The sequence below is a fragment of the Monocercomonoides exilis genome, assembly GCF_001643675.1.
Source record: "Monocercomonoides exilis strain PA203 chromosome Unknown scaffold62-463630, whole genome shotgun sequence".
Taxonomy (NCBI): domain Eukaryota; phylum Preaxostyla; order Oxymonadida; family Polymastigidae; genus Monocercomonoides; species Monocercomonoides exilis.
The window spans coordinates 1-273,168 of record NW_027150607.1 but is presented as its reverse complement, the minus strand read 5'-3'; the positions used below and the strand labels follow the sequence as shown (position 1 = coordinate 273,168).

At 41.2% G+C, this 273,168-nt stretch overlaps 57 protein-coding genes across 57 annotated transcripts in view; 37 read left to right on the top strand and 20 right to left on the bottom strand.

The window, feature by feature from the left end:
- Positions 1-1,712, top strand: part of MONOS_1294 (uncharacterized protein) — a 2,281-nt gene extending 569 nt beyond the window's left edge. Inside the window, exon 1 of the mRNA XM_067865603.1 lies at positions 1-1,712. This exon is cut by the window's left edge and continues 569 nt beyond it. Within this exon, the coding sequence (XP_067719473.1) occupies positions 1-1,307 (1,307 nt within the window). The 3' untranslated portion in view covers positions 1,308-1,712.
- Positions 1,713-1,968: 256 nt separating this feature from the next.
- MONOS_1295 (U6 snRNA-associated Sm-like protein LSm3) lies at positions 1,969-2,764 on the bottom strand (the record flags this gene model as incomplete). The annotated part of the gene is made up of 4 exons (XM_067865614.1): positions 1,969-2,303; positions 2,370-2,465; positions 2,525-2,601; positions 2,698-2,764. The coding sequence occupies 4 exons, from the start codon at positions 2,762-2,764 to the stop codon at positions 2,220-2,222; spliced, it is 324 nt and encodes a 107-aa protein (XP_067719472.1). The 3' UTR covers positions 1,969-2,219.
- Positions 2,765-2,903: 139 nt separating this feature from the next.
- On the top strand, positions 2,904-4,972 carry MONOS_1296 (putative Clan MH, family M20, peptidase T-like metallopeptidase). The gene is made up of 2 exons (XM_067865625.1): positions 2,904-3,261; positions 3,310-4,972. Exons 1-2 carry the CDS (start codon positions 3,106-3,108, stop codon positions 4,738-4,740), a joined length of 1,587 nt encoding a protein of 528 aa, XP_067719471.1. The 5' UTR covers positions 2,904-3,105; the 3' UTR covers positions 4,741-4,972.
- A 1,453-nt stretch (positions 4,973-6,425) lies between these two features.
- MONOS_1297 (putative DEAD/DEAH box helicase) lies at positions 6,426-13,409 on the bottom strand (the record flags this gene model as incomplete). Its single annotated transcript, XM_067865636.1, has 3 exons — positions 6,426-6,917; positions 7,055-12,606; positions 12,696-13,409. The coding sequence occupies 3 exons, from the start codon at positions 13,407-13,409 to the stop codon at positions 6,638-6,640; spliced, it is 6,546 nt and encodes a 2,181-aa protein (XP_067719470.1). The 3' UTR covers positions 6,426-6,637.
- Positions 13,410-13,650: 241 nt separating this feature from the next.
- On the bottom strand, positions 13,651-14,796 carry MONOS_1298 (putative GPN-loop GTPase 3; the record flags this gene model as incomplete). The annotated part of the gene is made up of 3 exons (XM_067865647.1): positions 13,651-13,712; positions 13,785-14,694; positions 14,794-14,796. The coding sequence occupies 3 exons, from the start codon at positions 14,794-14,796 to the stop codon at positions 13,651-13,653; spliced, it is 975 nt and encodes a 324-aa protein (XP_067719469.1).
- Positions 14,797-15,512: 716 nt separating this feature from the next.
- MONOS_1299 (putative 26S protease regulatory subunit 8) lies at positions 15,513-17,542 on the top strand. Its single transcript, XM_067865658.1, has 8 exons — positions 15,513-15,648; positions 15,733-15,830; positions 15,890-16,017; positions 16,067-16,228; positions 16,280-16,372; positions 16,445-16,763; positions 16,929-17,058; positions 17,121-17,542. The coding sequence occupies exons 1-8, from the start codon at positions 15,531-15,533 to the stop codon at positions 17,243-17,245; spliced, it is 1,173 nt and encodes a 390-aa protein (XP_067719468.1). The 5' UTR covers positions 15,513-15,530; the 3' UTR covers positions 17,246-17,542.
- On the bottom strand, positions 17,371-18,016 carry MONOS_18309 (uncharacterized protein; the record flags this gene model as incomplete). The annotated part of the gene is made up of 3 exons (XM_067871317.1): positions 17,371-17,469; positions 17,518-17,798; positions 17,860-18,016. The coding sequence occupies 3 exons, from the start codon at positions 18,014-18,016 to the stop codon at positions 17,371-17,373; spliced, it is 537 nt and encodes a 178-aa protein (XP_067719467.1).
- An 81-nt stretch (positions 18,017-18,097) lies between these two features.
- On the top strand, positions 18,098-19,004 carry MONOS_1300 (putative 1-phosphatidylinositol-4-phosphate 5-kinase). Its single transcript, XM_067865671.1, has 6 exons — positions 18,098-18,195; positions 18,267-18,326; positions 18,375-18,493; positions 18,545-18,577; positions 18,626-18,714; positions 18,785-19,004. Exons 1-6 carry the CDS (start codon positions 18,108-18,110, stop codon positions 18,903-18,905), a joined length of 510 nt encoding a protein of 169 aa, XP_067719466.1. The 5' UTR covers positions 18,098-18,107; the 3' UTR covers positions 18,906-19,004.
- Positions 19,005-20,544: 1,540 nt separating this feature from the next.
- MONOS_1301 (uncharacterized protein) lies at positions 20,545-21,273 on the top strand (the record flags this gene model as incomplete). The annotated part of the gene is made up of 1 exon (XM_067865684.1): positions 20,545-21,273. One exon carries the CDS (start codon positions 20,545-20,547, stop codon positions 21,271-21,273), a length of 729 nt encoding a protein of 242 aa, XP_067719465.1.
- Positions 21,274-21,301: 28 nt separating this feature from the next.
- Positions 21,302-23,932, top strand: MONOS_1302 (uncharacterized protein; the record flags this gene model as incomplete). The annotated part of the gene is made up of 1 exon (XM_067865694.1): positions 21,302-23,932. The coding sequence occupies one exon, from the start codon at positions 21,302-21,304 to the stop codon at positions 23,930-23,932; it is 2,631 nt and encodes an 876-aa protein (XP_067719464.1).
- Positions 23,933-26,783: 2,851 nt separating this feature from the next.
- Positions 26,784-27,290, top strand: MONOS_1303 (uncharacterized protein; the record flags this gene model as incomplete). Its single annotated transcript, XM_067865705.1, has 1 exon — positions 26,784-27,290. One exon carries the CDS (start codon positions 26,784-26,786, stop codon positions 27,288-27,290), a length of 507 nt encoding a protein of 168 aa, XP_067719463.1.
- Positions 27,291-35,848: 8,558 nt separating this feature from the next.
- Positions 35,849-38,996, top strand: MONOS_1304 (uncharacterized protein; the record flags this gene model as incomplete). Its single annotated transcript, XM_067865716.1, has 3 exons — positions 35,849-37,288; positions 37,388-37,463; positions 37,553-38,996. The coding sequence occupies exons 1-3, from the start codon at positions 36,184-36,186 to the stop codon at positions 38,994-38,996; spliced, it is 2,625 nt and encodes an 874-aa protein (XP_067719462.1). The 5' UTR covers positions 35,849-36,183.
- A 178-nt stretch (positions 38,997-39,174) lies between these two features.
- Positions 39,175-46,148, top strand: MONOS_1305 (formin-like protein; the record flags this gene model as incomplete). Its single annotated transcript, XM_067865727.1, has 13 exons — positions 39,175-39,279; positions 39,329-39,606; positions 39,692-39,838; positions 39,894-39,992; positions 40,066-40,292; positions 40,474-41,153; positions 41,305-43,039; positions 43,114-43,311; positions 43,470-43,514; positions 43,674-43,786; positions 43,899-44,619; positions 44,745-45,292; positions 45,390-46,148. 13 exons carry the CDS (start codon positions 39,175-39,177, stop codon positions 45,909-45,911), a joined length of 5,418 nt encoding a protein of 1,805 aa, XP_067719461.1. The 3' UTR covers positions 45,912-46,148.
- A 471-nt stretch (positions 46,149-46,619) lies between these two features.
- On the top strand, positions 46,620-62,014 carry MONOS_1306 (uncharacterized protein; the record flags this gene model as incomplete). The annotated part of the gene is made up of 5 exons (XM_067865738.1): positions 46,620-46,696; positions 46,781-46,932; positions 46,987-47,037; positions 47,090-47,155; positions 47,213-62,014. The coding sequence occupies exons 2-5, from the start codon at positions 46,795-46,797 to the stop codon at positions 62,012-62,014; spliced, it is 15,057 nt and encodes a 5,018-aa protein (XP_067719460.1). The 5' UTR covers positions 46,620-46,696; positions 46,781-46,794.
- A 298-nt stretch (positions 62,015-62,312) lies between these two features.
- Positions 62,313-63,669, top strand: MONOS_1307 (putative proteasome activator subunit 1 (PA28 alpha)). Its single transcript, XM_067865748.1, has 3 exons — positions 62,313-62,494; positions 62,552-63,046; positions 63,109-63,669. Exons 1-3 carry the CDS (start codon positions 62,329-62,331, stop codon positions 63,429-63,431), a joined length of 984 nt encoding a protein of 327 aa, XP_067719459.1. The 5' UTR covers positions 62,313-62,328; the 3' UTR covers positions 63,432-63,669.
- Positions 63,670-66,697: 3,028 nt separating this feature from the next.
- MONOS_1308 (uncharacterized protein) lies at positions 66,698-72,319 on the bottom strand. Its single transcript, XM_067865759.1, has 7 exons — positions 72,240-72,319; positions 72,080-72,176; positions 71,914-72,005; positions 71,755-71,859; positions 71,641-71,684; positions 69,785-71,581; positions 66,698-69,671 (listed from the first exon to the last, which is right to left on the bottom strand). Exons 1-7 carry the CDS (start codon positions 72,252-72,254, stop codon positions 67,415-67,417), a joined length of 4,407 nt encoding a protein of 1,468 aa, XP_067719458.1. The 5' UTR covers positions 72,255-72,319; the 3' UTR covers positions 66,698-67,414.
- A 4,239-nt stretch (positions 72,320-76,558) lies between these two features.
- Positions 76,559-79,572, bottom strand: MONOS_1309 (Autophagy-related protein 18 C (Atg18C)). Its single transcript, XM_067865770.1, has 4 exons — positions 79,428-79,572; positions 79,172-79,358; positions 77,996-79,127; positions 76,559-77,810 (listed from the first exon to the last, which is right to left on the bottom strand). Exons 1-4 carry the CDS (start codon positions 79,558-79,560, stop codon positions 77,022-77,024), a joined length of 2,241 nt encoding a protein of 746 aa, XP_067719457.1. The 5' UTR covers positions 79,561-79,572; the 3' UTR covers positions 76,559-77,021.
- A 152-nt stretch (positions 79,573-79,724) lies between these two features.
- Positions 79,725-83,900, top strand: MONOS_1310 (putative SGF29 tudor-like domain). The gene is made up of 3 exons (XM_067865781.1): positions 79,725-79,959; positions 80,029-80,359; positions 80,482-83,900. Exons 1-3 carry the CDS (start codon positions 79,887-79,889, stop codon positions 83,882-83,884), a joined length of 3,807 nt encoding a protein of 1,268 aa, XP_067719456.1. The 5' UTR covers positions 79,725-79,886; the 3' UTR covers positions 83,885-83,900.
- Positions 83,901-84,179: 279 nt separating this feature from the next.
- Positions 84,180-85,618, bottom strand: MONOS_1311 (uncharacterized protein). Its single transcript, XM_067865792.1, has 3 exons — positions 85,420-85,618; positions 85,271-85,365; positions 84,180-85,215 (listed from the first exon to the last, which is right to left on the bottom strand). Exons 1-3 carry the CDS (start codon positions 85,512-85,514, stop codon positions 84,299-84,301), a joined length of 1,107 nt encoding a protein of 368 aa, XP_067719455.1. The 5' UTR covers positions 85,515-85,618; the 3' UTR covers positions 84,180-84,298.
- A 27-nt stretch (positions 85,619-85,645) lies between these two features.
- On the top strand, positions 85,646-87,330 carry MONOS_1312 (DNA polymerase delta subunit 2; the record flags this gene model as incomplete). Its single annotated transcript, XM_067865802.1, has 3 exons — positions 85,646-86,613; positions 86,762-86,988; positions 87,047-87,330. The coding sequence occupies 3 exons, from the start codon at positions 85,646-85,648 to the stop codon at positions 87,328-87,330; spliced, it is 1,479 nt and encodes a 492-aa protein (XP_067719454.1).
- Positions 87,331-87,523: 193 nt separating this feature from the next.
- On the top strand, positions 87,524-89,054 carry MONOS_1313 (putative Bromodomain containing protein; the record flags this gene model as incomplete). The annotated part of the gene is made up of 3 exons (XM_067865811.1): positions 87,524-87,559; positions 87,683-87,792; positions 87,868-89,054. 3 exons carry the CDS (start codon positions 87,524-87,526, stop codon positions 88,751-88,753), a joined length of 1,032 nt encoding a protein of 343 aa, XP_067719453.1. The 3' UTR covers positions 88,754-89,054.
- A 420-nt stretch (positions 89,055-89,474) lies between these two features.
- On the top strand, positions 89,475-91,771 carry MONOS_1314 (uncharacterized protein; the record flags this gene model as incomplete). Its single annotated transcript, XM_067865821.1, has 2 exons — positions 89,475-90,067; positions 90,157-91,771. The coding sequence occupies 2 exons, from the start codon at positions 89,475-89,477 to the stop codon at positions 91,769-91,771; spliced, it is 2,208 nt and encodes a 735-aa protein (XP_067719452.1).
- Positions 91,772-91,950: 179 nt separating this feature from the next.
- On the top strand, positions 91,951-92,597 carry MONOS_1315 (dynein light chain, roadblock-type). The gene is made up of 4 exons (XM_067865830.1): positions 91,951-91,970; positions 92,088-92,270; positions 92,335-92,395; positions 92,447-92,597. Exons 1-4 carry the CDS (start codon positions 91,968-91,970, stop codon positions 92,488-92,490), a joined length of 291 nt encoding a protein of 96 aa, XP_067719451.1. The 5' UTR covers positions 91,951-91,967; the 3' UTR covers positions 92,491-92,597.
- A 121-nt stretch (positions 92,598-92,718) lies between these two features.
- Positions 92,719-114,389, top strand: MONOS_1316 (putative Protein kinase domain). The gene is made up of 6 exons (XM_067865840.1): positions 92,719-92,868; positions 92,915-92,956; positions 93,006-93,085; positions 93,152-93,860; positions 94,052-94,194; positions 94,415-114,389. The coding sequence occupies exons 1-6, from the start codon at positions 92,790-92,792 to the stop codon at positions 114,101-114,103; spliced, it is 20,742 nt and encodes a 6,913-aa protein (XP_067719450.1). The 5' UTR covers positions 92,719-92,789; the 3' UTR covers positions 114,104-114,389.
- Positions 114,390-114,515: 126 nt separating this feature from the next.
- On the top strand, positions 114,516-118,454 carry MONOS_1317 (uncharacterized protein; the record flags this gene model as incomplete). The annotated part of the gene is made up of 7 exons (XM_067865851.1): positions 114,516-114,573; positions 114,629-114,831; positions 114,893-115,235; positions 115,294-115,414; positions 115,524-115,614; positions 115,702-115,993; positions 116,091-118,454. The coding sequence occupies 7 exons, from the start codon at positions 114,516-114,518 to the stop codon at positions 117,845-117,847; spliced, it is 2,865 nt and encodes a 954-aa protein (XP_067719449.1). The 3' UTR covers positions 117,848-118,454.
- Positions 118,455-118,565: 111 nt separating this feature from the next.
- On the top strand, positions 118,566-126,633 carry MONOS_1318 (DNA-directed RNA polymerase large subunit). The gene is made up of 5 exons (XM_067865860.1): positions 118,566-118,770; positions 118,839-119,004; positions 119,067-119,521; positions 119,636-119,825; positions 119,904-126,633. Exons 1-5 carry the CDS (start codon positions 118,604-118,606, stop codon positions 126,483-126,485), a joined length of 7,560 nt encoding a protein of 2,519 aa, XP_067719448.1. The 5' UTR covers positions 118,566-118,603; the 3' UTR covers positions 126,486-126,633.
- Positions 126,559-127,612, bottom strand: MONOS_1319 (putative 60S ribosomal protein L18a-2). The gene is made up of 5 exons (XM_067865871.1): positions 127,559-127,612; positions 127,305-127,484; positions 127,124-127,253; positions 126,944-127,053; positions 126,559-126,862 (listed from the first exon to the last, which is right to left on the bottom strand). The coding sequence occupies exons 1-5, from the start codon at positions 127,559-127,561 to the stop codon at positions 126,761-126,763; spliced, it is 525 nt and encodes a 174-aa protein (XP_067719447.1). The 5' UTR covers positions 127,562-127,612; the 3' UTR covers positions 126,559-126,760.
- Positions 127,613-127,908: 296 nt separating this feature from the next.
- Positions 127,909-129,855, top strand: MONOS_1320 (uncharacterized protein). The gene is made up of 3 exons (XM_067865883.1): positions 127,909-128,163; positions 128,211-129,408; positions 129,494-129,855. The coding sequence occupies exons 1-3, from the start codon at positions 127,944-127,946 to the stop codon at positions 129,537-129,539; spliced, it is 1,464 nt and encodes a 487-aa protein (XP_067719446.1). The 5' UTR covers positions 127,909-127,943; the 3' UTR covers positions 129,540-129,855.
- Positions 129,856-129,886: 31 nt separating this feature from the next.
- MONOS_1321 (oxidoreductase) lies at positions 129,887-134,305 on the top strand (the record flags this gene model as incomplete). The annotated part of the gene is made up of 5 exons (XM_067865894.1): positions 129,887-130,970; positions 131,091-133,210; positions 133,331-133,442; positions 133,580-133,718; positions 133,810-134,305. 5 exons carry the CDS (start codon positions 129,887-129,889, stop codon positions 133,994-133,996), a joined length of 3,642 nt encoding a protein of 1,213 aa, XP_067719445.1. The 3' UTR covers positions 133,997-134,305.
- MONOS_1322 (putative cathepsin B8 cysteine protease) lies at positions 134,210-135,285 on the bottom strand. Its single transcript, XM_067865904.1, has one exon. The coding sequence runs from the start codon at positions 135,269-135,271 to the stop codon at positions 134,546-134,548; it is 726 nt and encodes a 241-aa protein (XP_067719444.1). The 5' UTR covers positions 135,272-135,285; the 3' UTR covers positions 134,210-134,545.
- A 558-nt stretch (positions 135,286-135,843) lies between these two features.
- MONOS_1323 (putative E3 ubiquitin-protein ligase UPL2) lies at positions 135,844-140,030 on the top strand (the record flags this gene model as incomplete). The annotated part of the gene is made up of 6 exons (XM_067865915.1): positions 135,844-135,889; positions 135,952-136,039; positions 136,092-136,180; positions 136,232-139,340; positions 139,440-139,532; positions 139,635-140,030. The coding sequence occupies 6 exons, from the start codon at positions 135,844-135,846 to the stop codon at positions 139,861-139,863; spliced, it is 3,654 nt and encodes a 1,217-aa protein (XP_067719443.1). The 3' UTR covers positions 139,864-140,030.
- Positions 139,946-142,974, bottom strand: MONOS_1324 (putative Sugar Porter (SP) Family MFS Transporter). Its single transcript, XM_067865926.1, has 6 exons — positions 142,718-142,974; positions 142,588-142,663; positions 142,211-142,522; positions 141,760-142,147; positions 141,548-141,677; positions 139,946-141,341 (listed from the first exon to the last, which is right to left on the bottom strand). Exons 1-6 carry the CDS (start codon positions 142,902-142,904, stop codon positions 140,752-140,754), a joined length of 1,683 nt encoding a protein of 560 aa, XP_067719442.1. The 5' UTR covers positions 142,905-142,974; the 3' UTR covers positions 139,946-140,751.
- Positions 142,975-143,464: 490 nt separating this feature from the next.
- MONOS_18308 (uncharacterized protein) lies at positions 143,465-143,864 on the top strand (the record flags this gene model as incomplete). The annotated part of the gene is made up of 2 exons (XM_067871316.1): positions 143,465-143,650; positions 143,754-143,864. 2 exons carry the CDS (start codon positions 143,465-143,467, stop codon positions 143,862-143,864), a joined length of 297 nt encoding a protein of 98 aa, XP_067719441.1.
- Positions 143,865-151,415: 7,551 nt separating this feature from the next.
- MONOS_15769 (uncharacterized protein) lies at positions 151,416-151,988 on the top strand (the record flags this gene model as incomplete). Its single annotated transcript, XM_067868664.1, has 2 exons — positions 151,416-151,431; positions 151,582-151,988. The coding sequence occupies 2 exons, from the start codon at positions 151,416-151,418 to the stop codon at positions 151,986-151,988; spliced, it is 423 nt and encodes a 140-aa protein (XP_067719440.1).
- A 6,736-nt stretch (positions 151,989-158,724) lies between these two features.
- On the top strand, positions 158,725-159,379 carry MONOS_15768 (uncharacterized protein). The gene has a single exon (XM_067868663.1). It carries the CDS (start codon positions 158,751-158,753, stop codon positions 159,168-159,170), a length of 420 nt encoding a protein of 139 aa, XP_067719439.1. The 5' UTR covers positions 158,725-158,750; the 3' UTR covers positions 159,171-159,379.
- On the bottom strand, positions 159,291-161,411 carry MONOS_18307 (uncharacterized protein; the record flags this gene model as incomplete). The annotated part of the gene is made up of 2 exons (XM_067871315.1): positions 159,291-161,308; positions 161,385-161,411. The coding sequence occupies 2 exons, from the start codon at positions 161,409-161,411 to the stop codon at positions 159,446-159,448; spliced, it is 1,890 nt and encodes a 629-aa protein (XP_067719438.1). The 3' UTR covers positions 159,291-159,445.
- Positions 161,412-162,159: 748 nt separating this feature from the next.
- MONOS_18306 (uncharacterized protein) lies at positions 162,160-170,264 on the top strand (the record flags this gene model as incomplete). The annotated part of the gene is made up of 2 exons (XM_067871314.1): positions 162,160-163,361; positions 163,569-170,264. The coding sequence occupies 2 exons, from the start codon at positions 162,160-162,162 to the stop codon at positions 169,942-169,944; spliced, it is 7,578 nt and encodes a 2,525-aa protein (XP_067719437.1). The 3' UTR covers positions 169,945-170,264.
- Positions 170,265-171,125: 861 nt separating this feature from the next.
- MONOS_12226c2 (uncharacterized protein) lies at positions 171,126-173,952 on the bottom strand. The gene has a single exon (XM_067864832.1). It carries the CDS (start codon positions 173,872-173,874, stop codon positions 171,400-171,402), a length of 2,475 nt encoding a protein of 824 aa, XP_067719436.1. The 5' UTR covers positions 173,875-173,952; the 3' UTR covers positions 171,126-171,399.
- Positions 173,953-174,230: 278 nt separating this feature from the next.
- MONOS_12225 (putative Protein tyrosine and serine/threonine kinase) lies at positions 174,231-184,067 on the bottom strand (the record flags this gene model as incomplete). Its single annotated transcript, XM_067864830.1, has 11 exons — positions 174,231-174,299; positions 174,415-174,580; positions 174,658-177,502; positions 177,573-178,787; positions 178,862-179,305; positions 179,457-180,299; positions 180,494-180,608; positions 180,744-180,856; positions 180,963-182,162; positions 182,288-183,888; positions 183,934-184,067. The coding sequence occupies 11 exons, from the start codon at positions 184,065-184,067 to the stop codon at positions 174,231-174,233; spliced, it is 8,745 nt and encodes a 2,914-aa protein (XP_067719435.1).
- Positions 184,068-184,764: 697 nt separating this feature from the next.
- On the bottom strand, positions 184,765-185,648 carry MONOS_12224c2 (uncharacterized protein; the record flags this gene model as incomplete). The annotated part of the gene is made up of 4 exons (XM_067864829.1): positions 184,765-184,999; positions 185,128-185,193; positions 185,373-185,487; positions 185,540-185,648. 4 exons carry the CDS (start codon positions 185,646-185,648, stop codon positions 184,765-184,767), a joined length of 525 nt encoding a protein of 174 aa, XP_067719434.1.
- Positions 185,649-186,107: 459 nt separating this feature from the next.
- Positions 186,108-189,620, top strand: MONOS_12223 (Exocyst complex component Sec15; the record flags this gene model as incomplete). Its single annotated transcript, XM_067864827.1, has 4 exons — positions 186,108-186,251; positions 186,324-186,443; positions 186,584-189,163; positions 189,261-189,620. 4 exons carry the CDS (start codon positions 186,108-186,110, stop codon positions 189,618-189,620), a joined length of 3,204 nt encoding a protein of 1,067 aa, XP_067719433.1.
- An 8,212-nt stretch (positions 189,621-197,832) lies between these two features.
- Positions 197,833-198,716, top strand: MONOS_12224c1 (uncharacterized protein; the record flags this gene model as incomplete). Its single annotated transcript, XM_067864828.1, has 4 exons — positions 197,833-197,941; positions 197,994-198,108; positions 198,288-198,353; positions 198,482-198,716. The coding sequence occupies 4 exons, from the start codon at positions 197,833-197,835 to the stop codon at positions 198,714-198,716; spliced, it is 525 nt and encodes a 174-aa protein (XP_067719432.1).
- Positions 198,717-199,413: 697 nt separating this feature from the next.
- Positions 199,414-209,476, top strand: MONOS_18305 (putative Protein tyrosine and serine/threonine kinase; the record flags this gene model as incomplete). Its single annotated transcript, XM_067871313.1, has 14 exons — positions 199,414-199,547; positions 199,592-200,810; positions 200,912-201,191; positions 201,317-201,426; positions 201,491-202,514; positions 202,621-202,733; positions 202,869-202,983; positions 203,178-204,020; positions 204,172-204,615; positions 204,690-205,316; positions 205,364-207,167; positions 207,230-208,813; positions 208,891-209,056; positions 209,172-209,476. The coding sequence occupies 14 exons, from the start codon at positions 199,414-199,416 to the stop codon at positions 209,238-209,240; spliced, it is 8,532 nt and encodes a 2,843-aa protein (XP_067719431.1). The 3' UTR covers positions 209,241-209,476.
- Positions 209,477-209,514: 38 nt separating this feature from the next.
- On the top strand, positions 209,515-212,542 carry MONOS_12226c1 (uncharacterized protein). The gene has a single exon (XM_067864831.1). The coding sequence runs from the start codon at positions 209,597-209,599 to the stop codon at positions 212,069-212,071; it is 2,475 nt and encodes an 824-aa protein (XP_067719430.1). The 5' UTR covers positions 209,515-209,596; the 3' UTR covers positions 212,072-212,542.
- MONOS_12227 (AMP-activated protein kinase) lies at positions 212,307-214,817 on the bottom strand. The gene is made up of 2 exons (XM_067864833.1): positions 214,786-214,817; positions 212,307-214,723 (listed from the first exon to the last, which is right to left on the bottom strand). The coding sequence occupies exon 2, from the start codon at positions 214,720-214,722 to the stop codon at positions 212,752-212,754; it is 1,971 nt and encodes a 656-aa protein (XP_067719429.1). The 5' UTR covers position 214,723; positions 214,786-214,817; the 3' UTR covers positions 212,307-212,751.
- Positions 214,818-215,893: 1,076 nt separating this feature from the next.
- MONOS_12228 (Translation initiation factor 4E like protein) lies at positions 215,894-218,059 on the bottom strand. The gene is made up of 5 exons (XM_067864834.1): positions 217,916-218,059; positions 217,767-217,871; positions 217,627-217,707; positions 217,411-217,574; positions 215,894-217,293 (listed from the first exon to the last, which is right to left on the bottom strand). The coding sequence occupies exons 1-5, from the start codon at positions 218,045-218,047 to the stop codon at positions 216,318-216,320; spliced, it is 1,458 nt and encodes a 485-aa protein (XP_067719428.1). The 5' UTR covers positions 218,048-218,059; the 3' UTR covers positions 215,894-216,317.
- A 486-nt stretch (positions 218,060-218,545) lies between these two features.
- MONOS_12229 (gamma-tubulin complex component 3) lies at positions 218,546-222,872 on the top strand (the record flags this gene model as incomplete). The annotated part of the gene is made up of 5 exons (XM_067864835.1): positions 218,546-219,017; positions 219,088-219,212; positions 219,286-221,427; positions 221,532-222,046; positions 222,150-222,872. 5 exons carry the CDS (start codon positions 218,546-218,548, stop codon positions 222,466-222,468), a joined length of 3,573 nt encoding a protein of 1,190 aa, XP_067719427.1. The 3' UTR covers positions 222,469-222,872.
- MONOS_12230 (putative plant dual-specificity MAP kinase kinase family domain protein) lies at positions 222,692-227,697 on the bottom strand (the record flags this gene model as incomplete). Its single annotated transcript, XM_067864837.1, has 9 exons — positions 222,692-223,609; positions 223,728-225,193; positions 225,288-225,662; positions 225,764-226,852; positions 226,920-226,955; positions 227,017-227,083; positions 227,136-227,256; positions 227,311-227,609; positions 227,682-227,697. The coding sequence occupies 9 exons, from the start codon at positions 227,695-227,697 to the stop codon at positions 222,945-222,947; spliced, it is 4,134 nt and encodes a 1,377-aa protein (XP_067719426.1). The 3' UTR covers positions 222,692-222,944.
- A 76-nt stretch (positions 227,698-227,773) lies between these two features.
- MONOS_12231 (putative FR47-like protein) lies at positions 227,774-228,428 on the top strand. The gene has a single exon (XM_067864838.1). The coding sequence runs from the start codon at positions 227,784-227,786 to the stop codon at positions 228,231-228,233; it is 450 nt and encodes a 149-aa protein (XP_067719425.1). The 5' UTR covers positions 227,774-227,783; the 3' UTR covers positions 228,234-228,428.
- Positions 228,429-231,477: 3,049 nt separating this feature from the next.
- On the bottom strand, positions 231,478-233,367 carry MONOS_16359c2 (uncharacterized protein). The gene has a single exon (XM_067869270.1). It carries the CDS (start codon positions 232,943-232,945, stop codon positions 231,794-231,796), a length of 1,152 nt encoding a protein of 383 aa, XP_067719424.1. The 5' UTR covers positions 232,946-233,367; the 3' UTR covers positions 231,478-231,793.
- A 7,400-nt stretch (positions 233,368-240,767) lies between these two features.
- On the top strand, positions 240,768-248,845 carry MONOS_13977 (putative Dedicator of cytokinesis protein 10; the record flags this gene model as incomplete). Its single annotated transcript, XM_067866734.1, has 3 exons — positions 240,768-241,008; positions 241,083-242,267; positions 242,339-248,845. Exons 1-3 carry the CDS (start codon positions 240,790-240,792, stop codon positions 248,843-248,845), a joined length of 7,911 nt encoding a protein of 2,636 aa, XP_067719423.1. The 5' UTR covers positions 240,768-240,789.
- Positions 248,846-249,280: 435 nt separating this feature from the next.
- Positions 249,281-252,122, top strand: MONOS_13978 (uncharacterized protein; the record flags this gene model as incomplete). Its single annotated transcript, XM_067866735.1, has 5 exons — positions 249,281-249,348; positions 249,404-249,450; positions 249,862-249,975; positions 250,123-250,287; positions 250,501-252,122. 5 exons carry the CDS (start codon positions 249,281-249,283, stop codon positions 252,120-252,122), a joined length of 2,016 nt encoding a protein of 671 aa, XP_067719422.1.
- Positions 252,123-252,968: 846 nt separating this feature from the next.
- On the top strand, positions 252,969-254,495 carry MONOS_13979 (uncharacterized protein; the record flags this gene model as incomplete). Its single annotated transcript, XM_067866736.1, has 3 exons — positions 252,969-253,594; positions 253,808-253,903; positions 253,979-254,495. The coding sequence occupies 3 exons, from the start codon at positions 252,969-252,971 to the stop codon at positions 254,493-254,495; spliced, it is 1,239 nt and encodes a 412-aa protein (XP_067719421.1).
- A 2,663-nt stretch (positions 254,496-257,158) lies between these two features.
- MONOS_18304 (uncharacterized protein) lies at positions 257,159-259,343 on the bottom strand (the record flags this gene model as incomplete). The annotated part of the gene is made up of 3 exons (XM_067871312.1): positions 257,159-257,953; positions 258,019-259,240; positions 259,317-259,343. The coding sequence occupies 3 exons, from the start codon at positions 259,341-259,343 to the stop codon at positions 257,379-257,381; spliced, it is 1,824 nt and encodes a 607-aa protein (XP_067719420.1). The 3' UTR covers positions 257,159-257,378.
- A 747-nt stretch (positions 259,344-260,090) lies between these two features.
- Positions 260,091-262,928, top strand: MONOS_18303 (uncharacterized protein; the record flags this gene model as incomplete). Its single annotated transcript, XM_067871311.1, has 1 exon — positions 260,091-262,928. The coding sequence occupies one exon, from the start codon at positions 260,091-260,093 to the stop codon at positions 262,926-262,928; it is 2,838 nt and encodes a 945-aa protein (XP_067719419.1).
- A 71-nt stretch (positions 262,929-262,999) lies between these two features.
- On the top strand, positions 263,000-268,180 carry MONOS_18302 (uncharacterized protein; the record flags this gene model as incomplete). Its single annotated transcript, XM_067871310.1, has 4 exons — positions 263,000-263,895; positions 263,949-264,535; positions 264,583-266,432; positions 266,513-268,180. 4 exons carry the CDS (start codon positions 263,000-263,002, stop codon positions 267,863-267,865), a joined length of 4,686 nt encoding a protein of 1,561 aa, XP_067719418.1. The 3' UTR covers positions 267,866-268,180.
- A 397-nt stretch (positions 268,181-268,577) lies between these two features.
- Positions 268,578-272,676, bottom strand: MONOS_18301 (putative alanine--tRNA ligase; the record flags this gene model as incomplete). The annotated part of the gene is made up of 3 exons (XM_067871309.1): positions 268,578-272,113; positions 272,269-272,381; positions 272,497-272,676. The coding sequence occupies 3 exons, from the start codon at positions 272,674-272,676 to the stop codon at positions 268,954-268,956; spliced, it is 3,453 nt and encodes a 1,150-aa protein (XP_067719417.1). The 3' UTR covers positions 268,578-268,953.
- Positions 272,677-273,168: the final 492 nt, after the last annotated feature.

Below are 273,168 nucleotides of genomic sequence, written 5' to 3'. Positions count from 1 at the left end.
ATTTTGAATCTCTTGTCACAGATGGTTCAACTGGTTTAATTGCTGATCCTTTCACTAATTCAGTTTCTTTTTCATATTGCGTTCTGAAAAATATAACACACATGCAGAATATCCTCCCATCTCCACAATGGTCGTACAATCATCATTCTTCTCTTGTCAACAATGTTTTGGAACATGTTGATAATGTATTTTATGGAGGAATTGTGCAAGGGATGCTTGGTTGTAGTTTTGTATGTACCAACACAACAATTAGAAGGATGCATCGAGATGCAGTAATCCCTCGATATCATTCCAGTGAAGCCCAACAACAGTTGAGTGAGTCAAAAACATTTGACCATGCTACAATTCGAGAATCAACAGCTCCAAATCACGGAGGTGCAATATGGATGGTTGGCCCAGGAGAATTAAAGTTGCATGAATCGAAGTTTGTGAAATGTTCGGTAACTGATGATGATTCACAAGGTGGTGCAATTGATGTATCTGATAGAACCCACAACCCAACTTTAACGATGACTTATACAATTATAAATCGATGCCAAGCAAAAAAGAAAGGAGGAGGATACATCTGGAATGGACAGGGAAGCATTGAAAGGAGCAGCTGCATCAAATGTTCTGCTGAATACGGTGGTGGACTGTATTTGTGTGAAGTTGATTGGGAAGTTACAATTTATTTGTCATCATTTACGCATTGTTCTGCTGTTCAAAGTGGTGGAGGATGTTTCATTGAAGCCGCATATGGTGACAAAGGACTTGTAACTCTAAATAATTTGTCCTTCCTTCTCTGTTCAAGTGAAAAGGACATTGGAGGTGGTGTATATCTCTCGAAAGAGCAAGGAAATCATCCTGAATCAATTATAGAAGCGAACAGAAAGAAGCGCGTTTCATTTTTTGCCACAGAATTTACCCATAATGATGCTATAGAAAAGAAAAAAGGAAAGGATGTTGGTGCAGCTGACTGTTGGGAAGGTCTTCTTGTTAAGGAGTCATTTTCCAATGCAACTTCGCTGACAGAAGGAGCTAAAGTTACTTTTGAAACAAAAGGGGGCTTTGATGATTGGCTTTCTGTTTCAACGGTTTTTTCTGGTGAATTTATTATATTACTAATATTGGTGATTGTCATTGGAATTGCATTGCTCATAGCTGTAATCGTCGTTGGGATTGCGTGCTGTTGCTGGAATAGAAAAAAGAAAAAGAAGGAAGCAAAGAAGGAAGCAAAGCGCAAAGCTAGATTAGACCGAGACCATCAAGAGAAATCAGAAGCAGCAAGCGATCCTTTAATTTCAAGTGCAGTTGCGGATCCGATGTAAGTATTTATCGATTGAGTCAATTAAAAATTCTGGAAATAAATTTCAAATATTCTTACAAAGAATATAATGAAAGATTTTCAAAACAGAGTTTATGAAAAGTTAAAACAAGAATTTTTGTTTGAAAAAAGCTTTGATAAATGTTGTTAAATGAAATAATTGTTTTGTTGTCTATCGATTGAGTTTGTAAATAAATTATTACTTTTATTTTTTTCAAACACATATTTTCACAAGTATAGAAATTGTTTGTGTGATAAAGTTAATTATCTCTTTCCCCCTCATTATTTACAAAGTTTTTTCATATTTTTGAAATTTCAAATTGAATTTGAACATTTTGCATTTAAATAGGGTATCTTTTTATTTTCACAAAAATAATTTATTTTGATTCAAAAAAAAAATAAAAAAAAAAAAAAAACATTCGTTCAAAATGATATTTATGAAGAGCGTGCAACATAAAAATATGTATTAAGGACACATTCATGCAGATTTAGGAAAATTGATATATCACGCATCTTCTATTACAACCAAAAATTCTCATTTAAGTCTCTCAACAAGCTTCTCACGATTTTTGGTTTGAATATATGACAAAATGTTTATTTCTCCTTTTCTATCAAAGACGAGCGTACTTTGATTTTAAAAAAATAATTTATCAACGAACTGTTAAATGAAAATATTTATTGGATTCAATTAAAATTTAAAAATATAACAAATAAAAATATTATTAGAAAATTGAAAAACTTCTCACAATATGAATTATTAACAACCAAAGAAATTCAAAGTAACTTAAATATTCATTATACAAATTTATGAAAACCACTTTAATTGCTTCAACAAACACAACAAATGCAATTTTGAAATTCACACAACGTTCAGATGAAATGAATGTCTGTGAAATGATATGAAATGAGTTACAAATCAATGACTAAGTCTTAGAGGAGGAGATATAAGGATAATAAGATCCCCACGCACGAACATAAGAGGGTGATGCTTTTTTTGAGACTGGAAATTATACATTTACAATTAAAAAATCTACAAATAATTGTATGGCAATAACTTTTAACAAACGTTTGCAATTTCTTCTCCAGTTTCCGGATCCACATCCACAATGTTGATCGTTTCCTCAACATCAGAAAGAAGAATATTTAAATGCTGATCATAAGCCTGTTGTAAAAATATGAACAATAATGGATGAAAACGATATAAATATTAAAAGAAAATACATGAAGCATTCCACGCAATTCACGCTCCCCTCTTAATTTGATGACTACTCTTTCGCTAAGAGAAAGCCTTATTAAATCTAAAATTGCAATTTAAAAAATAAATAAATTATTATTGTGTTCAAAAGAAAATTTTCAGTTAAAAAAATATTAATATGCAAAATTAAACAACAAACCAAGTGGCTCTCTAACACTTTCATCGATTTTGTCCTCATTCTTTTGGGCATGCAAAGAGTTTGTCATGAAAATATCAAAAAATATGATCTTTATGCCCAACATGAAAGAATAAAGGCGAATTAAAAATTTTCTGATAAGAATTTCAAACACTGCTTGAATTTGGGAAAATTGGTAGCAAGAATACAAATAAAAACAATAAACTTTATTTAAAGTTACTGAAAATATATCTTTCCAATGTTGAAGTGTTTTTTTGATGAAAATTTTGTTATAAATGGAAAACAGTTTCATTTTTCTAAAATACACTTTCCTAGAACTCATTTTTGAATTTTAACTTAAGACGATTCAAAATAAATATTGTTGTTTTGAAAGTTAAATTGTGCATAACGTTTTTGCATTTATTTTAAAGTATGCAAATTGGATCAACTTTTAAAGTTGTGAAGATGGCAACTCCTTTGGATAAAAAAATTTCTGCTCTCGCAGAGAAATATACTCCTCTTGCAAGAGAGATATTAGCTGAATGCATCCGTATACCAGCTGATTATGTTGACAAATCTCCAGCAGAGGTTTGATAGTTTTAACTTTTTTTGTTATATTTATCTCATTTTTTTTAGGGTGGAGATCCAAGATGCGGTTTGAGCAATCACGAATATCCTCGAATTAAATACATGATGGACATGATTATAAAGCATGGAGCAGTTGAAAAGCCAGAAGATGTTTGCTTTGATGGATTTGGAAACCTTTCATGGGTTGTTGAAGATAAAGAAGATTCAACCCCAAGAGACAAAAAGAAAGTTGTGTATTTTGATGGACATACAGATACTGTAAATGCTCTTCGTCCAGCGTGGAGAGAGAAAATTGGAGGAATTGATTGCTATGATGGATTGATTGATCCAAAACACATCGATCGTAAGTTTCTCGAATCACAATTGGGCTATCTTCCACCAGACTCTGAATTTAATCATTGCATCTTTGGGCGTGGCTCAGCCGATCAACTTGCTGGAGTTGTTGGTGAAATTATTGCTTCAAAGATCATGCTTGAATTGAAAGCAGAAGGAGCTCTGAGAGGAGTTATCGTTAGATGCTATGGTACAGTTGCTGAAGAGGATAATGATGGGGGAGGGCCAATGTATGTCGTTAGGAAGGAGCTTCCAGGAGCAGGAGCTGATAAAATCCCAGATTGTGTCATCCATACCGAAGGTACTGGATGCTCTGAACTTGGTGCACTGGGTATTTATCGTGGACAGAGAGGCAGAATGCAAATTGAAGTTGATGTTATTGGTAAATCATGCCACGGTTCCATGCCTTGGATGGGAGTTAATCCTCTGGAGTTCGGATCGAACATCATTAAAGAAGCAAGAGAGAGATACGAAAAGGGAATTGGATTCAAGGATGATCCTTTCCTCGGAAAGGGAACGCGTGTTGCATCAGATGCACGTCTTGCCACACCTTCTGATTGCGCTGTTCCAGAAAGATTCACATTCCGCTTTGATCGTCGTTTGACTGCTGGCGAGTCGCCAAAAGAAGCTGTTGCTGATGTTGAATCATTTGAATCAGTGAAGGCTGCTCGTGCTGCTGGGTGCACAGTCACTGTTTCTGTTCCTCGTTACACAGACCCATCATGGAAGGGAACACCACCAGACAACGACCAGATTTACATGTCGTGGGTTACTCCAGAAGATCACCCAGTTATCAAAGCTGCTGTTGAGTCATACAAGAGAGTGATTACTCCAGTTATTCCAGCATCACACAAGGAAACCAAAGAAGCCATCAAGAGAGAACCACGTGTTGCTCGCTGGATCTTCTCAACTGACGGTGTCGGATATCCTATCCCTGTTTCAGACACATCTATTGCTGTTACTCCTGCAAAGAAATGGGTGACAACTGGAGAATACAAACATCCAGCTATGTTCGGCTTCGGTGCAGGATATGAACAAAATACTCATAAGATTGGAGAGTGGGTCGATGAGAGAGAAATTCAGCACGCAATTGCACTTTATTCTAGATTCCCATCATTGTTTGCTGAAATTGATCCACCACAGTAATTAATCAGGATTATTGATAATAATCAAAAAGAACCAAAAGGATAATTACCAAATATTTATAATTATGAATTACATTTTATGTATGCATTCATTTTTCGTTTTTATTAGAACAATTTTTTGTGTTGTAAACAGAAACAATAGAACATAAGTTTTCAAATGTTCATTTTGCTAAAAATTAAAAATTTGCATCATAAAATAAAAATTTTTATATTCAATTTAAAGCATCAATAAAAGAATTCAGTTAATAAAAAAAAAATTCTCATTTGGTACAAAATTCTTGCATTTATCAAAAATTCAACGATTTGTTCCAAAAAATTACTGCAATTGCATAATTATAATTCTGGCATTACATTGCAATTTGAAATATAGAAATATAATAAAAGTCCAGAAAAATCTTTGAAACAACTGTGAGGAACAAAATTCATGAAGCAAAAAATATCGTCCCATTTGAAAAACCCTCATTCATTTAAAAGAAACTCTCATCAATGAACATATTTTTAAAACTACAGGAAAATAATATCTTTAACATGCAAAACTTTGAATGCAAAAAACAAAAATAAAATAACCAATTAGGCCTAAACTTTTTCAAAAAATTAACTTCGTCTTGCAAAAACTCCAAACAAATTTTTATTTCTCAATTCATTTTTTGTTGATAATTAATAAATTCTCATATTATTCTGTCTTTTTCATTTTATTTTCATAAATATTTTTTTTTGAATAATAAAAAACAATTCTTTTATGTTGTAATTGCTTGTTAGAGCACTCACAACAAAAAATGAAATTTCAAAAATAAAAAATAACTATATCCTCAACTGTTCCAAAACAGTTTTTGAATTATTTAGCACTTAACAGCTGGAGCAATAACGGTTCCTTCAATTCCGCAGTGGTTTGATCCACGGAGAATCTTGAAGTGTCCTTTCTCTCCCCATGCTGGTCCCCATGAGTTCTGGCACAACCAGTATGGTGTGTTGTCCTCAACACCCCATCCAATGCACATGACAGCGTGTCCACCAGCGATTCCACCGGTCTTGTGAACATAGACACCGCTCTTGTAGTTCATGAAATCATAGTAGACTGTGAATGCAACTGACAATGGACCGTTGTTCATGAGTTCGAATTGCATGTCCTTGGCTGAGAGTTGTTCCCATGAAGCACATTTTGTGCGTTCAATTGCAGATCCGTTCTGGCATTTTGTTGGGCAAGCTGGAACACGTCCGCTTCCTGATTGGTATGGCATGCATTTCTCGGTTGCGATACCGTGACTCTTGAGCCAGTTGAAGGCATGATCCATGTATCCTCCATTGCATCCCATGTCGGTTGTGTCGCATGAAACAAGATCTTGTGGCGCCATGTCACCAAGTCCGCATCCAGCAATTTCCATACGATCTCCCATTGTTTCAGCAACTGAGAAAGCCCAGCACGATCCGCATGAAGCTTGGTCACGGACTGGGAGGATCTTTCCTGGCCATTGTTCACGGGCATCGAAGTTTTCTGGGAAGTCTTTTGATGGCTCATATGTTGTTTCCTCATATTTTGGAACATATGTTCCCAGGCGGGAAAGGAATTTGGCGCGGGTGATCACTGATGCTGGATATTCAACTGCAACCCATGTGGAGGTTGGATCGTTGTTAACTGTTTCGACAATAGATTCGGCTAAAACTGAAGCAAAAAGCAAGAAGAACATGCTTACTTTATTTACAATTTTGTAAATCTAAAATTTAATATTCGGAATTTCATGATCAAAGAAAAATATTTAAAATATGGTTGAAATAATTTTCTCTTTCTATTTTGAATTTTGAAAAATAATAATGAAAAGAATTCATTAAACTGATTTCGTGAGCATATAATAAATAGTCACTTAATTGTTGTTTTTTTTCAAAAATTTAAAAATATTTTGTTATAGTCCAAGAATATCATCTAAAATGTTGTTTGTTTCATTCTCACTGCTTTGAGTTGAATGATTTTTCATATCATGCTGAGTATTTGCTTTATTTTTTTTAATTTTCTGCTTTTGCATAATCTCCAAATGCTTATGTTTTTGTGTTGAAATTGTGTCGCTTTCTGAAAAAGGCCAAATTGAATGAATTTCCTTTTGGCAGCGTTGTGGGACCAGCAGAAGAAATTCCTTCCAAAGAAATGAATGCTCAACAGGAAGATTCATGTATTTCTCTCTTTTCCTAAAAATTAGTTCAGTATATGTATAAACATATATGTGGTCAAATAGAGAAAAATAATTAAATGTAGGAACAAAAGCAGAAAAATAAATATTAATTGACAAAACATTTCATGCATGTTTAAATAAATAAAGGCATACCATATGTCAGATAATGAATGCTTTGTATGAGAAAAGTTTTGATTTGCCCAGAGCGGAGGAGATAAAAACCTCCTGAGCATCTTCAGGCATTGCCAGGAAGAAGAAGAATGAACTCCAACTGCCTTGCTGCTCTGTTCATTTTCTCCACACTCCTTCTGCAGCATCTCCAAAAAGCATTCCGCAGCGTTCCAGAGAGACTGCCTGGCCTCCTCCGACAGCTTCTCCCACGCCCTCGGGAAGACAAAGCCAGCGCAGAGGAAGAACAAAAAGGAAAGGGCAGAAGAAGAACGAGTGGCTGTGGTGTGTGTGAGAGGCAGCAGTGTCGGTGGAAGAGGCTGCAGAAGAGGCTGGTAGGAGGCTGTGACGATGGCAACCACATCGTCCAGCAGAGGAGAGTAGGTGAAAGATGTGAGTGAGCGGAACAAGGCTGTTCTCTTTGAAATGTCTGAGGAAGAAGGCTGAATTGAAGTGGAGAGCGAGCGATGAAATGAAGACTCAGTCAGAAAAGTGGGTGTATTGAGGGTGTGTTGCAGTGTGCTTTGCGGGATGATGATAGTCGACGGCGACAGCAGCGACGAAGACGCCAAGTGGAGCAGCCATGCAGGGCTGATTTCAGTCACTCCTCTCAACGAAAGCTGCTCTGAGCTCGTCTTCAGCACATCGCCAAACACAACACAGCGCGGCAGAAGATGGCTGGACTGCACATCTCCTTCTGCAGACAGAGCAAAGGAGCCTTGTTCAATGAGGCAGAAGCGCGAGAGCACAGCAGCACGCTTCGCTTCCGCCGAGGCAGACGACGAGAGGCCGCTCTCCATCGTCCAGATGCCACTCGCCTTGTACATTTTTCGCCTTCGCATCGTCACTGCACCTGCTGATGACTGCTCATTTGACACAACAGGCACTTCCACATCAACAAGAAAGCCAACATGGTCAATTAGCCCGGAGGCGATGCTCTGTTTGAGCAAGATAGACTCTGCACGCGACGGAGGAGGCAGGTGAGGATCGACAAAGGAATGAAGAAGCTGTGTGAACAACAAGGGTGACAGATATGGAGGCTCATGTGAAATTATTGCTTTTGATGTTGAGATGTCTTTTCCTCTTTGCTCTGTTTCTGAGAGTTCATTTTCTATCACATTGTCTCCAATTGGGATGTTCTGCTGCCCTTCCAAAGAAGACAGTCCGTTCTTCCCTTTCCCGTTGCCATCGTCAAAGAAGATCACATCTTCTGTTCCACTTGTTGAATCACCTTTCTTCTCAACTTGCTGAATCTGCTGCGTAATTGTTCGTGCAACAATCATCGAAAGCTGCTGCCTCATTTTCTGCGCTTCCAACATCGATTTGAGGCGGATCCCGTTCTCCATGCACCAGTTGTCCATCTTCTTCATGTAGTTCATCTGCCTTTTTGGTTTTGCCTCATTCTGTTTCTGATCGTCATCCTCTTTTTCTTCATGTTCATTTTGTCCTCCAGTTCTCTCTTTGAAGTTATCTCCCTTCTTAATTTCTCCGTTCCTCCCCACAAATTCGTGTGAGAATGCACACACTGCTGCCATCATTGCAAGATAATCGCTCTGAAAAGAGAACTGCACCCATGTCTGGCGAATAGCTGCAAACACCTCGTGTGGCGTGATTCCACCAGAAGAAGCAGTCTTTTTGGACTTTTCTGGCTTTTCTCGCCAATCCACCTTCTTTTGCTCTTTCATCTTTTGTGCCCTCAGCCGCTTGAAATAAGAAGAAGAGCCGATCTCCAAGGGACTCAGAAACAGCTCCCGCACACTCGTTGCTGCCACAAATGCAATGGAATACGCAACCAGACGGATGAGACGGCAGATTTCTGCATATTTCTCCATAATCGTCTTCCGAATGAGTCCTGTCTCTGCTCCATCTGCACTCGAAGATGACATCAAAGATCCCACTTTCCTCTGGCTCAGTCTTCTGTACTTCCTCAGCAGCTTTTCTCGCTCCCTCTCCTTCTGCACAAGCGGAATAACAAGCGTCACAATCATCTTCCCAAAGCGAGGCGCCAAGGGCAGCACAGCCACCATTTCTCCAATTGGCGTGATCTGCAGATGCTCCATCATCAGCATACGCTCTTTCTCCTGCCTCTTTCGCTTCCGCTCCGCTTTCGCCTCTTCTTCAGACATCAAAAGCGTATTTGGTTCATCTGAGGCATTTCTGGACTTATCTGATTTGTTTCTTCCTTTTTTGTCATTTGCATCTTTTTGTGTTATTTTATCTGAATATGAATTTGAAGAAGAAGAAGAAGTGCCATTTTGCTTTCCTTTTGGCATCTTTGAGAATATCATTCCTTTTTTCCACCAGGAATCTTCATCATCTTCTTCGTCTTCTTCACTCGTTGATTTATGAGCAGCACTGTTTTTTGTATTCTCTTCAGCGTATACATCTCCTGCATCATCACTTTCCTCATCATACTCAGCAGAAGCAGCAATAACAGAAGAAGAAGTGCTCGTCAAACCTGAAGAAGTTGCTGATGATGAAGAAGAAGCGAGTTGAATGCGGGCTTCTTTCTGCTTTTTCATCTCGTCTTCAATTTCTGAGGCTGTCATTATGAAGTTCGTTTCATCTGCAATCTCTCCATCTTCATCCAAAGCACCTTCTTTTGTTCTCTTTCTCTTCTCTTTCTCTTTCTCTGACTGCACTTTTGACCCATCTTTTGTTCCATTCAGCAAACTCCACGACGTGATTGCATAATCACTGAATCTTCCTTCTTTCATCTCCTTCATCTCCTTCTCCCTCAGCATCAGCTGCATCTTCCTCCTCTCGTCCCACCTCACCGCCTGGATGTGCATCAGCCTCTCAACCGCCCCTCTCACCACCTCCAGCGGCACCGCCGTCGGAAACGGGAACAGCGTCACGTTTGTAATCTTCATCCGCAGCAGACTCAGCACCACCCCATCCAGCGGCGTCCTCACAATCTCTGGCGTGTCGAATGCGAAGAACTGAGACAGAAACACAGCAGATGAGAACAGCCGATACACATGGCCAGGCCCCACACGCCCCGACCGCCCGCCACGCTGGTCAGCTGACGCTCGCGATGTCCAAAGCACATTGAAGCGAACTATTCCACTTTCAGATTGATATAATGATGATGATGATGATGAGTCAGGTTTAAATGCCTCTGATGTATCTTTGTCAGAGGATATGTTTACAGATGGCTTTTTCTCTCTCTCCTTCTTCTCCTTCTCCTTCTTCTCCTTCTCCTTCTTCTCCTTCTCCTTCTCTTCCTCCTCTGCCCTCCTCATCTCCTCCTCCTCGGCTGTGCAGTACATCTTCTTCTTCACTTTCCCACAGTCCACAACATATCGGATGCCTGGAATAGTCAGCGACGTCTCAGCAACATTCGTCGCAACCACAACCAGCCGATACAGCGTCGAGTACCCTCTTTCTTCGGCTCTTCGTGCCTCCTCTTTTTCCTTCTCCTCTTCCTCCTCTTCCTCTTGCGCCATCACTTCATCAACTTCTTCCTCATCTTTCTTTTCCTGCTCTTCCTTCTGTGTTTGGCTCATCTTTTTGCTCTTCTTCTTCCAAAGCAATCTTTTTGCCTTCAGCAGTTTCTCACGCCTTTCAATTCTTTCCTTCTTTTTTCTCTGTTTCTGCTCCTTTTCCAGCTCGTGAATGAACGGAGGAGGCGAAAAAACAAGCTTTTGCTGCTTGATTGGCTGGAGCGAATACAAAGGAAGGACATACATTGGAATCTGCGTGTGCTCTCTCTTTCTTTTCACCTTCTTTGTGGATGAAGAGGAAGAAGATTCAAAAGAAGAAGCAGAAGAAGGATTATCAGAAGCATTGCCAGCTGCTGAAGAGGCAGGCGCCAAAGATGGAGGCAAAACAGCAGACGTTGCGAGCAGCTGATCGCTTTCATCTATTGACACACCAGGATTCTTTATTCGATGGTATCCTGGAAGAAACTCATCTTCTTTCTTATCCTTTGAAGCAGCTGAAGATGAATTCTGCGACTGCTCTGCTCCTTTCCAGTTCGAAGGATACACCACATAACATTCATCTTCCTCGTCGTCTTCGAACGCTGACTCACTTTCAGACTCGCTTCCACTCTCACTTTGAGCACTGCTTTGCTCCTCTTCCTCGTCATCTCTATTGCCATCTTCATCATCTTCACTTTCTTCTTCTTCCTCTTCTTCTTTATCCTCTTTCTTCCTTCTTCCTTCTTCTGGTTCACTTGATTCATTGGAATCACCGCTTGTGGAGTTTTCGTCATCTGAGTCAGAAATATCTTCATTTGTTGGATTTTCTGCTTTTTTCATCGATTTTCTATTCTTTCGTGTATTTTTTGCAATGTCATCATCATTCTGTGATTCACTTTCACTTTCATTGTCTTCTTCTTCCTCCTCTTCCTCCTCTTCATCATCATCATTTTCTTCCTCACTTGTATCCAAACTCTTTTCGTCTTTTCCCTCAGATTCGCTTTCTTCTTCAATTTTCCTCTTTTTTTCCGTTTTTCCTCTCAAAAAATTACCAAAGAAATCCTCTTCGCTGTCTTCCAATAAATCGCTATCTTCGTCTTCGTCTTCCTCTTCATCGTCTTTTTCTTCCTCTTCATCGTCTTTTTCTTCCTCTTCTTCATCTTCTTCACTTGCATTTTCTGAATGTTCATTTTCTTCCTCATCCTCTTCTTCTTTGTCTTCATCTTCTTCTTTATCATCTTCGTCACTGCTATCGGAAACATGCTTTTCCAATTTTTTTTTCTGTTTTTCGTTTTTTATTTCTTTTTTTGCCTTTTCTTGGTTCTTCTGATTTTCATGTTTGACTTTTTCCCTCTCAAAATGATTCCCATCACTTGAATCGCTGCTGTCATCTTCAGAAAAAAATCCCTTTCTGTTTTTCTCTTTCAATCTCTTTTCTTCCATTTTTGCCCGTCTCATCTGCTTCTCTCGTTCCCTTTTCCCTCCTCTTTTTCGCTTCATTGTATTTTCTTCATCAAATTCAATTGACATTCCTTGACTTGTTTCTTTATCAGTCTCATCTCTCTCATCCTCCGCTTTGCCATGCTGCATATCCTTATTCTTGCCAAGTAATTTTCCTTTATTGTCAATCTGTTTGAAGCTTGCCTTCTTTTGTTCAGTTGGCTTTTCTTCATTTGAGCTTACAGAACCTGTCTCCATCATCTCCTCCACATCGTCTTCTCCCTCAAAAAAACTAAATTGCATGTGCTCTTCCTTTTCGTGCTTATCAACTTCTTCTTCTTCTTCATTTTCTTCTCCGTCATCTTCATCGTTTTTCTTGTTGTCACTTGACTTTTCATCTATTCCTGATATCTCCGTATCTTTTCCAACTTTTTGCCTATTTATTGAATCATCTTCTGAGTAATTTTTTTTTTCCCCTATCAACACAGATTTCTTTTTCCATCCATATTTTTCCCTCAGAATTCCAACACTGTTGTCCACTTCTTCTTTTCCGGTCAAAAACACAAGTACGTTACCTGGAGGCAATTTCGTATGAATCTGTCCAACTTTGTTGATTACAGAGTTAATATATTCTGTATGAGGCGGAGTGACTCGAGAAAAATGTATTGTTATCTAGTATTTTAAATTTTTATCAAAAAAAAATGAAATATTTGAGTTTCAAATTGAATCGAATACTCAATTTTCGAAAAATTGAAGCATACTGGGTATTGTCTCCCAGGAATTCTAATGATTGGGATCTCAAACGGGAATAATCTTCTGTTCTGAGTAAACTGTTCCACTTGCAATGTGGCCGACATGATAATCAGTTTTAAAGGAGAAAGTTTTGAAAAGCTATTTTTTGATGACGATAACCTGGCATTACGCGCACGAGATACAACAATTCGCGACAAAAGTCCAATAAGGATGTCAGTGTTAATAGTTCTTTCGTGAGCTTCATCAAGAATAATGGCAGAGTACTTTTTTAGTAAAGAGTCGCTTTCAATCTCACGAAGAAGGATACCATCAGTCATAAATTTTAACTTTGTTTTTTCCGAAAGAAGATGTGATTCATATCTGATTTGGTATCCAACGGTTCCTGTTCCAATTTCGTTAAGTTCAGTAGCTACTCTTTCACAAACGGATGTTGCAGCAATACGGCGAGGTTGTGTTACTCCAATCATTCCTGGAAATTCGCTATTAGGATGTCCGTATCCGGCTTCCCACAAAAATTGTGGAACTTGAGTAGTTTTTCCGCTCCCAGTTTCACCACAAATTATAATTACATGGTGCGTTAACAAAGAATCCATGATTATTGATTCTTCAGAATATATCGGAAGATTCATTCTTTGCTCTGAAATCTCCTTTGTTCTAACAACTGGCACGAATTTAGCTATTTTTGAGCATTTGTCAGATCTTGCTTCTGCTGAATTTTCCATGAGAAAATAAGGCTTAAAACTTCGCCATAATATTTTTCATATTTTTTGATCTTCTTCAACACAATTGACTCATAGATAATTAGTTCAATTATTGAAATTTTTTTATAAAATAAATAAATAAATTTCGGAATGATAACTATCCTTATATTTCTCTCTTCCAATTTTATGAAGTGAATAAAATAAAATCTTTTGAAGTGATAACTATTTTTTCTACAAAATTTTGCAAAAATTATACTTTTTTTCAGTCAATGTTATCCATGTCAATTTTATCACTATCTTCTTCTGGCTCCCTAGGTTCTTCGTCTTTTCATATTTAAATTTTATAAAATAATAATTATTAATGATGATTGTAAACAATAAAAATTTGAAATATACCTTCCCCATATTGAACTGCCATGTCAATAGATAGCAACACATTTTCAAGACTTTCCTCATTTGTTACATCCAATGGTATAAATGACACAAGAGAAAAATCTTCCAATATTTGAGCCATCATTTCGTTTAAACGGCGATATTTACTGATTCGTTGCAAAGGTTGCAAAACTGTTGCAGAACCATCAGATGAATTAATTTTAGAAGAAGAGGAAGAGGAAGAGGAAGAAGAAGAAGAAGAAGAAGATGTGAGCGCAGAAGAGAATTTATCGACTGAAGCTAACTTTGATGAAGCTTGCAAAGAAGGAATTGAAGCATTTAATAAGCTGAGGAGGCGAAGTGTGTCAAGTTCGAGGAACGTATCAAGCCCTTGTTTTCCTCTAAGTAAATCACATTTCGTGAGTATATTAACAAACGGAACTTCCAGCTGAATCATTGAAGATAGAGCAGTTAAGCACGCAGAAATATATTTACCTGCATCAGTTATAAAATGGGAATCCAACAAGTACAGCGCAATAACTCTATAATTATACTTATCTTGTAGAAGGTGAGCAAATGATCTCATGAGATCCATATGAGTATACAACTCAATTTGCCCTGGAAGATCGATAATCAAATAATCATCATCGTAATCGCCAATCTTTTCTGAAAGCCAATCTTCTCTTTCCATTAAATATTCCATGCAATATATCAAACTTCCGTTTGGTCCCAGTTTCATTTTATCCATTACCTTTGTTGCATCAATCAGTTCTCGTATATCAACAGAAACCGGATACTTAAATGTTTCAGCAGCGGGATCCAGGTTAATGACATGAGGAATTCTTTTATTTTGGCAGAGATATTCATTCATAAAATAACAATATGTGGATTTTCCACATCCAGCAGGTCCAAGTACTAACTGAGCGTATTTTCCCTTACATGTTTTGATGAGAGAATAAATTGAAAAAAAATAAAGGTGAAGATGAAATAAAAGAACTTTTATAAAAATTTTTTACAATCTTTTAAACCACACCATTTATTTGCAAAAAAATTTTTGTTTGAAAATAAATGTTACTTTCGTGATTGATCTTTTGATGGATTTATCAAAAATTGAACGAACTGATTATAGTTCAACAAAAATTAAATACCATTAACTGAAAAGTGATAACAAGCAGATTACAAAAGAAAATAAAATTAATATCTTATTTATTAAATTTTTATGAATGGAATCTAATTCGTTAATTATGTTATATCAAAAATTTCACATTCATCGTTGAGAATTTGCTTGAAAGGAAAGAAAATGAAAAGAAAAAAAGTAAAACACAACTCATTTCGAAATGGATAAGTGATTCAATAATAATTTTTATAAAGTGCGAACATTTCTGTAATAGTCTGATGAAGAAATTTGAATAAAAAATTAGTTTATTTTCGTATTCTATTTAATTCAAAAAAGAAATATCTGTGCGGGTTTATGTACTATATATCAAAATAAATTCATTCATGTTTCGTGGAGAACTTTAACGTAAATATTTTTTATATTATTTTTAAAGCAACAGCTGTTTTTTTAATTTTCTATGTATTTTTCAACAGCTACCAAATCTTTTAAAAGAATTGTAATATTTCATCAAATACATACAATTATAAACAAAGAAAAAAGAGTACTCACTTTTTGTACACATTTTCAGAACCAAAAAAAATATATAGGAGATTTCTCCTTTTTCCAATTAAATTGTCTAAGATCAAACAATAAATAATTCAAATCGAATTTTTATGACTTCAGCTTCAAGGATTTTACAACACAAATACGACAACCTTATTGTTGAAAATCATTCGTTAGAACAAGAACTATCACGACTTGAAGCAAAAGTTGGTCAATTAAATCTTCAAAGTTTGGACATTTATTTCTCCGTTGATTTATGGAAATTTATTTCATGCGGGAAATTTTTGTTGTTATCGCACTCAACTGTTATAGTTCGCTCTCTTAGAGATGAAATTTTTTATTTATCTGAAACTCCATCGTATGTTGGAGAAGTTATAAAGTTGCTTGGAAATCACAAATGCCTTGCAAAAGTCTGTACCAAATAAATTGTAACTTATGACTAATTCCTCATTAAACATAATTTATGTAGAGCCAACCAGAAGGAAAATTTATTGTTGATATCGAATCAGGTGTCGATGAATCTGAATTAGTTCCAGGTACGCGTGTTGCTCTGAGAAGTGACTCGTTTGTTTTGCACAGAATCCTTCCAAATAAAGTGTATGTCATTTGACGTTTTGATTGAGGTTTCATTCTTATGCTTGTCTAGAGATCCACTTGTTTCACTTATGAAAGTTGAGAAAGTTCCCGATTCCAGTTATGATCAAATTGGAGGACTTGACAAGCAAATTGTCGAAATTAAAGAAGTTATTGAACTGCCCATAAAGCATCCTGAACTGTTTGAAAGTTTGGGGATTGCACAGCCAAAGGGGTATTTTCAATGTTGTTGATCTAATAAGTTCAATGTTTTATCTTATTCAAGTGTTTTGTTGTACGGACCTCCAGGAACTGGTAAAACACTTCTTGCGCGTGCAGTTGCACATCACACAAATTGTACATTCATTCGCGTTTCTGGGTTTGATACCAATTTATCCTTTTTAGAAATTTGTTTCTCTTTAAAATGAATATTTTCCTTTGATTTTTGCAGATCGGAACTTGTACAGAAATATATTGGTGAGGGTGCACGAATGGTTAGAGAGTTGTTTGTGATGGCACGTGAGCATTCACCATCCATCATCTTCATGGATGAGATTGATTCAATCGGAGGAACAAGAGTGGAATCAGAAAAAGGTGGAGATTCTGAGGTACAGCGCACGATGTTGGAGTTGCTTAACCAGCTCGATGGCTTTGAGCCTTCACAGAACATTAAAGTGCTGATGGCTACGAACAGAATCGATATTCTGGACGATGCTCTGCTCAGACCTGGTAGAATTGACAGGAAAATAGAATTCCCCAATCCGAATGCTGTATGCATTGTTGAAGAAAATAACTTTTTGGGAAAACATTTTTTGTTATTGATGTGTCGGAAATGATTTGATAGAAAAAGATGCTTTATTAAAATTTTCGTAATCCAATTGATAATTCTTATTCGTTCTTTTTTTTTTTTATCTGTTACATATCTTTTTTTTCAGGCTGCACGCTTAGATATTTTAAAAATTCACTCAAAAAGAATGAATTTGATGAAAAACGTTAATCTTCCAAAGATCGCAGAAATGATGGTAGGTGCTTCAGGCGCAGAGATGAAAGCTGTCTGTACAGAAGGTTTAACCACATTTTTCTTCCTTTTTTAAAAATCTGTTTGTCAAATATTTTGATTTCTTTAGCTGGAATGTTTGCGCTACGAGAACGTCGTGTTCATGTAACTCAGGATGACTTTGAATTGGCAGCTGTTAGAGTAATGAAGAAAGATGGAGAAAATAACATGTCCATTTCAAAACTCTGGAAATAATAAAAAATAGCTTCTTTTGTAGGTAATTTGTCATAAAATTTACAAAAAAAATTTATTTCTGAGTTAAACATCTTTGTAAAATGGTTCAAACATGATAAACATCCTTTCGATGCTTCAATATTAATTTATGAATGCGGATCATAATTTTGCTTTTGTTGAAGCTTTTCTTCAATTCCATCCAGTTCGTCGTTTATTGAGTTTATTTTTTTTGTAAAAAGTTCGGACTTGTTGGAGAAAAAAATAATTTTTCTGCTCAAAAAATTGAAGCAAACAATTAAGCTATGATAATTTAGCAAATTTTGAACTTTTGCTGTCAAGTCTTGTTGGGCATCAAGCAATAAAGCATGATCATTATCGGCTTTTTCAATAACTTTATGATGTTGAAGTATTGACAAAATCTCTGGATCATCAAGCACTTCTTTCTTTTCTTCAATTCCCATGGATCTACAATATATTTGGTTTATCTCTTCTTCTCTTTCGAGAAGGGATGAAATTGCTTGAATCTTTGCAGAGGGTTCGTCAAGATAATCAGAGAATAGCTTTAATTCTCTATCTTTGTAAAAAAATGTAAAAGATTCAAAAATGATATGCATTAATCAAACAAGATGTCAAACACTCTTTAATAAATTTATGTTCTCCAGAAGAAAGCTTGCCTTTAAATTCCTCATCAAGTTGATGTAATTGTTGAAAAGCCTCTTTGGAAAATGAAGAAGACATTTCTTTTTGACAGCATTCTTCTATTTCATCAATTCTGTCTTGAAGAACATTCATAATGGAATGTTGAGTTCTTTAAAAATGAAAATGAAAAAGATTATATTTAAAAATTATTAAAAATGGGTATAAAGTTATTTCAATTCTGAATATGTCTGAAAAGAGGGCTTCATCACCAGGAAAGAAGGGAAGAAAGAAAAGTGACAAACAAAAGGTTGAAGAGGTTATCGAGGAGCAAGGTCAATTACAATTATATGAACAAATTGCTTTGATGTTAAAATTTATTTATCTTTTTTCATTTATTTCATAGAACCTGTTCCAATCGAACCAACAAGTGGAGTTTTTGTATTTCCAAGTGGAGCAACATATGGCTTGATATTTATATTTTTCAAAATACTCTTATAAAGCAATAATTTAGATGGTCAAGTTATGAATTTTCCTGAGAAAGGACTTATGAGGCATGGAAAAGGAATTTTTGTGGATGGGCCAGTAAGATATGAAGGTGATTGGGTAGAAGATGTGATGGAAGGAGAAGGGGTTTGAAGTCAAAAAATTAATGTGAAAACAATTTTACTGTATTATTTTCAGTTTTTCACTCGTGAAGGAGGATCTTCATATCAGGTTTGCACAATTCAAATGAATGCTTTATTATTGTATGATAAAATTTAGGGATCATTCAAGCACAATACATACAATGGGGAAGGGACATACACATGGCCTGATGGAGCAACTTATACAGGAGGATGGCTCGATGGAAAGCTTGCTTTTTATTTTTTATTTAATTTATAGTTTTGACTTTTTTTGATTTGCTATTCTTTCTTTTTTTAGGATGCACGGAAGGGGGAAGTATATCAGTGAAAAGGGAGTTGAATGGCAAGGAGTGTTTTACAATGGAAGTGGACCTGAACTTGTTAGACCAGTATTGGCTCCTACTCAAAAATCAGAATGAAACTTCGTTAATTGAAATGTTTTTGTGATAGTAACTTTATTTCTTGATATTTTCAACACTTCATTTTTTTTTTTTTTTGTAATATTTAAATTGCAAAATGCATCCCAAGGTGAAATGCACATTAAGTTGTTAAATTAAAAAGCATATAGACAATCTAAATGAAATGTGAGCTTCAAAGGAAAGCAACAATTATTTTCCTAAGATAACTTTAAATTTCAAAGAGAAAATCAAAAGGTACTATAAATTAAACTTTTATTTTTGAAAACATCATTCGTAACGTTGAATATAATCAGTATTCAGCTTTTTTAATTCAGATAATTTTTATCTTTAATGGACAGAAAATATTCGTTCATTCAAAATATTTGTGTTGCTTTTTACAAAATTTTTGGATTTGACGATTAGTCTTTTTAAACTGTATCTCAACGAGAAAAATTGGACAATATTTGTATTATTTTTGTGTCAATTGCGAATTTAAAATATTTCTTTATATGAAGGAAACGATATGTTATGATTTTTTAAGAAGATATTTGGGAATGAAGAAATTTCTAAAAAAAACTTTATCAAAACATTCAGTTTAAGTTTTTGAAAATCACATCTATTGCCCATTTCAAATGAAATAAATTGGACGTTAAATAAATAATAACAATTTTAAAAGCTAATTTTGCGCATAGCTGCGTTAAGTATGTTTCAGGAGAGAAGAAATAATCAAACTCTGACACGACATTTGGATATAATGAACAAAACAAAACGATTTTTCCGAAAAATAATAACAATATAAAGGATTTACCATTGTCACATTTATCCATTTTCGATTTTTCTATGTCTTTCAAAATCATCAAATATTTGGACTTTTTGACTTTTCTCTATTTTTAAATTACAACCCTTGTTCAAACAACCCCCATCAAATAAATGAATTGTTTTCGCCAAAACAACAAATAAACAAAGAAAATCGAAAAGATTGAAATACAATTCTAAAAATTACAATAAAACAAATATAAACGATTTTCATTTGGGCTCAAATGATAACCATTTAATAAACTTCAATAACGAAATAATTGTTAAACTCTTATTGATTAATGCGAGCAGGGCTCTTGCTAATCAGAATAACAACAATTACACAATTATGAGTATTCGAAAAATCTAAAGAAACATCAATTTTAGGTTTTTGCAACATTCACTTTAAATTATTCGAAATTATTTGGCATAGGATGGGGCTTTTTGAGTAAGATTCATATGGCAGGTCTTCACACAGTAAGGGCAAACGTTGCATGCTCTTCTCTTCACTCCGTTTGATCCTTTTCCACATGAATTACAATGCACTTTCCCGCAACTAGTACATACAGCCCAGTTGTTTGCAACATTATAAAATGGACATCTTGCCATGTTTTCTATTTCTTTTAACAATATGATCACAACCTATTTTCAAATAATTTTTTAAAATATTATTATACATTAAAGTACAAAGTACCTTAATTCTAGAGAAAAACCGTTATCTACAACACCTCTTTATTATGGGAGTGAGCTCTGCATTATGGGCTCAGCCGATCACAAAATTCGAAAAATGACAACTTTGTTGGAAGGACCTGCATCGGGACTGAGCGGGATATTCCCGCAAAGCGGACCAACAGGCGGCATGTGAATGGCGCCTCCCATCTCCATTCCAACTACAGATGCCCCAGGAGCCCAATTCCCAGCCTTGTCAGCTATGTCCTCAACAACCTCGACAACCTCAACATCTTCTAGTTCAGTTGGCTCGCCTCACTCCCCAACACAACCTCTATTAGAAGCAGCTAAATTAAACTTTGGAGAAAACTTGCAGAGTACAATATTTGCTTATCGTGTAGATCAAGGAGATCTTCTCCAGACATTACGAGATTACGAATCCTTATCGGTCCCCCCGTTCCTGCCTGCTACGACCCATCCACATTCGCGATCGCAAAGTTGGTTTTCCGATGCTTTAGACGAAGGAGCGTATAATGTGGAATCTTTATTAATGCCCGCTTTAAAAGCGATGTTGATGGCTACGCGAGGGACAACAGAAGAAGCACAACAACACCAGGGAGATACAATGATGCTTACAGTCGCAGCTCTCCAAGCGGCACGCCACATGCGCATCCAAGCCAGGTTCGGTTTCAAGGCCGCCAAAACACTTCAAGCAGAAAAGGATGATCCGTTATTGACCACAGAGCAGCTGGAGAGGATAAAGCCAATATTGCAGGCCAGAACAGAGCGGAGACAGGTTAGCGCTGTTTCACACTTGTCACAAAGAACAAGGAGAATTGGTTCATGGAAAACAAGATCTACAAGCTCGGGAACTGGAAGATCAACACGTTCAGTATCAAGAAGCAATTTTTTTCGGAGAAAGTAGGGGGCCGCACCCAAGCCTTTGCCGAGGAATGGAAGAAGATCGGAGTGACCAATTGGATAAAAGACGGGATAAGACCGATTTGGAAGGGGAGAGCCGCAAGGGACAAGTTGAAACAGGAAAAGATGAAAGGCAGAGGCTTCCTGGGTGGCAGAGAGGAGAGAGAGGCTTGCTCAGAATGGATTCAAGAAGGACTCAGGACAGATATCTTAACACAGCTACAAGAAGGAGAGGTCTCTTGCTTGAACAACATATTTTTCATAAAGAAGAAGACAGGGAACTTCCGTCAAATCCTCGATTGCCATACACTCAATTCCACACTGAAAGATATTCATTTCAAAATGGAAGACCATCGCACTGTGGAGAGACTAATTCAAAAGGGAGATTTCGCAACCTCACTAGATCTATCTCAGGCTTATTTCCTGATCCCAGTTCACAAGCACTTCACCCCATTCCTAGCCTTCAAGTTCGAAGAAAGATACTACGGGATCAAAGGCATGCCCTTCGGATTCAAAGACGCACCGCGAATTTTCACGAAGGTTATGAGAAAAGTTTCGCAAGAAATCCGAAGAAGATGGAAGGTGAGGTGCATTTCCTACTTCGACGATGTCCTATTGCTGGATCCAGATCAAGTCAAGCTGAAGATTGCAACTCAAGAAATTGTCGAGTGGTTTCAACAGTTGGGCTTAATCATCAACAGGGAGAAGAGCGAGTTCTTCCCCAAGAAGAACTTCAACTATCTCGGATGGACGTGGAATACGAGCCGGATGGTTGTCTCAATGGAACAACAGAGACGCAGGGAACTGAGGAAAGAGTGTATCAAATGGATGAAGAGGGTGAGGAAGAACCACTTTGCAAAAACGAGAGACTTCGCTTCATTCATAGGTCAGCTCAGCGCCGCACGGTTCGTGTACAAAGACGCTTCTTTATACATGAACAAAATGTACCATTTATTGAACAAGGAGGTCAAGAAAGATGGTTGGGAAGGAGCGGTTTTCTTGAACAACAACATAAAAAGACAATTGGACTTCTGGATTCAAAGGCTCAAGGAGAATTTCATCAGAGAACTGGTGAACTTCTCGAAGCCCGACGCCATATTAACGACAGATGCTTCCCCTTGGGCTTGCGGAGCAACCTTGGCAGTTGGAAGAGAGAGATTTTACTTTCACAAACAGTTCAGCAACATCACAAGGCTCCAAACATCCAATTTCAAGGAGCTCCTTGCAGTTTTATCGGCTCTCAACGATTTTTCATTACAAATCACTCGCAACCATGTGTGCAAGATCCTTCTCCGGTCCGACAACACCAGTGTAGTATTCAACATCAACAGGTGGGGTGCGGGAACCAACCTCCTGCAGTTATTGAGAAAGATCAAGGCCACATGTCAGTCGATGAAATTGACGATGACAGCAATCCACATTCCAGGGGAGAAAAACACAACCGCAGACGCATTGTCCAGGTTGGAGGCCGCAGGAGATTATATGATAAGGAGTCAATGTCTGAAGGAAGCGGAGAGGGCTCTCGGAGTGACAGCAGAGATAGACGGCTTCGCAAACGAAGGAAACAGGAGGAAGGAGATATGGTATGGTCCAGGAAGTCCGTTCGCTCAAGATCGTCTCACGGCAGATTGGACAAGGAACACAATGCTCATTCACACTCCGATTCCGTTGATACTTCCGAGTCTCAAGAAAGCAAAAGCAGAGAGAGCGAGAGCAATCATCCTTCTTCCGTCAAGGAGGAATCAAATATGGAGCAACTTTCTGGAAGAGATGATGTCACAGTATTACGTTTGGAGGAACTTGAAAGCGGTTTTAATCCCGGGAGCAGGCCTGAGGAGAACGGGCGCAGCACTGCCTCCCGGTGGATACATGGCAGTAACAATCAATTGGTAAGAGAAGTTGGAGAAGAATGGTGGTGGAAAAGCCTCAGGATCTGCGGAGTCCCAGATAGGATCATTTCCGTTACGAAGGAGAGCATAGCAAAGTCCACATGGAATCAATACACCTTTGGCTTTGCACACTTCAGCAGAGAATGGGAAGAGTTGAAACTGGGTCCGTTCCCGAAATATTTCGATGAATGGTCAATGGATTGTGCAAATTGTCTTCTATCCATGAGAGACAAAGGTGGTAAATATTCATGCCTGTGTGCCACAAGGTCAGCGATTTCACTCTTTTCCAAGACGGGATATGGTAAGGACTTGAGTAAAGTTAGTTTAATAAGCACAATATTCAGATCGTTTTCTTTTTCCCAAACACATAGAAAGCCGTACACAAAGATGTGGAGCCCCGGCATTGTGCTGTCATATTACGAGAACTACGGGCTGAACGAGTATCTTTCTTTTTTTGACCTGACGGTGAAGTGCATTTTGCTGGTTATGCTGTTCACTTCATGTCGATTCCATGAGCTTGAGCAGATATCAATGGCTAACTCAATATTCGAAAATGATGCGATTTATCTATCCACAAGACTTAAGACTTCCAGATCCAGGGAATACATTACTGTTCCATGCCTAGAGGATGTTCACAAACGAATATGTCCTGCAAGAGCGATTCACACCCTTTGGGAGAGAGTCAAAGCAACGTATGAAAATAGAGATAAGTTCCTTCTCAATACAACGCACCATACACCGTTAACCGCAAAGGGGATAAGAACACTTGCTTGAATGGGTTTGCGGAAAGCAGGAGTTCCTGAGGAATACAGACCATACACAATAAAGCATGCATCGATATCCAAGCTGGCATCAAGTGGTATCGCGGAGGTTTGCATCGCCAAGCACGCACGCCTATCAACAACTGCTCATACTCCGTCCAGATCATTCTACAAAGCGAACCTGGCAAACCGGATGGCCCGCGCGCTCCTTGCCCCAGAGGAAAATAGTTCACGATGGGAAGAAGACACAATTATTGAGAAAATCTGCTTTTCCAAGCAAATAAAAAGAATTTCCTTTTGAATGAAACAGAAAACAACTACCAGAATGTATGGTCTCCAAATATTTATCTTTCAAACCTCTCGAATATATCAACAATACCATTCACCTTCATAAGCACTGCCTTCAATTCCTCTTCCACAACAAACGATCCTCTTGACGAAGACAAGTCAAACAGTTATATTTCCTTCAAGCGTTGAAGAACCAAAGGATAAGGAGACTGGAGAGAAGAAAGATTTAGAATCAGAGAAGACCGAAAAAGGATCCGAGACTTAGGGGACAATTAAATGCATCAAGACAAACAAAAACAATGATTTGTCTAATAACGAACACTCATTAAATAAAGAGGTATTAAATATAACAGTTTTTCGTTCAGAATATAAATTCTTTGTACTTTAATTCGCGGAGAAAAATCTATCTACAACACCTCTTTTCACTCCCAGAGCATAGCTCCTCCCTCCGCTTCACACTTCGTGTTTTCAAGAAATAAAACCTCACTAAACTGATAAGGTCCAATCATTCCCCGTTTTTTCCCCAACCCAAGACCTTTAAATAATAATTCACAACCTGGAATATTGCAAGAGATATTCAAGGAGAAAGAAAGACGAAGAGATAAATTGAGTCAAAATAACACAGATATTATTTTAAAAATCAACAGACCAAGCCAAAGATAAAGCCACTCCAAAGTAATACCAAGAACGAATACATCTAGCCAATACAAAGAGCCTGTGCTGATAGCCGTGCGCTATTGCCGATACCTAAATCGAGCGCCGTTTACAAAATGCCAAAACTACTTCCCAAGCCGAGCCTTCGACAACTGCCAAACGCTACAACACCTCAGTAAGCCATTAGGCACAGAATATATTTATTGTTATGTTATTTTAACACTTCATCCATTTGAACACATCACTTTTGTGACCGGCTGAGCCCATAATGCAGAGCTCACTCCCATAATAAAGAGGTGTTGTAGATAGATTTTTCTCCGCGAAAATTTAATCGCAACCAAAATTATTTTAAAAGTCAGATTAGTGATGAACAAATCATAGTCATTGAAAAAATAAAGAGATTAAAATTAATTCATTGATAATAAATTCTTTTCTAAAACCATATTTTCTGACAAGTGGAGATCCTGAAACAAATTGATTATGTTCCAAATTTTATTTTGAAACATTCAAAATATGAAACGAAATATAATCCTTTGTGACAATTAAATTTTTTGTGAATTGAGTCGGTCGAATTTGCATAGGAATGTTGACAAACTTCTAATTAATAAGAATAGATTGTTTTTTGATTGGGTACTTTTTTTCAGAAATAAATAATTGAAAATTATTAATTCTTTATATTCAAAAAAATAGTTCAATATTTTTTTCACTATTATTTTGATTGTTCTGATGTCAAATTGAATTGAGGGATAGATCAAAATGTTTTTCCTGGAATAACTCTGTCAGGCTTTGTTTGCACTCTGTTTTTCTGTGAACAAACTGTATGTACTTTGTTAATCTGCAATCTTGATCATAAATCGTCTTTGTCTTTATATTATCTTAAAATTTTTCAAATAAGATATTATTTTTATTTTATCTCTATTGTTATGCATAATTGTAATTATCATCAGTTAAACAGAACAAACGCAATCAAATTAATTTTGAAATTGGTTGCTTTGATTTTATGAATCTTCAAACTTTAAGATAAAAAATCTCGAAAGTTTTTCACGAAAAAAGATCGCACTTTTAAGTTTTGTTTCTGATTTTCTAAGAATTGTTTCGTTATTTCCAGATATATTCTTTATTGTTAATTATTTTTTTAATTATTTCACGGATTTAGTCTAACTTAATTCTTGTTATTATATTTTTTTGCAAACAATAGAAATATTTTTCAAAAAATCAGTGTAGCTTTCAGTTGCTGACTCATTTTTCAAATATCTGATATTCCAGAATAAGTATTATTAATAAACTGGTTTGAAAAGTCAATTGATTGTTAAATTTTCGTTCTTTGTAAACGACAGAAATTTCGATCAAGCTTGTTCAAGAAAAATTTAAACAAGAAGATATTTATGTTGATTTGGGAAAGTGTTAAAAAAATATTGTATTGACTATGTCGTATGTACTTTAAAATTTTTATTTGTTAACTGTTTGTTGAAAAAATGCCTTTGTATGAATATCGGGTTAGAAAATGAATGAGTTTTGGATCAAAAGAGTAGGTCCAAAGCTGTATGAGCTGGTATCGATGGAGATGATGCTGGAAAAGTTTCAAAAGAGAAAGGAGAACAATGAAGAAAGGAAAAAAAATGAATTAATCGCAGAGAATATGTGAGAAAAAAGTTATTCATTCAGAGACATAAAAACATTCGTTGAGTGAGAGCGGATTGACAGAATACGTTCTGGGGAAAGATTCAGATAAGATTCCTGATTGGGCTTTAGAAAAGGAAGAGGAGGAAGAGACAAGGAAACAAACTCCCTCACCTTCTATCTCATCCACTTCAACAACAGACACAGATACAACATTTGTTCTTGGGGAGGATCTGTGTCCAACTTCTTCTTCCATGTCTAACTTAGTTGATTCAATATTTTGTTCTTCGCCTCATAAAAAGATGATTGTGGATCTGAAAGATTCACTGTTCATGCTGCTTCATGGGAGGAATAATACAAAGGAGATGACGATAGGTCCGCTGGAAGAAAGAATGATAACTGCTTCACAAATCATGTTCTGGGTAACCAATGGAGCTCTTCATTCATTTGACGAAATGGAAAATCCACTCCAATCATTGGACAATTTGAGTCCTCACATTGTGTTGTTCTCTGAGCACATGGTCATTTGCATAGCGATGCACTCTGACTCCTCTTCAGATGATTCGGATTCATCATCCATCTCTTCATCAACTGTTGTGACATCTGCAAACGATGACGACGATGATGACTCTCTGCCCTCATCAGCCTTTGAGGATGAGGAAGATTTCAAAAAAGAGTGTCTGAGGTGGAAGGCACCCGAGCTGCTGATCAACAAGAAGATGGGGGCAACAAAGGAATCTGTTGCCTTTTCGATCAAGATGATGCTGTGGGAATGCTTGACGCTGAAAATTCCGTTTGGGGGTGTGTAATACAGGTAGCTGGAGATGCGATACGGAGAAAAACCAAAGAAGATAGTAACTGATGAGCCGTTTCTTGAGATGGTTGCGAGATAACAGAGGGAACTGATATTTCAAAATAACGAATAATGTCAAAAGAGTTATGTCATTTTCGACAGTTATCAAAAAATTGTTTTTTATTTTCTTTCTTTATTATTTTTATTGTTATTTATTATTAATTTGTATCAATAACAGCACACCTTTTCCATCAACATGACATCTCCTGGTGAATTTTCTTCTTTGGTGAGAATAATCGAACAAAAGACATATTTTCCTATCTTTCTTTCGAACTTAGAAATGTTCTTATTATTTTTTTCTCATGCTTTCTGACATTAATTCTTATTCAATTGTTCTCACACATTGAAAATAATAATTGCACATATATATACATCAATAAACAATTGAAACATACTGCGAAGATTAATACACAAAAATAACAAAACTGAATGAACAAAAGTGTTATTTATTGCAAATAAACATTCATTTGATTTGGTAAAATGAAAAAATTCAATATTTCAGAAAATACATGGTTAACAGCAATTATTATCAGCTTTAAAAATCACTCGTCATTCAGAAGAATGAAAAACGTTCGAATTCGAAACGAAAGTTCCACGAACATTGTTGAACGCATCGATTTGGATGAATAGCAACTGAAAGCTAAGAAGATTATTTTATTTAAATAAATAAATATATTTTCAAGCATTCATTCACAGTCTTCAGATGATACAATAAAAAAATTAAGCATGCCTTGTTTTTGCAACTCATTTGTCTTCTTCTTTATTGCTTAATAACAAAATTGATGTTAAATATTAAATGTCAATTTAAAAACAATTAATAGAGAAAAAATTCCAAACGTTGTTCAAAAAACTGCAATATTTTGAAGGCATTATTATCAGGTTTCACACATTCCTCAGAATTCATCACTGAAAAGTTAAAAGATTGCTTTTCCTTTCAAATCATTTAATCTTCAAAAAGATTCCTTTATAAAAGAAGCAATGCATTAAGTGTTTCTGGTGCAAGTGAGTACCTTCTGTCTCCAATAATTCGTCTTAAGCGAGAGAAAATTCTCTCGCAAGATGCTTCGCTGCAGGGAAACATTGTTAAAGAATAGCAAATGTTGGCAAAAATTATAGGAGTGATTCCTTGTTTGCTGATTTCAGAATAGAAAACTTGAGAATTTTGATGTTCCACGTGCAGAAAGTTGTCCAGGAAAATTGAAGAAAAGAAAGCGTTGAGGCTATCAATATGGCAAGAAGCCTTCAGACATGAAATTTTAGAAAGATAATCATTGAATGCTGACTTTAATCTGAGAAACCAATCCATACTGATTGTTTGTTGGATTTTGAATAGAGATTTCTTGATTTGTTCTTCTGACATTGTTCTATCAATGACTGGAAATTCATTTGCACCAAGTTCCTCTACGTCTTTGTCATCTTCTGAAGTGCTTTCAACATTATCTGAGCATTTGTCTTCCTTTTTTTCAGCTGAATTTGATTGCATGTCATGATCTTCAAGTTGTGTATGTTTTTTTTTTTTTTTTGTATCGAAAAATGATGACTCTTACTCACTTCCTACACAAAAAGGAGAAAGAACCTAGAATTCATCATCAGCTGCATTATTTTCTGCTTGAATAATGCCTGCTTCGTCGAAATCAATTTCATAGAGGTTTTCATCTTCATTTGAAATTGCTTCTTATTCAATAAGTGAATTTTCTGTCAAAGGAGTTAATAAATGCAGCAAACTGTTGTTTGGTGTATAGATTGGTAAAGTCGATGATATGGAGTGCAAATCTTTTGGAAGCGGCTGAAGTTGAACTTGTGTTTCGGTAATTGCTTCTGCTGTTTTATCTTTTTCTGGGCTTATAAGTTGGAGAGCAGAATAAAAAGTCTCAACCGATAACGGAGAAGAGAATATTGGGTGAGGAAAATTAATTGGAAAATTTATTTTTTCATTCTTCGAAAAAAATGAAAGAGCATATTGTTTGCCTGTAAAAAATCCATTTTCGCTGTTCTTATCTTCCATTACATGAGAAAGTGTTCGTAACTTTTTCTGTTGATTCTTTGTAAACACAGTATTTGGAATTTCTTTAGAAGGACAAAGAAAGACAGAGTAACTTGGTATAATATCTTTTGTGGATTGAATAGAAGTGTCGCAACGCATCCTTTGAATTTGAGTTTGATCTGAATCCTTTGAAAATGCAGATGAACATTTGAATAGCCTGTATTTTTCTTTTAATATCATAAGTTCTGTTGAATAAGACTTCGAAAACAAACCGTTTCTATAGTCAAGTGTACCAATTGGAGTTAAGGAATGAGCCAAAGCGATTTGATCTCCTCGTTCTTTCCCTAAAAATGAATTGAACAGTTGGATTACAAAAAAGCAAACTCCATATTGCCAATCGGGGGAAGAAAATTCCTCAAGATCTTGCTACCACATGTATTGCGCAATTGATTTCAGGATAAAAGGAAACACATCTCCAAGCTTTGTATCGTCTTTTTCAAAGAACAATTGCAGTTGCTTCAAAGGTGTAAGTCATAATTCACATCGGATCACATCATCAATTTTTTCTTTGGATAAAAAATCTGTAAATGACGTATTATGTATATTTTTTTCGTAATAAAAAAACATGTGTCAAAAAGACATAGCCATTTTGTTTCAATGAATGAAGGGCATATCGGTAAAAATAGATTTTTCGTGGACTCGTTTCTGGAAATTTTTGAAAATGACGTTATTTCTTCTTTTAATTGTACGAAAAATGAATTATCCTTAAATAGGCGTGTGACAATTATATAAATCAAATGGTTGCAGCAGTTAATAAATAGAGGTGAAATTATTTTCCGTGTCACTGTGATTGAGGTCGACTTTGTTTGATCTGTGAAGCTTTGAATTGCGAGTTTTTGTGGCAGCAAGCCATCCGTACAAAAGCAGCGAACCTCTCCTTTCAAATCAGCTATTTCTGTAATAATTTCATTTGCATTATGAAAATAATCGGAAGTTGTGAAGCAAGCCTTTTCAATTTTCCAGAAAAATGGAGATGCCTTTGTCTGTAACTGAACAATAGTGATGACAGTGTATTTTTTTCCAGCAACTATCCCTCCGTCCATCATTACGGCAACCATTGAATTGAATATTTTTGCATTTCGTTCAGAAATTCTTTTATTTCCTTCTTCTTGAATAAGTGCTGTCAGCTTTCAATATGTGAGAGTTGGAAATATGGCTGTAGGTGAAAGAGATGGATTATGTTGAGATACAATTATTAATGAAGATATAAATTTATTGAATTCATTGGAGTAAGCAGAAAGAAAAGCAATGTTGCAATGACCAATTAAATGCAAATATTACTCAACCAACGAATCAAATTGAAAATGAGTTGGAACAATTATCTTTGCTGACGCTTCAGACAATCTTGAAGATGGATGAAACTTGAAATATGGTAAAATCGTTGATGCAGTTGTCAATGCGCATCGATGATTCACAACTTCATCGCATCCTTTTCGTCCGGAGATGGCACAATTGATTCCTTGTTTGCTGTGTGGACACAAGTAATAAATATGCCCATCTTTTTTAAGAGATCCATCTGTCTTGACAGGAGTATATGCCAGCCAAAGCTTTCCATTACATGTTTCAAAATGAATTTTTCCAATTTCTTCTCCAGTATTGTTTGGGTGTTTGTAGACTTGTTTTAAAGCAGAAAAATGTAAATTAATCTGAGTTATATTTAATAAGAAACATACTATTTCCACTGCTTTATATATTTGTTCTTAATAATTCCACGAAAGTGCATTCATTGTTCTTTAATTCCTCAACTTTTCTTTCAAACGCTTCAAGCTGCAAAGATGAATCATATTAAAAAATAAATAATTATACATGCTGGGATAAAATGAGATTGCCAAACAATATTTTTTGCTAACATGCATCTTTGCAATTCAATCCGCAATTCTTTGATAAAGTCATTTTTAGTCATTTCACTCTTTTTTCAAATGATCTCGACAAACCGACTGATCTCAACAGACAGACTGATCTAGACATGATCAAGTCGAAAAGATCTGTCGATTCGTCAATAAAAAAATATTTTTGCATTTTCGTGTTTTATTATTCATTTTAGTCATTCATAAAATAAAATAGAGCTAAAAAAATATTTGAAATAAAATGTTAACCAATTTTTTTAAATTTTCCAAATTAATGATACTTAAAAGAGTTATGAATTTCATTGTCGGTCAAATTGTCGAATCAATTTGACAGAGTCTGTATGTCGCAAAGGCTTAACGAAATATTTTGCTTTATAAATTTTGTTCCATTCTATACAAACAAATATTTTTCTCAATTTTTGAATTTTTCAGTATTTTTTTGAAATGGTAATGAAAGACTAATAACGATAAGGTTTGAGTAAAAGTTTAGAACAGATAGTTGTTTTTCACATAAATGAAAAAATTTTGCCCCATATTTTCCATTTTAGCAACTCAGATGGCTCAACATCAGCAAATTACGATCATGACTAAAATAAGCATTCAGCAATTACTGAAAATGATTGCAAACGAAAAAGAAACATTGGTATGGTTATTAACATGAGGGAAAATGGACTCTTTAAAAAAATGCACCTATGATGGTTCGGATGTTTATGTTTTGAACATGTATGAAATTCCCAGTCGATTTAAAGTTCATTTTGTAAGAAACGATGGTCCATACGAAAAAACACAGTTTTTGAATATTCCAAGTTGATAATTAATCACATCAAATTGATTCTATTAAGTTACACCAAAAATTATTCAACATCGAAAAAGTTTAATTCAAGATCGAAAATTATTATTCGAAATTGAAAATATATAATTCAACATCGAAAATTTTTTGTCGTGAAAAAATACGAAAAAAAATTAAAAATTCATATGTCAAAATTTTTTTGAAAAGTTCCTTTTGTTTATTTTTCGAATTAAGAAAATATTTTATATTTCGATCAAATTTCTGTTCCCAATCACCAAATTTTGCTGTCATGAAAACACAATCTTGACAATGTTATTATTTTATTTTAAATGAAGTTTCATAAGTGGGAACAGAAATTTGATCGAAATATAAAATTTTTTCTTTATTCGAAAAATAAACAAAAGGAAGTTTTCAAAAAAAATTATGACATATTCATGTCAGTTTCTTTTCTTTCAGTTATTGATCTGAGAAATTTGTCAATTTCAATTAGAAAAACATTTTTTGATGTTTTTTTGGTTTTAGGTTGTGTGAAATAGTGGATATAGGATAAAACTGAATTATAATTAAACTCTTCACATGTGTTCAGGAGATTACAAGGAATTTAAGAAAAAAATAAAAATGATAGGATAGTTCACGATCTTGTTTTGTGCACAAAAAGACAGAATTTCATCTCATTTATTGAATACGAAATGTTTTGAATTCATATATTGCATTGGAAACTGATACAATAAAACATTTTCAATCTTCAAAAAGAGAAAAGAATCGATTGACATCAGTCTATATCGTTGAAAACAGTTGTTAAAAACGAAAGAAAAACATTTCCAATAAATAAACATTTGCAATTATAAACATTTGCGTCAATAAAATTTCCTGGGTTTTGACTTTAATTGAAATTCTGAACTAATTAACTTTTTTTTCGATTTTGAATTAAACTTTTTCGATGTTGAATTAAATATTTTCGATTTCGAATTGAACTTTTTCGATTTCGAATTAAAGTTTTTCGATTTTAAATAATAATTTTCGATGTTGAATTAAAGTTTTTCGATGTTGAATAATTTTTGGTGTATTGGTACAATTTGAAGTTTCATCAAACATCTTTGATGAATTGAATCGATAGGGATACTGTAACATTTTGTTATCCAGCAATTGGAAGGACATCATCTACCATCTTTCTCTGAAATCAGCAACCAATTGGGAGAATTGACGAGGTTGTTGAAAATGACGAATCATTTTTGCGCAAAAGGAAATTTATATTGCGGTTTCATGATGATTTAAAAAAAATTTCTGTTAAATTTTTTTCTTAATAATAGGGAAACAAAAAAGTCGATTTGGCTATAATGTGTGTTTGAAAGAAAAAAGACCGATGGAAAACATAGAATGGTTGCTCGTTTTGTTAAAAAAAGTACAAAAAATATTTTCATTCCTCTCATTCATTTTATTTTAAAACCTGGAACAACAATTGTATCTGATGACTGGAGCGCATATAGAACACTGAAACAATTTTGCAACATTCATTTGGTTGTTAATCATTCTGAAGGATCCAAAAATGAAGATGGTGAAACAACAAATTTAATAGAAGGAGCGTAGTCATTCCTTTTCCGTCCAATGCCGAAAACAGGAGCGCGATACCAAAACTTTGAGGAATATTTTTGGTCTTTCATATATTTGAGACATTATGAAATTTTTTATGATCAACTTATCAACAACTCTGTTAAACACAGAAAAACAGAATACATTGAAGAATTAGAAAAATGCACAAACCTGGAAGAATTTAAAGATGAGACAGTATCAACGGATTCAGACACAGATGAAAGCGTAATAACAATGCAATTTAATTCTCCAAGTGTTAGCAATGGTGAAAACTCAACCGAATGGATGGAATCAATTGAATAATTTTCCCATTCAATCTTTTAGTACATTTCTTTAATGTTTATGAAAAAAGAATAAATACAAACAAAACTATCACTTTTTTATTTTTCATTGTGGGAAATGATCAAATTGGTACCAGGATCTACTCCACTTGCCCATCTTCAATCATATTTATGTTTAATGGCATTTATTTTGAGGGAAAGATATTTCTTATTCCACAGATGATCAAAATTTCAACGAACAATTCGGCTTATATATATGGGTAATTCTTTTTGAAAAGTCGCAAATGTTTAATTTTCGAATAAATTAAAAAATGCATATTTTACTAAAATTTCGGTTCCCCCTCATGCAACTTCACAGGAATGTGTTAATAGCATTGCCAAATTATATCCTCCACTTTGGTGAAGTTGCATGAGCGGGAACCGAAATTTTAGTAAAATATGCATTTTTTAATTTATTCGAAAATTAAACATTTGCGTTTTTTCAAAAAGAATTACCCATATATATTTTGAATCAACTGAAAATTTGTTTTCATTTTTTCAAAAAAAAATATCCGACAAAAGAAAAAGAATGAAAACATGAAAATTATGTGGAAATGAAGTTTTATTTGTGTTTTATCATATTTTTTCCTTTGTTTTTGTATTTTCGTTTCTAGTGATTTTCATTTATTAATGAAATTGAAAAAAATATTATATGTCATGAGTGAAGAAATATCTAAGGTGGAGACAAAACCCAGTTCATTTGAAACAGTTTTTCAGACAACATTATAGACTTTTATGTTGAAAAATGTTTTGGGTTTTGTGTGTTCTGTGAATTATGGGGAATCGAATAAGCTTATTGAAATTGCTTGTTTTGTTTTCGTTAATGAAATATCAGAAAAAAATGAGAAGGATAGAATGAGTAGCTGAAAACAAAGATTTGTTTTATAACATCGAATCTTGTTAATGATTCTCAATGAATTAATATATATTTTGACATAAATTATAAATAAAACATTACTATGTCTTAATTATTGAAAAGACAAAATTCTGGAAGTGACAAAACTCCGGAAATATGTTATGAATGATTATTTTTTAAAATCTTATTTTCTTAATCAAAAAATTTCATTTGAGAATTTTCTTTGAGAAAAAACAAAAAAAGCTCGAAAAAATGAAATGACTTATTCAGAACATCTTCATTTTCATTTCAGCTTAAACATTTGTTTTTGAAATTGAAGTGATGAATGTTGTATTTGATTTCAAAATCACATTCAATGATAAAAAACTTAGATAAAATTATTGCACCGAAAAAAATTTATGATTTAGGAAATTATCACATATATTGCAATAGGATAAATCACTTTAGTGTTTATTTTATTTTATTTAAATAAAATATTATTTATTCTTTCACTATTTGGAAGAAAATTCCATTTTTCAAAGCGTAAAATAGCACAGAATGTATAATAGGTTTTTTTTAAAAGCGAAAATAAATATATTGGAAAAAAATATCAAACAAACCGAAAAAGCCATCCATAATATAAAAATATGATTTCAACAAGAAGAAACAACAGAACAGCCTTACATGTTTTCAAGGTATATTCAATTTTATAATGATTATTATACTTTTTTTATTGTTATTTCTGTGGATGCTTCGAATAATTTTTTCATAACTCATAAATAATAAAACTTTTTATGAATTATCAATTTGATATTCTCACTTCTTTATATTTTGAACGTGCAACGTTTTACTTAGGATGTAGAAGTTGAAGTAGTCAATAATGAGAGTTTGATTTTTATCCAATATGCTTGATCTTTAAAGTTTATACTTTTTACAATAATTTCAGTCACCAATAAACTGGATGAGTTGCTAACAAATTTGCAGCATGGACATAGCTTTGTTTCTTCAAGTCATAACTTAAAATTTTAGATCGAAAAAATACAGAAATTGCGAACTACAAGAAATTTCAAAGCAAATTAAAGATTTGCTTTCTCGATGTATTGGAAAGATGGAAACCGTTCCATCGCACATATTACACAACATCATACACGAAAGCAAGATACTGCTGGAGGCAACTGTAGACGATGACACTATTACACCATACATTTTGGCGGTCGTACAGATTATTGATCCCCAATCTTATTCAGAGCAGCACAGAAAACTTAGGGAAATACAATCCCCACTAACAGCTCAAGAGAAAAGGCGCATACATCTTCTTCCCGGTGAAGAAAAGCCAAAAACAAAAATTCGTCTTGCTTCCAATTTTCTGACATAACCTCTTCTGCAAAATATCATAACAGAAGGGGAAGTGATACCAGCTGTAATGGAGCGAATACATATCACAGAAAGTGATGAGGCATTGAGCTCTTTATCTAAATTAGTTTTAAACATTGTGAGGATGGCTGACGAAAAAGGAATTGCAACGATGACTGGACATCATCTCCTTGATGGAATCGACTCAATTCTCATTCGATGTAGGAGCAATGACGGATTGCTGGATGCAATTGCAGCATTGAGAATTACGCATTGCATTGGATCAAAGATCTCTCAAGGAATTTTCCAAAACTGGCGTAAAGAATGCCAAAAACATTGCTTTGAAACAATCTTAGTTGAAATAGCGTTGGGAAATCGAAATAGAGGCATAGCAAGAGAAAAAATCTATGCCCACTTCCACTCTTATCAAATTCCTGTGAATTTTCTATATAAGACAGAAGGATTTGAGGGCCTGTATGATGAATTTTCACTAACAGTCGCTGAAGAGCAGCATATTAGAAGGGAAATATTTGAGGATAGTGACGACAGAGAAGTGAATGAAGAAGAGGATGATAAAAATGAAAAATTCGAAACTAAACAAAAGAAACGCAAAGAAAAAATAACAAATGATGGTGCAGAAGCGAAGCCAAAGCAAAAGTCTAAAGCAAAAGTTAAATCAAAAGCAATAAGTGAATTGAAGACTGGAAAGAGTACAAATGAAACATCTGACAAAATTAAAAGAAAACAAGGAACAGAAACAATTGCTAAAAATACTTCCACATCAATGCCTTCCTCTCTAGCATCTCCATCTGTATCTGCTTCAACAGCAACATATGTGCATAATGATGCATCAGATAAAATAGCAATTTCTTTTAACATTTTCATTCAATCTATTTTGGCTATTTTGGATAGCGGAGCATATTACGGAATGTTTTTGCCAATGAAGAGGCTTATTAATACACTCATCATTGGATTGAGACTGCCAGAAGACGCTGAAACAGAGTATTTGAAGCGCAAGAAAGAAACCTTTCAAGAAGAAGTGGTCGGAGACAAAGCAAACAATGAAGGATCTTATTGCATCATGGAAAATGCAATAAGATTGATGAAAGGAAAGATTGATATCCTTCAAATCCGTCAGTGTCTTTTTTGCCTTGATTCGCTTATAACTCATAATTGTTTGTATTACTTATAATCTTTTACTCGTTCTCTCATGAAAAAATTGAATGTTATTATGTGCTGTGTTCTATCATATTTGAATTATTTGAATTTTTTAGTGTATAATTGTAAAAATTTCAAGATTTCTGACATCAATCTGAAAGATTTGATAGATATGTTAATGCGCTTGAACAAGTGTGTTCTTTTATTGATCAAAGAAGCCTTATCTTTGTTGATAATTTCTATTTTTTTCCTATTTTTTTTTTAAAAAAAATTATTGTAAGCTTTCCTGATGGTTTGCTTTTCAACTTGTCGAGTCATTGCATTGAGGCCATTTGTGTAATGTATCAAAGCGAAATGAAGCAATTATTTCTTTCTGCATATGAAAGGCAGATGATGGAGGATTTAAAAGTTGTTGAAGAAGAAATGAAGCAGATTGAAGAAGCAGATCACAAAGCGAAAGGAAAAGAGAACAAAAAAGATGATTTAATGAAAATTTCCAGTCGTATTGCACATCAGAAAAGTTCAAATTTATCTTCTTCCAATTGGACGCATATCCCATTCAATTATTCAAGGATGCCCTCAATAACGGAGTATGACTCAACTTCTGAGTATGAATTCCAATGCAGAGAAAGAACAGGGGAGCATCTCGTTGAAAAAAGAAAATGTTTACAGGAAATATCTGATGAATTCAGGCCTCAAAACATCATTTTTGGATGTGGACTTGGAGCAGATGATACGTTTATAACGATTCCGATGTTTCATTACTCTTTGGCTGCACTCCATTTTAATCACTCTCTCAATTGCATCGCAGCTATGAACAATATTAAAAACGATAATTGCGATGAAATAGTTTTAAAGCCGTATTTTGAGAAGTTGATAAATCGTATGGCACATCCTTTTCCTCTGATTGCTCCAATTTCTGTTGGGACACTGTATCGAGATGCATATCAGCAGCAATCGCTCGAATCTGTTCAGAGTTCGATTGATCTGTTTGTACTGAAAACAATGACGAAAACTGTAAAAGAGCTTCAATTTGTGTTCAAAATGGGATTTGCGGATATTTTGTTTAAATGGCTGCCTGATGGAAAAGACTCGAATAAAGTCGCACTTTTCGTTGCAATTCAAATGATTCGAGAGAATTGCATTGCTTTCATGGACATTTCCAGACGAAACAGAATAAAAGAAGCTGTTCCATACAATGAAAATGTGATGGAAGTGAATAACTTTTTTGGTAACTATGAAACAGAATTAGTTCTGGATCCTGAATTTGCAAAAGTGAGTGTCGTTTCAAAGGCAGAAATAAAAATGTGTTATGAGTGTTTTCAATCGAATGACTGGATAGATTTGACTGCTCATAATTTTCAACAATTGAAATTGGCTGATTTCACGGAAGATGCAGAGGAACTTTCGAAAGGAGATGACATTGGTGCATATCTTTTACGCTTGATTGATGATGCAGTTGAAGAGAATGGGATCCGCGATCTTGTGGAAGCAACTGTTCAACATAACGCCATTCAGCTGTTTTGGATGTGTTCTGGCAGCTTACCTTCAGCTGACCGACTGGAGTCTGTTGATATATTTAAGGAATACGATTTTGATCAAATAACATTACTTCCACTTGTTGAATTTGAAATGCCCCCTGTCAATTTGTATGATAAAAAAGAAGAAAGAACAATTAATCACTTTCATTTATTCCGTACACAATCATTGGTTGTGCCAAATTAACTTCACTTTGAAGGGTGTTGCATTTTTTTTTCCTTTTTTGGCACAAATGTTCACTTGTTCATTTTTTTAAAAATAATCTTTTCTCCATTTTTACTTTCAAAAACAAATCAAATTCCTGTGAATTTTCTGCAAAAAAATTTAAAAATGGATCCAACCTTTAATTTATCTTATGACGAATATGCTGAGAAGAACGGCTCAACCTCAGCCAAAAGCACCAGCGGTACAATCTTCATCAACTTCTTCAAGAAATGCTCTTCTTGATGCAGAGTTTCAGCGAGTGATGGTTTTAAAATTTATTAATTTCTTTCTTTCTCAATTTTTTTTCTTTAAAGGATGAAATGCTTTTGCCAGAAAGTGCCAAAAACACCATGATGTCCACATTCTCGAATGCGAAAAAAATGGAAATGATTCAGCAAGCAAAAACAAAAACACAAACAATGACCGCAGTCATGAGAGTGACAACTGTGAGAACTGATCCTTCTTCTGAGAATATGCAAGGTTTACGGGTTGCCCTTGGAAGATCCAATGAGCGATTTCTTCGACAATTTTTTAATGCAAATGGAATTCAAACAATTCTCGAGGTTATCAACACAATCCTTCATCATCAATTGTATGAATATTTGTTATTTAAATTCTTTAAATCGATGAGCTTTTATATATGAAAAATTTTCATAACCTTTTATTTCAAATTGAAGAAAAACAGATGATGAAATGAGTTGCTTATTTGAAAGTGCAATGTGCTTTAAGAATTTGATGAACAATGCGATTGGACTGCGTGAAGTTGTTGAATTTCCTGGATTATGGAGAAAGCTTATTCTTCTTATAGAGCCTCCTAAACAACCGTTTGATTTTTCCCCTCATTTTTGTAATTTTTGCAAATAATTAATTCTAAAAAAGACAACACATTCAAAAATATTATGAAATTGCAGGAGTTATTTTGGAATTGCTGAGCGCACTATGTCTTGTTCCAGAAGACATAGTCATGGCCGGTCCCAAGTTTGCTCCTTTTATTTTTTTAATTTTATTTGTATCAATTCATATTTTTAAATGCATTGTTAACATTCTAAAGATATGTCTTTGAGTGCTTTGAATATTTCAAGCAGTCTACACATGAGCGAACGCGATTCCAAACACTCATTGAATTATTTGGTGCTCCTCCGATGTTTTTTGAGACGGATGAGAGGATGGGAGCATCTGAAGATGAATATGAGTATGAGGAGGAAATTAATGCCTCGCTCAACGAAGGTCACAAAGAAAATGAAGATGAAAGTTTGAAGCCACCGCTTTCACCAAAAGGTATTCTATTTGATATATTTGTTGCTTCACACTTTTCTTTTCATAATTTTTTTAAACATGGAAAAATGTGAATATTTTTTGTCCATTTTTCCCCCTATTTGACACTTTTGTTCTTACGAATTTGTTTCTTCAATTGTTTATATCCTTCACTCATCGGACAACGATATTGCTATTACCACAGAAAGCACACCTGCATCACAAGCACATCAGGCTCCATTGACTCTAACCGCTTCTACTCCTTCCACTGCACCACAGCCCGAAGCAGCTGCCTTTGATTCGCCGTTCGCCCAGGTGAAGTCATCTGCCACAACAACACCGACTGCCCAGACACCCACCTCTGCCACACACTCCTCTGGTGCTCCTCTGCCAACGACGCCTCAACGAGGAAGCCAGAACATCTCAGCCAACCCGCTTTCTTCGCCACAGCCTGCGCCATCCACACCCAAGAAGCTTTCACTTCGCCAGCCTCCTCCTTCGATTTCTCCTAATTCTTTCAATCACACAGCAGAAGGCGCAGCTACTCCTTCATCATCATCATCATCATCATCTGCATCTGCCTCTTCATCTTCATCATCAACAGCACACTCAGACACAACTTCATCTCATACTCGCTCTGAATCCTCATCCTCTGCATCATCATCATCATCATCTGGAACAGCATACATGTCAGCCACTGTGCGAAGACACAAAATGATGGCAGAGGCAATGAACTCCCCACTCTCAGCCAGGTTAGTTCCAGACACCTTCAAATGCCTTGTGCTGCAGCTGTTCAACTCGCTTCTCATCAAAACGGAGTATGTTTCACAGAGAATGAGACTCAGACACGAATGGGACGAACTGGGATTCCACAGAATGCTCGAGGTTTTGTAACTATTAGATCTGTTTTTTTAACATAATTTACTTTATTCTCTATTAAAATTACAAAAATAAAAACCTTATTTTATGTTATATTTGTTTTATTTTATTTCTTTATCATTGCTTCTAACAATTATCAACAATATCCTTTTTTTAGGAGCTTGCAGACACAAAGCTGTCACCAGCACTTGAGACACAGATATCCATCTACAGCGATGAATTCGATGGAGATTTGGAAGAGTCGTCCGTGTTCTCGTTGGACGGCATGGAAGAGCTGGCAGCAGCAGCTGGAATCAACGTGGTGGGCTTTGGAAGGAGCAGAGGGAGAAGAGGATGGAGAAAGGAAGGAGAGGAAGAAGGTGGGACAGACTCAGAGGAAGGCGACGAAGATGAGATAGACGAAGAGATTGATGGGACAAACGACGAGGAAGAAGATGAAGAGGCAGCAGGAGAAAGAGATGGAAATGGGAAACTCCTCCTGCGCCGTGGCAGAAGCAAGAGAGGTGCGAAGAAGAAGCGTCTTTTCGCCTCTTCCTCCTCAACTTCTCTGTCGCACTTCTCGAAGGCGCTGCAGCAGGAGAATGTGATTGAGAATGTGGCAGCGTTCTGCTTTGACCCGGAGAAGACGTTTGCGCTGCTGAACACGCAGCTGAAGGGGATGGAGTCGAGCACGATGCATCTGAACAACATTCTGGTGTGTCTGATGAAGTTTGTGCTGCTCAACAGAGAAGTCGATGGGCTGCTCGATTTTGTGGAAGGGAAGGTGGTGAAGTGGGTGAAGATGTACCAGGACAAGATCAGCTTTATGATCAGCAAGGAGAAGCAGCTGAAGAGCGGAGAAGGAGAAGAGAAAGGAGAAGGAGGAGAAAGTCCAGAGGAGGCGTATGAGATGAAGCGGCTGACGGCAAAGATCAACAGCCAGAAGAAGACGAAGGAGCTGGAAGAGAAAGTGAAGGAGCTGGAGCAGTCGAAAGAGTTTGCAGTGAAAGAAATGGAGGAAATGCGGAGTGTTCTGAGTGAAATCACGAAGGCGTTGAAGACAACTGACATAACAGAATTGGAGGCGAAAGACGAGGAAGGAGTGAAAATGAGGGAGAAGACAAGAACGCTGTCGATGAGGCTGTCAGCAACAGATGTGCTGAAGGGAATAAAAGAGGCTGCAGATGCTGCTAACATTGCCAATGAATCAGCATCATCATCATCTGCATCTGCCTCTTCTTCTTCTTCTTTGTCAAATTCTTCAACAACACAAGAAGAAAGTGCTGCTTCTTCATCTTCTTCCTCGTCTGCTCCTCTTTTGGATCTGGTGAGTGGAATTCGGCGTCTTCGGCTGAGTGAAATGAAGACGTCTGAAACAACAACAGAAATCAAAGACAAACTGGCAAAGGCGTTGAAGGAGAAAGAGGAAGAGCAGCAGAAACACGAAGAAGAAAAGAAGAAGATGGAAGCTCAAATGAAGCAAAAGGAAGAAGAATTAGAAAAGTTGAGGAAGGAATTACAGCAAGCAATGACATCAGGTCAGCACGGTTCTGTGTCATCATCATCATCATCATCATCTTCTTCTTCTTCTTCTATTCCAATGGCACCTCCACTTGCAGGCTCCTCTTCAATCCCTGCTGCCCCACCGCTGGCTGGCTCAACCATTCCCCAGGCGCCTTCCATCCCAGCCGCTCCTCCTCTCGCTGGCTCTTCCATTCCTGCTGCTCCGCCTCTTGCTGGTTCTTCAATTCCGATGGCACCTCCTCTTGCTGGCATTTCTTCAATCCCACAAGCTCCTTCCATTCCGATGGCTCCTCCACTCGGCGGCTCATCCATTCCTCAGGCTCCGTCAATTCCACAAGCACCCAGCATCCCAAGCGCACCTGCATTGCCTGGCTCTTCAATTCCTACTGGTTTGTTGAAAAAAAAATTATTGTCATATGTTTGTTACTTCTTATTCTGCCATTTCTTATTTATTTCTCATCAGCTCCGAGTATTCCTGCTGCCCCAGGAATTCCAGCTGCTCCAAGCATCCCTGCTGCACCCAGCATTCCAATGGCACCAGGTATTCCAGCTGCCCCTGGCATCCCAGCTGCTCCCGGAATACCAGCAGCCCCTGGAATTCCTGCTGCACCAGGCATCCCCGCTGCACCAGGCATCCCTGCTGCTCCTGGCATACCTGCTGGTTTGTCAAACATTCAAAGCACTTTTTCTTTTTTAAAAAAAATTTTTTTTTGAATGATGGATTTTAAATGTGATGTTTTTATAATGCTTTTAATTAATAAATTTAATGATTGTATCAATCATATTCAAATATTTCAAATTCTGTTATTCTTTTCACAGCTCCAGGCATTCCATGTGCACCAGGCGCACCAGCCATTCCAATGGGTATGCACATTGTCATCTTTGATGATTGTCATACGAATCTTTTCATTGTAAACTTTTTATTCAATTATTCCCCCCCCCCCCCCCCCCCCCACTTCTGTTATTTCATTTAATGATGTTACATTCATATTTCATATTCTTCTTTTCTCTTCTTTTATTCAGCTCCTGTATTTATGGGGAGACCAAAGAAACCTGCTAAAAAGTCGAAAGTGCCAATGAAAGTGTTCCATTGGTCGAAAATACCTGATCGGAGCATCGATCAATCCATTTGGAAAGTTCGTATTTTCAATTAAATTTTTATTTAACTGGAATTTTTTGCATATTATTTTTTCATTTTTTTAAAATTATCTTCTTTTCTTAAATATAATAAACATTCTATCATTTCAGAATCTCTCAGACAATTCAGTCAAGCTCGATGAAAATGAGCTTGAAATGCTGTTCAACAAGCCATCCTTGTCTCGTGCCCCGATTGCCTCTTCTTCTCCTTCTGCTGCGTCTGCTGCTGCCTCTCCAAAAGAGACTGTTCCTCAGCTGCTTGACCCGAAGAGGACACAGGAGCTGGCTATTCTTCTGCACCAGTTCAATCCATTGACACCATCACAAGTGGTTGATGCATTAAAATCATGTGACATGAGCATCCTGAATGAAGAGCGGCTGAAACAGCTGAGTGCGTTTGTGCCCACACCCGAAGAGACAGAGACGCTGCTGTCATTCACAGGCGACAGATCGAAGCAGACGAAACAGGAGCAGTTCTATTTGGAGCTTGTGGAGGTGCCTCGGCTGAAGGAGAGGTTGAAGTGCCTGCTGTTCAAAACACGCAGCCACGAAATGATGAGCTATTTGGAGTCAAACTACAAGACCATTCAGAAGGCGTGTGAAACTGTCTCAACTGGAAAGGAGCTGAAGAAACTGTTGGAATTAGTGCTGGCAATAGGAAACTATTTGAACGGAGCAACCAACCAAGGGTGTGCATATGGAGTGAAGTTGGATGTGCTGTCGAAGCTGTGCGAGTTCAAATCAACACCAATTCCGAAAGACGCGAAAAAGAACGAAAATAATTTGGCTTCTGATAGTCCAGATAAGACAAACAATGATGATAACAAGAATGGTGTGCTCTTCTTATATTCATATACTTACAATAAAATATTTACCCAATTGTTTATATTTGCATTTCCTTCTTATAATTCCACTTTATTTATTTATTTATTGTCATTATTATTTTCATTTTAACAGCTCAACCGCAGTGGATGCAGTCAGGCACAATCACCATGCTTCAGTACATTGTACATGTTCTGAGGTCGAAAGGAGGAGTTGAGTCCTTCTTGTCTGAGATGGAAGTGGTGAAGCAGGCAGCAGATATGCCTCTGTCAGCCCTGCAGCAGTCGGCGGCCGAGCTGTGCGACAACATGGCATCGGTGGAGAAGGAGATGAAGGAGATGTCAAACATCGTTGAGAGCTGCAAAAGAAAGGCACAAAAGACACAGTCTGCTTCTGCTTCTTCATCAGATGATGAAAATGGAGCAGGCAATTCATCATCATCTTCTGCTTCTTCCTCATCTTCACAGAGCAAAAACGGCGAAGAAGAGATGAGCAACTCGTTTCTGGATGTGATTGGGCCGTTCCATTCAGCGTTTGTGATGCGACAGACACAGTTGATGGATCTGAAGGACAAATGCGAGAAGGCTGTTACTGAGGCCATGACACTCTACATGGAAGACCCACAAAAGACACCTTCTGAAGAGTTCTTTATGATATTCGCTAATTTTGCAGACAAAGTGGATGTGTGCTTATGTTCTTTGTGTATTTTTGGGTTGAAAATTGTTGACTATTATGATTATTATTATTATTATTCATATTTGTTGCTGTTGTTATTCTCAGAGAACAAATGAAGATCTGCAGAAGAAAGAAGACAAAGAGAAGAAAGACAGAGAAAAGATGGAACGAGAGCTGAAAAAGAAGAAAGAGAAAGAAATGAAAGAACAAGGAAAGAAGCCATTAACCTTGCGGGGCAAAGACAAATTGCAAAAGGATACTTCTGCAAGTGCGATAGCACCTTTATCACCTTCATCATCAACTTCCTCTTCTTCCTCTTCCATTTCAAACACATCTGAATCACCCACTCAGAATGCCACAATTCTTTCTAATGCTAATGCTGAAACAACTTCTCCCACCGTCAAACTATCAGCACAGGCAGAGCGGGCGATCGCAGCAGCAAATGCAGCGTCATCTGCGATGCCGTCAGACCTCACACAGTCCAGAAAGGACATTCTCAATGCGATCACACAACAGATTGCATCTGGCTCGATTTTGAGGCGTCAAAGAGAAGGAGGAACACTCAGAAAGACTTCTGGACTGACTCTTAGGTTTTCACAGCGCTTGAATTCTATTCCTCAGGGATGAGGCTCTTTATTTCTATTATCTTATGTACAGCAAAAGATGAAGAGGGATGGCTTTCCCAAAAAATGTGATTATAGTTTCATGCAATTTGGAACTTTTAGAGATTATAATTTCACGTCTTCACAACAACGGATAATTATTTAATTTTCAATTGGATTTTTCAATTTTTTTAATTGTTGAGTGTTGAGTGAAAGACATTTACTTTTTCTGTCACTGTGAAGACATAAATTTGTAGAAAAATATGTATTTATTCGATTTTCTGAAAAAATCAAAATATTTCTATTTTGAATTAGATTTCCCAATAAAGATAAATAAATATTTAGCAAACAAATTATTCATAAATAGTGAATAGGCTTATATAAGCATTCTGATAAGGACGCAAAAGGAAAATGACCGAAGAAAAGATGTTTAATGAAATATTCAAAAAATTGTTGAACTTGAACTGAAAACATGCTTATCATTAATAATACAACATCTTTAAAAAACTTTTAAAATGAGCAGGTGCGTGATAATATAATTTATGTGCATTCAGTTAAAGAAGTCTAGAAGTATTAATTCTTTATAATTATCATCCAAGCACCTCAAATGTTTTCTTTCAAGAATTGTAAAACATTCACACGTTCACAGTTTCATTTAAATTTCTTTTTCATTGCTTATTTAAAAAGTGAGACGGATATAAAACTACAAAAGATAACATCATAAAAATGTTAAGGGCAGATCTTATTATTATTCTTTTTTTTCTTTTTAAATAGGAAGTAGAATTCGCATTCGGAGCAATAGAGCACATTGTTTGTTAATTTGTATTTCTATATTTTTCTTGAATTGCAATGATGCAAATGCCTTATTTTTTGATATCTTTTTTATTTTGAAAGAATAATTTTGAGTAATGCAGGATGATAATTGCTTCAATCTTTATTCATTATTGCTTTCACAATTATCATTACAACAAAATGATACATCAGCTAAAAACGGACTTTTGAAACAGATTGTATTTTCAAGTTATCAAATCCAACAACTTTTAGAAGCATGCTTCAATTTTTCTGAATAATTAATTTTTCATGTCAAACATTTTTAATAGCCTTCATACATGTGCTTCACCTGCTCACAATCTCCAACGAGAATTTGTCTTGTTTGCTTTTGTGTTTTATATAATTTTTCACATTGATTTTGATTTTTCTCAGCTTTGTGCAATTTGTTGTCATCGATTTCATGATGTAAAATTTGTTGGAGCATTGAATGGGAACGAAGTTTGTGCTTTTTTGATCACTTTTGGAATATACATTTAAAAAAATTTTGTTCATAAGAAATGTTTATGTGATTCGATAACTTTTTCGTGTAAATGCGCAAGTTCACATAAATTGAAATCCCCAGAAGCGATTAGCAACAGCATAATGTATTCTTTAAGCTCAATTTCTAATCTGAATCAATTCCCATCTCGGCAGCCTCCTTTTGGATATCCATATTATTTGCATCAATCATTCGAACAACCCTTGGGACCATTACTTTATTCAAAAAGCTGTGCTCAAAACAAGGAATGCTCGGAAATTTCTCAATCTCTTTCTTCTGCACAAGCCTTTCGCACGTTTTCTCCATTTCGCCCTTTTCCATCTTCTCTGTGGTTTGAGATAGTGAAAAGCGAAAATCTTGTCCTAAGAAACATGATTCAGAAGGGCGAGCAGCCTGCTTCCCTGTTTATTCAGAAAATGATCGATCAATTTAAATTTGCCCTTTCACAAGAGGATGTTGCTTCTCAGATGAGTCATAACTTCAGTGAGAATTTTACAATGCCCACTCGAATATTAACCGACAAAAGCTGTTGCAAATCTAACAGCTTGATACGCAAACAGCGTTGCGCTCCTGTTTTTGTTATGTTCAAAGAAATAGAGCGAAGGTTGCAATATGAAGTAGAAGGCGAGCAAGAAGAGGAAAGGAATGAAGAGAGAGACGAAGAAAGAGAGAAAGAAATGGAAATTTTGAAAAGGCGAAAAGAGAAAGAAAAAGAAAAAATAGAAAAGTTCGAACAGGCTGTGATGAATATCTCGAAAGAGAGAGTACAGTCACTATCAAGCGATCTGATTGAAGAGTGGATGCTTGATGATGAAGAAGAAGATGGAGAAAACGAGGAAACAAAGAAAAAGAAGATGTTCCATCATTACACAGACATAATGAATTCAGTGCCATCCATCGAGAGGATGAAGAAAGAGGCTGAAAAGTCTTTATCTTTCAACAAGTTCGCTGCTGAGGTTTATGCTCTGGAAAAGAGATCGGAAGTTATCACGCAGCCTGACAATGTTAATAACAGCACCAACAAAAGATTCAGTTTCGGAGCACACACAACAAGCAGTACACCTCCTGAAACGAATGCTCTGTCTTTTCAGAAAACACATAAAACCAACTCGCCAAGCGAGGCGATTCTTTTGTCGAGCCTTTGCACTCCAGAAACGCAGAATCGCCTCTTCCAGTTTCTTCATCCATTTTCCATCTTTCTTTTTCTCCTCTGGCATCGAACTCAGATTGTTGCATCTCATATCATGTATCCTTCATTCCCATCATACTCTTCATCTCCGCCATTTCCCTTGACAAATCCTCAAACCCTGCAGTTCATGCAAAATTCTACAAACGGCTCAGTCTCTTCGTCTTGCAGCTACCCTTCTCCCAAATCTCCTCATCCGTTGATGCCTCATCTTCCACGATGTTCCGCCACTGAATCGCAAAGAATAGCCTACATCTGCACAACATGTGTCACACACAGCTTCGACGGAAGCAACAGAGCAGAAGTGAGCAAAGAGAAAGCAATCCCGACAACGTTGGAGCATTCGTCTGGACTGATCTGTCTCGAATGCGCTTCGACATGTCATTTTGGCCATTCTGTCATTCCAGTCGGAGTATGCTCATTCAAATGCTCCTGCGGAAGTAACTTAAACTGTCTGATACAAAAAGGAGGGATGATGGAAGAGATGGTTTGTTTGTTTGATGAAGTGAATGAATATGTCATTCAAGAAAAGGCAAGAAGAAGAAAAATGGAAGACCAACAAGACACAACTAGCAACGAATTTCAACCAAAGCTGCAAGATTCATATTTGTCAGCAGCATCTCTAAATTCCACTTATTCGAGTACAGCTTCTTCAACTTCTTCTTCCTCCGACTTTCGATCCATTCAAAAGGTGCCATTCCTTCCTTCCCTTTGTCCCTCATCGCATCTTCTATATCTCATTCAATCAACTCGCATTGAACTCCACACTCTGTTTTTCTATTCGTGTGCTTTTTCCATCGAGCCACTTGTGTCCTTCTTTGTGTCTGACCCTTCCTTCGACATAAACGAAGGCATCACCCTCCGCAATGTCTCAATGAGCCCCCTTTGGATCAGCTGCTGCTGTGGCTCATTGAACGTCATCAGAATGCTTTTGAAGCGCGCAAATCTCGACATCAACCGCGGAAAGATCGAAAAACGAGTCTTTTTGAACCAGCTGACGGTTGAGACTCCTCTTTTTGCGGCTGTCATGCGCAAGAGAAGCGATGTGGTTGGGTTGCTGATGTGGAGTGTGCCTTCTGTTGTACTGGATCTTGCTGAGTTTGATGTGCGCTTTGAGAAGGAAAGCACGCTGAAGAAGATCGAAGACATGTGGAACTACTCCTGGGAGCAAGAGGTGGAGGAGGTATACGAAGATGATACATCTGATGGAGAAGATGGGTCTCAATACCTCACATTCAGCCCAACAGCTTATGATAGGAAAGGCTTTAATGACGGCGAGGAACAAGAGGCAATAAGCAGACGAAGAGCGGTTTCGCCTTCATTGATGAGCAGAAGGCGCACTCCGCCTTTAGTCAGCACTCGCCGAATATCCCCACCTCCTGCTGGATTGTCAATGCCAAGTGCTTTGTCCCCTTCATCTTCTTCGATGTCACCCTTCTCGCTGCTTTCTCAGCCTGCTTCTTCTTCCTCCTCCTCAACCACCACAGTCACATCTGAGACATCTCAGCACTCACCCAACGGGCAATTCACCACAACCACAACCACAACCACAACCACACTGCAATATCACTCACCGCCTCCTGCGCCGTTCTACCCTTTCAGAAAGGGATCTGCTTCTCCCCCTCCTTTCCGGCCACAGCGTCTGGGCAGATCTCGTTCGCCTCCTCCGTTCAACGCTTCCCGCTTCAGAACCCCTCCTTCTTCTATCTCTCCTCCTCATTCCGCTTCCTCTTTTCGTTCTTCTCCTCCTTCTCCATCATCATCATCGACTTCGTGTGCCTCGCGTCGTTATGTCTTTGTTCCTCTGTCTGTATCCCGCTCTCTGAATATCTCTGCTGGCTTCTCGATGTATTTCATCAATCCTGTTCCAAAAGACCCTTCACTGTTTCCAACGCTTCTTTCATTACCAGAGCCTTCCAACACAAACGAGCTGAATTTAAATCAGATTGACGAAGTTGCCCTGGCACTTTCGTCTGAACCTGCCCCAAAAGCGTCTTTGCCACAAGCTTCAAACATTTACATCCCGCCAACTTGGAGTTCGGCTTCTTCATATTCCTCTTCTTCCTCGTCATCTTCTTCTTCTTCCTCTTCAAATGACAATAAAAGCAAGTCTGTTCCGCTGAGCTACCACCATGACACAATGACCATTGTGCCAGCCAACCTGAATCGGCTGAACTTTCTTTCGTCTCTTTTCACTCTCCTCCGAAAATCACTCGGATGCGATGGGGCTTCTTCCTCTTCTTCTTCTTCTTCTTCCCCTTTGGCATCCACTTCTCAAAGAACTCTTCTGGGACGAATATTCGAGCTGGCAAGCAAATCAACTGTAGCTTTGTCGCCGTTGAATCCCATGAAATCAGTAAGCATTCAGCCTTATTTGACTGACGATTACAGCAGAAAGCTGCTGTCTGCACTGAAAGTGGAGGAGTTGCTTGGATCACAGCTGCATTTGTCCAAAAAGCTGAGTCGCTTTTTGAATGGTGAATATTCTTTTGACAGTTCATCACCATCTTCAGCAAGTTCATCTGGAAAACCTGCTAAAATAACAACGCCAAACACTTTGCCAGCCGGTACCTCAATTCTGGCCAATTCTTTTTCTCCCATCTCCCCATCCAGCAGGCCAACAGCCTCACAAGAAAAGCAATCCAAGCGTGAATCCAAAATGCTTTCTTCCATTTTGCTTTCACTCTTCTGCGACAATGCTGTGCTGATGTTTGCTGGCGAAGAAGCAGCCACACTTCGTTCAGACATCCTCCGCTTTGTGGCAACACGCGGACTGCCTTACATCAGCCAGAAGGAGCTGAAGCAATACGCCTCAGGCGCTCGTCATCGACTCTTAAGTTCAGTCAGTCAGTCAGCTTCTTCTTCTTATTCTTCTTCGTCTACTTTCTCAACAGGGCAAGTGGATGTGCCATCAGAGTATAATCCATTCTCTAGCGATGTCTTTGTAGAGCGTGCTATTCTGCTGGACGAGGGGTTGATGGCGCCGTCCTGGAAAAAGGAGCGAGTGAAGATGCGACATGCAATGGCTGAAATCAATGCACGCTATCGTGTGCTGAACAGGCTGGGCATCACAAAGCGGAATTCTGAATTTCAAGTGACTAGCGTGAATCAAGGAAGAACTCAGTTCATATTCAGCAACACTGTCATTGCGCCTAACTACTTTTCCCCGCTGCCGGTGCACACCCTTCGCTTTGTGTATCTTTCGCCAAAAGAGAAAGCAGATGCGCTTTCCAGCAACAGCGCGGCTGTGCCTCTTCTGTCGAGTCTGGCGCTTCCGATTGGAGAAACATCGGCAATGCTGTCAGCAACTACAGCAACAAACAGATCCATCCCTTCCATTCTGTCCACATTCTCTGCAAATCCTGCTGTTGCGCCTGAGGAAGCGTCGCCTGCTCTACTGGCAGACACGATTGTCCTGTCGCCGCTGTTGCAGCAGCTCATATGTGCTGAATCAACATCGACATGGGCAATGTTGATGTTAGCATTGGACGATCTATCACGAGCTCTGAAGGCAGATGATGTATATGCGATTGAAGATGATTGCTCAGAAGATGGAGAGGAAGATGAAGAGGATGAGGACAATGCAATTGACAGTGATGATTGGATTGCAGAATTGGATTTGGGAGACAAGCAATATGAGATTTTGGACAAACAGATGAGTAAATTGATGATGGAGCAGTTTGAGATTGAAGATGATAGCAACAGTGAAACAAGCGAGGAAGACAGTGAAGAAGATGCAGACGATGAAATTTCGATTGGTTTTGGCTTCGCAAATGAATATGAACAAGACAAACGATTGAAAGAATTGCTGGAGAATCCGTTTTCTCCTTCGAATAATCCAAAAGAAAAGCGGCAAAGCAAAAAGGCTGATCCAATTACTTTTGACGACTTCACATTTTTCGTTTCGTTTGGCGAGCCAATTGACTATTTCAAGTATGAAAAAGGAGGATTCGAGATAACGCCAGAAAATGCTTCTGTTAATACAGATTCAGCAAAGGCGGTATCGAATCCTAATCCGATATTGTTGAATACATTTAACAGAAAGAGAACATTCCGCTCACAAATAGCCAGTCCTTTCGGCAGCACTTCACAAGGAGCATCTGAACAGCAGACTGCCTTATCGGATTCATCAAATGCACAAAACGAGTACATTCAACCGCAATTTAGCGAAGGAGAACTGGAAAGGGTTACAAGGCGAATGAAAGAGAAACTGGATTTCATCAGCCAGAAGATAAAGAAAGTTACCAGAGAGTTAAATGCTGAACATTTCAATTTGATGATCAAAAAAGTTGAGGTGCCTAAAAACAAAAAAGGTACTTCTTTATCTTCGAGTTCTTCTTCCTCCTCTTCCTCTTCCTCTTCCTCTTCTTCTTCTTCTTCTTCTTCTTCTTCTTCTTCTTCGATGGGATCAACATCAGAAACAGATTACGAAATATTGCTTAGCGATCTGAATGAAGATGGCATTGGAGATAACATCAGAGTGCTTCTGTTGCCATCTATTGTTTCGAGGCACAGAAGAGGCTTAGTTGTCAGTGAGTCAGCCAAAGAGCTGATTGATCCAAGGAGTTCTGCAAATGCATCTTCTTCTTCGACTGCTTCTTTGCCTGAAGAAGACTACTCATTATCTTCCGAGCCAACAACTTACATGGACACGCTATTTAGCTCAGCATCGTTTGCACCAATCAGCTTCTCTTCCTTACCGCTGCACTTTGTCAACAACAAGCACTATGGCAAAGCAGACATCGGATCAGAATTTGAAGGGAAAGAGTCGTCTTCATCGTTTGTTCCGCTGACTACAAAGTTGGTTCAGCAGCTGCTGCCGAGCATGCTATCGCCAAAAAGTCTGCCATGTGACGACGAGAATTTCCTGAGATTCAATAACAACAAATCTCCTTCGTTGACCATAACGAAAAGAAAAGAAGAAGAATGCAAGCATGTGAAGAAAATTAATTATTACTCGTCTTGCATCATGCTTTCACCAGGAAAAAGCGCAATGAGATGGCTGGATCGCAGCCAGACTTCGAGGAGCATGACGCCATTTGTGTCTAACTCGCCGTTAGCGATTGACAATTCCAGCAGTTCAGTTTCAGTCGGACCAATCCTGTCATCTCATGCTCCTTATCTCCCACTCAGCAGGAAACCCTCTCTTTGGGCCAACACTCAATATGTCAACTCATTTCTGAAGACAAACACTTCCTTAATCCAATCACTTGCCTTGTTCTTCAATGCATCTTCTGTTCCCCGTTCTCTGTTTCATTCACTGCCTCGTCGAAGATGCATACTACCGTTTAGTATGTTTGTGAAACGATGCAAAGATTCCAGCTTCTTCCTGATTAATTATGCATTTCTGCACAGTTGGAGGGATGTCGGGATGCTTCGCAAGCCTCCTCAGCATCTTGACACGATGGTTTCGAGAAGGCGGAAGGAGCTTTGCTTAAATCAGGAAAGAAAAGTGTTTGTGAGAAGGAAGAAAGGGAAGATTGTTTGCTTGAAAAAGAGCTCTGCGTTGAGAAGAAAGTTGGAAGGGGTTTTCCAGGTAAATGATGAGAATTCTTCATCAAAATTTAATTCCTTTTCTCTTATGTCTTCAGCAGACATTGAGTCAGGCAGCAAACCGGATTCTCCTTCTATTCCTTCTTATGCACACGATCCACCTCATCTTGGAGTCTCTCCATTTCTGATTGTGCTGCATCATCTGCAGAAGGATGCGCTTTCACAGTCTGTTGAATGCGATATGATGGAGCTTGCTCTCGTTGCACTTGGAAAAGACAGATTAAACGGAGCGAAGTCGCTGATGCATGGATGTGGAATGAAGAATGCTGGAACGAAGGATCTTGAAGAACTGGCAAAGCTAAAAATATCACAGGAGCAGGCAGGTGGAGATGGACAGAGAATTGCGGTGTCTTCTGAGATGGAAGAAGAGAAGACGGGAGCTGACGAGTGGGATGAGCTGATGAAAGAGGCAGAGGAGGAAGGAGTGACTTTGAAAAAGCCTGTACAATTGAATAAAGTGTCTTATTCATCTGTTTCTTCATCAGCGTCATCATCATTGACTTTAACAAAGTCTTCAGAAACAACTGTATCAGACAGAAAGGGATCTTCAACTGCTGTTCTTTCAGTGTATTTGATGAGCCCATCGCCAGACGGAGGCCTTTCAACCGATCAACTTCGTCCGGCTTCATCTCCTTTTGTTCCTGATTACTTTTTTGATACTTCTTTCTTCGATTCAACACCTTCAAGCACTTCAGTCACAACTCCATCCACTTCATCCATCTCGATTACTCGCCCACTTAATCTGGGACAAAGCTCAACAACAAAGCTAACAACTTCCTCCACCGCCGCTACTACCTCTGAAAGAGCTTATCCAAGCAAGAGCTTGTCCCACCTTCCTCTTCTTGTCGACAACTCAACGTCGTTTCTGCTGCATCCCTCGGCTGTAAGAAGCACAGATGGCGCACTGTCTCCTCTAAACCAGTTCCCATACACCTCCACCACAACAGACCCGCTGCTCCTGCGCCAGCTGCATGCAGGCATCACAAGTTGTGGCTTTCTCTATTCACTTCCTCCGTTCGAGCTGTTCAAGCGTGTTGTGGCGGTGACAGACGAGACGAGAAAAGCGGTGTGTGGAATTAGCACGCTTCGTTTTTCGGATGAAAGCGAAAACGAAAGCAAAGAAGAAGCTTCAAAGTACAATGAAGACAAGATATATGATCCATATTCATCTATACATTCCACATCCAAGGAAGCAATAGACTTTATGGAAATGACGGAGGAAAACTATGGGCCAAAAAAACGCAAAGACAAAATTGAGGATCTTAATGCAAAACTTGATCGTATATTGAATGATGACTTTGATTTTGATAGCGACAGTATCAGCGACAGCGATAGTGTCAATGTCAGTGATAGCGATGATGAATCAGATGATAGCCAAACTTCTTTTAGTTCCAGTCATTCTCTTAAAAAAAGGCACAAAAAAGAACGCAAAGATGCAAAAGACGATGCATCAGAAACAGATTTGTCTGATGGTTTCCGAATTGAAGAAGAAGTGAAGCCACAAGTGTTGACGGATGAGGCTGATAAGGAAAAGATTGAAGAGAAAAAGGGAGACTCTCCATCGCTAACAGAGCAAAACCAGCAGAATGGGCTGCATAGTAGTTGCTATGGCAGAGTGAGAATAAGCAGGCTTTACACAGTGGCATCTTCGTCTTTGATTGAAGATGGATTGTATATGAGTGCAGATGACCTGCCAACAGGATCGGAATCAGCATCAGCATCACCTTCTTCATCGTCATCGTCATCGTCATCGTCATCATATTCTTCTTCTACTTCTGATTTCTCTTTGAGTTCTTTGTTTGATGATGACAGTAGTGAAGTCAAACATAATGCCGCTCTCTCTTCTCCACAGAAATCAAATGCTTTTATGAAAGAGCTCAGCAAAAGAGTTGAGAGTGTCTTCGAAAGCGAGGAAGGAACTGGCATTTGGGCAACAGAATCAAAAAACAACGCTCAAAAGAAGAGAAAGCAAAAAGTTAGAGTTGGCGAATCGTCCATTTTGGAAGAGGAATTGAGCAAGCTCAGAAAGAGAGAGAAGAAAGAGCTGAAGAGAAGATCACAAAAAGAATGGAAGGCAACCAACGATCAGCAGCGTATGGATATTTACAGTGCAGCAAGTGCTACTTCATCTGCTTTCTGCTCATCACAGTGTCAAATAGCCTCCTCAGGTGACTTTTCTATGTCTGTGTCCGATTTGCATTCAGCTGCACAATCAGACGACCCTTCTCTTTCGATGATTTCTTCATCGTGTTCGCATCCATCCTCTGCTTACTCACAAGCATCTCCGCTGATTCATGTTCCCCCAGCAACATTTGGAGCATCACTCCTTTCTTCTATCGCCAACTCAACTCCCATTTTCTCCATCTCGCCGATATTTGCAGCAGTTGCTGAAGGAGATGTTACATCAACGCATCTTATTCGGATGTTTGACTCGCTCAAAAATGAATGTGTGGACTTGTTGGATGTGGAAGAGAGAAAGGCAAAGACAGATGAGATAAACAACAGACTGGTGAATGAGACAAACATGTTTGCAAAGAATGCGAATAACAGCATTGGAATGGTTGATGAGCATGCTTTGGGAGATGGAAAACAGATAAAAGATGAAAAAGCAAAGGAATTGCTTCAAAATAAAATGGAAAGCAATATGAGTAATTTCCAAAATGTTGCTGATATGCAAAAAGAAAATGCACTTTCAGGAGACAATTTAATGAAAGCAAAGAGAAATTTGAATGCAAATGAAAACAAAGAAGAATCAGAAGAGATCAACGTTGAGCTCCAAAGCAAATCTGATTCGGAAGACCAAGACACAAATTGCAAAATTGAGTTGAGCGACTTTGAGGGGATGGGAGATTTGAAGCGACGTGCCATTCTTTCAAGAAAGGAATACAACTTCATGATGAAAAAGCTGAAAGAGAAAAAAGCATCTAAAAATGGAAAGGATAAAATGAAAAGGGACAAAATTAAACAGAACCAGAAGGTTGACTTAGAGGAAAGAAAACTAAAAGAGAAGGAAGAGAGGAAGAAGAAGAGAGAAAGGAAAAATGAGGAAAGGAAAAGGAAACAAGAAATTCGAGCTAAAAAGAGATCTGAACGAAAGGCACTGAAAAATGAAGGAATGGAAGAATCTTCTGACAGCGAGCTAACTTCAACTCTTTCATCTTCTGTTTCTTCTTCTTCTTCTTCTTCTCAAAATGTTCATTCTTCCAATTCCAAACGCAAACATCACCAGAATAAGATAAATCCTAATTCATACTGTTCAGAAGCAGCTTTATCGCTGCAGAAACAAGGATTTGCAATGCGTGCACAAACGTTCCCTCATCGCTACTCTGCTCTTTTCGGAGAAACAGTTGAGTTGAAGCTGTCTAATGATTCCCGTTACAATTTATCAGTTGCAGAGGCAAGGAGACGAGAGAGAGAACGAAGAAGAACAAAGAGAATCAAAAAGGCTTATGTGAATGAATTGATTGAAAGACAGATCAGCTTAATGAACAATCTTTTGCCTTTGAAATCAGCAAACTACGTTCCATTTACTCTTCAAGAAAGTTCACCAAACTCTTCTCCTTCTCCTTTCCTTTCTGCAGCTTCTTCTTCTTCTTCACTTCCTTCTGTTAAGCCTCGCCTCCTGTTCTTTTTCAATGCAGGTGTATCGCTCGATCCAAATGAGTGCTGCCTCGGCCGCACTCCGCTTTCCGTTGCTGTCGAAAGAAGAAATGTGCTTCTGGTGAGAGAACTTTTGAAAATAGCTTCGTTGAATCCAAATCTCTTCACAGCTGTTGGAAATACGCTTGTTGATCTTACCAAACAGCACTCACACAACAAAAAGAATTCAATGTTTTCTGAGAAAAAAGAAGAGCTTTTCAATGTTTTGTCAGCGGAAGCATTGATTGGCACACCGTTTGTGAAGAAAGACAGTTTTGTCCCACCGCTTATAGAAGCTGTGATGAATGACGATGAAGAAATTGTGAATGAACTGTTATACGACAATCGGGTTGATGTGCTGTGGGAAGTTTGCAGAGGAGTGAGTTATGAGACCGATGAAACCAGCAAGAACTCGGTGAATATTCCAGTCAAAGCTCTTTGGAGCGAATCATTTAACTCCTCTCTTTCTGGGGCTCCAGAGTTATCTTGTGGTATTTCCACAGAATTCAGCGATGTTTGGAAATCATTTTCTCTTTCGCCGATTGCCAGATCATTTGCCGAGTTTTGCAATGCTCTTGTGGCTCTTCAAGATCGACTGACTGCATATTCTATTGCAAGAGGCCTTGGATATATGCACATAGCAGAAATGATTGAAGAGAGGATGTGGAAAGATGGAGTGGACGCAAAGAACAGGAAAATTGCAATGGAAGAAGAAAAGAAACAAATGATGATTGATGGCAAAGATGAAGAATCAACAGGAAACGCAAAGAAGACGAAAAAGCAAAGGAAAAAGAAGAAAAAGATGGGCTTAATGGAAGCAGACTCTGACGAAGAGGAAGGCTTAGAATCAAATTCGAAAGCTTTCCACAGCAATGAAGATCAACTAATTACATCAGAAGATAAACCTGTCCCACTTGATTCATTTGATGCCTCTCCAACTTTATCTCAAAAAAGTTCCAGTTTTGATCCGTTGAATGCTGTTTCATCTTCCTCGGCAGAGTTAATTTCATCTTCATCGCAAAAAGAAGAGTCATCCAAGACTGGTTTGCATCCATTTGATTTTGATCTTCTATTTGTAAAGGCTGCAGATTCTAACCGAATAAGAATCGACCCTTCAGGTTCCTTAACGCCAAAAGAGTATTCAATTGCTGCACGTCTGCTTTCTTCGCTATTGAATTCTCTTCCTCAACTTTCTTCCTCATCAAGCAATCCATCATCACTTCTATCTGAGCCTTCACTAACCCAATCTGATTCCATTTCATCAGTATCATCATTAGCTTCAACTTCATCATTGAGTGGAATATCTGCTTTTTCATCTCTCTTCACTTCTTCCTCGTCACTTGCAGAATCACTGAATTTTTTGAAGGCTCTGTTGACACAATTTATTCGTGTGATGAAAATGAAGAATGAGAATAGTCAAATTCTAGGTTCAACCTCCTCTTCGATGCCAGCCGTGCCATCTCAGTCTCCTTCATCGTTTTTCTTCTTGCCATTTATTTATTTCCCTGTTTTATCTTCTGCTGCATCTTGCTTCAAACGCCAGTGTGACTCATCACTAATTGACTCACATAAACTTACTGTCTCTTCACCAGCCTCTCCATCTGTTGTTATGCCCTTCCTGTCTTGTGTGATATCTCGTCTGTGCTCGTCTGATCCCTCATTCTTCTTTTCCTTTTTTGAGAGCGGTTCTCTTTCTCTTGTCACTTGGGTGCTTTCTCTTTTGAGCTGCTGGAGGTTTACTGACTCTTCTGCTGGAGATTCCCATGGCTCATTAGATGAAGCTGTGCATCTGCCTCAGCTGATGAACACTGCTGGCTTTGACTCAGACTCAGCTCGGAACTTGTCAGCACGGCTGAATCAGGATAATTCTGAGGGCAGCACCGCTCATGTACCAAAAAGAGGATATGTCTCATTCAAACTGAAGAATTATTATGAAGCACATAATCTGCCAGCTACATCCGAGCAGTCTTCTTCCTCCAGTGAATCCTCTTCCACATATTCGCCAATTGTTCTTTTTGACCTTTCACACACATCAATCGATCCGAACAGCGGAATTATTCCGCTAGTTTCTCAACTTATTGCTTCTGTCAAGTCTGTTTCTTCTTCTTCTGACTCGTCAGTGACGTCGTATTCTCAAACAAACTTTGTTCTTCGCTGCTTTGAGCTGTTTTTGGTTACAAAATGGGGATCAAAGCCTGAAAGCCTGCTGAGAAAAGAACTTGAAGAAAAGAGAGAAGCGAACCGAATGAAAAATGGGAGTCGTTCGGCTTTTGCTTCTGCTTCAGAGGTTAATCCAATTTCGCTGTCATTTTATGAAGAGCTGGAAAATGAAGGAATTTCTCCTTACTACGAGCTGGATTGGAACAAAGGAGATCGAAGTGGGTCAACTCCGTTGCATTACGCTGCGATGGTTGGATCTCCTCGCATTCTGTCGTTTTTGCTGCGTCTATCAGCAACTGAATCACTTGTTCCACAGACGAGTGCATCTTATATTACCTCCGCTTCTTCAATCGGAGCAGCTTCATCAAATATTTCTGATGTGCAGCCTTTAAGTAATTCGATTATATTGTTCAGGAATGGTTATCAGTTTCCTGTTATTTCTCCTCCTCCTTTTGCAAAACCTCAAAAAATCACAGATAAATCACCAAAACTTCATGTCTCTTTCCATTTTATTCAGCACCCAACAATTTATGCCCGTTCGCTTTCCTGTTCTTCGTCTTATCCTTCTTCTTTAACCCTTTCATCTTCTTCAACATCAGCCAAAACTCCAACGGATTGCGAAAATCAAGATTGTGCAGCAGTTAGTTTTATCGATGAGCAAATCATGTTATCTGACAAAAATAAGAATTTGACTTCACAAAATAAAAAAGATTGTGCTATCAGAAATAATTGTTTCATTTCACTGGATGAACAATCAATGCAAAGTCACTGTCAATCTGACAGTTGCTCAGCATCCTTCAGCAATCAGCATCATTGCTTGTTATTCAGCAAAAGTGCAAATGATAAGACATCTCAACAAAGCAGCAATGATACAGCCATTCGTCTGAATGTATATGTCAGTGATCCATTTGCAAGCCAAACAAGTGTTATGTCTCAAACTGTGCCATTTGACGCACTTTGCCAGCTGGAAAATCCTTTAATTCGCTCTTCGTTTTCTGGTTCATTGTCAAGCAGCAAAAATAATGATCAACGTTGTGCATCACCCAAACATTCAAATCAGCAAGCAGGAGATAACTTTGAAGAAGGGACAACTCCTGCATCTCCTTATTTGTATGACATTGCTATATCACGTGCATTAAGAATGAAAAAATGGATTGATCCAGTGACAAACAGAGTAATGAGGAGGAAGGAAAAAAGCGAACTTAATAAACAAACAAATGCACAAAATGAAGAAACAGTGAAGTCAACAGACGTGCAATCTTCAGTTCAATCATCATCCGCAGAAACCGTCAAGAATTCAGATTGCCCTCTTATTTCACTCGAACAGCAGTTTGATAGAGGAAATTCTTCTTTCTCGGCTTCTCCTTGTATTTCTCTTCGCTCTTCTTTACCTTCCTCTTCATCGCCTTCCTCTAGCCAATCACCTTTGATTCCCCATTTGATGACTCTTCCATTTCCTCCATCGTCTCTGAGGCCGTCTGTTAATACTCTGAATGCCGAAGGGGCATCTGCTTTGTGTATTGCCTGCTCCTATCTTCATCTGAGATGTATCAGGCTTCTTTTGAGGCATCCTTTGATTGATGTAAATTGTGGGTCTCTTCACAACAACGCAACACCGCTGCTTAGCCTGATTGTGCACAGCAAGCAAACAGCAGAAATAGAAAGAGAAGAAGGGTGTTCTTTGAAGATTGAACTGGAGAATGAAAAGTTGGAAGCTATGATGGATGAGATGAATGAACCAAATATGATGCAAGCAGGAGCAGAAAGTAAAAGTGGAATGCAAAAAATAACAAAGAGAGAAGTGGCACCTACAGATATAGTCGATCTGTTAATGAAATCGCATTCGAAATGTATCGATCTATCTTATGGATACCCATTGATTGTTGCTGCAAAAAAGAGGAAAAGCAATATTCTATTCCGAATTCTGAACTGGATATGTGGAGAACAAGACAAAATGAGCAGCAACATTACAAATTATATTGAAGAAAATGCAAGTGCTTCGAAAGCAGCCAGCGATAAATTCAAAACATCTCAAAAAGTGAAAATCGTTGAATGTGACCTGAACTGCAAAGGACATCCTTCAGAAACATTGTTAACTGCAGTTGTGCGCAACGGATTATACGCAGTTTGTTGCTATCTTCTTCAAATCAAAGGAGTTGAGATCAACAGAGTGGAGCCTTCAACTTTGAAAACTCCTCTTGCGATTGCAATTGAAAGGCGCGATGAGATGATGACCAATCTAATTCAAAAACATGGTGGAAAAGAAAATGCACAAAAATAAAGGAAAAAAGATTTTTAGCATTGGAAGTGTAAAGAAAATATTAAATAATATTTTCGTAATGCACTCATTTATAACTTTCAGTTTTTTTAGCAAAGTTTTAAGTTCATTTTGTTTTTTATCTTTTTTTATTTGCAATTTGTTCGGTTTATAACATGTAATACTTTAGAAATATTTTAAATTTTGAGTACATTCTTTATAAGAGGTATACATATCGATATTGAAGTATATTAGACCATTTATTGTACAAATGTGTTATTTTTAATTTTATTATGTTATATGAAATTTTTATATACCCATTAATATAAATTAATAGAATGTCTTTAAGTTCATCTCCAATTTCCAGCAATTCAGGAAAAGAAAAGAAAAGGCCAAGAATAGCTGTTCGTGAAGAAACATTAGACGCAGAGAATTCTGCACTTGATTTTTTCACAAAAGCTTCATCAAAGGATCTTGGGACAGATAACGTTAAACAAATAAAAGGTGTTTTTTCTCACAATTTTATTGCTTCGTGATGCTAACTTTTTAATTTTCACATAGAGGACATATCCCAACGAATTGAAAATTTTATGCAAAAGGTTATTCCAGAGAAAATTACCGAATTTCAAAAACTTGTTGAAGAGATAAGATCTATCACTGCTGAAGAGGTCGCAAAATCAGCTGTTTTGCCTTCAAAAGAAGTGATTTTGGCTGATATTAAAAATAGGAAAAAACTTTTGAGAAAAATCAAAAAAGAACAGAAGGCTCTGATAAAAAAATCAAAAGCGGAATCTAATTCATCAGAGACTTCTACTGATGAAAAATGTGATGGAGCAAAGGATCTAATCAGTGACAGCGATAGTGATAGTGATACTGATGACTTATTTGATGAAGATGTTCATACGCCAGCGGTTATCGTTCAATCAACTCTACATGTCCAATCAAATCAGACTCTCGAAAAGATGATCTCGATTTCGAAGCAAATGAAAGATGAAATGAATCAAATTTTGTTTGATTTACGAATATGGCTTAGACTTCGTATTCCTTCACTGCTTGGTATGCAAGATTAATATGATGTAAATATAAAAAATTTTTCACTTTAATTTTTATTTTCAAAGATGGTGATAATCTTGGAAGTGACATTGTACAGGCTCATGTTGAAGCAGTATCATACGCAATTGAAAGTGTTGCTGGAATGCTGCAAGTTGTTAGCACTTACAGGGTTGCAAGAGCAAAAATGTTGATGAAAGTTTGTTCTTCGCCATACAATGATGATCTCCGTCTAGCATTTGTTGCATCAGATGTAGATTTGTATCATAACCTTCTTCAACTTATTCCAAATACTGTAAATGTATTCATTTCGACATACGATGCCTTGGGGAAAAATATGGCAAAGATTAAGGCTCCTCGTGCTACTGAAGCCAAACAGTGGTTGTATTGAAAAAGGAAAAAATCATTTCAAATTCTAATTGAAGCTTTATTTGATCTTTTATCGCATAGTAAGATATTTAAAAGGAATATTTTTCTTGAGCGGAATTATAATTTTTTGTGTTTCAATACCCTGCAAAAATGATTGTTTTTAATAAAGCTCATATTTCTTCGTTTTTCTGATTTATCATTCAATTCACAATTTAACAATTTGAATGCATTTCAATAAGAAATATAAAAATTGAATTTGATTTAACCACATTCTTTTAGAAAAAGCAACTTTGAATAATTATCACAGCTTATGTGACAAAGGATGTAATGTGAAAATATCAACTAAGTCTGGGTGACGTGAAGAAAAAAATTCGTCACGTCCGTCACCAATTTTCCACTTCCAAAAAAAAAAAAAAAAAAAAAAAAAAAAAAAAAAAAGTAAAAAAAAAAAAAAAAAAAACCAATGGTTAATAGTATCCAATTATTTTCTTTTAGTTATTTTTCTGGTATATCTTTGTTCATAATCACTTCAAAATCATCATCTTGAAAATTATTGGATTTGGATATTTTTCTTTTTTTCGGCTTCTCTTCAGAAGACAAATCTTTTTCAATTTTTTCTTCAGCAGAATCATCAATTTTCTTTTCATCTTTTTGTTAGCTTTCCATTCATCGAAAAATGCTTGGTCAGAAATATTTTTCCCATGAAAATTGAACCGATGGGATTTTTTATCAGCTGAACTGAAGGAGTGTCAGGTAACTTCACCAATACAGAATTGGATTGTCCAAACAACACTCCGCTATTTTCAGATGCAGAGTGAATTGTTGAAGGAAGCAATGCAGTTTGCAAACCCTGTGTCAAGGCATTTGCAACTGCTTTTCGTCGAAGTGCGATCGATGAATAAGATGGAACAGCATAATCAGTATTAAAACTCTTTTTTGAAAACAGCAAAAATTCCGCAATCAAGTTGTTTAGATGAGTGCTACGTGGAATAAACGAAACCACCTTAATTGATGCATCTGCAAAATTTACCAAAAATCTGGCTGTGCTCTTGAAGGATGTGAATCAAAAAGTGGCAATAATCTATCTTCTTTCATGTCCAGCAATTTTCTTCTTTGGACAATTCCAGGAAGCAGCATCTCTTCAGCATAAAGAGCAAATAATGTGTCAGTCATACACGCATCATTGTCTGACCCTGGCGTGAAGATGGGGACCGAGCAAGACTTTCATTTTTGGTGGTTATTTCTTCGACGGCCATAGAATAAGACTCGGTAAAGAATAATCATCATCAGCAACTGCTACCACAAGTGCGGAGTTTTGCAAGTTGATTGATGCTTTTGAAAATAAAACATGAACTTCTGAAGGATACACACCAAGATTTTTTGTGGAGTCGGAGAGACGTAAAGATGATTCACAGGTGTTGAAAATGAGTGAAGGAGAGTATTTTTGAGAGTTATGAAGCGATTGCAGAAGAGAGAAGAAACTTTGAAGGGACTGCTTGTTAGACACAGATTAACGTTGAATATCAACGTGATGAGGTAAGGATGTTTTAAGATCTGTATTTCATTTGACAAATGAATATGGAGCTAATTTTGAAAATTTGACTTTCTGATCTTCTTCTCCTCTTCGAATTATTCTATTTGTTTGCACTGATTGCATCTTTTATTATTATTAGCAACAAATATAAATTTAAATGAAATAAAAAATACAAACCAGTTGTTTTGTTCGAGCAATAGAATAACTCACTCCTGTCATGGTTTCTATTCTTATAACTTTGGTTATTTCTTCATTATCTTCTTTTGTAAATTGCTCTGAACGACCAACTTTTCCCACGGTTCTTCCCTTTTCAATAGCAGAAACAACTCGATATATCGATGAACGAGAGAATTCATTTAGATTAGCAGCGTCGGTAACACGGCATTTTCCATCAGCAATTATTGCAGCAATACGTTCAAAGCGATTTTTTTTATTCGACGACACTGGAGAGATTTCATCAAATCTCTCAATTTAGTTTATCAAATAACTTAACTTTGTAGAACGGTGCTCATGCAAAAAAAAAAAAAAAAAAAAAAAAGGAATAGATCTTATTATACCTCTGTGACATGACAAGAGAAAATTGAAAAAATGACAAAATGACTGACAAGATATTTATGATTTGTTAAAAAGGGTTATTTATAACGATTTCATAATTCTCAATTACTGTAATAATAATTCGAAAATCGATATATAACAATTCTTATTATTTTGAAAAAATCAAATTTTTTAATTATGTGATCAAGTTCCCAATATTTATTTTTTTTGACACGAAATGTCAGTTGAGGAATATATTTGTCACAATTTGTCATTGACAGTCACTGACGGTCACTGACAAAATGGGAATTAACTGATATTTCAGATGCTATCAATAAATTGTATTTAAAGTGCTTTACATAATTATTAAAAATTTCTCTATAATACGTATTATTTTGTATTCATTAATTTTTTTTTTTTTTTTTTTTTTTTTTTTTTTTTTTTTTACGTGACAGATGAGGATTCATGTGATTCGTCAGGTTAAAGAGGTATAGATCTTTTGATATTTATTTGAAAAAATTTATTTAAAAAAGAAATGGAAAATATACAAAAAGGAATTAAAAACATGAAAAACTTAAGTTCATTAACAACAACAACTCTCGGAACACTTTTTACAAAAAGCTCGTTGAAATATGGTGCAGAATTTTCACAGTTGCGAAAAAAACTGAGATATGTTCCAAACTTTTTCCACTATTATATCACAAGAATTCAACCACAACAATGCAAATAAATTCAAAAAATCTAAAAAAAGAGAAAACTATTTGGTAATGTTGTGTGGAATAAAATTCATACAGAAAAAAAATTTGTCCCACATGAGCAAGTTTTTGATCCAAAAAAAAAAAATAAATAAAATAAAATGAAATAAATTCAATATCAATTCACAAAAAAACACAAAATCAAAAATTATTCTCGGAAATAGCATTCCTTAATATATTGAGGGTTTCCCATTATTTTTCACTTACAAAGAACTGTTGAATTCAGATAATTTGTGTGCTCCTTAATTTTTTTGGTTCATTTAAATTTATTGAACCTTCAATAAAATTTCTAATTTTTAGAAAAGTTTTTATTTCAACTATGAGTGATGTTCGCAGTTTGATATTTTGCACAAATATATTTTTTACATAGTTAATTACTTCAATAATAAAATAAAGCAAATTCTGATGTTCCGGGTAAAGTACACATTTACCAAAATTAAACCAGAATGAAAAATAATACTTGGAAAATAACTCATCTTTGTTTGATTTTTCAAAGTATTTTGCATAAACATCAAAATATTCTGTTCTCAAAACAATTTTCTAAAAAATAATAGTACAAACAAAACTTGAATAATTGCATGACTTAAAGTTACAGCACTTTATAAAGAAACCTTTTCGGAATTTTTTCCTTCAATATTGAAAAGTTTTCAAAAGAAAAGGCAACGAAAAATCTAAAAAATAATTTAAAAGAGAGAGTGAAATACCCACAACAAAAAATAAAAAAGAAATTTTTATAAAAAATGTATGTTAAAAAATATATCACAAAAACCAAAAATAAATACATAACAGAGTCAAATCATCTTCACAGACATTTCACATATTCAACAACTTGGAAATTCTAATGCATTTCCTCCTCCACAAAAAAGAAAAAAAGAAAAAAAAATTCTGTAAAAACTCATTTGAAAAATCAAAGCATAAAATAATCACAAAGTGAATAGATAACTCTTTGTAAAATGCAAAGCAAATTTATATTCAATCATTACAGTGCTAAGCAAGTCAACAAATCATTCTAATCAGTGTCCATATATTCGTTCAGGGGAGAACAATTATTCAAATATCTCAGGCATTCAAAATTGCTTTCAATATTCTCCAATCCGCTCTCAATCATTTCTTGTGCAGTTGAAGGTTTCCCTTGTTGTGAGAAAAGAGCAGATTTCTTGCCTCATATATCAACAAATTGACTTAGTGATGATAGAACTTTTTTGAATACCATCGATTTTTGAGACCTTGTAAAGCTTTCTTGTCAAATCCAATCGAATAAAGAACTTTGGATAGTTGAGGCGAGCGTGTAGCATCTTCAAGGAAAAGTATCAAAAATTGTGAAAGCATTATTTGATCTCTGTTCCCGTCTTCATATTTGTATGGATAATCAATTTGCTGATCGTTTATGTTTGAATGCACCCAAAGACAATCGCTTATCTGTTGAGGAAGGGAGTAAGTAGGTAGCGAATCGAAGGACGTCAATGGAACATAGAGGAGAGGAGAGTGAACCTCGTTTGAAATAAAACATCCTGCAACATCAGATTGTCCGAAGAGAAGTTCGATACATGTTTGGAAGATTGTCTTATCTGGTATAAAGGATTCGTCTCTTGCTTCTGTGCTCTGAATGTGAAGCAGCAAACGAAATGCCGCATAAAGGATCTCGTTTTCGCAGCCTGCAAATGCATAGCAGGAAGGGAAAATCGAGCAGGAGGGAACTGAAGAAGGCATTGTATCATCCTCTTTTAAATAATAAGTACCTCCTTCGAAAGTTGTGGATGTCTTCTTCATTTTCTGCTGGTAATTGAAAATCTCTGTGATGATTTCTACCACTCGCCTTGCAGCTAACCGCATATTATCCACTCCAGCTGCCCGAAAGCCAAAAGCCGAAAACGTAAAGCTGTCCATTGCATACAGCGCAGACAGGATGATTCGTGGGTGTGGGAACGAAGAAAGCTCAAGTGCTCTTATAAATGTAGCACGCGAATAAAGCGGACGCATTCTGAAATCAATTCCACTTTGTCCTGCAAAAATTGACATGGCAGTTAATCCACTTTCAACTTTGACTAAAGGATCAACAGGAATTGACAGCTCAACTGAGTTTATTATATTTTCCATATAAGCTTTCTCTTCGTCTTCTTCTCCACATTCAGAAGAAGCTCCGACTTCTTTGAACAAAGCACTTCCTTGTTTAATCTTCTGATCCCCATTTGAACTGCTGCCTGCCTGTACACTTGAGAATTGATCTCTTCGCAGATAACTTTGATTAGCAGACGTTTGTGGAATGCTGATGTCAGCTTCTCTTTTAAGGCCTTCAATACGTCTCATTTCATTCTTAAGATCTTCAAAAATAACACTGTTATTTTCTTTCACGTCGTATTCGCTCCAGTCTTCTTCTGAGTCAATGGCTGATGCAGATGATGATGATGATACCTCTTCATTGCTTTCTGTGTCTTTTTCCTTCAGCTCTTCCAGCTTCTGCTTGAATGCAATCTTCCACACATCTGCATCGTCATCAAACAGCATTGAAATGCATGACTGAACAATTGGATGCGTTTCAGAGGGATAGATCAACACAGGTGGTTCAGTGCCTTTTGGAGCTGAACTGATGAAATGACCCCAATTTGAGAAATGATAAGATTTGCAATAATGATCACAGTCTTTCATTTTTCTCTCCTTCATTTCGGCTTTTCTTCTCTCTTGCATCTCCTGCTCTGTCCATTCAAACGGGTGTCTTCTGTACAAAAGCAAAGACAGCACCCCAGCCGCATCAGCAACACTATCATCCACAGCAGAAGCTGCAAACTTGCGCAAAAATGAGCCAAAGTATTTTGGATGGTTGTCGAATTTCTGCAGAACTCGATAATTATTTTTATCTTCAAATGCTCTGACATAAATATCGTTAAACATGTTCCAAAACATAATTGGCTCAGAAGCATAATGCATCAGGAGATAAATGGAAGGAATAAGATATGGCTCTGTCTTTGTAATTTCTTTGGTTGTTACGGGCGACGACGAAGACAACGAGTAAGAATGCAAAGTACAAAGATTTATCAGCGTCCCGATTAGCGGAGATGTCAGCTGCACAATCCAGAATGCTTCCCTCCAACACACACACTCAGCAACTACAGCCAAGCAAGGCATAATCAACTCCTCTGCGACTTGTGGAATAGCAAGCACCAGCTCAGATGTAATCCCCATCCGCGCCACTTTCAGCGCTGCCTCCTTTCGCACTCTTGCAAACCACCAGAGCACTCTCAGCAGATCATTCAAGAAGCAGCTGCTGGGCAGCAATGCTTTAGATGGCTTAGACAAACGCTGCTTGATGATGCGGAAAATGATGGAGAGAAAAGGCGAATGGAAGAGAAAAGAGCAGATGGCCTGGTGGGCATACATGCTGCGTGCGTGGCGGAACAGCCACAGAAGAAGATTCAGACCTGACTGCGCTGTTTGTGGATCACTGAATATCAAAGAAAGTTGAAAGAAGAATAAATACAAAATGAATAGAATTTTAAATTTTCAACAAAGAGAAGAAAAAAATAGAAAGATAATAAAAATGAAGATAAGGCAAGCCTCAACAATAAAACAGCATTTGTCACTTCTTCTGAAAGTGACCAACTTTCTTTCAACGATTTTGGCAAAGACTTTTTAACTTCTTCTTCTTTTTCTTTTGTTTTATTTTCTTTGCCTGCTTTTTTATCCATTTCATTATTCTGACTACAAACAGCAATCCAATCTATTATCTTTTGTGCTTTTCTTCTTATCTCTTCATTTTTCATTGTCAAAGCAAATCCTAAAAATGCCTGCAGACATTTAAACACATTGACATCTATTTCTTTCTTATATTTTTGTTTTTCGTTGAAAATTTCTTTTTCTTTTTCTAATTTTTCTTTCAATTCTCTTTCTTTATCTTTATCTTTATATTTTTTTTCTGTCTGATCATTCAAAGTTTCGACTGTTTGACCCTTTTTCTCTTTTGCCTCTTCTTCCTTTAACTTGGTTTCTTCTTTTGCTTCACTTTCTTTCGTTTGTTTTTCATTCTTTTCGTCTCCTTCATCCAATCCAACTTCGTCTTCAGGGAGAAATCTTTCAATTGTATTCAAACAAGCCTCGCAAAACAAATAAAACTGAGCATAGTTCTTTTTCCATTCTTTTTCCTTTTCTTCTTCTTCTTTCATTGTGTCTTGTATAAAGGCTTCTATCTTTTTCTTTGAGCCATCATGATTGTTGTCTATCTTTTCCTTGTTTCTCCTTTTCCTTTTCCTTTTCCTTTTCAATGTGACTGGGTCATTAAACTCAAACTTATCAGCTAGTATCGCTTTTGCTATCTGTGAATTATCTTCATAAAAGTCATTATCATCCATAACATCGCTTTCTTCTTCTTCTTCTTCCTTCTCCTCCTCTTCTTCTTCTTCTTCGTTGTCTTCATCTTTATCTTCTTCTTCTTCATTATAATCGTCGTCTTCTTCTTCTTCATTTCTCTTTTGTCTTTCAATTTTCTTGTCACTCGCAGAAAAAGAAGAAGATGACGATGAGGATTCAAATAAAGAAAATGCTTTTGATTCAGTTTTTTGCTTACTTGAATTTTGTGATGAAGTCTTTTGTAAATCTTTTTCATTGTTTAAAGATGAGGCAGATGAGACTGAGGCAGAGGCAGAAGCAGAAGCAGAACCAGCACATTTCGGAGGAGGTGATTTAGATGCTGTTCTTTTGGCTGAAGAAGAAGAAGAAGATGTCTTTGCAGAAGGCGGGGGAGACAAGCTGACTCCTCTTTTGTTCGATGCAACAGGCGGAGGTGATTGAGATTTTGATGTTTTGTCATCTTTTCCTTTGCCTTTACCATTCTCTTTGTTTTGCTTTTGTTTTTGCTGTGCTGATGGAGGCGAGACAGAATGCTCCTTCTTTTCGTCTTTGACTGCATTTGAGGTGTTCTCTTGACTTTTCCCTTTCTGTCCAGTTTCCTCTGGCTTTTTCTGGGTGATGCTCGAAGAATCCACTTTTTGTGCTTTCTGTTGTTTTGAAGACTTTTCTTGTGGATTTCCTGATGAAACCATAACAGACGCTGAGGCAGAGGCAGACGGAGAAACCGGAGGAGACGTAAGAAGAGATGCATGCGGTGATGTTGCAGATGCAATCAGAGATATTTTTGGAGGTGGAGAGCGAGATTTTGAAGAGCATTTGAATGAACGTGAGGAAAATGAGCTTTGATCCGGAGGTGGAGATCTTCCCCTCCTTCTTTGCTGCAACCTTATTTCTTCTTCAAAATAATGCGTCCGCTTCATCTCTTTCTCTATGCGTCTTGCAAGTCTTTCGAAAAACCCAATTTGAATCACTCCTGGAATAAATCTTGGGATTGATTCTATTAATACTCTAAATGAATTATGAAGTTTGCAAGTCTTAATCTTATTTCTAGTGCAAAATTATCATACCCAATCCCACGTATTCCCTCAATTGCACATATGGGACTGTCAAACTGCAGTTAATACCATAAAAATGTAAAAAGGACTATCATTTCATGAATAATTAAATAAAATAAAACAAACATCAACAAGAGCATTGAAAACAAATGCAACTGCTTTTTGCTTAAGAGGCAATGAGTTTGGACAAAAGAGTCGAATAAGGTCTACTAAAATTTTAATTGATGCATTCTTGAAATAAATAAATTCATAAAAAAGTAAAAGGAAAAAAGTTGGAAAAATTACCGAAAGTTCTTTGTTCTCTCGTGAAAACGTTGAATCAACAAGAAATCGAATAAATGAGCTGTTTAAAAGATCTGGAAGCCGCCATAACGGATCTGAATATTTCAAAACGAAGTTTTCAATCAAAATTCATTACAATAGTTACCAAGATAACAAAAAAAGATAGAACCTTCTGAAACAATTTTATGCATCGTTTGAAGATATTCCCAATATGGATACAATTCTTCTTTTGAAATATCATCCAACCTGCAAATTTCTTTCGGCAACTAAAAAAATAATAATTATAATATATATACCAAAATGAATGAATTTCATTCAAAAGCACATACCCATGATAGTGACATCTATTTTAATTTGAAGCGATCGAAATAAATTAATGTTTGTTAATTTTTTCTTTTTTTCTGAAAAACATACCCATAATATTTTTAAAAAACAATTTCTTATTTCGGTTTTTATATTTTCGCTGTTAATAAAAATAATGTGAAAGCTATAAAAACAAATGCTATTTTCCAATCGTCATTGTGAAAAAAAATTTTTTTTAATTATTATGAAAAGATGAAATATAAAATCTGTTTTGAAAAATGATTTTTGGTATTTAGAAAAATAAAGTTGATGATTCCTTTTAACTTCAAAAAAATAATTTAATTATAAAAACTTATGCACAAAAAAGAAAATGTTCAGTTCAAAGTCGAAAATTAATAAAGACATTGAAAATTTCAAAAAATATTTAAAATTCATGTTTTGTTTAGTAGCTTTTTGTTATTGAAAAATTGGTATAATTCATCAAGTTCAATTATTATTAAAACGTTTTTAATTAGTTTTATATGAATTTGATTCTGCAAGATGTTTCTTTTGTGGTTCCCAATTTTTTTCGTAAATTCCATGAATAAATAGCTAAAAGAAAATGAAACGTCAAGATATTGTGAATTATTTTTGTAAATAATAACCTATTGATCAAAACTAAAAATGATTGAATGGATTTTTATTCAATTCTTTTGTTTTTCGATACTTTTTTCAAACTTCACAAAAATACTTAAATTGAGTTATTATCAGTCCTGACATTCACAAATAGCACTTTAAACTAATTATATTACCTAAAAATGTCTTTTTATTGACAATTAATTAATTTTTCAAAAAACTGATTCTAAAAATTTATTAGGGGACAGCTGTTTTTGAGAAAGAGAACTCTTAAAAAAGTTTTATGATAAATAAAATATATAATTAACACCAAAGAGTGTTTACGAAAGTTCACTTGAAAACTTTTGGCCTTTTCATAAAGTTAATTTTCAATTTTTTAGGTACCCTTAAAGGACCAATATGCCTTTTATTCATGTGAGACGGACAAAATACGTACAAATTGCTTTATTAATAAATTTTCACATGAGTTCATGAGAAAAAACTATTTCTCAAAAAACAGGAAAAAAAAAGGGTGATAATTTTTGAAATCATATCTTTTTTCGGGGTGTTTATTTTTCAAAGATTGTTTGTTTTTTAAAGGAAAATAATGATGCAAAAAAAAGTTTGATTTTTGTTTTGAAAAACAAATACTTATACAGATGCAAAGATAAAAATGAATTCAATAAGCCTTTTCACTTTTCAATTTTTATTCATTGATATTCAAGATATTTTTTTGAACGGAAATTATTGTCCGAAAAAATATGATTTCAAAAATAATCACCCAAATATAGATAAATTGGGGAAATTTATGTAACTTGAAGCTTGTTCATTAATATGTTTATAAATATTTTTTTATCATTTTTTTGATAAAAAAACTGAAATATTGGGATCATTTTTTGAAATGCATTTAAGGTCACAAAACATTTTGTTATCATATCAATGAAGTTTGTTTATGGATATGAAAAATCAATTTATTTTGAAATCTGATAAAGTTTAATAATGTTACATGTTTAACAATTTTAATATGTTTTGTGCATTAAAAGCTTGAAAGTCCGTATTTTCAACCAAATAAATTCATCGCCATCGTTCAAAAACCCGGGAATTTTTCAAAAACCCGGACATCCATCATGTTGAAAGATCATTCATTCGTTCTTGACATTTTTCTTTCATACGCGTTCAACAGTTAAATGATGTTCGAACTCTTGATAATTCATATGTTAATGAAAGAATTGTTCATTCTTTTAGAAAGAAATATGAGTTTTTCAAAAATTATTTTGTTATTCTTTCGGTTATCGTGAATTGCATATTTCAAAAATTATTTCATAAAACTTGTTTTATCAATATTTATTCTAACGAATAATTCACAACGAATGAAATCATTTGTTTCTATTTTCATTTGCTTTTTCCAACAAAATCCATTAATTGTGTGAATATTCTAATATTCGATAGCGTCTGATGAAATGAGGAAACAAATGGAATTCGAATAAAAGAATCAAACCTTTTAATTTTTCAAAAAGATAAAATGCAATTTCTCTGGATTTATCGAATATCAAGCAACTAATTTCACGATGAAAAGCGTTGTTATAATAAGATCATGCTTCAAATAGTCTTCGCATTTTCATCATCACTTGTATCGTCATTGTACTCTATCCTCAAACATTTTCTCCACGTTTTCTTTTCACTTTTATTTCATTTTCTTTTCTTGAAATATTCATCATAGCAATCTCATCCTTTTCTTCATTTCTCATCAGTTTCAAAAATTCATTTCTAGTTTGTTTCTTTTTCTTCTTCATCAAAATTGATGCATCACTGATTGCTGAAGTTTTTTTTCTTTCTTCGTCTTTTCCATTCTTAATTGTTTTGCCTTTTTCAATATCAGTTTTCAAGTTCTCAAGAGTTTTTTCTTCATATTTCTTTTTCTTTGGAGAAAATCTTCCATACAATCGTTCTTTGTTTTTTTCAACACATAATGATTGGTTTCTTTCTGGTTTCCAGCTTATTCTTTCCAATACCGGAGTAGATTTGACCGGCCATACACCTGTTTGTTTGAATGCATGTTTAATATTTGATGGAGTTGTGGCTGCAGAAAGTGCTTCTGGGAGAATGTCAAAAACAGCGGAGCGAAATGCAGAAGAAGAACGATCAGATGAAGTTTTGAAGTTGTTGTTGTACGTTTTTTTGAACCTTACAAATATTGAGTTATCGCACGGTTGAAGCAGATGAGTCAAATTTGGTGGAAATTTTTTGATGATGATGTTTCTTTTTCTTGCAAACGTTTCAACGGCTTCACTGCAGTGTGATGAATGAATATCCATTAGAAATAACGACGATTTTATTCCTCCTTTTTTCATTTTTTCTTCAATTTGAACTAGCCAGTTTTCGCACATTATTTTTTCGAATATTTTCGTTGTTATCCAGCCAGATGAAGCAAAAATATAGTTGATATTGAATGAAGAAAGTGTGAGAAATTCTGAAGGTGTTTTTTTTGCTGGCCAAAGAGGATATGAAGGTAAACAAGAGCCATCCGCACGTACACAAAGGTATAAAGTTGTGTTTGAAGTTTTTTTTGGTAACGGGGTAGAAGGGGGTTTCTGATTTTGCAAACAAACCACCAGTTTGCAAGAATTGTCTTCAAAATGGACTGAAGTTTCGTCGAAATTAAATATTCCTGAAGCACTAATATCATTGTCATTTACAATCTGATTTATTTCTTCGAACCATTTTTGTATAGAACTCGATGATTGTGTAGATATTTTTGCTGTGTCCAAAGGTTTGGAAAGCGCTGATTTCAAAACACTGCTTCTTTGAATCGTGTAATACGCTGCAGTTAAACCTGGAATTTTTATCTCTTCTTCGTCATGCAATGATTGCTCAAGATGCTCCACAATCTAAAAATACTTCGAAAAATTAATTTCCTTGATAAAAAATAACAAAAACCATTTTGTGCACGTCCTTCACTCTACTTGTTTCACCTTTTGAAAGAAGAACAATAACTTGATTCTCCATTTTTTCTATAAAATCTTGTGTAATTATTGGTGGTCTTCCGTTCACTCCCGCAGGTCTTTTTTGCTTTTCTGCAGCTATTCCTCTGTACAACGAACCGCTAGAAATTGTGCCAGAATCTACAGCTACTTTCTTTGTAATCAAATGATCTTTTCGAAGTTCGAATATTTTTTGAGAAATTGTTTTCAGCCTCCTAATATCAGATGTGGCAAGTTCCTTTCTCAACTCAGGCAACGATAATTCTTTTGAAATTGTCATTAATATGGGTTTATCACATGATCATGATTGAAAAAATGTGAGAATTAATATTGATTTCTTGTTTGTGCAACAAAAAATGCAATAGTACAGTACTCATTGAACAATAATAGTTCTTCACGGAATTGCTGGTATTGATTTTTTTTGATTTCTTATTGAGAAATGAGCAAAAGATCAAATTGATTCTCTCAACAAGGCGAATTGAATTTTAACGAAAAATGATCTTTATTTGGATAGAAAATTAATATCGATACTTTACGGAAAATAAATATATTGTTGAAAATGCTTTTGAAAGAGATTATCAGATTTCATTTTTTCTTGAAATCCGGGTTTTTGAAAAATTCCCGGGTTTTTGAACGATGGTAAAACATATTATTGGATTTTCTTTTGAAAGATAGTAAAATGAAATCCTTTTTCAACTGGACATTTTGTTCCCACTTACCTATTCACCAATTCCCAAAATACTGTGGATTAAAAAACAAACACAATAATATTAGTAAATTTCATTTGAAATTTGATTTTTAAAGCACACAACAGCAAATAAGATGAAAAAAAAAATCGAATGAAAAAAAAAATAATAATTATAACAAATAACAAATAACAAATAAATAAAATAAAGTAAAATTAACATTTATACAAGAATTAAACAGAAAACAAATATTGCACGTTATGTAATATATTAAAGAAAAGCTAAATTAAGATTGCCAAACAACACAAAATGAAATATCAATAAACTTACATTGCAAATATTAAAGAAAAATTCCTGAAGGAAAAATTTCAAATATTCTACATTGTAAATAAAAACCAATAAACCAGATAAAAATCTTCAAAAAATAAAAGGCAATATAACCTATCTTTAATGCAGACTTGTTCAATAACAATCTAACCTATTTAAATCTGCAAATATATTTTCACAACAAGACGAACATTAGCTAAATTAAATGGGAAAAGCTCTATTATTTCATGAAAGAAGTTAGCCCACCTAACATTTGGCATGGTTTGCCAGCTTCCGTAGGCAGAACAAACTTTGCAAGGAATCCATCTGAAAAGGCAACAAGAAGAATATTCCTCTCCTTTTCGTCAGTCACAAATGACAGCTGGGCACGAGTATGCTGCTTTCGAAGCTGAACTGTGTTAATTGAAGTGAAGTCGTGAAGAGTCAAAGCAGAAGAAAGCGGAGAAGAAGCAGAAGAAGAAGATGAAGAAGATGAAGATGAAGAAGAAGTCGGAGATGCAGATGAAGCCGAGGTGAAAAAAGGAGAAACAACAGAAACAGCACCAGACCACAAAGCACCCAAAAAGCTTTTTCGAGGAGGAGGTCTTTCTCTCTGTGGAGCTTTTTTGATTGCGCTATTAGAAGAAGAAGCAGTAGAAGTGATAGAGGAGGAAGAGGAGGAGGAGGAAGAAATTCGAGTACTGACACTTTGAGCTTCTGAGGCAGATGACAAAGCAGAAGGCGACTTTGCGGTCAGTTCCTGCTCTGTTCTTTCCAATCCCGATGCAGATTTTTCAGACAAATTCTGTTCTTTCCCTCTGCTTTCATCTCGAACTGTTTGCAAGTTCAGAGCCTGGCGAGAAGGCAAACGGTATATGTGGATAGTCTTTCTATCAGAAGATATCGCCAAGAACTGATTGTCTGTGCTGATGGCAATGCAACACACTGCAGACGCACGGCCAATTGAAGTGCGGACACAATTGAACAACAACTGCCCAGTGGAGGTGTCGTGCACATGAACAGAAAAGCCCTAAAATAAAGTATATACACACACACAAAACAATACAAATAAACAATCAAATTTCAAAAATAAAAAACAAATAAAAAATAGAATACAAAAGTTTTTTATTTAAAAATTCTTTCTTAAATTTCAAGTTTAAAGTTATTAACAATAACAACATGGAATAATAAACAGATGCTTCTCTTCATTCCTACCTTTTCATCGGCAGCTGCCAATAACGATCCGTCTCTGCTGAATGCTAACACGCGAACAGGTTCAGTGAATGAATCAAAGCACAGCAGAGGAGGCGATGAAGCATCTTCTGAAGGAGAAGAAGAAATCGAACAGGCAGAAGACACGAGGGGCGATGACAGTGCATTTGGTGAATGTGACGAAGTGATTGGTGAAGTGGATGATGAACTGGTAGAAAAGGAAGCAGAAGAAGATGACAATGGAGAAGAAGAGGAAGTAGATGCAGAAGAAGAAGAAGATGATGATGAAGTTAATGATGATGCAGATGAACGAGATGATATCGATAATGTTGATGAAGTGCGAGGAGGACGAGGAGGCAATTTCGCTGAAGACAATGACGATGCAGATGAGATTTTGTTCATTGAACCAGCTGAAGATAAAGAAGAGGCAGAGTTTGTGCGTGATGTAATTGCAGACAAAGGTGAAAGAGGTGTTTGAGGAGAGTGAAGAGAATAAGAGGAAAAAGGCAATGTCTTCAATGTATCATCCACAACCATTGCTGGAATGTGCGTTGGCATTTCATTCGTCGTGACAGAATAATGCGACTCCCAAAGCGTCCGTCTGTGATCACCCCTTTGCATTGATTTGCTATCTTGTTTATGAGCCGCATCAATTTTTGTTGAATCTTCTATTTCAACTGGCACATTATCACGAGATGCTGCATTAAAAATTCCTTCATTTTGATCTTCTAATTGCTCTTCTGCAATTTCATCATCAAAATCTTCATCATCCTTTTCTTGAATGTCTTTCTCATTTTCATCGGGAAATATAGTTATCAATCCATTCATCAAATTCATTGATCCTTTCTTTGTGGATTTTGATGGAAACGGAATAAAAACTTCAGAAACTTTTTCCATTAATGGATTAGATAATATTGACCCAACGTCAATTATAGCTATACGTCCACGACCAGGAGGAATAGGAAATGCAATCTTAGAAAAACTACACTTAAAATCTATTGAATCATTGTTATGCCTAGCAGTTAGAGCAACATTCATCGACGTTAAAATAGGAGATGCAAATTCTATACGAGCAATTGGAGTATAATTTGCAAGTGAAAAAATAAGGATAGTTGATTCAAAAACTATCAAAAAACTATTAAAACACATAGTATTTCAAAATCACAGAAAATTTCAAACTGTTCCATATTCCCAAGCAATTTCATAATTTTTCGCTGGAAAACATATTCCTTAAATTCAAATTGACGCTTCGTCGAATGAAAGGTCACAGAATTAAACAATTCTCCGTGCCTTCGTAACAATGATAGACTTACAAGTAGAGATGTTCTAAATACTTGCTCGGTCTGAATTATATCACGAGAATTCGCTGCATTTTCAAGAAATAAAAATTATAAAAAAATAAAAATTAATTCAAATGAAAAATAACAATTCGTACATCCTTCAGCTTCCAACGCAAGAGTACCCGTATTAAACGTATAATAACCCCTTTCAGTGCCTACATGAATGCTAGAACCTAGATGATTGAAAGAAATATACTGAACTTTTCTTTCTTTATCATAAACTTGCATTCGTCTTGCATCAGTATGATCAAAAACATAACAAATTAAAACTTGTATATTCAAACTGAAATGCGAATTGATTTTATTCAGGTTTTAAAATTAAATGTATTAACGAATCAATCGAGTTTTGGAATCTGATGTTTGAAGACCATATTAATTTAATGGAAGAAGAAATTAATTTTTATCTAAAGATTTATTTATGTCAGTATGCTCAAATACAAAACAATTTAGTTACTGCTTATTCAACAATACATGATGCATTGATTTTTACATCATTGTATGGTGATCAAATTGGCAACACAGCAAAACCTGTTTTAACATCATACACAAAACAAATGAGACATATATTGTTTCGCCAACTTTCCCTTGCAAAAATTATAAAATTGCTATCACGTGCAATTCATAATGGTACGTAATGCATTTTATTACTTTTAATTAGTTGTCAATTTTTTATTTATTATAATTTTTTGATTTCAGTCCGAACACTTAAATCAACAAAAGCTTCAAGCACAAAAAAAGAAATTAAAATACAAGAACCTCCAAGCACAAAAGAAAAAATGGAAATTGAAACATCATCTGTTTCTGATACAGATTTGTCAAGAAACGAACTTCATGTTGCTGTTGAATTTCCATATCAGTTGCCAATTGAAAAAACATATAAATCACTTTTGTTTTGCAAAAATTATGCACTTGGAACAAAAGTTGCTGCATGTTTACAGCCAAGCGATCTTGGAGAGCCAACTTCAGCTTGGATTCTTGCTGAAGTTACAGCCGTCTTTCCTCTTCCAAGTGGAATAAATCCTCCTTGGTTTGCACCCTCAATCATATTGTTTTTGCAATGAATTTAATTATTCGAATCAATTTTTTATATTGTTTTCTGATTGGTTATTGGAATCAACAATTCAAACATTCATAAAAAAAAACATTAAGTTATTTTGAAATCCTCGATTCCGATGAAGATCAACTACCAGCGAAACGACCGTATTATTTTCTACCATATAACTTTATTATGCCCACAATTGGATCAGCGGCCCAATTAGAGCTGAAGCAAAAGCCTCTTGAGCCTGGAGATCATGTGCTGGCAGTGTTTCCTCACACAACTGTATTCTACCCAGGCGTTATCACAGAAATAGGAAGAAATGAACGAGAAGTCAAAAAGCTTCAAGAAGAGAGCAGCCTTTCTGGTCTTAGCGATCCTTCTCAGAACACAGAAAATGTCTCAGAAACTCAAAACACATCGAACTCATTACTTGGCGAAACTAGTTCTTCTGCAACATCTTCTTCTTCTTCTTTAACTTCCACGACATCAACTCAAACAACTAAAAGCACTTCACAAGCACCCCTCCAGCCATCTCAACAGACCCAGTCGATTTATCAGCCGTCTTCATATTACATTCGCTTTGAGGATGATGGGGATGTGCCATTCCGCAAAATTGATGGCTCATTGATTGTTTATGATCCAGCTTACAGTTCTTCGAAAGAGAAGCTAAGAAGGAAATTGATTGTGAGAGAGGAAGATGAAGACGAAGAAGGAGAGGAGGAAGCAGAAGGTGCCAGGAGTGAATTAGAGGAAAGTGCAGAGAAAGAATCGAAAGGAAATCTTTTGAAGATAAAAGGAAGTGATGAAAGCTCAGAAACTAACAAAACAAGAGGCAGAAGGAAAACAACAAACACAAAAAAGATTAGAAAAGTGGATGGAACAGAAGATTCAGAACAAAGCGACAGAAAAGAATCAAAAGAAACGACAACGAAACGGTTGAAATGGAAAGATGTGAAAGAACTGAAGGAAAAACAAGCCAAAGAGAAGGAGGAAGAAAGTGCTCAAAAACAAAGCAAAACATCGAAAGGAACACAGAAACTGACATTTGCACAGAAATTGAAGCTGAAATTGAATGCGAATAAAACAAAAGAAGCAGCAAAATCCTTCGCAGAAGACAGCACAGGAAAGAAGACGATAACACTCGAGTCTTCTGACGATGAAATGAACCAGCCAACAGACGGCGAAGATTCTGATCATTCAGACACAGACAATCCTCAGAACATCAAAATGGATCTGCATCAGTCGTCTCCTCTGTCCCCTATTCTCATCTCTTCAATCACAGGCGGAGTGAAAATATCGCCACAGAAGAAGGACTCTTCGCAGATGCATCTGGATGAAGAGGGATATGGCGCAGAACAAGACACAGACAAAGGATACGACAAGGACGACCAGGGCAGCGACGTCAAAAGGCGCAGAAAGAGACTCAGGCTGAAGCAAAACACGAGAGAGCAGTCGAAAAACAGGTTCAAATTCAAAATATCGAGTTCGCTGTCGAGTTTGGCGAATGCTAGCACAAAAGTGTACTCGTCACAGAAAATAGGAAGCAGCACAAAAGACAACAGAGTGACTTTCCAGCAGCAGCAGCAAACAAAATCGAAGCGGGCGAGAATAAACAAGATAATATTCCGAATCACAAACAAAGAGTCAGAAGAGAAAGAAGAACCGAAAAGAAGGGGAAGAAAAGCGTTTGGAAGAGAAAGTGGCTCACATTCAGCTGGAAATTCAGTGAGAATTGAAGAAGACGATGAAGGAGAAGAAGACAACAAAGAAAAGAAAGGGAATTCCAACAGCAAAGAAGACAGAAGTAGTTCAGATGACTTGGAGAGAGAGTTGGAGAGCAGCAGCATCGAACTCGACTCGATTGAATCAGAAGGAGGAATACGGCGCAAGCAGCACAACAGAGCAGCATTGTCAGGAGGAATGGCACAGGAGAAGAGAAGTGCATCAAGCGATGAAGTTCGAAGGAAGGGAATTGGGATGGAAGGAGAGACTGGAGAGAACGATGGCACGGCTGTTGAAAGTGCAATGGCAGACACTTCAAACAGAGGAGAAGCTGGAAATGCAGAAGGGCGTACAAAAGCAGAGACAGCTGCACAGAAAAGGAGGGAGCAAAAGAGAATCAGAATGGAAGAGAAGAAAAGAAGGGCTCAACTGAGAGAAGAAGAAGAGAAGAGAAAGCAGATGGAAATGGAGCAGATGAGCGAAGAAGAGAGGCAAAGGCTGATTGAAGAAGAAGCAGAAAGACAGAGGCAAAAATTGATGGAGGCGAAAGAAAAGAGGATAAAGAAAAAGGAGGAGGAACGGAAACAGAAGGAATTGGAAGAGGAAGAATTGAAAAAATATGCATCGACAAAGCGGATAACAAAGAATCGATTGATATTTGCAATGGAAAAAGAAGAGAGAGAAAAAGAAGAAAAGGAGAAAGAAGAAAAGGAAAGGGAAAAAGAAAAGGAAAGAGAAAGAGAAAGAGAAAAAGAGAAGGAAAAATCAGCGTCAAAAAAGCAGAAACAAACAAGCGAGAAAAGAAAGCCATCAGAGAAAAAAGGAGAGAAAGAGAAAGAGAAAGAGAAAGAGAAAGAAAAGGAATCAGAATCAAAACAAAAATCAGACAAAAAATCAGCCAAGACATCAAAGGAATCGAAAGATAGCAGCGAAACAGACACAGATGAGGCACAAAAGCAGAGGGAGGCAAACAGAGAAAAAGAGCTGCAAGAAGCGAAGGCGAAGAGAAGAAAAGAACGAGAAGAAGAGGAAAGGAGGAGGAAAGCAGAAAACGACAGAAAAATGGATGAGCGAAGGAAGAGAGAGGAAGAGAGATGGAAAGGGAAAGTGAGGATCATTCCGACACGCCATCACACAGCAGAGAGCAATGAAACGAAAGAGATTGCATCGATTGACGAGAACTTTTCGAGAAATCCAGAAGGAATAAGAAGAAGAATAATAAAACCGAAGCAGAAGAAAGACGAGACGAAACAAGAAAGCGAAAAGACAGAGGAGAAAGAAGGAGAATCAACACGAAATGCAGAAGGAGAAAGCTCCAATGAAGAGGAAAAACACAAAGGCGAAGAAGAAGAAGAAGATGATGATGAGACAAAGAGAAAAGAAGCATCTTCAAAAGAAACAAAAATATCAGGTGAAGAGAACCAAAATAACGATGAAAGCAAAGAAAAATTAGAAATTGCGAAGTCAAAAGAACACAACTCATCCGAAAGGAGTTCACAAATATCAACAAAAACAATCGACAAAAGCGACAAAACAGACGAAACAAACGAAAAAGATGAAGAATCCGAAGAAGAATCGGAAGAATACCAGCAGCAAAGCAGCGACGATGACTCGCCTTCTCGGAATAAGCCCAGAAGACTGCGAAGTTCATCAGCCGCACACACTTCACAGACTCGCTCTAAGTCCCAAGCCATTTCACATCTTCCTTCCTCTCCCATTCGATCGCCTAGCAAAGCAAGGCAAATATCAATCATGTCATTCTTCAGTCCGAAAACAGAAAACAAAACATGAAAGTCAAAATTGCTTTGGATTTTATTTGCCAATTCAAATATCAAACATCAACTCTTCTCGTTCTTTCTTTTGGAGGATTGTTCTTGACATTTGATGATCAACGCCACATACACTTCACATCAACCACATACATTTTGTAAATTTTCATCCATTTCACTTTGTTTATTCGTTTCAAACCTGATTGGAAGGCATTTCGACGGTTTTTTGAATTCAAAATATGTTTTATTACCTTTTTGTATCATTTCAATGGATATGATCTTTTATTTTATTGTCATTGTACATTTATCATCTTTCCATCAACAATTTGTGCTTTGTTGTTTCACTTATGTTACAAACTTAAACATGAAAGTAAAACAAAATTATAAAAAAGGTTCGTTATAAAAAAATAAAACAAAACTATTATAATCGACATTATCAAGAAAATCCATAAGCAGAAGACTCTTCTTCTTCATCTTTCAAAGGTGTTAATGCAGTTTTTGATGCTGCAGTGTCTTTGAGCCACATCAAATTTGATTCATCGACATCTTCCATCTCATCACGGGGATCTTTCTGCGAATCTCCCATCGAAAACCTCATCCTTTCCATTTCTTCTTCAAACTCTTTTCTTATGCTCCTTTCTGTTAAAGCTCTTCTCGATCGCTCAAGTCTTTCTAAACGGCGTTGCTTTTCCTTTGTCTTTGCTATTGAGTCGTCAAGTTTTTGAACAAATGACTGAGTCTGCCGAAGAAGCCACATCTCTTCCTGTGTGTAATTCCTCCCATCTTCTTGATTAGCAGGCGTTGTTTTTGCAGGCGAAGGAATCCAATGACGTCTCGAGCCTTTCGCAACAAGATCTGTATACGGATCTTTCTTCTTCTTCTTCTTCACGACTGGTGGTGGCGAAGGAAGTCGTATTTTTGGAGGAGGAGGAGGTGGCGGTGGAGGTGGAGGAGGAGGCGATGGAGGCGATGGAGGTGGCCGTTGAATGGGATCTGTTTGCAGCTGGGTACTGACAATATCTTCAGGTTCTTCTCCATGAATTGGGCAAAACCGTCTGAATGTTTTCCCACATGTGCAAACTGCATATGATTTTTGAGGTGGCTTTTCGATTGGCTCAAATGTCGTTAAAAATTGTTCGCCATATCTCACAATTCTAAACGCACAACTCATATTTCCAACTGGATTGTCATCAATATCTGTAATTTGAAGAATTGCGGAAACCCATTCAGGCATCTGATCCAAAATAGGTAGCACAGGAAAATATGTCACTCCAAGAATTTCTGTTTCTTTTTTAGATAATGAATCAACAATGAGAAGTCTAACTCGATCTTTTGCCATTGATTCAACTGTTTCTGAAAGATAATTTTGCTTAACATTTTTATTATTAAAACAAAACGCTATTCAAACTATCAGTTGCGGAAAATGCTCCTGCCACAGCATCTGGAATTAATTTACCATTTCTCTCTCGAACTTTTATTGCTACAGAAGGTAAATTTGAAAATCTAATTATGACGTTTCATAAAGCAAAAAATATTAAAGAAAGTTCATGTCCATACCTAAATATAATGAATGGATTTTCAAATTCCGATAATGATGTATTGAATTTCAATGACTGCACACAAACATCAAATGACCATTTTATGATTGACATTGAAATTATTATGGTGTCATTAAAAGAACTATTGTTTTCATTTTTATTGGTTATATTCAAGCTTATTCATAGAATTCGAATAAAAAAATTCGAATGCAATGCCCCATTTTATAATTTTTTGATATTAAAAAATGTCAAATACAAATAAAAGCGAGCCAACTGTTTGCGTTTTAAATGAGGATTCTGAATACTTCGTTAAAAAACCAGAATTTTCACATCAATTTGATTCTATATATTCGCAAAGAGAGGCGATTACATTACCTTTACTTAAACAAGCGATTCGAAGAAAATGGCCCGATACAACTTTCAAAGATCAACTTTTGCTTTTAACCACAGATCCTACGCTAACAATAAGCGTTTGCGGTCTTGTATTTAAAGAAAGCAAAAAAAGGCCAAACGTTATTAAACAATTTCAAAAGGATCGTTCTTTAACTACTCTGTATAAAGATGATTGCAAATACATTGATCCAGAAGATACCATATTCCTTGAAGATAGTCATTCAAGAGTGCAATTAATTGGAAATATATCGCCAGATTTATATGTGACGGGAGTTCCTTTGGCTGTGAAAGGACATGTTGAAGAAGCAGGAAAGCTTACAGTTGAAGATGTTACCACACTTCAACTTCCACCTCAAAAAAAAGTTGCTATGTCATCGTCAGCATTTTCCATTGCATTTCTCTCAGATCTTCGAATTGGATCAACTGATCACGATCCTCTTCGCTTGGAGCTTGCGACTGACTACTTGTCCTCATTAAATGCGGGACTTGAATCTTCTTCATCATCATCGTCTTCCAATACAAACATTCATCTTGTTATTAGTGGTAGTTCTTTGACACCAACTCGTCCAATTGAACGGCAGTTTAAAGAATTCAGTGCTTATGCACCACAGAAGATAGTCAGTCCAACGCAGGAACTGGACGAAGTCGTATCACGTCTCTGTGAATCTATGACCGTGGCCTTGATTCCCGGAGGCAAAGACCCTTCAAATCATTTTCTTCCACAGCAGCCATTTCACCATCTTCTTCTTCCTCAATCATTCAAAATGTCAACTTTTATTCCAGCTACAAATCCTCATCGAGAAAGAGTGAATAACATGCTGTATGCAATTTATTATTAACTTTTCATTCATTCATTCATTTATATCTTATCTCATTTACCCGCTTATTAACTCTTTAATTTAATTTATTTATATTATTTACTCCCGAACACTGTACTGAAATTTCTTCTCATAAATAATATCAAAAAGTGTGATTGGCACTTCAGGGCAGAATCTAAATGACATCACCCGTTTCACAACACTTTCTCCACTTGATGCACTCGAAAAGCTGCTCCGATGGAATCACATCTGCCCATCAGCACCAGACATCACTGGAGTATACCCCTTCAGCGATACTGACCCATTCATCCTCGATGAAACACCTTCAATTCTGTTTGCAGGAGGAATGAAGCAATTTGAGTGGAAGATAGTGGAAGGTGTGAACATTTGCAGATTTTATTTTATTTTTATATTTTCATTCTTCGTGTTCAACAGAAGGCGATCTCCGTTGCTTGCTTCTTCTTGTTCCCTCATTTTCTAAAACTGGGGATCTTATTATTGTTGATCCAAAGACACTTATTCCAAGAGTCGTGAATTTCAATGTTGGACTTTCAGCAGAAAACGCAGAGCATTTGCTCGAAGATGGCAAAGGAGCAACAGGATCTGCTCTTCTTGGTCATAAAGGAGTTGATGAGAGCGGGAAGACAAATCAAGGCGCAGATGATGATGTTGTTATTGATGAATTGGACGAGAATGAAATGGAAGATGGAGAAGGCTAATCTTTGAAAATTTTGTTGCAAAAATAATAAAAGCGTATATTTTTGTGCTTGGAACATGTTTGATAAAAAATCGTTTTATTTGATCTTATTTTGATCTGGTAGAGGCGAAACAGGCTTTAATTAAATAATAAATTTGAAAATTAATAACTGAATAACTTTTGAACGTGCTTAATATTATCACATCACTATTAAAATGAGTTATCAATCGTCAGCAGATAAAAAGAAGACTGTATGAGAAGTTACTAATTGAAAAATTAGAAAATTTTTTAAATATTTATTTGAATTTGTACGATTAAATTCAACCAACTTATCGCAAATATTTTTCAAATATTAATATTATATTTATTTTTAGCGAGAGGATGTGCGCCAAGATGATTTTCCAGGAGCTACAACAATGAGTACAGGTTCTCGGTCTACATCTTCAATATCTGCACTTCAACCAAACAACTTGGAGTTAATAAAGTGTGATTATTACAGTTTTTATTTTCCAATATTATTCATTTAAAATTATTTTTGATTTTGACCAAAACACTTCAGATTTTTTAAAAGAGCGATTCAAAGGCTTTTGAAGCATCAATATGCTTATCCTTTTGCAGCCCCTGTGGATGTTAAAGGACTTGACATTCCAGATTATCCACTTATCATTAAGCACCCAATGGATTTGGGCACAATAAAAAGCAATCTGGATCATGGAATATATGATACCAATTACAGTAAATGTTTAGATGATATTTATCTTGTATGGGATAATTGTTACCATTACAATCCACCTGATTCCGACGTATCAAAGATGGCCGTTACACTTCAAAAAGTCTTTGTTTCATTTTGTGAATCAAGCGGATTACTTACAACGGAAGAATTGAGAAGAGTTTCCGCAACAAACCCTCATAAATATTTTAAACCCCAATCTTCAACAACAGGTGCTTCTTTAACTTCGACAAGGGTAGCAACAGACAAGAAGGGGCATATTGCTCAGCAGCTACCAATTATAAAGCCAAATTTAGATGAGCTACTTAACAGATTTGAAGGAGATGATAAACCGATGACAATGGAGGAGAAAGAAAAGCTTTTTCACCACATAAAGCACCTTCCAGAAAAATTTCTTGAGAAGATAGTCGAATTTATACAGCACATTTCACCACACACAGGAGTGGAAGTTGAAGACGAGGTTTTAGAATTCGATATCGACGACTTCGAACCACGTGTTCAACGAAACCTCGAAAAATACGTGAAGACTTGCATTGAACACATCGAAGCCGCAACCAAAATGCAACGACAGCAATTTTCTGAAAAGCAGCAACCGACTCAATCTGCACAAACAAATGAACAGCAGCAATCAAACGAAAACAAAGTCGAATCATCTTCAACAGAACAAAAAATAAATACTCCGGCGGAAACAGTGCCTTTAAGTTCCACTTCATGATTTATTTATAATTTTTTTAAAAAATAAAAATGAATTTATGTTTTTTTGAGTTAGTTGAATGAAGTATTTATTTATTTATCGTGATCTTTATTCCCACTTTATATTTTCTTTTAATTTAAATTACAAGAAAACATGCTGCTCAACGATGTGCACGAAAGGGCTCATCGTAGGGTTAAATCATACACATCTGGTTTAATTAAAATTTTGAGATGCTCATGATTTTTAACTGTTTTGAATTTATTCTTTTGCGTTGCAGATTTTTCTCCAGATATAAATCGAATACAAGGAGAATTTCATAGTTTTCAGCTTCGAACTCGTACGAGAGATCAAGATTTAGCACTTAGAAGAAATGTAATAGGAAGAGAACAAATATTTGAATTACCTAAAAATATTCAAGAAAAAGTTTGAATTCTTCAAAAGGATATTGATTGACAAATATTATTAAATTAGATTGAATCACTCCCATTCACGATTTCTCAATTATCATCATCAAATTCAGAAGTTGTTTATCGAAGTTTAAAGACAATAACTGAATTAAGTTCAGAAAGTTTGTTAATATTTATGCTCAAAGATTTTTTCATCAAAAAATTTAGATGCAATGATAGTGAATTTAGTTGTAGAATCTGGAATTGTTCAATGTTTGATCCAAATCCTGAGTACTTCGGATAATCCTCAACTTCAATATGAAGCAATGAAAATTATTGTTAACATAACTTATTACATGGGCAGAGGTGTAACTGATATGACCAAGTATTGGGGAATACCATTACTTATATCATTATGTCAGTCACATTACAAGCAAATCCAGGAACAGGCAATTTTGGCATTAGGAAACATTGCTGGATATTCTGAAAGCGTCTGTTTGTTGATGTACCATTCAGATCTGCCAAAAGTTTTACATTCATTGATCATACAGCACATTTCAAAAAACAGTTCAGCCCATTCATCGTGTGTATCTTTGAGAGATGATACATATTACGCATCCCTCTCTCCTGCAAATTCTTCATTATCAACCGCTTCACCATCATCTTTATTGCCTTCATTATCAATCCAGAGCTCTTCAAACGGTTCAGCTATCTGCTTTGATACGATGATTGACAACATCCTGTTTTTCCTTTCTCGCTATTTTCGGTTCATCAGAAATCGAGATGAAATCGAACTGTTTCTGCCTTTAATTACCACATCGCTTGCTGTGTCTGATCCACTTGTGCTGTCTGACTCTCTAACAGCTCTGATGTACATATGCGAAGGAGGAACATTTCTTGATCTGATAAACGGAGAAGAAATAATTCCCTTGCTGCTTGGTTTTTTGAAGTTTGCCGGATTGTTTTCATTTATATGTCGGTTATTATTTTATGCGATTCTTTATTTGATGTATTTGCTTCATTGTTCTTTCCCCAAAGGCAATCTCAATATTACGTCATTCAGCCTGCTGTTAGAGCTCTAAGCTACATGGCTTCGTATTCTGCAAAATTTTCCCAAATAATGGTATCCAAAGGCGCAATACAACTTTTAACAAAAATCATTGCACCATCTATGCTCATTTCAACCACTTCAAAACACTTCGACAGATCATCCAATTCATCCTCTTCTCAATCCGTTTTCTCATCTTCATCGACTTCGACACAAATGCCATCAACGTCATCACCCTCTTCTTCTTCGCCTTCACAGTTTCTTTCTATGTCTTCTTCTCCTTGTTATGACTCAATCACTCCACCACTGTCTCCACTCATTTCATCCACATACTTTCAGCCTTCTGGCACATCTGCTTCTTCACACTCCACATCAACTTGTAATATCACTTCTTCAAATCCCTCCTCCCAAAGTGACTGCTTATCGACATCATCATCTACAACATCCTCTTCCAATCCATCTTCTCAACAACGCCAAGTTGGATACTGCCAGCCGCTCTATTCACACGATGCAGAAATCCGACTGGATGCTTCTACAATCCTGTCAAACATCGCCAGCGATGGCACCACAATCAACAGCGTTGTGTCAACTATGCTGCGCTGCGGTGCCATTGATGCTGCTCTGGCCGTTATTTCAGACAGCTCACAGCCGCTGCGCGTCAGGCGGGAAAGCTTGTTTATTCTGAGCAATGCGTCGCTAGCACAAGTTTCTCATGTCAAAGCAATCACACAAAAGGGGACAATGCGAATTGTTCTTGAATTGATTGAAGAAATGACATCGAGCCATTTATGTGAAATAGAAGAATGGAGCAAGCTGACTGAAAAAGAACAGAGGAGGTGCACATGTGTTATGAACAAGTCAATCTCATCTCAGACTCCAATACAAATGGCTGGCATTGTTATGAGCATCCTGGACTCAGCTCTGCATATTATATACTTTCATCTTTTGGCTGGTGCGAGCGTTGATATCAATGGCGATGCTGATTCACACTCTTTGACTGTACAAACCACAGCACCTTCAAATTCCTCAATGTCACCATCTCCGCATCTGCAGTCAAGTTACTTCAGAAATCATGCTTCAGATGACTTTGTTAGGGCACAGGGAATACGAACATTATGCGATTTGTATCAAGTATGTGATTCAACAAGGCAAAAGAAAGTGAAGCGCGTATTCACAAAGTATTTCTCCGAATATGTCAAATTGTTGGACAATGCGGACTCAGCATCAAGTTATTTGTGCTCATTGGAAAAGGAGATGGACACGCAATCTTGTTCTTCAGCAGCTCTTCCTGGTATTTCTAATGCAAGCAAACAGAATGTAACTCGCAGAACGCTTATTCTCCCTTTCTTTTCAACTCCTATCACAATAATGTCGAATGAAAACGCTTCTACACCCAGTAATTCGTTAAGCAAAGAGCTTGAAGAAAGCAATTTCGAACCTTTAGAAGAGAATGATATTGTAGATGAAACTGCAGATGATATATCTGATATTGAAATGCAAGAAATTGATTCTGTCCAAAAAATGACAGAACCAAAACCATATGTTTTACCATCTTCTATGTTAATACCTGTGCCAGATGTTGTTGAGATTAAGACAACCTCATAACCAACAATGTTATTAAATTTTTTTTACATCAAAAATTAATTTTTTTTTTTAAAATTTTAATTAATCGAATGAATAGAGTTTATTTAATGTAATTTTTAACTACTTATAAATATATTACCGATTAAAGAATTCCCCAACAAACTATTTATTGCAATGCTGATAACCGTTTTTATTACCCATAATCCATTACTGATAAATGGTATTAGAAAATTATTTCTTAACTTTATTGTTAAAACGAATATGATCATCAAATATTTATTTTCAATATCTATATTACATAAAATATCGTACATTTTTACACAAATTTTAATTTTAGTCTGAAGTAGAAGATACAATTAAAAGAATCTGCAATCATAAGGGTGTTACAGGATGTATGGTGTTTAATAACCAAGGAATTATCATCAGAACATCACTCGAACAACGTTTAACAATTCACTATGCTGCTCTTGTTACCCAACTTGTTCATAATGCCAAATCAACAGTAAAGAAGCTGGATGAGGTTTGAATTAAAAATGCGAATATATTTTGCTATATTGAAAACAAATTTCATTTTTATTTCGAAGACTGATGATTTAACATTTATTCGGCTACGAACGGGCAAAAATGAAATATTGATCGCACCAGGTTTGTATTTTTTTGAAATCTTTCAAATTATAACATGATTTTTTGTACTAGATCGGGATTACATTCTTGTGGTAATTCAAAATCCAACATTTTAATTCATTTCAATCCTTCACTGCAATCACCATATTTTCAAATTCTAACTTTTTACCATTTTCCATTTCTTCACTTTTTTATAAACCTAAACATTGAATTTCCAGAAAACGTTTGTTTAAAATTTCTGTTATCGATAAAGTTAAATTTTCATTTCCTTGTTGCTTTCTGAAAAATGTTAATTATGAAAAAGGGCGTTCACGATCTATAGGATCAGTTCTTTTTGCTTTTTATTTGTTATTTTATTAACAAAAAGAAAACCGCACAGAATTGATCGTTAATCATAATTGTTGAAAATACTGCAATGTCTTCTACACAAGTGAACGGAGGATTTTGCGTATTTGGGCAGATACATCTTCGAATTCGAAATATTATTTCTGAACGTTTGTATAATTTATAATATTTGTTAGCTTACTAATTTTTGGATAGGACAAGGAAGTAAGATTTATTTAGCGCAAGATTCTGCCACAGGTATTTTTTTAAATTAATTCTTTTCATAAATTTTCTTTTTTCAAAAAAGGAAAACTTTACGTTCTTAAAAAGAAGCAAACAGTCGCAAAGGAAACATCATTTATTTACGAGAATAAGTTATCGACTATGGTGTGATTAATTTTTTGTCAATGTTTTGATTCACGAACTTTTTTTCATTTTAATTTCTTTTTTGAGGCTTCCATTCATCATCCTCATGTAATGGAAACTTTTAAAGTTGGCTACATATATGGAGAAGCAGATAATCGAGATTACATTTCGCTGCTCGAGTTTTGTCCGACAAATCTTGCAGAAGAAGCAACAATGCGTTATGACAACTCGCCATTTACAGAATCTGAAGTTTTAAAAATATTTTATCAAATAGTGAAAGGAGTTGTTTATTTACATACTCGTAATCCATCTATTATGCATGGGCAAATAATCCCGCAAAATATTTTCCAAGGGAAAGACGGTCTATTTAAGCTTGGAAGCATTAATGGATGTATTCCTCAAAAAGGAAGTTTTTTAAAAATGAATCAACACGATAAAAGAATTGTAGCAGATTACCTTCGAACAAAAATCCCGTTCCAAGTGCATCCTCCAGAACTAGGTGCTTTACTGGGAAGATTTGAGATTGGCCCAAAGGTTGATGTGTGGGAATTAGGATGCTTGCTGTATTGGATGTGCTTCGATAAGTTTCCGTTCGAAGATGCTGATGCTGATGACGGAGATTCATGCTCAGCGAAAAAGAAAGATTCGCTTAGCAACCACGAAGCAGAAAGAGATAATGCTTACGTGAAGCAGTTCATGGTGCAGTACTCTTACCCAACTGCAATGGAATGGACAAGAGCAGAAAACGAAAGATTGGGTGCCGGAATATCTGATTCGAATGGAGTACTTATGGGATGTATGCTAGATTAAGAATGATATATGAGATTTGGTGCTATATTTGATTTTGAGCAATTCTTCGATTGTTTCTTTTTGGATAAAGAGCCTTTTTTTTTTATTGCTTCAAATTTGATGAAAATTTTTGATTATGAATTTTATTCATGCTATTTTCTGAACTTATTTATTTGTTTTTCTTTCTTTTTAAAAAAGTGCCAAGAGAGATGTTCTCAATTGAAGTGTTGTCGCTGATTGACTTTATGCTCGAGCCAAATCCATTGAACCGCCCCACCTCGTTGCATGTGCTGTGGAGAGTGTCAAGCATTTTGAACGAGCCTTATCCTTCTGATTTGCCTGTTTGATCTTTTTTATTTATTTGTTATTATTCAATATTTATTTTATTGTTTATTGCATTTTTTGCTTTTATTTTATATAATTCTTCATTGTTCAACAATGAATATGGATACCATTTACTTCTTATCATCTCATCTCATTTCATTCATCATCAATTCCATTAATCAACACGATATTTTCTTCAATAACACCTTCAAACACAATCACCATCAATTCTCACAGCCACCTTCAAATCTGCCTCCACCTTCTGTTCTTCCACGGCATGTTCTTCAATTCCCAGTGCATCCACTCATCTTCACTCAACAACAGCGTCTGCAGCTGACCTACCGAAGATATCAGCAGCAGATGCAGGCATCTCTCCAAACACGACAAAAGGCGCTGCAATCAATTCGATCTGGATCAACTTCTTCTTCTTCTGCTTCTTCCTCTTCCTCTTCTTCTTCATCTAACTCCTCCTCCTCCTCTTCTCAATCTGCTTCTGCTTCTACTTCATCTTCATCTTCATCATCATCTTCCCCTTCTTCCTCAAATCCCACTTCTTCATCCATTCCAAAGCCATCACCCAAAGCCTCCCAACCATCTCCTCCAGACAAATCCCCCAGAAATGCAGCAGACAGCCACACACAGAAGACTGATGAGCAGCCAGCCAGAGGAAGAGACCGGTCGATTAGAGAAGACGAGCCCGAAGAGACAGAGAAGCGGTGCATGAACATGTTTGACTACATCATCTGGCGCATCTGCGACGTGATCAACTGCGAGTTTGCCGACAACCAGGCGCTGATCACTGAAAAGTTCCACAAGTTCACCACAGCCGACGCCTTCCGCATGCTCCCGCCAGCCAAATCGACGCTCATGTCGCAGTCGGCAGTGTCTCTTGAACCAGAAGCACTTTCGCTGCGGCTGTCGATGATGGACGAGACGGAGTCTGTGTGTGCAGAGGCGTATGTGATGGAGAAGGACAACGATGACTACTTGAGGCAGGAGAGGGAGGCGAAGGAGAGAGGGATTGAGACGCCATACAGACTGACCACACATTTCAGCAGAGACAGCGTCCCCTCCACGTCGATGACATTCCTCACACTCAGATACTTCCGCCGATACACTCACAGCTTCAACCCAAATGCAACAACTCTTCTGCTGTCTAATCCAACTGCCACACTGGGCGATTCATCCATCGCACTCACCACATCCACTTATGTCCTCTGCCATCTCTTTGCCATCTTTGCCATCATCTTCTCTGCATTTTCACTGACTTTCTCGTCTGCTCCAAACAGGACACAGAATCATCCTGCGCGCAGAGGAAACAAAACAGGCAGCGCATCTTCTACTTCACAAGGCTCCTCAAATTCAAAGTTGTCTTCATCTTCTGCAATTTCACTCCTCACAAAGACCTCCTTCGCATCTGACATGAGCAACATCGATGCAGAACTGGCTGAGTCTTTGCGTCCTCCTTCCCCTCTGCCACGCCCTGAACGCATGGTGAATACGTTTTCATCGTTCAAAGAGCTGTGGAGGGACTCTGTTGAGAGGGCAGGGAAGATGGTGGCAATACTCGAGCGTGTGGCAGAGCTGTTTGTGAAGACCAACTACAGTGTGCTCCACAAGGCAAGGAGGATGAATGTGCAGTGGAAGGACGCGCTGAAAGAGAAAGGATGCACACGAATACGGACACATGCACACTCACACTCAAACAGGAGACAGCAGGAAAGCAACAAGAAAGCAGAGAATGAGACATCAAAGGCAAATGAGCAGAGGGAGAAGGCTGAACACGATGCATCACAGACAGCTGGCTCAGACACAGCGTCAGTCTCAGCAAACTCAGAAGCAACTGCAGACACACCCAATCCATCTGTCTGCTCAGACGATGTGGAAGAGCTGTTCATGTCGTTTGTGGGCAGTTCTTCTCTCAACACGTCTGAAACGAATGAGCGCAATGGAATTGTGTATGCCATTGCGATGAAAGGGATTGATGCGCTGGTACAGCTGAAGCTGAAGCAGAGGGAGAACATCGAAGAGAAGCAGCATTCTGTCATCTACGGCGTTGCGCAGACAAACAAGATCAGCAAGCGGCTGTCTCGCTTTGCCCCGATGCTTTGGATGAAGGAAGAGCTGACAGACAAGCTGATGCTGTTTAACGAGAAAAGCATATTTTCAGAGGGGCTGATGGGGACACAGAGCAAAGAGGCAGCTGAAGCGATGAAGGAGAGTGCGAGTGAAGGAGATCTGCAAAGGAACAATGAAAGACAGCAGCAGCTAAAGCAGAGGATTCAGGAACAGAAAGAGCAGATGCTGCAGAGGAGGCTGAGGGAAAGACACGGAGAAACACTCAGCCAGATGCAGATGAATGAAACAAGTCAAAAAGTCAATCAAAATAACAGTCTGCACAACACAATACACAACAATTTCAGCAGCATTGCACCAACAGACATACCCAAACGAGCAGCAGAGTCATCCAAGTCAGTGATTGAAGCAGCATTTTTGAAGGATGAATGTGCAAGAAGAAAACGCAGACACCAGATGGAGTATTCGCTTCTACATGGAGACAAAGACAAAGACAAAGACAAAGACAAAGACAAAGACAAAGACAAAGACAAAGACAAAGACAAAGACAAAGACAAAGGGAAAGGGAAAGACAAAGATAAAGAAAAGGATAAAGACAAAGACAAGGAAAGCGAGAGTGAACATCAAAGTGAAGACGATTCTTCCAGTTCTGATTCGTCAATGGATACAGACACAGACTCTTCCACATCGTCTCTTCTTCGAAGCATCACCGGCTTGCCTAACGAAGCTGTGGATGTTCTGAGCAAAATACGCCCTCGAAACAATCCATTGTCTTTATCCTCATCCTCCTCCTCTTCCTCGTCTTCGTTGAGAGAGCTGTCTGCCATTCAGAAGCAGCTGTTTGATCTGTCAAAAGTGGATGTGCTTGGAATGATGGTCGATCCGTCACAGGTTCCGCTGTTGAAAGCGCCTTTCACAAATTCTGTTTATTCGATCAACACAAAAATTGAGATTAGCATCAAAGAGGTTATTAATGAACTGATTCATTACTTGTGCGATACAGAATTTGATGTGAAAACAAAAGAAGCAAACAAAGAGAAGGAGAAAGAAAAAGAGAAAGAAAAAGAGAAAAAAGTAAAAACATCAAAAGATCAAAGCAAAGAAGAAGAAGAAGAAGAAGAAGAAGAAGAGAAAGCATATGAAGAACTCGACATTAGCATTCTTGATTCTCTCAACGAGTTTGTTCTGTTGGAACTTCTGAAGGAAAAGAAGTGGATGGAATATGCATTCAAGCGGAAAGACAGCCAAATAACATCTTCTCAATCACAAACACAGCAACAGCAACAACCACAGAATCAGATGCAGCCACAGCAGTCTTCAATTAACACTCAAAAGGGCATGCAATCTCCTTCAGACACACAAAATCAGCCTGTTTCTCTTCCTCCCCCACCTCCTCCTGCGATGGCAGGCAGAGTCGGCATGAAGCAGCAGCAGATGCCTTTCCCATTGCCCAGAATGATTAGACAACTGCCGCCTCCTCCAAATCCTGAGCTGCGGAATTATCTGCTCACTCATCCATTCGACACTTTTCCTTCTTCAATGCTTCCTCCCCCGCCTCCTCCTCCTCCTCCAATTGACCCAAAAATGATATCTTCTTTCGCTTCTCTCTTTTCATCTTCATCTGCTTCAGCTTCTGCTTCAGCTTTATCATCGCAATCTTCATTTATTCAAAGATTGCCTCCTGCAGTACTTCCGTCATTGAATGATCTGAATACTCCCTCTTTATTTAGTGATCATGCTTCTTCTTCAAATGATTCAGTGTTTCAACCAATGTCCTCTTTTGGATTACCTTCCTCTTCCTCTTCCTCCTCCTCTTCTTCTTCATTCAACAAATTTCCTTCTTCGATCTCTTCTTCATCAGAAATACAGTCAAACATTGCTGCTCTTCCACTCTCACCCACACACATCCCATCCATCTCATCTGACTCGCCAGGAGAAGACCAGCCAAGCTCTCCCACCACTTCAACAGCCACCACCACCACCTCCACTTCAGCCTCCACCGAAACAAATGCCTCTTCCTCCAAACAAAGACAGCCCTTTCTCTCTGACCATTACGTTGCCCGCACAATCCATGCATATCCCCAACTGTCTCAGCTGTTTGCCTCTCGTTTGGATCCTGCTCAGTTCGGGTACTACGGTCAGCAGCCTTTTGCTTCTCCATCTATTTATAATCCACAGACTGACACTACTTCTGCCTCTGCCTCTGCTTCTGCTTCTTCTTCTGCTTCTTCTGATTCCTCTTCTTCTTCTTCTTCTTCTCAGAATGCTTCTCTCTCCAACTACCCCATTCCCATTCCTTCTTCCTCTGACCAATCAACATCCCCCGACCAGACACAGCCTCCTTCACAAAGCACAACCTCTCCGCCTCAGCCAAACATGATGCAGCAACCTCCCATCCCTCCTCCTCCTCCTCTTTCTCTCTCTTCTCTCTTCCCTGCCCCTCCCTTCGGCCTCTTCTTCAGCGAGATGGAGCGGTCGGTTGTGGTCGAGAACAACTTGATTGTTGGTTTTGTCAGCCAACACGAAAGAAACGCTGCTTCGGCTCTTCCTCCACCTCCTTCTTCTGCTTCTGCTGCTGCTTCTTCTGCTGCTTCTATTGTTCCTTCTATTCCTTCTGCTGTGTCTGCTGCATCTTCGCCACCAGCTGGGCAGGAAATGTCAAAGTCCAAAAGCAAACGAGCAAGAAAGAACAAGAAGAAAAAAGATCAGAAATCAAACATGGCATCATCATCCTCATCCTCCTCATCCTCATCCAATTCATCGAATTCAGCTTTATCTTCCTCTTCATCCCCCGAAAACACTCTTCCTCCTTTTCTATCTCCCACATACAGCTGGACAACGAGTGATCTGATATCCCCTCTGCACATCCATGTGATGCTGCCTCTCTTCATTGCCCTGTACACAAGTGTTGTGGAAGGCAATGGAGTGACAGTGGAGATCACACACATCGAAGACAAAGAAGACAATTTCGGAAGAGAAAGACAGACACCTCACTACAAAAAGAACAGAATGAGACAATGCTTCATCCCCTTCTGCGAAAGAGCAAGACGCGTTGACGACGCGGAGGCAACTGTGAAGCAAGGAAAGGGGGAGAAGAAGATGAGCAAGAAAGAAAGAGAGAGAGAGAAGGAGAAGGAGAAAGAGAGAGAAGTGTGGGAAGGCACACCCGACGAGGACAACGTCTTCCTCATTCAAGAGCCAGTTCTCAGGTTCATTCAGAACGGGCGAAAAAGAGTCTATCTGAAAGTACTCTATTTCTCCGAGCAGCCTCTCCAGGGAGCCTCAATCGATGCCTTCATCGCAGCGCAGAGGGCAAAGATGTCTTCATCTGCTGATGCAGATGCTGTCTATTCACAAATACAGGAAGGAGTGGCACATCTTCGAACAGCACTGATCACCATCACTTCTCTCTGTGGAGACATCCAAGTGCCTGAAATGATCGTCAACCAGATCTACAACGAAGGCAGGGGTTATCCAACAGACATACGCATTGCACCTCCAAAGGACGATGCTTCGGCCTCTTCTTCATATTTCTTTCCTCCACCTGCCTCTCCTTCTCTTCAGCAGCCCATTCAACTACCTCCACTTCCACCAGTCACTCCAATTTCTCTTGCTTCTGCTTCTTCATCTTCTTCTACTTCTGACAATGCAATGGAAATACCATCAGGAAGATTGCCAAATCCACCTCAAATGATATCTTCATTACCTTCTCCACCAGAGTCACCCCACACACACGCCACACTCGCTCAATCAAGTGCCCTCTTTGCAGCATCCAACCAGATGATATCTTCACTCCCACCACCACCACCTCCTACTCATCAATCTCTTCAGTCATCTTCTTCTGCTGCTGGACAAGCACATATGGCTGGCTTTAATACACCAAACAACCTCAGCCAGATGAACAGAATGAACAGACAATCCATTCAACACACACACAACAGCCAGCAGATTGAAGCACAACAGGGAATGATGTACAGACAAGGATCAAACTATCCATCAGCAGAACAACATCTGCCTTATGGACACATTCCCAATGAAGCAGAAATGCAGCAGGCAGAGATGGAAGGGGAAGATGAGAATTCCGAGGCAACAGAGAGAAGAATGGAGGAGACAACACGCAAAAGCATTGCAACCTCAAATAACATCAACACCTATAACACATCCTCTTCCAGAAATCGCATTCAGCCCAAAGTGCCTGCCCCCAAAACATACTCCAAATCATCTGCATTGCAAGTCACACGCGATGGAGTATCTGTCCGTACTGCTTCCAACACAACAGCTCCTCCACCGCCTCCTTCTTCATCTGCATCTGTGTCATCTTCTGCCTCACAGACTGCCTCAACAGAGAAGTCACATTCATTGCGAGAAGCAGCATATGCCAAGCTGAAGCAGCTGGCAGCGCTAACAGAGCTGGAGAAAGAGAGAGACCGATTATTAGAGAACGAGAAGAGGAAGAGGTCGAAGCTGGAGAGCGAAAGAAGAGCAAGAGAAGCAAAGGAGAAGGAGGCACGAGAAGCGAGATTGAAAGCAGAGGCTGCGAAGAGAGAGAGGAGCATGACACAGAAGGAGGGCAAAAAGGGGAAGGACGGAGGAGGCAATGGAAATCAGGGAAAGAAAGAGACACAGCCAAAGACAAGGGCGAAGGCAAAACAAGACAACTCAGTGAAGCAAAAATCGAATGCATCTTCATCATCATCATCTTCTTCTTCTGCTCAACCACAGTCAAATGCACATGTGAGCACAAATGGAGCAGGCAATGCAACAGCAGCTGAGTTGAAGAACAAGTCACAGATGGTGTTTTCGCTTCCTCCCCTGTCACAAGTGTCATTTGCAGCTAATAAATCACACAAGCACCCCACAGCCACAGTGGAAGAGATCTCAGACAATGAAGCAGAAGCGCTGGAGAGGATGATGAAGGAAGGCTCCAGAGACAAGAGACAAGGAGGAAGCCAACAGCAAACCATAGCTGAACAGCGCTCTTCTCGTTCACCTGCTTCCAAACGGTCGCCTTCAGCTTCTTCTTCTCAGCCATTGTCTTCTCTTCCTTCTCTGCCTTCTCGTGTGCCTCCACTTTCTTCTGCTGATCGAAGCAACCTTCACAGCCCAACACCCAAAAAGGGTATAATGTCATCTTCCCCGTACATTCAGTCAACATTCACAGGACTTCCATCGCATTGTCCAATTGTCATCGAAAGACTGCCTTCGTTTCCTCCGCCTTCAGCAGACAAACAATTAGCCGCAAAACAGCAGAAACTGAAACAGCAGCAGCAACAACAAAATGCAGTGAAAGAAAAAGAGGAAGAAAATCAAGTTAATAATATTTTAATTCCTCAACAGAATGCAACCACTTCTTCAAAATCTATTCCTCAATCTTCTATAATATCTTCTATATCTCCACCAATAATAACTTCTTCTTCAACATCATTACCACCACCATCATTACCATATTCATCAACATCAACAACAACATCCTTATTCAGTGAAGGAGGCAACACATCTTCCATCTTCAAATATCCCACAACCCGTCTGGCTGTGCCTCGCCTGCACGAACACCCCAACTTCTTCATCCACCCAGCATCATCACCCGAGACACTGATGAAGCAGCTGCAGCGGCACGAGAACATTCTGCACAGAATTCTAGATGAAGAAGGGAACATCCACACAGCTGCTGACAGCAGAGAGCAGGAGAAGCTGAGCAACATCTGGTCGACGAAGCTGTTCCGAAGGAAAGTGCGGAACTTCGAGCGGTGGAGAAAGAGCACAGCAGCCCCACTGTGGAAGAGTGGGGAGAGCAGGACAGCTGGCAGGAAGATGCTAGGTGCTGGAAACAAGTCGGTTGGTGTTCGGCTGAAGTTGGAGGACGAGTGGGAGAGCAACGATGCGAAGAGAGACAAGTGGGTCAACAGCCTTGTCTTCAACGAGGATTCACCCGTGATTGAGACATTGCTGTGGAACAAGCTGTTTGACAAGAATCCAGAAGATTCCTCAGGTACAAGTGCAAGAGTGTTCTCACAGTTCTTCACGGGGCCTGCACTCATCACAAGAGACATGTTTGATGGAGTGGATGAGTGCGAAGTGATGAATCTGGTGGAGCAGCAGAAAAAAGGTGAGACACAGACAGGGGATGAAGATGAGGAGAAAGACGAGGATGAAAAGGAATCAATGGAGGAAAAGGAATTGCAAACAGAAACTGCACAAAAGACTGAAGCAAACATTTCAACAGAAGAAAGTACGTTGAATTTGAATAATACACAAAATGCATCAAATACAGCAAATGTACCAAATGTTTCAGTTCCTTCAGCCACAGGAATACAAACAGGTGGATTATCATCAGAAAAAGCACAGTCATCAACTCCTCCTCCCGTTACAACATTTTCTGCTTCATCTCCTTCCTCATCTTCATCTTCATCCAACAATTCTATTTTAAACAACGAAACATCCTCTTCATCAGCATTATTATCACAAACAGAAAATGTCATTGACCAGAACCACATTCTTCTTCAGACCATCACACCTGCCTTCCGTCCATTGCACACACGCCATAAGCAGCTCATGTCCTTCCCTTGTCTGCCCGTCCGCCCTTCAAAATGCTCTTCCACACTCACTTGGACAAACGACCTTAACTCATTTGGCAACAGACACACCACTTTCCTCTCAACACTCGCCATCCACAATGACTGGTCGTTTTTGGAGTCGTCATTTGCCCCGTTTCAGAGTGGAATTATGTCGAACACAAGAAGATGCTGTGGAAACAATGGAAATGCAGACAATGCAACCAACCAGCAGAACAGGATCTACCCATCCTCCTATCTTTTATCCTCGTCCGAGTTTCATCTGCCGCTGGAGATGATGTCGCCTTATTCGATGAACCTCTTCCATTTCTCTCCTCTGACACACACATTCATCATCTCTGCGCCTCAGCAGAGTTTCTACGGGACAGAGTCTATCATCGCAGCCACTGCACATCCTGTCAGCTCTCTCCACACACGAATGAACACAAACAAGACTATCAATGAATTCCCCTTCGGAGCCATCCAGCCAACGGTGATGGACACACTGGCAAAATCAGCTTCGTCTCATTCGAATGGCTCAACAGCTGCAAATTCAGTTGATTCGGATCTGGATCCACATTTGGGTTGCTCTTGCCCTTCTTCTTGTGGATGCTTCCCGAATTGCTTGAAACATCGCAATAATATCATTAAAGAGTCGACTGAAGATACTTCGAAGAATGAAAAAGAGCGTTCACCATCGCCATCTCCTTCAGCTTCTTTTTCCGCTTCTTCTTCCGCTTCTTCTTCCGCTTCTTCATCAGCTTCTTCTTCATCTTCTGTTTTATCTTCTGATCATTCATCGGCTTGCTCTCATTCTTCATCTTTATCACCTTCTCCATCTCCATCTGCTTTTCATCCAAACAATGCTGTTTCATTTGATCCATCATTGTTTGGTTTTCAATTAAACCCATCAGGCATTGAACTCTCCAACTCACATATTCCTCTTCTGCCCATCGACTATTCATCCACTCCCGTTTGGCTCACATGGAACGGAAAGGCAATCAGAGCGACACCTCGTTTTGCCACAAAAGTCGTCAGCCGCCCAATACGAACAGCCTCAATGGACACGTCCTCTGCTTTGAATGTGCAGCTGCAGCAGACAGCAGAGCAGATGATGCAGCAGACAGACGAAGACACACAGAGAGACATCGGCACCTCGCCTGTCGCCAACTTCCCTGTCATCAAAGAGAACCAACGGACAAGTCCAAGAACAATCGAAGAGGTGCACTCAATCAGTGCACATCCAATTTATGAGGGAAAATCAATCACTCAACTGAGACTGGAGGATTATCGCCTTGGTCGCTCGTTCAAAGCGAAAAACAACTCCAAAGAAAAGCTGCTGGCAATGCAGGGAATGAGACAGAGACAAGATGGAAGAACAATAAACACTGAATCAATGACAGCTAATCAATCAGCGTATGACCGACCTATTGGCACAAGCACCAACAATCAAGATGCGATCCACCCACAATTGTATCAAAGTCTGAGGAGCTACGAAGTCACTGTAAAACAGGCAGTCACAGACCTCGACATTCCCATCCTGCTGCCAACAGTAGAGAGGACGATGAGCTTTCTGCACTGTTCTATTCCTCTGCCTCTGTCAATCGTCATCACCACTCCGTTTTCGCTGGAACCACTTTTGACTTTCCTTCTGCAGCTGATCGAGATGGAAAAGCAAGCGGCAGCCAGAAAACTGAACGAGCAGCGCAATCTAACTCGAGTGACTGTTGAACAGGCACAAGCGAATAACAACAAAAATGCATCCTCTGCAAACGTGCAAACCACATCCACTGCAGCTTCAACACTACAGAATCAATTGAAAACACAGAAGACACAGACAATCACTGGACAAGTTAAAACAGAGCAGCCACAGAATGTTTATGCAACACAGTCGAAGCAACAACAAAAACAGCAGCAACAACAACAGAAGAAGCAACAGCAGCAAAATAAAAAAGGAAAAGATGGAAACAAGTCTCAAGCAACACCTAAGGCACAGTCAAAGCAACAAGCTACATCAAATGCCAAACAATTAAATACTCCTCCTCAACTACCGCCTCCACCTCCACAGCCACAACAGTCAGCATCGGCATCAGCATCAACACAAACACTTCCATCTGAAGCAAATGCCACATTTGCCCAGCCGATGGATCGCCAGCATCCCAATCCCTATCAAGCACAGCTCAACGACATGTTCTTTCCTCAGCTCAATTATCAAGCACCAATCACACTTCCATACGAAGTCGCTAAGGACACACTGGAAAAGGCTAAACAATACAACCTGCCATTCACTGCCTTCCCATTCACGAGGCACCGCATCCGCATTGAGAAGGCGATTCCGATGTTTGCGATGGTCAATCCAAGCATCCCACACTTCAGACAGAACTCAGCTTTCTTTGAAGTGATGCCCTCTCGCTTTCAGCTGACACCTGAGTACATCATCAATTGGGGAAGTGTGATTAACTTTGACGATGAAATAGACAGAATCGAAAGAGCAGCAAGAATCCACTTGTATCGAGGGTATGGCGACAACTATTTCAGCACCACAAACATGAGAAGCATCGAAGATCAGGAAAAGAGGTTGAATGAGAGGAAGAAGGAGCTGCGGTATCTGACTCGCCAGTGGACAAGAGTTGAGCCAGAGGAAAGCGAATCGACTGAAAGTGATGGAGAAGATGCGTTGGAGAAGCAGAGGATGGAGCTTGTGCAGAAGATGGAGGAAGAAGGGAAGACGTGGTGGAGAAGACTGAATGGTGGAGATTTGGCTGATGAATCGAAGAAGTCGGAGAAGTCGGAGAAAAAGAAAAAGAAGAAAGGGCGCAGAGGATGTGGATGTGGGTGTGGATGCGATGGGAAAGGAGGAAGATGCTTTGAAAACGAGACGTCTTTGGAGGATGCCAGAGATGTTAAAGAGCGGGTTTATTTTGACAACAAAGACACAGAAGAGCTTCTTCCATCATCATGGATGGAATATGGCAAAATGGGCATTGTTTCTGCAAATAATGTGACAGCAGCAGATGTCAATCCAGGACTGTTTATGGACGACGATGAAATATTCAGAATGCTCAACCAGAACAGCCACACTCCAATCTATGTGTCAGAAAGAAAGAATCAGAATAACATCAATAGAGAAAAGTCTCAATTGAACGAGCTGCTTCATTCAGATGAAAGGAGAAGAGGATTCAACAATACCAGGCCTCACAAACTGCTAAGTGAGAAGTTGGATGTCAGACAGAAGCGAATGGAGACAGCACAATCTGTTGCCTTGAAGAGAAAGCTGAAGGAATACGACAAATCAAACGATGTCCAAACAACGCTATCTGAATTGAACAGCTGCGGATTCTATTTGGACAATCTTTTGCGCCAGGGAAGCAAAAACTACACAGAGAAAATGGTGCAAGTGGCAGCAGCAGCTGCCAGACTGCGCCCGTACAATTATTCAAACATTACACCAACAGCCTTTGCACAGCTCAGCACTTCTGCACGGCGTGCCCAGATGAAAGAGACATTCAACGTATTTGTTCCATCCACGCCGTCAATCACCCTGGCAGCCATCACACGCTCACTGACACACTTCCGCCAGATATTCATTCCTGATCGCCCGCCTTCTGTCTCTTATCTGCCTTACACTCCCCCAACTGGCTCATGTGCATTGCATCTGCCTCAGCCCTATCTCCACACAGCATATCAGGACGAAGTGCTGTTTAGACAGGCAGAGTTCCAGTTCTATCAGATGGAGTTGTTGAAGAACCAGCTGAGGAAGAAGCAGATGGGGAGACGTGCAGACGCAATGGTGAATGGAGAGTATCGTTCAGCTGTGATTCTCAACAGGAAAAGAAGGAGACTTGGCACACTGAAGATAAACAGAGTTGTGCGCTCTGCAAAGAACAAAGCAAATGCAAATGCAAAGCCAAGGAAGCAGACGAATGGCAAAGTGAAGACAGAGCAAAGCAGAGTGAATGCTCTCAGAGAGAATCAAAGACACGCAAAGGAAGTGCAAGCAGACAGAAATGCAACTGACGACGATGCGAATGAAAATGGCAGTTCAGAAGTGAATGATATTAGTTCGGCAACAGACAGGGAATATCAATCAGGCAAAAAAGGAAGAAGCAGACAGAACTTGTACAATGCAGAAAGCGACGACAACGAGACAGAAGAAGAAGACTACGACGAGTACGATGAAGAGACCACCGAAGAGGAAGAAGAGGAGGATGAAGATGACAGCACATCAGAGTGGGTGACAGACAAGCTGGATGAGTCAGACATCTCAGATGTGATGAGAGAAGTGATCGAAGGAGAGTTCGGGGCAGGCGCACTGGCAAACATAGACAACGAAATGGATCTGAGCTTTCTCAACGAGAAAGACGAAGGAAACAACAAAACAACACAAAAGGAGAATAAAAACGAAGAAAATGGAAACAAATCAGTTGAAAAGAAAGAGGAAGAGAAAGAAAAGACCGAAAATGCAAAGTCGCCTTTGGAGAGGTTGAAAGAAGAAACAATCAAAAAATTAGCGAAACTTCTGAGCGAAGACTTCCAATCAAAACAAGCAGCATTTCAAAATAATTCAAGCACAGAAAACAATGGTCAAAATAGAGATATAAAAGATGGCACCAAAGTGAATGCAGGAAATGCAAATGCAAATACAGTTTCAAAAGATGAAGAGAACATGAATGAGAAAAAGAATAGCACAGAAATTGCTGCAAAGCAAACAGCAAATCAGAACATGAAACTGACTCCTTCAGAAACAGAAAAAGACTCTTTGAAATTGATCTCTTCTGCTTCTGCTTCATCATCATCATCATCAACTTCTTCTTCTTCAAACACAGCATCTTTATCTCCCTTCCCTCCTCTTTCTGCACTTGTCCCTTCTCAACAGCAGAAATCACAGCTCCAATCACTTTCCTCATCTCTTCTCTCTGCTAAGCAGCCAAATGACTCGTTCTACAAGACAAATGTTCCACTAATGCTGTGGAACGGTGGATTCGAAGAGATGGCACAGCGCTTTCTCGCTGCAGCAACGCAGAGCTCAAACAGTGTTCTGTTCAAAAGGCAGCTGATTTTAGCACTCAGAGAACAGCAGCAGCATCCGTCTGCACAGAACAACGAGCGAATTAGAGCTCTTCTCTCAAACGCCCTCAAAGACAAGATGGCAACAACCAACCAGACAGCTCAGAGGCAGTCAGCCGCACTCTCAAGCAGACTGGGAATGGCAGATGAATCCAGCAGGAGAGTGAGCAGCAGAGCACTCGACATCCTCCAAAGCATCCCAGCTGATGTGCTGAACAGGGCGCTGGTGAACTTGCAGCTCTTTGGCCACTCTGAAGGACCCATCGTGATAGACTCGCTGGAAGCAGAGTTCATCTCCTCTTATCCACCCCCTGTGCTGGCAGGCACATCACCATTCACTTTGATTGCCCTGGCTGACGATGAAGTGCCAGTCGTAGTGAACAACTTCGAAGCTGTTGCATGGGAGGAAGGAGAAGAAGAGAGCGAGGAGGAAATGCAGATGATGAAGATGATTCTGATGGGCCATCTGACTGGCAAACTTGATGCCAGGCGTTTTGATGGAAGCATCTTCACTGAGATCCCGTTCAGACCATTTAAACCGTATGTCCCGAGATTCTCAGACCGATCGGCCTTTTCGAAAGCATCTGCTGATCTGATTTCAGCAACAACGTCTGCATTTCAGGCATCTTTGCATTCAAATAACCAATATGCACAACAGCCTTCAACTTCAGCAAATGCACGTGTTGTGTCAGTCGATCATTCATTGCTGCCTTCTCCTTCACCTTCATCTGCCTCTGCATTCTCTTCAGCCTCAGCCTCCTCCTCTGCTTCAGCATCAGTCTCTTCTTCCTTATCATCCAATCCGCTTTTGTCATCTTCTGCCGAGATCGATCCCAAAAACACAGCAGAGTTCATCCGAAGAGTGTCACAGAACTTGGAGAAGCGTCTGAATGAAGATGTTGCAAAGAGAATCACCAGCGAAGGAAGGACTGTTCTTGAGAAGACGACCCAGCTGCTGAAAATGCTGAGGCAGGAAGACGGGGCAAAGAGGATATTCACAGAGAAGGAGATGGAGGAGATCAGGAGAGCAGAAGAAGAAAGGAAGAAGGAGATGAAGAAAAAAACAGAAGAAGAGCTAAGAATAGAAGAGGAGAAGAGAAAAGAGGAAGAAAAGAGGAAAGAAGAAGAGAGAAGGAAAGAAGAGGAGCGTAGAATGGAAGAAGAGAAAAGATTGGAAGAGAAAAGAAGGGAAGAGGAGAGGCTTATGGAAGAGGAGAGGAAAAGGAAAGAGGAAGAAGACAAGAAAAAGAGAGAAGAGACACGTCTTTTGAAGGCAAGGTTGGAGAGAGAGGAGAAAGAGAAGAGAGAAAGAGAGAGACAACTGAAGATGGAAAAGGAGAGGAGGGACAAAGAACGAAGAGACAGAGAAAGGCAGAAGGAGAAAGAGAGGAGGATGAAGGAGAAGTCGATGAAGCTGAAGGAGAAAGAGAGAGAAAGAGAAAGACAAGAAAGAGAGAGGGAGAAAGCACTGAAGGAAGAGGCAGCACAAAAGGAGAGAGAGAAGAGAGAGAAAGAAGAGAGAGAGAGGGTGATGAGAGAAAGAGAGGAGAAGAGGCAGAGGGAGAAGGAAGAGAGGGAGAGGAAGAAGAAAGAGGAGGAAGAGTTGGAGCGACAGAGACAAGAGAGAATACAAAGAGAAGAACAAGAAAGACAAAGAAAGATATTGGAAGAGAAAGAGAGAAAGAGAGAAGAGAAGAGGAAGAGGGAGGAAGAGGCAGAGAAAGAGAGAGAAAGGAGAAGAGAAGAAGAGAGGAAGAAGAGAGAGAGAGAAGAAGAGAAGAACAAAGAGAAGAAGCAAAAAGAGGAGGAAAGGAAGAAGAAGGAGATGAAAGAGAAAGAGAAAGAGAAAGACACAAACAAAGACAGAGACAGAGAGAAAGACAGAGAGAAAGAAAAAGACAAAAAAGAACAAAACCAAAAGTCGAAAAGAGGAACTATTTCGCATGTGATGTTGGGGCAGAACGACCTCAAACAGCCAAAAGCGACACAGCCAAGCTCGAATTCATCGCCACACGGTGTGTCTTCTATTCTGTACTCTTCCTCCTCTCCATCAACATCCTCATTCCTGAATATGTCTCAGCACTCAAATGAGAACGGCTTCTCTTCTACCTCTTCCTCATCCTCATCTTCCTCCTCTTTATCTTCTTCTTCTTCTTCTTCCTCCTCTCTTCCTCCTTCCTCCTCTTCATTCTCCAACTGTCCAATGTCCTCTTCCTCCTATGCCTCCTCCAGCCTCACCGACTGCTTCAACCACCCCACCATCGAAGAAGGCTCTGTCTCTCGTGTGCCCACAAAACCCTTCCTCATCAATGGCATCCCCCACATCATCGTCGGCGGTGCTGTCGTGCCAGCCACATTCGCTCAATCCCCACAAAACAACCAGGAATACACTGAAGATTACGCCCAGCAGCGGAACTTCCCTTCGTTATTCGGCTTTCCTTCTGCTTCTGCTTCGTCTCCTGCACCTTTTCTTCCCTCTCAGCAGGCTGAACAGCAGCAGATACTGACACAAGCACAGCAGGCCCTGCAGCTCAATCAGATGGCCTATCCGTTTCAGCATGCTGCTGCCTCTCCTCTGTCTGCCAAACAGGACAGCAGCAGAATTCTTGCTGGCTTCAAAGACGACGACATCTTCCTTCCTCCTTCTGTGTCTTCCTCTGCAACTGCCACACCTCCTCGGAACTTTGGCGGATTTAACTCCTTTCCAATGATGAATGCTCTGACGCCCACACTCCCCATGGCCCATCTGCAGGGCAGCTTCTACCCAGGCGCCTCTGGTGCCTTCCCTTCTCCTTCGTCGTATCCATTCTCCTCTCCTCTCCATTCATCTTCTTCTCCTCTGCAAGCAATGAGCGACCCATCTGCTGCTTCAGTTGTCAACTCTCCTCTTCCTTCTTCCTTTGCCATGTCTATCAACGGCCCTTCCTCTGCCTCTCCTTCTCTTTCTGCTGCAAGCTTAGCTTCCTTCATGGACATCGACACCGACATTCTCCTCCAACAGCAGCTGTCTCAGTCACAAATGCCTCAAATGCAACAAATGCCACAAATGGCTCAGATGTCATCTACTTTTCTGTTTGCCTCCACAAACACAAACACTTTTCGCCTGCAAACAACACTTGGAGCTGCCACGTCGTATGCTCAGCAGTCATTTGGCTCATCTGCTGGGCAAACATCCTCCTTCAGATTTGTTCCACAACAACAACAGCAGCAGCAGCATAAAGACAACACAAATGCGATGCCTTCTGCTAATTCTTCTTCTCAACAGACTTCAACAAAGAAATCTTCAGCTCAGAACGAATCGACTTCAAATAAAAACTTGTCTGCTTCTGCTTCATCTGCACAACAATCAACTTCTTCACTCAATGTTAACACAAATACACCAAATGCATCCAACCAATCTTCATCTCATGCTTCCAATGCGAATTCAACCCAATCTTCTGCCAAACAATCCAATCTTTCTGAACAGCGAGCAACTTCATCATCATCCTCTGCCCATTCGTCTGACCGCCAATCTCGTTTTTCTTTTCATCCGCTGCGTTCTTCTTCTGATTTGGAGGCTGCTTCTCAAATGGCTCCACAAAACATTCCATTCGATGCTGATTATCCAATCGATATTCCATCGAATGTCCTTTCTCCTTCTTTGCAGTTCTCTTCAGCTTCAAATCTTTCTTCTTCTTCTTCTTCTTCCTCCTCCTCTTTTGGGTCAATCGAATCGCCACAACTTGCAGGCACAGCAAATGCATCCACAATGATTTCTGATTCTTCAAAAATGTATCCACATTCTTCTTCAAGAACAGCATCAACTTCATCTTCAACATATCATCCATCCTCAACATCACCCTATCAGAAATCTTCCTCTTCCTCCTTTTCGTCTTCATCTTCCTCCTCTTCTTTGAGCACTGTCTCCAATGCCTCGCTTGACATGAGTAACATGAACATGTCATCCCCCTGGCATCCATCAGACTCTTCGTGGCAGACTGGAATGAAGAGAGCATCTGACGCAGACACTCAGCTCGGCTTCTCTGATCCAAATGCTTTCTCTCCACACTCCTTCCCAGCTGGCTCGTTCCACCTTCCAATGGCCTCTTCTCCTCTCCCTTTCTTCCCTCCCTACAGCAGCTGGGGCAACCCTGCTGATCCTTCTTCATTCAGCGCTGCATTCTTTGCCCAGTTCGGATTTGACCCGACGAGTCTTGCTCTTCCACAGACTGGCTTCATTCGCTCTTCTCAAATGAATGGAATGCAACAGTTGAATATGCAGCCATCATCGTCATCATCATCTTCTTCTTCTTCCTCTTCTTCTTCTTCATTCTCAAGCAATCGCATGCAAATGGACAGTCCCAACTTCTCAACATCCACAGTTCCATCTGAAAGATCAGTTTCTCCTTCGTCTTCTTCTGCTGCTTCCCTCCAGAACATTCCATCCTTCCAATCGTCGAAGTCTCCTCATCGCTCTTCTTCATCCAGCAACCAGCTGCATCCAATGCGTAATCCATCACAATCATCCCAAACATCCTCATATGGTAGGCCTTCTTCGCAAACGCAGTCACAGTCCCTGTCTTCCCTCTCAAACGGTTCAGTTGCTTCTAATTCTGCCCAAAGCCAACAACAACAGCAACAATCTCAACAGCAATTCCAACAGCAGATTACAGCCACGCAGAGGCAGCTTCAGCAGCAGCAGCAGCATCTGATGATGCCATCCAGCCCTTTCCAGCAGAACACGATGTGGATGAGCCAGTCGCTGCCTTATCTTCCTCAGCAGAACAACACCTCTGCCTCTGCTTATGCTCCTTCTTTGAACTCCCCTCAGCTCCAGCCGCAGTCATTCACCCAGCTTCTGCTGGAATCAACTTCTCGGAATGCGTTTTCTTCTTCTTCTTCTTCTTCCTCTTCTTCTTTATCATCTTCCTCTTCTTCTTCTGCATTGACTTCTATTGCTTCATCGCTATCAGATTCCATCCAAAACATCCCCTCTTTCATTCCTGCTCGTTCGCGGAGTCTTTCTCCATCTCTTCAACAAACTGTTCAGCCAAATCAGATGAACAATATGAATAATATGAATCAGTTACTCTCTCAAAACAACAATGGAACAAGGAACTTGCCAGAAGAATGTGACGATGTGTTTGAGTGGGAAAATGGAAAAGAGGAGAGAGAGATGGAAGAGGCAGCAGTTGCAGCAGCAGAATCAGCTGATTACATGACACATGCATATCAGCCATCATCAATACAAAGTATCAATTCTTGTCTTACAGACACTGCAACAAACAATGAAGTCGCTATGAATCTGCCGAAGCTGTCTCTTGTTGATGGGCAATCTGCTTCTTCTCCTTCGTTTGGCAGCTCCTCAGCAAAGCAGCGAAAGGAGGAAATATTCGATTCCAGTTTGGATCAGGTTTCCTTGTTTGTTTCGTTGCCACGCATTCATTCAGACGCAGACAATCAACAAGCAGCAGACAACACAGAACAAGAAGCACCCCTTCGCTTTCCTTCTCCTCCTCTGCCCAGCCAGTCAGATGCAACCTCTTATCTTTCTCCCACTCCAACCTCGTCTTCGTTTTCGCTGCTATCTCCAGAGCATTCTTCTCCATTTGTTTCTTCGATGTCGCAGTTTATCCCTGTCTCTCCGCCAAGCTATTCATCCAACACACGCAGCGTTGGATATAACACAGACAGCAGCATCAGGAGCAGTCTCCACAGTGCTGATGAGTCCATTCATTATGATGCAGCCATCGAGAGCATAGCTGCACTGCGTGGCTCGAGTCGCAAGCATGCTGAAGATGAGAAGCAGCTCAGCACTTTTGAGACTGATTTGTCTCCGCCCCCTCTTCTTTCAGACAGCCACTCCGAATTAGACTGGCAGAGCTTTGCTTTGTCTGTCGCACCACAGAAGTTTACTTCGCCGCTTCTGCATTGTGAGTCTCTGGCAAACGCATCTCCTCTTCTCTCCTCTTTCTCCCCATGTTTTGTAAACACACCTGAAAGTGGCTTCGGAACAGCAGATGGAGAAATAGATGCATCGGATGGTATTTTGCTTTCTGAGCTTTCTGTTCCAGGAATCGCTTCAGCTGACACCAAAATCAGCGCCTTTTCATCAACATTTGTTTCTCCTTCTTCGCCATCTTCTTCTTCTTCTTCATTGTTGAACAATTTGCAATTTCCATCATTTGGCTTCATGCCCATTTCCTTTGATGACTCTCTCGAACATTTTTGCCTCTGCACAAATAGAGAATGAAATTATTGAATCTATTGATATCTTTTGATTCTGCTTTTTAATCATTTTAAACTATATTTTGAAATTATTAAAAACGATTATCTTTTAATCTTTTTTTATCAATAATATTTTTTTGAAAGCCAAGTGCTTTAAATTTTGCCTCGAATGCTTCGATAATTTTTGATTTATAAATTCTGATTTTTTTAGATTTGAATTCCACAAAGAATTCTTGCATCAATGATTAATGTAAATAAAAAAATATTTTTTTTTGTTATCTTAGTTGCTTTAGAAAAATATCTATGTTCAACTTAAATTCATTTTTGTAAAGGTGAAGCTTCCTCATAATCTTTCAAAATAATAAAAATGAAAAACTATGAAAACATATAAATTATACATCAACTTTATTTTTTAATGGGTTGATCAAACAATTTACATGTTCGTTTTTATTTCGTTTATTTTTGCACAACAAGTATTTGGCTATGGAGCATCTGGTTTACAATTTGTTGTTAATGGTTAAATTTAATATTTGATTTATTGCTTTCGTAGACTTCAACAAACCAGATATGTTTGCTGGAATGGCAAATGGATTGCACAATGCAATTCGAAACACTTGCAATGGGAAAATTGGAGAAATTCAATTATATCCTGATTTGAATATGCTGCTTAATGATATACTTTTTGATGAGGAAGGAAATATGAATATGGATAATTTTAATCTTGATAGCGATACTGTTATTGGTCTTGCCATCGTTTGTAGTAACAAAATTATTTATTATGATATTTCTTTTATCTTTTTCAATTTTTAACTAGAGCCTGGGAATTCCAATTGCTGTAATTGTTGTATTTTGGCTTTGCATTCTGATTTACTGGGTTCTTTGGATTTTCGCGCAGTGTTGCCAATGCTGCTGTTGCAAAAGAAGGGAGCCTGTTTGTTGGTGTTGCTGCTGGAAAATTGCGGGACCTAAACCATGCTGCGTTTGGTGCACAAAAATTTTCTTTTCTATTGTTACTGTTATAATGGCATTTTTCACTGTCGTTGGAGTTGTAGCATCGTTTCAGTTTCCTTCAGTTATCAACGATGTTGAAGAACTTTTCCCAAAAATGGAAACATTTATGTCGAAAATACCTGCTCTTGGTTCAGCTATCGAACCAAGTTTGACTTTCGGAATTCTTACAATTATAATAATTTAAATTATTTTTTTTAAATATAGTTCCAGAATCTATGGGCGTTGCAGTTGATAATTTATTTGACTTTGTTACAAATGAATTTCATAAAGTACCAATTAAAGAAACTTTAGATAAAGCAGAAATTTTTGTTTCAAAAGCAATAAAGTATGTTGGTTTTTCAATTAAATTTTTATTTTTTAATATTTTATGTTTATTTGTCGGATTTCTAAATGCGCCAACTGTCGTTTTATTTTTTATTAATAATTATTCATAGCAACATAAGTGAAGTTGAAAGAGTGGTTTCTAATCTTCTAAACGATTATACATTTATACCGTTAAAAGATGATGTTAAAAAACTGAAAGCTGTTTGTCTTTTTTTTTTTTAAATTTTCTTTTTCACGTTATTTGTTGATACGATGTTCTTTTCCCCCACTTTTTTAAAATTTTTGTAGTCAAATCCCCAGTGCAGCTTGCATGCGGAATATGATGGAAGCACAACTTCTTATTCACTGAAACCTTTCAGTGGAAATGATTTACAACAAATTACCAGCAACGTCGATTTTAGAAATAGCGTTAAAAATGTTCACAATTATTTGCATCATTTTAATAATCCAGAAAGTGATATATCAAATGATTTAAATAATAGCATTGAATCACTTCAACAATTAGTTAATTTGGACGATGAGAAAAGTGATATAAAAGTTCTGTTGAGTGATTTCGATGAATTGAAGGTAAGAGTGAATGGTATGTCGATATTGCTATTTGATTTACTTTTTCAATTGATTTTTTGTGTTATTGTTTAAAATTTTGACGATTTTATAACTTTATTTGTGTTATTTAGCATTTCTGGATGAAGTTATTTCAATTGAAACCTTAAATCTGGATGTATTGAATGAAATAAACAGTAAAGTTGAAACAGCGATTAAAGGTAATTTAAATTTGGATCAATTTGGAGATGGATTTACTGAAAATGTAGACAAAGTAACAACAGATAATGTGGCAGCCATTTACTTTAAATACATTCAATCCAAGTTAAGATGCGCAGGGATAAATTCTACTGATGGAAACATGCTTGGTGGCTCGGATTCAGATTCGTGTGAAGAGGCTTTAACTATTCTCCAAGATGAACTGAATATTACTCTGCCAGATTATACTGTTCCAGCTCCAATTTCAGTTAGGAAGCTTAAGATGGCGAATGTTGGATTTGATCGGCAATTATCATTATTTGAAACGAGTAATGACTTGAAAAACGATGGTAATATGAAACCATATATTGATGAATTTTATAAAGCATTGGATGCTGTTAGTTCATCAGTTTCGAGTGCGTTAACTTCAATATCAGAAGGCAAGGAATCTTTCCAAGGAAGTTTCGACATTACAAGTATTCGTAGTTCTATTGAAGGCATCGATGGTCAGATAGATTCTATTAAAGATACTATCGATCCGATAAAAACTCAAATGACTGATGTTTTCAAGCCAATTGCCAGTGAGTTAACTGAATTCAACGATCCTTCAAATAAATTAGTTGAATTATGGGAACAGTATGTCGTTCCGTATAAGAAGTACATCAATCTCGGAGCGTATTTGTTGGCAGCAGTGCTGATTCTACTGTGTGCCATGTATGCACTTCAAGTGATGTGCACATTTTGGTGCCGTAGCTCGTGCTGCTTTTGCTGCTGTCAGTGCGGTGAATTTGCCATCTTTATTATATTTGGACTTGTGATGTTGGTGTTCGGAATTCTCGGATGCGTTCTTCGCGAACTCAGCAAGGTTGTTTACGATGAAAATGGATTGATTCCGATGCTTACAGAGTCGAATTTTCTTTCAAACAATGAACAAATAAAAGACATGCTTTCACAGATAACTAAGTTGACAGAAATTTCTTTTGGAGGAATGACAATATCGCTTGATTTTCTGAAGGAAATAGATGGCAAATGGCTGTGTGATGTATTAAAGATGTATTTTCAATACGACGAAGCAGCGGACGATGCAGAGCAATCGAAACCACTGCATTTGATTACAGACGGACTTCAAAATGTCATTGACGAACTTATCACAGATTTCACAAGCGAAGAAACGCTGAATTCTTTTGTCGATGGAATCAAATTTGGGAAGAAGCTTATTAAATCACTTCAAACTGACATGTCAGTCGTCGGAGATAAAGTTGATGTTTTGATCAATGCAGCGTTAGATATGCTTGAGCCTAAAGTTGTTACTCCGCTTTTATATTCAGTTATGGATGTTCCTCTTTTGACGCTGCCTAACATCCTGATGATGTTCTGGATGATTTGTCTGCTTTTGTTCATCTTCTTCTTCTGCCATGTCTGCTGCATGGGATGTGGGCGTACATACTGGCCGAAGTATGTTCAAGGAGAATATGACTCAGATGATGAAGAAGATGTCGATGGGCACAGAAAGCATAGACGGCATCGCCACAAGCACGACAAGCACAACGACGGGGACGACGATGACTCGACAGACAGCAAAAGACACAGACGCCACAGGCACAGAAGACACGACGACGAAAACCCGTCATTGGACGATGAAGCTGACGACTACACAGTCAAAGACAGAGGAATCGAAATGTCAGAATTCTAATAGCTATTTGGAATTATGATTATTGTTATTGACTTCGATCTTATCGACTTCATGTCGTTGCTTATATAATTGAGTACATTCTGATTATTGCATAATGAACAGAATGTTCTATGCGTAAAAATATATACAACTCTTTTCTTTCTAAAGAAGTTTGAAAAACTCTTTTTTTCCACTAATTGAAAGAGAATATACAACATTGATTACTTTTGTATATCATTCTATTTTATTGAAGTGTTTTGTCGATTTGACTTATATTGGTGCGAAGAAATGTGCTTCTTTTTAAGCTTAAAAACTTTTATTCACTTTTTTAGATTATTTTTAATTGCATTTTAATTCGTATTATTTTGTGGAACTAAGCAGCGATTTTATTTTTCATTTATCTTAATAATTCTACTTTATTTGTTATGATACACTGTTGTTCAACTTTTTATTTGCATTATTCTTCATTTTTATTTCCTTTATTTCTTTTGCAAAATCCTTAATCATTTGTATAACTTGTCGATATATCCATTACATTTGCAAATCCTTTTGTCTATTCACTTCGAAATAATATTTTGATTTATTAATGAATCACTAAAACGAGTATAACAATACATCGGTAAAAAATTAAATCATTATCTTTAAAAGCATGATAGCCTTTTCTTCCATTTGATAAATGCTGTACTTTGGCAATAGTTAGAAATTAATTTTTAACTCAGATTATACAAATTTTTTTTCAGATCAGGATATTATTATTTTTTTGTTTTTGGATTACTGATGCTTCTAGAGATACAAGGTGTTAATTTCGGGTTTTATACTCAAGAAGAAATTAGGAAGATAAGTGTAAAGCAAATTACAAATCCAGCAGTCCTAGATACGATGCAACTTCCTGTGAAAGATGGTTTATACGATTCTGCTCTCGGACCATTTGATCGTCGCGGAAAGTTTGATAACACGCATATATAAATTTAAGTTCTATTTAATTTATCATGCGTTATTACTTTGTTTGTAGCTTTTCTTGTGGTACATGCAAAATGGATTATGATCATTGTCCAGGGCATCTTGGCCACATTGAACTTTGTACTGTAACGTACAATCCTTTACTTTTTTCTACGCTTATGCGTGTACTGAAGTCGATGTGTTTTTGTTGTCATCATTTTCTTAGAAGCAATGATGAAGTATATTTTTTTGGATTTAATGTTAGTTTAAAAGATTCTAATTCATATTTTGTTTATTGTAGATTGAACGTTACGTTTTGTCTATGCATCTTTTAAATATTGGATCATTGTCAAAGCTTGCTGAACTGGAGTCTATTCCTCTAAATGTAAATGCAATTGCATCTGCTGAGAGGCGTGCAATCATAAATAAGAGCAAAGAAAAGGAAGAAAAAGAGGAAAAGGCAAGCCATTCTGTTAAAGGAGAAAAGGCAGAATCTGACAGCTCCGAGGATGATACTCCACTTTTAACGTTAGAAGAAGGAAGAACAATTATAAGAAACAAACTTGATGAACTTTGGAAATTTGTAAGAGAAGAAACAAAAAAGCTTCAAGAAAGTGGGTCTTCAAAGAAAACATTTCAAGGATGTCCTTCTCATTTGTCGGAAAAAGCCAAAACCACACATATTTTAGCAAAGAAAAAGCAGCTATTGAGATCATTTTTCAGTGATCTTCCTATTAAATGCCAAAATTGTGGAGCGTTTGCTTAAATTCATTCAATGTTTATAATTCATATTTTTAATTTACAAAATTTGATTGTTGTGTTTATTTTTATGTTTCTCTTTCAAATGCTTCCAAATGGATGATCACCAAGAATTCAACCAAAATTACGGCAAATCGAGCATTGCAAAGTATTCAGAACAAGGATCACTCCACCAAAAGGCAAATATGGAAATCTTTCGGACGACTCTGAAAGTGACAGTGACTCTAGCGATGGCAGTCAAAGTGGCAATGAAAGCAGCGAGAGTTCAACCGCTGCACAAAAGAAATCAATTGCAGCAGTTGTATGCAGATTTTTTGAAACAATTTCTTTTGAAATATTCATTTTTTATATACTTAAATCTATTATTATGCACTTTCAGAGCTCGGCTTCCCAGAAGAAATCAAAAATGTTGAAAGAATATTATTTGCGAGATCTGGAAACGATGAAGGATGGAAGTGTCGTTGAGAAAGGAGGCAAAGGTCTTGTTTACATGCCACAGCACACTGTGCAAGCGCATCTGATGGCGCTGTGGGAAAAAGAGCGCGAGTGGTGCACAATGGCATTTGGATCAGCCAACAAATACGATGCATTGAGATACAATCCTCACCTTCCGAATGGCGTATCAGACAATTATTGGGGAGCTGGAAGGACTGGAGAAAGAAAAATAACACACAAAGCAGGAAAGCAAAATGAATCAGACATTGAGTCTCTTCGCCCAGTTGTGTTGAATGGGATCAATGGAGAATCCGGCCAGCCAAAAGCGAGTCAAGGCCAGGATGCTGATACGTTCTATGCGTCTTTAATTCCTTCTCCGCAGCACTTCTTCATCAGCTGCATTCCTGTTGCCCCAAACAAGTTTCGTCCTGCTTCTGTGCTGATGGGGCAGATATTTGAGAACTCCCAAAACATCCTCCTCTCCAAAATCATCACTGAAAATAACATCCTCCTCAACCTTGTCAAGCGGCAAAAGGATGCACAGGCTGGTATCAGTTCCACTGTCAACCTCGGATCGTCTGCTTCTGCTGCAATTTCGCGCGTAGCGGGACAAATCGTGCCAGGCGGAGCACATCTTCCCACTCTGGATCAATATGCACGCCCAGAGTACATCGAAGACCAGCTGACTCAGCACACCATTGAGCTGCAGATCTTCGTTAATAGCCTTTTTGATTCATCCTATGCTATGTCTCAGTCTTCATCTTACAGAATGGTTTCGTTTGCTCAGCAGATGGCAGGTGCACAGCAGGATGTTGGACAAGGACTGAAGCAGATTCTGGAGTCAAAGGAAGGATTGTTCCGGATGAATATGATGGGGAAACGTGTCAACTACACTGCTCGTTCTGTCATATCACCTGATCCTGCCTTGGACACCTCAGAGATTGGTATTCCCGAAGTATTTGCGAAGCACTTATCTTTTCCTGAGGGAGTGACAGAATTCAATGTGGAGCGTCTGAAGCAGATGATCATCAACGGTCCAGATGAACATCCAGGTGCAATTGGACTGGAAGACAGCAAAGGACGATACATCGACCTCACACACTACTCTGCTGAGTCAAGGCGTGCACTCGCCAAGCAGTTGGGCACATCATACCATCTGAAGACAAGCAGTGGAGCTGCTGGTGGAGGAATTGCTAGTGCTGCCACATCGCTGATCAACGGTGGCAAGACACCTGCATCGTCGAGTGTTGTTCTGCAGTCGATGCGAAGAGGCGGATGGACCAGCGCCGAGGGAGGTGGGGTGTACAATGCTGCTCCAGTTGGATCGTATCCACGGCGTGTCTATCGCCACTTGTGCAGCGGCGATGTTGTTCTGATGAACAGACAGCCCACTCTTCATCGTCCATCAATTATGGCCCATCGAGTGAGAGTGCTCAAGGGGCAGAAGACTATCAGAATGCACTATGCTAACTGTGCCACATACAACGCTGATTATGATGGTGATGAGATGAACATGCATTTCTTGCAGCGTGTTGCGGGGAGGGCTGAAGGATACAGCATCATGTTTGCAGACTACCACTATTGCTCTCCTGCTTCTGGTGCTCCTCTTCGTGGGCTTATTCAGGATCACGTTGGTGCAGGTGTGCTGCTTACGAAGAAAGACACTTTCTTGACTCCTTCAGAGTGGATGCAGCTTGTCTATGCTGGTTGCATCGATGGAGATGGCTTTGATTCGCCAGAGCTTCCTTCGATGCAGACTGTGCGACCAGCCATTTTGAAGCCAAGGAAGTTGTACACTGGAAAGCAAGTGATAACGGCACTTCTGGAATTCATCACACGCTCTTCCACAACTTCTACCACTGGCAACGACGATAAAGGGAGAGGCAGAACAGATGAACAAGGAAGAGCCAATGGAAATAAAGCAGGGAATGCAGATGCAGTGGATGTTACTGCACAGTCAATGTATTCATTGGCATCGAGTGGATTAGGCATGAGTGTGAAGTCTGGAGAGAGCAATGTCAGCGAAGAGAACAAAGGAGAAATCGGAGGAGGTATCGGAAAGGGAAGCAGAAGAACAGGACGCCCGCCGCTCAATCTTATCAGCAAGACAAAAGTGCCAGCTGATTTGTGGGGAGAAGGCCATGAGCTTGAAGGTATTGTGAACATCCGCAACAATGTGCTTCTACATGGTGTGGTGGAGAAGTCGCAGTATGGTGCCTCGTCACATGGGCTTGTCCACAGTGTGCATGAATTATATGGCGCTCGGTCTGCCGGCGCTCTTCTGACTTCACTCGGGAGGCTGCTGACAGCATTCATCCAAAACTACCACGGATTCACCTGCGGCATTGAAGATATGATCTTGGTTGAAAGCGCGACGAAGAAGCGTGAGGAGACTTTGGAGAGAGAAGATGACAGAGTCTGGGAGTGCTATTACGAGTTCATTGGAGATCAGAAACTTAAGGAAACCTTTGGCACCACTCTGCCTGCCCTGAAAGCAGTGCTGAAACCTGATGCCACTTCAAAATCTCCCATTTTGCCGCACAACAGATTTCCTGAGAAATTCCGCACGTTGCTGGCAACATGCATGCGTACCGCTCAAGACATAGCTCGTTTGGATGGTATTGTCAAGTCTCGTCTGCACAAAGTGACATCTGAGACAATCAAAAATGCTATTCCATCTGGTCTGTTAAAGTCTTTCCCATCAAACACTCTGGCACTTATGACCACATCTGGTGCCAAAGGGTCAATTGTCAACTTTTCTCAGATCTGCTGTCTGTTGGGCCAGCAGGAGCTGGAAGGCAAGAGAGTGCCAATGAACAGCTCTGGGCGCAGTCTGCCGTGCTACGAGCGTTTCTCGATGAAAGGAGTGGCTGGTGGGTTTGTCTACGATCGTTTCTTGTCTGGCTTGCTTCCAGGGCCATACTTCTTCCATGCGATGGCTGGGAGAGAAGGGCTGATTGATACGGCTGTGAAGACATCTCGTTCTGGGTATCTGCAGCGGTGCTTGATCAAAGGCATGGAAGGGCTGCGTGTTGAGTATGATGGCTCAGTGAGAGATGTGGGCGATGGTTCAATTGTGGAGTTCTTGTATGGAGAAGATGGAACAGAAGTAGGTGCAACGAAGATGCTGCAGAACTTCGAGCTGATGGCAATGAATGCAGATGTGCTGAGAGAAAAGATGGCTGAGGAAGAGAAGATTGCTCGTATCCAGCGTATGAACACTCTGATGTTGAAGAGAGAAGCGCAGAAAGAAGAAGGAAAAGACGGAGCAGGCAACCAAAAGATAAAGGATCCATCAGCAATGGACATTGAAGTGGAAGATCTTCTGGGAATGAACTTGGACGAGGAAGAAAAGGCGATGAAAGAAAGCCAACAAAAGGAAATTGAACTGAACAATAAGCTTCCAATGAATCCAATTGAGAAGGCGCTGTTTTTGGATAATTCGATAGTTAATACCTTGTCGTCCATTCCTTTGTTCAAATATGAGAATCAGGAAGAAGAAAAAGAAGAGAAAGATTCCAAAAAGAAGAGTAAAAAAGAGAAAAAAGAAAGCAAAAAAAGAAAATCCGAAAAAATTGAAGAAAATTCATTCTCTTCTTCTTCTTCTTCAACAAGTTCAGATGCTAATTCAAATACTTCAAGTTCAGCTGAATTGTTTAGTGCAAATGACCCACTTCTTGCACGTTATTCTCCTTACAACACATTCGGTGTCACCAGCGAGGCATACTTCAAAGCATTAGCTGCATTCACTTTCAAGAATCGCTCAAAATTCCTTCCTGATGAGCCAGCAAACAACGAGGAATCTCAAAAGACAAGTAAGCACCACAAAAGCAAAGTGAATGACAATAATTGCTATGATTTTGCTCTCTCAGAACTGAAACTGAACACTTTCGACAAAGTGAAAGAACGTGGATATCCTTTCAACACCAACATGCCTTCTCCATTGACTGACAAGTCTTTTCTCGCTCCTTCTGCTTCTTCCTCTCTTTCTCCCTTCCTTGCCTCCAAAACCTCTCGTCTTCCTGTCTCTGCACGAGAGTTTCTCTCTCTTGGCCTCAAGCACTACATGCGCTCGCTTATCACCCCCAACGAGATGGTCGGTATCATCGCTGCTGAATCTATTGGAGAGCCATCTACGCAGATGACACTGAACACATTCCATCTAGCTGGCCATGGTGAAATCAATGTGACGTTGGGTATTCCTCGTCTGAAGGAAATTCTGACAACAGCCTCAATCGAAATGAAGACTCCCACGATGACTGTGCAGCTTGCTGAAGGAGTGACACGCGAAGAGGCCGAGCTGATGGCACAGAAGCTGAATCGAGTTGTTCTGGCTGATGTGCTCAAGGAAATTGTGATACAAGAGTGGATCGAGAACGCGTCTGGTGCTGAAGCTTCGATGGATCATGCTGCACCGCCGCGTCTGTCTTCGTCGTCGAAAGGAGAAAACACACAAATTGTACGATCGAAGTTTGCTGTGCGCAGAGTGGAGATCCAAATGGACTTTCTGCCGTACTCAACCATCACAGACTCCCTTGGTGTGGAGAAGAAAGCGCTGAAGAACATTTTGAGAGAAAGACTGACGAAGAAAATACAGAGCGAGCTGAACAAAGCAATCAAAGCTAAAGCTTTTGAGAAGGATGTGGAATCATTAGAAGTTCAGAAGGCAATCAACGATGAAGCAGGAGAGAGGAAAAAGAAAGGCAAAGACGATGATGATGAAGAAGGAGCAGGAAATGACGAAGACGAAGCAGGAAGCGGAAAGAAGAAAGCGCGCAAGGGCAAAGGAGGTCTGATGCTTGAAGCAGGAGAAGAAGACAATGATGATGAAGACGAAGATGATGATCAGGATGAGATTGATGAAGAAAGCGCAAAGAAACACCACAAAAAGGAAAAAGCAACATATGATGATGATGAGGATGATGATGAGTCTTCTGAAGCAGCAAAGGAAGATGATGATGAAGACGAGGAAGACGAAGACGACGATGAGGAAGAGGACGATGAAGAAGAAGTTGCAAAGAAAGGCAAAGATAAAGCAAAGGAAAAAGCAAAAGGCAAAAAAGAAACTAAATCAGCGAAAAAGAGTGGCAAAGAAAAGAAAAAGAAGACTATCAAATCATCTGATGCAATGGATGCGGAAGAAGATTCCGAGTCAAGTGAAGACGAAAAAGAGAAAAAGATGGAAAAAGACGAAGAAGAAGAGGAAGACGATGAAGACGAGGAAAGCGCAGAGGAAGGAAAAACATCTAAAAAAGCCAAATCTCGCTCATCCAAATCAGTTTCTGAATCTGAACCTGAGAAAGAGAACGAAAAGCCCTCTGCAAGTGCCGAAGTCGAAGAGGAAGAGGAAGAAGGCGACGAAGAAAGCAGTCCGCGCTTCACAGTTATGCTGAATGTTCCTGTGCAAAGTCAGAGGGTTTCTATCCGGTCACTTGTTGAGAAGATTGCAAAGACATTCCCACTTCGCTCTGTCAGCGGAATCAAAAGAGCCAAAATCTCTGAAGCTGATAAAGAGGTCGAAGTTACACGTGTGAATCCACAAACAGGAAAAACAGAAAAAGTGAAGGAGAAAAAGAAGGTGCTGATGCTGATGACTGATGGTGTTAACTTGCCAGCCATGGTTGCCTTTGATTCGATCTTCGCAGAAGGAATTCTGAACAGGCGGAGAAGAAAGATTAAGAAGGAGCTGAAAAAGAGGAAGGCACAGTTAAAGGCAGAGAAAAAGAAGCAGAAGGAATCCAAGAGAAAGGAGGAAGACGACGACAGTGAAGACAGCAGCAGTAGCAGCAGCGACTTTGACAAAGATGACGAAATTGAAGTCGACCTTCGAAGGCAGCTTGCCAAACTTGAAGCCAGCATGGAAAATGCGTCTGTTCTCCTTGTTGATTCCATTGTGTCTAACTCAGTTTATGCGATGCTTGTGGCGTATGGTGTGGAAGCAGCCAGAGCAACCATCATCAGTGAGCTGCGGAGTGTGTTCAATGTGTACGGAATTGGTGTTGATCCACGCCATCTGGCGCTTGTTGGAGAGAAGATGACATTCACAGGAGGATACACGCCGTTCTCTCGTGTTGGAATGACAGACGTCGGCTCGCCTCTGCAGCGGATGTCCTTCGAGACGACACTTTCGTTTATGAGCCAGTCAGCCATTTCAGGTGAGTCTGATAACACTAAAACAGCGTCTGGTGCAATTGTGGTGGGGAGAAGATGCCGCTTGGGTACAGGTGCTGTGGAGGTGATGCAGGATATTGTGAAGGAGAAGCAGCTTATGGACATCAGAAACAGCGAAATGGACTGGCAAGATGAGCAAGCGCTGACTTATCAAGCTGGTCTGGAATCAGAAGACAGAGCAAACGAAGAAGCAAACGAGAAAGATGAAGGTCACATATTCGGTGCTCAGCATATGACATTTGACGATGCCTATGAAAATGAAGAAGAGAATGCATATGGAATACAAATACCACAAGATATTGACGAAGTATACGATGATCTCATTGACGAAAATGAAGAAGATGAATATTCTTGAAACTAAAAGCTCACTTCAAATTTTTTTGTTCCTCGATTTATAGAATTTTTCTTGTTTTTTCATTTCACTAAGCTGATAAATGCAGTCCTCACTTCTCTTTCTGCGTTTTCCGTATTTAACATATGAATATTTGATTAAACGAAAAGAATTTTTATTTTTCTAAGAACCTTCTTCTCTCCATTAGAAAAAAGAAATTTGAATTTGAATTTTTGCATTAGGAAATGGATTATTTGATCAGAATGCAAAAATCATGAGGTGTGAGGAATATGTGCTGATTACCAGATGGTTGATGGACGTTTTGCCTTGAAGACTGTTCTGTAGTCGCGTGTTGTTGGTCTTCTCTTTCTGTGAAGAAGAGGGAATTTCAAGTCAGGATTCTGTTTATTTTTGAAAAAAATTGCGAAACAATTGCAAATAGAAATAAAAATATAAAATCCGCATAAAAAAAATTATCATACGTGGAAGGCCTTAACATTAGCACGTCTGCAAGATTTGCTTGGAAGACGAACAACAGAGATGATATGAATACCAGTTTTTTGTGCAGCGTGACGTGAGGCCATTTCATTGTCTTTGAGATAAAAAAGAAAAGCATTTCGATAATTAAACAGAATTAATAATTCTTTAATTCATTCGCATACACATTTGCTGAACAGCACCGCATTGTGTAACATCTCTATATTCCTTATACACGTTGTGAATTCCTGTTCTGCTTTCAAATCTCAAAAGAATTCCAAAGTTTTTAACTTGAAGTGGTCTTTTCTCAACAATCTACGATCAAATAATTTGAAAATTGCAAGATAAGAGAGAAAATAAAAATACCTGCTTGATTCTCAAAATCTGGCAGTTTGACTTCTTTGTCTTTTGAAGACGAGTCATGTAGTAGTTGTACTTTGAACGAGCAACAACTGCATTTTGTGCAAAGATTTTCATCTTGTACAACTTTGGCTTTTGAATTCTTGAGTTTGGATAATGACGTCCAATGATTTCGTATTGCCTCAGCTGAATAAATGCAATGTGTTAGTATGACAGTATCGATATATAATTAAACTATGGCAAAAATAGCAAAAAAATACCATTTTTCTTTTACAGTCTGATCTCTATGCCAGTTAGGCTTTTTTAGAAGACCCCATTAATATTTTCTTTTTAAAAATTATTCTCTATTGCATTTATTTTTAAAAAGGAGAAAAAAGAATATAAGAATAAACTGTTTCAAAATTTGAAATTTTATTTATTTGTTTTTATTGTGTTGTTTTCAATTTTTCAATTTTTTATTTGTTTGTTTTTTTTATTCCATGAATGCAAGTGTTTTAATTTTTATATTTTTGTGAAAAAAACAGAAAGCTTGAATTTGTTTTTTTCATATTTTTCGAATATGAATCATTCAATAAATACTTTTTTTCTTCGAAAAAAAATTATACAGCAGTTCTCATTGATCAGTTTTAAAGTTTCCCTTTGGATATGACCCTAACTCTTTCTGAAGTTGAAAATATTAAAGCTGAAATTAATGGGGATAGTTCATTATTTGGAGGAGTTGTTCAATTATATGAAGAGGTACAAACGAAATGGCAATATTCAGGAGTCTATGGAGCTTTATTCCTTACAATAAAGGCACAGCAATCATTTTTAGTTATTGTAGAGCTAGAAAAGACTCCTTATCGTCCGAATTTTGTTTATGAGTGTTTGATTTTTCTTTTTCTTATATTGAATGTTATTTTTTTTTTAAAGGCTACTCAGGACTGTCTTTAGTGAAGGCGAATGAACATTTTATCCAATTTTATGGAGATAATTGCTGGTTCGGTTTTTTGTTTGTAAATCCTGGTGATGCATCAATGTTTGAAAAGCAGTTTCAAATATTTTTACGAGATATGAAAAAAGGACAATTGAAGACAGAAACAAAATCTTCGTCGCAAGGTGGATTTCTGAGTCGCATTTTCAAAAGAAAGGGCTCTCAGCAACTTGTCATTGGATTACCTACTGATTTTAGGCATGGAATGGGATTTTCTTCGCAATCTGGAAGTCTATCCGGTTCATTTAATTCTGATGTTCTTGATGTAATTCGTTCACAGGGGCTAACAGACGATGATATATTAGGGGATCCAGATTTGATGAAATTTTTAATGAATTTGACAAGCAAATATCATGATAATGAAACTCCTCCACTTGAAGAAATATCAAAGCTTGCTGGTATTGTGATGTTAATTGTGATGAAGAAAAAACGAGGAGCCGTTACTCTTCAGCCAGCAAAGGAACAAACAAGTTGTAACAGTAGTAACTCTCAGCCATCTCCTTCTTCACTATTCTCTCAGAATCAATCACAAACTTTTGATTCGTCTGGTGCAACTGTAAAAGGATTGTCAACAGAAGCTCAAGAATCATTGGCATCTAAGCCTTCATTTGAAGCATCATCTTTAACTTCTTTAGACACTTCATCCTCGTCTTCACAGCAACATACCTTGGCAAGTGCTCAAAAGTCATCTGTCTCTAACCCACCTGCACATCCTCCTCCATTAAAGCCTTCTCTTCCGCCTCCTCCTGTACCAAATCGCCCTCCTCCAATCGCACCGGTTTCTCATGATGCCTCTCAGCAGTCGCTGAATCCTCAAATACCTTCCTCAAAACCTTCGCTTCCTCCGCAAAATCCGGTCGCGCCGGCAACATTGTCTGCAGCTTCATCGCAAGTCGAATCATCTTCTTTAAGTTCAACTGAATCATCTTCATCAGTTGCTTCAGGAACACCCCAATGCTTTTCAGCATCTTCTCCATCATCAAATATTTCACCAGCAGTTGATACAGCTCAGAGTTCACATGCAACTTCAACAGATTCCACACCTGCTTCTTCTGTACAGACACCAACAATACAAAGGCAATCATTAAAATCATGCATTGCTCTTTCGCTTCATGATGTGTTAGAAAAAAGAAGAAAGTGTGTTTCACTCATATTGTTTTTGCAAAGAAATGTTAATGTTTTTGACAATTTAATTATTTTTTATGTAAATATTTTTTATTAGAATGATGGAATCTGAAGATGATGATGAATCACTTGACGGTTCATAATTTTTAAAAAGCGTTTTCAAAAAATCATATGTTTTATTTTTTGAGTTTCTTTCTTTTTTTGTTTTTGTTTTCTTTTATTTGATCATGTGTATATATTGGTTGCCTTTGCAATTTTTGCAAAGAGTTATATTTTATGTTGATTATTTGTTTTTTGTTAAAAACGATTTCTATTAATTTTTTTTACCAATTTATTAACGTAACGCGCTTATAACTAATTAGTCTTTCGATGTCTTCGTTTGATTTGTTGGCGTTCGTTTTATTTTATTTTTTTTTTCCAATTTTTGATCAATTTGCCCAACATTACATTTGAACAGTTGTTTTTTTGTTTTTTTTGGAATTTCTTTCGCATGGAGAATTTTGATCCATTTGTAACAGAAATTTTAAACAATAAAACTTCTGACAAAACATATATTGAACTATTTCCTTTGTGTAATGTGGCCATATCTTTGCAAGCCTTGTTTATTACTAAAACTATTTCTCTCCTTAGAAAACCTTTCTATCCCAGTTATGATTTTAAAATTGGAATGATTGGATGTGGTACAGTTGGATCATTACTTCTTAGAACTCTTCTCGATTTCAGTGGAATAAAGCCGCACAAATTTGTTGTATCAACAAGAAGGCCTGAAACGCTTTCTCATTTCCAAAAGGAAGGAGTCTTTGTGTGTTACGACAACCAAAAAGTTATTGAAGAATGTGATTTGATATTTGTTACAGTGCTACCATACCAATTAACAGGAATGTCAAGTCTTCTTCATTCACCTCCAATTCCAAGAGACGAATTTTCCAATGATCCAAATAATACTCCACTGTATGATTATTTTGCCCCTGAAGAGTCTTTTTCTCAATTTATAACGGATAATGAATCAAGTGCAAATGTCGAGGCAAACTTGAAATCTTCATTTGATAACGACACTTCAAAAACTGAAGAAATTCCACAGCTCTCTTCGAGTCCATTTTCAAAAGATCAAACTAGAGATCGTAGTGGTTCTTTTATCGGTGGAGCTCTATCTCTGCCATTTTCTCAACTTCACTCAAGCCAAGCATTAAGGCTTTCTTCATCCATTTCATCTCAAAATTCTTCTTATTCAAGTCAGCAAGCTTATCATGCAGGAGCCAATGTCCAAAGAAGTGCGCATCCATTGACATCTTCTTTTTCTCGTGGAAAAGGACCAGGGCGCATTTCTTCTCCAAGTGTTACAAGACCTCAATCGCCTCCCTTACCAAAGAAAAATTCTGGAATAATACCTTCTTCTCCTCTTCCTCAGTCATTTTCGCAAACACCAAAATTGGAAGAAGCAGTAGAAGAAGAAGTTCATTCGTTAACATACGCTCAGCCTCTTTCCGCTCCGCTTCCATTTGATTCATCCTTCATCGATCCATCTGATTTACCTCCTCCTTCTGCTGCTGCTGCTTCAGTGATATTAGGAGCAGGTTTGATTTAAATATCTAATTATTTGAAAGTTTTCATATATTTGGATAAATGTCATTTTATCATTTCTATGTTTATTGTTTTTTTGTGCGCAATGGAAATTTCCATGAATTGAATAATAGGGAGATTGTCGCGTAAAACATCAAGTGGGTTCAATGAGGAAGAAGAACTGCCTCCATTCAAGCGGATCGAACGAAGGGGATTGGGCACAGAGCAGCCCTACGGCTTTGACTTGGGGTCAACTTTACCACCGTCTCAATCATCTGTTCCTCCACCTCTGTTTGTTTTCTCGTCCTCATCAGAAAAAGCTAAAAAAATGACAGCTCTTCCTTCAGTTGTATCTACTGCAGATTCTGCGAATCGACAAAACATCATTCCACCTGCATCTTCTTCAACAACTTCTTCGGCAGCTTCTTCTTCTGTCTCTTCACCAATCATTTCACCTCCTGATTCTTTCACAGCACGCCCTTCTTTTTCTTCAGGGTTGCCACCTCTTTTGACTCAAGGGGGAACAAAACTGGGAACAGTCGGCAAGCTGTCAGCTGCTGTCGAGCCACATTTCAAAGACTTTGGTGGCTTGTCGTATTTTGATCTTGTCGATTCGGGAATGGCAGGCGAAGATGCACAGCGATCAGAGGCTGGCACGCCAGTTGAGAGGAGAAGAGACAGGGATCGCAGCAGCAAAGGTGAGGCAATGTTGGGTGCAGCAAGCGGATTGAAAGGACAAGCACAAACAAGACGATCAGTATCTCCATTCAACACAACAAGGAACACGTCAGCAAACCTGACTTCTTCGCTGTCGAGATCCCAATCTCCGCCTGTTTTTGGAGAAAGATACAATTCAGGCAGCCATCTGAACGGGCAAGGCACACAATCACCTCATCCATCACAGCAATACATTCCAATTCCTTCTTTTGGCTCTCCTTCTTCCACGTCACCTCAACGCTCGTCTATTTCTTCGTCTTTTGTTCACACACCATCCTTTCCAACAACCACATTCACTTCTTCTTCTTCTTCTTCTTCTTCTTCTTCTTCAAACAGTGATCCATCCATTTCCCCAACTCACATTCCTTCTTGGCTCCAAAAGAAGAAGCCGTCACTTCGCCAAAGGTCACCTCATCCCTTCACTCTCCATATGTCATTCGAATCTCTGCCAATCGAAGAAGCGATTTCTGAGAAAGCTCCTTTGATCATCAGCACACAATTGAAAGATGACTTAAAAGAAAACGATGAAATGACAGCCAGTGTGGACGCGAAGCGAAAACAGAGTTCCAATGATTCAGAGAAAAAGAGCATCAATCAAAATGATCAAACAATTGAAGCACCTCTTCAAAAGGAAGATGTGGCTCCAGAAAGAGAATTGCTCACCAGTGAAAAAAGTCGGCTGAGAATGCAAAGGCAAAGGCAGCAGAAAGATTCTCAATCATCAGCCGAATCTTCAATCGGATACGAGCCATCAACCATCACAAAAGGAGAACTGCAACCTTCTGCAATTGAAGGTCAGAATGCTGATATGCAGAAAAGCGATGGCAAACAGAATTTGAGTCGGTTTCCAACAGAAATTCCGGTTCTTCAAACAAACAGCGACAAACGGAGTACTCTTGCAGAAGGAGAATTCGAAGATCGCATCGTTCGCGAAGTTATGAGCAATGGGCGCAAGAGAGAAGAAAGAGCATCTGGTGAAGGTGGGCTTGAAAGCAAATATGACTCCTCCTGGAGCGATAGGACTGAGCAGCCTCTCCGCTTCCAAGGAAGCTTTGAGCGAATGACAGCAAGAAAGCCGAAGGAGAAAGAAATCGGAGACGAGTGGCTGATTGCTGAGAGGAAAAGGCGAAAGCAGCTACGCATTTGGGAAAGAGAAAGAGCAAAAGAAGAAAAGGAGCAGGAACTGGCAAAGTTGAAACAGCAACTGCTTTCTCCAGCTGAAGTCGTTGGAATGAAATCGTCAATTTCTGAATCTTCTCTGCAAGCAACGTCAAATGGACCGGTCATTCTTCCTGCAAATGGAAGCTCTTCAACAGCAAAGTCAGTAAAAAAGAGAAGTTCAATAAACAACACTGCACCGACTGACGAATGGGGGAATCTGCTTTCTGAGAGGAAGATATCAGCTCCTCAACTTCCAAGCAGAAAGAGAAGGAAAAAGCATCTTCCTGTTGTGTGCTGCACTTGTGCAGGGATGACATTGAAGCGCCTTGCTCTTCTCTTTCGAAATGTGACTCCGTTTGTGTGCCAGACGAAAGTTGTTTGTTAATTTCTATTCTTTTGATATTTTAATAATTCTCAATGTTACTTTTTTTCTATTTTTCAATTATAATTTTTATCGTTTGCTATGTTTTGTGCTCTGTTGATGCTTGGCTATTAGAACACTCTCAATTTCGCAAGGGTGCTCTCAAATCCTTTTGTTGTCTTGCCTCAGAGAATAGACGATCCTGCTCTTCTTCGCCTCACATTACCACCAGAAGACTCAAAACAAGGTATTGATTAATTTATCATTCATTTTCAATTCTCTAAACATTTCACTGTTGCAACTATTCATTTTTTGCATTGTCGACACAAATGGTTTTTTTTTTTCCTTTATTTGTTTGTGTATCAAATTGTATTCTGCTTATAGATGAATCAATGTCTTTCTTTGCTTCCCTCCTCCATCTTTCACAAGTGCTGATATGGCATCTGTTAACCATGCGCCTCAACTCAACTGTTCCTCCTCTTCCACCAGCTGATATCAAAACTCAGTGGATGAAGCTTCGCCAGTTTGTTTTTTATCTTCTTCTCTTCACATTTATTTAATTTTTATTTTACACTACTTTTTAAATGATTTGTAACCATTTTTGAAATCTGCAGTTTAATTGAAGTTCGATTGTGTGGTTCAAGTAAAATTGAGCCCGAGTCAAACCTTTCTTCATTCATTCATCAACGAATGGCGACAAAAGTTGTTTCGGAACCTGTTCTTATTCGTCCATCCCAACATCTTTTGGACACATTTCAGAAACACTTCATAACTGTTTTAAAATTCTCTCTTAGCTCTTAGGTTCTTCTCCTTCGTATTTTCTTCTTTGCCATTTAAACTGCATTGCTTCAAAATTCAACCTGAGATGAATTGTTCTTTGCTGCTTCAAAGCATCTACGAAATTGTTGTAATGTTTATTATTTTCATTTTCAGCTAAATGTTATGAAAGAATTAATAAGTGTCATTTGAATAAGGTTTATAATATCGTTTTTTGTTGACTGTGAAATTTTAAACTTTTTTTGCAATTCTTTTTTTGAACTAATTAATTTTTTACTTTTGATTTCTTTTGATAAAAATAATAATAATAAAATAATAAATGTTTCGCTCGCACACAAACATGCAAATAATTGCTTATTGTAAAAAACAAAATAAATCTTGTAACTTAAAAGAATAATCATTGAACAATTAAACTTATTTCAAATTACAGAGTTATAAATAATCTTAAAAAATATTATATAAAATGAACTTTTATAACTTTTCTGCTTTCATTTACAATATGCGGAAAGTTACACTCATAAATTGCTTCAAAAACGATATCAAAATTCATTTTTGAGAATTCATTCAACTTTATTAATTGCATTTTGGAGTTCCAGCGTAAAAATCCATGTCATTCGAGAGATTACGCGATAAACGAAAATATCCGCCCTCTCCCCACTTCTCACCATAATGTGCTTGACCAATGAAATAACGTTGTCCATTTTCGTTTCCCCAACCAATGAGAGCAGCCTCTCTAACTTCAACGAATTGAGCATTTTTGGGGGCATATACTCCTCCGCTATATTTTTCAAAAGTAGAATCAACAGGAAAATTCATAACAACCGGACCTTCATTCATTACACTGTACATTGCATCATCTGGAGAGTTGTAATATGTAATATTAGAATATTTATGTCTGACAATATTTGAACCGTTGTGACACATTTGAATGCATTTTGTTACGTGTCCTGTCCATGAAGTATAAATGAAGCATCGTTCATCAGTTATTCCAACTTTTTGGATCCAATCGAGTGTATCTTTTCCATTTCCCCTGATGCAAGCATTGTCGGAAAGGTCGCAAGAAATAAGATCTTGAACAGAGTGTGTAATGTTTGCATGACATTTAATGTTATAACGAGCAGTAAAAACTGTCGATGCAGCAAATGCCCAATAAGCGTTACAGCGTTCATGATTTCGAATCGGTCCTAGTACTCCAGGTCTTGCTTTTCGCATATCATAAGAATCTGGTAGCCTTTCAATTCCTTTGAATTGCTTGCCTTCAAGAGCGAAAAATAATCCAAAGACAAAAATGAGAATCATAATTTCCAGTATTTAAGCCATTGTTTATATTTTCACCAAATTTTTTATATTAATCGAACGATTCATTCACAATTTCAAATTTTTAAAGTTGATGAATTTGTAAAGTTACGATGAAAAATTTCATATAAATCAAGAAAAACAGTTTTTGATAAATTTTTTACATTTGATAGAATGAATTTTTTAGTACTAAAATTTCATCATTTGCAAAGCAGTTCTTATTGAACTTCTTAATAAAATGCGTTTTCTCAACTTTTTTCAAAAAAGAAAACAGTTAAAAAATTTTCTTTTCTTTTCTTTTCAAACAAAAGATCAAAAAAATATTTATCAATTGAATAACCTTGTTTGATTTTTCTTGATCACTTCTTATTTCGCAAAACCATTTTCCATTTTCATGTTTCTTTTCACAATTTTTATCATTTGTCTCGGTTTAAGTATTTTGATAACCAAAAAATATCTTTGATGGAAATCACAAATAATTATGGTTCAACAAAAGCCCATAATTTTATTAATCTTGATATCATTGCGTATTTTTTGATTTATTTCATTAATTTTTGTAGTTCAGCAGCTCTTAGATGGGATGCTGTGCAAGTTCACAAGAGCAAGCAGTGCCAAGCAATGGTATGCTTTTTCATCCTTCAAGTTAAGCATTTTTTTAATTATTGTAAATTTTTGATTTGTAGAAACGCTAGAAGGACCAAAAATGGTTTTCCGAGTTCCTGAAGTCAGAAAAATAATTACTATCAGGCCTGAGGGTCAAGGACTAAAGGAGTTTGATTTATGATATTTGTTGAGAAATTATTGATTTTCTTTTAATGTTCAGAGCTATAGCCGGAGAAGAAACTCATTTTGTTATATACATTGAAGGAGGAACAGTTAGTGATGCAGGAAAAATAGGGATAATATTTCAAGGTTTTTTAACTTTTTTTTTTAAATTTCATAACTTTTCACGTTCTTTTTAAGGCCCAGGCGCAACAGATGAGTTAACAACAACAAAAATGAATGAGTATAAATTAGATGTTAAGTATAAACTACTTCAAAGCGGGTCATATCGAATATTGTTCAAAATTAACGATAAAGATCTATCATTTGATTTTCCTCTCGTTGTTTATCCTGCATCAATACATATTCCTTCGACAAAAGTTACTTTACCAAAGAGCATTTGCAAATGTGGAATGCAAGTGAGTGCTTTTCTTGAATTCTTTGATGCTTGGCAGAATCCACTTCTTCCATCAACATGGCCAACTGTTCATGTAAAATCAACACCTATTCAACAAGTGGAAAGCGGAGAAAGATCAAAGTCGGTAGGAATCTCTTGGAAATATGATGAGATCGAAGGAAATAAATGCAGGATATCCTTTTTGTTTGATATGCTTGAAGGCGAAACTGCCGGAAAAGCAGCTTTTTTTGTGGGAGACGAAAAACTCCCGCAGGAATATTCTTTTGTTGCTCTTTCAGAACAAAGCGAAGATGCGCTGAGTGAATTTATGAGACAAAGACAGGCAAGTTTGACTTGTTATGTTGTCGGAGTGGAGTTTGTGAACAAACAAGCGTCGTCAACACTTCTTCCTCTTTTGGACGAATCAAGGCAAAACGACAAGCAAAACCAAACTGGTTCTCCGTCTCCTTCGCCTTCGCACGCTCGCACGCCTTCTCAGACATTCTTTAATTCCGTAAAGTCGTTTTTCGGTGGGCTTTCTTCGTGGATTTCGCCTCAGCCGAGTACTTCTTCAAATAATGCCCCGTCAAATAACACTCCATCTGCATCAGATGCTGCCTCTCCGTCCACTCAGAATGCCTCTTCTGCTTCTTCAGCACTTTCAATAAAGCAGCCAGCTTTGAATGCAACAGAACCGCAAAGCAATAATCGATCATCGTCTTCAAGCAGCGTGAGGCGGCCCCCAACAAATGAAGAAGACGAAGAAGAAGAGGTGGAGGAGGAGGAAGATGGTGATGAAGGCGAAGAAGATAATTCTAATTTTGTTATTGTTGATTCAGAAGGCAACACACCAAATGATGATGGCTCCTTTCCTGTTGCATCGTCTTCATCCGCATCTTCATCACAAATATCTTCATCACTCTCTCCACCTCAGCCATTTTCTGTTTCTTCTGCTCTTCTTTCTCAGCCTGATTCATCAAAAGAATGCACACAAGAGAAAAAGCAGATAGCTAATTGCACTGATAATGGCTTGACATCTGATCAGATGGCATCTTCTTCTTCTTCTTCTTCTTCTTCTTCTTCTTCTTCTTCTTCTTCTTCTTCTTCAAGTGCCTCATCACCAAATCTTCATTCTACAGATTCTCATCCACTTCAGCAATCAGATGCATCATCATCTTCCAGTTCTTCTGCTTCTTCTTCAAGTGTCGACAATCCACTTGCTGATTCTTCAGAAATTATGTCTTCTTCCTCTGCTTCAGCTTCATCTTCTTCAAACAGCACTTCATCACCTCACATTTCAACCCAACAAAACACTTCATCTTCAGACACATGTTCACCAAAAATGGAATCTTCCTCTTCTTCTTCTTCCTCCTCCTCCTCTTCTTCCTCTTCTTCTTCTCCCCAAAGACCCAAAACCCCTCCTTCCCTCCAGCCCCCAATCATTCCCCAGCAACATTCAGTCCAAACTGCCGGGCTCCTTCCGCCTTTCCGCCGCAGCTCAGCCGAGCCCTCAAACGCACAAAAAGCGAAGCTGCTCTTCACTCCGCAGCTCCTCGTGATTGAGAAGACAAAATATCTTTTCTTCAAAGAGTCTGCTGGGATGGTCTTTCTTTCGCCTTCTGTCCGCTTCGAAGCTGACCCGCTGCTGAACCTGCTGGCTGTTGTCAACGAAGGCGAAAGCATGACTCTTCTGTCATTCACTTACTCCTCTTTCTCCCTCCCTCTCTGCGCTGCTGTTCTCCTCCTCTTCTCTCACCCACTGTCCCAGTCCTCTTCCCTCCTCGCCTTCCAGCTCTCCACAAACTGCCCTTCCTCCTCTTCTGTCTCTTCTCTCAGCACATCTCTGAATAGCCCCTCGTCTTCTCGCAATGGTCGTCTCTCTTTCCTTGCGCCGTCTGTGGCTGATGAACTGGAACTGCACTTGAGAGCGCTGAGGAACAGAGGGACGATCGAGCTGAAGGTCAACCGCCGCTTTCTGTTTGGCTCGTCGTGTTTGGAGGCGATGACGGCGTCTCTTTCAGCCAGACGAGGAAGAATTGGGGTGGATGAAGACGAAGAGGGGGATGTGCGCTGCGGAGTGAAGGTGAAGTTCGAAGGAGAGCCTGGGATCGACGCAGGGGGTGTGAGAAGAGAGTGGATGGAGCTGATTGCGAAGGAGTGCTGTCACAGCGGAGAAGGTGGTGAGGGAGAAGGAGGTGACGAAAGCAGCAGCCTGTTTGTGGCACCAGAGAACTCGACAGTGTATGTGATTAACCCAAGAATCAGCGATGAAATAGAGAAAAGTGTTGGAGGAAGTGAAGGAGGAGGAGGAGGATTGTGTGATGACAGTGGAGAAGACAGGGAAAGTGCGATGATGCGGCGGAAGAAAGGGCGGCTGAGCCAGTCGGAGCTGAATGAAGGGCGAGCAGCGCTGGTGAGAGAGTACGAGAGGACCTTCCGTTTTGTGGGGCGGATGATTGGGTGGTCGCTTGTGATCAACGAGCAGTTTCCGCTGTGCCTGGGGCAGAGTGTGCTGAAGGCGCTGCTGAACCAGCCGGTCACGCTGGGCGATCTGGCGATGGATGAGCCAGACTTCTACAGGGGGCGAGTGAGGTTTGTGCTGGAGACGAACATGGACAGCGAGGAGGGGAAGGCGGTGGAGCTGCACTTCAGCGAAGAGAGGAGCGACGGGACAGAGGAAGAGCTGTGCAAAAGGGGGAAGAGCAAAGAGGTGACGGAGAAGAACAAGATGGAGTACATCCAGCTGCTGACGAAGTATCGGCTGGTGACGCGGCATCAGAGATGGCTGGGGGCGATGGCCACTGGACTGGAAGATGTCATTTGGAACAGGGCAATACTGAAAGACCTGACTGCTGATGATCTGAGGACTCTTTTGTGCGGAAGCAGCAAAGTGGATGTAGAAGATCTTATCAGGTTTGAAATTAAGTGATAGTTGCATTTTTGTATGTATTTTGTTGACAATTTCTTTAAATAAATAAATTTGTGAATTCTTTTTTATTTTTTTATCTTCAGCCATCTTCGCATCAAGCACTCAACACGTTCTTCTGATGTTATTCAGAACTTGTTCAAGTTTCTTCGCAACATTTCAGCAGATGATTTAACAAGGTGTGCAAATCAATAGATTACATATTCATTGAGTTTCTCCTTTTATTCTCTTCTCTTCTCTTCTCTTCAAACATTTCCCTTCAAACATTCACCTCCTTTCAGATTCCTGAAGTTCACCACCTCCTCCTCTCAGGTGAGAGCTGGCGGGTTCAATTCGTACGATCCACCAATCACCATCAGTGTTGAATCGAGCATGTCGTCTTCTTCTCTTCCAGAGGCACACACCTGCTTCAATGAAATGTGGATTCCTCATTACAAGTCATACTCTGTGCTCCATGCACGTGTGCTCTACGCCATCAGAGAAGCCTCTGATGGGTTTGCATTCGCTTGAGATGTCCCTTTCTGATATATGTTTCAACCTTCTTTGTGGATTATTTTTTTCTTTCTTTCTTTTTTGGCAGAAAAAAAAAGTATTTTTTGTTTATGTTTGTGTAATGACTCATTGCTTAGTCGGTGTTTGTTATTTTGTTTTGGATAACACGACAAGAAAAAGCGCTAATACATTTTTTTTTAAAATAAAATAAAATAAAATAAAATAATTGTTCATTCAAAATAAATGCAACGATTGTTAGATTGGAATCGAGCAAGGTTGCTTAATCATGAGGAAGAAAGGAATAAATATACAATAATCCACAGAAAATAACAGATAAAAAAAACCAATACAATTAACTTATTAAAAAAAGATAAAAGCGAAATGAAGAGTGTTGCCTAAAGAATCAGAAAGAAAAGTTAGATAAAGCGAAACGAAAGAACCACTCCTGTTTTTTGCAATCAAAACTTGTTCTTTCTTTCAACTTTTTCCTATAAAAACGACATTTTTTTTGGATACTTCAAAATCAGAAGCATCTTACGAAACGAATACAACATAACATAATAGACTTCCCTTCCTGTATTCCCCTTGTTGGGTTTGAAACAGCCATAGGGAGGTTAAAAGACAAGGATTTTGTCTTTCGCATATTGAATTAAGACTCGACATCTGCTGAAGCTGTAAGCTCAGCCTCAACAGAAGTTCAGCAAATCGATAGTGTTTTATATTGCTTTGAATGATTTTTTTCTTTGCTTTGCTTTGATTTGATTTGCATTTCAAATTTTAACTTTTGTGTGCAAATTGATTTCGCTTTTCTTTGGCTTCTTTCCCTTCGACTCATTGTCTACTTTCCCTGCTTTCATTGGCTTGTTAATCACTCCCATTCCCAATTAACAATTGGGCCAATCTCGCTTATTTTGATGCCGCAAGCTCGTCTCCTTCTCCTTCGCCGGCGTCTTCTCTTCTCTTTTCGGCTCTGTTCGCGACATTTTCTGCTCCCTCGCCTTCTTCCACTCCTCTCACTTGGATTGCTTCTTCTTTCTTTTCCTCATCTTTTTCATTCTCTTCGCCTTGTTCTGGTCCGCTCGAAGATGACATTTCTGTCATTGGAATCTCTTTTTTCTTCTCCATTTCAACTTCTTCCTTCCGAAGCTTCTCCTGCGCCTTCGCTTTTTCCCTCAGTTCTCTTTCTCTCTTCTCAGACTCTGTCTCTTCGCCGTCGTCCTCTGGAATTCTCTTCCCTTTTGTCTCGCGCACAACAAAGATCGAGAACAGCAGCTGTAAAACGCATATGCCCATCAGCAAAAAGAAAAATCCCCCCATCGTCATCCCGTTCGCAATCGGCTGGAACACAAGAATAATAACAATGTTCCCAATCCACATGATGAACTGCGAAATTGACGATGAAAGCGCTGAAACAGAAGGCGGAAGCACTTCGTTGATTACGATGAAGAACACAGGGCCAATTCCAAACTCAAATCCAGCTAAAAATACAACCATTCCTATTTTTCAATTTTAAAAAAAAAATAAAAAGCAGAAAGAAAGAAAGAATGTTAAAAGTGAATTTACACAAATTACATTATTGGAATAAAAATTTTCTCATAATTTTATTAGAAAAACTAAAAAAACAATGCAAATAAAAAAGATGAAATTCGACCCTGCGCAACTGTAATAAACTGCAAAATAAAAAGTTGCTTTGAATTCATACCGGGAATAGCCATTGCATAAGAATATTCACCAAGAGAAGAGACTGTGTAGCTCAATGCCACCAAAAGCATCCCAATTGCTTGTATAATCGATCCGACAATCAATAAAAGCTTTCTTCCAAAACGATCAACCTAAAAAATATTTTAAAAGAGTCACAACATACAAAAAATATTGCATATAATAGGCATTTAGCTCAAAAATTACTTGTCACACTATGAATAATGGAACAATAGAGCAGGCTGTATTCCACAATCCGATAACTACTGTCAGCGAAAGAGAAAGCACTCTTGTTGTAATTCCAGCCTGTGACAATAAACTTGGAGCGTAATACATCAGAATATTCAAGCCAGTCAGTTGATATGTTAAAGCTAGAACAATTGATACAATAACTGCCCGTGGATGCCTTTTATAGACTTTCAAATAATGTTTTGCAACTTGTCCTGCTGACTGCTTCGGAGCTGCTGGAAGCCCGGATGCAGCCAAAGCATCCAACTTTGACTTCTCTTCTTTTTTTTTATTTTCCCATATAGGTGATTCTGGAAGGAGGAACGAGCCAACAGCAATTAAAAGTGGGAAAAGAGAATTCAAGCCAAGTTCATAGCTGACAAATTCGCATTCAAACGAATATATAAATTGAAATAAAATTAAAAAATGTTGAACATACTGCCAACCATCATTAACGTTGCAAAATGCCAAATTAAATATATATGCTAAAAGGATTCCAACGGTTATGAAAACTTGAAACAATGAAACTAAAATCCCTCTCCTTTTATCTGATGCCAGTTCAGAAGAATAAAGTGGTGTTATTGCGCATATAACTCCAATGCCAATTCCATTTAGTGCTCTCATGACAATCATTACATATATGTTGGACATAAACGCCATTATCAAACTGAAAACAAACGCCACAACCGAAAATATCAAAAGGATCTTCTTTCTTCCAAAAGCATTTGTCAAAGGAGATGAAATGAGTGTTCTAAAAACCAAAAACCCATTCAAAATGATAGAAATAGCAATAATAACTCATCATCATCATCACACCCTAGTGAAACACCGTAAATAAGCGAAGAAGCGAATACCGACAGTTCGTCCACTGAATATTGAGCCCAATGATATTCTAAAACCATTTTAGCAATAACATTTAAAATTATTTTTTAAAAAGAACAGAAACCTCCTTGAACTCCAGATATTATTCCCGTCGCAGATCCATATGTCATTCCACCACAAAGGCTAACAAATCCTGCCCATGGATCATAATTACTTTCTTTTGTTTGCATATGATCTTTTTCATCGCTTGATGTTGATTGGTCTGTTAAACCTGCATCAACTGTTATGACTTGTGTGTTATTTACCGTCATTTTTAATTTTTTTAATTGTTATTTTGATTGTTAACTCAAAACAAAAGTACAAATTAATTATTTGATCAGTGCCTTAATTTAAAAAATATTTCTCATTTTTTTTTGTTTTAATTGGAATAAAACATTCACTTGTCGCTGAAGAAAAAAATTTTTGAATTCGTTGAAGAAACTTCATTCGGGTTGTATGAACACAAATTTTTATTGTGTTTTTTCCTTGTTGGTATTTTTTTAATTCCCAGACTAATAAAGAGAAATGGTTTCTCAGAAATGCGGGAAAAAAGATTTGTTCACAAAGAATTTAAAATTGCTTAATTTCTGAACATCGAATTTTTTAAATCTATTAAGTTTTTGAAGGAACATCATTGAAACTGTATTCATTGCAGAAAAAGTCCAATATTTTGTTTAATAGATGAATTGTGAAATAAAAAAAAATTTCAAAATTATTGGGTTATTAAAGTACAAAGTACCTTAATTCTAGAGAAAAACCGTTATCTACAACACCTCTTTATTAAGGGAGTGAGCTCTGCATTATGGGCTCAGCCGATCACAAAATTCGAAAGATGACAACTTTGTTGGAAGGACCTGCGTCGGGACTGAGCGGGATATTCCCGCAAAGCGGACCTACAGGCGGTATGGGAATGGCGCCTCCCATCTCCATTCCAACAACAGAGGCCCCAGGATCCCAATTCCCAGCCATGTCAGCTATGTCCTCAACAACCTCGACAACCTCAACATCAACTAGTTCAGTTGGCTTGCCTCATTCCCCAACACAACCTCTATTAGAGGCAGCTAAATTATACTTTGGAGAAAACTTGCAGAGTACAATATTTGCTTATCGTGTTGATCAAGGAGATCTACTCCAGACATTACGAGATTACGAATCCTTATCGGTCCCCCAGTTCCTGCCTGCTACGACTCATCCACATTCGCGATCGCAAAGTTGGTTCTCCGATGCTTTAGACGAAGGAGCGTATAATGTGGAATCTTTATTAATGCCCGCTTTGAAAGCGATGTTGATGGCAACACGAGGGACAACAGAAGAAGCACAACAACACCAGGAAGATGCAATGATGCTTACAGTCGCAGCTCTCCAAGCGGCTCGCCACATGCGCATTCAAGCCAGATTCGGTTTCAAGGCCGCCAAAACACTTCAAGAAGAAAAGGATGATCCGTTATTGACCACAGAGCAGCTGGAGAGGATTAAGCCAATGTTGCAGGCCAGAACAGAGCGGAGACAGGGAAGCTCTGCTTCACACTTGTCACAAAGAACAAGGAGAATTGGTTCATGGAAATCTAGATCTACAAGCTCGGGAACTGGAAGATCAACACGTGCAGCATCAAGAAGCAATTTTTTTCGGAGAAAGTAGGGGGCCGCACCCAAGCCTTTGCCGAGGAATGGAAGAAGATCGGAGTGACCAATTGGATAAAAGACGGGATAAGACCGATTTGGAAGGGGAGAGCTGCAAGGGACAGGTTGAAACAGGAAAAGATGAAAGGCAAAGGCTTCCTGGGTGGCACAGAGGAAAAAGAGGCTTGTTCAGAATGGATTCAAGAAGGACTCAGGACAGATATATTAACACAGTTACAAGAAGGAGAGGTCTGTTGCTTGAACAACATATTTTTCATAAAGAAAAAGACAGGGAAGTTCCGTCAAATCCTCGATTGCCGTGCACTCAATTCCGCACTGAAAGATATTCATTTCAAAATGGAAGACCATCGCACTGTGGAGAGACTGATCCAAAAGGGAGATTTCGCAACCTCACTAGATCTATCTCAGGCTTATTTCCTGATCCCAGTTCACAAGGAATTCACCCCATTCCTAGCCTTCAAGTTCGAAGAGAGATTCTACGGGTTCAAAGGCATGCCCTTCGGATTCAAAGACGCACCGAGAATTTTCACGAAAGTCATGAGAAAAGTTTCGCAAGAAATCCGAAGAAGATGGAAGGTGAGGTGCATTTCCTACTTGGACGATGTCCTATTGCTGGATCCAGATCAAGTCAAGCTGAAGTTGGCAACACAAGAAATTGTCGAGTGGTTTCAACAGTTGGGCTTAATCATCAACAGGGAGAAGAGCGAGTTCTTCCCCAAGAAGAACTTCAACTATCTCGGATGGACGTGGAATACGAGCCGGATGGTTGTCTCAATGGAACAACAGAGACGCAGGGAACTGAGGAAAGAGTGTATCAAATGGATGAAGAGGGTGAGGAAGAGCAGCTTTGCAAAAACGAGAGACTTCGCTTCATTCATAGGTCAGCTCAGCGCCGCACGGTTCGTGTACAAAGACGCCTCTTTATACATGAACAAAATGTACCATTTACTGAACAAGCAGGTCAAGAAAGATGGCTGGGAAGGAGCGGTTCTCTTGAACAGCAGCATAAAAAGACAATTGGACATCTGGATTCAAAGGCTCAAGGAGAATTACATCAGAGAACTGGTGGACTTCTCGAAGCCCGACGCCATATTAACGACAGATGCTTCCCCTTGGGCTTGCGGAGCGACCTTGGCAGTTGGAGGAGAGAGATTTCACTTTCACAAACAGTTCAGCAACATCACAAGGCTCCAAACATCCAATTTCAAGGAGCTCCTTGCAGTTTTATTGGCTCTCAACAATTTTTCATCACAAATCACTCACAACCATGTGTGCAAGATCCTTCTCCGTTCCGACAACACCAGTGTAGTGTTCAACATCAACAGGTGGGGTGCGGGACCCAACCTCCTGCCGTTATTGAGAAAGATCAAGGCCACATGTCAGTCGATGAAATTGACGATGACAGCAATCCACATTCCAGGGGAGAAAAACACAACCGCAGACGCATTGTCCAGGTTGGAGGCCGCAGGAGATTATATGATAAGGAGTCAATGTCTGAAGGAAGCGGAGAGGGCTCTCGGAGTGATAGCAGAGATAGACGGTTTCGCAAACGAAGGAAACAAGAGGAAGGAGATATGGTATGGTCCAGGAAGTCCGTTCGCTCAAGATGGTCTCACGGCAGATTGGACAAGGAACACAATGCTCATTCACCCTCCCATTCCGTTGATTCTTCCGAGTCTCAAGAAAGCAAAAGCAGAGAGAGCGAGAGCAATCATCCTTCTTCCGGCATGGAGGAATCAGATATGGAGCAACTTACTGGAAGAGATGATGTCTCAACATTACGTTTGGAGGAACTCGAAAGCGGTTTTAATCCCGGGAGCAGGCCTGAGGAGAACGGGTGCAGCACTGCCTCCCGGGGGATACATGGCAGTAACAATCAATTGGTAAGAGAAGTTGGAGAAGAATGGTGGTGGAAAAGCCTCAGGATCTGCGGAGTCCCGGATAGGATCATTTCCGTTACGAAGGAGAGCATAGCAAAGTCCACATGGAATCAATACACATTTGGCTTTGCACACTTCAGCAGGGAATGGGAAGAGTTGAAACTGGGGCCGTTCCCGAAATATTTCGATGAATGGTCAATGGATTGTGCAAATTGTCTACTATCCATGAGAGACAAAGGTGGTAAATATTCATGCCTGTGTGCTACACGGTCAGCGATTTCACTCTTTTCCAAGACGGTATATGGTAAGGACTTGAGTAAAGTTAGTTTAATAAGCACAATATTCAGATCGTTTTCATTTTCCCAAACCCATCGAAAGCCGTACACAAAGATGTGGAGCCCCGACATCGTGCTGTCATATTACGAGAACTACGGGCTGAACGAGTATCTTTCTTTTTTGACCTGACTGTGAAGTGCATTTTGCTTGTTATGCTGTTCACTTCATGTCGATTCCATGAGCTTGAGCAGATATCAATGGCTAACTCAATATTCGAAAGTGATGCGATTTATCTATCCACAAGACTTAAGACTTCCAGATCCAGGGAATACATTACTGTTCCATGCCTGGAGGAGGTTCACAAACGAATATGTCCTGCAAGAGCTATTCACACCCTTTGGGAGAGAGTCAAAGCAACGTATGAAAATAGAGATACGTTCCTTCTTAATACAACGCACCATACACCGTTAACTGCAAAGGGGATAAGAACGCTTGCTAGAATAGGTTTGCGGAAAGCAGGAGTTCCTGACGAATACAGACCATATACGATTAAGCACGCATCGATATCCAAGCTAGCATCAAGTGGTGTCCCGGAGGTGTGCATCGCCAAACACGCACGCCTATCAACAACTGCTCACACTCCGTCCAGATCATACTACAAAGCGAACCTGGCAAACCGGATGGCCCGCGCACTCCTTGCCTCAGAGGAAGATAGCTCCCAACAAGATGAAAGCACAGTTGTTGAGAAGAGCTGCATTTCAAAACAGATAGAGGGCATTCCCTTCTGTGCCACTCAGCAAACAACAACCATAATGTTTGGTCTTCCTCCGCTTCAACCACTTAATCACGCGGATTCAACAGCCGAACCTTTTTCTACACAAGCGCCTTCCCCAGATCTTCCATCGCAGCAAACTTTTCCAGCGACACAGCCTAATCAAGCGATAATATTTCCAACGAGTGTTGAAGAGCCAGAGGACAATAATACTGCAAAGAGGAATGAACCAGAAATTACCAGAGGAGAACCAGAGACAGATAGGACTGATATACGCACTGAAATATGTAAATGCAAAGATTTGCCCAACTATGAACACTCCCTTAATAAAGAGGTGTTGTAGATAACGGTTTTTCTCTAGAATTAAGGTACTTTGTACTTTAATTCGCGGAGAAAAATCTATCTACAACACCTCTTTTCCCTCCCAGAGCATAGCTCCTCCCTCCGCTTCACACTTCGTGTTTTAAATAAATTATGTTCCACCGAACGGACGTGGTCCAATCATTCCAGTAATTTTCCCAAGCCAAGACCTTTAAATAATAATTCACAACCTGGAATAATGGAAGAGATATTCAAGGAGAAAGAAATACAATGAAATTAATTGAGTCAAAATAACACAGATATCATTGATGAAATCAACAGAACAAGCCAAAGATAAAGCCACACCAAAGGAATACCAAGAACGTGAACAGCTAGCCAATACAAAGAGCCTATGCGGATAGCCGTGTGCTGTTGCCGATGCCTAAATCGAGCGCCGTTTACAAAATGCCAAAACTACGTCCCAAGCCGAGCCAAAGACAATTGCCAATCCCTGCAACGCCTCAGTATGCCATTAGGCACAGAATATATTTATTGTAATGTTATTTTAACACTTCATCCATTTGAACACATCACTTTTGTGACCGGCTGAGCCCATAATGCAGAGCTCACTCCCTTAATAAAGAGGTGTTGTAGATAGATTTTTCTCCGCGAATTTTGAAATAACCCAATAATTTTGAAATTGTCAATGGAAATTTTGAAATTTTTGGGGAATTTTGCAATTAATCAGGTGGCCAAATATTTTCTATGAAAATATATATTATGCATGTTCAAGAAGTTTTTCAAAGCATTTTATCGAAAAATGCTCTGCTGTTTTTAAAATTGAAATTAGTTGAAAAGATATTCAAAAGATATTTTTTAGTGATTAATTTTGATTATTCAAACAAAACCTATAAACACTGCAGTTTTTAGATAAACAATTGGGTAAAAATTACAATAAACGATACTCATTTCTATTTCAAATATTTTTTTGAAGGATTTATCCCAAAAAAGAAATTTGAAAATGAAATTTCCAAAAAAAAATTTCAGTGATGTATTTCAACAGAACATCATCTTTTCCACAATTTCTCTAAGTTTTTGCAACAATAAAACAGCTATTTCCTTTCATTTGTCTTCAAGTTTCAGGTGCAGCATTATTTCCTCTTTCTTTTTCTTTTTTCTTCTCTTCTTATTTATTTCTTGCAAAACATTTATTCCACACAATTCTTCGGACTGTGCATCATAATCATTATTGAAATAAAATAATTTTTTTCAAGTCCTTCCAATTATCTGTTTACTCAGATGTTCTGCTCCTTCAAAATTCATTTTTCATCGAATTGCGAAATGCCGCGTGTTGAATCCAAAAAAAGTTGCATAAACATTTGCAACAAAATATGTTCAAGCTCTAATATATTTGTTTGAAAACATTTGGCTTGCTTCCTCACTGTTCTGCTCTGCAAAAAATAAATTGTTCATTTTAAATAATTTGCCTGAATCACGACTTTGGGGAGGATACGGATGGAAACATCTTCACAATCAATTGAACAATAAAAAAATACATACGCATTAAATTTCAAATTCACATTGGAAATATTGTTGCTCCACAGCCATCCACAAATTAAAATGAACAACTTTTATTTTCTTCAAATAAATATCGCTTTTGCAATGTCCCGTCTCTTCACGAGAAATATTTCATTTAGTCAATCTGCCTTTGTTAAAATCTCAGAGTCTCACTCCGTTGACAGTTTCTGAGTATTTGACATTTCTTGATCATGCCCATCACATATTTTCTGCAATAATAGAAAAGAAGGCTCAGCTCTGTATTGTGGTTGAATGTGCATATGAAGACAATGTGGTTGTAAAAGGATAGATTTAGGCATAGGTGAAAATTGTACCACTTTCAGTTTGCATTTTTTCAAAATTCAAACACAACAGTGTAAATCTACACGATTACGTCAAGCGATTCAAAGAGGGAAATTTCGAAATTCGATCAAAAAATTTTCAACAAAATTTTCAATTTTGGAGACCCATAATATTTTTATGTTGATCACTACAAACTTAAAATTCGATTTCTTAACTCCTAAAAGTTCAAATGAATTTATCGATTCAATGAAACAAGAAAAAAATATAGTTTTTATTGTTTGTCATGGTGAATTTTCGTCTATATTATTTTTTATGTTGTTAATTTCTATAAATTCAATAAATACGAAAAGCTAATGTTCTTAAATAATAATGTGAATGCTCCAATAACATTTTAGAAGCAATAACGGAGGAAAACATATGCAACGTATGATAATAATCTTTAATTGATTATTAACTTTCTCAAATGCTGTATTTTCTCTATTTTAAATTGAACTGAATTTGAAACGTTTTTGACAAAATGAAGATCAGGTTTCAACTGCATTTTTTATGTATCGAAGGCTGGATTGAGGAACACGAGAAGAGAAAAATGCTGTAAGTGAAATTGAATGGGCAATAAAAGAGCGGGTGAAAACAATTTTTAATTTCTTTATTTGGATTCGATTTGAAAGGTGAAGGCGTGGTGTATGTGGTGCTTGAAGTGAATGATGTTGGGGTGAGAGTTAATTGGAGAGAGGCAAACAGGGGACGAGGGGAGTGAAGAGAAATGAAGATTTGTGGAGGTATTTTATTCTTGTTTGTTCATTTTCTTCATGTTTCATTTTTTGTTTTTATTTGTCTATTTTTGATTTCATTGATGTGTGATGCGATCAGGTGTTGTCAGAAGCGCCGGGGGAGCATGAAATATGGAATGTGGAAACACTGCTTTTTTCTGGGGCATACTTGGAAGAAATTGAAAGAAATCAGCATCCAGAAGAGTGTTTGGCAGAATGAGCGAAACGGAAAAAATGGAGCGAACGGGAAAAGAAATTTTTGTGGAATTCATTTACAAAAATCTTTTTGGAAGCAGCAGAAGAAGAGGCAGGAAAATGGATACAGCTGCATTGGGATATTTTTTGACATGGAGCTAAGAAGCATGGGGAAAGGGAAAAGGAAAAGGAAGAACTTCTGTGAGAGAATCGCCTTTCTCCTCTATTTACCGATTTTTCTCATCTCCTTCCATGCCTCTTGTATCCCTCTTCAAACAAATATTTTTCAACATTTCAACAGCATCTACAGATTGCCCATACCCAGCAACTTCGTCTACCCAAACATCAAGTTTTATGAACAGCTGCTCATTCTCATCAGTCTGCGATGTATGTGATGGAGGGATTGTTCATTCCCTCAATAATCCCTATGCCTCTTTGACTGCCTCAAACACCTCGTTTATTGGGTGTTGCAGGACAAGGAATGTGAAATGTGAAGGAAATGCAGAGGTACCATTGAAGCCAGGGAGACAAAACACAACGGAAAATGGAGCGAATACATTTGTTTGGTGTGAATGGGATGGATCGAAGACAACATGAGAAAGCGACTCGTATACTGATGGAATATCGAGTGGAGGAGCTATGTGCATGTACAGTCAATCATCTGCCTCTGTATCTGTTTCTCGTTGTGTGTTTAATGGATGTATTGTACATTATGCTGGAGGAGGAATTAATTGCTTCAATATTTCATCAGTTGAGATTGTGAATAACACCGTCGATTCTTGTAACGCTCAAAATCGTTATGGTGGCGGAGTATTTGTTTATACGATTTCGTCTTGTGTTCATATCAGCGGATGTGAATTTCAGAATTGCAAAACAGTTAATTGTGGAGGAGGACTTTATCTTGATAATTTTCAGGTTTCGGGAGCTGATTGCATTGGAGAAGAAAAAGGGGAAGGGGAAAGTGCGCGTGTGTTTGACTGCAGTTTCACTTCATGTTCAATTAAAAGTAATTGGGGTGGAGGTATGTATTGTGTCACTGTTCCTAATCAATTCAAAATGAGGAGCATTCAGTTTATTTCATGTTCGGCAATGGGATATGGAGGAGGTTTGGAATTATATCCAAATCGAGCAGCAGCACCAAATGAAACGATTTATTGTTATTTCATCTTTTTCCATGAATGTAAATGTTCTGTAAATACTCCATATGGTCACGATGCCTATTATGTTGATTTTTATAATGTCTATTTGCACTCAGGAAATCCGTTCTATGAATGCTACACAACAAACACGAATGAACAGAGAATGTGCTTTGCATACAACTACTCGAATGCAAACACCTGGTATTTTCAGCACGCGGAAAAGAAGGATTGGCTGAAGAGAGGGATTCTCAATCGATTTGTAACAGTAAGTGGCGGTGGCGAAGAAGAGTTATGTGGATTGGATGAGTCAAGTGCATGCCGAACCATTGGTGTTGCAGTTGATAAGAGCGTGATTCAAGTGAGCCTGTCAGTTACACTGATAGAAGGGGATCACACTAGCGAGACAACAACTATTAAGATTTGGACAAAGAAAATTTCGGTTATTGGGAAGAGAAGGGATGTAAGTTCGATTGGAACAGGAATACTTTTTTTCCATCATCAACTGGACAGCTGTTCAGTGTGAAAAGAGGGCAGTTGGAGGTGTGGCATGTAGGGAATGATCACAATTCGAAAGAAATCTATCGCCGAGAGTGATCGTGACACCAACTGATGTTGAAATATTTTTGTTTGCAAAAATAAGGGATAATCCTAAGTCTAAAGGTGAATCTAATATTGGAATTGACATTCGTACCCACTCCGCCACAGTTTCTAATAATTTCTATTGAAGAAAAAAAAGTCGATTCAAGCGCTGCAGTACAAATATCGAATCACACACGTCGACAGTGATACATAATTCGTGATCTGGGCAGAAGCAATTTTTTGAACCAGCTTTGTGATTTTTTTCCAATTATTTGGATGCGATATTTATTCATTGCTATTATTTTATCTTTAATTAATAAAACTTTAATAATGATGAATAACTGAATTAATTGTTTTTCTTGTACAAATTTTTACAAATTCACACTCATTTCTTTAACAAATGCGTTTGAAAACGAAAGCAGCTTTGCAAAGCCAAAATAAAATATGTATACATAGTTATAATCGAGCTTGTTGTGAATCCTTTGTTAAAAACAGGAAAAATTAATTTTGCGCAAACAATTATAAACCCCAAATCTCAAAAAACGAAAATAAAATGGAATGAAAATGAAAACAGCAATATGGTTTATGAAAAAAAATAGAGAATACAGTGTTTGAAGGTTATCCACAAAAAATCTTGATTTTTTTAAAAACTTTCGAAGACATCCCGCTGCATCCTCAATATTGCATTTTTCATATGCTTCTTAGCATTAACCTTCCTCCTCCTCCTCATCATCCTCCTCCTTTTTTCCCTTTTCTCGTTATAACTAGCTTCGCATCACTCAATATTCTCCACATCTTTTCTTTTCATTCATCCAGCTTCCCCATGAACTCTTTCAAAGAACATTCTTTTAAACACATCCTCTCCAATTCAACTTTTCCTTCCTCCTTTCTAAAATTGAATATCATACAAGTTTTAACAAATTTATTACCAAAAATAGTTATTAAACAATTAAAGATTATTATCATACGTTGCATATGTTTTCCTCCGTTATTGCTTCTAAAATGTTATTGGAGCATTCACATTATTATTTAAGAACATTAGCTTTTCGTATTTATTGAATTTATAGAAATTAACAACATAAAAAATAATATAGACGAAAATTCACCATGACAAACAATAAAAACTATATTTTTTTCTTGTTTCATTGAATCGATAAATTCATTTGAACTTTTAGGAGTTAAGAAATCGAATTTTAAGTTTGTAGTGATCAACATAAAAATATTATGGGTCTCCAAAATTGAAAATTTTGTTGAAAATTTTTTGATCGAATTTCGAAATTTCCCTCTTTGAATCGCTTGACGTAATCGTGTAGATTTACACTGTTGTGTTTGAATTTTGAAAAAATGCAAACTGAAAGTGGTACAATTTTCACCTATGCCTAGATTTATTGTGTAGGGTGAAGAATTTTAGTAATTACGAATAAACAGGGTTTTGATTGGGAATGAAACGATAAAAAGAATGTTTTTTGGGGTATAAAGAGGTATTTTTATGAGATTTAAGATGCAAAATGGATGTGTAGGAGATGGATTTGGATGAATTTTTGTAGGGTTGTTGTTGAGATTTTTGTGAATTGGAAGGAGTGGGAGTTGTGTTATTTGTTGGAGAAAAGGAATTTATTGTTGAGGAGGTGGGGCGAGGTGGGAAATAGGGGTAGAAGATGAGTGGAGCTAATGGAATATATTTATTGGAGGGGAGGTCAAGAGTTAGGTTGGAAATGGAGTGATATGGAAAAGGGATTATTTTTTTTATCAAATGCATCGAGAGAAGGAGGAGGCATATGAGGTATGACAAGAGGGAGAATTTTTGCGAGCGTGTGCATGATAAGAGAGAAAAGTGGAGTTGAAGGGGAAAAAATGTGAGGAAGGTTTTGCATATTTTATATTTTTAATTGGATGGACTTTTTGGTCGCGCCTCTCATTTGCGGGGCAAGGGATGGAGGTGTAGGTGGAGGAAGACAGGAAGAAGGAACATCAGTGTTGGCGCTTTGCATTGGAGGTGTGGAGACAGAGGTGCGACAGGGATGAATCGAGATGAGGGGCTGACTACGAGAGGGTGTTTTGCACCAAAGAGAGGCAAAATATTGGAGATATTTATTTTCTGATTAGGAGAAGGATGATGGGAGAAGAAGTAACAGGGAGTGAAAAAGAAAGGAATTTTGCAATTGTTTGTGGAGGAGATGAAGGATGTGTGGTGGAGGGGCGTTGATGTTTTTTGGGGGAAATGTGGAGAAGAAGAAGGTGATGCAGCGAGTAGGGATGGAAAGGGGCTCTTCTGATGGAATCTTCTTCATTGCTGGTTTTTTTATAGAATGGAGATGGATGAGTTATTTGAGCGGAAGAAGAACAAGAAGTTGGGCTTTGGCTGATATTTTTTGAGGAAGCAGAAAGGAAACGAAGACGAGACAGATGGGTTTTGTTGCAGAAAGGAACGATATTTGGAGGAGGAGAAGATGTTTGAGAAGAATGATCATCATAAAAGATATAGGTTTGCTTATTATGATTATTTTTAATTTCATCGTTTGTTATTATTTTTTGATGAAACTAGGAATTTTTTAAGAATATTTGCTGCGAATATATGCCTATGGAATATGGAAAGAGAGGATGTTAAATGCATTGAAGAAGCCAGAAAACAACAATTGAAGGGGCGCATGGAGGAGTGAGGGAGCGGGAAATATAAATGAAAGGAAAGGAAACGAAGATGATTATTTTTAAGGCTTTAGAAGGCGTATCAGGCGAATCTTGTTAAAAGCAAAAAGAAGGAAACAAAAGTTGATGACAAGGCCGAAGAAGATATCTGGCAAAAAAAATTGGGAAGAAGTAGATATTTTTAAGAAATATAAATGAAATGAGAAGATATTTTTCTTTCTTTTTAGAAGGTTTTGGAAGACATATACGACGAATCTTGTTGAAAGCCGAAAATGAGATCAAGGAATTGATGATGCAGCAGAAGAAGAAATTTGGCAAATGATTGAGAAGTGGAAATGAAATTTTTGACGGCTTGAAAGAAGAGAGAAAAGAGGAACTGGCCTGTGGTGACTTCCTTTCTTGAGGCAGAGTTGACAAAAGTTGAACTGACAACTGCCTCATTGAAAAGATACTGAGAAAATTTTGTTCTCAAGTTGATGTTCTTTGAGTTTTCTCATCATTGAAAAAACGCCTATGTCGATGCAAATGCTGTTTTTTTGTGAATGTTTGAGCGGTTGAGAAAAGTGGAATGTGCTGAAGAAGAAGAAGAAGAAGAGAAAGAGGAAGAGAAAGAAACAATAACACTTGAATATATTTTTTGATGATATTGAAAATCTCATTAAGCGAAACGTGATGCTGATATATTATCAATACTACACTTTTATTTCTCTTTCACTTTTTAACATTTTTTTTGTCACGTTAACATTTTTGTTCTTTTGGAAATATTCATTTTTGCGCATTGCATCAATACTTGATACATTTTTGATTTCTTTTTTGCTTTTTTCTTTCATATTTGACGTATTCTGTAGATTTTTGCAAATCAGTAATTTATAACCATTTTATAGAAATTTTGAAATGTTTTGAATAATTACAATCATTTATTGTTCATGGAAACATTTCAATAATCGTATTAAACGCAAAATAATATATTTTTTTCTTAACGATCTTCACAAAAATATGAAAAATGATATATTTCGCATTATTTGTTGTTAAATGTTCTGACAATTGAATAAAACATATTTAATAATCATTGTGATAAATAAACTGCGATTTGTGAATGCAACAATGTCAAAAGAAAAAAGAAGATCTTCCTTCAATTTTCATAAAACTTGAAATTTGTTGGTGAAACTTAAAATATCTACCTTATTTTCAATTTTTCTGAAAAATTTCAAAATCACTTGATTATTTCAAAATAACATATGCTAATTTCAAAATTTTACAAATATTTCAAAATAACACAAAAATTGTGCAATTCATCTAATGATTCATTTAATAATTCTCCTTATACGTTTTCGAAATTTGCCTTTGAATTAAGAAATTCAAACAATTCTGTGACTTATTGTTAAAAAATAAAAAACATTTACACAGGAAAAAATATCTTTTTTTTATTTCTCGGAGATACTTCAATATTGAATTTCTACGAGATTTGTGAAAAATAATTTCAGAACAAATAATCCTGATTTATTAACGAAGAATCACAGAGTTTTATGAATCATTTCGAAAACATGAGTTTTGCCTGAACAACTTCAATTTTTTGAATATAATATTAATGCTTTTGATGTATATGACATCGATATTTTCTTAAAATTTAAAATAAACAAGAAAAAACAATGAAAGGGTCCATAGCGACTTGTATAAAAAATGTTAAAAAGAAGAATATTTGACCTTCAAAAACCTAATTAACGGATACAAATATTCTCAAAAAGGAGAAACATTCGATAAAAAACTGAAAATTATTTGTATTTATCATGCATTTATTATCAAAAGTTAATGAACAAACCTATAAGATAAATAAGAGAGATATTTTCTATAATGTTTTTAATTAGTGTATAAATATTTATTCCTTTTCAATGTTTTCATAAGGGTTAAGTGCAACGAAAACTTTTTATTAAATAAACTAATTAGGATTTTCAATTTAAAGTGAGGAAGTTTTCAAAATATAAATTCCTGTTTATATTTAAATATAGATTTTCTCAGTTTGGTATCATCGTAATTCGAAAATCACTTTCGAAAAACACAATCGCATTCATTTACAATTGTATTAATAAAAAAAAACTTGTAAATCGAAATTTTATACCTATCGTTATCTACCCACTCACCGAAATAATGAAAACAGAAAATTATAAATGTGGCTGATCCCTTCTGAAATCATACTTTCGTTTAAGTTTTGATCAAAAATTTTATCTCAATGGGATTTTGAAAAAATAATATTTCATTTTAAATATCTACATAAAATGTTGGTATTTTCCGATATCGTCCATTTATTTAAAAATCCCTTAAAGAAATATTTTTTTGATCAAAACTCGAACGAAATATTGATTTCAAAAAGGATCAGCCAAATGTTGAACAAAATGTGAGGGGAAAATGTTTATATATACCAGATCGGAGACAATGAAACAAAATTGATGTTCTAAATGTGGAAAGGCAATAAGCATTTCGGAAGGAATTTCGTTCAGATATTCAAATATTTCAGTAAACAAATTTCTTCATATTTTTCTGTATTTTGCTCTAAAATTGAGCATCACTCCATTTATCATTTTGCTTTATGTCAACAAAAAGACAGTTGGATTTTGGTTTTTTAATTTTGTATCAATTTCTTCAACAATCATAATGGAAAATTTCGAACATGTTGGGGAAGAGGGTCATATAGTGGAAATCGACAAGATATTTTGAGAAAAAGAAAATCTCATAAAGGAAGGAAAAAGGCACAAGTCTGGCTTTTTAAAGGAATAGAAAGAAAACATGAAGATGGAGGAAGAAGATTCATTATTATTCGCGTGAAGAACAGAAGCAGAAGAACCTTATTGCCTGTCATTTTAGCTGACATCAAACCAAAGACAACAGTTAACAGCGATGAACGGAGCGCTTTCAACTTCATAAAGGATCACAACTTCACTCACATGACTGTGTGTCACAAATATCATTTTGTTGATACAATTACAGGTGATTGCACAAATTGAATCGAGGGTTTGTTGTCCAGGTTTCGAGCGTTTTTTCCTAGAACTGGTGCAAAAGACAAATTCATTGATGATTTCATTGCAAATTTCATGTTTCATTCATCAAAGAATTACACTTTCAAAAAATTAGTTAAAGAAATAATGAACTCTCTTCCAACTGATGACAAAGGAGACGATGATGAATCAAGTGAAACTGATGAAGACAACGATTCAATGTCCACATAAGTGGAAGACTCTGATACCAGCAGCAGCAGCAGTTTTGGAGCAGGAGATAGCTTATCTACATCTGAGCGTGAGGATGCATAGATAATTTTGTCACACAATTGTCTTTTTTTAGAAAGATTTAAAGTATTTTAATTTTCTCAAACGCTTTTCCATCTCTTCATTCACCACATAAATAATTTCATCATAATGTATAATTGAAATTTCTTTTTGAAAGATAACAAAACGAAAGACTTTTTTAACAGTGCGTTTTGTTCCCACTTACCGATGTTTAATCATCCGGTTTGGACTGAACACACTGCCTGGAATAATGACTTAATCGATGCAATCTTTTAAAGTTCGAATTGCAAACCTTCAACGTCATGCGTTCAGAAAGCTGCTGAGAAGAAGGAAAATAATGTGAGTGAATGAGTTCATTGACAGTCAATAAATGAAAGTAGCAGATAGAAACAAAATGATCGTTGAGTGCGCAATTGAGCAGAAAAAACTGTTTCATCATTGCTGAACAAGGAGGAATCATTCAAAATAACCGGATTGTTCCCAATCAATTCAGAAATCTTGGATTTAAATAAGAATGTTTCTGATTCCAAAAAATTCAATTATTTCGGAGAGGTTGAAAATAGATATATTTAAAGTGCTTTTTTTAGAAAAAGTTCACAAGTTTTATTTTTAGCACTTTAAAAAAGAAAAACGGATAAAAGAAACACATAATAATCAATTTCTGAATTTGTGATCTTATCTGATCATCATTAATTGAAGAATTATAATGTTTGTGTGAACGACTTTGAATAAAAAAACAACAGAAAAAAAAATATTAGACATGATCACATATTTTGTGAAAAATGTTAAGTTTTTTGTTTTTGCTGTTAACTTCTATTTCTGGTATACATTATAACGAATGTGGAAGTGGAATGAACAAGCTTCGTCTGGTAAAAGTTACATCAAATCCATATCCTCCGAATTTTAACAACAAATATACAACACTTAAAATAACCTTGAATGCAACTGCGACTATTCAAGACGGAACATTTGCATTTAAACAACTCAAAGATTCTGTTTTATGCGGTTCTGGAGCAATGAAGGTGGACATGCTGAAGTATTCTGATGTAGCAAATGTTTCAACCCCAATTCCTGTTGGACCAGTGGAGTTCACAATAAAATACAAGCAGGCTTCAACCCCGTGTCCATTAGCCGATTATTCTCTTTATTTGGGAGATAATAATAATCCAGGTGCTGGAGATTTATGTGTGAATATTTGGTAAGGATCCATTCTGGGTTCATATTGCTGAAGAATAACACAAAACAAATTTATAATTTGATAGACGTTTTATTTTATTGATTAATTTTTTTTGTATTTTTTCTCAAAAAGAGATTTGTTTTTATTTTTTAATTTAGTTTTTTAAAACTAAAATTTTCTTTCAAATAAAATAAATAAAATAAAATAAAATAAAAAAACAAATTGTTCAAAAAAGGGAAATAGAGAAAGAACATTCAAAACATTCTTCCTTTTGTCGAAAATTACGCATATGTGCTTTGCTCAGGGCTTCAGAGCAGGAAGCGCCTCAGCACACGCAACCCTCAGATAGCGGGGCATCTGGGAGATGTCTGCATCCCTGTTCCCCTTCCCGTGGATCCAGTTCTTCACCCTTTTCTTGAAGTTGATCGGCATCCTGTCGAACACCCACAGGTACCTCTGCTGCAGCGGTGTCGGCCGGAACACCCAGCACCTCCGCTTCCCCATCTGTGCTCGCAGCGTTTCACGCTTGGCTCTTCTGCCCTTTTCGCGCACAAGCGCTGCTGTGTCAGAGCCAGACAGCGAAGAAGGCAGCTTCCCTCCTGCAAACAGACCTGCAGGAACAAGAGGCACAACAACCTGCACGACCTGCTGCACCAGCAAGCTCGCTCCATTTTCATCCAGCACAACGTTACAGGGAATCGCAGAATCGTTGAGCTCAACTTCTGCATTGGTACTTTCTCGAACAACTCGCCAGCATCCCTCCCATTCTGGTGGTGCTGCAAACACTGCATCAAAAAGTGCCTCCCCAGCAAGAGCCGGCTGGAGATGGCTGGCTGTGCACAGTTTGTCTTCCGTTTCCCAGCAGCCCAGCTGAGCCTGCGCAGTGCAAGCAAAGTCTGCAAAGCTGAATTTTCCCTTGTCTGCCTCTGCACCAGACAGACAGCCTGACCACTCACTTCCACCTTCACGAGACTTCCCTTCAAGCTCCCTCCAAACCCCTGCAGAAGCACAGCCAGCTGTCTTGCCCGCGCCATGCGGTCTCGAGCGAACATGCAATTCTGCCAGCGCTGGGCATCCGCGCCGAGGGTGCAGCTCCACCTGCTCCATCAGCTGGTCCAGCGTCTCCATCTTGATTTTCTTCATCTGCTTCTTCACCTTCGGATACAGCTCATAGAAGTTCGCCTTCTCCTGCAGCTCCCCCTGCCTTCCCCAGCCTTCTCCGCATTCGCCTCCTCCCCAGCATTCCTGTGCTGCTGCACCAATTCCCTCACTCAATCCCGGCTCATTCACAGCTCCATCGCCTGCCCTGCCCACTGCTGCCTCTTCTGCCGCCTCCCACATCACCCGCTCTGCCTCGTCCACAACCCAGTCTTTCCCCACCCACACCCCAAACATCTTGTGGAAGATCCTTGCCTCTTTGATCTCCACCCGGATCGTCTTCTCCCGCAGCCTCCGCGCCTTTTCTGCCTCCTCCCTCAGCGCCTCATCCACCCCTGCCTCTTCTGTGCCTGAGCCAGCGCCCCCTTTCACCCCTGCCAACAGCGCAACCTCTGAAATGCTCCCTGCCCTCCGCTGCACCTCGCTGTCGTAGCTCCGCCAAAGGCTCACCAGCACCTCCCTCTTGTTCTTCACGAAGCTGTCGCCCCACCCGAGTATCTTTGCCAGGGGCCTTGCCAGCCCCTCTGGCCCCAGCCCATCTGCAGGCATCCACGAATCTCTCTCTTGCTCTTCTTTGGGCTCCGCAGAGTCAGACGGGGGTTCCTCCTTCTGCGCCTTTGAAGAATGTCCCAGATCGAGACACACAGGCAGCTGTGTGCCCACAGACGATGAAACGAAATGTGGCTCTGAAGAGCTCGGGGCACTTTCCACAAACGAAAACCAGTTGGACGAACGAAAAGACGAAGTCGGCTGCTCCAGCACACTTTTCATCTGCCCGCTCCTCAGATGCAGCATTTGCGCTGCACTCATTGCAAGCGACGATGAAGCCCCCGATTCCGCTGCAAAGATTGGCAAAGACAAAGCAAACTGCGAAGACGCTCCTCCAAGCAACGAGCCATGAACAGCCTCAGACACATCGCTTTTTTTCGGATTTGCGGTGCTGATGCTCAAACTGTTCCTGCCCTGCAACTCATCCCGCTCGTCGAAACGCTGCGCCAATAAGATCTGCAAATAAAAATATAGCAATGTCCACCGCACAGCAGAAAACAAGAAATCCACAACAACAGAGTGCCTGCCATACCTCATCATGTGTGCGATTGCCCTCCATGCTGTCTCTGCTCAACGCATCAGAAAAACAAAAATACACGTTTTCGAGCTGATAAATATGGCAGGTCCGATCATCGCTTTTTTCATTTCTTCGCTCGGTTTTGATGTTTCTAACAAAGCGCACAACACGTCCGCTTTTTGTTTTGCATCACCGTGCATGAGAGTTGTCGAGGTGATTTTGCTGCTTGCAGGGCTGGTTGGCCGAGAAAAGATGATTTTGTGATTTGAGCTCAAAATACCCACTGAAGCCAACAGAATGATTCGCTTCTCATTGAAAATTTCCACAACTTTTTGGAATAATCATTACCACATTGATTCATCGTATGAACAACTTTTGACAGCACAGGAAGATGAGAACGAGGAATAAGCTTGGCCAAAATACAATATTTGTTAAATTTCTCAAAATCAGGGCTGCTTTCAAGCATGAGGCTTCCATGAGTGGTGAACAGGTTTCTATGCAATATGCTGACAATTATCTTGTTGGATGATTGAATTGAAATTTTATCTTTGAATTTAACGCCAAAGAAAGAAAGAATGAATGAAAAAGTGAGAATGGTATTTCCAGGCAAAAAGAACAAACCGAGCAAGAAGAGCATCACAAATTCCAAAAATAAAAATATAACTGACGAAATGCAAAATTGAAAAAAAAAAAAAGAAAGAAAAAGAAAATCGAGATCAAAGCAACATTTCAAACGAAAAAGTTGAGATAATTTTGTTGATCTGAAAGAGTAAATAATGGTTGCATTGTGATGAGTTCTGCCATTTCCCGTTGCAACGTTCAGCATCTCATGAGAGTTTTGCTGCTGGTGTTCGTTTGTTTGGGATCAGGTGCAACAAGCCAACCCTGGAAGAGCTTTGCTGAGACAGACATTGGCAGTGAAAAAAGAAATGGCAGAGAAGAAACATCAGGAATTGCAGTCTCAAGAAACAGCTTGGAAGGCCGCAGAAGCAGAGCAAAAAGCGAGTTCAGTGAAAAGCAAAGGGCCAACGAAGAGAGCTGGATTTCCACTTGGGCTGTGATATCCAACACATCGATGACGATTCAAAAGGCTGTTCTTCAACAAACACGTGGAAAGAGCTTGATTGACATCCAGAGCAGCTCGGCCCTGAAGTTGTGGAGCTGCAGGGTGGAGATTGCACAGGAGGGGGCAGAGAGTCCGTTTAGGATGGAAAGCGGAGAGAGTGTGCTTTTCAACATTTCGCTCCAATTGCCTTTGGGAAGTGGAAGGATGGCGAACCTTGTGAGCCTGTCAGAGTCGAAACACATTCTGTCAAAACCAGGCAGAGTGAGTGTTTCTTCAAGCGATTTCAGGGACTTGGTGCAATGTCACGGTTCGTTTTTGCCTTCGTCGCCTTCCACTTCAGTTGCTGTGCGCCAATGCGAATTCATCAACATGACTCAGATGCACGAACCTTTCAGACTAGTGGAGAGTGGAACAGCTGGTGCACCAGACAAGAACTGCATAATGGATTCGATAAACTGCAGACAGGTGCAGAATCCTTTCATGGGATGTGTTGTTGACGGTGCTTCCTGTCCGCTGTTCTGTTTCAACTCCTCATTCATGGAGTGCTCTGCGGAATCAGAGAGGCACACATTCGATACAGAAGAAAAGCTGTTTGAGGATACAACATTCTCATATCAAAGCTCGAGCGAAATTTCAGGGGGAGCAATATTTCTTTCAGGAAACGCAACGCTAACATTGAAGAACTGCTTGTTCGAGAGTTGTCGATTAACGGGATCTTCTTCAAGAGCAGCTGCAGTGCGAAATAAAGGAACTGGCGCTTGGACATCAGAAAACACGACATTCCATTTATGCAGCTCTTGCGATGCGTCAGGAGCATTCGATTCGAGAGGGACAAATAGCCTGATAATGAATAAGTGCAAATTTATTGAATGCGACTCGCACGGCCTTGGAGCTGGAGAGTTATATAATCATGACAAATGTGTAATGTCTGAATGTGATTTTTTCAATAATCAAGCAATAACACATTTCTCAGGAGCTTTAAATATTTATCGTATGACAAATGATTTTTCACTTTTGTCATGCCAATTTCGATCAAACAGGGCGAATACATTCGGAGGCGCAATTTGTTTTGATCATTCACAGGAGAACATGGTTATTGCAATGATTCAACATTGTTTGTTTATTAATAACAGTGCAGGAACACAAGGAAACGATATTCATGTGAATGGTAGCTGGAATGGAAAGCTAACATTGACGATGAGTGAGTGTTATTCTTTGAGCGAACAGCCACGAACAGTGTTTGAATGGGCGAATCCAGATGAAACAAAGGAATATCTGAAAGACCCTCTGAGCACACTTTCTGTGATTGTTGTGGCAGTGAATGGGTTTGATTGGGATGGGTGTGGGAAGAGCGAGCAAGACTCGTTCAACTGCCTGACCGTGAAGCAAGGGGTGAAACGAGCAGCAGAGGAGTCGATGGAAATGAGGATCAAGGAAGGGGAGTTTGTGTCAGGGGAGGTTGAAGTCAGAGGAGGAAATGTCACAGGGAGAGGAGAAGGGAAAGAGGCGACAGTGATACGAGCAGAGCTTGGAGAGGCAGAAAGTGCGCTTGTTGTGATCAGTGGGGGTGAGGCGAAGCTGATGGATATGAAGATTGTGGATGATGGGCTGAGGGAGCGCAACCGGGTAGGATGCCTGTTTCTTGTGAGTGATGGGGAGAGCTCGCTTGAGCTGAGCGGGTGCATCCTTGCTGGAAAAGACAGTCAGGGGCTGGAGCCATTCTCGAAGACGCGTCTGTGTGCCATTGGAGGAGGGATCACACTTCAGATGTGTGATGTCAGCGGGTTTGGGATGGGGGATGCCTCGTTTGTGGAGGCAGGGAGCACATTTGAATCAGTGAACACAACATACTCATCTGTGACCCGAGCAGTGGGGCATGGGACAGTTGTTGGGAGCAGGGTGGGTGAAGGGAGGAGTGTTGTGTTTGAGAACTGCACAGTGGAGGGATGCAGTTGCGGGAGTGCAGAGGGGAGAGGAGGTGGAGTGCTTGCTGAGATTGCAGGAAGAGGGTCATTTCAGATCAAGAGTTCAGAGGTGAAGGGATGCTTGGTGGAGGAGACAGGCGGGAGGGGAGGAGGGGTGTTTATTGGGGTGGATGAAAGCAGCACGAACAACTTCAGTGTGGGGAATGTGACAGTCGGAGGAAACCAGGCGAGATGGGGAAGAGATGTGTTTGTTCTGTGCGGAGACCTGAATGTGTCTGTTTCGAGTGAGCGGGTATTTGAGATTGAGAATGCTGAGGGTCTGGGTGTTGATCTGGCAGGGACTGACAGTGGGTTGTTTTCCGAAAATCCTGTGGATCTGGGGTATTTCCTTGAGCAGCGGTATTCGGAGGTGATTGAGATATCGGAGGATGGGGTGGATGTTGTTGGGTGTGGGGATGGAGTGTATCCGTGCGAATCGTTCTGGAGAGGATATGAGAATGTGAAGAGAGGGGGAGAGAGGAAAGGGCTGAAGATCCGAGACAAGGCAAGGATATGCGATTGGTATGATCTGTCAGGATTCACAGTTGAGGGAGTGAAGGAGGAAGGAAGATCGGAGATCACACTGAGCAGGGAAATGACAATTGGAGAAGGAATCAAGAGCATTGTGTGGAACAATGGAGAGGCAGGGTTTTCGAGGATGGAGTTTCGGATGCCACCATCGCTTTCTGTTCCTGTGAAGTGTGCGATTGAATCCTCTGGATCAGAGGGTGGGATGTTGACGCTGGCAGATTGCAGCTTTGGGTGTGTTGGTGGAGGTGGACTGACATATGCCCTGGTTGTGGTTGGGGGAGGAATGATGGAGATGGAAGAGTGCATGATCACTGACATGCGATTTGAGAGGCAGCCATTTGAGTTTTGTGGGAGCAGTGAAATAAGGCTTTTGGAAGACGAGTTTGTGAATGCGGAGCTGAAAGGGCATGCTCTGTTTGGATTGGAAGCAGAAGAGGGAGGTGATGAGAATGGGAGAGGAAATTCGGCTGGGACTGTTGTGAAGATGAATGGCACCCAATTCAGGGGGGTTGTGCTTGAAGACACAAATGAGGCATGCATTGTGTCTTCGAGGGTGGGATTGAATGTTGTGGTTGTTGCTGATGGATGTCTGTTTGAAGGGGTGAGGTCGGAGTTGAGCTCAGAGGGAGGCGCGATTGGGATGGTGCTGGGGGAGGGAGGGATGCTTGAAGTGGTGGGAGTGGAGACAAAAGCGAAGGGATGTGCGTGCGAAGCAGTGGAGAGAGGTAAAGGAGGGTTTGTGTGTGTTGAGTTGCAAGGGGAAGGGAGTGGAGTGTTGTTTGAAGAGATGGAGTTTGAAGGGAATGATGCCTGGGTTGGGCGAGACATGTTTGTGAAGTGTGCGGATCTGACAGAGGTGGTGAATGAGACATCGTTTGGGTTTGCGAAGGAGATTGGAGAAGATGAGCGGAAGAATTCGCTTGTTGGGGTGGATGGGGTGCACTTTGGAGATGGGGAAGATCTGTTTGTGTTCATCACTGGGTATTATGGGGAGGTGGTATATGTGGATGGGAAGGAGGGGGTGAACAACATTGGGTGTGGGAAGGAGATATTTCGGTGCTCGACGTTTGAGTATGGGGTGGAGCGAGTGAGGGGAGAGGGGATGAGGAGGATTGTGGTTGGAGAGATGTGCTGGACAGAGAGGGAAACGACTCTGAAGATGGTTGGGGTGGAGTCGGAGCGGGAGGATAAGATGAGTGTGATGGAAGTGGAGGAAGTGGTGGAGAAGGAGAAGGGGATGGTGTTTGCGGCAGAGGGAGCATCGTTTTTGAGAGTGAATTTCTCACTTCCTGGAAGGCTTGCGAATGGGCAGAGGGCGCTGATAGGTGTGTGTGGTGAAGGGGCGTGGGTGGAGGTGAGGGAGTGTGTGTTCAGCGGGAAGAAGGATTGTGTGGTGGGATTCCACTTGGTGGCTGGGGAAGATGGAGATGTGGGGATTGTGAAGTGCGAGGTGTGTGATGTTGTGACTGAAAGTGCGTTGTTTGTGTTTGAGGAGAGTGGGAAGGAGGGGAATGGGAGGAGGATGGAGCTGGAGGGATGCCGAGTGAGGAACGTGAGGAACAGGAAGGATGAGGCGAGTGTGGTGTCATCGTCAGTGTCGGAGGGGGTGTTTGTGGGGATTGGGAACTCGACGATTGAGCTGTGCTCGGGAGGGAGCAAGAGCTGTGGGGGAGGGGTGTGTGTGGCAGTTGCGGTGGATGGGAGGTTTGAGATGAACGACACAGTGGTGGAGGGGTGCGAGGCAGTGGAGGGGAAAGGAGGAGGGGTGTATCTGAGGAGCACGGTGGAAGAGAGGGAAGCGCTGGGGTTTGTGCTGGGGAATGTGGAGTTTGGGAAGAACAAGGCGCTTGTGGGGAGAGATGTGTATGTGCGGTGCTGGGAAATTGAGTCTCAGATCAGCGAGAGGCAGTTTGTGCTGGATCTGCGAGAGCCGCGATATGACAGGGAGAATGCGATCTGGGGAGGAGAGGGGGAAAAAGAGGAGGATCTGATTCCGCTGATTGTTGTGTATCGGAGCGAGCTGATCTTCGTGTGCGGGGCAGATGGGGAAGGGAGTGACTCGAAGCCGTGTGGGAACTCGACACTGCCATGCCGATCGCTGGACTATGGGCTGTCGCATGTGCTGGCATCATCGTACAGCCAGGTGCTGATTGACAGAGAAGCAGGGCTGAGGAAGGACTGCCAGATATGCTCGGTGACAGTGAAGAGTCTGCATGGGTCAGAAGGAGCGAAGGTGGTGTTTCGGGAGGAGGTGGAGCAGGAGCCGTTGGCAGAGGGGGTTGTGGAATGCTCAGAAGGGGTGTGGCTGGAAAACATGGGGATGGTGTTTCGGGGAGGATTCCGGTCGGCACATGAGTGTGTTGTGCTACAACTGAATGGGAGCTGCACGATTTCGCGGGGAGTGTTTTCATCAGAGGGAGAGGGGATTGAGGTGGAGCACACGCTGGTGAAGGTGGTGTCGGGGAGGTTTGAGATGAGGGAGTCGCGGGTGGAGGGGATATGTGGGAGAAAGGCACTGATGCGGTTTGAGGAGAGCAGTGTTGTGGGAGTTGTTGGGTTTGAGGCGAGGGAGCTGGATGTGGGAGAGTCGGTGATGTGGATCGGCACAGGGGCAAAGGTCACAGTGAAAGAAATGGAGTGTTGGGATGTTGTGTGTGGAGGCTGCTCTGTTGTGAGTGTTGGAGATGGCGATGATGGTGAAGATGATGAGGGAAGGGGAAGGGGAGTGAAGGAAGGAGGATCTGTGAAAGTGGCACACTCTTCGGTGAGGAACATCAGGCGAAGCACAGAGGGGGCATGTGCTGTTGAGGCGAGATTGGAGGATGTGGAGATGGTGGTTGCAAACTGTTCGTTTGGCAACAACACAACACCTGGAAGGAAGGGGCAGATCATGAGTGTTGAGGGGAGTGGGGAGCTGGTGGTGGAGGGATCGTTGTTTGAGGGGAAAGGGGGAAAGGACAAAGAGAGTTTGGGAAATGCACAGGGGGATGAGATGTGCAGATGGAATGGATCGCTGGTGGAGCTGGTGGGGAGCAAGGGGGTGGTGAGAGACACGACAGTGAGGGATGGGGCAGAGGGAGGGATGGGAGTGGTTGGGGGGAGTGTTGTTGTGGAGAAGGGGGTGTTTGAGGGGAACAGGCCATTGGCAGGGATGGAGAAGTATCCGTCGTATCGGAGGAACATTTTGTGCAGCGGGATGGGAGAAGTGGACGTGGTGAGTGTGAAGGGCGGAGACGGGATGGGGGCGAGGAGCTCGATGTGGATGCTGAACGAAGGGTGCAATGTGAAGGGGATCACAGAAGACAGAGGCTCTTCGTTCTTCATCCCCACGCTGAGAGAGGTGAGAGTGGAAGAATCATCAGAAGCAGAAAATGTGTCAGAGGCGAGAGTGAGATTTGTGGGGTCACTCCTTATTCCGTGCAACCTGTCGTTCAGGGTTGTGGTTGTTGTTGAAGATGTTGAGCAAATTGAGTGTTTCGAATTTGAGGAGGCGGGGCATGTGAGCGAGGATGAAGCTGTGGGGAAGATTCCGTTGTCTGTTGTTTCGGGAGCATCAGCGCAGACAGAAGTGAAAGTGTGCATCCTCTTTGGAAATGCAGAGTCTCCTTCATCGACAGAGTCGTTCATCGTCAAAAATAAAAGTGAGCCCAAGGTTGATGGAGAAGATAGAATTGTTGAAGGTGGGAAAGAAGGAAAATTTACATGGGTGTTGATTGTGTGTGTTGTAATTGTGGCAATTCTTCTAATAGCATTGATCATATCTATTATTCGATGGAGAAAGCAAAAGAGAAGAGCAGAGGAATTGGAAGTGATTGTGGAAGACACAGTGAAGAAGGATCCGAAGCTGATTGAGATGGTGACGATGGAGATGTCGCCTGAGGAGCAGTGGAGGAGAGGAGAGAAGGAGGTAGAGAAGAAGAATGAAGAGAGGATCAAGAAGAGAATGAATGGAAAGGAGATGGTGCATTCGGAGTCTGAAGAGTATCTTTTGAGCGAGAGTGGCTCCACAGAATACATCTTGGGAAAGGACTCAGACAAGATTCCTGATTGGGCATTGGAAAAGGTTGACGAAGAAGAGATAAGGAAGAGAACACCATCACCTTCCATCTCATCCACCTCAACCACTTCAACAACTGATTCAGATTCCACATTTGTTCGAGGGGAGGATCTGTGCCCAACCACTTCATCTATGTCTAATCTGGTGGATGCAATGGCCTGTTCGTCTCCTCATGAGAAGCTGATTGTGGATCTGAGGGATTCGCTGTTCATGCTGCTTCATGGGAGGAATGAGAAGAAAGAGATGGCGATTGGAAGTCTTCAACAAAGAGAGCAGACAGCTGCCCAAATCCTGTTCTGGGTGGCCAATCTTGCACTTCACTCCTTTGATGAGATGGAAAACGGATTATCTTCACTGGCCAATCTGAGTCCTCACATTGTTCTTTTCTCAGAACACATGGTGATCTGCATTGCCCTCCACTCCGACTGCTCATCAGACTCAGACACTTCATCATCGATCTCATCAACAACAGTTGTGACATCTGCAAGTGATGATGATGATGACTCCCTTCCCTCATCAGCGTTTGAGGATTGTGAAGACAACAGGAAGGAGTGCTTGAGGTGGAAGGCGCCAGAATTGTTGATCAACAAAAACATGGGAACAACGAAGGAGTCGGTGGCATTCTCGATTGGGATGATGCTGTGGGAGTGCTTGACGCTGGAGATCCCGTTTGGGGAGTATGAGGCAGAGGTGGCGGGGCAGAAGATTGTGAATGGGGAGAGACCGAGGAAGGATGTGAAGAGCACGGGAAGTCTGAGCACAGTGGTTGGCCAGTGCCTTTCAGCAGTTCCGGAACAACGGCCCACGCTGGCTGGGCTGAAGCGAGAGTTTATCCAGCGGTTTCCGGCAGGAGGTTTAGTCATGACTGTGTCGGATGCTGTGGATGTTGAGGAAGACACAAATGGAACAAACAATGGGAGTGGGAATGGGAGTTGGAGCTTGATGAGCGAGAGATGAAAAGTGTTTGAGGGGTTGGTGTTTGTGTTTGTGGGGCTTGTGAAGATACCATTTGGGATTGGATGGGAAGAGAAGAAAACAGAAGCATTTGAGCTTTGAATGTTTTTTGTTTGCTTGTTTTTGTGGGGCATTGGCTCTTTCATTGAGAGAGTCAGATGCCTTTCACCTGTTTTTGGTTGTTGAGTGTGCTGCAATGGAATAAGATGAAAAGCTTCTGTTTTCTCTTTTGTTTTCTTTTTATCTTTTTATTTCACTTTTTGCTTTTTGTTTTTGAGGAGGATTTGCATTTCAAACAGTTTCAACATTTTTTGAGGTGCAGGGAGAAAGACATTGAATTTGTTCGTTTAGTCCATGGAAAGCATTCACACAATACAATCATAACGAAAACATTGACATCTAACCAGAACTCTGAAAAGAATAACATCAACTTAAAGAAAAATTCACCACTCTCAGATGTGTTGCCACAAGCTCTTCACACACCATTAATGCCTTCCGAAAAGAAAAAGGCTTTTGTTAAAAAAAAAGAAATTTCAACTGTTATTCAGATCAAAACTGTTGTACTTCCACTGCATCTTTTCGATATTCATCTCCTCATTTTCATCATTTCGATTTTTTCGAAAAGAATAAACAGATGAACAGCTTCAAGATAAGTGATACGCTGTTATGAAACTCATGAAATGAAAATCAAAGTAACAAGAATAAAAAAAAATTGGAAGTGGAAATAGTTGAATTGCATCTCCCAAAAATGGAGATAATTCTTTTGAAAAAAACATATGAAGATGACAACGAAAATTCTGAAGGATACAACAATTTGATCACGATAGCAGAGAATGAAAGGTATAAAGAGTGATTGATTCATCTTTTGAAAGTTTTATTGAGTTTATCAATTTTTTTTTTCTAAAAATTTTTCTGCAAATGATGAAAAAAGTGTAAATAAAAAAGTGGGCACTGATGATTCTCACTTATCATCAGAACAATGATATTAGTATCTTCATCGTTCTTTGTATTTGGCATGAAGTGGCATGTATCGACGTGAATGTTTTTCAGAAAATGGAAGGTTATTGATTTTCTCTTTTGTAAAGGATAATATCTCTGGAGGATGAACCATACAAAGAACGTTATAATTAACTTGCATGAAATTTCATCTTCCAAAGAAAAAATAATTATATTCAACATTTCACAATTAACATTCATTTTCTTTTTCATATTAAGAAAATTTATACGAAGAAATAAAGAACAAAGAGAAATTGATGTGCTTTCGTCGTGCTTGGACTCATAGCAAAGGTTAAGCACAAATATTATCGATAAGTGGAATCACAATAAATATTTATTCATTAATTCAATGCTTCAATGCACATTGCATCCTCCAAATCAAATCTTCAGGGGATGAGTGCATGCTTCGAAAGATGGAGAGATGGACACAAACAGAAACAGACTCAACTTGGCTCATCTTCTTCAAGTGTATTCACCCGAATCATTCCACTCTTTTTCATTTGGCTGGCCTTCCCCACTTCTCGAATCTCCAATCTCGCTGCTTTCACCAAAAGATGTGAATTGCCCATGTTCATCGCAATCATTATCATCACCATCTTCTTCCTCATCCTCCTCATCCTCCTCATCCTCCTCCTCATCCTCCTCCTCTTCTTCTTCATATGAAGTCCTATAACTCTCATTGCCTCCATATTTCATTCCACCACCGCCACCACCACTGCTGCTGTATTGCATCTGAATGGCACTTCCCTCTTTCCCCATGCACTCTTCGTCCTCTTCTCCATCGCCCTGTGCTGCTTCACCGCGAAAGGCGCCTGTCTCGTCCCATTCGCGCTGATAGGGCCTCGAAAGGACAGATGCCATCGTCTCGTTTCTGTTCGTGATGATTGTCGCCAGAAATCGCAGAAGAGGAAGGCTCCACGCCTGGTGCTCTGCAAGCGGCGGCAGAGAGGCAGCCGAGCTGCAAGAGGAGGCTGATGCCCCGCTCGCCAGCTGCCGAGGCTTCAGCACAGAATCCAGCAGAGGAGACAGCGACGAGAAAAGAGACAGGCACAGCCCTGTCTTCACCAGCACCGCCTGATACGAATGCACCAGCGTGGCCGAAGACAGCGCCAGCGACATCCTCTGCGCATGCCACGCGGCTGGGCGATGGGAAGGTGGCACTGGCACAAACAAAGGCAACAAAGCATCCCTCACCACCCCAACCATCGCACTCATCTCCTTCCGCGCCAGAAGCCCGCTTCCTGAAGAAGGGCCTGCCCTCTCGCTTGCCCCTCCCATTCCGCTTTTGCTGCCTGCACCCCCTTCCTTCTCCTCGACTGCACAGCCACACTCCTCCCACTCCCTCTCGCTCACCCACAGCATCGCATGCTCCACCACGACGCCTCTGCTCCTCTCTGCTGCCTCCCGCTGCTTCGCCGTCTTCTTCTCTGCTGCACCCCGCCGATCCCCCAACCCACCCGAAGCCGAGCCAGACGGCAAAGAGCCAGCGAGCGACGCTGCACTCGGCGATGCAGCTTTCTGTATTTGCGCAATCAGCGAAACAGCCCTGTCCTTGCTCGTGCTCCGCCCTGCTCCCTGCTTTGCCCCGCCAGCTGCCCTGCCGCTCCTCCCAGCGCTGCTGCTCCTCGGCAACGCCATCCCATGGATTGGCACTGCGCCAGCCATTCCCGATGCTTTAGGAGATGGAGATGGAGATGGAGATGGAGACGGTTGAGACAAAAGAGATGACAGAGACTGCCTTCCTGCAATTGTTGATGCTCCGCGTCTGCCTTTCTCTCTTGTGCTCGATGCCTCGGCCTCTGCCTCTGCCTCTTCCCCCTTCCTCTTTGCCCCAACCTCCAAGCCCTCACTGCTGTTGCACCCACGCACACTCTCTTTCCCCACCCCGCCTTTTGCGCTGTGAGATCCAGAACCGAGTGCCCCTCCCTTCTCTCTGCCCATCTCAAACAGGCTGTACACAAGCGCTGTGATCCCCATCCCTCGCTGCAGCAGCGGAATGCACTGCTTCAGCAGCTGCTCCAGAAGTCGCACTGCCCCCGGCGTCTTTTCTGCAAACAGCGACAGCACCCGGTCAGACGCGCTGCTGACGGGGACAGGCGCGCTCCCCAGCGATGCAGCCTTCGCCACAAGCGGCGTGATCGAATAAAGCGACTGATACACACTCTCCGACAGAATCGACATCTGCATGTGCGGGGGCAGAAAGCGCAGCGCCCCATGCCCCAGCGGCCGCGTCGACGCAACGTTGTGCACAAGCGGCTGCAGCGCTGCCTTCTGCTCCAGCACCGCCTTCGACCCTGCCAGCGGGGCAAGCGGAAACAGCGGCGCCTCTGCCTTTGCCTCTGAGCGTTCTTCTTCCTCCCAAGCCCCCTCCTCGCCCCCAGAGCCAAGCCCCGACTGCGCAGCCCTCCCTGCAGGCCACCGCTCCTCCGTCGTCTCCCACATGTACGACGCCCGGTGCAGCGTGTTGCAGAACTGTGAAAACGACCCAGCTGCAATTTTCGCTTTTCGCCCCTCTTCTGCGCCCCCGCTCCCTTTGCACCCCTGGCCCACCTCCCTCTGGGCTGCCCATCTCGACCGCTGCTGGTGCAGATGCCGCACATAGCGCTGGATGTTCTGCGCCTGCGACAGCCCCTGAAAACTGCTTCCGGGCTTCGGCCCCGCCTGCACGCGCACCGGAGACGGCTTCCGCGCCGCCTGCCCAGAAATCATCTTTGCCTTCTCCAGGCGCGACCGCGTTATCACCGCCACCGACGGCGCCATCTGCGGCTGCGCAGGCGCTTCGATTGCCGTGAAATGCTCGTCCTTCCCGAGCCCCGTCTGCAGGAAGCGCAGCGACTCCCGCAGCTCGCTGTTCACAACGGCCGCGTGGCTGGCCTGCGCCTCCAGCCGCGCATAGATGCGCACCAGCCGAAGGGAGAGCTCTTTGAAGTTCTGCATAAATTATTGTGGGCGCCTCAATTGATTTTTTTTTATTTTTGATAACTGTCAACCTCAACATGCTCAATCATAGCAAAATAAACAATCTGTAGATATGAAGGATAGAAATGGAAATGCAATTTTTTTCCTTTGTTTTTCTTTCTTTTTTACAAAAAGAATTATTATCTCGAAAACAACAAACGGAAAAGCGGAAAAGAACAGAAAAACAGAAAGCACTGAACAAAACACAAAAACAAAAAAATCGCCAATTCTTTGCTTTGTCTTCAGCCCCACATCCACGCAACAGCACAGCCAAGGTTCCTTTCACAAAGCCTTGTGTTCTCAAAAATACACAGCAAGAAAGCCACCACACACCCTCACAGAAACACCATTGCCTCCAGCTTCTCCACAATCGCCTCAAAACTCGGACGCACATGCACGTCAGACTGTTTGTTCAGCAAAAGGCAAATCACACAGACACCAGATTAATATATGCGAATAAAGAGGGAAAAGAGAGAGAGAATAAAAAAAAAATTAAAAATAAATGAGCTTCCAACACACCGACCAGCACTCGTCTATCAGCTGCGTGAACACAGCGGGGCACTCGCTCATCCCCTCAAACCCCGGCCGGTGCAGCCCCTCTGCCACAACAGCCCGCAGGTCCTCCTTTGCAACCCCTTCGAATGGCGCTCTCCGCGTCAGCAGCTCCCACAGCACCACTCCAAAGCTGGCGCCATCCACAAGACAAACACAAACAAAAAAGAAAAATAATTTCACTCAACAAAATGCAACCAAAATGCACACCTGTAGACATCCGACTTCTCAGAGTATGCCCCGTGTGCCATCACCTCCGGCGCATCGGCTGCAGATGGCTCGTACTTGCACTGCCCTGCCAGCGCAGACGCCCTGCTGAACGAGCAAAGCCCGCTGAACGAGTTCGGCACCCGCAGCCCCGGATGGAACAGCTCTGTGCAGCAGTCGCCCAGCTGGACAGGCACTCCGCAGATGGCAGAGGAAGATGACGAGGAAGATGAGGAAGAGGAAGAAGTAGAAGAAGAGGAGGAAGAAGATGGCAGCAGACTCAGCTCTGATGGATCGAGAAAGATGTTTGTCGACTTTATCCGCCGAAGCGCAAACTGGCTCCGCACCTCCAGCTTGCTGATGCGGAAGTGCGTGCACTTTTCTGACCCGTCTCCCCTCTCCCGCACAAACGACTCCAGCTCGTCTTCTGGCACAAGCTCATCATCATCATCATCCTCCTCCTCCTCCTCTTCTTTCTTTTCTTCACTTCCACTTCCATTCATTTGGCGTTCTTCTCTCTTTTCCTTCTCCTCCTTCTCCTCCCTCGCCTTCCTCGCCCTCTTCTCCCGCTCTGCCCTCCGCCTCCGCCCAACTGCCACAGCATCCACAATGTCTGCTGCCGACCGCTGTGCAAACAGCTCCCTCCCAGCCCGATGGATCCGCAGCAGCAGCCGCCCCACCGAAACGGCAACCGAAAGCACTCCGCTCCAGCTGAGTGGCCTGCTGCACGACTGAAGATACTCCCGCAGCGAAGGCAGCCGGCTGTGCGAGAACACAACTGCTGGCGGACATACACTCACCCCCACAAGCGGCACAAACACCGGCAGCCACTCAGGGCGCAGCTGCTGTGCTGGCATCTGCACTGACACCGAGGAGGCTGTGTCTGAAGCGCCAGATGGAGAAAACGACTCTGTTGGCAGGTCGTGCTGGGCATCCCTGCAAAGCTTCTCGATCGCCAGCAATGTGCCAATCTGCTCGAGCATCGTCTCCACAACTGGAAGCACACCCTCCGGAACGACCTTCCACTTCGCGCTGATTGTCCCCTCAGCACTTCCTGCTTCCTTTTCACCACCACCCTTCTTGTCCTTCTCCTTCTCTTTCTCCATTTCTTGTCCTCCTGATGTGTCATCACCTTTGCTGTTGTGCAGCATGCAGCCATCTCTGCCTTTTCTGCGCTCGACAATCCATTGCTCCAGGGCAGGAAGCACCCGCACCACAACTGCCTCCCCCTGCCACTCTGTCCTGACCGACACCACACAGTTCACAGCTGCTCTTCCACACACACCCCTTCGCTGCTGCTGCCCAATCTGCTTCCACGACAGAACAGCAACCCCGCTGTCAGACACAGCCCCCGGCGAAGGCGCCTTCAGAAGCACCGAGCACACCCCATCCACCAACTCCCACACATCCTCCCGCACCAACGGCACCACCTCTGCTGCAACACGCAGCTCCCTCACGCTGCACACTGTGTGATTTGACACTTCACCCAATCCTCCTTCCTCTTCCTCATCATTTGCATTCTGCGGAGATTCAGCCATTTCCACCTCCACCTCCACCTCCACCTCCACACAGACACACTCTGATCTCCTGCTCCTCTCAATCGGCATGAACTTCCTCCAACTCTTCGACGCTGCAAACGAGCTCAGCACCCCGCCTGCTTTCCTCCTCCTCCGCGTCTGCCCCCGCCTTCTCCCACCCCTTCCCCCACCTGCCTCCTCCTCTTCCCCATCATTTCCCCCAGCATCCTCAAAGTCATCATCCATCTCATCAACCACATCTTCCTCCCCTTCCTCCCCTTCCTCCCCTTCCTCCCCTTCCTCCCCTTCCTCGCCTCCTGCATCAGCATCATCGTCTGCCTCTTCTTCCACAATCACTTGAGGTGCACTCTTCTGCGCTTTCTCCCCTGCCTCGCCCTCTCTCCCACCCTCTCTCCCACCCTCTCCTCCTCCTGCAAGCTCTGATGCTTCTTCCATCAGGTGCCTCTCAAACTCCACTTCCCTTTCCCCTCCCCCTTCCCCTCCATCCCCTTCGCTTTTCTCCTCAGCTCTTGACGAACAGAAGTCTCCACAAGATTGCTGTTGTGCCTCTGGTGTCTGAACCGATGAATAAGCATCACTGGTCGAGGAGGAGGAAGAATAAGGCACATCAGATGGAGGTGGAGGAGATATCGAAAACTCTTTTGCCAAAAGCCGAATGTAGTCTTCGTCCTCGTCCAGCATCTCATACTCCCTGCTCCCCTGCTTCCCTCCTTTCCCATTCATTCTCCCTCTCCCTCTCCCTCTTCCTCCAACCCCACAGCATCTGCACTTCCATCCTCCTCTTCCTCTTTCTCCTCCTCCTCTTTCTCCACCAGCCCTGCCACCTGCTCCTCTCTCACTCCCCTCTCCTCTCTCAGCTGCGCTGTCCCCATCCTCAAACAGGCTGCGCTCGTCCTCGTCAGCATCCACACACCCAAAGCAGCAAAAGCAGCATCCCCTCCTTTCTGAACCAAGCTCATCAAACTCCCCTCCCCTGCTCCCACCAATCTCTCCTTCCCTCCCTTCCTCCCCTTCCTCCTCTTCGTCTCTTTGCCTCCACTCGCTCAGCTTTTCCATCCACTCCTTCATCCTCCTCTCCCGCGCCCTCTTCCGCCGCCTCACCCACCCCTCCAGCCCGCACAGCACAGCCCCCGACACCACACACACCCCTGCAAACACTGCCCCGTCGATCGCCAGCACCCTCACAATGTTGTGCACGTGATACATCCGAACACGCTCCTCTGCCTCCTTCACTGCCCGCTCGCCCTCTCCCTCCCCTTCCCCTGCCCCTTCCCCCGAAGATGGCACCGACGAAGAAGAGGTCGGGTCTCCTGACCCACCACCCCACCACCCCCTTCACCTCAATCACATGTGCCTGCGAAAACAGCCCTTCCCCATAACCCTCCTCCTGCCCTCCTCTGCCCTCTTCTGCCTCTCCCTCTCCCTTTGCCTCTGAACTCTGCTTCATCGCCACCCCCGATGCCACAGACACCCTCAGCCCGCCCTTCTCTGTCAGATACAGGTCTCCCAGCCCACACACCACCCACTTGCACCCCGCCATAAGCGCTGGCCGCACCACCGCTGCCGCATTCTGCCGCTCCACCCGGCAGTGGATGTCGAACGGATATACCCGCTCCACACTCAGGTTCACCGGTGGTGCATTCACCCCCTGTGTGAGCCGTGTTGTGTTCGACGACACAATCACTGGCGTGGGCAGCAGAGGCGGCGCCTGCAGAGACAGCGGCAAAGGCACCCCTGCTGCCTCACCCGAATGCCCAGTGTCTGCCAGCCCTTCCTGCCTGTTCAGAGGCAGCCGAGAAGGGGAAGATGTGGATGTGATGTTTCGTGGAGGCTGATGAAACGAAAACATGCACCGCTTCCCGTTCATCCACGCTGCATTCCACTCGTCCTTTTCCCTTTCTCTTTCTCTTTCTCCTTTTCCTTTTCCCCTGGCGTTTCTTCCCATCATCGCCCCCAGGCTGTTCGCACTCCAGCTGCTGCCTCCCTTCAGCCTCTCAGCCACCGCCTTCGCCTGCTCCACCGGCCATTCCACGTACTCGTCTCCCCCGTCCACCAGATGCGTCTGCCTCGCCTCCACAGCGCTCGCCCCCTCGCACAGCACATTCGCCCGGTGTGCCGGAAGCGCCATCCGGAACGGGTTGTTCCCTGCCAGAAGCGACCCCTCAACCACAATCCGGTGCCCATGGTCTGTGTGGATGGCTGTGGCGTTGTTGTGTGCAATCACCGTGTTGCGCACCACAACTGTGAAGGGCTGCCTCTCAGCTGCCTGGTGTGGCTTCCCTGCTGATGATGCCTCCTCCCTTTCCTCTCCTCCACCCACTCCACCCATCTCATTCATTCTGTTCATTCTGCTCATTCTGCTCTGCCTGCCCTCTGGCTTCATCAGCACTGCTGTCTGGATCACCGATGCGGCTGTGCTGATTTCTGTCGCACTCAGCACAAAAAGTGGCGCTTGCACCGCCGACGTGTTCATGTTCAGTCGGTGCGCCCCTCCGTTGTTGCACACAACACACCCCGAAAGCACCGCCTGCGAGTCGATGCAGCTCACACAGATCCCTTTTGCCCCGCTGTTCCCCACAAACACACACTCACTCACTTCATCACAAAAATAAAAAAAGAAATTGATTTATTGAAACATCCAAAAATGTCCAGAAGCGAGAAGGGCACACCATTCGCTGTCTCCAAGGCCTGGTGGATCACAAGCACGCTCCCCTGCCTCAGCTCGCTCCCGTTGAACACACACCCTTCCACCACGCAGCCCCTGCACTCACTCAGAACAGCTGCCGACGCATACGCCCCCCGCTTCGCCACACACCCCACAAACGAGCACTTCTCCACCGCCACCTGCCTCGCCCGAAGCACAAACAGAAGCGAGCTCTCAATTCCCGACAGCGACGGAATCGGCGATAAAGGCGTCGACAGCCGCCTCCTGCCTCCCAAACGCTGCTTCTGCTGCTGAGAAGGCGAGTCAGATGAGCCAGATGAGTCAGTTGATGTTGAGGTGCAGCCATCACACCCTTCGCTGTTTGTCCCCATGTAATACCCAAACAGCACAGAATCCATCCTCACCTCCTCCAGCCTCAGCTCTCCAACATCTCGGAACGAAAGCATTGCTGGTGGGCATTGGCACAAATAGCAATCAGGAAAATAAACAAATAAAAAAGGAATAAATAAATAAAGGAATTAAGAAATAATTAAAAAACAAAAGAGAAATGACAATTCTCACAGGCAAAAATTCTCTTCTCTTGTTTTTCTCTCGCAAACATATTCCGATTGTCTTGAAGTCCTTTATCGTCACGTTCTTCAACTCCACCCTTTTCGATGCACTGATGTTCAACAGAAGCCCAAACGGCCCTTCGTCAAAGTCCTCCTCATCCTCATCCTCATCATCCTCATCATTACCGTCCTCGTTGTATTTGCCTTCTTCTGCACCTGCCCTGCCTCCAAGCGCATTCCTTCCACCCCATCCAGAGTGCCCTGCCTGCCAGCCAGATTCATCCTGCTCTCTTTCCCCTTCTCTCCCATTCTCCTCTCCACACCACGCCAAGTCGCCCTGCCTGTCCTTCTTCTTCTCATACACAACACTCACATCCACCACCCGCACCTCTCCCGCATTTCGCACAGAAACAAGCCCCGTCGCCGAGCTGTGCGGTGTCCAGCACTGCCCAACTCCCACCGACGTGTTCGCAATCCTGATGCTCGCTGGACACTCTGTGCTGAGCAGCGAAAGAGACGAGTAGTTTGCGTTGTGCTGCGCCGATGCCACTGCCCTGCCTGCCCTGCCCGCCCCACCTGCATTGCTCAGCTCGCTCCGGCAGAAGTCTGCAATCCTCAGCGTCGACGATTCAATCACAATCTTCGACAGCATTGCCTGATCTCTTTCTCCATTCTCCCCATTATCTCCATTCTCTATTGTTTCCCCTGTCTTGTCAGACGCACTCGCTGACCAGCCCTCTCGCAATCTGCCTCCACGGCGCGGAAGGCGGGGCAAGTGCGGCGACAGCGCAATGAACGAGAACGGGAAAAACACTGTGTTGTTCCACACCGACACACCCTCCATCCCCAGGTCCGTCTCAAACAGATAGATCAGCGAGCAGTTCCGCATGTCTGCCGTTTCCATTCACAGCCCCATCCCACACGCCAAGCACACAAAAACAAAACATAACAACCAGCGCAGCCATTCGCATTCATTTCCAACAAAGCATAATGTCACACAAGCCGTTTTATTCATATTAAAAGAAAAAAAAAGAATGAACAAATAAATAGATATGTTGCAGATAGATTGCAGATGTGTTGCAGACTTGCATCGCTCAGGTTGGTCTTGCGCACATTGAGGAGTGACTGGCTGCAGACAAGCAGCGGATGGTTGTGCGACTTGATCCGCCGAATCGTCGACTCGCTGATTGTGGCTGTGCACTGTGCAGCACACCCCGCCCCCGAACAACCAGAAAAACAAAAATAATAAAAATAAATGAAAGCAGAGCAAGATGAGAGAGGAAATATTTCGGAGCACTTCAAAAAGGCAACTCGCAGCAACAAAACAAGTCACACCAGCGATGTGCACAAAAGGCACCCGACAGAGTTCACAAAGGTTCCATTGCGGATGTCCGCCTTGCAGTTCAGCAGCCTCAAGAACGAGCCATTCGAAGGCAGCACATACGCGCCTGCCCATCCCATCCCAGCAGCAACAGCAAACAGAAGCAACGAAATAATGTTGTTGTCAAAAAAAAAATTATGAAATAAAAAAAACAAAGAAGGAAAATAGCAGACACTCGCATTGCTCGATCAGGCAGTTCTCAAAGGCAACAGCCACGTTGACAGCGCTGTTCCGCTCTCTCCTCTTTCCCCTGTGCTCCAAATGGCCTTCTGCCCATTCTGCTTCGCTTTCCCGAGAGCAGCACTCATCTCTCTCCCCACTCCTCGTGCCAGCTGGAATGGCATTCCCCTCCGCCTCGCTCCTGCCGCCCAAAGGCACCCCGCCCAACCCATCCACCACAACCATCGACGTCTGCGGGTTCGTGCAATTGGTGAAGCGGACCGAGTCAAACACCACACCAAACTTGCTTTTCCTGCCTCCTGAGCTGCTTTGCCCTGCCTCATGCACACTGATGAAGGCAGATGGAGCACCTCTTAACTCTGCATCTGCACATTCTTCATCCTCGCCATCTCCCTTGCTCTCGCCCTTGTGTTGCAACTCGGCACCTTCCCAATGAAAAGCTCCTGGGCACACAGAATTTTGTGTCAGCAGATCATTCGCGCTGCCTGCCCTGCCATCGCCCTTCGGCTGGGCCTTGTGCAGTGGCTGAGGCACAACCTCAACCAGCGTCTGGTTGCTTCGGCTCACCACCGATGTGAAGTTCGTGTTTCTGAACACAATCTCAGTCTGCTGCTGCCTGGGATACACAATTTTGATTGCCCGCGGATGCACTTGCTCCCCTTTCTGCTGCCCTGCAGCCACACCCAATCCAGCATTCTCTCTTCCCGTTCTGCTCCCATCCCCCTCGCTTCGCATGGTCCACCATTCTTCCTCTCTGCTTTCTATCTCCCATTCTCCTCCATTTCCCCACTCGCTCTCCCAACCATCCACATTCCCCCCTTCCTTCCCTTTCTTCTTCTCCCCATAAATCAGCGAGTCGCTCATCCAAAACACCAGGTGCCCGACAGATGCATCCACACACACAAAAGAATGCACTGAGCTGTTCCGCTCAGCAGCTGCCCCCGAAAGGCTCGCCTGGCTGCCACCTCCACTCCGCAATGCCTCGCTGCTGCTGCTGCTCTGCATAGACAGCAATCCTGCTGCTCCCTCCCACCAAGCAGCACAGCCTCCTCGAATGCTCGGCTCGTCAAAAAGCTTCTCAACCTCACGGCCAAACAGCTCTGATGGCTTGGGCGTGATCGGCATGTGGCGAAAAGAGCCAAACGACACATTCAGCAACTCGCATTCGGCACATGAGACAGCAAACGAGCATCCTGATAAAACAAGCCCAGCAGACAGGCCAACAGCAGCATCCGTGTGAGTTTATACACAAAATAGATATATTTTTCCAAAGCAAATAATTAAAAGCACAATTGTGCGAAAAACAAGCAAAGAATACCATTTGCACATTCATAAGCAGTGATGTTGCTGAATTCAATCCCAACGCTCTTCTGCTGCTTCACTGCGCATCCAAAATAATTCCCTCTGAACTTTTCTTCTGGCTTTGCATCTCCCCCTGCTTTTGTCCTCTGCGCCTTTGAGTCTGCACCAACGCCTTCTTGCTCCCCACTTGCGCACCCACAGCTGCAGCGAGCAAACACACACCCGTCCAACCGCAGCCTCACACAGCTGCCCTTCTCTCCATCCCCAACCCACACAGCCCCTCCCGAGCAGCACGCCCTGCACCCATAAAACGTGCAGTTCGACACACGAAAACGAGCCAATTCTGCTTCATCCCCTTTGCCATCATTCCCATCCTCATCACTGACACTCTCGCAAACACACCCCGCCAGCCCAATTCGATGAGAAGGAGACGGGCGCATCAGAACGATCCCAATCGCACCGCCTGCATCCTCTGCCACACATTCCACAAACTGGCAGCTTTCCACTGCAAGATGCCCGCTCGATCCAAAATACACAGCTCCTCCGAAGATCGGCGAAGAGGAATGGCCCAGTCTCCCTCCCTCCCATCCGCCAGCTGCCCTCCCGCCCTCTGCACCCGAGGAAGATCCGAGGTCTGAATGCAAAGGCTGTGGCGCAGCAGCATCTCCACCAGAGATGGGAGCTGCCCGTTCTCCTTCGATCCATCTCGCGCTGCATCTCGCAAACACGCACTTTCTCACACTCAGCGAAGCACTCCCCACAACACAAATGCACCCGCCGCTCACTTTCTCCCCGTCGCCCCCGGCCTCCGCTTGCGTTGACTCGCTCTTCATCTCCACAAACTCGCTCTCCTCAATCACAACTGTTTTTGCCTCCCTGATTATCTGCCTCTCCTTCACACCTCCTTCACTGGCCTTCCTCTGCAGCTGACTGCCCCAACCCTTCACCTCGCCTGTGCAATCGCAAACAGCGTCTGATGCTGCTCGCTGGCATTTGGAAAACGTGCAGTTGAGCGTCTGTGCAGTCCGCGCTGCCATCCACTCTGCACTCAAAACCCCATATCCGGCTGATGCGACTGCCTCATAACAGCATGACTCCATCCGCGAGTGCTCAGAGCGAGCAGCAGAACACCGAGACCCATCGCTGCGCCTGCCGCCTCGTGTGATGTTTTTGAACACACACTGCTCCAGCGCCTCTGTCCCCAAAAACCCCTGAAGCACAAACGATGCTTCTCGCTCTGAATCCAAGCAAAACGAGTCGAGGTTCGTGTTGCACAGCGAAACCGATCCCATGAGCGATGCTCCGCTGGCAATGCCAGAAAAGAGCCCTGCATCTCCGCTGGCCCGCGTGGCTGAAATGTTGGACAAGCACACTGTGCCAGCTGAACATATAAATGGCCCCTGAACGCAAGAAATTGCCTGCAGGGCGCATGCCTCCACAAAAAGAGCCGACCGTGCATCTTCGTCGATCATTTGGATTGGTGCTGTGCGGTGCAGTGCCAGGCCTTTCAGCACCATCGATGAGTTGCGCAGGTTGAATAACACACCCTTTTGAAGCACTCGTTGCGAGAGGACCGCCTGTCGAATCCATGACTTTGCGCCATCCGCCGAGCCCTGCCTGAAAATGCAAAAGTTACAAACGCACAACCCTCGAGTTGCACACCAGCACAAGTTTTTTGAAAAACACGCGTCTCGCCCCGTGTGAATGCTTTCTGCATGGCCCGCTCCATCATCACATATAGCGTTATAGCACAAGGGCATGAGCACACATACAATGCTCAGTAGCCCTCTACACATCCAAAAACTGCAAAAAAAGAGATTCGAAGAAATGTCTTATGGTATGACATTTTCAAATTCTCAATTTTGAATGGAATGTCAATCAACACAAGTTGATAGCACATTTCAAAAAAGAAATTGAAAATATGTTTTTATCAGAAAATATTGTCTTTTTAAATCTCAATCTTTCAATCATGAATGAAATATCATTGGTTATTCCTGAAAGGCTAATTTTCTTTCAGTGAAATTGATTTTTTTGTTATTTATTTTATGTTTAATATCTTTCAAAAAAAAATATTTTAAAACTGAAATGACTCCAATTGTTTTGAATGAACAACGTGAAAAGTGTTTATTCTTTGTGAATTGTGAGAATGAAGAACAATCACCAACTTCAAAACTTTCACATACTGTTTCGTTGGCAAAACAATCGATTCTTCCTTTACCACATCATTCAACTCATTCCACCCCTGTGTTGCAGATGCTCGAAACTCAAGCAATCTTTTTTCTCCACCAACACAACTGACGAATCTGACTTTTCAACTTGCATGATTCCAAAGGTGTTGCGCATTCCACATGCTCATCCCCACTTTTCTGCGTTGCAACAACATAGAGCTTGCAGCCTCATCCACATGTGGTGGACGACTCTTTCTTCTCATTGTATTTGCATTTGCTCATTCACTGCTCTTTCAGTGTGCATATGGAATGAGTCTCTTTCTGCTCAAGAAAATGACCATGCCAATTGCAAATCCACAGAGTTCGCAAATGTGCCAAATGGAGCACCTGATGTCATGCGAAGATCTTTTGTGCTGCTTGCGGGAAACTTCGCTCCAAATGCTCCGTCTTTTCCTGAATCCCAATCTCCACACAGAAATCCCATTTGTTCTGTTGGGTCTGTGGTCGATGGGAAAGTGGAAGAGCAATGATTGGAAGAAAGCAAAGAAAGTGAGAGATTCCTGTGAAAAGAGAGATTTCACAGAACGTGAAGGCAGATGCTGCAAACAATGATGCTTCACGCCTTCCTCCATCTTTCACTTCTTCCTCTTCTCCAACTCCTTTTTCCAATTCCTTGCTCGCTCCTCACCACTCTTTCTTTTCAGTTCTCGTTCCCATCTTCTTCGCTCCCATTTCCTCACCCTTCTTTTCATCTCTGGTGTGGTTATTGTTGAAAGATAACAGTCAAGTTGCTGGCATCAAAGAGGATAATAATTATCTCTCATTTTCCTTTTTGTTTTCTTTCCCAACCCTTCTCCAACTCAACCCCCCACAAATATATTCACAATCCATAAGTGTCTTTTCCTTCTTATCCTCTGCAAACGCCACACACACGAAACTGAAATCTTTTTTTCTTGTCTTTTTCTCATCTCTCCAGCACCTCCTTCACATTTCTCAGCAAGTCCAACAAATGTTCCAGCTGTAGCAGCCAGAAATCCAGCGGAAAGACCTGTTTTGAGATGACAAGGGAAGAATATTGCATCAATTGAAAGATTTTGCACAAAGTTGAATCGTTGATGGAGCTAAGACTGAAGGCGAAAGAATTCGCCACATCTGTGCTTCGACAACTCTGCGGAGATGAACCCCACGGGCAGTGCAAGTCCATCTCATATATTCCGTTCAATGACCTTGCACCCTCTCGCAAGTTCGACTGTCAAAGTCTTTCCAGCCAATTAAAAAAAAAGAAGAATCATCATCCATTCGCAGGCTCTTCTCTTGATGAAAACCTTTCGAAAAGCAATTTTCCATCACACCTCATCCTTTTCCTTTCTCTGCAAAATTTCATTTTCCACTCCAATTCAACAACAATCGTCAGACAACCCAATTCTTTCGCAAAATTCATCTTTTCTCACCAGCTGAAGCAGCAGGTGCTTCTAAATACGTTTCTTCTTTCCTACCCACTTCTCATCGCAAGTAGACTGATTTATGTGGAATTATCTTTCAAACAAAAAAGAAAAAAAGAAAAATCGTTTTTTTTTTTCGTTTTGTCCAACAATATTGTATGGGTCTATTTATTGAGCAAACTTTGTTTGGGCTCCGAAACCGAGGGGCGTGCAGAAAAAGCAGGGAATGATAGGGCAGCGCAACGCACTGGACACCCAGGTTGTGACAGCGATTTCGCGGCAATCGGGGGCGCAAATCTCGGAAGAGATACAAAATATCATTTCGACCTCCGACAGGGAGATAAAGAAGATCTGTGCGGAGCACTTCGAGGTGTGTGCGGGCTGTTTTTGTGTGCTTTTTCGAACGACCCCCTTTTGAAACGGGGTGCTTTGCGGTTTTCAGGAGTTTATAAGCTGCTGCCACGAAGTGATAAAAATCAAAGAGGAGATTGAGGACATCACGGCAGAAATCAAAAACGAAGAAAAATGTGTGGGGCGGTTTGCGTCGGGGATGATCAAGCCGGTATTGTGCTTCAAAGATTTTTTATTTCATTTTGTCATTTTATTTTATTTTATTTTATTTTATTTTATTTTATTTTATTTTATTTTATTTTATTTTATTTTATTATTAACTGCTTTGGCGCGGCAAATGTGGCTGGGAAGATTGAGTCGCGGCAAAGGCATCTGCGGGCGATTGAGCATGTGGACAGCACGATAGGGACGATAAACGAGTGCCTGTCGCTGCTGGACGAGTATGGGCTGCTGCTGAAGCTGCTGGACCAGAAGCGGTTCTTCGAGTCGCTGAAGTCGATCTACCGGCTGAAGCGGGTGCACTGTGCGCCGCTGCGGTCGGCGTTTGCGTTTGTGGCGCACATCGACGGGACGCTGGACCAGCTGTCGCAGTCGATCCACCACTGGTCGCTGCTGTCGCTGCACTCGTGGCTGACGGAGGTGCGTGTGAAGCACTACGAGGTGGGGCTGGCGGCGATGGCGGAAGAGGCGCTGGAGTGGGAGGATGCGGCGGTGCTTGTGATGGAGGAGGCGGAGAAGCGGTTTTCTGGGGTGGAGCTGGAGCAGCTGAGCCGGCGGCGGATGACGCTGTTTGAGTTTGTGGGGCTGGACTTCAATGCGGTGCTGCAGTGGGATGCGATCCACACGCACTTTGAGGAGCTGGCGGAGGAGGAGCGTGGCGCGGGGGGCGAGAGGGGAGACGGGGAAAGCCGGCGGGGCGGGGGCGGAGGGGCAGGAGGGAAAGGGGCGGGAGGAGGCAGCGGGGCTGAGCGGGAGGGGGAGGAGGCGAACCCGTTTGTGGAGAACCGGCGGTTCCAGGCGAAAAACGACCTGCGGGTGGCAACGTGGTTTCCACATGCGCCGCTGCAAAAGGGGAGTTATTCGCAGACTTCATCATCATCATCATCACAGTCATCTTCATCATCATCATCTTCCTCTATTTCTTCTTCTTCATCATTTGCTGGTGGTGCTTGTGGTTCAGAGGATGAGGTGCCGTTTCTGCAGTTTGTGGGGAAGCTTGTGGAGTTCCTGGCGACGGTGCTGGGGTTCTTCATGGTGGAGAACAAAGTGTCGTCGCTGCTGAACTCGCCGTCGCATCGGTCGCATGCGATGGCGGCGATTGAGGTGGAGGACAAATGGGACGACACGATCAACACGCTGAAGCAGGTGCTTGCGTCGGAGATGTTTGAAGTGCTGCCGAACCGGCGGCAGCTGCTGGGGTCGCGATTTGGGGATGGGGAAAAGAGGCCGAGCAATTCGTCAGCTTCTTCTTCGTCATCGTCGTCATCATCATCATCATCGACATCATCAGATCCAAATGCGGATGATGAGACAGTGTGTGTGGACGAAGGGGAGGAGGTGTTTGCAGATGTGATTGCAGAGCCGGAGGGGCTGAACGACCGGTTCAGCAAGATTGTGTTTGCGAAGGAGGCGGTGGAGGTGTTTTCGACGTGTGCGGCGAAGCTGCACTACAACACGAGTGTGCTGGACGACTGGCTGCACGGGTCGCATGTGCTGTTCATCCGGACGCTGCATCCGATCTATGTGTCGCGGGTGAAGACGGTGCTGTGGTCGAGCCGGTTTGAGCGGGTGTATGTGGCGACGGGGGAGGAGCTGGAGGCGGTGGTGGGGATGCATCTGACGAAGGCGCAGCTGATGCTGTGCCACCAGCACCAGATAGGGATGCAGTACAACTGCCTGGCGAGGGAGGATGGGGCAGACGGGGCAGACGGAGTGGATGGGGCAGGGGGTGTGCGCAATGGGGGCAGCGAGGGAGAAAGGGGGGAGGAAGGGGAAGGGGCAGTGTTTGTGCCGTCGTCGGGGCAGACGCTGGTGGGGAGCCGGAGCCAAAGGCAGGGGATCCACCGGGAGGCAGACGCGCTGGTTGCGCTGGCCACAGGGAGCGAGGGGTCGGAGATATCGCCGCTGCTGCTGCCGCGGTCGCTGCCGGCGGTGTTTCTGTTCTCGTTCATCCCGCAGACGCTGCTAATCCTGTTCAAGCAGTACGAGTCGTTTGTGCTGCAGTACAACCCGGATCTGAAGGAGTCGCCGGAGGTTGTGCGGGGCGCGCTGGACAAGCTGATTGACGAGGGGGTGGTGCCGGCGTTCACGGGGCTGGCGAGCAGGCAGTCGATGGAGCTGCCGCAGATGGCGCAGCTGGTGGTGGACATCCTGATATTCCGGGACTCGCTCACGTACATCGAGGAGGATGTGATCTCGCAGTGCAAGCCGGCGTCGTCGTCGCTGATTGCGTCGGCGGCGGCAGCAGCAGCGACAGCATCGACTTACTCCATCGGCACGCTCACGCTCACGTCAGCTGCACTTGCTCAATCGTCGATATCATCATCTTCATCATCTTCATCATCTTCCTCGTCTTCATCCAAGTTCTCGTCGTCTTCGTTTGCAGCCGGGTCGTCAGCAGCAGCGGCAGTGCTGTCGGCGCAGCAGTTCCGGCTGAGCCACCGAAGCCATCTGACCGATGCAGCGAACCGGATTATGCAGAAGATGACGCTGCGGCTGACGTCAAAAGTGATCTGCCTGATTGAGAACCAGTGTCCGATCAGCTGGATGGGAGATGGAGACGGGGCGTATGGAAAGAAGCTGGAGTCGTTTGGATCGTCTTTCTCAGTGTTTCTGGCGAACACGATTGTGCCGTCTCTGGCAGTGCTGCCAGCGCGCAAGATCATTGAATCGTGGCTGCACTGCATAGCAGCTGTGGAGAACCACTTTGTTGTATGCTATTTTGTCTGAATTGTTTGTTTATTTTGTTTGTTTATTTTGTTTGTTTATTTTTTGTGTCCTTTGTGACATGTGATGGATTTTGTTGCAGGAGCGGCTGGGAGATCCAAAGCTGAAGGAGTTCAATGCGGGCGGGCTTGTTGCGCTGGACAAGCTGCTGAAGGAGTTTGGGGGCACAGTGAATGCCGAGTATCCGAGTCTGTCGGCAGCGTTTCCGACGCTGGGGACGCTTCTGGACATTGTGCTGCGGTCAGGCTGGGCAAACATGGCAGCCGTTCCATTTGTCCGTGCAGATGCTGCGGGGCGGCTGGTGGCTGTGGACCGAAAGAAGATGGGGCGAATGCTGGAGAAATACCGCGAGCCGAAGCTGCTGGATGCAGGGAAGATCGAAGGGCACAAGCTGCCGAAGAGGAAGGACATCCAGATGGCCATCAAAGAGATGCAGAAGTGAACGAGGTGCCTGGTTTATGAGACAGCTTGGAGCAACAAAGCCTTTCTCTTCAGAAAGTGGATTGGGGAATGAAGAGATTGGTGGTTTTATCAGCAGCATTGCGAGCATATATATTTCAGGCAGCAAAGGATAATTTCAGAGACAGCCACATTCAATACACTGATTTTTTTCAGAATAGCATGGAAAAACGGAATTGTGAAGGTTGATGGCTTGTTGAAAGGAGGAGCTGCTGATCTTTTTTTTAGAGGCGATTCAGCAAACAACTTTGGAAGATGGGATTGCATGGGGCTATTTGAACTTCTTTTTGAGTATTTCAGAAAGACTGAGAAAAAGACTGACTGAGAAGCTGGCGAAACGAAAAGAGAGGCAACAAAAATGGAGTTATCTTTAAAGATGGCAGAAGAGGAAGGATAATAACGAAAGATGATGAGAAAAAGAAATGATTTTATTATTAAAGAAGATAAAAGAGAAGAGAAAAAATTTCATTCAAAAGCATTATATTTGGGGTAAATAAAGTATATTCAACAAAATTCGCATGTTAATCATTCATCTCATTCATTCATCTCATTTTCATCTTCCACTTCACTCACGCATTCTTCCTCATTCATTCAAACATTCACACAGCATCTTTCTCCATTTCACCGATTGTGATCATCCTTTTCTTCTTCATTCTATTTCTACATGAAAGACAACATACAATTCAGATTAATTGAAATTCAATACCATTCAAAAGATGAACAGAATGGAAGTGAATAGCAATGAACAATAATTGGAGGAACTTCAATAAAAGGTTCCAAAGCGAAAGAGAAAGAAATAGAGAGGGAGGAAATTCAATCTAGATAAACTTTTTTTCTCAATATGGTTTTGAAAAACATTATCATGCTTTTTCTTAATATCTTTCTCAGACTTTTCCAGAAATTTCATTTCATTCTACTCCTTTTCCATCTTGAATTCATTGAAAATGCAGTTTGAAAGAGGATAAGCAGAGAACATCAAGTGCCTCAAGAGGGGATAACTGAATAATTGAACACATGGGGCAATATTCTTGCATTTATGAAAAAAACACTGATTTATTTCAAACCTTTTCTGCAATCTTTTATTCTTAATCTTTCATCCTCATTCAATTATAAAACAGAAATTTTTCAAAAATGAGGAAAATGTTTGAAAAGATTGCATGAAACAAAATTCATAAAGCAAAAAATATTGTTCAAATTGTTAAAAATTGAACCTTGTTGAAGAAGATGGTGAACAATAATTCCTTCAACGAAGATTCTTGATATGGAAAATAGAAAAGAATTTTCATTTTTCATTTTTTGTAATAAGCAATAACATTTATTAAAATTCTTCAAATAGGGTCATCTTTTTATTGGCACTTTTTTCTTTATTGGCACTTTTTTCTTGATTGGCACTTTTTTTTTTAATAAAAATTAATCTGACACACAAATGATATTTTAAAAAATATTATTGGTATATATGGGTGATTATTTTTGAATTCATATTTTTTCTTATAAAAATTTCGGTTTGGGAATTCACTTTGAATTTTGACAAATGAACACTGAAAAGTTGTTCATCCTTTCAAAATAATTTCAACATGATTGAAATATCAAGCATTTATTTTTTTTTAAATATTCCATGATTTTTTTTCTTTCGAATATATAATTCCTCTCCAAAGAAATATGACATTTTAAAAATCAACGCTCCGAAAAAAGTTATGATTTCAAAAATAATCACCCATATACATATGTCAAGTATTCTTATATTTGAATTTTGAAAGAAATCCAATTTCTCATGGGGCGGAAATGGGAGGATGCAAGTCCTTCCATTAAGCTTTCATGAGAAATTGGGCTGCACAAAGGTTTTTAAATATTTCTTATTCATTCAAAATTTTAAATATTAATTTAAAATCCTTTAATGAGAATTAATAAATTCCAAAATATATTAATGATCATTACCCATAATACATATATGAAATTTCTAGTGAAGAAGAAAGTTGAAGCGGCTGAAGGAAGCAATGTCCACATTACGTTACAGAAAATATGAAACAAGATTGGAAAGGATTGCACACATTGTGAATGACAATGTTGTCAGGTTGGTCAACGGGGAAGAAATGGTGGAATTAGCAAAAAATCTTTGGAGCACGCTGTAAAAACTATAAAAAAACGGCAGGCCTATTGCAAAAGTTGTACACCCACCAATTATTAGCTGCGAAAAAGAAAAGCAATTCTTGGAAGAAATAACAATAGAATTCAGATCTGGGACAAGCCTCTTGTTACGAAAAGCGCGCGATCTGGTTTGCAATTGATATTTGAATTGTATATTAATTTGTATTTAGATGGAAAATATAATTAACGATAGTGAAGAAGAAGGAGAAAAAGAAGAAAAGAAGAAAAAGACAGTAACTCTGAAGACAGTTCACACATTCATAAAGCGCCATCCTGAATTGAAGTCATCGCTGCCAAAGAAAGTTGATATTTTCCGATTTGCAGCATCTTGTCTGAAAGTCCAAAGGCCGTGATACACAGAATTACAAGCATTACACGATGAAAACAAATATCCAGAGGAATTAATCCTCAATATCGAAGAATCTTCGCTTCGCATTCCAACTTCTACACGTGGCATTGTTGTTCATCCCGTAGATGAACAATCTGGATTCAAAAAGACTGCCGAAAGGATGCCGAATGCCACTTTCGTTGCTGGAATCGCTGCTGATGGCTTCTCGCTTCCGTCTGTCGTGCTGTGGCCGAGCGCAACTCTTCCGAAAGAACTGACAACACTGTTAACGCCGTTGCTTGACATTTGGCCAAACACAAACGGCTGGATGGACAAAACAGCATTCAAAATATACGCCTTAACAGTCCTTCTTCCATCTATCATTGACAGAAGAAAGCGAATTCTAAAAGAATCTCATCATTGCCTTCTTCTCCTATATTCGTACTCATCGCGCGCAGATCCATCTGTATGGAGACATTTAAAGGAATCCGAAATAGACGTAATCACCTTCGTTCCTCATCCTACACATATATCTCAGCCGCTGGACAGAGGTATATTTGCAGTGTTGAAGTCGGTACTTTCAAACAATTACAGCTCTCCATCATCCACCTCCTCATCTTCAAAAAGAACAACCCTTCGGATGTGTTGTCACAAGTCATTCACGCAACATTCACCCCATCGGTGATCAAAAAAGCCTTCGTTAACAGCGGAGTCCTCAGCAATGGATCTGGATCGGTTCTTATGGAGCTTCCCCAGTCTTCTCAATACTTCATTCCTTCTCATTCACATAGTTTCGACTTCTTCGGAAAAGAAATAACAAAAGAAAAGCTTCTTGATGAATGAGATGAATATAATGAAAATCACACGATGAAAGTTGAAGAAATAGAAGAAAAAGAAAAGGAAATTGAAGAAGAAGAATTGCCTTTGGAGAAAAAAGTGAAAAGGAAATTCAGAAAAATTCAGAATGATGACGATGAAACAAGTGATGAATTTGACCCCTTTGAACGTGAAAATGGAAAAAGAAAAGTTAGAAGAGTAATTGATTCGAGTTTTGCGTTTTTTTGATGTGTTTTTAACTTTTTTTCATTTCAAAAAATTTTTGTGCCAATTTAGAAAAAAGTGCCAATAAAAAGATGACCCTAATTGTTTTTTTCTTTTCTATGAAATGATAAAAATAGAAAAACATAATTTTTTTGTTACAACTTTAAAAGAAAAGATATTGGTTAAAGATTTAAAAAATAAACAAAAATAATCTATCACAATTTTTCTATTTACTCATCAATAACAAAAAAAAATTCTGAAACAAAAATTTGCAACTCTAAAGCAAGTCAACTTATCTTCTTTTCAATCGACTTCTTTCATAATTTCTTATTACTCTTTTTTGCTTCCTCTCTTTTCGTTTCGCCAGCTTCTCAGTCAGTCTTTTTCTCAGTCTTTCTGAAATACTCAAAAAGAAGTTCAAATAGCCCCATGCAATCCCATCTTCCAAAGTTGTTTGCTGAATCGCCTCTAAAAAAAAGATCAGCAGCTCCTCCTTTCAACAAGCCATCAACCTTCACAATTCCGTTTTTCCATGCTATTCTGAAAAAAATCAGTGTATTGAATGTGGCTGTCTCTGAAATTATCCTTTGCTGCCTGAAATATATATGCTCGCAATGCTGCTGATAAAACCACCAATCTCTTCATTCCCCAATCCACTTTCTGAAGAGAAAGGCTTTGTTGCTCCAAGCTGTCTCATAAACCAGGCACCTCGTTCACTTCTGCATCTCTTTGATGGCCATCTGGATGTCCTTCCTCTTCGGCAGCTTGTGCCCTTCGATCTTCCCTGCATCCAGCAGCTTCGGCTCGCGGTATTTCTCCAGCATTCGCCCCATCTTCTTTCGGTCCACAGCCACCAGCCGCCCCGCAGCATCTGCACGGACAAATGGAACGGCTGCCATGTTTGCCCAGCCTGACCGCAGCACAATGTCCAGAAGCGTCCCCAGCGTCGGAAACGCTGCCGACAGACTCGGATACTCGGCATTCACTGTGCCCCCAAACTCCTTCAGCAGCTTGTCCAGCGCAACAAGCCCGCCCGCATTGAACTCCTTCAGCTTTGGATCTCCCAGCCGCTCCTGCAACAAAATCCATCACATGTCACAAAGGACACAAAAAATAAACAAACAAAATAAACAAACAAAATAAACAAACAATTCAGACAAAATAGCATACAACAAAGTGGTTCTCCACAGCTGCTATGCAGTGCAGCCACGATTCAATGATCTTGCGCGCTGGCAGCACTGCCAGAGACGGCACAATCGTGTTCGCCAGAAACACTGAGAAAGACGATCCAAACGACTCCAGCTTCTTTCCATACGCCCCGTCTCCATCTCCCATCCAGCTGATCGGACACTGGTTCTCAATCAGGCAGATCACTTTTGACGTCAGCCGCAGCGTCATCTTCTGCATAATCCGGTTCGCTGCATCGGTCAGATGGCTTCGGTGGCTCAGCCGGAACTGCTGCGCCGACAGCACTGCCGCTGCTGCTGACGACCCGGCTGCAAACGAAGACGACGAGAACTTGGATGAAGACGAGGAAGATGATGAAGATGATGAAGATGATGATATCGACGATTGAGCAAGTGCAGCTGACGTGAGCGTGAGCGTGCCGATGGAGTAAGTCGATGCTGTCGCTGCTGCTGCCGCCGCCGACGCAATCAGCGACGACGACGCCGGCTTGCACTGCGAGATCACATCCTCCTCGATGTACGTGAGCGAGTCCCGGAATATCAGGATGTCCACCACCAGCTGCGCCATCTGCGGCAGCTCCATCGACTGCCTGCTCGCCAGCCCCGTGAACGCCGGCACCACCCCCTCGTCAATCAGCTTGTCCAGCGCGCCCCGCACAACCTCCGGCGACTCCTTCAGATCCGGGTTGTACTGCAGCACAAACGACTCGTACTGCTTGAACAGGATTAGCAGCGTCTGCGGGATGAACGAGAACAGAAACACCGCCGGCAGCGACCGCGGCAGCAGCAGCGGCGATATCTCCGACCCCTCGCTCCCTGTGGCCAGCGCAACCAGCGCGTCTGCCTCCCGGTGGATCCCCTGCCTTTGGCTCCGGCTCCCCACCAGCGTCTGCCCCGACGACGGCACAAACACTGCCCCTTCCCCTTCCTCCCCCTTTCTCCCTCGCTGCCCCCATTGCGCACACCCCTGCCCCATCCACTCCGTCTGCCCCGTCTGCCCCATCCTCCCTCGCCAGGCAGTTGTACTGCATCCCTATCTGGTGCTGGTGGCACAGCATCAGCTGCGCCTTCGTCAGATGCATCCCCACCACCGCCTCCAGCTCCTCCCCCCGTCGCCACATACACCCGCTCAAACCGGCTCGACCACAGCACCGTCTTCACCCGCGACACATAGATCGGATGCAGCGTCCGGATGAACAGCACATGCGACCCGTGCAGCCAGTCGTCCAGCACACTCGTGTTGTAGTGCAGCTTCGCCGCACACGTCGAAAACACCTCCACCGCCTCCTTCGCAAACACAATCTTGCTGAACCGGTCGTTCAGCCCCTCCGGCTCTGCAATCACATCTGCAAACACCTCCTCCCCTTCGTCCACACACACTGTCTCATCATCCGCATTTGGATCTGATGATGTCGATGATGATGATGATGACGACGATGACGAAGAAGAAGCTGACGAATTGCTCGGCCTCTTTTCCCCATCCCCAAATCGCGACCCCAGCAGCTGCCGCCGGTTCGGCAGCACTTCAAACATCTCCGACGCAAGCACCTGCTTCAGCGTGTTGATCGTGTCGTCCCATTTGTCCTCCACCTCAATCGCCGCCATCGCATGCGACCGATGCGACGGCGAGTTCAGCAGCGACGACACTTTGTTCTCCACCATGAAGAACCCCAGCACCGTCGCCAGGAACTCCACAAGCTTCCCCACAAACTGCAGAAACGGCACCTCATCCTCTGAACCACAAGCACCACCAGCAAATGATGAAGAAGAAGAAATAGAGGAAGATGATGATGATGAAGATGACTGTGATGATGATGATGATGAAGTCTGCGAATAACTCCCCTTTGCAGCGGCGCATGTGGAAACCACGTTGCCACCCGCAGGTCGTTTTTCGCCTGGAACCGCCGGTTCTCCACAAACGGGTTCGCCTCCTCCCCCTCCCGCTCAGCCCCGCTGCCTCCTCCCGCCCCTTTCCCTCCTGCCCCTCCGCCCCCGCCCCCCCGGCTTTCCCCGTCTCCCCTCTCGCCCCCCGCGCCACGCTCCTCCTCCGCCAGCTCCTCAAAGTGCGTGTGGATCGCATCCCACTGCAGCACCGCATTGAAGTCCAGCCCCACAAACTCAAACAGCGTCATCCGCCGCCGGCTCAGCTGCTCCAGCTCCACCCCAGAAAACCGCTTCTCCGCCTCCTCCATCACAAGCACCGCCGCATCCTCCCACTCCAGCGCCTCTTCCGCCATCGCCGCCAGCCCCACCTCGTAGTGCTTCACACGCACCTCCGTCAGCCACGAGTGCAGCGACAGCAGCGACCAGTGGTGGATCGACTGCGACAGCTGGTCCAGCGTCCCGTCGATGTGCGCCACAAACGCAAACGCCGACCGCAGCGGCGCACAGTGCACCCGCTTCAGCCGGTAGATCGACTTCAGCGACTCGAAGAACCGCTTCTGGTCCAGCAGCTTCAGCAGCAGCCCATACTCGTCCAGCAGCGACAGGCACTCGTTTATCGTCCCTATCGTGCTGTCCACATGCTCAATCGCCCGCAGATGCCTTTGCCGCGACTCAATCTTCCCAGCCACATTTGCCGCGCCAAAGCAGTTAATAATAAAATAAAATAAAATAAAATAAAATAAAATAAAATAAAATAAAATAAAATAAAATAAAATGACAAAATGAAATAAAAAATCTTTGAAGCACAATACCGGCTTGATCATCCCCGACGCAAACCGCCCCACACATTTTTCTTCGTTTTTGATTTCTGCCGTGATGTCCTCAATCTCCTCTTTGATTTTTATCACTTCGTGGCAGCAGCTTATAAACTCCTGAAAACCGCAAAGCACCCCGTTTCAAAAGGGGGTCGTTCGAAAAAGCACACAAAAACAGCCCGCACACACCTCGAAGTGCTCCGCACAGATCTTCTTTATCTCCCTGTCGGAGGTCGAAATGATATTTTGTATCTCTTCCGAGATTTGCGCCCCCGATTGCCGCGAAATCGCTGTCACAACCTGGGTGTCCAGTGCGTTGCGCTGCCCTATCATTCCCTGCTTTTTCTGCACGCCCCTCGGTTTCGGAGCCCAAACAAAGTTTGCTCAATAAATAGACCCATACAATATTGTTGGACAAAACGAAAAAAAAAAAAAACGATTTTCTTTTTTCTTTTTTGTTTGAAAGATAATTCCACATAAATCAGTCTACTTGCGATGAGAAGTGGGTAGGAAAGAAGAAACGTATTTAGAAGCACCTGCTGCTTCAGCTGGTGAGAAAAGATGAATTTTGCGAAAGAATTGGGTTGTCTGACGATTGTTGTTGAATTGGAGTGGAAAATGAAATTTTGCAGAGAAAGGAAAAGGATGAGGTGTGATGGAAAATTGCTTTTCGAAAGGTTTTCATCAAGAGAAGAGCCTGCGAATGGATGATGATTCTTCTTTTTTTTTTTAATTGGCTGGAAAGACTTTGACAGTCGAACTTGCGAGAGGGTGCAAGGTCATTGAACGGAATATATGAGATGGACTTGCACTGCCCGTGGGGTTCATCTCCGCAGAGTTGTCGAAGCACAGATGTGGCGAATTCTTTCGCCTTCAGTCTTAGCTCCATCAACGATTCAACTTTGTGCAAAATCTTTCAATTGATGCAATATTCTTCCCTTGTCATCTCAAAACAGGTCTTTCCGCTGGATTTCTGGCTGCTACAGCTGGAACATTTGTTGGACTTGCTGAGAAATGTGAAGGAGGTGCTGGAGAGATGAGAAAAAGACAAGAAAAAAAGATTTCAGTTTCGTGTGTGTGGCGTTTGCAGAGGATAAGAAGGAAAAGACACTTATGGATTGTGAATATATTTGTGGGGGGTTGAGTTGGAGAAGGGTTGGGAAAGAAAACAAAAAGGAAAATGAGAGATAATTATTATCCTCTTTGATGCCAGCAACTTGACTGTTATCTTTCAACAATAACCACACCAGAGATGAAAAGAAGGGTGAGGAAATGGGAGCGAAGAAGATGGGAACGAGAACTGAAAAGAAAGAGTGGTGAGGAGCGAGCAAGGAATTGGAAAAAGGAGTTGGAGAAGAGGAAGAAGTGAAAGATGGAGGAAGGCGTGAAGCATCATTGTTTGCAGCATCTGCCTTCACGTTCTGTGAAATCTCTCTTTTCACAGGAATCTCTCACTTTCTTTGCTTTCTTCCAATCATTGCTCTTCCACTTTCCCATCGACCACAGACCCAACAGAACAAATGGGATTTCTGTGTGGAGATTGGGATTCAGGAAAAGACGGAGCATTTGGAGCGAAGTTTCCCGCAAGCAGCACAAAAGATCTTCGCATGACATCAGGTGCTCCATTTGGCACATTTGCGAACTCTGTGGATTTGCAATTGGCATGGTCATTTTCTTGAGCAGAAAGAGACTCATTCCATATGCACACTGAAAGAGCAGTGAATGAGCAAATGCAAATACAATGAGAAGAAAGAGTCGTCCACCACATGTGGATGAGGCTGCAAGCTCTATGTTGTTGCAACGCAGAAAAGTGGGGATGAGCATGTGGAATGCGCAACACCTTTGGAATCATGCAAGTTGAAAAGTCAGATTCGTCAGTTGTGTTGGTGGAGAAAAAAGATTGCTTGAGTTTCGAGCATCTGCAACACAGGGGTGGAATGAGTTGAATGATGTGGTAAAGGAAGAATCGATTGTTTTGCCAACGAAACAGTATGTGAAAGTTTTGAAGTTGGTGATTGTTCTTCATTCTCACAATTCACAAAGAATAAACACTTTTCACGTTGTTCATTCAAAACAATTGGAGTCATTTCAGTTTTAAAATATTTTTTTTTGAAAGATATTAAACATAAAATAAATAACAAAAAAATCAATTTCACTGAAAGAAAATTAGCCTTTCAGGAATAACCAATGATATTTCATTCATGATTGAAAGATTGAGATTTAAAAAGACAATATTTTCTGATAAAAACATATTTTCAATTTCTTTTTTGAAATGTGCTATCAACTTGTGTTGATTGACATTCCATTCAAAATTGAGAATTTGAAAATGTCATACCATAAGACATTTCTTCGAATCTCTTTTTTTGCAGTTTTTGGATGTGTAGAGGGCTACTGAGCATTGTATGTGTGCTCATGCCCTTGTGCTATAACGCTATATGTGATGATGGAGCGGGCCATGCAGAAAGCATTCACACGGGGCGAGACGCGTGTTTTTCAAAAAACTTGTGCTGGTGTGCAACTCGAGGGTTGTGCGTTTGTAACTTTGCATTTTCAGGCAGGGCTCGGCGGATGGCGCAAAGTCATGGATTCGACAGGCGGTCCTCTCGCAACGAGTGCTTCAAAAGGGTGTGTTATTCAACCTGCGCAACTCATCGATGGTGCTGAAAGGCCTGGCACTGCACCGCACAGCGCCAATCCAAATGATCGACGAAGATGCACGGTCGGCTCTTTTTGTGGAGGCATGCGCCCTGCAGGCAATTTCTTGCGTTCAGGGGCCATTTATATGTTCAGCTGGCACAGTGTGCTTGTCCAACATTTCAGCCACGCGGGCCAGCGGAGATGCAGGGCTCTTTTCTGGCATTGCCAGCGGAGCATCGCTCATGGGATCGGTTTCGCTGTGCAACACGAACCTCGACTCGTTTTGCTTGGATTCAGAGCGAGAAGCATCGTTTGTGCTTCAGGGGTTTTTGGGGACAGAGGCGCTGGAGCAGTGTGTGTTCAAAAACATCACACGAGGCGGCAGGCGCAGCGATGGGTCTCGGTGTTCTGCTGCTCGCTCTGAGCACTCGCGGATGGAGTCATGCTGTTATGAGGCAGTCGCATCAGCCGGATATGGGGTTTTGAGTGCAGAGTGGATGGCAGCGCGGACTGCACAGACGCTCAACTGCACGTTTTCCAAATGCCAGCGAGCAGCATCAGACGCTGTTTGCGATTGCACAGGCGAGGTGAAGGGTTGGGGCAGTCAGCTGCAGAGGAAGGCCAGTGAAGGAGGTGTGAAGGAGAGGCAGATAATCAGGGAGGCAAAAACAGTTGTGATTGAGGAGAGCGAGTTTGTGGAGATGAAGAGCGAGTCAACGCAAGCGGAGGCCGGGGGCGACGGGGAGAAAGTGAGCGGCGGGTGCATTTGTGTTGTGGGGAGTGCTTCGCTGAGTGTGAGAAAGTGCGTGTTTGCGAGATGCAGCGCGAGATGGATCGAAGGAGAACGGGCAGCTCCCATCTCTGGTGGAGATGCTGCTGCGCCACAGCCTTTGCATTCAGACCTCGGATCTTCCTCGGGTGCAGAGGGCGGGAGGGCAGCTGGCGGATGGGAGGGAGGGAGACTGGGCCATTCCTCTTCGCCGATCTTCGGAGGAGCTGTGTATTTTGGATCGAGCGGGCATCTTGCAGTGGAAAGCTGCCAGTTTGTGGAATGTGTGGCAGAGGATGCAGGCGGTGCGATTGGGATCGTTCTGATGCGCCCGTCTCCTTCTCATCGAATTGGGCTGGCGGGGTGTGTTTGCGAGAGTGTCAGTGATGAGGATGGGAATGATGGCAAAGGGGATGAAGCAGAATTGGCTCGTTTTCGTGTGTCGAACTGCACGTTTTATGGGTGCAGGGCGTGCTGCTCGGGAGGGGCTGTGTGGGTTGGGGATGGAGAGAAGGGCAGCTGTGTGAGGCTGCGGTTGGACGGTGTGTGTTTGCTCGCTGCAGCTGTGGGTGCGCAAGTGGGGAGCAAGAAGGCGTTGGTGCAGACTCAAAGGCGCAGAGGACAAAAGCAGGGGGAGATGCAAAGCCAGAAGAAAAGTTCAGAGGGAATTATTTTGGATGCGCAGTGAAGCAGCAGAAGAGCGTTGGGATTGAATTCAGCAACATCACTGCTTATGAATGTGCAAATGGTATTCTTTGCTTGTTTTTCGCACAATTGTGCTTTTAATTATTTGCTTTGGAAAAATATATCTATTTTGTGTATAAACTCACACGGATGCTGCTGTTGGCCTGTCTGCTGGGCTTGTTTTATCAGGATGCTCGTTTGCTGTCTCATGTGCCGAATGCGAGTTGCTGAATGTGTCGTTTGGCTCTTTTCGCCACATGCCGATCACGCCCAAGCCATCAGAGCTGTTTGGCCGTGAGGTTGAGAAGCTTTTTGACGAGCCGAGCATTCGAGGAGGCTGTGCCGCTTGGTGGGAGGGAGCAGCAGGATTGCTGTCTATGCAGAGCAGCAGCAGCAGCGAGGCATTGCGGAGTGGAGGTGGCAGCCAGGCGAGCCTTTCGGGGGCAGCTGCTGAGCGGAACAGCTCAGTGCATTCTTTGTGTGTGTGGATGCATCTGTCGGGCACCTGGTGTTTTGGATGAGCGACTCGCTGATTTATGGGGAGAAGAAGAAAGGGAAGGAAGGGGGAATGTGGATGGTTGGGAGAGCGAGTGGGGAAATGGAGGAGAATGGGAGATAGAAAGCAGAGAGGAAGAATGGTGGACCATGCGAAGCGAGGGGGATGGGAGCAGAACGGGAAGAGAGAATGCTGGATTGGGTGTGGCTGCAGGGCAGCAGAAAGGGGAGCAAGTGCATCCGCGGGCAATCAAAATTGTGTATCCCAGGCAGCAGCAGACTGAGATTGTGTTCAGAAACACGAACTTCACATCGGTGGTGAGCCGAAGCAACCAGACGCTGGTTGAGGTTGTGCCTCAGCCACTGCACAAGGCCCAGCCGAAGGGCGATGGCAGGGCAGGCAGCGCGAATGATCTGCTGACACAAAATTCTGTGTGCCCAGGAGCTTTTCATTGGGAAGGTGCCGAGTTGCAACACAAGGGCGAGAGCAAGGGAGATGGCGAGGATGAAGAATGTGCAGATGCAGAGTTAAGAGGTGCTCCATCTGCCTTCATCAGTGTGCATGAGGCAGGGCAAAGCAGCTCAGGAGGCAGGAAAAGCAAGTTTGGTGTGGTGTTTGACTCGGTCCGCTTCACCAATTGCACGAACCCGCAGACGTCGATGGTTGTGGTGGATGGGTTGGGCGGGGTGCCTTTGGGCGGCAGGAGCGAGGCGGAGGGGAATGCCATTCCAGCTGGCACGAGGAGTGGGGAGAGAGATGAGTGCTGCTCTCGGGAAAGCGAAGCAGAATGGGCAGAAGGCCATTTGGAGCACAGGGGAAAGAGGAGAGAGCGGAACAGCGCTGTCAACGTGGCTGTTGCCTTTGAGAACTGCCTGATCGAGCAATGCGAGTGTCTGCTATTTTCCTTCTTTGTTTTTTTTATTTCATAATTTTTTTTTTGACAACAACATTATTTCGTTGCTTCTGTTTGCTGTTGCTGCTGGGATGGGATGGGCAGGCGCGTATGTGCTGCCTTCGAATGGCTCGTTCTTGAGGCTGCTGAACTGCAAGGCGGACATCCGCAATGGAACCTTTGTGAACTCTGTCGGGTGCCTTTTGTGCACATCGCTGGTGTGACTTGTTTTGTTGCTGCGAGTTGCCTTTTTGAAGTGCTCCGAAATATTTCCTCTCTCATCTTGCTCTGCTTTCATTTATTTTTATTATTTTTGTTTTTCTGGTTGTTCGGGGGCGGGGTGTGATGCACAGTGTAAAGCCACAATCAGCGAGTCGACGATTCGGCGGATCAAGTCGCACAACCATCCGCTGCTTGTCTGCAGCCAGTCACTCCTCAATGTGCGCAAGACCAACCTGAGCGATGCAAGTCTGCAACACATCTGCAATCTATCTGCAACATATCTATTTATTTGTTCATTCTTTTTTTTTCTTTTAATATGAATAAAACGGCTTGTGTGACATTATGCTTTGTTGGAAATGAATGCGAATGGCTGCGCTGGTTGTTATGTTTTGTTTTTGTGTGCTTGGCGTGTGGGATGGGGCTGTGAATGGAAACGGCAGACATGCGGAACTGCTCGCTGATCTATCTGTTTGAGACGGACCTGGGGATGGAGGGTGTGTCGGTGTGGAACAACACAGTGTTTTTCCCGTTCTCGTTCATTGCGCTGTCGCCGCACTTGCCCCGCCTTCCGCGCCGTGGAGGCAGATTGCGAGAGGGCTGGTCAGCGAGTGCGTCTGACAAGACAGGGGAAACAATAGAAAATGGAGATAATGGGGAGAATGGAGAAAGAGATCAGGCAATGCTGTCGAAGATTGTGATTGAATCGTCGACGCTGAGGATTGCAGACTTCTGCCGGAGCGAGCTGAGCAATGCAGGTGGGGCGGGCAGGGCAGGCAGGGCAGTGGCATCGGCGCAGCACAACGCAAACTACTCGTCTCTTTCGCTGCTCAGCACAGAGTGTCCAGCGAGCATCAGGATTGCGAACACGTCGGTGGGAGTTGGGCAGTGCTGGACACCGCACAGCTCGGCGACGGGGCTTGTTTCTGTGCGAAATGCGGGAGAGGTGCGGGTGGTGGATGTGAGTGTTGTGTATGAGAAGAAGAAGGACAGGCAGGGCGACTTGGCGTGGTGTGGAGAGGAGAATGGGAGAGAAGGGGAAAGAGAGCAGGATGAATCTGGCTGGCAGGCAGGGCACTCTGGATGGGGTGGAAGGAATGCGCTTGGAGGCAGGGCAGGTGCAGAAGAAGGCAAATACAACGAGGACGGTAATGATGAGGATGATGAGGATGAGGATGAGGAGGACTTTGACGAAGGGCCGTTTGGGCTTCTGTTGAACATCAGTGCATCGAAAAGGGTGGAGTTGAAGAACGTGACGATAAAGGACTTCAAGACAATCGGAATATGTTTGCGAGAGAAAAACAAGAGAAGAGAATTTTTGCCTGTGAGAATTGTCATTTCTCTTTTGTTTTTTAATTATTTCTTAATTCCTTTATTTATTTATTCCTTTTTTATTTGTTTATTTTCCTGATTGCTATTTGTGCCAATGCCCACCAGCAATGCTTTCGTTCCGAGATGTTGGAGAGCTGAGGCTGGAGGAGGTGAGGATGGATTCTGTGCTGTTTGGGTATTACATGGGGACAAACAGCGAAGGGTGTGATGGCTGCACCTCAACATCAACTGACTCATCTGGCTCATCTGACTCGCCTTCTCAGCAGCAGAAGCAGCGTTTGGGAGGCAGGAGGCGGCTGTCGACGCCTTTATCGCCGATTCCGTCGCTGTCGGGAATTGAGAGCTCGCTTCTGTTTGTGCTTCGGGCGAGGCAGGTGGCGGTGGAGAAGTGCTCGTTTGTGGGGTGTGTGGCGAAGCGGGGGGCGTATGCGTCGGCAGCTGTTCTGAGTGAGTGCAGGGGCTGCGTGGTGGAAGGGTGTGTGTTCAACGGGAGCGAGCTGAGGCAGGGGAGCGTGCTTGTGATCCACCAGGCCTTGGAGACAGCGAATGGTGTGCCCTTCTCGCTTCTGGACATTTTTGGATGTTTCAATAAATCAATTTCTTTTTTTATTTTTGTGATGAAGTGAGTGAGTGTGTGTTTGTGGGGAACAGCGGGGCAAAAGGGATCTGTGTGAGCTGCATCGACTCGCAGGCGGTGCTTTCGGGGTGTGTTGTGTGCAACAACGGAGGGGCGCACCGACTGAACATGAACACGTCGGCGGTGCAAGCGCCACTTTTTGTGCTGAGTGCGACAGAAATCAGCACAGCCGCATCGGTGATCCAGACAGCAGTGCTGATGAAGCCAGAGGGCAGGCAGAGCAGAATGAGCAGAATGAACAGAATGAATGAGATGGGTGGAGTGGGTGGAGGAGAGGAAAGGGAGGAGGCATCATCAGCAGGGAAGCCACACCAGGCAGCTGAGAGGCAGCCCTTCACAGTTGTGGTGCGCAACACGGTGATTGCACACAACAACGCCACAGCCATCCACACAGACCATGGGCACCGGATTGTGGTTGAGGGGTCGCTTCTGGCAGGGAACAACCCGTTCCGGATGGCGCTTCCGGCACACCGGGCGAATGTGCTGTGCGAGGGGGCGAGCGCTGTGGAGGCGAGGCAGACGCATCTGGTGGACGGGGGAGACGAGTACGTGGAATGGCCGGTGGAGCAGGCGAAGGCGGTGGCTGAGAGGCTGAAGGGAGGCAGCAGCTGGAGTGCGAACAGCCTGGGGGCGATGATGGGAAGAAACGCCAGGGAAAAGGAAAAGGAGAAAGAGAAAGAGAAAGGGAAAAGGACGAGTGGAATGCAGCGTGGATGAACGGGAAGCGGTGCATGTTTTCGTTTCATCAGCCTCCACGAAACATCACATCCACATCTTCCCCTTCTCGGCTGCCTCTGAACAGGCAGGAAGGGCTGGCAGACACTGGGCATTCGGGTGAGGCAGCAGGGGTGCCTTTGCCGCTGTCTCTGCAGGCGCCGCCTCTGCTGCCCACGCCAGTGATTGTGTCGTCGAACACAACACGGCTCACACAGGGGGTGAATGCACCACCGGTGAACCTGAGTGTGGAGCGGGTATATCCGTTCGACATCCACTGCCGGGTGGAGCGGCAGAATGCGGCAGCGGTGGTGCGGCCAGCGCTTATGGCGGGGTGCAAGTGGGTGGTGTGTGGGCTGGGAGACCTGTATCTGACAGAGAAGGGCGGGCTGAGGGTGTCTGTGGCATCGGGGGTGGCGATGAAGCAGAGTTCAGAGGCAAAGGGAGAGGGAGAGGCAGAAGAGGGCAGAGGAGGGCAGGAGGAGGGTTATGGGGAAGGGCTGTTTTCGCAGGCACATGTGATTGAGGTGAAGGGGGGTGGTGGGGGTGGTGGGTCAGGAGACCCGACCTCTTCTTCGTCGGTGCCATCTTCGGGGGAAGGGGCAGGGGAAGGGGAGGGAGAGGGCGAGCGGGCAGTGAAGGAGGCAGAGGAGCGTGTTCGGATGTATCACGTGCACAACATTGTGAGGGTGCTGGCGATCGACGGGGCAGTGTTTGCAGGGGTGTGTGTGGTGTCGGGGGCTGTGCTGTGCGGGCTGGAGGGGTGGGTGAGGCGGCGGAAGAGGGCGCGGGAGAGGAGGATGAAGGAGTGGATGGAAAAGCTGAGCGAGTGGAGGCAAAGAGACGAAGAGGAGGAAGGGGAGGAAGGGAGGGAAGGAGAGATTGGTGGGAGCAGGGGAGGGGAGTTTGATGAGCTTGGTTCAGAAAGGAGGGGATGCTGCTTTTGCTGCTTTGGGTGTGTGGATGCTGACGAGGACGAGCGCAGCCTGTTTGAGGATGGGGACAGCGCAGCTGAGAGAGGAGAGGGGAGTGAGAGAGGAGCAGGTGGCAGGGCTGGTGGAGAAAGAGGAGGAGGAGAAAGAGGAAGAGGAGGATGGAAGTGCAGATGCTGTGGGGTTGGAGGAAGAGGGAGAGGGAGAGGGAGAATGAATGGGAAAGGAGGGAAGCAGGGGAGCAGGGAGTATGAGATGCTGGACGAGGACGAAGACTACATTCGGCTTTTGGCAAAAGAGTTTTCGATATCTCCTCCACCTCCATCTGATGTGCCTTATTCTTCCTCCTCCTCGACCAGTGATGCTTATTCATCGGTTCAGACACCAGAGGCACAACAGCAATCTTGTGGAGACTTCTGTTCGTCAAGAGCTGAGGAGAAAAGCGAAGGGGATGGAGGGGAAGGGGAAAGGGAAGTGGAGTTTGAGAGGCACCTGATGGAAGAAGCATCAGAGCTTGCAGGAGGAGGAGAGGGTGGGAGAGAGGGTGGGAGAGAGGGCGAGGCAGGGGAGAAAGCGCAGAAGAGTGCACCTCAAGTGATTGTGGAAGAAGAGGCAGACGATGATGCTGATGCAGGAGGCGAGGAAGGGGAGGAAGGGGAGGAAGGGGAGGAAGGGGAGGAAGGGGAGGAAGATGTGGTTGATGAGATGGATGATGACTTTGAGGATGCTGGGGAAATGATGGGGAAGAGGAGGAGGCAGGTGGGGGAAGGGGTGGGAGAAGGCGGGGGCAGACGCGGAGGAGGAGGAAAGCAGGCGGGGTGCTGAGCTCGTTTGCAGCGTCGAAGAGTTGGAGGAAGTTCATGCCGATTGAGAGGAGCAGGAGATCAGAGTGTGTCTGTGTGGAGGTGGAGGTGGAGGTGGAGGTGGAAATGGCTGAATCTCCGCAGAATGCAAATGATGAGGAAGAGGAAGGAGGATTGGGTGAAGTGTCAAATCACACAGTGTGCAGCGTGAGGGAGCTGCGTGTTGCAGCAGAGGTGGTGCCGTTGGTGCGGGAGGATGTGTGGGAGTTGGTGGATGGGGTGTGCTCGGTGCTTCTGAAGGCGCCTTCGCCGGGGGCTGTGTCTGACAGCGGGGTTGCTGTTCTGTCGTGGAAGCAGATTGGGCAGCAGCAGCGAAGGGGTGTGTGTGGAAGAGCAGCTGTGAACTGTGTGGTGTCGGTCAGGACAGAGTGGCAGGGGGAGGCAGTTGTGGTGCGGGTGCTTCCTGCCCTGGAGCAATGGATTGTCGAGCGCAGAAAAGGCAGAGATGGCTGCATGCTGCACAACAGCAAAGGTGATGACACATCAGGAGGACAAGAAATGGAGAAAGAGAAGGAGAAGGACAAGAAGGGTGGTGGTGAAAAGGAAGCAGGAAGTGCTGAGGGGACAATCAGCGCGAAGTGGAAGGTCGTTCCGGAGGGTGTGCTTCCAGTTGTGGAGACGATGCTCGAGCAGATTGGCACATTGCTGGCGATCGAGAAGCTTTGCAGGGATGCCCAGCACGACCTGCCAACAGAGTCGTTTTCTCCATCTGGCGCTTCAGACACAGCCTCCTCGGTGTCAGTGCAGATGCCAGCACAGCAGCTGCGCCCTGAGTGGCTGCCGGTGTTTGTGCCGCTTGTGGGGGTGAGTGTATGTCCGCCAGCAGTTGTGTTCTCGCACAGCCGGCTGCCTTCGCTGCGGGAGTATCTTCAGTCGTGCAGCAGGCCACTCAGCTGGAGCGGAGTGCTTTCGGTTGCCGTTTCGGTGGGGCGGCTGCTGCTGCGGATCCATCGGGCTGGGAGGGAGCTGTTTGCACAGCGGTCGGCAGCAGACATTGTGGATGCTGTGGCAGTTGGGCGGAGGCGGAGGGCAGAGCGGGAGAAGAGGGCGAGGAAGGCGAGGGAGGAGAAGGAGGAGAAGGAAAAGAGAGAAGAACGCCAAATGAATGGAAGTGGAAGTGAAGAAAAGAAAGAAGAGGAGGAGGAGGAGGATGATGATGATGATGAGCTTGTGCCAGAAGACGAGCTGGAGTCGTTTGTGCGGGAGAGGGGAGACGGGTCAGAAAAGTGCACGCACTTCCGCATCAGCAAGCTGGAGGTGCGGAGCCAGTTTGCGCTTCGGCGGATAAAGTCGACAAACATCTTTCTCGATCCATCAGAGCTGAGTCTGCTGCCATCTTCTTCCTCCTCTTCTTCTACTTCTTCCTCTTCCTCATCTTCCTCGTCATCTTCCTCTGCCATCTGCGGAGTGCCTGTCCAGCTGGGCGACTGCTGCACAGAGCTGTTCCATCCGGGGCTGCGGGTGCCGAACTCGTTCAGCGGGCTTTGCTCGTTCAGCAGGGCGTCTGCGCTGGCAGGGCAGTGCAAGTACGAGCCATCTGCAGCCGATGCGCCGGAGGTGATGGCACACGGGGCATACTCTGAGAAGTCGGATGTCTACAGGTGTGCATTTTGGTTGCATTTTGTTGAGTGAAATTATTTTTCTTTTTTGTTTGTGTTTGTCTTGTGGATGGCGCCAGCTTTGGAGTGGTGCTGTGGGAGCTGCTGACGCGGAGAGCGCCATTCGAAGGGGTTGCAAAGGAGGACCTGCGGGCTGTTGTGGCAGAGGGGCTGCACCGGCCGGGGTTTGAGGGGATGAGCGAGTGCCCCGCTGTGTTCACGCAGCTGATAGACGAGTGCTGGTCGGTGTGTTGGAAGCTCATTTATTTTTAATTTTTTTTTTATTCTCTCTCTCTTTTCCCTCTTTATTCGCATATATTAATCTGGTGTCTGTGTGATTTGCCTTTTGCTGAACAAACAGTCTGACGTGCATGTGCGTCCGAGTTTTGAGGCGATTGTGGAGAAGCTGGAGGCAATGGTGTTTCTGTGAGGGTGTGTGGTGGCTTTCTTGCTGTGTATTTTTGAGAACACAAGGCTTTGTGAAAGGAACCTTGGCTGTGCTGTTGCGTGGATGTGGGGCTGAAGACAAAGCAAAGAATTGGCGATTTTTTTGTTTTTGTGTTTTGTTCAGTGCTTTCTGTTTTTCTGTTCTTTTCCGCTTTTCCGTTTGTTGTTTTCGAGATAATAATTCTTTTTGTAAAAAAGAAAGAAAAACAAAGGAAAAAAATTGCATTTCCATTTCTATCCTTCATATCTACAGATTGTTTATTTTGCTATGATTGAGCATGTTGAGGTTGACAGTTATCAAAAATAAAAAAAAATCAATTGAGGCGCCCACAATAATTTATGCAGAACTTCAAAGAGCTCTCCCTTCGGCTGGTGCGCATCTATGCGCGGCTGGAGGCGCAGGCCAGCCACGCGGCCGTTGTGAACAGCGAGCTGCGGGAGTCGCTGCGCTTCCTGCAGACGGGGCTCGGGAAGGACGAGCATTTCACGGCAATCGAAGCGCCTGCGCAGCCGCAGATGGCGCCGTCGGTGGCGGTGATAACGCGGTCGCGCCTGGAGAAGGCAAAGATGATTTCTGGGCAGGCGGCGCGGAAGCCGTCTCCGGTGCGCGTGCAGGCGGGGCCGAAGCCCGGAAGCAGTTTTCAGGGGCTGTCGCAGGCGCAGAACATCCAGCGCTATGTGCGGCATCTGCACCAGCAGCGGTCGAGATGGGCAGCCCAGAGGGAGGTGGGCCAGGGGTGCAAAGGGAGCGGGGGCGCAGAAGAGGGGCGAAAAGCGAAAATTGCAGCTGGGTCGTTTTCACAGTTCTGCAACACGCTGCACCGGGCGTCGTACATGTGGGAGACGACGGAGGAGCGGTGGCCTGCAGGGAGGGCTGCGCAGTCGGGGCTTGGCTCTGGGGGCGAGGAGGGGGCTTGGGAGGAAGAAGAACGCTCAGAGGCAAAGGCAGAGGCGCCGCTGTTTCCGCTTGCCCCGCTGGCAGGGTCGAAGGCGGTGCTGGAGCAGAAGGCAGCGCTGCAGCCGCTTGTGCACAACGTTGCGTCGACGCGGCCGCTGGGGCATGGGGCGCTGCGCTTTCTGCCCCCGCACATGCAGATGTCGATTCTGTCGGAGAGTGTGTATCAGTCGCTTTATTCGATCACGCCGCTTGTGGCGAAGGCTGCATCGCTGGGGAGCGCGCCTGTCCCCGTCAGCAGCGCGTCTGACCGGGTGCTGTCGCTGTTTGCAGAAAAGACGCCGGGGGCAGTGCGACTTCTGGAGCAGCTGCTGAAGCAGTGCATTCCGCTGCTGCAGCGAGGGATGGGGATCACAGCGCTTGTGTACAGCCTGTTTGAGATGGGCAGAGAGAAGGGAGGGGCACTCGGTTCTGGATCTCACAGCGCAAAAGGCGGGGTGGGGAAAGAGAGTGTGCGTGGGTGCAACAGCAGTGAGGGCTTGGAGGTTGGGGCAAAGAGGAAGGGGGAAGAGGCAGAGGCAGAGGCCGAGGCATCGAGCACAAGAGAGAAAGGCAGACGCGGAGCATCAACAATTGCAGGAAGGCAGTCTCTGTCATCTCTTTTGTCTCAACCGTCTCCATCTCCATCTCCATCTCCATCTCCTAAAGCATCGGGAATGGCTGGCGCAGTGCCAATCCATGGGATGGCGTTGCCGAGGAGCAGCAGCGCTGGGAGGAGCGGCAGGGCAGCTGGCGGGGCAAAGCAGGGAGCAGGGCGGAGCACGAGCAAGGACAGGGCTGTTTCGCTGATTGCGCAAATACAGAAAGCTGCATCGCCGAGTGCAGCGTCGCTCGCTGGCTCTTTGCCGTCTGGCTCGGCTTCGGGTGGGTTGGGGGATCGGCGGGGTGCAGCAGAGAAGAAGACGGCGAAGCAGCGGGAGGCAGCAGAGAGGAGCAGAGGCGTCGTGGTGGAGCATGCGATGCTGTGGGTGAGCGAGAGGGAGTGGGAGGAGTGTGGCTGTGCAGTCGAGGAGAAGGAAGGGGGTGCAGGCAGCAAAAGCGGAATGGGAGGGGCAAGCGAGAGGGCAGGCCCTTCTTCAGGAAGCGGGCTTCTGGCGCGGAAGGAGATGAGTGCGATGGTTGGGGTGGTGAGGGATGCTTTGTTGCCTTTGTTTGTGCCAGTGCCACCTTCCCATCGCCCAGCCGCGTGGCATGCGCAGAGGATGTCGCTGGCGCTGTCTTCGGCCACGCTGGTGCATTCGTATCAGGCGGTGCTGGTGAAGACAGGGCTGTGCCTGTCTCTTTTCTCGTCGCTGTCTCCTCTGCTGGATTCTGTGCTGAAGCCTCGGCAGCTGGCGAGCGGGGCATCAGCCTCCTCTTGCAGCTCGGCTGCCTCTCTGCCGCCGCTTGCAGAGCACCAGGCGTGGAGCCTTCCTCTTCTGCGATTTCTGGCGACAATCATCACGAACAGAAACGAGACGATGGCATCTGTCCTTTCGAGGCCCTATCAGCGCGAATGGGACGAGACAGGCGCCTTTCGCGGTGAAGCAGCACAGGGCGATGGAGAAGAGGACGAAGAGTGCATGGGGAAAGAGGGAAGTGCCATTCAGATGCAATACAGCAGCAGTGGTGGTGGCGGTGGTGGAATGAAATATGGAGGCAATGAGAGTTATAGGACTTCATATGAAGAAGAAGAGGAGGAGGATGAGGAGGAGGATGAGGAGGATGAGGAGGATGAGGAAGAAGATGGTGATGATAATGATTGCGATGAACATGGGCAATTCACATCTTTTGGTGAAAGCAGCGAGATTGGAGATTCGAGAAGTGGGGAAGGCCAGCCAAATGAAAAAGAGTGGAATGATTCGGGTGAATACACTTGAAGAAGATGAGCCAAGTTGAGTCTGTTTCTGTTTGTGTCCATCTCTCCATCTTTCGAAGCATGCACTCATCCCCTGAAGATTTGATTTGGAGGATGCAATGTGCATTGAAGTATTGAATTTATGAACATTTTGTGCATCTTCGTTCGATGAATTTATATTTCTGATAAGGTGTTATTGCAGGTTTTGGAGATTGCAATGAAATATCTACAAATTCGTTTAACTGACAAAAAAGAAATTTTAGATCTGAAAATCGTGTTAAAAATGTTGAAATGGAATTGTTTCCTGTGAAATTTATTGGAAACAATTAAAAGAAAGAAAGTGTAAAGTCAATAGAATGGAAAGAAAAATGAAAGGAAAATAAAATATGAAGAAGAATTATTAGGAAAGAAGACAATTGGACGATTAATGTAAACAATATTTTTCATTGAATCATAACACTTTATTTGTAATAAAATTTTTGCAATTAAAAAACTCAAAAAAAATTTTACATCCTAATTTTGAAACATCATCCAATTACGAAAAAATAATTTTGAATAAAAGAAAAGTCAGCACAAAGAGAAATGGAATGCTGAAAAACGATTTAGAGTTGTTTGAAAAGAGCGCATTTAAAAGCAATGGCACAAGAAGAAGATCGAAGAAAGATAACAAAAAATCAATGTCATGATTTTTTTGCCAGCTGGCTACAGCTTCAGATTCCCCAGAATAGCACTGCAGAGAGCCATAAACGGGAACGTGTCGCCTGAAATGCGCTTCATGTCGATTTTGTGGTGAGGCTTTTCGGGAGTCGAGTCTTCCAAACGGAACAGCTGGATCCCGATCTCTACAGGATTCCGTGGTGTCTGCAGCTTCGGTGTCTGTCTTAGCCGGCAACTGAATTGGTACGGTGATGTCATCTTCCACTCAAACTTCAACAGTCGCAGTACGCGGAACAGATCATTCATGATCTCCACCGGAGGTCGTGTGCTGTCTGCGCCCAGAGACCATTTGTGGCGTGGTTGGTCCACCGGACGCGGAACTCCTGTTGCCCATTGAGACGTCATCTTCTCGCTCTTTTCCTCCTTTCTCTCTTCTGTCACATTCGCACCACTCGAGCCTGTTTCTCTAGCAGCCGCAGAAGCAGACGAAGAAGATGAGGAAGAGCATGTTGATGGATCAGATGACGAAGAAGCAGAGGCCGAGCTCTTATCGCTGACTGAGCCCGACTGATATGCTGATGATGGAGATGTTGATGACATTGGAATAGATCCGTCTTGCGCTGCTTGCGATTCCTGGGCAGATGCTGCCTCGCTTCCCTGATCTCCTTTCTCAGACAGAGCAACAACAGATCTTAGTTTGATTGGAACTACCTTCTTCGATGTGATATCAAACTTTTTCATCTCTCCTTGTTCTTCCTCTTCATCATCTAACCCGTAGTCGTCCTCATCCTCATCTTCGTCCCCTTCCTTTCCCGTACTGTCTCCATCTTCGTCTCCTCGTTTAGTTCCAACTGTTGACACAAAATTGTGCAGCTCAATCCCCTCAAACTCCCTGATTCGCGACTGGTGCTCCATCTCTCCCTTCTGCCCTTGCATCATGTCTCGCTTCTGATCCATCAACAGAGCATACATAACGGCCGCTTGTGTTGCATTGCTCTGTCCACGCTGTAGATCTCTGACGCACTGTTCTTGGGTGAAATGCAGCTTCCTACAGATTTCTTCAACAATAGTTTGATCAATTTGCTTCATCCTATGTGACGAACCGTCATCCACAGGCATCGCTAGATAATCTGGAAGATTTTTAAGAAACCATGGATGATGTCTGATCTCAGGAATTGTGATTCGCTTCACAGGATCCACTGTCAACATTTTCGATATTAAATCCCTGACATCTGGTGGAATATATGATGGAATCGTGTATGTACCTGTTTTAATTTTCTGAAATAGAGCTTCCAGTGAAGAGTCATCGAATGGAAGCTTTGCACACAACAGAGCATACAGAATCACTCCGCAACTCCACACATCCACGCCAGGCCCTGCATACAGCTTTCCCGATATCACTTCGGGTGCTGCATAGTTCGGAGAGCCGCAAGATGTTGTTAAGAAATCTCCATCTCGCATCATGTTGCTCAGCCCAAAATCTGCTATTTTGATGTTTTTGTGTTCATCAAGAAGCAAGTTTTCCGGCTTCAAATCTCTATGGACAACCTTGTGCTTGTGACAATATTCAACCCCTGAGATTATCTGCTGGAAAAATCTCCGAGCCTCATCTTCGGACAGCTTTCCTTTCTGCACAATGTAGTCGAACATTTCCCCTCCTGGAACGTATTCCATGATCATAAAGATGTTCCTATCTGTTCCAATCACCTCATAAAGATGAATCACATGAGGATGTGAAAACAGTTTCATAATACTGATTTCGCGCCGCACTTTGCTGTCCATGTTCAATGACCGAATTCTCTTCCTATTCAGAACTTTTACTGCAACTGTATGACCAGTCAACTGGTGCTCCGCAAGTTTTACCTTTCCAAATGATCCCTTTCCAATAGTTTGCTTCAGCACATAGCTCCCTATCTTAATGTACTTCTTATCTTTTTTTTTCTGCGAAGAATCTCCCTGTGCCGCCTCCTGCGGCCCCTGAGAATCCTTCGCATCCGTATCTTGAGATGCGTGCATCCTAAATAAAAAAATATCAAACAAACATGTTAACATTTTCGCACAAAAGCTAGGGCAGCATACAAATACTGATTTGCTTCTAAAGCTGATCTTGTACCATTCTATGATGAATTGTTATATCCTGCAATTAAAAATTATCGAAAAATGTCAAAATTGTGAACAGAATAATAAGCATATGTATTGTTTATACAGTTCAATGTTTCAACTGTCAAAAAGTGCAATAAAACTTTTTCTGAATGAAAAGGTTAATATTTTTTTCTTTTTTTTTTTTTTTAAAAAATAAATAAATATGAAAAATGCTAATTTGAAAATACATGTGGCCTTTGGCAATATCAACGATCAATCAATAAATATTTAGATTTTTAAATAAAGGTGTTTATAAAAGTTTAAGAAAAAATGGTGCTCATCATTTATTTAAAAGTGAAATAATTGATCCAGAAAAAACTTTTGATATTGTTAGGGACAAAAAAGGAAACATGAGAAAAACGTTAAACTTATTAAAAAATCATAATTTTATATTAGAATAAATTAGGAATTATTTTTTGAAAAATAATTGATTATGAAACTCAAATTAGCATCATGAAACAATAATCTGAAAAAGTTTTAGTTTCTGTTTGATGTTTTCAACACGTAAGTGATTATAAATGTTTTTTAAACTTATTTCAAGATTTTGATTGCAAGAAATGAATGTCAACAAAGTTATTTCAATCAACATGGAACAAATTATTTGACTTCAACCACGTTCATTGAAAAAATAAGCACTTCAGATAAACTTTTTGTGAACAAAAATTTTCAACAAAAATGGTTCATTTTTTGAAATACGTTTGAAATCACAAAACATAAAGTTTTTATTTCAGTTTCGTTTGTATTTGGATATGGGACAAAATTTTATGTTTAAAGAATTTTGTTCCACACAATTCTTTCTAAGATTTTTTTCGATTTTTTATATTTTTATATTTTGTATTGCACGATAATATAAGAATAAAAATCAAACAATTGCAGAAATAGTTTAGAACAAATCATTGAATTTTTCATAAATGAAAGAATTCTGTACCATATGAAAATCAAATTTAATTTGAAAGCTGAATAAGTTCAAAAATGCTATAAGAGAAACAATTATTTCATGCTCAGTACATAAAAAGCTTGAAAGTCTATATTTTCCCCCAAATCTCCAATTTCTTTTATTGTTTTCAAGAAAATGAAAAAAAAAATTATTCTTATTGTTATAAAATTTGAAAACGTGAAAATGACTCAAAAATGGAGAAATTTTGACAGGAATAAAAATTTGATGAAAACATTTGTCCAGAATTTTTGTTTATTCTCAAAAAATCAATAATAATTTTCTTCAAATCAAAGTTGCAATTTTTATCAATGAATTCTTGTAAAAATTCTTGAGTTTAATAATTGTTATCTTGAAAAACAAACTTCACAAAAAATTATTAATTTCAATATTTGGAATATTTTTCATTTTTGTAATAGAATTATAAAATATTACCTTTTTTATTTTTTAACATCCTTTTTAACCCTAATAAAATTAACATATTTTGAGTAATTATTATTCTTAATTTCAAAATTAATAATTGTAAAACGCATAATTATTGTTTTCCTCCTCTGGCTTTTCCTGCATGATACGGAGAAGCATTTGAAGGAGTATAAGAAAATGACATTTCTTTATTATCTGTCCCAACAGTCGCATTTGCCGGTCTTCCACCTCTTCCGCCTCTTCTTCCACCTCTGCCTCCTCTTCCCCTCTCTCTTTCTCCTCGCATTCCACTCTCTTCTGAAGATGGAACTCCTTTTCCTCTTCCAGCTTGAGGAGGAGCCTTCCAAGATTTCGCCTTCCATTCTGTTTTTCCTTCTTTGTCTTCTTCTTTTTCTTCATTCCCTCTCTTTCTTTTCTGCTGTCCTTGTTCCTTTTTTCTGCCTTCATCCTCTTTGCCTTTCACCTCGTCTTCTGCATTGCTGTGATGATCATCCCATTTTTTCCCTCCTTCTCTCTCTTTCGGTGCATTCGCATTTTTATCTGAAGATGCACTCCCATGATAATACTTCGCACCAGATGGCGTCCCAAATATCGGCCCTTGCGAATCTGAAGCAGACAACGCTGAACCTCCTGCTGAAGAAGCTGTCGGAGATGCGGACTTATACACAGATGAAAAGAGCTTTTCAAGGGGAGAAGCTAACGAGCCAGGAGCCGCTGCTGGAGGAACAGAAGCAGGTGAAGAAGAAGATGACGGTGGAGTTGGAAATGTTGATGAATAAGATGTTGCTGGTGGTGCGTGTACCGAAGACCAATCTTGTTTTTGGTGTTTGACTTCAGATTGTTCTTTGTCATCGCTCCACCCACCTGATTTCTCTCTGCTTTCTGGATTTCTGTGTGGTTCTCTTCCTTCTCCATAACCCATACCAATCTCTCTCTCTTTCTCCACCCCTTTGTCTCGTTCCCTGTCGTAACGTGGGCGATCAACTTTTCTAATTGTTTTACTACGTTCTGGTTTCGTTCCATGATGCGGGCGATATTCTATCTCACCAAGATCTTCATGATATTTTGTAATTTCACCTATGATCAATCTGAAAAGATACAAAATAAAAACAAATAGGAGCGTATTTGATGACATTGAAAGTGAAACAAATAAAAAAATTATTTTACAAACGATAGATATTAACTTTGAAAAAAATATATCATACTTTAAGTTATCTATCAACGTTTTATCGGATGATGTTCGATTCCAGGTTGAAATGGAAATAGTTGTATTTCGATATGTAATAACAATTCCAGTAATGTCATCACTCAAATCAACAAATTTACCATCTATTGTGGCTCCAAAATGATGACCTATTAAAGCAATTAACTGAAAATCAATTAATTTGTCAATTCTTCATTCTCAAATAATATTTGCAAACAAGTTGTTCCCAAATATAAGAAGCTGCATCTCTTTTTATCAGCTTAATTGTTAAACGAGCACCTTGAGCATTTGCAGGATCCTTACAAAAGCAACAATTATAAACAACAAAATTTATACATTTAAATTTCTTTTTCATACCTCCCAAACTGGCTTTACACCCTTCTCAAAAAAATGCAACGTCCAAGGTGGAGGCAGTGTAATCGCTCTTTCAATAAATGAATATGTTTGCCAAAATTCTTCAACCTAACGGAATTAAAATCACTTTTACAAAAAAATATAAAACAAACTGTTCTGATGGAGCAAACAGGCTTAAGGCTGTCTTCGTAATTAGCTGCTGATAAGTTTTTATCAGAAATAGTCCACCAAAAGGTAAATTCCCTGGATAACGGATGTTCTTCTTTTTCTTGATCAGAAGACATTTTTGATCTGTGAAACAGTAATAAAATTTTGTCACCATTTATTTGAAAAAGTTATTGATAATTTGTTTGGAAAGCGAAAATGATATTGTCATATCATTTATGCATTCTATTGAATGAAGATAGATCACGTTGATATTTATTTAGTGAAAAATCAAAAAAGATGAATATTTTTACATTATTCATTGAATCAAGCATTTTCATCATATTCGTAAATAATTATATATTTTTGATAAATCAGATGATTGAAATATAAAAATCCAAAATTTCTCTTTTGTTCAATCATTCATTTTTTCTTTTATTTGATAGTATTATTTTTCACCAAAGAAAATAAAACAAAAACTGACAATAAAAATTAAAATACCACAGCAATTTTTTCAACATATCTTATTCACATTGAAATACTAATCATTTGGATAAAAAGAATTCTTATGACAATTTTAAATAGTCCAATTATTTATTGTTATGGGCATATATTTTGAACCAATTTCGATTGTAAAAATGAATGTGAATGATGAACAGCTTCAACAAGCGATATTGACATTGTGCAACTCATTTACAGGAAGTTCTCAAACAGATGAATCGAAGCTGTCACTTTATTATGATATTCTGAACAGTGGAACAAATCCTCGTATTTTGTCTGGGGATCACATGAGGTTAATGCAAAATATCAGATCAAAAATACAGATGAAAAACTATCCACAAATGGATAGACTCGTTGATGAATTTAATCAAATTACCAACGAAAAGCATCGAGGATACACAATTCAAGCATTGTACATTCTCCTTGAACTTTCATCTTTAAAGCAAGCGAGACCCTTGACAACAAGATCATATGGAAATCGATATGGAACATCACAAGCTACTTCTCGTTCAGTTTTTTCTCGAACACCATCAGAAACTTCATCAATTTTCACTCTAAACAGTGGAGCAATTCAACCTTATCGCCCTCTTAATCCTGAACGAGCAATTTGTTTGAAATGCTTTGTTTATTTTTTAATTAAGTTTTTGAAAAAAACGTTTTTGCACATACTTATTTTTAGCTGTTATTCAAGCACCGCAATCAAATGTTTCAATTCTGCGTGATCTTATATTCTCTTTTCAGGCAGTAGACGGCACAAATTTGAAAATTAACAAGTATAAAAAAGCATTTGAAATAGTTCCAACAGTGTGTTCATTTCTTTTATAATATTGCCTTGTGAATAATTATCAAAATTTCTTTACAAAATGCATTCAAAAAGATAAATGTCGGAAATCTTGACCGAAGTGTAATTGAAAGATTATTGCATTTTGGCACACTTCATTTTCGGATTCGTGAGATGCTTCAAGAAATGAAAGAAGGCACAGAAAGAGGTACTGTGGCAAGAGAATTTGTTGCTGCGGTTGAATGGCTTCTTAAAGCTGTCAATAAAAGAGTCGCCAACTTAGACTCAAAGCTTCCACTTCCTGCAAAAGGAAGAAGTAGAAATGAAGGGTGGGATGCGTTCGGAAGGCAGTTATCACTAGTCGGAGTGACTGATGGTAAAGAGAAGCTGATGGACAGCCAAGTGACAGATCGCAATGATCCAAGAATATCTTTGTCCCATTCACCTTCTCAGAGTTCGATGGCTTCAGTATTCACAACATCCACAACAACAACAACACTTCCAACATCATTTCCTCAGTCTCGCTCAAGCGTCTCCTTTTCAAGTGTGTTTCCAATGCGCACAGATTCTCAGCAGCAACAGCAGCAATCTCATCCACATCAGCCTCCCCCAATCTTTGTTCCTCGTTTGCAGCTGTCTTCACAGCCACGCATTGAAACACCAACTTCGACTGCCCCGAGCATCGATGGCAGCGCAATGGACGTTGAGCCTGCTGACGAATTGGCATCAACAGTTACATCATCTTCATCATCGTCATCATCCTCCTCTTTTTATTCGCAGCAATTGCCTGGCAATCGTTCACCTCAGAACACAATGATCACATACCGCTCGCTGCTGAGTCTCATAGCCCCGCAGATGAAGATGCTGCGTGTTCTGTATCGTGTTGTCAGTGCGTGCCAGAAGGAGAGCGGAACAGCTATTCTTTCGACACTTCATTCGCAGTCAACACACGGCGATCCATTTGTGAGGCAGATTGTTGGGACACTTTTGAAGGTCACAAGTCTTCCGCTGTGGCAGTTCATTAGCCGCTGGGTTGAGGAAGGTGTGCTTGAGGACACGTGGGACGAGTTCTTTATTATGAAAAATGAGATAACACCTCTGCCTTCTCACACAATGTCTGGTGGCTTTCCTCATCCACAAAAGTCAACCAGTCGCCTTTTATCGTCATCTGCATCAGCATCATCTTTGTCTGCCTCTTCCTCTTCGTCGTCTTTGATGCACCAGGGAATGTTAAGTGGCGACGAATATTGGACCAAAAGATTCACACTTCGGAGATCCAAAATTCCTTCGTTTTTGAGCGAGTCGATGGCAGAGAAGATTTTGGTGATTGGTAAAACGATCAACTTCCTGAAAGAGGAATGTGGAGACAACGGATGGGACTATGCTATTGGAATAGAAAGCGAAAAAGGTGAGGGCGGCAGAGACGGAAATGAAGACTACGAAGAGGGAGGAGATGGTACAGGAGCTGGGAAAAGAGGTCAATCATTTGCTGAAAAGAGAACGAATGTTGTGAAATATGTTGACAAATCGCAGGCAAAAGAGAGCAAACAAAAATCGCTGTTTGGAAGTCGAGTGATGGATGCCTCTTTGTCGTCAGAAGAGCGAATAGATGCGATTGCTGCTGTTGTCGACGGGCGTCTTCGGAACTTCATTCTGAAGAGGACGAACTTCAATGCAGATCTGACTGCGCTGAAGGGCTATCTGCTTCTGATGAGAGGAGATTTTGTCCAGTCGCTGATGGAGGCGATGTGGGGCAGGCTGGACGAGACAGTGCAGGTTTCGTCGTTCACATCATCCTTCACGTCATCTTCAGCCACTTTATCGCCTTCCACAGCTTCTGGCTCTGCCTCCCTCCAGCTTTATTCCCCGTCGTCTTCCAGAAGCCCCTTCGGAAGCGGAGCATCGTCCTCCTCAAACGCCACGCAAAATGTGCTGACAGAAATCCTCACGACGTATTTGAGAGAAGACGGCGAGACACGCGGAAGAGTGTTGCCGGCAGAGTTGGATGCGCGAATCACGAACGATGGGCGTTTTGCTTCGCTTATGGGCGATGGAGTGTCAAGTGGAGACAGAGCGGTCTTTGGCTGGAACAATTTCACTCTCACTTATCGTGTGAAGAAGCCGTGCAACGCGATAATTACTGAACAGGCAATGCAAAAATATCTGTTTGCTTTTGACTTCTTGTGGACGCTGAAGAGAGTTGATTTTGTTTTGGCAAAGGACTGGCAGAAATTATCGGTTTGCTGCAATATTTTATATTCTTTTTTTAAAAATTCATAAATATTTTGTATTTATTTCCAACCAAAATACTTTTGAATGTGATTTATCTTTCTTTTCAAAAGGAAATGTATCGTCTTTCCCGCAACGAAATGAAAGATGTGAAGAATTACTTCTCGACACTCCATGGCTGCAGCCTTCTTCGCAACCACATGACATTATTCATTCGGAATCTGGAGTATTATTTCATGTTTGAAGTGTTGGAAGCATCGTGGATAAAACTCTGCCATGACTTGGACAAGACAACAAAGATGGACGATATCATCGATGCACACAACGAGTTCATTGACACAATAATCGAGCGAATTAAGATGGGACACTCATATTCTGCTAATGCTGCCAGTACTTCATCTCCATCGTTACAAGCACACTCTCCTTCTTCTGCTTCGATGTCCCACTCTTTCTCAACACCCCAAATTCCGCTTATAACATCAAACAGCATGCAATCGCCCTCTTCTCCTTCTCTTTCTGCGCCAACAACCGTCACAGCTCGGCTGTCTTTATTAGAAATTGTTAAGCGATTGTTTACAGTCATCTTCCGTTTTGACGACACACTTGGTCTCATATACAAAGGATCAAGGTTTGTAATGCGTTGACATTGTACGATGATAATTGTTATGTAAATATTTTTTGTTCTTTCTGTGAAATCTTTTCTCTTCTAATGCAAAAATTAATAATTTCAGAAGGCAAATCGATCTAAAACAACGAAAAAGAGCACTTGCTGCTGAGAAGAGGAAGAACGAAAGCTGGATGGATGTAGAAGACGAGTCAGACTGTGAGGATGAAGAAGACGAGCAAGATTTGCAAATAAAGGAAGACTACGTCATCAGACTGAAGCAAGTGAGGCGTGACTATGACTTGCTGTATGACGAAATGATGAGATGTGTTCGGGAAATTATGGACAAGCAAATTGAGAAGGTGCATCTGGTGCCCACTTTCCTACAGTCTCTTTCGACAGAGTCAATAAAAGACAGCTGGAACGATTATGTTTCTCAAAAATGAAAGCTTTCTCTCCACTAATTACGAAACATTTCACAGCTCACGTCACCTGACACTTCTTTGTTTTTCTATCTGCTCATGCATTTTTCACATGGGAGATCATTTTTTTTTCGTGTTTTGAATCAAGTTTTTTCATCCTCAAAGATAACTTTGACTTTATTTTAATGAACAAAAGTCTCTTCCTTCCATCATTAACATTTTTTATGAATAAAAATTATTAAAGAATTTCAACTTGATTTCTGTTTAATATGAATCATTTACCAAAAATGGCACATCCTTTCCAGATTCATCAGAAAAAGAAGAAAAAAATATTCTAAAAAAATAAAAATTTACCTTTAATTACCATAAAACAATAATCACTTTACAAACATTTTCAAAACAAACAAACAAACAAACAAACAAAAAAATCATTACTAATTTTAAAAAAACACAAACAAATTGAGTTAATGAACTCTTTCAATGAATCCATTCAACACTCTTCATTTTTGCTCCAACTCCATCCAATCAAGTGAATAAGTGGCCCATTTTACTATTTCCATCTGTTTCGCAACGTCAATTGGAATAATCAGCTGTTCAACTGGAGATTGAGATCTGTTTTCTCCAAATTCTTCGTCTTCATCAGAGAAGTCAACTTCCTTATGTTCTTCTATCATCAGCCGACGAATTGTGAATGCTATGTTATCCAATAGTTTGTCCAATTCAATTTGTCTTGCTGCTGTAACAGAAATAGCCAGAGATTTATACAGCAGGTTCTGCGTTGCTTGTATTGCTGTTATAAATACGTCATCTGTTATCTCACATTCAATGTCTTTTGTTTTATCAACATCTTTCTCTTTTAAACTTTTTTCATTTTTACTCTCTTCGATGTCTTTCTCATTGCTTTTATTTTCCTTTTCTTTTGTTTCCAATTTTTCAATGGCGCTATCAAAGGCGTGAGAATGCCTTTTCCAGTAGTTTAGCAGAACTCTGTAAATCACAACAAATATCCCTTCATCAATCAGAACGGCTGTGTTTTCTTCCAAATTCCAGCCCAGCTGGCTGAGAATCATCAAACTGCAATTCACAGCTTCAGACAAAGGCGAATGCCTCACCACATCCAGAAGCAACGGAGCTAAACCCACTTCCACAAGAGTCTTTCTTATTTCTTTTGGGCAAAAGTGTTGCAGCAATGAAATCATCACAAATATGACAATTATTGTTAGAAATAATATTAATAATAAAAAAACCATTTTCATAAATAAAGCAATAAGACAATAGCAAACTATTTATTGAAGAGGAAAGTGCATAAACAGCCCAAAGACAACGAACAAAACGATTCGTCTCTTTTGCAGAAAATTCTTGTTTGAAGTTTGCTCCTTTTGTTTGACGAAGAAATAGCGACTTGACATTGTGATGAGCAATAATGTTTTTCAGTTGTGGCAAAGCAAACGAAAAATCGTTGTTTATCTTTGCTTTCGTAAACACAAGGCAGAAAATGGCGCTAATGTAAATGCCTTCACCATCAATCAAATTCGAGTTCTGTTCGTCTTTGACTTCGTTTTGTGAGGCAGAAGACGCTGAAGGCTTCTCATTTTCAGTGCTATCAGAGCTTGGTCCTCGAACACATTCAAATGTTGAGTCATAATAAGTGTCAACTATCGCTTCCAGAATGCCAACTCCATCTGCCTTCTCCACTTGCATCGAAAGCTCAAGGAAAACTGCGTCAAGAACAAACTCTTTTGACTGCTGGAAAAAATGTTCTATCAATTCTAATATTCTCTGGACTAGAAAGTGTGGTATCATCGCATTCTTTCCTCTCAAAAAGGTCTTGTCATACGCAGCAGCAGAAGAAGACGACAAGTTCATCACTGAAGATGCAGATTTTGAGGATTCTTTTGAGGATTGCGATTGCATATAATATGCTGGCTCATTTGTTTCTTTGAAGTCTTCCAAATGGTCTGTTTGCGACTGATCTGTCTGTGCGTTTGCTTTCTGTTCTTTCAAACTTTTGCGCTTCTTTTCCAACATTTCAGCTGCACGCTTCGCAAAGTCGATTGCCAGTATTCGTATCATCAGTGCAATTAGATGAAATTTTCCTGATTTTTCTTCGGATTTTTTCTCTTTCAAACTGGAGTCAAGCAGCGAAGAATTAAAGCTGATGGATTCTGAGATAATCGTCTTCAGATGGGAATATGCTCCACTCGATATTGCAAACAGCAAATCCACAATTGAAAGCAAAGCAGAAGAATAGTACCGAAGGAGTTCATCAGCTTCCTGAAGATTTGATTCAGAGGATTGCGTTGCAGACGAGAGTCTTTTGCTTATTCGGATAATTTTTGATATTATCACTGCAATTGCTGTCAGTATGCTTTGCAGCATTTGCGGAGTCGCCAGGACGAACTGTGTGAACTCAGATGAATGATGCACAATCACTGCAATCAGATGGCAGACACTCGAAATGACTTCAACAGGAAATACGAATGAAGGAGTGCATTCTTTCTGCTCATCGTGCTTATGTACAAATGATTCATCATCATCTTCATTAAAATGTTCTTGCGACTTATTATCACCAATCTGCATAAACCTGACTGAAATGTTTAGAAAGTTGTGTGAAATAATGTTGAATGCTCTGAGAGGACTTTGAAGTGCGTGTTTTGTTAAATGAGATAAAAGATTGAGGCAAGTTTCTTTGTTCTCTTCAGCCATTCTGATTTTGTCTCGACTTTTGTTCACTCTTCTCAAAACAGAACTTTAAAAGAAAAGAAGATAATAAAAAAACAAGAATAAGAATAAAAAAATCAATTCAAGTTCATTAAATGAAAAGACGTTCAGCCAAATCCAACCTGAGTTCTTTGACAACAAGCGGATGATCTGAGATGTCATGTGGAATTTCAACATCTGAAAGAAATGAGGGTGTGACGTAAAGTACTTCTGTTTCAAACAAGTCGTCGTCTTCCTCAACCTCATGCAATTCTGCTGCTCCGTCCATCGCTCCCTTCTCCATTTCCGCATGTTCTTTGTCTTTCAATTCTCTTTTGCCTTTCAGTTCTGCTTGTTCAAGCTGCTCTTTTATGCTTTGATCAACGTGAATCATTGTCGGATCATTCGAAATAGGCGACATTCGCATAGCTGTCTTTGAGGTGAAGAGAACAGAAGCAGCATCGAGGCATTGCGCATAGATGGTCGATGCCTGAAAGATCGGATTGTATGCAAGTTGCCTAAAAGTGAACCACACAAAGAAAGTAAATGAATAATTCAATGAGAATAAAACAAAATATCTCTGAATAAACACTTGGCCTATCAATAAAAGAGTACACACTCTTCATTCATGGCTTCTCTCTTTCTCTCTGCAACTGGTGATTCCTTAGCACTTTGCATTTGAACAACAGAATCAAAACTCGATTGCGAAGAATTCGTCTCTTCAAACGATGGGCTCAAAAGCGCAGTTGTTCGAGAAGAGCTTGCATATGTCTGTGACATTAGATCGTTTGCAGAAGAAGATGCATAAGACGATGCCAATGAAATAGTTGATGAATCGTGTGACCCTGTAATAAGCTGCTCATGTGTTTGCGCAATGATGCTGCTGTATGGAGACGCTGGTATGGATGAAGAGCGTTCAGAAAAGCAGTAAGGCGAAGCTGGCAAAACATGCGAGATAAAAGAAGATTCTTGATCTGTCTGTGAAACGGAAGCTGAAGATGATAGAAAAGAAGGAGAAGGAAATGAACCAATTGACGAAGAAGGCTGCTCGAGTGTGGCAATTGAGCTGGATAGCTCAGGAGACGGAGTTGCTTGGGCAGCATTTGAAAGTGCTGCAGAGTCTGCCACAGGCAACATTGGATATACAGCTGGTGCTGCCATCTGCGCTTTTTCTGGGGCAGCAGGCGCAGAAGTTGGCAGGATGCGCTTCTGGGGAGCATTGGCAAGAGACCTTTGATTGCCGTCGAGTTGCAAGTGCTGTGCTTCATTGTCATGCAGTGGGGGAGAGAAATCTCCCATTTGCGTCTTCACCAGAGACCCTTTTTGCATTTCATTGAGATTCTCTGCAATTCCACTGGAAGTTTTCGTAGGAAATGAAGTAAATGAGGCCGAATGACGTATTGCCTCAAGCTGCGCTTGCTGCGTGATGTTCATTTGTGCGATTGCATTGACAATAAACGGATCGAATAATAATTCTGCAGCTGACGGACGAAGAGCAGGATCCTTTGTCAACATAAGGGATATCAAATCTTTTAGTCGACGCGAATATCTTGGCTGAGGAAGCGAATCATCTGGAAAAGGTGGGGCAGGCTTTGTGACAATCTTGTCCATTATGTCAAACTGAACGTTCGCAGGAAAGGGGTACTGCAGGCTCACCATTTCATACATCAATACACCCAAAGACCAAATATCTGTTTTTGATGAATAACTTCAAACAAAAAAATAAAAAAATATAATAATCACATAACGAAGCACTCAAATCAAAAATTTCAAACGGTTTTCCTAATATCTTCTCAGGGCTGTCGTACCATCTGAAATTATGTTTTATTCAAAAAGAAACACTTATTGAATTAGACAAATACAACTACAAACGGAGAACCCACAAGAGAGGTTGCTTTATCTGTTGGCTGTTGAAGTTGGATAGAAAATCCGAAATCACCTATTTTTAAAATAAACATGCTTATTTATCAACTGTTAAATAGTAACTGTACCAAGTTTCAGAAAATCCTTTGAAAATAGTAAATTTTCAGGCTTAACGTCCCGATGAATAACTTGATTTCGATGAACGAATTCCAACGCTAGAAGAGCATGAACAAAGCATTTTAGCACATCCTATTGATCATTCATGCTTCACAAAAGAATTAAAAAAAGAAAAAAACTGCAAACTATTTCTTCAAAATATGATTGCTTCTTTTTATGAGCTTCCAATAAATGCCTCAAATCTCCATTCTGACAATGTTCCATTATGATGTATGTGTAATTTTCATCATAAAAGTGCTCCAAATACTGAACAACGAATGGAGATTTCATTCTCTGTAAAATATGCACTTCCTTTTTTCTTTGATCTGGATGATTGATAAATGACGTTGGAATTCGTTTGCATATTCTGAAGGTTTGAGTGGGAATATGAAATACTTTAATGACATCTCCAGAAACGCCTTTTCCAATTTTTCCAAAGTTCACATCTCAACGCACATTTAACATAAAAATAATATAACACATATAAATAAAAAAGCAGCTCAATACAAGTAGCAAACAATCTTGAAGTGACATATGCCAAGTAGACAAATAGACCAATTATGAATATTATTGAATAAGTTTATGGCACGTCAAAGTAAAAAAGTGGAATACCTGATCTGATGAGTGAAAAAAAAGTTGTTGCAACGTGGATAGAGCCTGGAAATCCCTTTGACAAAGCAAAAGTCATTCGAAAGACTGTATTTTGTGACGAGCAAGGATATACAGAACCTCAGGAATTTGATAATCTTGACGCTATTTCATATCATTTGACAATTGCATTTGATGATGAAGAGCCAGTTGCAGCAGCTAGAATTTTTCCCAATAAAGATGGCATAACATATCATATAGATCGTGTATCAGTTTTAAAGCCATACAGAGGTAAAGGGGTTGGAAGAATTCTTCTTCAGAATTTGGAGGATCAAATCAGAAAACTTGGACGAAAGCGAGCAACGCTTGCAGCTGAATTGACGGCAGTTGGATTTTATGAAAAGCTTGGATATAAAATATACGGAGAACAGTATTATGAATATCATCTTCCTGTTATTGATATGGAAAAAATGTTGGAATAGAGTTTTGTATACATGTACGAATACATGTTCACCAAACTTTATGTATCTATATATATTCTTTTTTTATTAGACATGAACTTGGACAATCTTCTTGTTCGCCTTTGTATTTCGTCCTTTTTTTAAAAAAGTATATATTTATTTCCCTCTTTATTTTTCTCCATTTAGAAAATAGAAATTGATTTTTATTTCTCAAAATAGTTATTTTTTTTCTTTAGATTTCTTTTTCCAATGAAAATGTTCAAAGTCATCAATCAAACGTAAAAATAACCATGATGAATTATTGTTGATAATCATTCATTTATAAGTACACATTTGAACAAACTTATGATTGATGATTGTTGAATCATAAACGATATGATAATTTATCTAAATCTTTTTTCCAAGAGCATTTCCCTTTGAAAACTTAAAGCATTCTTTTTTATCACACTTATCATTCCAAATCGTTTCAGTTTTGATAAAAAACCCGTATCGCAAAGACAATTTTTCTATTTCTCACTTTTTTTCAAACCAACAAGATGTTTATGAATGGATGATTCAAACATGAATATTTTCAAAATTTATGTTATTAAAAAAGAGAGTTCGTTTCATCATCTTGCTGTTGTTGATTAATGTTAACATCACAAACATAGGGCTATAATTTTATCTTGACCTTTTTTCTTTATCTAGACCTTTTTCTTTTTTGCCATGCTTTTAGCTTTACACAAGCCTGCGATAAATAAAAAATAACCAGAAATGTTTGAAATGTTTTATTTTCCTTATTCTGTATTTTTTTTTCAATATTTCATGTTTCACAAAAACATCGAGGATAATAATAATTTTATGTTTTGATCATTGACTTGCTGCTTTTCCAGTGAATAGTTATTATCAGAAGTTTTAAGCTTTCATATCATAATATATCGTTTCTATTTTATAAGTTAAACTTGTTTAAAACTTTCTCAACTTGTTTTTTTCACATTTTTCTCATTTCATACACTTTTTCAAAAAACATGATTTCAGAGACATGCATCCATTTGTTTTAATATTTAATGAAATGAAATAAAAACAAATTTGAAATGAAATGATATCTCAAAGAAAAAACATCAAAATATTTGTATATGACGAACAATTTTCAGATCAAAATTTTTATATGTTCTGCCATTTCGCTTCAAATTCTTGTTCAATTCTTTTTCATTTCAAAATTAAACAAAAACATACAATAAATAACACCTTGTTTTTAGTTTTTATGTTCTTAAAAATTTACACAAATTCATATTTGTTCCGAAAATCGTGTTTTAAGCAAAAACAGTGAAATGAGAAAAAAAGGTTAAAAATTTCATTGAAAAAGTCAAAAACAAGTAAAAATAATAATATAGGAGTGAAGAATTGTGATGCTGTGGCTAAAAACGTTCATTATGAAATATTCGCGTCACAGCCAGCAAGTCTTTGATCTGGGTCCTAAAATAATAAAAATTTTGAATATTTTTTTGAACATAAAAATTTCAAATTTTTTTTCAAAAGAATTCTGAAAAACAAAAATATCAAGAAGTCTATTTATTTTGTTTTTGTTATTAGCCTTTTCACAAATCAAAAAAGCAAAAATAAGTTTCAAAAAAACAGGGTTGAGATAAAATTTTGAGGTCAAGATAAAATATAAACCCTATTAAAGAAAAATAAATCATTTTCAACAGTTTATCAAAGAACTGTTTAATGATGCACTTAATGAACCTCATGAAGTAATCCTCTCTCAAACTCTCACATTCAACCCATATACAAAAAAGAGATAGGGTTTATATTTTATCTTGACCTCAAAATTTTATCTCAACCCTGTTTTTTTGAAACTTATTTTTGCTTTTTTGATTTGTGAAAAGGCTAATAACAAAAACAAAATAAATAGACTTCTTGATATTTTTGTTTTTCAGAATTCTTTTGAAAAAAAATTTGAAATTTTTATGTTCAAAAAAATATTCAAAATTTTTATTATTTTAGGACCCAGATCAAAGACTTGCTGGCTGTGACGCGAATATTTCATAATGAACGTTTTTAGCCACAGCATCACAATTCTTCACTCCTATATTATTATTTTTACTTGTTTTTGACTTTTTCAATGAAATTTTTAACCTTTTTTTCTCATTTCACTGTTTTTGCTTAAAACACGATTTTCGGAACAAATATGAATTTGTGTAAATTTTTAAGAACATAAAAACTAAAAACAAGGTGTTATTTATTGTATGTTTTTGTTTAATTTTGAAATGAAAAAGAATTGAACAAGAATTTGAAGCGAAATGGCAGAACATATAAAAATTTTGATCTGAAAATTGTTCGTCATATACAAATATTTTGATGTTTTTTCTTTGAGATATCATTTCATTTCAAATTTGTTTTTATTTCATTTCATTAAATATTAAAACAAATGGATGCATGTCTCTGAAATCATGTTTTTTGAAAAAGTGTATGAAATGAGAAAAATGTGAAAAAAACAAGTTGAGAAAGTTTTAAACAAGTTTAACTTATAAAATAGAAACGATATATTATGATATGAAAGCTTAAAACTTCTGATAATAACTATTCACTGGAAAAGCAGCAAGTCAATGATCAAAACATAAAATTATTATTATCCTCGATGTTTTTGTGAAACATGAAATATTGAAAAAAAAATACAGAATAAGGAAAATAAAACATTTCAAACATTTCTGGTTATTTTTTATTTATCGCAGGCTTGTGTAAAGCTAAAAGCATGGCAAAAAAGAAAAAGGTCTAGATAAAGAAAAAAGGTCAAGATAAAATTATAGCCCTATAATTTATTCGAATTTTCTTATTTCATTCTAAAAAGCATTGGCTGCACCCACAACACGCTGTACACTCTATTTAGCAAACATTCACTTTCTTTTCTTTCTCATTCTCTTATTATTGGTGGTGGTAGATGATTGGCCCACTTCTCTGTGCATTTATTGAGAAAATGACCAAAAGGTTCACCAAAAATTATTTGCAGATGGGAACAGACCTCCTCTCTTTTCTTAACCTTTGTCTGTTCAACCTCTCCTGTCGCTTCAATTTTCATTCTCACGTCAAATGTGGAGAATAACCATGAGCACAAAAAGCAGACAAGAAGGCATGGGAAAAAATAAAGTTCTTTGAAATCATTGTTTCATCAAAACTCTTTCGTTTTTTGTTTTGATTGTTCAGAATTGTGAAAAGATGCCAATGCTTTTATCGGAATGTTGTTGTGTACTAGCTGTGGCCCAAACGAACAAATTCAATGCCTTACTCCCCACATCTCCAAATTGTTGAAACTGTTTGAAATGACAACTCCTTTCAAAACAAAAAACAAAAAGTGAAATAAAAAGATAAAAAGAAAACAGAAGGGAAAACAGAAGCTTTCCATCTTTACCCATTGCAACACACCCAACAACCAAAAACAGGTGAAAGGCATCTGACTCTCTCAATGAAAGAGCCAATACCCCACAAAAACAAACAAAAAACATTCAAAGCTCAAATGCTTCTGTTTTCTTCTCTTCCCATCCAATCCCAAATGGTATCTTCACAAGCTCCACAAACACAAACACCAACCCCTCAAACACTTTTCATCTCTCGCTCATCAAGCTCCAACTCCCATTCCCACTCCCATTGTTTGTTCCGTTTGTGTCTTCCTCAACATCCACAGCATCCGACACAGTCATGACTAAACCTCCTGCCGGAAACCGCTGGATAAACTCTCGCTTCAGCCCAGCCAGCGTGGGCCGTTGTTCCGGAACTGCTGAAAGGCACTGGCCAACCACTGTGCTCAGACTTCCCGTGCTCTTCACATCCTTCCTCGGTCTCTCCCCATTCACAATCTTCTGCCCCGCCACCTCTGCCTCATACTCCCCAAACGGGATCTCCAGCGTCAAGCACTCCCACAGCATCATCCCAATCGAGAATGCCACCGACTCCTTCGTTGCTCCCATGTTTTTGTTGATCAACAACTCTGGCGCCTTCCACCTCAAGCACTCCTTCCTGGAATCATCCTCATCCTCAAAAGCTGATGAAGGCAGAGAGTCATCATCATCATCACTTGCAGATGTCACAACTGTTGTTGATGAGATCGATGATGAAGTGTCTGAGTCTGATGAGCAGTCGGAGTGGAGGGCAATGCAGATCACCATGTGTTCTGAGAAAAGAACAATGTGAGGACTCAGATTGGCCAGTGAAGATAATCCGTTTTCCATCTCATCAAAGGAGTGAAGTGCAAGATTGGCCACCCAGAACAGGATCTGGGCAGCTGTCTGCTCTCTTTGTTGAAGACTTCCAATCGCCATCTCTTTCTTCTCATTCCTCCCATGAAGCAGCATGAACAGCGAATCCCTCAGATCCACAATCAATTTCTCATGAGGAGACGAACAGGCCATTGCATCCACCAGATTAGACATAGATGAAGTGGTTGGGCACAGATCCTCCCCTCGAACAAATGTGGAATCTGAATCAGTTGTTGAAGTGGTTGAGGTGGATGGTGATGGAGTCTGTTTTCTAATTTCCTCTTCTTCAACCTTTTCCAATGCCCAATCTGGGATCTTGTCTGAGTCCTTTCCCAAGATGTATTCAGTTGAACCACTCTCGCTCAAAAGATACTCTTCAGACTCCGAATGCACCATCTCCTTTCCATTCATTCTCTTCTTGATCCTCTCTTCATTCTTCTTCTCTGCCTCTCTCTCTGCTCTCCTCCACTGCTCTTCAGGCGACATCTCCATCGTCACCATCTCAAAAGCCTTCGGATCCTTTCTGATGTTATCATCAACAATCTCTCTCAAATCTTTCGCTTCGTTCTTCACCTTTTTCCACCGAACAACAAACAAAATAAAACCAATCAGAACAATAAACAATATTATAACAAGCACAATGACAATTAATAACCAATAGGATTTTCCTTCTATCCCTCCTTCAACAATTCTTCCTTCATCTTTTTGTTTTGTTTTGCTTGCATTCTTCAGGACGAATGAATCAGTTGATGATGGAGATTCTGCATTCCCAAATAAAATATGCACACTCACCTCAGCATCATTTCCACAACTGCTGATAAGATCTTTTGCCGCACTTCCTTCTGCTTCTTTCTCTGACAAAAACCCATTTGAATCAAAATCATAATGTTCAATCTCTTTCTCCTCTCCCTTCCTCTTCACAACTGAAAATGACAAATTGCATGGAATAAGAAGCATTCCTTTAAATATCAGCTTCATTCTATTTGCCTCTTCTTTTGCTTCCACACTCTCCAGAACAGGAATGAAGAATGATGAATCCCTTTCAGAAGCAATCCCTTCAAAACTGCACCCTTCATTCAACATCCAAAGCGATGTATTTCTCTCCAATCCATCTCCTCCTTTCAAACTCAGCACATTCAATGTTCCAGAATCTGAACAGATGATATTCCTTCTCAATGATGGATATCCCTCAATCGATGGATTGTTATTTGAGAAATTCCCAGCTTCAATAAACACATTTCCTCCACTCATTGTTATTCCACCCTCTGGTGAATTCAAGATTGTTGTATCTTTCAGCATCACAGAACTCTTAGCAACATCAACAACAGATCCATTCCATCGGCATATTTCTTCTTCTTGATTCAAATTGTTCTCGTTTCTTTCTTCTATACTTCCTTTAAATACACACGACTCGATCAATATCTTTTCCACTGATGCTGTCTCAACTTGGCTCCCCTTTTTCAACTTTGATGTGCACTCATGAAAAGAGCAGTTGCACATCTCAAATACACTCATCCCATTTGTTGCACAAACAATGCAAGACCCAGATGATAATCGGCTGACATTTGTAAACGATGACAACACCAATGAAATAAACATAGAAGAATAGCTGTTTTCGAACAAGATCAGGCTTTCACTTTGAAGAGCGATGTTTGTGGCTGTCAGCCTTGAAACACTCACTTTCTCACTCTTTCCACATTTAATCACCGAACTCTTGCATTGAACATCATCCACCCTCAGATCGTCAAATGATGATCTTTCCGAACCCAATATATTGAAAACAGGTTTTGTGAATCCCAAACTGTAAACACTGGACGCATCTGCTTCAAATACCCCATCTTCAACAACAATCAGAGAAGCATCAGAAGGGAGCTGTGAATTTGCTGTTGTTCTGCTCTCTGAATGAAACGAAACAGATTCTAGAATTAGAAATCCATTCAATTGGCGAATTAAGCACGAGCAGACAACATTCTGCATTCCACCAAAAACAAATGAAATTTTCTCAAGTCGAACAGACTCTGATGTCGTCACAGCTCCTTCATCAGCAAAATCTATTTCATTCACTTTTATCTCGGCATTCCTATTCGATTCCATCGACTTGATCGTCACCTTTTGAGCAGAGCACGAACCAGTTAGTGTTGTTTCATTCCAGATATACAACTGAGAATAATCTGAAGGAATAACGTGGCTCACCCCAACATTCAACGATGAGCACGCACTCTTCATTTCCCCACAATTCTTGCTGTTGCTGCTGTTCCCCACAATCGAAGACACAAATATGAATTCGCTCCTGAACACATACACTCTTCCCAACAGATCCTCTTCATCCCCATAATTGTCTGATGTGCATCCCCATATTGCCAGCTCCTTCACAAACGGCTCCCCAAAATTTATCAGAAACTGCGACTCCGAAATCTGAGTGCCAAGGTCAGTGCACTTCACAAACACATCCCTCCCTTTCAATGCAACATTCTCCTTGAATGTGATGTTCGATAAAACAAAGGGCAATGCCTTCTGTAAGGCACTCTGTGATTTCAAAAATATCCCTCCGCCTCTCCCGTTGTTCGAGCAGAAACATTTTACCACATTCGTGTGGTTCATCTCCAGCTTCCCCCTCTCATTGAGGAGGAAGAACATTCCTCCTCCTTCATTCGAGCTTGCCGATCCACACCCATCAATTGTCGAATTCTCCATTTTCAATCTCACATCATTCGACACATCACAGCAAAGCGATGAAGGGTTGATTGTCGCACTGTGCTTCACATTCGCAAATATGCATTGCTCAAATAGAATATTCCATACTTCTTCTGCATCATTCTTTTCGCTTGAAGCAATCGTATTTTCACTCATCGCAATTGCACTTTTTCCGTCCAAAGAAATATCTTCAAATGTCACATTTTTCATTGCTGTCACACAATCAGCTGATATCCTCATAATCTCATGCATTGATATCAACCCAGCTATCTTTGTCTTTTCGATAGAAACAATTCCTTTCGAAGCACTTATCAATCCAAATGTCAATTCACCTATCACATTGTCACTCATGTGAATTGAACAGCTCACAATACTCGTTTTGACTGCCTCTGAACCTGTCTGGATAAGAATGTTTGCCCCATTGTCAAAGGCACTGGGAATCAGAATCCCCAATTCATTGAATTGAACAATCCCTTTGCACTCAACAACAGTATCTCCATTCACTTCAAGTGTTTGAACAAATTTGATTTTGTCTGATTCCATATTTATTCCTTCCAGTTTTAAACCATTCATCCCAATCACACTCATTTCACTCCTCACATCGCAAAGCCCCTGAACTGTGATTGACCCAATCCCCAAGTTACTCCCCCGCTTCAGCCCATAATCAACAGAAGCGCATGGATACTCCAACGGGCCACAAACAATCACATTGTTTCCTTCCTCAGCAATATATACACTCGATCCAATCGATTTCCAGAAATAGATCAGCGGAATTGCACACTCTCTGTTTTCTCCATCATATCCCCTCATCGAGTTTTCGGTCAATACCTCCAATCTGTCTTTCACAAATGGCAACGTTTCATTCTTGATGCTCTTGGCGAGTGATTGAGATGAAATGAACAGATCCTTCCCATATTTCGCACTGTTTGGCTTGCCAGATGAAAAAGTTGGTGAGGATATCACAAACCCTGCTTCTTCTTCTTTCAGTATCTTCAGCATTATTCCTCCTCCATATCCAACACTTCCCTCTTCATATGGTGCTCTGCAACAATAAAACGAACACAAATTTATCAACAGATTCGTTTTCGAAGATGCCTCACAAAAGAGTGCACCTCCTCCAATCTCAGTTCCCTCCTTTCCAGTAATAGCACACCCTTCAAATGTGCAGTCATTAATATCCACTTTGATATCTCTTCCATCATCATCATCATCCTCATTGTTCACAATGCTGATGCATCCTCCACTTCCCTTCGAACGAGTGATCGATGAAAATGTGCATCCCGACATCTCTTCAATGACCCCCTCGTGGTACTCAACAACACACCCGTCGTTGAATATGATTTCTCCAAAATCACTATGAGTTATATTCATCAAAGGCACACTCTCTCCATTTCCTTCAACAACAAATATCGACGAATCTCCAATTTTCATATTCTTTGTTCCAAACTTTATCACCTCCACAACCCCTCCAACAGCCTTCACAAACACTGTAGAAATACTCTCAGCCCCTCCTTCCATCCCACATCCATTCAGAATGAGCTTCCCTGAATGGCACTCAAACACACTTTCATGAAAGATCAGCGATTTCTTCAATGAAAATACGATGCCTGATACCGACGCACCGACTGAGATTTCTATCAATCCACTTTGCGTTCCTTGTATCAGATCAGAGACATCACATTTCATTTCATTCTCTTTGGATGTAATGCTCCATTCATTTGAAGTCAACCCCAGTTCCTCCTCAAAGACAAATGGCTCAAGAAGAGCAACATCCTTTTTCTTCCCCTCAAAGTGGATTGACACTGCCTTCGAAATGGATGAGCACGGAAACTCTTCAAATCCACACTTCGAAAAATCATGGCTCAATAATCCTCCTCCAACAAACGCTGGCGCAGAAAAGTTATTCCACAAATACACTACCAGCGGAATGGGAAACGATTCATCCCCATTTTCATATCCTTGCATCTTGCTCTTTGTATCAAATGAGGGTGTTAACGAGGCAATTTTCCCACTTGTTGCTGTTGACTCCAGATCGATCGAATCAACAAAAATATCGCTCCCAAATTTTGCTCGATTTCCTTCAAATGTCGATGAAATCAGAAAATCTGCATTTGTGTCTTTCACTTTCAGCCCAATCCCTCCTCCTCTCCCTTGAGTGGCTGAGGCATAACAGTTCTTCACAACACCTCCATTCATCGTAAATGAACCAACATTCCCCATTTCAATCATCATTCCTCCTCCAAACTCAGATTCTTCACTTCCACAGCCATCAATCGTGCATCCATCAAGAGTTGTAGAATGCAACCCTTCACTCGCACTTATCAGCGATGATCCAGCTGCTGTTTTCACAATGTTGCTGAATATGCAGTTATCCAGAGACAATGAAGCAGATGATCCTTGAGAAAGTGATATCACACTTGTGATGCTGAATGTTATGCCCCATCTCACATCTTGCATCTTCAACTCTCCTCCCTCAAGTTTCACAAGTGAGTTCTGAATGCTTCTCTCTTCTGAATGAGCTGCATCCATCGAAATGTTCACTCTCTTCACATCCATCAACCCACTTACCTCAACCTCAAACAGTCTGCATCGCCTGTTGTTTTCATATGAGGTGTTGTAAACCACTGATAGATCGCTCACAGTCAATTCCCCTGTTTCAACACAAAACAGGCTCAATCCATTTCCCTCAAATTTTGTTTCAATGGATGAGCCAGCTGGTGAAGCCCCATTCACAGTGATTGTTTTCTCTCCAATATCAACTCCTTTGCCTTCCACAACTGTTCCACTTAACACTTTGATTTCCTCCACAGACCCCACAATCATTTGAGACAAGCAATGACTGATTGTGAGGCATGGATGCTCAATACCCAAACCACAAAAAAATGTGTCTCCTGCCTTATTCTGTTCTCTTGGACATGAAACATACCTTTCAGAGCCACCATTGCAATTGATCCAATAACTAACATCGTCAAGTTTTTTATAATCTTTACTAACCCTGTTTGCAGTCGTTCTTGTTGAAAAGCAAGATGAATCAATGTTATTTTGTGAAGAATTATAAAGAATAATATCACAGCCACAAACAGCAGAGTTATTGTGAAAAAAACAAAAATACAATAATAATCCTTTGTTATTATCATTCACATATAATGAAGCACCTCCACCTCCACAAATAGATGAACAATTCTCAAAAAGACATTCTGTCAATATCATTTTTTGACTTGGATGCCAGTTTTCGATTCCTCCTCCAACTCCATTTACTGGATTATGTGAAGAACAGTTTTTGAATTTACAATATGATATACATTTTTCTTGAATTGAAGCATTTGATTTCCAAATATCCAAGCCTCCCCCATCATTTCCTGACCATCCATTTTCAAATAAACAATTGGATACTAATATCTGCGACTCAATTCCTTCCAAATTAGCACCCGCGCCACCTTCATCATTTGAAGCAACACAATAGCATCCTTCAAATTTCGTCGAATTAACATCACATAAACCAATATTTGATGCATAAATCCCTCCACCTCTTGTTAAAGTGGCATTGCATTTTGAAAAAGAACAATTGTACACAGTAAGTTTTACAGCTTGACTGTCGTGAATAAAGATTCCTCCTCCACAAGATGCGTTGCACTCGATCCATTCACAACATATATAATCTTGATTTTCTTTTGTGTCGATATGACTTTTTAAAGTGTATTCGTTATCAATACGAACGTTGCATCTATATGTATTATTCAAAGCTATAAACGTGTTTGATAATTGCGTACCACTTACAATCAGTCCCTCCAATGCATTTGTCGAAGAGAAAATGGAGCAGCTCTCCATTGTGCACTGCTCTACACATGATGTGAATGAGATATTTGAATTGACTTTACACACATCGGAAATGTTTCTAAAAACGCAGTTATTCAATTCTTCGCATCGGCCAGATCCACTTCGAAGCAAACAATTGCATCCATAAACTGCCTTATTGCATATATTCGATTCGCTAATGCAAAGAGAAGACAAATTATCGCTCAAAAAGAAGAATGACGATTGAACGAAGCCAATAGGTGAAAAGCAGCTAAAATTCAAAATGAAAATGCTGCTTTTCTGTAAATCAAATAATTCTTTGGGGCTTGGAGACAATAATATTCCACATGATATTAACGAAGCATTCGATAATATAAGATTAGCAATGCAACTTCGATATTTATATATTCCAAAATACAGATTCCTATTTTGAATTGTTGAATTTTCAATGTGAAGACTACTAATGATAAAATTATTAATTTGTTGTTTTGGACAGTTACAATTATCTTTATTGGTGAAAATTGGTGAGTTCGTGAAAGTCTGACACTTTTGAAAACAAGCATCGTTTGGGATTTGCCTCGAATAAGATTTGAATCTAATTTCTTCAACTGGAGATACTATCTTACAAGATACCAATGAATCCTCTGAGTTGCAAAACTGTTTCATCAAAAGAAAAATTGGCAAATTTATGATTGTTTTGAGCATTGGTTCTTTCTTTGCTGTTTTTTCTCTGTTCAAAAGAATGAAAACCATTATTCTTGATTCATTCTCTGATCTTTTATCACAAAATCAGCAGTTCATGAACGATGTAAATTGATTTCAAAAATATAATTTCAGAGGATTATCTTCTAAAAAAATTTGAATGATCGTTTGGGGAATGCTCTTCAAAAGGCAAAGAAAAATATGGAATAGCAATTCGCTTTCAATTCGCTTTCTGCAGAATAGCCTTCTTTTCAAAGAATCCAAAAGATAAAAAATCATTTACCACCCTTTCATTGTAAAGAGAAAATAGATTTATTTTTCATAGCTCAATAATGTGACAAACTTTCAAATTCTTGAAATCAAGCAGCGCACGTCTACTTATGAAATTTCTTCAAGAAAATTGAAGCATTGAAAGCCTGCATTGTTTATTGCACTAGACTTATTCTTTCTGTCTGTGAAATAATAGGTGCAAGCCTTTTGACTCATGATCGAAAAATCCTTAACAAAGCACAAGTATTTTCAGTCAAAAATGCGGCATTGACTTTGACAGGAAAGTGATTTGTCCAACACAAGATATCCATAATCATCAATAAAACCGTATCTATCATTTCTTGAATGCTTATCAATTATTATTTGCATTGGTTGCAATTTCGCGAAATAAGTTCCTTTCGAAACTTAAATATCCATTTTCGCATTTTCCAAGCACAATAATCAAATAAAATTTTATATTTGAGGGAAAATAAAAATTCCATCTTCTCACAAAAATTGAGTTTGGTACTTGAAAGATTTTAAAATTTCAAGTTTGAATAATTATGAGCATCAAACTTATTGAACAAATCACTATGTGTTTTTCTTCCTGCTCTTAAAAAATATCGTCTTTGTATGAACAAATTTATGATAAAGCATTGCTTTTTTAAACATATTCGCTCTTATATTCTAAATTCTTGTTCGGGTTTAACGAAAAAATTAGATTTTTCATGATTGAACTTAAATGCAGAACCTTTTCAAAGAAACAAACTTTCTAATTATTTGAATTTTTTCAAACATCAATATACACTTTTTCATTTCACATGCTTCGCTTATATATTTTTATTCAGATTTTTTTGAACATGGATCTTAATGATCTGACCTTAATTTGGCGTTTTCTTTGAAAGATGAGTTCCACACCTCCTTTGTTAGGTGACACTACTTATTTATCGAACAGCAATAATGTATCAAACATTAAAGAGCATTTTTCTTCGTTGATATCTGCTCAAGAAAATCTTGAAACTGAACTTCTTTTAAACCCTCCAGCAGATAATAAGATTTCTCTCAAACCTATTGTTCCAATTGTTGAGTATAAAAAATCGAAAAAATTGCCGAAGCAATTGCTAGTTTGCATTGAAAGTTCAGTTTTCTTATTTGCATTTCATTATTTCCCCCTTTTTTTTTTTTTTTTAAATTTTAGTCATCGTCTCAAGGAATTCCGGAAGTTGTCAAACAGGGAACAATGTTTTTTACACAAGAATCGCTGTCCGTTAAATTTAAAACCAAAAATTACCAGCCAATAGATATTGTTATTCCTCAAAGTCATTACGAACAGCCAAAAGGAGAGGCTGAGCTTGATCCAGAAATTTTGAAACAAGAAGATAATCAAATAGATAAAGAAAAATTTATGGATGAAGCGCATTTTTCAAAGCCTCCAAAAAATTCTCTGTCTGGAAGACAACTTTGCGGAATAATGTTTTCAGATTCTGAATTTTCAAGTCCTGTTGTGAATTTATCTGGATTCGTTCAAACAGCATCATCGTCAGTAGAAGATACTCTGTTTATCAGGTTACGCTCAATTGATTTTGAAGGAACTTTAGTCTCAAATCTTGAACCCTACTTTATTACATTTGCACTGTACAACATCGCTGGAAAAAGAAAATTAAGCGAAGATATCCATATGGATTTAAATACGCCAGCTCAGCTTGAACTATTGCAAAATGCTCCGCGTATCCCTTCAGCTGCAACAAGTGGAGGAGCTGTTGTGGAACCAGAAACCATAAATCCATTAACAACACTTCGACAAGCTTTGTTTACCATCAACTTGCAAGATGATGTTTCTCAGGCATATTTGGTATTTCGCATTTCAAAAGTCTGTCAACAAGATTCAGATGCAGGAATTAGCGACTATTTAAACTCGCCAGAAAAAGTTCAAAAAGCGAGAGGAAAAGATGCCAATTCGAGAGATGTGGAGAAGGTGAAAAAGGCATACAATGAAAACACAAAAGGGCTTGGCCAATTTCGACAGCTATTTGCATTTGGCTTTGTGAAAGTGTGGGAAGACAAGAAATGGAACAAGCAGATCTTTCGTGACAGAGAATGGCCGGAGGACACGATGAAGTGCCTCGAATTCGGTAATGTCTATCGATATCGCGGGACACCCGATGAGAAGACGCTGATTGAGTCTATTGACCTTGCCTCGAAGAAGCCTGGCGAGTTCAAGCTTATTCCGTGCAGCATGTCGTTGGATGTTATGCACCTTCAGAACACTCGAGCTCCAAACACCATTTCACCCCAGCTTTCTGAAGAAGGCATGGCTGTGCAGGATGACACAGCAGACGAGCAAGAAAAGCCCCTCAACTCTGAATTGACTGAATTAAAAGAGGTATGATTTTATTAGTTTTATTATAAAAATAATTTTTTCAATATTATCATTTTGTGTGACTCAATCAATAGCCAATTCGAATGGTGCAATCGTTCTTGAATCCAAAACTGCCCTTAACATTCCGCTCGTTCTACCACTTTCTGTATGTTTATCCCGACTGTGTCGACTTCACCGGCAAAATTGCGAGCGAGCGAGCGCGAAATATTTGCATTGACATCCGCCTGAAGAACTCCGACGAGTCGACTGCCGAGCGCGGAGAGCCTGTTCTCTACGGCGGGTCACACAGCGCAGGTATGGTGGATCACATTGTCACGTCGATGACCTACCACGAGCGGAAGCCTCATTTCATTGATGAGATCAAAATCGCTCTTCCATTCCAGCTCACCGACCGCACGCATCTTCTGTTCACGTTCTACCACATTTCGTATCAGGCAGCTGTCAAAGAAGACAAGAAGAAGGACAGGCAGATTCTGAACATCATCGGCTACTCTGTGCTGCCACTCACATCCGAGTCGCATCTGCGCCAGTCGTTTGTCCAGCTCCAAGTGGCAGCTTCACTCGAAAGAGGATACATGAGCCTCTTTTCGAGTGCCAAGACAACCTCCTCCAGCTCACCTCTTGCGACTTCTTCCACTTCTGCCTCTGCTTCTTCTGGTTCATCGGATTTGCCAGTTGCTTTTCTGAGCGACGGAAAGCCGCTGTTTTCTGTGTCTCTTTCGCTTGTGTCAACGATTATCCCACAAAATGCAGGTATTCGCGATCTGCTTGCCAACTCTGAAAAAGATGAGGCGATGATTCTGTCGAGCCTGCGGAACTATGGCAGCGATGCTCTTCCGCCTCACATGGCAGGAGGTTCTTCTTCGCAGGGAACATCCACAGGCATCTCCTCTCTTTCAGACTATCTGCAGATGACATCGCGCTCAGCTGAGAACTCGAGCGGGATGGAAGGGCGGTCCACAACAGGGAAGAAGGATATGGATGCTGTCATTTACTTCCCCACCATCGCCAACATTCTCTTCCGCCGTCTGCTGAAATTCCCTCAGCTGCAGCGTATTTCAGTCGTGGCAGACTTGCTGTCACTGCTGAAGACTGTAAAGTACACCACAGGATTCACTTCATTCAAGCAGGAGATTCCAGCTGAGTATTTGGAGGAGAAGCTTGACCCAATCGGTGTGGGTGTTTCGTCAGCACCTGCCCCGCCGCCAAAGCCAGGAAAGCGCAAAGAAGGCGACTCACTCAAAAGGTCAGCGTCACTTTCAGCGAGAGACTCGACTGATTCTCTTGTGCGTGTGGTGGTGTCGAAGGAGCCTCTGCATCTGGTTCTGATGAAGGCGTGGGCACACATTCTGATGGAGTGCTCGTGGAAGATCATGCAGGACGAGCTGCAGAAGAGTCTGCTGGCGTCGAAGGACAGTCGAAGCTTCATGTCTTCTTCTTCCTCTTCTTCCTCTGCTTCTGCAGCGATGCTGCCCACTTTCCCAGCAAATGTGTCTTCTCCACAAGCAATGAGAGGAGATTTGCCAACCACGCCACGTGGATTTGATGATGACGACGATGAAGGAATGAGCATATTTGAGCAGAAGATTGAGATTGCTGATCAAGACGAGAACGCCACCAAGAAAGCAAAGCAGGTCATGCGGAGACTGTTTGACTACGAAAAGAGCGAATATGACGGAAAGAAGGAAATCGACCTGAGCCAACTGGAGAAAGAGCGGAAACTGGCTGAAATGAAGCTGAAGGAGCTGAAGAAGGACAAAGACAATGACAAAGACGACGAAACAGACCAGTTCGACTTTACGAGCCTCGCCGATGGCACAACAACTTCAGTCGAAGACTCGCCACACGATAGTGTTGCTGCACGAGCACACACCCCGAACTCGCCTGTGCCAGAGAAGTCGTTCTCTCCTGTGCCCACTCCATCTCCCTCGTCGCCACATACATTCTCTGGTGCCACGATGGGAAGGACGCTCTCAACAGGCTCACGCGGCTCGCCTCTTTCGTCGAATGCGTATGCCGCTGGGCGCGGATCAGCAGACCCGCTGGCTGTAAGCATCGAGCAGCTGAGGGACTACTCGAAGGTGAAGCCTTATTTGGGATCGATCAAGACATGGATGAATGCAGCACTGATTCTGTATCCTGAAGTGGATATGACGAAAGTGGACCAGACAAAGCGGCGCATCGACTTTGAGCTGTGGCAGCACACACTGGAGAACAACTGGATCTTCCCGTTTATTGCACCACCTTCCAAATCATCTGATCGGATGATGCAAGGAACGGAAACGCTGCGGTCGAACCAGCCAACGGTGCATCCGCAGATCCACGATCACATCCACTTTGGATGGTTCTTCTTTGGTGCTGTGATAAAGTCAATGATTATCACAAAATCAAGGTTTGATGCACAACATGGAAGCGCAGCATCTTCATCCGCATCAGCATCTTCATCAACTGAGCCAAGTGAGAAAGTCTATGAAGATCCATTCACACCCGAATTCTACTCTGTTCTTAAATCTTTCGTATTGTTCCATTGTGTCCTTATGAAGCACTCTAAGCCCACACAAGTCAGGTTCTTTGTGAGCGAATTGGCAACCTTCCTGACACATCTGTGGACAGTGGCAGACAGAGGAAAGGTGAATGAGCTGATTCTGCTGTTCTTGACATACTACGCTCCCGACGCGGAGACACAGACAGAAGTTGAGAGAAAGCAGATTCTTGGTGCAATCCTGAACTTCTGGACAATCATCACTTCATCAGAGCACTGGGTGCCCATGTGCTTGATATCCAAAGTGTCTGAGAAAGTTAAAAAGGAGAAAGGATTTGTTTACTTCCTTCCTCACATTCTTGTCAAATCTCTGTTTGCGTGCCAGCAGCAAATCGTCGACATGGATGAGAAAAAGAGAGAGACGCCTGCTGATTACATGCTTATTTCTGCCAGCCCTGTTCAAGAAAGGGGAAGAGGCCCAAGTGGCTCTGAGACGCTGAGAGGAGGAACGCTGCGAGGCACTTTGAGGCCAGGGGCAGCTGGAGGCGAAGGGAGCAGCGCAACTCTGAAGACATCGCAAGTTCTAGAGCTGGATGTGCCAGATATTCACAAAGGAGGTGATGGAATGGACGATGACTTGGGAGGGGACATGGAGTTTGTGGATGTGGACGGATTCAAGAAAGCAGAGGAGGCAAACGCCGATCTGCGCCCATTCCATCTCTATCGGGAGATGCTCACGAGAATTGACACAGATAAGAAGTATAACAGCGTGACATGCAGAATGACGATATCTTGGATCAACTATTCATTCATGCAAACAGCAATGGAGAAGAAGCAGCTTATTGACAGAGCGGGCAAAATCCGTCTGTCTGAGCAATACGACTGCGTAGTGAGCTGCTTGTGGCTGCTGAGAAACTCCAAGCTTTCTGTTTATCATCGTTTCTTATCCCATCTGCAGCTCGAGCAATATCCATCACTCATCTCTCTGCTGGCCGCAGCTGTCGAGCTGTTCCGTGTGGAGAATGTGACCAAGTTCTTGAAGTCGCTGAATCCGTCTGAGCAGATGTCCAAAAATGTTGACAATGTGAAGAAGAAGCTGGAGGAGATGCAGGCTACGGTTGCTGGAGGGCATAGAGCACGCGTCAACTTCAGAGACAAGAAGAAGGATCTTACACTGCGCTATCATTCTCGAAACGCTGGTGCTCCATCTTCTTTGTCAGTATCATCGTCAGCAATGGGAACACTTCCACGCAATTCATCTGGTGGAATTGATGATGGAAACACACTCTCACTGGCATCGCTGGGGACAATGGGAAGACAAGGTGGCACAATCAAGCTTTATGGTGGAACAGGCTCCATCCGCTTCTCGAAACGTGCCTCGATGAATTTGCCTTTAACTTCTTTGGGGAATCCCGATGAGGATCAGCCATCGTCGTCGTCATCACCATCGACAAGCGCTCTGTCCACCCCTCAATCACAAATGCGTACTCTTCATTCGAGTTTCCCGTCACACACAGACATTTCAAAGATCTTCACTCCTCCATCTCCCAATTCTCCACAGGGAGGACTCTCCAACAGCGGAAGCACAGCCGAGCTGGGTGGAACAATGAACGCTCGGCGGATGAAAGACGAGGCTGTTCGCAAGATGCTGAGCGCAAGTGCACTTGCAGAAGCAAAAGAGCAGCCACTCACAACTGCTGCAGCTGAGCAGGAAGGAGACAATTACTACAAAGCACTGGATTTGATGTACATTGTATCTGAGACAATTTGTGCTGCGATTGGCGAATTTTCTGCCTTCACCTCGAACAAGCTGCTGTCGAAGAAAGCATTCAAAGACGCACATCGTGAACAGCTGGGGATGTTTCTGGGCGACCAGATGTCCTTCGAGATTCTCTCAAAGCACTTCAAAGAGAATCCAAAGGAGCGGACTGCGATTCGCTGGAACTACAACCTCAGCAACTGCGAGAAAGAGCGAGAAAACTACCAGAAGTTTGCATGCAACTCGGCGCATCACAGTCTTCAGGAGACTTGGAATCTGTTGCTGAAGCTGTTTGCTGAAAAGCAGTCCGAAGAAGCATCTGCCTCAATCTTCAATCTCATCTACTTTTTGATTAAAACAGGTGGGCAATTCCTTTTGGTTGAAAAGAAGGAGGCACTCAACAAACTTACTGAAATATTGATGGAGCGCTGCAAGTCGTCATTCCAGTCGGTGAGAGAGAATGCTGTGCTTACTCTTTACTCAATCATGAAGATGAACTACATGCTGACTTCTGGAATGTCCCGTCCTCAGTCAATCTTTACATTGTGTGTGTTCCGTTTAGCATCTGCCAACACTTTTGAAGAAGAAGCAATTAAGCAATCATATCATTCCTTGTCGAATCTGTGCAACATCGATCCAGAGCAGGCGCCAGATTTCAACACCAAATGCACCGGTATTTGCAGTCGTCTGCTAACTATTTTCGAAGAATCCGCCGTTGTGAAGAACATGAAGGACATCGACAATGAACTGACAGCAGATCTGAGGTATTCACTCGTTCAGTCATATCGCCATTCGCCTGAGTTGTGTGTCACCAACTGCACAACTCTTAAGGATCTGATGCAGACTATCAGCTGTCTCGACGAGGCTGCTGTAGCGCAAGTGGTGAAGTGTGCTATCATTCTTGATATTTACACAGCTGACTTGAGAGAAAACCCAGACTCATGCGAGTCTGTCACATATCCTCAATATCTGCCAATTCGTAGTGATTTCGCTAAGCTGGATGGACAAGGCAATCTTCAGGTGTTGACCTGTGAAGAAGTTATTAGAAAGCAAAAAGCTGTCAGTGGAGATTCTTCATCTTCATCAGCAGGCTTCATTCCTGCTGCTCCAATTGTTCCCAAAAAGAGAAGATATGGAGCGTCGTGGGTTGCATGGGACGTGTTGCTGAAGGAGATTATTCCTCATTACAAACTTTACAGAGCAGATGAGCTTATTCATTTCGTCGGAAACACAGATGCTGCATCGGCCATTCGTGATTCACGTGACTTTGTGATTGAAAAGTGTGTGGATCAGCTGGAAGAAGCAGCGAAGCTGTTGTCAAGTGCGCACATGTATGAATACGTGATTCCAGTCAAGAAAATCCTTGTTGCATTTTATCAGGCACTCAACGATTTGCCGAATCTGCAGAGAGCATGGTCAGAGTTAGCAGAACCGACTTTGAAGAGCATCATCGAAATACCCATCAAAGGAAGAGTGCAAACCAACTTCTACTTCATCGGGCTTTATGGCAAAGTGTTCGAAAAGGAGAATGGGAATGAGTATATCATCAAGGAATATAACTTCAAGAAGATTGGTGATGTTAAGCACGGACTTATTGCGAAGTACCAAAAGAGGTTTGGCATTCAGCCGACAGTTCTGTCTGAGCGGCCGACCAGCGAGACGATGGACAAAGTTGCCGATGGCTTGTCGTTCTTCCTGACTGCAGTGGATCCGTACTTTGATGAAACTGAGGTTAACGACCGCAGAACAGGATTTAGCAGAATCACAAATGTGTCAAACTTCTTCTTTGATAACACGTTCACAAAGCCAAAGCCAGAAGACAAAGAGCAGAAGAAGAGAAGAGAGCCGCATATGCACGAAGTATTCCTCCGCCGGACGATCTGCCGCACAGAGCAGCCTCTGCCGTTCTGCACGCGCCGTGTGCCGATCAAAAGCGGTGGAATGGAGATTAAAGTGTTCTCGCCTGCCCAGAAGTGCTCGCAGGATGTGCAAAGCAAAGTGGACCAGATGAAGTTCCAGATGAATCCTCTTGACGAAAAAGCGCTCCTCACAACCATCAAAGGCGCCATCGCCACCGAGGTCAATGCCGGTCCAATGGCCATCTTTGACTGCTTCCTCGAGCAGCACAAGGACGAAACAGACGAGGCAGACCAAGACTTGGTTAAAGCCACTTTCCACGTGTTTTTCTTAACGTGCCGTGAAGCATTGATAAAACTATGCGAAGCTTCAACTTCGGTGGGATTGTTGGAAGAGCTGGTTCAGAAATACAACGGCTTGGTTGAGAAAGTGCGTGGTCATATTGGAGATATTCCATTACTTCAGCAAGGCATAGATTATTAAACTGAATAAATGCGTTAAATACTATTTTTCTGTTTGTTTGTTTTTGCTGATTTTATCCTCTTTATCTTAATAGCGATATGTTTCTTGTGTTTATTGTTTCTTTTTAAAAGAGCTAGATAGAAGTTTCTGTTGTGTTTCTTAGTTATTCAAAATGTTAAAGACAAACAAAAGTGCTCCACAATGTTTTATATTATGAAAATCAAATAATTTATTTCATGTGTTGTATCATTTTGCCAAATGCATTTCGATTTTTTAATATTGAATTTTTTGCTCTTTTCATCAAATGCTCATGATTATTTTTTTATTTTTTTTTATTGCTGTTTTGTGCATATTGTTTTGAAAATAAAAAAAGAAAAAGTAATTTGATATTTCCATTATCCCTTTTGCACACAAACATAATTGCATTAGAATTTCTCATGAATACCAATTATGCATATGCATTTGAAGGGATTTCATTATTGGAGAAGATTTTTTGCTATCTGCTTCGTCCAATTTATCATTAGGTATATTTCATTTTTATTTTTTTAAAATACATTTCAACTAATTATTTCATAAAAGACTCGAAGGGCTCACACATTCAGAGAATTTTTTCAATTTGGAATCATGTTTCTTTCCTTTTTTCATTGTTATTTTATTCTGTAAATCCAATTAGCCATCGGCAAAGTAATTATTCGTATTATATTGGTTTTTTGGATGGTTCATCTTTCGGGCAGGCATTAGGAAAATCAACTCTAATTCTAACGTTTAGCATTTGCATTATTAATTTTTGTTTTTATGTTTATATGGGGATGATGTCTTCTATCTTTCGAAAAGCTTATTTTCGTTTTCCTTCTGTAATAAACTTTGAGATATTATGTTATGAAATTATTCTAACCGTCTTATTTATTCCATCCATTAACATCTTAATTCATTCATCCGATTGTTAATTTGACCAATTTGTTGGAGGAAATCTTATTCGGTTTTCGTTGGGTCTTGCTTTGATGGATCGGTTTTCCGTTTATTCACCCAAATCATAGCCATATTTTGTCTGTTGTTATATCCAATTACATTTTTCTTTTTAAACCCAAGATTGCTTTCTCATGATCCGAAGCATGGTGGTATCTCATCTTCTTCAAGCGGGATCTGGGACAGTTTGATTCATTTTTTAATATTTGGTTGCGTATTTGCTATGAGGATGTTGAATGACTGGCCATTCTGGCGTGGGCTTGTAACTATTGGATCAGCATTCACTATGTGCATATTAATCTTGATCTTTCAACCGTTTTATACTCTTAAAGGAAATTTGTATCATGGACTTCTTTTTGTGTTCTTTGGGGTTACAAGATTGTTCAATGAGATTGCAGAAGGAATTGATCTTGATGGAAAGCATGATGTTACTCGCATTACGCTCATAATTATTGGTATTGTGATGTCCTTTGTGCTGGCTGTTTTTTACGGATTATGTCTGAAAAAAAGGAGGTGTAAATTTTGGCTTTTAGCAGATGACATGAAGCAACTTCCGTTTGAAAAGTCTGAAAATAATTGCAAAACACAAAAAAGTGTTTGTAACGCAGATGAAGCAAAAGATAAAAGTGAAATAAATACAGAACAAAATATAGAGCTGTGAAAGACGCCAACTGTTTTAAAACGTATCAATTCGTTTTCTTCGCCTCGAGATATCGAGAAAAGCTTGAGCTTTCTTCAATTGAAGGAATATCGAACGGAAGAGATGGTTGATTATGCAAACACTGTTTATCTTATGGCATTGAAACGGTTTTCGTTGGATTCTTCGTTGATGTTTGATTATTCCCTTTTTCTGGAGTATTTCTGTAAGAAAAAGAAAAAAGCGGCTCAGCTGCTTATGGAATGTCGGATGCGGCATCGTTATGGCTCTCTGTCGTTTGTTGTGAATCTCAAGATGCAGACACGCCAGTTGGAAAAGGAAATCAACTCACTGAGAGAAAGGAGAAGCGGAAATTCTCTGAAAAAGAGGATGAAATCTCCTTCAAAACATTCGGGCATGTGCCGTAATGCAAGTAAGGTTAACGTTAGCAGCTTCAACAACTCAATTTGTGAAAGTGTTGGTGATGATTATTCATCTCAGGCAGTATTAACCACAGAGCATAAAGTTGATGGAAGTTGCATTCAGCCGAATGAAAGCGCTGCAATTTCTAATTCTGATGCTTTTGAAACAGGCGTAATGGATAGATCTTCGAAGCCTAACGATACAGATTTTTTGATATTGAAAGAGATTGAAGTAAACCAGGAGCGCGAACAAGAATCTGTTTTTAATGATGAGGATGAGGATGATGACGATGATTATGATATGAATACTCTTGCTTTGAAAACAAAAATTGCTGTCACGCAAGACGAGCACGAGCATGCATTGCGGGGGGTGCAAATGTTTTGGCAGATTGCATTGAATCAGAATCCGTTTGATTTGAAGATTATTCCAGAGCAGTTGGCCGCCGTGAATAAAGCAGCTGACAGAGCTAAAAAAGGATACGAAGAGATTTTGTCATCTGATCCGATGAGTGTAAAAGTTCTTTGCGGGTATGCTCAGCTTTTGCAGGGGGTATTTTTTGACGATGCTGCTTCGGAGGTTGTCATGGCGCGAGTTGCTCAGGCAGAGGAAGAAGGATACGGTCATAACGACTCAGCCGATCCTTCTGCTGTTGCAGATGCTGATGATTCGAAGCTTCCCAATGCTCTGTCCGCAACAATGAGTCATTCATCCCTTTCAAAATCTAGTGCAAATTATTCTCTGATTGCACGACGGCAATCGAATGGAAGGAAAAAGAAGCATAAGCGATCAGCAGTTCACATAGATGAAGAGACCATTAACGAACTTTCAGGAAAAAATGAGATAAGAGACATCACATCAATCTATATAATTGTTGTAGCTGCAATTACTATCCTTTTATGTGGAGCTTTTGGGGGTACAATGATGTTATTCTATTCGTTTGCTAACAATCATGTCAATGAGCTTATTTCTCTTCACCGCATTTGCACCTTACTCTCTTCAGTAAATGAAATGTCTATGTGCTCCATGTTCCTATACATTCACTCAACTCAAAATTTTGTAAATCAAACTGTGGAATCTCCAACACTCCATTCAATTCCCACATTGACAAAGAGGCTGGTGGAGCTTGCCAATTCTGTAGAAGTTTCTTTTCTGATTTTTTCTGCCATTGCTGATTTGACTCCTTGGGAATCTGCTTATTTAAATTTGCAAACATTTTATGTGGTAAGCTCTACCTCATCGCAACAATCATCAAATTCTGCTATCTCTCCTTAGTCACACTCTTTTTCTTCATCATTAATTGAACAGCCCACTCCTTTGATATTCTCCAATGCATCTTCCGTTTCTATTGATAATATAAATAGTAGTTCTTCTTTTTCGTTTGTTAATAGTTCTGAAAATATATTTTCCGTTCAATCCTCCAATCACTCACAAGAAATTATTCATAAGCATTTGTCTTCATTTTCTATGGAAGCTTTATCTGAAACACATGATTTAAATGCCTCTATTCCTCTCGCTGCCCAATCTTCGTCGCCTCTGACATCAAACACCGCAATAACTATCATATCACAAACGGGTCAAACAACGTCATTACTGAATACTCTTTCAATACTTGCTCAAAAAGCAAGAATTTTGGGTTCTTCGGATAATCCTCAATCGCTTCCTTCGTTTTATTCTAATCTTTTGATTTTGATGTTCAACTCTTTCCAAAGTGTTGTGGAAGGTGGAAAAAGTGCACTGGCAAAACTTAATAAAACGACTTTTCAAGCAAATCGTAACATCATCATTGCTTATTCCGTTGTGCTTTCCAACATTGAAAATGCTTTGAGCATTGTTTATTTACTCTTCACTTGTTATTCTTTCTACAACCTTCAGAAATCGAGAAAAAGAGCATATGAAAAACTTTTGGCCATGTCCAAACGGCAGATGCAGTCTCAACAAAAGCATTCACTCGAAGAATGGAACTTTTCTTCTCAAAACAAAGTTGATGACAATTTGGATGCGACAGAATACTATCACGACAGAAAAATCATAAATAAGAATTGTTTCGAGCAAAATCATCAATCTGAACAGTTATCCAAACACAATGAAGCGCTTTTTGCGTTATCGAAAGATTTGAAGATGATTTCTCCTCCGAATGAAAAAGCTTTGTTGGTTCCTCTTTTGCGTCAGCTCAATTGCAATGATGAAGAGAACGAGCAACCTCGTGGTTTTCTCAGACATACAGTGCCTGATACCGAATGGGAGGACCATCTTGAAAAACAACTGGAAAGATTGACCACAAGCTTCGAATCACTCCCACCTGCTGTTACGGGAGTGCACATCACTCTGATGCTTATTGTATTCTGCTTCAATTATTTGGTGACTGTTGTTGCAATTGAAGTTGTGGTGCAGCTTACAATGAAATTCAGACAATTTATTGCTTCGTTAATTGTTTCTGGTCTGCGACCTACAATGTTGCTTATTATTCAGTTTCTTGTTCTAAGATTGGGATCCAGAGGCTCAGAGATTGTTCCTCCGACTCGCATCGAATATCCTTATTCAACGAATCCTGTTTGGAGAAGTAGCGATCATCTTTCTGACGATTCAGTTAAGCTAGCATCTATTCTGAAAGGCATGCACACTTTCTTTTTGAATATGCATCACCAGGTCCATTTTGGAAACATCGAAATCACAAAGACGAACGATGCAATGATTTATGGGCTTCCAACAAAACGTGCATCTGTTTCGTTGAATGCTCGTTCTCTGTTAACAACAAAATTATGTTTTTCGGGCAATACTTCGATATGTGATGAGATTAGTATGAGTTATTGGCTCGCCCGATTCTCTGATGATGCTCCACCATCACTATTGTCTTTATTTACAAGATTGTCAAATTTTATTGAGTTGTAAAGCCATTCAGATGCGACTCACTTTTCTTGCTACAATATTATCTACAAATATGTTGTGTCTTTTATTAGATACGATCTTCTCGAAGGGATGGATTCAATAAGTGATAACTTTGTTAATGAAGCTTCAACAGATATCAAATCTGCTCAAAATATTGTTGTTATATCGTCTGTTTAAGTTGTCGTTGCAATCATTGCGTTGCATGTCAGTATGAATGTTTGCCTTCATCAATCATTCAAAAGCAAGCGAGTTATTACTGATCGCATCCTCTTGATGCTTCCAGCTGATGAAGAGGAGGACAAGATGGGCTTTGAGCTTGCCAAGGATATGCAAACAGGATTGAGTGCAATTGATGATCGGAGAAAGGAAATGCTTACATGTACTCAAATTTTGATTGAGGGAATTAACCAAAAAATAGGAGTTGCAACTCTTTCATCTTTGCATGAGCATCTAATGGTTATTGTTTTTGATGCATTTCAGAAGGAAGAAAGAATGTTTAATGCACTATCAAAAAGAAAGAATTTAACAGCCACAGCATCTTCGATGGGGCATCAAAATGCAAATTCTTCAGAGCTTTGTGCAGACATTTTGGATGTTGCTTTAGTGAAGGATTTTCACATAAGGCAACATCTTTTGATACGGCAACGTTTGACTATTATCGGAGATATACTGAAACAAAAAGATGCTGCAAGCCATATTATTGCGAAAAGATATTTGTCTGTGATGTTTTTTCTCATTTTTCGAAAGAAGATTTACTAATTCCAAAACTATTAAAGAGTAAGCCTTCAACAATAAATGAATCATCGAAATGAATGTTTGAAGTGGTGTTATTGCAATTAAGCTATAGATATTTTGATTTTGTAATAAAGCAAATACGTACATTGAATTTTATTGTTGTCTTGTTTCTTCATAATTATTTTTATCATAAATGGTGTTTATTCTTGAAATATGAAGAAATTATTTAAAAGAAATTATTTTATGTATTTTTTATTATTTCCATAACTTTTAATGAAATTGTATTGTTTGAAACTTCTATTATTTAAGTTGATTGGTGTTCTTGAAATTTAAAAGATTTTGATTTTTTGTTTGGATGTTTGTATGTTTGAAAATCAAATTTTGATTCTTATTATCGTCAACGTTTTGATACCAATTTTGCAACTGATATATTCGAACTGTTAAATATTTCTTATCAAAAAAAAAATAATCTATTGATAATTTTCGTGTTTATTTGTTTCACATATCAGTAACAATCTATTTGAAATGTTTTTTAAAGGAAAGAAAAAAAAAAAAATCATTGAAGTGATGAAAATGATATTTGTGAGTTCATGTTATGGCGAGAAAAAAATAAAACTAAAACTCCCTCTGCCAAAATCAAATTCAGTGTGGACAAATAACAATGTCATAATCATTTGAACTTTTGAAGATGACGGAGATTTCCATAAGAAAAGGTTAGAAAATTGAAATGAAGAAAATCAAAAACAAGTTTTCTTGTCAAGAAGAAAAGGAGAAAATTCTCGAACTTCAGGCTATTTCTTAGAAAATTTATGCACTTTTGATTTATTATTTGTGATCAAAAAAGCACATAAATATATTCATAATTTGAAGCACTTGTGAGATATTGAAATTTTTGTTATCATAAATAATATGTTTGCTATCGGACATGAAAATATAGTTTATTTTGAAATCTGATTGAGAAATGGAAAATTATGAGAGAAACAAATAATTTTTGGAAGAAGTGTCTGATTCGGATGATTCACTTGCTCAACCAAAAAAACCTGCATATAAATTATTCAGATTGTTTCTCAATTCGGAGAAATCAGAAAAATGGATATTTTAGAAAATCATCTAAATCAAGCCAAAATGCAGAAGACACAGAAATGAAATGGATTTACTGCGTCACTATAAAAGGATGGTGTGTGTTTGCAGAAAATGCAGCAATCCGCAATCGGAAAACAAGAGTTTATCATTTTATCGACGTGGGATACCAATAAACTTAATTAGGATAATTATCCAATTTATTTGGAATGGTGCTAGTGAAAAATTTTGCTCGGAAATGTTGGGTATTCATTGGAACTCTGTGGCATATTGGTCATCTGTTATGAGATGTTGCGCGATGGACATCATAAATCAGAATGAAACTATTCTTGGAGGCGAAAACATTATTGATGAGATAGATGAATGTGTTTTAAGGAGAAGAAAATAACATAGAGGAAAAAGAAAGAAACAGATGTTGGTCTTTGGTGCAGTGGAGCGAAAGAAAGATAAAATGGATTAAACAAGGAATTTTTTTGTTATGATTGTACCAGACCGTTCCACTTCGACGTCAATTCCTATCATTCAAAAGCACATTCTTCAGCATTCAACAATAATATCAGATGAATGGAATGCATTTTTATCTCTTTCTCGTCTAGGATGCAATCATCTAACAGTGTGCCACAAGAGAAAAATATATGATGAAGAAACTCACGCATACACAAATTCAATCGAAATATTTTGGAGCCATATGCGAAGATTTTTTCCCTCTTTATGACATTTGAGAAAAATCCATTTCAGATCAACTTGCTTTTTGGATGATTAATAAGAGAAAGATTGTGAGAATTGAAGAATTTGTATCAAAAATCGTTTTCCACAAAGAAAAACAAACAGAAGAAGCTGAAGAAGAAATTCCTGATTTGGATGATTTGATTATTTCCGATGACAGCGAATCAAGTGAAAACTACAATATTTACCCAGGCGATTGTTTATTTTCATCCTAGTATTCAGAAAACTCATAAAGATAAACTATTTTATTTTATTTTAATCTTTTTTAACTGACTTTTTTCATTTTTTGTCAAGAAAAATTGTACAATTTTCAAATTTTTTGTATAATTGTAATTTAATTTTGATAAACTTTCACATGTTTTTGATTCTTAAAACATCACAAATGATGTTTATAAGCAATAAACAAACGAAATATGCAAGTATTAGAAATTACTGTTAAGTGTGCATATGCACAAATTTACAAATTGGTAAATTTTACAGAAATAATTTGGATTCAATAAGAATGACCCATGAACATTAAGAAAAAAGCGGGAACTCCTCAAGCAACCTTTTTCCGAAGAAAGAAAAAAGATTTTTCATTTTTCATACGAATTTTCTAGCTTTTTGTGCAATCATGAATTGGTTTTGTCACAAAAGCACTTAAAGAGTCCATTGTTTTCAGTGAAATAAATAATCAAATGTTTCAACCTCAATTCCTGTTGGACCAGTGGGATTCACAATAAAATACAAACAGGCTTCAACACCGTGCCCATTTGCTGATTATTCTCTTTATTTGGGAGATAATAATAATCCAGGTGCTGGATATTTATGTGTGAATATTTGGTAAGGATCCATTCTGGGTTCATATTGCTGAAGAATAACACAAAACAAATTTATAATTTGATAGACGTTTTATTTTATTGATTAATTTTTTTTGTATTTTTTCTCAAAAAGAGATTTGTTTTTATTTTTTAATTTAGTTTTTTAAAACTAAAATTTTCTTTCAAATAAAATAAATAAAATAAAATAAAATAAAAAAACAAATTGTTCAAAAAAGGGAAATAGAGAAAGAACATTCAAAACATTTTTTCTTTTGTCGAAAATTACGCATGTGCGCTTTGCTCAGGGCTTCAGAGCAGGAAGCGCCTCAGCACACGCAACCCTCAGATAGCGGGGCATCTGGGAGATGTCTGCATCTCTGTTCCCCTTCCCGTGGATCCAGTTCTTCACCCTTTTCTTGAAGTTGATCGGCATCCTGTCGAACACCCACAGGTACCTCTGCTGCAGCGGTGTCGGCCGGAACACCCAGCACCTCCGCTTCCCCATCTGTGCTCGCAGCGTTTCACGCTTGGCTCTTCTGCCCTTTTCGCGCACAAGCGCTGCTGTGTCAGAGCCAGACAGCGAAGAAGGCAGCTTCCCTCCTGCAAACAGACCTGCAGGAACAAGAGGCACAACAACCTGCACGACCTGCTGCACCAGCAAGCTCGCTCTATTTTCATCCAGCACAACGTTACAGGGAATCGCAGAATCGTTGAGCTCAACTTCTGCATTGGTACTTTCTCGAACAACTCGCCAGCATCCCTCCCATTCTGGTGGTGCTGCAAACGCTGCATCAAAAGTGCCTCCCCAGCAAGAGCCGGCTGGAGATGGCTGGCTGTGCACAGTTTGTCTTCCGTTTCCCAGCAGCCCAGCTGAGCCTGCGCAGTGCAAGCAAAGTCTGCAAAGCTGAATTTTCCCTTGTCTGCCTCTGCACCAGACAGACAGCCTGACCACTCACTTCCACCTTCACGAGACTTCCCTTCAAGCTCCCTCCAAACCCCTGCAGAAGCACAGCCAGCTGTCTTGCCTGCGCCATGCGGTCTCGAGCGAACATGCAATTCTGCCAGCGCTGGGCATCCGCGCCGAGGGTACAGCTCCACCTGCTCCATCAGCTGGTCCAGCATCTCCATCTTGATTTTCTTCATCTGCTTCTTCACCTTCGGATACAGCTCATAGAAGTTCGCCTTCTCCTGCAGCTCCCCCTGCCTTCCCCAGCCTTCTCCGCCTTCGCCTCCTCCCCAGCATTCCTGTGCTGCTGCACCAATTCCCTCACTCAATCCCGGCTCATTCACAGCTCCATCGCCTGCCCTGCCCGCTGCTGCCTCTTCTGCCGCCTCCCACATCACCCGCTCTGCCTCGTCCACAACCCAGTCTTTCCCCACCCACACCCCAAACATCTTGTGGAAGATCCTTGCCTCTTTGATCTCCACCCGGATCGTCTTCTCCCGCAGCCTCCGCGCCTTTTCTGCCTCCTCCCTCAGCGCCTCATCCACCCCTGCCTCTTCTGTGCCTGAGCCAGCGCCCCCTTTCACCCCTGCCAACAGCGCAACCTCTGAAATGCTCCCTGCCCTCCGCTGCACCTCGCTGTCGTAGCTCCGCCAAAGGCTCACCAGTACCTCCCTCTTGTTCTTCACGAAGCTGTCGCCCCACCCGAGTATCTTTGCCAGGGGTCTTGCCAGCCCCTCTGGCCCCAGCCCATCTGCAGGCATCCACGAATCTCTCTCTTGCTCTTCTTTGGGCTCCGAATTGTCAGACGGGGGTTCCTCCTTCTGCGCCTTTGAAGAATGTCCCAGATCGAGACACACAGGCAGCTGAGTGCCCACAGACGATGAAACAAAATGTGGCTCTGAAGAGCTCGGGGCACTTTCCACAAACGAAAACCAGTTGGACGAACGAAAAGATGAAGTCGGCTGCTCCAGCACACTTTTCATCTGCCCGCTCCTCAGATGCAGCATTTGCGCTGCACTCATTGCAAGCGACGATGAAGCCCCCGATTCCGCTGCAAAGATTGGCAAAGACAAAGCAAACTGCGAAGACGCTCCTCCAAGCAACGAGCCATGAACAGCCTCAGACACATCGCTTTTTTTCGGATTTGCGGTGCTGATGCTCAAACTGTTCCTGCCCTGCAACTCATCCCGCTCGTCGAAACGCTGCGCCAATAAGATCTGCAAATAAAAATATAGCAATGTCCACCGCACAGCAGAAAACAAGAAATCCACAACAACAGAGTGCCTGCCATACCTCATCATGTGTGCGATTGCCCTCCATGCTGTCTCTGCTCAACGCATCAGAAAAACAAAAATACACGTTTTCGAGCTGATAAATATGGCAGGTCCGATCATCGCTTTTTTCATTTCTTCGCTCGGTTTTGATGTTTCTAACAAAGCGCACAACACATCCGCTTTTTGTTTTGCATCACCGTGCATGAGAGTTGTCGAGGTGATTTTGCTGCTTGCAGGGCTGGTTGGCCGAGAAAAGATGATTTTGTGATTTGAACTCAAAATACCCACTGAAACCAACAGAATGATTCGCTTCTCCTTGAAAATTTCCACAACTTTTTGGAATAATCATTACCACATTGATTCATCGTATGAACAACTTTTGACAGCACAGGAAGATGAGAACGAGGAATAAGCTTGGCCAAAATACAATATTTGTTAAATTTCTCAAAATCAGGGCTGCTTTCAAGCATGAGGCTTCCATGAGTGGTGAACAGGTTTCTATGCAATATGCTGACAATTATCTTGTTGGATGATTGAATTGAAATTTTATCTTTGAATTTAACGCCAAAGAAAGAAAGAATGAATGAAAAAGTGAGAATGGTATTTCCAGGCAAAAAGAACAAACCGAGCAAGAAGAGCATCACAAATTCCAAAAATAAAAATATAACTGACGAAATGCAAAATTGAAAAAAAAAAAAGAAAGAAAAAGAAAATCGAGATCAAAGCAACATTTCAAACGAAAAAGTTGAGATAATTTTGTTGATCTGAAAGAGTAAATAATGGTTGCATTCTGATGAGTTCTGCCATTTCCCGTTGCAACGTTCAGCATCTCATGAGAGTTTTGCTGCTGGTGTTCGTTTGTTTGGGATCAGGTGCAACAAGCCAACCCTGGAAGAGCTTTGCTGAGACAGACATTGGCAGTGAAAAAAGAAATGGCAGAGAAGAAACATCAGGAATTGCAGTCTCAAGAAACAGCTTGGAAGGCCGCAGAAGCAGAGCAAAAAGCGAGAACAGTGAAAAGCAAAGGTCCAACGAAGAGAGCTGGATTTCCACTTGGGCTTCGATATCCAACACATCGATGACGATTCAAAAAGCTGTTCTTCAACAAACACGTGGAAAGAGCTTGATTGACATCCAGAGCAGCTCAGCCCTGAAGTTGTGGAGCTGCAGAGTGGAGATTGCACAGGAGGGGGCAGAGAGTCCGTTTAGGATGGAAAGCGGAGAGAGTGTGCTTTTCAACATTTCGCTCCAATTGCCTTTGGGAAGTGGAAGGATGGCGAACCTTGTGAGCCTGTCAGAGTCGAAACACATTCTGTCAAAACCAGGCAGAGTGAGTGTTTCTTCAAGCGATTTCAGGGACTTGGTGCAATGTCACGGTTCGTTTTTGCCTTCGTCGCCTTCCACTTCAGTTGCTGTGCGCCAATGCGAATTCGTCAACATGACTCAGATGCACGAACCTTTCAGACTAGTGGAGAGTGGAACAGCTGGTGCACCAGACAAGAACTGCATAATGGATTCGATAAACTGCAGACAGGTGCAGAATCCTTTCATGGGATGTGTTGTTGACGGTGCTTCCTGTCCGCTGTTCTGTTTCAACTCCTCATTCATGGAGTGCTCTGCGGAATCAGAGAGGCACACATTCGATACAGAAGAAAAGCTGTTTGAGGATACAACATTCTCATATCAAAGCTCGAGCGAAATTTCAGGGGGAGCAATATTACTTTCAGGAAACGCAACGCTAACATTGAAGAACTGCCTGTTTGAGAGTTGTCGATTAACGGGATCTTCTTCAAGAGCAGCTGCAGTGCGAAATGAGGGAACCGGTACTTGGACATCCGAAAACACGACATTCCATTTATGCAGCGCATACGAGGCATCAGGAGCATTCGATTCGAGAGGGACAAATAGCCTAATAATGGAAAAGTGCAAATTCGTTGAATGCGAATCAAGAGGGCATGGAGCTGGAGAGTTATATAATCACATTAGATGTGAAATATCTGAATGTGATTTTTTAAACAATCAGGCAACAAATCATTACTCAGGAGCTTTAAATATTTATCGTATGACAAATGATTTTTCACTTTTGTCATGCCACTTTTTATCGAATAGAGCAAAGACAAATGGTGGAGCAATTCGTTTTGATCGGTCTCAAGAAGAAACATTAACATCAACGATACTTTATTGCGTGTTTTTTAATAACAGTGCAGGAACACAAGGAAACGACATATATGTGAATGGTAGCTGGAATGGAAAGCTAACATTGACGATGAGTGAGTGTTATTCTTTGAGCGAACAGCCACGAACAGTGTTTGAATGGGCGAATCCAGATGAAACAAAGGAATATCTGAAAGACCCTCTGAGCACACTTTCTGTGATAGTTGTGGCAGTGAATGGGTTTGATTGGGATGGGTGTGGGAAGAGCGAGCAAGACTCGTTCAACTGCCTGACCGTGAAGCAAGGGGTGAAACGAGCAGCAGAGGAGTCGATGGAAATGAGGATCAAGGAAGGGGAGTTTGTGTCAGGGGAGGTTGAAGTCAGAGGAGGAAATGTCACAGGGAGAGGAGAAGGGAAAGAGGCGACAGTGATACGAGCAGAGCTTGGAGAGGCAGAAAGTGCGCTTGTTGTGATCAGTGGGGGTGAGGCGAAGCTGATGGATATGAAGATTGTGGATGATGGGCTGAGGGAGCGCAACCGGGTAGGATGCCTGTTTCTTGTGAGTGATGGGGGGAGCTCGCTTGAGCTGAGCGGGTGCATCCTTGCTGGAAAAGACAGTCAGGGGCTGGAGCCATTCTCGAAGACGCGTCTGTGTGCCATTGGAGGAGGGATCACACTTCAGATGTGTGATGTCAGCGGGTTTGGGATGGGGGATGCCTCGTTTGTGGAGGCAGGGAGCACATTTGAATCAGTGAACACAACATACTCATCTGTGACCCGAGCAGTGGGGCATGGGACAGTTGTTGGGAGCAGGGTGGGTGAAGGGAGGAGTGTTGTGTTTGAGAACTGCACAGTGGAGGGATGCAGTTGCGGGAGTGCAGAGGGGAGAGGAGGTGGAGTGCTTGCTGAGATTGCAGGAAGAGGGTCATTTCAGATCAAGAGTTCAGAGGTGAAGGGATGCTTGGTGGAGGAGACAGGCGGGAGGGGAGGAGGGGTGTTTATTGGGGTGGATGAAAGCAGCACGAACAACTTCAGTGTGGGGAATGTGACAGTCGGAGGAAACCAGGCGAGATGGGGAAGAGATGTGTTTGTTCTGTGCGGAGACCTGAATGTGTCTGTTTCGAGTGAGCGGGTATTTGAGATTGAGAATGCTGAGGGTTTGGGTGTTGACCTGGCAGGGACTGACAGTGGGCTGTTTTCTGAGAATGCTGTGGATCTGGGGTATTTCCTTGAGCAGCGGTATTCGGAGGTGATTGAGATATCGGAGGATGGGGTGGATGTTGTTGGGTGTGGGGATGGAGTGTATCCGTGCGAATCGTTCTGGAGAGGATATGAGAATGTGAAGAGAGGGGGAGAGAGGAAAGGGCTGAAGATCCGAGACAAGGCAAGGATATGCGATTGGTATGATATGTCAGGATTCACAGTTGAGGGAGTGAAGGAGGAAGGAAGATCGGAGATCACACTGAGCAGGAAATGACAATTGGAGAAGGAATCAAGAGCATTGTGTGGAACAATGGAGAGGCAGGGTTTTCGAGGATGGAGTTTCGGATGCCACCATCCTTTTCTGTTCCTGTGAGGTGTGCGATTGAATCCTCTGGATCAGAGGGTGGGATGTTGACGCTGGCAGATTGCAGCTTTGGGTGTGTTGGTGGAGGTGGACTGACATATGCCCTGGTTGTGGTTGGGGGAGGAATGATGGAGATGGAAGAGTGCATGATCACTGACATGCGATTTGAGAGGCAGCCATTTGAGTTTTGTGGGAGCAGTGAAATAAGGCTTTTGGAAGACGAGTTTGTGAATGCGGAGCTGAAAGGGCATGCTCTGTTTGGATTGGAAGCAGAAGAGGGAGGTGATGAGAATGGGAGAGGAAATTCGGCTGGGACTGTTGTGAAGATGAATGGCACCCAATTCAGGGGGGTTGTGCTTGAAGACACAAATGAGGCATGCATTGTGTCTTCGAGGGTGGGATTGAATGTTGTGGTTGTTGCTGATGGATGTCTGTTTGAAGGGGTGAGGTCGGAGTTGAGCTCAGAGGGAGGCGCGATTGGGATGGTGCTGGGGGAGGGAGGGATGCTTGAAGTGGTGGGAGTGGAGACAAAAGCGAAGGGATGTGCGTGCGAAGCAGTGGAGAGAGGTAAAGGAGGGTTTGTGTGTGTTGAGTTGCAAGGGGAAGGGAGTGGAGTGTTGTTTGAAGAGATGGAGTTTGAAGGGAATGATGCCTGGGTTGGGCGAGACATGTTTGTGAAGTGTGCGGATCTGACAGAGGTGGTGAATGAGACATCGTTTGGGTTTGCGAAGGAGATTGGAGAAGATGAGCGGAAGAATTCGCTTGTTGGGGTGGATGGGGTGCACTTTGGAGATGGGGAAGATCTGTTTGTGTTCATCACTGGGTATTATGGGGAGGTGGTATATGTGGATGGGAAGGAGGGGGTGAACAACATTGGGTGTGGGAAGGAGATATTTCGGTGCTCGACGTTTGAGTATGGGGTGGAGCGAGTGAGGGAGAGGGGATGAGGAGGATTGTGGTTGGAGAGATGTGCTGGACAGAGAGGGAAACGACTCTGAAGATGGTTGGGGTGGAGTCGGATCGGGAGGATAAGATGAGTGTGATGGAAGTGGAGGAAGTGGTGGAGAAGGAGAAGGGGATGGTGTTTGCGGCAGAGGGAGCATCGTTTTTGAGAGTGAATTTCTCACTTCCTGGAAGGCTTGCGAATGGGCAGAGGGCGCTGATAGGTGTGTGTGGTGAAGGGGCGTGGGTGGAGGTGAGGGAGTGTGTGTTCAGCGGGAAGAAGGATTGTGTGGTGGGATTCCACTTGGTGGCTGGGGAAGATGGAGATGTGGGGATTGTGAAGTGCGAGGTGTGTGATGTTGTGACTGAAAGTGCGTTGTTTGTGTTTGAGGAGAGCGAGAAGGAGAGGAATGGGAGGAGGATGGAGCTGGAGGGATGCAGAGTGAGGAATGTGAGGAACAGGAAGGATGAGGCGAGTGTGGCGTCATCGTCAGTATCGGAGGGGGTGTTTGTGGGGATTGGGAACTCGACGATTGAGCTGTGCTCGGGAGGGAGCAAGAGCTGTGGGGAGGGGTGTGTGTGGCAGTTGCGGTGGATGGGAGGTTTGAGATGAACGACACAGTGGTGGAGGGGTGCGAGGCAGTGGAGGGGAAAGGAGGAGGGGTGTATCTGAGGAGCACGGTGGAAGAGAGGGAAGCGCTGGGGTTTGTGCTGGGGAATGTGGAGTTTGGGAAGAACAAGGCGCTTGTGGGGAGAGATGTGTATGTGCGGTGCTGGGAAATTGAGTCTCAGATCAGCGAGAGGCAGTTTGTGCTGGATCTGCGAGAGCCGCGATATGACAGGGAGAATGCGATCTGGGGAGGAGAGGGGGAAAAAGAGGAGGATCTGATTCCGCTGATTGTTGTGTATCGGAGCGAGCTGATCTTCGTGTGCGGGGCAGATGGGGAAGGGAGTGACTCGAAGCCGTGTGGGAACTCGACACTGCCATGCCGATCGCTGGACTATGGGCTGTCGCATGTGCTGGCATCGTCGTACAGCCAGGTGCTGATCGACAGAGAATCAGGGCTGAGGAAGGACTGCCAGATATGCTCGGTGGCAGTGAAGAGTCTGCATGGGTCAGAAGGAGCGAAGGTGGTGTTTCGGGAGGAGGTGGAGCAGGAGCCGTTGGCAGAGGGGGTTGTGGAATGCTCAGAGGAGGTGTGGCTGGAAAACATGGGGATGGTGTTTCGGGGAGGATTCCGGTCGGCACATGAGTGTCTTGTGGTGGAGCTGAATGGGAGCTGCACGATTTCGCGGGGAGTGTTTTCATCAGAGGGAGAGGGGATTGTGGTGGAGCACACGCTGGTGAGGGTGGTGTCGGGGAGGTTTGAGATGAGGGAGTCGCGGGTGGAGGGGATATGTGGGAGAAAGGCACTGATGCGGTTTGAGGAGAGCAGTGTTGTGGGAGTTGTTGGGTTTGAGGCGAGGGAGCTGGATGTGGGAGAGTCGGTGATGTGGATCGGCACAGGGGCAAAGGTCACAGTGAAAGAAATGGAGTGTTGGGATGTTGTGTGTGGAGGCTGCTCTGTTGTGAGTGTTGGAGATGGCGATGATGGTGAAGATGATGAGGGAAGGGGAAGGGGAGTGAAGGAAGGAGGATCTGTGAAGGTGGCACACTCTTTTGTGAGGAACATCAGGCGAAGCACAGAGGGGGCATGTGCTGTTGAGGCGAGATTGGAGGATGTGGAGATGGTGGTTGCAAACTGTTCGTTTGGCAACAACACAACGCCTGGAAGGAAGGGGCAGATCATGAGTGTTGAGGGGAGTGGGGAGCTGGTGGTGGAGGGATCGTTGTTTGAGGGGAAAGTGGGAAAGGACAAAGAGAGTCTGGGAAATGCACAGGGGGATGAGATGTGCAGATGGAATGGATCGCTGGTGGAGCTGGTGGAGAGCAAGGGGGTGGTGAGAGACACGACAGTGAGGGATGGGGCAGAGGGAGGGATGGGAGTGGTTGGGGGGAGTGTTGTTGTGGAGAAGGGGGTGTTTGAGGGGAACAGGCCATTGGCAGGGATGGAGAAGTATCCGTCGTATCGGAGGAACATTTTGTGCAGCGGGATGGGAGAAGTGGACGTGGTGAGTGTGAAGGGCGGAGACGGGATGGGGGCGAGGAGCTCGATGTGGATGCTGAACGAAGGGTGCAATGTGAAGGGGATCACAGAAGACAGAGGCTCTTCGTTCTTCATCCCCACGCTGAGAGAGGTGAGAGTGGAAGAATCATCAGAAGCAGAAAATGTGTCAGAGGCGAGAGTGAGATTTGTGGGGTCACTCCTTATTCCGTGCAACCTGTCGTTCAGGGTTGTGGTTGTTGTTGAAGATGTTGAGCAGATTGAGTGTTTCGAATTTGAGGAGGCGGGGCATGTGAGCGAGGATGAAGCTGTGGGGAAGATTCCGTTGTCTGTTGTTTCGGGAGCATCAGCGCAGACAGAAGTGAAAGTGTGCATCCTCTTTGGAAATGCAGAGTCTCCTTCATCGACAGAGTCGTTCATCATCAAAAAATAAAAAGTGAGCCCAAGGTTGATGGAGAAGATAGAATTGCTGAAGGTGGGAAAGGAGGAAAATTTTCATGGGTGTTGATTGTGTGTGTTGTAATTGTAGTAATACTTTTGATTGCATTGATCATATCTATTATTCGATGGAGAAAAGCTAAAAATGAGAATAAAGATCTGAGAGAGATTGTTGATGATAACATCAGAAAAGATCCGAAGGCTTTTGAGATGGTGACGATGGAGATGTCGCCTGAAGAGCAGTGGAGGAGAGCAGAGAGAGAGGCAGAGAAGAAGAATGAAGAGAGGATCAAGAAGAGAATGAATGGAAAGGAGATGGTGCATTCGGAGTCTGAAGAGTATCTTTTGAGCGAGAGTGGTTCAACTGAATACATCTTGGGAAAGGACTCAGACAAGATCCCAGATTGGGCATTGGAAAAGGTTGAAGAAGAGGAAATTAGAAAACAGACTCCATCACCATCCACCTCAACCACTTCAACAACTGATTCAGATTCCACATTTGTTCGAGGGGAGGATCTGTGCCCAACCACTTCATCTATGTCTAATCTGGTGGATGCAATGGCCTGTTCGTCTCCTCATGAGAAATTGATTGTGGATCTGAGGGATTCGCTGTTCATGCTGCTTCATGGGAGGAATGAGAAGAAAGAGATGGCGATTGGAAGTCTTCAACAAAGAGAGCAGACAGCTGCCCAGATCCTGTTCTGGGTGGCCAATCTTGCACTTCACTCCTTTGATGAGATGGAAAACGGATTATCTTCACTGGCCAATCTGAGTCCTCACATTGTTCTTTTCTCAGAACACATGGTGATCTGCATTGCCCTCCACTCCGACTGCTCATCAGACTCAGACACTTCATCATCGATCTCATCAACAACAGTTGTGACATCTGCAAGTGATGATGATGATGACTCTCTGCCTTCATCAGCTTTTGAGGATGAGGATGATTCCAGGAAGGAGTGCTTGAGGTGGAAGGCGCCAGAGTTGTTGATCAACAAAAACATGGGAGCAACGAAGGAGTCGGTGGCATTCTCGATTGGGATGATGCTGTGGGAGTGCTTGACGCTGGAGATCCCGTTTGGGGAGTATGAGGCAGAGGTGGCGGGGCAGAAGATTGTGAATGGGGAGAGACCGAGGAAGGATGTGAAGAGCACGGGAAGTCTGAGCACAGTGGTTGGCCAGTGCCTTTCAGCAGTTCCGGAACAACGGCCCACGCTGGCTGGGCTGAAGCGAGAGTTTATCCAGCGGTTTCCGGCAGGAGGTTTAGTCATGACTGTGTCGGATGCTGTGGATGTTGAGGAAGACACAAACGGAACAAACAATGGGAGTGGGAATGGGAGTTGGAGCTTGATGAGCGAGAGATGAAAAGTGTTTGAGGGGTTGGTGTTTGTGTTTGTGGAGCTTGTGAAGATACCATTTGGGATTGGATGGGAAGAGAAGAAAACAGAAGCATTTGAGCTTTGAATGTTTTTGTTTGTTTTTGTGGGGTATTGGCTCTTTCATTGAGAGAGTCAGATGCCTTTCACCTGTTTTTGGTTGTTGGGTGTGTTGCAATGGGTAAAGATGGAAAGCTTCTGTTTTCCCTTCTGTTTTCTTTTTATCTTTTTATTTCACTTTTTGTTTTTTGTTTTGAAAGGAGTTGTCATTTCAAACAGTTTCAACAATTTGGAGATGTGGGGAGTAAGGCATTGAATTTGTTCGTTTGGGCCACAGCTAGTACACAACAACATTCCGATAAAAGCATTGGCATCTTTTCACAATTCTGAACAATCAAAACAAAAAACGAAAGAGTTTTGATGAAACAATGATTTCAAAGAACTTTATTTTTTCCCATGCCTTCTTGTCTGCTTTTTGTGCTCATGGTTATTCTCCACATTTGACGTGAGAATGAAAATTGAAGCGACAGGAGAGGTTGAACAGACAAAGGTTAAGAAAAGAGAGGAGGTCTGTTCCCATCTGCAAATAATTTTTGGTGAACCTTTTGGTCATTTTCTCAATAAATGCACAGAGAAGTGGGCCAATCATCTACCACCACCAATAATAAGAGAATGAGAAAGAAAAGAAAGTGAATGTTTGCTAAATAGAGTGTACAGCGTGTTGTGGGTGCAGCCAATGCCCATTCAGTAGAGCATCGCAGAGCAGAAGTGAAAGCAAAGGCAAAGGCAAACATAAAAAACAAAACGAGAAAAGGAAGACAAAGATAAAGAAGATAATAATTATTATGATTACGTTAATGACTATGATTGATAATTGATGAATAAAAAAAAATTAAATAAATAAATAAAGAAATAAAAGTACTGAGAGAAACAACAGAGCAACGAATGAATGCAGAAACATGAATATTCGAAGCAATTATGGCCAGTCATGCCCCTTCGTCAGCCAACAACTCTCAAACTCTCAAAAGGACATCTGCTGCCTTTCCTCCTTCATTTTTCCCCTCTTTTGTGCTGCAATCACAGATCCAGCTGCACAAACCCATGCTTCTCGAAGTACCCCACCACCGGCTGCCACGATCGCAGCAACACACACTTCAGCTGCACTGTCCAGTTCGGCAGCGGCTTCCCTTCCTCCTGCTTCACCCCTGCCTTCCCTTTCCCCACCTCCACCACCAAAGGCGCTGCCTTGTCCTTCTTCTTTGCTCCACCTGCCGCTCCTGCTGGTGCTGGAGAAGTTGATGAGGATGACGAGGATGACGAGGATGAGGGTGATGACGAAGCAGCTGGCTCAGTTGCTGCATTGGCTGCATCCACAACTGCCTTCAGCCCTTCCATCGTGATCTCCTCTGATTCCAATTCCGATGATGATGAGGAGGAGGATGAGGATGTTGCGGGAGGCACCCAGCCGAGGATCCCATACACATATGTCGGCCCCACAAACACAACCCCCCACTTCCCATTCGGACTTCCAATGAATGCCTCGCTGCTCTCTGCCCCTTTCTCCCCTTTTTCTTTCTCTGCCTTCTCTGCCTGCTCCTGCGCTGCCCGGATCGCTCGCTTCGCTGCCACTGGCGCACGCGCAATGCACCACGTCAGGTTCGAGAAGTCTGCCGTCGCCACCAGCGTCAGCGCCGCATTCGACCGAGTAAACGCCCGCTTCACAATCTCGTTCTGGTACTTCGGCAGCAGCGTCAGCGACAGCTTGTACGCATCAAAGAACTTCACCGCACACGAGTAGAACTCCGCCGGCGTCGTCGCCCACGCCTTGCAGATCTGGCTGTCCCGCTCGTCCAGCTCCTCGTAGCTCTCCCGCGCCCGCGGCCCCGCCACAAACTCCAGCCGCACCGCCCCGTCTCCTTCCCGCGTCGCCCCCACAACCCGGATCAGCAGCACCTCCTGCGTGTTGTTCAGGTGCGACCCGCAGCACGCCTCCACGTCTGCATCCCCCATGCTCACCACTCGCACATTCAGCCCCGGCACCACCCCGCCCTGGTACAGCGAGAACCCGTGCTCCCGCTCTGCATCCTCCTTCTTCATGTGCCGCTTCGTGATCGGCAGCCGCGCCATCACCAGCGCGTTCGCCCGGTCCTGGATCGCCCGCACCTCCTCCCGCGTCAGCGCTGCAAAGTGCGTGATGTCCAGGTGCGCCCCGCTCACCGTCTTCTTCGCCGACGCCTGCCACACATGCGGCCCCAGCACATGCTGCGCTGCTGCATGCACCAGATGCGTCGCGGTGTGGTGGCACGCCAGCTGGTACCGCCGCGCCCGGTCAACCTCTCCATACGCCTTCACCGCCCCTGCTCCAGCCCCACTCTCCCACCCCTTCGCAATCGCCGACGCCTCTGCCTCTGTCAGCGCTGGCACCACCCGGTGCGCCACACAGTGCCCACACTTCACCACATCCACCACTGCAAACTCTTTCCCCTTCCTCTTCCCGCACTTGCACTTGCACTTGCATTTCTCATCGCTCGATGAACTCGATGAACTCGACGAGCATTCTTCCTCCCCTTCTCCTCCCCCAAACTCGATCCACAGCTTCCCTGTGTCGTTCTCCTGCCCGCCCGACGTCGGATAGAACAGCGTCTCGTCCAGCACCACCAGGTCCCTCTCCCGCGTCTCGTTGTTCACAAACACCCGGATGCACCTCCCCTCAAACCCCAGGTCCTCCAGATCCATCGGCTTCTCCACCGCCGGATCCGACTCCTCCCGCCGCGCATACAGCAGCTCCTTCGTCTCCGGCACCCCTTTCATCTGCTCCGCATACGCGTTCACCCCGTCGACAGCTGCCGCGTCGTCTTCTCCTTCATCTCCGCCAGCTCCGAGTAGTAGTTCTGCGGGATCTGCTGCCCCGTCACTTTCGCTATCTGGTCTGGCATCACCCCGTATGTCGTCGACAGCTTGATCCAGTCCTCCACCGTCAGCTCCACATCCTTCACCGCCTTCCCGTCTTTTCCTCCTTTCCCCCGCCTTTCTTCCCTTCCCTCCAGCCGGAGCTGAAGAAGATGATGATGAAGCAGATGAAGAGGCAGAAGACGAGCTGCTGCCCTTCGCTGCCCCTTCCCTCCGCTCAATCTCCTTCGCTCGCTCGTTCTGCACTGCAATAATCCGCCCCACTGCATCGTTGTCTGTGTCCCGCCACTTCTCATACTCCTTCCGCACAATTTTCTCCAGCGACGGGTTCTCTGTGAATGTCCCGTACAGCCCCCGCAGCGTCTCCCGGTGGATCGCCATCAGCTCGCAAAGCCCTTCCACCCCGCCGATCTTCTCCCACCACCCCCGATTCCCCAGCACCGCAAACACCCGCCGCAGCAGGCTCCGCAGATTCGACCCTCCTCCCGTCGACGACGGCAGCGACCCGTCCTCAATCGCCACCAGAAACGTCCGCGTGTGGTCCGCAACCACAATCAGATCCCGTCCCAGCTCCACTCCCTCCCGCAGCGTCTTCACTTCCATCCCCAGCCGCTCCGCAATCTCTGCCCACGTCTTGTCGATGTCCTCGCACTCGTCAATGTTCAGCAGGCAGCTGTACGGCCCAAACTTCCGCCACACACTCGCATCCACCTCCGCCCCCGTCTTCTCCTTCAGAAACGCCAGCGCCTCCGGAAACACATCCGTGTACGACGTGTTCGACCCGTTCACCAGAAACGGGATACGCTCCAGCCCAATCCCCACATCCATCACCCGCAGCGGTAGCGGCGCCCACGTCTTCTTCACCATGTCCGCCTTGAACTCCATAAACACCATGTTCCCCACCTCAATCCCTTTCACAAAGAACTCCACACACGGCCCCAGATTCCCGCCCCCAGCCCACACATCCTCGATAAACGTGATGTCCCCCTTCGGGATCCCCAGCGTCTCCGTCAGCCATCGCAGGTTGTTTTCAATCAGCCGCGTCCGCGGGTACTCCGTGTCTTCCTGCGGATAGAACGACTGGATTCCAATCATCACAAACCCGCTGTAGTGCCGCCCCGAAATCCCGATCGAGTCCAGGTCGTTGAACCGCAGGCAGAACTGCGGGCAGATCAGCGGGTTTGCCGGCGGCTTCAGCTCCCCGCTCACGCAGTACGGCTGGAACGCATAGATCCCTGCTGCCACATAGTCCACATCATCTCGCCACCGCGCCACCACCGGATACCGCTTGATCGCTGTATGCGGCGGCGTCGTCGTCTCAAACGAGCTGCATCACCCACACCCCGCCAAAGCAGAAACACACAAGTCGCAAGTTGCAAGTCAAAAGTCAAAAGCCACAGCCAAATCAAAATGAAATGAAATGAGATGAGATGAAATTAATTAAAAAAAAATAAAACGCTGCCCAGCTGCAGCCCTGCACACCTCTTAAACCCTTCCCACGCTTCCTTATACGTGATCTTGTGGCCCTGCGCCCCGATCCCGCACCCCACCCCGATGTGCCCGTACTTCCCTTCGCAGTTGCTGTCGCCGCATGTCTGCACACATTCACAAAACACACAAACACAAAAATCACACAAATCACACGGCCCCCGCAAAAACACCCCAAAAACAGTCTTCAACACAAAAACACTAACAGCAGCAACGCATAACTGTTCGCTCCGGCGACGCGCGCCAATAGTTGTGCCCGCACTTGCACGTCACCCGCTCGAACCCGTAGTCCTTCAGCACCACGGTGGGGTAGTACTTCTCCCACTCCCGCGCAAATATCGGTCTTGCATACGCTTTCAGCTCTTTCGATGAGCACGGATGCGCTTCTTCTTCTGCTGCCATCACAAACAATGGAATCCTTCCCAAAACAAAAATATTCTATTTTCTATTTTAAAATTATTTTGATTTATGGATCTTTAAGAGCTATTTATGAAATTATTTTGTGATGATATTTATTGTATTTGGAGAAATATTGCATATATTTTTGTAAATATTTGCATTTTATGCAAATGTTTTGTTGAAAATGGTACAACTGATAATGATTTTATATCCGAAAATGCTTTATGCAAAGGAGCAATATCTGCTATGAATATGATTGGCAATAATTATCAAATGGAAAGAAACGAAAAAATTACAGATAATAATTCAAAATTTTGCAATATTGATTTCCCGTCACCTTCATTTAAAGAAGCATTCTCTTATGGTGATAGAAATGTTCGTAATAACGCATCACAACCACTGGAAAGTGTTTATGTTGAAAATAATTCTTTAGATACAGATGAGTGTGGAAGCAAAGATAATCCGTGCAAAACTTTGACGTATGCAGTTGAACGT

What these genes read in the sequence shown, in the direction of transcription:
- MONOS_1296 (XM_067865625.1), top strand. Translation starts at nt 3,106, where the DNA reads ATGCAAATTGGATCAACTTTTAAAGTTGTGAAGATGGCAACTCCTTTG. An exon ending in TTGACAAATCTCCAGCAGAG is followed by an intron (nt 3,262 to 3,309) that starts GTTTGATAGTTT and finishes CATTTTTTTTAG; the next exon opens with GGTGGAGATCCAAGATGCGG.
- MONOS_1299 (XM_067865658.1), top strand. Translation starts at nt 15,531, where the DNA reads ATGACTTCAGCTTCAAGGATTTTACAACACAAATACGACAACCTTATT. An exon ending in ATCACAAATGCCTTGCAAAA is followed by an intron (nt 15,831 to 15,889) that starts GTCTGTACCAAA and finishes TAATTTATGTAG; the next exon opens with AGCCAACCAGAAGGAAAATT. An exon ending in ACATTCATTCGCGTTTCTGG is followed by an intron (nt 16,373 to 16,444) that starts GTTTGATACCAA and finishes TGATTTTTGCAG; the next exon opens with ATCGGAACTTGTACAGAAAT.
- MONOS_1300 (XM_067865671.1), top strand. Translation starts at nt 18,108, where the DNA reads ATGTCTGAAAAGAGGGCTTCATCACCAGGAAAGAAGGGAAGAAAGAAA. An exon ending in AGAGGTTATCGAGGAGCAAG is followed by an intron (nt 18,196 to 18,266) that starts GTCAATTACAAT and finishes TTTATTTCATAG; the next exon opens with AACCTGTTCCAATCGAACCA. An exon ending in TCCAAGTGGAGCAACATATG is followed by an intron (nt 18,327 to 18,374) that starts GCTTGATATTTA and finishes GCAATAATTTAG; the next exon opens with ATGGTCAAGTTATGAATTTT.
- MONOS_1307 (XM_067865748.1), top strand. Translation starts at nt 62,329, where the DNA reads ATGTCTTTAAGTTCATCTCCAATTTCCAGCAATTCAGGAAAAGAAAAG. An exon ending in TAACGTTAAACAAATAAAAG is followed by an intron (nt 62,495 to 62,551) that starts GTGTTTTTTCTC and finishes ATTTTCACATAG; the next exon opens with AGGACATATCCCAACGAATT. An exon ending in TCGTATTCCTTCACTGCTTG is followed by an intron (nt 63,047 to 63,108) that starts GTATGCAAGATT and finishes TTATTTTCAAAG; the next exon opens with ATGGTGATAATCTTGGAAGT.
- MONOS_1308 (XM_067865759.1), bottom strand. An exon ending in GCATAAAATTGTTTCAGAAG is followed by an intron (nt 72,006 to 72,079) that starts GTTCTATCTTTT and finishes TGAAATATTCAG; the next exon opens with ATCCGTTATGGCGGCTTCCA. An exon ending in GAGAGAACAAAGAACTTTCG is followed by an intron (nt 71,860 to 71,913) that starts GTAATTTTTCCA and finishes ATTTATTTCAAG; the next exon opens with AATGCATCAATTAAAATTTT.
- MONOS_1309 (XM_067865770.1), bottom strand. Translation starts at nt 79,560, where the DNA reads ATGCAAGTTTATGATAAAGAAAGAAAAGTTCAGTATATTTCTTTCAAT. An exon ending in TGCGTTGGAAGCTGAAGGAT is followed by an intron (nt 79,359 to 79,427) that starts GTACGAATTGTT and finishes TTGAAAATGCAG; the next exon opens with CGAATTCTCGTGATATAATT. An exon ending in TGGCAGCTGCCGATGAAAAG is followed by an intron (nt 77,811 to 77,995) that starts GTAGGAATGAAG and finishes ACTTTATTTTAG; the next exon opens with GGCTTTTCTGTTCATGTGCA.
- MONOS_1310 (XM_067865781.1), top strand. Translation starts at nt 79,887, where the DNA reads ATGAGACATATATTGTTTCGCCAACTTTCCCTTGCAAAAATTATAAAA. An exon ending in ATCACGTGCAATTCATAATG is followed by an intron (nt 79,960 to 80,028) that starts GTACGTAATGCA and finishes TTTTGATTTCAG; the next exon opens with TCCGAACACTTAAATCAACA. An exon ending in AGTGGAATAAATCCTCCTTG is followed by an intron (nt 80,360 to 80,481) that starts GTTTGCACCCTC and finishes AAAAACATTAAG; the next exon opens with TTATTTTGAAATCCTCGATT.
- MONOS_1311 (XM_067865792.1), bottom strand. Translation starts at nt 85,514, where the DNA reads ATGTCAATCATAAAATGGTCATTTGATGTTTGTGTGCAGTCATTGAAA. An exon ending in AATCCATTCATTATATTTAG is followed by an intron (nt 85,366 to 85,419) that starts GTATGGACATGA and finishes CGTCATAATTAG; the next exon opens with ATTTTCAAATTTACCTTCTG. An exon ending in AGCATTTTCCGCAACTGATA is followed by an intron (nt 85,216 to 85,270) that starts GTTTGAATAGCG and finishes ATTATCTTTCAG; the next exon opens with AAACAGTTGAATCAATGGCA.
- MONOS_1315 (XM_067865830.1), top strand. An exon ending in CAGTAAAGAAGCTGGATGAG is followed by an intron (nt 92,271 to 92,334) that starts GTTTGAATTAAA and finishes TTTATTTCGAAG; the next exon opens with ACTGATGATTTAACATTTAT. An exon ending in TGAAATATTGATCGCACCAG is followed by an intron (nt 92,396 to 92,446) that starts GTTTGTATTTTT and finishes TTTTTGTACTAG; the next exon opens with ATCGGGATTACATTCTTGTG.
- MONOS_1316 (XM_067865840.1), top strand. Translation starts at nt 92,790, where the DNA reads ATGTCTTCTACACAAGTGAACGGAGGATTTTGCGTATTTGGGCAGATA. An exon ending in AGCGCAAGATTCTGCCACAG is followed by an intron (nt 92,957 to 93,005) that starts GTATTTTTTTAA and finishes TTTTCAAAAAAG; the next exon opens with GAAAACTTTACGTTCTTAAA. An exon ending in AGAATAAGTTATCGACTATG is followed by an intron (nt 93,086 to 93,151) that starts GTGTGATTAATT and finishes TTCTTTTTTGAG; the next exon opens with GCTTCCATTCATCATCCTCA.
- MONOS_1318 (XM_067865860.1), top strand. Translation starts at nt 118,604, where the DNA reads ATGCTTCTAGAGATACAAGGTGTTAATTTCGGGTTTTATACTCAAGAA. An exon ending in TTCTTAGAAGCAATGATGAA is followed by an intron (nt 119,005 to 119,066) that starts GTATATTTTTTT and finishes TGTTTATTGTAG; the next exon opens with ATTGAACGTTACGTTTTGTC. An exon ending in AAATGCCAAAATTGTGGAGC is followed by an intron (nt 119,522 to 119,635) that starts GTTTGCTTAAAT and finishes ATGATCACCAAG; the next exon opens with AATTCAACCAAAATTACGGC.
- MONOS_1319 (XM_067865871.1), bottom strand. An exon ending in CGGTGCTGTTCAGCAAATGT is followed by an intron (nt 127,054 to 127,123) that starts GTATGCGAATGA and finishes TTTATCTCAAAG; the next exon opens with ACAATGAAATGGCCTCACGT. An exon ending in CTAATGTTAAGGCCTTCCAC is followed by an intron (nt 126,863 to 126,943) that starts GTATGATAATTT and finishes AAAAATAAACAG; the next exon opens with AATCCTGACTTGAAATTCCC.
- MONOS_1320 (XM_067865883.1), top strand. Translation starts at nt 127,944, where the DNA reads ATGACCCTAACTCTTTCTGAAGTTGAAAATATTAAAGCTGAAATTAAT. An exon ending in TCCGAATTTTGTTTATGAGT is followed by an intron (nt 128,164 to 128,210) that starts GTTTGATTTTTC and finishes TTTTTTTTAAAG; the next exon opens with GCTACTCAGGACTGTCTTTA. An exon ending in GTGTTAGAAAAAAGAAGAAA is followed by an intron (nt 129,409 to 129,493) that starts GTGTGTTTCACT and finishes ATTTTTTATTAG; the next exon opens with AATGATGGAATCTGAAGATG.
- MONOS_1322 (XM_067865904.1), bottom strand. Translation starts at nt 135,271, where the DNA reads ATGATTCTCATTTTTGTCTTTGGATTATTTTTCGCTCTTGAAGGCAAG.
- MONOS_1324 (XM_067865926.1), bottom strand. Translation starts at nt 142,904, where the DNA reads ATGACGGTAAATAACACACAAGTCATAACAGTTGATGCAGGTTTAACA. An exon ending in ATTTACGGTGTTTCACTAGG is followed by an intron (nt 142,523 to 142,587) that starts GTGTGATGATGA and finishes TTTGGTTTTTAG; the next exon opens with AACACTCATTTCATCTCCTT. An exon ending in AACGTTAATGATGGTTGGCA is followed by an intron (nt 142,148 to 142,210) that starts GTATGTTCAACA and finishes CGAATTTGTCAG; the next exon opens with CTATGAACTTGGCTTGAATT.
- MONOS_15768 (XM_067868663.1), top strand. Translation starts at nt 158,751, where the DNA reads ATGTTAAGTTTTTTGTTTTTGCTGTTAACTTCTATTTCTGGTATACAT.
- MONOS_12226c2 (XM_067864832.1), bottom strand. Translation starts at nt 173,874, where the DNA reads ATGCAGAACTTCAAAGAGCTCTCCCTTCGGCTGGTGCGCATCTATGCG.
- MONOS_12226c1 (XM_067864831.1), top strand. Translation starts at nt 209,597, where the DNA reads ATGCAGAACTTCAAAGAGCTCTCCCTTCGGCTGGTGCGCATCTATGCG.
- MONOS_12227 (XM_067864833.1), bottom strand. Translation starts at nt 214,722, where the DNA reads ATGCACGCATCTCAAGATACGGATGCGAAGGATTCTCAGGGGCCGCAG.
- MONOS_12228 (XM_067864834.1), bottom strand. Translation starts at nt 218,047, where the DNA reads ATGTCTTCTGATCAAGAAAAAGAAGAACATCCGTTATCCAGGGAATTT. An exon ending in CTGTTTGCTCCATCAGAACA is followed by an intron (nt 217,872 to 217,915) that starts GTTTGTTTTATA and finishes TAATTCCGTTAG; the next exon opens with GTTGAAGAATTTTGGCAAAC. An exon ending in CTTATATTTGGGAACAACTT is followed by an intron (nt 217,575 to 217,626) that starts GTTTGCAAATAT and finishes ATTGATTTTCAG; the next exon opens with TTAATTGCTTTAATAGGTCA.
- MONOS_12231 (XM_067864838.1), top strand. Translation starts at nt 227,784, where the DNA reads ATGAGTGAAAAAAAAGTTGTTGCAACGTGGATAGAGCCTGGAAATCCC.
- MONOS_16359c2 (XM_067869270.1), bottom strand. Translation starts at nt 232,945, where the DNA reads ATGGTGACGATGGAGATGTCGCCTGAAGAGCAGTGGAGGAGAGCAGAG.